At 39.9% G+C, this 288,358-nt stretch overlaps 4 long non-coding RNA genes across 5 annotated transcripts in view; all 4 read right to left on the bottom strand.

Moving 5' to 3' along the window:
* The window catches only part of LOC127015200 (uncharacterized), a 5,675-nt gene extending 3,619 nt beyond the window's left edge, over positions 1-2,056 (bottom strand). The window contains exon 1 of the long non-coding RNA XR_007766298.1: positions 1,948-2,056. This is a non-coding gene — a long non-coding RNA (uncharacterized LOC127015200). The remainder of the gene's footprint in view (positions 1-1,947) is intronic.
* A 5,832-nt stretch (positions 2,057-7,888) lies between these two features.
* LOC127013974 (uncharacterized) lies at positions 7,889-10,314 on the bottom strand. The gene is made up of 3 exons (XR_007766147.1): positions 10,172-10,314; positions 9,447-9,562; positions 7,889-7,918 (listed from the first exon to the last, which is right to left on the bottom strand). It is a non-coding gene; the product is annotated as an uncharacterized LOC127013974 (long non-coding RNA).
* Positions 10,315-15,103: 4,789 nt separating this feature from the next.
* On the bottom strand, positions 15,104-36,175 carry LOC127015112 (uncharacterized). Of its 2 annotated transcripts, none has more exons than XR_007766273.1 (6): positions 36,119-36,175; positions 25,364-25,451; positions 21,265-21,329; positions 18,668-18,894; positions 16,879-16,955; positions 15,104-15,509 (listed from the first exon to the last, which is right to left on the bottom strand). It is a non-coding gene; the product is annotated as an uncharacterized LOC127015112 (long non-coding RNA). The 2 variants fall into 2 exon arrangements; XR_007766274.1 differs by having other exon boundaries at positions 18,668-18,876.
* Positions 36,176-137,679: 101,504 nt separating this feature from the next.
* Positions 137,680-271,861, bottom strand: LOC127015195 (uncharacterized). The gene is made up of 4 exons (XR_007766296.1): positions 271,798-271,861; positions 264,856-264,933; positions 140,642-140,779; positions 137,680-137,713 (listed from the first exon to the last, which is right to left on the bottom strand). It is a non-coding gene; the product is annotated as an uncharacterized LOC127015195 (long non-coding RNA).
* Positions 271,862-288,358: the final 16,497 nt, after the last annotated feature.

The raw sequence follows: 288,358 nt of genomic DNA, 5'->3' as shown, positions 1-288,358 counted from the left end.
TTCTCCTCCCTCCCAACTAAGAGCCTGCCTTGAACTTCAAAAAGTTGGTTTCCTCAGGGTATTTAAATAAACTGCAAGCTTGCAAGGGAATACGTGCACTCATCATTTAACTCAAGGTGCATAATAAGGATGTAACAGCTCAAACTTACTTAGTTCTGTGGGTCTGTGCTTTAGATAGCTGGCAAAGCTTTTGATTACTCTTTGTTCACATAAATTGATATTTAAACCTCAGCTCAAAGAGAAAACAAATCTCAGAGCCTCAGCATGAAGCAAGGGAGCACGTTCATCTGACCCAAAAAACCCCCTTCTTGGGACACTGCATTGTGCTCAAAAAGTGAAATACTTTCCAGTGAACAGCAGCTCAGAGATAATTATTTTATAATGTTACCTGCTCTACTTGGGTACATTTTCTGCTCATTTCCTGCTACTGTGTCAATGCCTCTGATTCACTGTGGTCTGGTTACTACTTAGGGAGCAGTGGGCATCTTGCACAGCTATTTGTGCAAAGCTGAATTTGGATATCAGCAATTTGTTATTGTTACCTCCTGCTGCATGATAGGGATGTTTTCCTCTATCTAAAGCTAAGTAATCTCTCACTGCATGTACCTCAGATTAAAAAAAACCCTGAATATCTCCTGTCTCTAAGGAATGCCAGGCAAGCAAACATAAGGAGACAACGATCTGCTTCGACTCTAGAAATAAACTAAATAATTACCTGATGGTTATTAGTAGCATATTAACACAAATCTAATTTTATCATTACAGGTGGAATTTTGTACGAAAATGTTTGATGAGCAGTGACAAAGGTTTCACTCCCTGTCATGGTAGCCTGCAACACCCTTGAGAGAGCGTAGCAGTAAAATCACAAAAAATCCTGGCACGTGAAAGGGTAAAAGGTAACTGTGGGAAGCACACGTATAGGACCAATTCCCTTCTTTTCATGCACAGACATTTGCTTCCAGAAGCCCAAAGCTGAGCATCCACTCTAGGAAGCCAGAGCTAACACAATATTCCTGAGACATTCTTTTGCATTAAAGGAAATATATATACACACACACACACGTACATGTGTGTGTGTATATATTTTTTTTTCCCCCCAAGAATGATTTCCCATCTTCAGTTATTTAGGGAGAAATCATCCCTGTGACTCAGGACAGAAGGGCTGCCTGCTTTTTAGTCAGTCATCACACCTTTTGGGTTTCCCACAAAAGCAGCAGCAGCCAGAGCTGAGCCTCAGCACAGGCCGACTCAGGCCAGCCCCTTCCTCACTTCCCCACATCACCGTGGCTTTCAGGCAGAAGAATGCAAAGCAGTTTCTTTTCTTTTTTTTAGTGCGAATAGGTAAAACATTTAAGCTTTGAAATAACTAATTACCCTCCCTTTGAGCTATCCCAAGGACAGTTTCAAAGAAAATGACAGAGGATTGCTGATAACTCCAGGTATGTTTAGATAACAAGGAGGAAAGCAGTGAGGCTTTGAAGAGGGTGCCTGTGGCAGGCTGAGCAGGAGCCTGCCAGAAAGTGTCACGTCCCTGCCACCTTGTGACAAGGCTCTACAACTGCAAAACCCCAAAGCCTGCAAGCCCTGGAGCTTTCGGATGGACCTGGCTCTCCTCCAGGATGCCCAGAGGGAAACACAAGGGCAGGCGTCCACTCCCAGGGGTTCATGCAGAGCCCAAGGCAGGGATGAAGTCACTACCATGCTGTTTGGGGACTAGACCCTCTCTGCAGGTAACAGTGGCTTGCCCTCTCCCTGTGATAGGGAGACCTCCAATGTCTATCGGAAGCCCCATTTTGCCAACATCCAGGTGCTGTGTTAGGAGCTGGCAGGGGTTGAGGCTTTTTAGAAGATCTCTGGGCTGCCTGGACAAGAGAAGAAATACTCCCACCACAGGGAATGGGACCTCAAGAGTTCCCATACTGAGGCAGGGAGAGCAGTGGTCCTTACCGGAGAGCACAGATATCATTTTTCAGTGGTTGGCTCTGCTTTTCCTCCTAGGCAGAACTCTGCAGAGTGCTTCAAACTTGGCTGTTTAAGAGGGGGGAAAAATAGGTTAGCCAAGTTTTTAATCCAGACTTATCTGATGTTTTTGCCTGCTTTGCCTCTTCCTGACTTCCTTGTCCTAAGAAAACAGCTGCCTTTGGCCTTCTAAGGGGAACTTTTATGTAATGCTTGAAAAAACAACAAAAAAAGTGAGTGTCTTATTTTTAAAGCCTCAGCCAAGGAGACACGTTATCACAGCTTCTCCATCCCCACTGCATGCAGAGCTGTGGCACCGAGCCAGCGCTGCTCCTCCTCCATTTCGTTCCGAAATCTGCCGGGAGAACTGAAGGTTACTTTGGTTTTCCATTGTTCTGGTTTTCCTGCAAAAGATCTTTTAGTGCCGTTAGCCCTCGATGGAAAAGGGCCTTCCTGCCTCACACACTATGTGACAGGTTACACAAGCGGCAGCAGCCTTCGCTCCAGCTGGGGAGGGGTTTCTTCTTCCACTGGTGCCTGGCTGTCCCAAAGGAAACCCAGCTCTGCTGTGCTGGTGGCTGCACACATGCTGGGAAGAAGCCATCACTATCACGCAGAGTTTGCATATAGTTTTTCAGTGGTATTTAGGCACCTAACTTGTCTCCCACTGAACTTGATAGAGCTGGGCACACAAACAGATTTGTGCCTCTGATGCTGTAAAGGATGAGAGATCGTCTGTGGGAGAGAGGTGCGTTATCTTCTTTAATATTTGCTTTGCAGAGATGCAAACACCTGAAGGAAGAATTTTTCATTGCAAGAGTTTTCCAATGGTAACTGCATGCTACAAAATTTCAGTGCAGGGAAACAGAGGCATCAAAAGCATGCTGGCTAAGGCTAAGTGTGCAGACAAAAATTATGACAAGCATAGCCAACTGTCTGTTGTCACAGTTAGGTAAAGCGGGTGCCCGCTACCTTGGCGAGGTCACTGGTGGCTCCGCAGGACGTTGACAAGGCCAGTGGGAATATAGCCAAAGAAGGGGACTGGCAAATTTCAGTGACAAGTGATAAAATGCAGTTGAAAGAATTTGCTCTGCTCAAGACCATGATGCTCAGCTTTCCACAGATGTTCTAACAGGTTGCTTTCACCATCACTGAGAAGACAAAATGTGTGGTTATAGAGTCCTAAAAGTAACCAGCTGAGTAAAGGAAGAAAGAGGAAAGCCAAGAGATTCACCATCACTGCTAATGTAAGAACAAGGGGTAGCAAGTCAGGGTATCAGAGTTCAAAACAACAAAAGGAGACAGTTATTCATGAAATGGCTTGGAGGCCTATGGAAGTCATTGCTGGAGGATGGTATGGACACAAACAGCTTACATAGGCTCAACGGGAGGCTCAAGAGCATGTGGAGAAGAAATCCTCTAAGGGTCACTAAATACATAAAACCACACCCCCACCAGGAAATTCCTGAATGAAAAATAATTATACAAAGAGGGAGCAGTATCATATATGCTTGCTCTTTTCTTTCTGTCTTGCAGGCATGATTTTAGATACCTTTTAAAGTTTTAAAAATAGTCTTTTTAAGTAATATTAAGTAGTACTAAAAGTAGTATTTTTACACCATTGCAGAAATAAGAATTGCCAACAATGGGGCCATGTCAGTCTTTATGGAGCAGAGCCACAGAAACCTATAACAGAAATTTGATAGGATAAGTCACTTCACAGTGAGTGCAAACTTCCATATGAGTTGGCAGTTCAGCTCCTCTACATCAGAAATCTAACTAGGACAAGCCAACCTCTGGCATCACGAATGGCAAGATGATAAGAGACACATTGAGGACATGCTTTAAGAATATCACCAATACAACTTCCACATCAAGTAATAGTATGGATGCAGCCTTAAAAAGCACTACACAACAGCAGACAAGTTGTCCAAATCTTACGTAATGGTAATCAAAAGCTTGAACAGAATAGGACACAACTAAAACTAAGACATTGCCAAATACCCTATATAATTGAGACTGAGGAAGGACAAGAGAGAAGGTGACTGGTCCCTGCACTTTTCAGTGGGGCAGATTCCATGGAGAATTATATTCCTACAGCCCAGTGCATGTTTCTTACCTGACCTGCGTTCGAGTACAGACTAGGAGTCACCAGATTCTAGGTAGATTTTTTGGATACATACTCCAGACAGTTCTGGATATAAAGTCTGGAATACAAGCACGTTAGAGGTTTTATTTAGCTGCATTGCTTATGTCACTTGAATCATGGTCCCCTTGAACAACTGCATTGTGTCAGGTAGTCAGTGGGTTTTGGATCAAATCTTAGTAGCAAACGCTAACTTACAACAGTTTACTGACCCATTGCAAATAGTTTTACATCTGCACACCTCAATCACCAAGACTTTCAGCGCAAGAATCTACAGGAAATGAAAGCCTGAAGAAACATATCTGCAACTCTTTCATCTAGCTGGGCCCGCACTGCCAGGCTGGAAAGTAGGATTTTGTTGGGGTGGGAACATTGCATTTTTGGAGAAACAAACCCATGCTTATTTATCCTTTTCCATCCTCGTCTTTTAGAGGATGGATGTTTTTTGTAGAGAAAGAAGTTCTTACATCTGTGTAAAAAGATTGTATCTTTTCAGAGGTTGTCCTGAAACAGCCTAAACAACTAGTCAGTGGTAGAAGTAGAGATAGGCAGATTCAGTGGAAATAGTACTCTTGTCCATCGTAACAGGAATTAAAGGATATCAGGCAATGAGAATGGCATGCTTAAAGTGCAGACCTTATGAATTTTTTTATTTAGCTATGTGGTCTCTCTGAGCAGCTAGCTTGATGAAACAGCTAAATATTTGTAAGTGGAAGTGATATTCAATTGCACACATAGGCCCTCACTTTTGGATTTACTGCTTATGCACAAGAACAGTTAGATTTGCTGTAACAGGATCAAGATGCCAGGCACAGTTTTTTTATATATATATATATATATATATATGTATTTTTAATATATATTTTGTCCTATATATTACAAAAATCTAGTTGGATAAATCAATGCAGACAACAGTGCTGGGGAAAAAACCATTCCTTCTAAAGTCTTTCCAGTGTTAATTTGCTTTTGTAGATTTGTACCACCTGACATCTTTGCAGTAATGATCTGATGTATCAAAGCAGACACACAATTAGCTCTAAGGACATTTTTAGACTGTCCATTCATATTCAGCAAACATGGCAGCACCAAGGTTTAAATGGTGAGTCCTTAACAGTGGTACAATGAAGTCCTGAGGGACTTTCCACTCATAGAAGCTGGCAGGCCACTTTCCACTTAAACAGTTAAGTAACTCCATACTAGGAGTACTTTTGAAAGCCTCCTTTAACCTTTAATCAGAAGAAACAGACCTGCTTGGAGAGACGTTTGAAAGCCTGTCAGAATCCATTTGAACATATTGTTATTCCAGCACAAAGCAGGAGCTTAAAAACAGCAGACGGGCTGATACTTCTAAGCCTTCCCTATGCATCTTAGCTACGTCAGGATAGGCATCTGAGGAGAAATACGTATGTATGCCCTGAAGATGTAGTTCAAGAGCTTTTGGATGGATAATTGATTAAAATAGTCCTTGCATAGAGGGTTAAAGCAGGTCACAGGCACTTCTTCTGAACTAGGCAGCAAGTATCCATTCATTAGCTTTCTTGGTAGGATCAAATAACAAAAGTGTTGATGCAGTGTTTGATATTTACAGAAAAAGCAGCAATAAAAGAGAAAAAAGGAATAGGGATCAGAAGAAGGGCATGACACAGAGAGGTTGCAGAGTCTTTGCTATTTCATACGAGAAGTCCTACAAGCCATGGTAGGTGCTTGGGGTCTGTGTATGTTAGTTTGAAATCAGTGGATCAGTATAACTGAAGATACTTAGTTTGGCCAGTGAAGGTTAATAGAGGTTCTTTAAATAATCGGCTTGTAAAGGTACAAGTTGTCTCTGTCCCCACACTGAGCCAACTAGAGGCCAATGAACATAGCCAATACTGTCTTGGGTCTGGGCTAACTTGCCTTGCCTTTAAACCTTCTCTACCTGCTAAAGTGGCAGTGACAATTCCCTATGCTACCTGAAAAAGTCCATAGCATCTCTGGCCAGGCTTTAAGCCTTAAATATCCCTTGTTCTGGAATCCAAAGGCACACTACAGGACAGTTTATATGTAGTGTAAGTGGAGCTTAGAGACAGAGCAGTCATGGGTCCTGTTATTCTCAGCTTTGGTGTGGGTGGATTCACACCCCGTTGACTTCTACTTTGAGTACGAGACTTTAAAACCCTGTCAACAGCAGAGATGTTTTCTAAAACCTTCCTGCCTTTGTTAGCACCAGCTCAGATTCATGCAATCCTGCAAGCTGGAGGTGATCAGCCACCAGCAACGGATTTAATGCCATGGCAACCTCATAGATTAGATTGAGGCCTGATGACATGGTGTTAAGAATGCCTGTGGCAACCAGCAACCTGTCTGTCTTAAGGCTGCTTGCAAGCAAGAAGAGATATCGCCTGTCCCACAATATTATGTGCTCTTACATTTTACAGAATGATTAGCCACTGAATCTTTAAGAAAAAGGAAAGGATTTTTGAAGACTCCTACTGCAAGTAAAAGCTATCCAAGGGAGAAGAAAATTATATCCAATGCCTCTGAAAATCCCACAGGAGCAGACTGCAGAAATATTTCTCTGGGCATGATTGTTTAAGAAAGAAATAAGGGAAAACATAGTGTAGAAATAGAAATCGATTCTAGATTTAACGTGCTGGGATGGACAGGATCCTTAGGCCTCTTCCTTGTGTAAAAATTTGTGTGGTCTCTGTGTGAACATGTGCAGAATGGGCATTGCACAGCTCAGGTAGCAGGCCTGCGGGCATAGTACAGCAATGAGGAGAATGGAAGAGTTGCAAGAGAGAGGAAGGATAATTTCCTTTGGAAGGATCATTTTTTTGTTCTCTAGTAGCAGGCATTTCAGGGAGGAATGGTTTTGCTCTTACCTTGGACTTGATTGAAGGTGTTTTACTGTGCAGAGTACAGTGAGAGTACGTGAGAAATCAAACTGACCCCAGAGCTGTGCAGCTCCTGTCCAGACACCGTGTGTTCACCGTACATGTGTACGTATGCCTGGTGCATATGTAGTTCTTCGGCAGCTCATACAGGACCTGCAGGGAAAAAGCCTGTCTTAAAAAGCACAAAAAGCCACAAGTATTTCCATAATAAGAACATACACTCCTCCTCACCACTCATCCTTGACTACATGAGGATTTTTCCAGCAGATGGCAACAGCAGACCAGTTTGCAGGCTGCAAAAAAGCTCTCTGTGCTGCGCTGTACCCAGCACACCTTCCTCATATCTGCTTCTTCCACTCCCCATAACATGCCAGCTTGGTACCCCAGGGCACAGTTAATAACAAGAGCAGAAGAAATCAGCGCTGTGGATAACTGCAGTACAAACTCTGGAGCTCTCAGTTTCTGACCTAGTTGTGTTTACGGGCCTTAAAATGTACCCTCTGCATTTTAAACGGCCTAAAAATATGGCTCTCCCTGAATAAGCATAATTTATCTCCTATATATCCTTTTGCAAAATAATAGTGCAAAGGGCAATTAGGTTGGGAAAACAGACAAACATGAATGACAAAAAATACAAAGTGTCCGACTGGTGTTTTATCAAAAGGTGTCTCTTCCCCGCCATGCACAGAAGCTAGATTCATGGACCAAAATTTTAACTACATTCTTGTCATTGCTTCTGAGCCATCTTAAACAGCTGCTCTTAGGAAGTGCTTGTTATTGCCTCAGAAAGGTGATTACCCTGCTTGAAATTGTAGACTCAGCTCTTGGCCTCTGGAGAAAAGAGTTTTGCCGTGGACCCCAGGTGCTGCAGATGCTGATATCCACGGAAGGATCAGGGAGACTCCGTGGCCGAGCTCCACCTCGCTCTGCCCAGGCCCTGGGGAAGACGTGGGAGTTATATTTAGTAATCATCACCCCTGTGCCATTGTTTTTCCATCGAAATTATGAAAGCACTATTGTTTTTAATAAATAGCAATGTTGTTTTGTCATTCGCAAAGTATAATATGAATGAACCTTGAAGACATATAACACAAGATAAATTTACAGCTGAAGGCTCCAGTCTTTTTCTCCAGAACTCAATCAATGTGTAGCTTTTCCCTTAAGCTGAAGTACAGGCCAGATTCAGGCAGTGAAAATGACCGTTCAGGTGTAATACGAAGCTTGGGGAGCACTGGAGAGACTGTGAATGGCTGTGAATGTCAACTGATATTACTTGGAAATAAGAAAGTGGAAAGAATTAATTCATAATGAATCCCCTGCAGACATTATACAAGAGATGGGCAGGGGAGAAATGCTTGAAAGCCAAAGCCATGCTTCAGTGGGATTTAAGCTAGCGATTTTGCAGTGTGGCTGTATACAATTTAGTTTTCACTGAAATCAGAGAGCGGTGGCCATCCCGGGGCAGCCGTCACGTCAGCTGTGGCTCAGGAGGAGACCTGGCTGTAAGAAATTTCAAGCCCCTGCAGGTTATTGTCCCCAGCCCTATCTCAGTTCTCAGGAATATGTTGATATTGGTTGTCATTATTACCGTGTTTGCTAAATAGAAGAGCTGCTGCAATACTCCGTCCTCTTCACTTGACTGATGTTCTCAGTTGTGTTGCAGGTGAATGCCACAATTCGGCTGTGTTTCACTTCCCTGTGTATTTTTTGTGCAGGGGACTGCAATGTTATTTTAACTCTTTGCCGCTCTCACATACTTCTTCAAGAATACATCTTGAAGAAAAAACAGTATGTTGAAGAGCAAACTGCTTTCTAACTGCCTTAAGATCTTTTATTGCTCATGGTAACTCATGACACACTCACTGCATGTGTTATCTTTACGTTAACACTGTTTACAAATGATATGAATAAATCCAAATCCAATGGAGAAAGTTTCCCTTTGCTCACATTTCAATACAGGGGCAGAATTATCACCTTGGAAAGAACTTTCCTCTACCATTGGTAGATGCAAAAGAAAAAATCCAACATACAAATGCCTGCCACACCACAGCACACAAAGCTACTGCTTTTAATTAGTTAGGCTGAGGGCTTTTCAGTTGTTCTTTTGCTCTTCTAATGAGGAGGACTGCGAGGTGTCTTTGAACTAGCTACAGACTTGAAAGATTTAGTAAACAAGGATTCTTTATACCATTTCTGGTAAGAGCTTGTCCTGACAGATGCCTTCTTCCTCCTGAGGTTTAGACCACAGTTTGATCTTTTTTTTCTTTAACCTCTGAAGCATTTCATAACATGATGGGCAAAGGCCCAGCAGTAATTAGACTGATTGAGCGTTGGAAGTGTAGACAGAAGAAATGGTTAGAAATCATTGCTGTTCTCAAAACTGACACATGCCAGGTCCTTAGGTCTCAGTCGTTACAGCCCACATTTTTGAGAGGCCCTGTCCAGCAGTCCTGGTGCATACAGACCTTGGGTCCTGCTGGAGCCTGGAGACTGCTTGCCGAGATATCTCCGCAAGCTGTGCTGCCTGCCACAACCCCCTGGGACAAATCAGCTCCTCCCTACCGCTGCTCCAGTGTTGTGCCTACAGAAGTTGGGAGGGAAGGAGGGGAGTACAGGTTAGCACAATGGCAGTGTACAGACTGCCAGGTGTCACTCATGTGTACTGAAGAGGAAATCTTATTTTTCAAAAGTTTCCATCATGACATACAAAACACTGAATACTTCCAAATCTGGAATTGATAGCCTGGCATAGTGCCCTGGGTCATGTCTTACATAAAGAGTTATTTGTCTCCTGTACAGTGCTCTTTATCCTACTTTTACAGATAATCACCAAAGCTACCTTAAATCATAACAGCCAGGCCTCTGTATGACTGTGCTTGCTCTTGCTCAGCTTGCAGATCCCTTCCTAGTCCTCAGGCTTCAGAAACTACTGAAACCCTCGTGTTTTCCTGATGGCTACCTACTTGCAGCACTCTTCACACCGACTGGCTTACCTGCCAGGTTTTCTAATACACACGGCATGGCGGCCAGGGACCTCCAAGAGGTATATTGTCTGTTTGAGTGATGATTATATGCTTGAGAAAAAAGTTGAGTGATATTGTAGCTCTGAAGGTGCAAGATCATTAGCCCTGAAGGTTTGAAGGCTTCTGATTATGTCAAGCATACGCTCATTAGCCTCTGGACAATTTACCTGACTGTTAAGTTGGAGAGGACCATTTCCATGTGTCGGGGTTGGTTCAGTCTCCATCCATGCTGTAAAAAGGTGTTCATCTGGTCCTGGATTGATACCACTGCCTTGGTCCACAGAGGCTTGCGCACATCCACCCATCAGCACAGGCAGTCTTTGATGCCGTACCAGCCTGGAAGAGATTCAAGTAAGCCATTTTGACTGTGTTAGCATTGCCGTTGAAGCCTGCACTTGAATCCCAAATTTTGACAGAGCAGTTCTACCCAAATTTTCTGCTAACAGCTATACAGTCCAGCTTCTCTGCTGTTTCCCAAGGAGGAAGGCTGCAGATGTGTGTCCATCCCAAAAGAGACCCGAGGGAGGGACTCTGGGGGAGACCTCTGGGCTGACTTGAGGGGACCAACAGGTCTGATCCTGAATTTAAGGGCTGCTCTGCCCAGGAGACCAGTCAGGGCCAGGATTCAAGCTGATTGTGCAGTGTAACATCCCCTCAGAGGGAGAAGGCTCTGAATCCCTTTAGCTACCTTGTTCCCTAAGGTTTATCGTAAAGAAACCTAGTTACAGTCGTCCCTGCTCTGCTTAAAGCTTGATGGAGTAGGTTCAGATGGCCAGTTACTGTGAGCTTTTTGCTGGTGCAGACTAGCAGTTTGCCAGGAAACTTTACAAGACAAAACTTACATCCCAAAAGTCATTTTGAGTCATTCTGAACTTCTGAGAAGTTCAATTGCAAAAGTCAAAGGAAAACTAAAATGTACAGACTGACATGCGCAACTGCAAGGGACAGGAAAGGTGGACACTAATACTGAAATACCTATAAACTTCAACTGTTTCTCAGCAATGTTATATTTCTAATGGGAGAAGGAAATAAAGAAGCATACAGCCGCTTAGTCCAAATGAACGCTAGACAGAGTAATTAAACTTGCATTTATCAACACAGATAGCTAGCACAAAAATATCAGTGTCTCATTTTTTCTTAACGCCTATCTGATAAAGGTCTTTTGGCTGTAATATTGACTTTTTTGTGACTATTACGTCTTTGGAGACTCGCCTACACTAAAGTAAAAAGATTGCTGCTTTAAAGCACCAAATCCTCTTTACTCAGCCAGTGTTTTATTGCTATATATTGGGGCATACTGGGCAGCTTATTTTCATTCAGAAAAATCAAGTAAGCTTTACCAGTACAAGAACCCTCTCCAGCAGCAGAACTGCAGCTGCCGTAATGCTAGCACTAGTGTAATTAGAGAGGTCAGGAATCAGGTAACACCACCAACATAACTTTTTTTTTTTAGTGCTAGATAAAGCAAAGTACATACCTTTAAAAAGTAAAAGCTGCTGAGGTTAATGCGTTGTGGGCTTTGGGTGGTTTTTATTTGTGCTGGGCTCTTGCATCCTGTGCCAGCTACTGCATGAACACAGCAAATCATGATTTTTGCCTGGAATTCATGAATATTCAGTTATGGGCAGCTTTAAGCACCAAACTGAGTTGGGACACAGTACATGGCAGTATAATTTGTTAGAATAAACTAGTCTACTGGAGAACAATATTTTGAAAGATTTTAAATGTTTGGGGAAAAAGCTGGCAAAGTCTGCAATCCATTTCACTCTTCCCATCATGAGGTAACCTATCATCAAACACTGGCTTCTAAAACAAAATCTGGCAGATTTGAAGTTTACCACATTATGTCTCCCAATCTGCTTTCTTAGCCTTTCTCTTCCTCAAATGGTGAAGCTGCATTGCATTTTCCCTACTATTCTGAGAAAACAGAATGCTTTGCCAGTACGCTCCTCACTTTTGGTTATTTTTAAGTCTCTGCAAAAGCTCACACTTTCTTCTGTAGCCAATGCCTATTGTTTATGGAAGCAGTTCCAATTTACTTTCTATAAGAAAAAAATAAAAATTAATCTACTGCCTCGAAAGCACTGCAAGTATTTGCATTGTTCTCCTGCATTGTTTTGCTTACAAAAAGGAATTCTTTGGAACCGCAGAGGCATTGAGTCTCCTTCGCTCACTCTTTTTCACCCCCCACCAGCCCCCCCGCTCTCAAATACTGGCTTTCAAGCAGTGACCTTTCTTTCGTGGAGGCCAGCTTGTTATTTTGGGTTGGATTTCCCTGCCGATTGTTCTGTGTTTCCTCCCGCGCTGCTCTGCGGCGAGGCCGCTGCCGCCGTTCCTGGTGGGGTGACCACCCTGCGCTCGTAACCCAACGGAGCACAAAGCCCAGGCGCTCTCGGGTTGCTGTATGTAACCATGGGAAGAGTCAGATCACTGGCAGCCTTTCCTATCTTCACACAGATGGCCAAAAAAACTTCAGTTGCTCACAATAGCCACAAATTATAAAAATCTGGCAAAAGCAGTCATTAGCCACCTTGTACACATGGTATATAGCCATCATTCAGATGCTAAGAAACGCAAGAGCACCTTTCTAGAACTGCTCTCAGAGAGCTTCATCCATAAGTATCATAGTAAGACCCACATAAAAGCCTGATCTTAACTTGTGTGCCAAAACAGCTGATACACTTCTCTGCACATTCCCGATGGGAATAAATACTTGTCATCAGATGCATACTCTCTTTCTCTTAACAAGGTTTTTCCTTTTAATATTACAAACCTTTTGGAAGGACATGCAGAATCCATCCCTTATCGCATAGTACCTCTGCAGGACATGAACTAGTTTGTGTCACTATAAAACAGTGAACCCACAGGCAAAATGCAAAAGCGTGAGACATGTAGGCTTCAGTGCGAGCCTTGAGATTAGTCCAAATGTCTAACAATCTTTAAACAAATATCTTGGCTACTCTAAACAGACAGGAGCAAAGTCCAGCCACTCCAATTTTTTGAGAAAGCAAAGTTAAGTTGTAGAATATAGATTCACTGTGCTGAAGGAGCTCATCTTGAATTCTATACACTGCCACTGAGCCTGGCAACAAATTCTGTCAAAAAAAATAAACTGGTACATCTCAAATACACTTCGCAGCAAAACATGTACATCTTGATTCCTTGAGGACTGCTGCAGGCCTAGGAATCTGGAGCTCTGAGAAAACAGGCTTTATTTTAGAAGCAACATGTTCTGGTGTATTCATAAGAAAATATTCTCAGAAATTCCAGTTCACCAGGAATTTGAAAGCTACTCATTTCGGTCTGACTCAGGACGTAGCCCAACTGTGAAGAGACAAGGTTTCCTGGTTTCTTGTGAACTTGAAACCCTGCTTTTCAGCCAAAGCCTGTCAAGACCCTGCTCTCGACTTGCGTGTACAAGGCGCAGAGATAATTAGTGGAGTCTTCTAAAGACTCATTTAATTTTGAAGTCATTTATATTTCAGAGTTCAAATTGGGACAAAGTGCATTCTTTTGCCCAAAATATTTGTAAAATTTTTCACTTCTGTTTCTTTCCCAATAATAGTTTCCATCTGCCACTGACTGCAAGAAAAACCCCAATGTCCAAATTAAAAAAAAATGCTTACCTATTTTTACATCCATTTTGTAATTTTGCAAGCTTTAGAAAACTGACAGAGCAGGTAAAGGAGAAACAAAGATGATTCTAATATAACCTTTTAATTGCCTTGTACTTACTTCATGGGGAGGTGTGGTAGGATGCCAAGAACCTGTGCTAGTCAAACTCTGAATGCACTTCACTAACAGTATAAGTAAAGCTTTAAATAATTACAAAGTGGAAAAAAAGAGAAAGTGACCCCCCCCTCCCCAAATCCTCCAACCTTGGCAAACATCTACTGTGTACAGAAACAGAGTGTGAGACAGAAGGAAGGTGACAAAAAGAAAAAAAACAACATCTGAAATTTCAAAATATTTTCTAAAAATTGAAACAAGATGAAAATTTAAATTTAAGGGAAATATTTTGCAGCACTAAATACTTTTTATACAAAAGTCTATATTTTGCAAGATAAATGTTTAAGACACAAATGTTGGCCATCTGTAACTGCAGCAGTGAGCTAGGCAGCAAGATGGAAAAGGTGTCGTGGCAAATTGCCTTTCCTCCATCTCTTGAGCGCTGCATTTCAATGAGCTGGCCCGTGTCCCAGAAGCAGCAATGCCATATTTGTGTTGTGAAAAATGCAAGGTGCTTGGCCTGAGAAAAGTGGCTTCCCAGCAGCACAGCCATACCGTTTCTTGTGTCCATACTAGCTGTTCCAGAACTACTTCAATAATATACTTGTCATCGTGCCTGGAGTAAAAGATTTCCTCATCTCTATTCCTTCTTATAGACAAATCACTTCTTGCTCCTTGCAAGTAATTTGGGCTACAAATGCAGGAATATGCTACCTAGAAGTAAAGAGGGAAATAAATATTTATAAGTGGCTCTCATGCAATTGTACGCGTATGTCACAGATGAGTGATTTAGGATCCTTAAAGAATCTATAAAAGTGCGACAAACAGCGTTCGATGGCAAGCTTCACTCTATTACTTACTACATGGGATAAACATACAAAGGAAAATCGAGTTAGAATTGATTTTCCTTGATTTGCACAGAGATCAGAGAGGCAAAAAGGTAAGAGACACCCTCCTGTTGAGTCACGAGGTTCAGAACGGACCCCCTTGCTTTCTAAACTCCTAATGGAGCTTAGGTGCTGTTAGATCCAAACTTAGTCTCAGACCTGGTCAACGGTTTATATCAAAGAGATTCAAAGAGTAAGGAAAACCTCCCGTTGAGTCACGAGGTTCAGAATGGACCCCCTTGCTTTCTAAACTCCTTCTCAGAGAGGAGTCTAGGTGCGGCTGGATCCAGACTTAGTCTCAGACTTGGTCAACGGTTTATGTCTAAAAGATTATATGTGCACAATCAATCCTTTATATCACTTAGTTAGGATTTCAAAGTTTAGCATGCTATTAATCACTTACCGATCCGTCCAGGCGTCTGGTGTTAGTTTGCTCTGAAGTTCAAGCCCTCAGTTTCCCGAAACAGACTCTCAGGCATCGAGTCTTATAAAAATAAATAATTTAATAGAGGGGTACAGCAGCAGGGTCAGCTCCAGCTGGGTGCCCCTGAAGAGGGGGCAGGGGGGGGTAGGAGAAGGAGAGGAAGGAAGAAAGGACGGAAGGAAGGAAGGACGGAAGAACCCGAACAAAGAAATCCCTGGGGAATTATACCCTTACAGCCTATTCACCCGCCCCTCACGCATTCTTCACTCTCTTCACGCATCTTCCACGCGCCCTTTGGTCCAATAGTGATTCTGGACTGACACCTTCTGACTCCTTACTGGATTCCTTCACTGTCTCCAGACAGGCTGTTTGTTATCTTGTCAAGTTGCAGGTGCTGTTGACGGTTGTAGCCTTGAAGCCTCCTTATCTTCTGATTTACGCTGGCTCTGGAGGCCCCTGTTTTGACTAAGTAGGTACACATTCAGTAAATCTAAGTGAAAGTTTACAGCTTGCGGCCTAAGGCTTCAGCAAATCTAGCTACTCATGCTAAGTAAAGCCAAGCAAACAGCATACTAATTCACACAACATTATAACTTCAATTGATTACTTCTATTTAAAACTTACTTAAGCTAAACGGCTAATATCTCTTAACATTGAGAGGTGTCCCTGCTCAAGAAGGGAGTTGCCTGGTGTGCAGTCCAGTTGCCATCCAGGGAGAACTCAAATTGGGCTCATCCAATGATCTGTTGCTGGAGATCACCGCCATGCAGCCACGCTGCCTGGCAGGGAGAGCGCAAAGAAGGCTCGCTTAGGCAGTCATATTCATGGGATAAAGTTGTCGGCTCATAGTCAAATTGTATACAATGGGCAAGGTATGGACAAGGCTCCTTGTACCCACAACTTTCACTGTGTCACTCTGCTCCTGTGTGGGTTTCCTAGAGGATTTCTTGGCCCAGCTACGGCTCAGGCCTTTACCTCTTTTGGAGCCTGTACCAAACTGCTGCTGGTTTGGTTAAGGGGGGTTGAGTGCATCCGTCACAGCGTACTATTTGTGTGTGCTTGTGTGTGTCTGAGCACAGGCAAGTAAAGGCACACACATAAATCTATAGAATGTTTGTGCATGTTCAGTGGCTCAGTTTCAGTACACCTATATAATCCGATGCTCATTATATGAAAAATGTGTGGTTCTTATTTTAAAACTCTATGAAATCCCTGAAAACATAAAAGCACCTGCCTCACTTCAGAGACTGACGTGAGATCTTCCCTGAACTCGTTTTATCTAGAAGTGTGTATACTCAGAATGTATGTAACACTGTTCATGTGAGACACTATTATCCAGAAATACTCCAAAGTTTATTCTGAACTATCTGAAAACTATTGAGTTCCTTCTTCAATCCCTCTTTTAACCAATTCTTAACACATCTTCTCACCCTTTCATCGATCCCTCTCCCCAGCATACTTCTATTCATCTCACTAATGAGAGGCAGATTGATTTCTATCATTTCACCTTCAGTTGCCTTATCGATGCAGTGACTGCCTAGAGGGAGAACAATTACCATTCGGTGGCAGTAGCAGAGAAGCTCAGTTAGAGGACAGAGGTGTACTCTGGAGTAGTTGATGCTCAGTTGCAGCCTGAGTTGCAAGGAAGCTGGGGCTGTCCTGATTTACGCGAGTTGAATATCTTTCACCTTAATTATGAGGATTTTTTGAGCGCTAAAGCTAAACTATTAACTGGTCAGAGCTTCATGGCAACAGTAAATTTAGTCTTTGTTTTAAATGTTAAATGATTACATACCTATACACGTGACAAAAGATTAGCAGCTTCCATACATACCTTCCCGTCAGTGTTATTCTTATATGCCCAGTCACCTCTGCTGGTCCACTCCGAGATGTGAGCTGTGAGAAATGCAGCTGTTGAATTATAGGAAAAGTTAAGAAAGTGATTTGGAAGGCACATCTTCCCAGCAGTTCAAAGACTGTTCAAACAGTTTTAATACTGTTTCTTCTTTCTCTCTCTCTTTTTTTTTTTTTTTTTTTTTTTTTTTTACATTTAGTCTTTGGCATCTCTTTCTCTTTTCCCAGGAGTACATGTTAAAGGAAGTTCAACCAATCATCAGGCTGTCTCCCATTTTCCATGTTAGTCCAGCCTTACTTGAAGAGATGATATATTTGACAGATTTTAGCTTGGCTCTATCACTCTGCATTTCCCCCTTTTTTTTTTTTTTTTTTTTTTCACTCTGCACTTATGATTTGTGATGGGCAAATCTCAAAATATTAGAAGTTTGGCTTGGATAAGCAACTGTATGTTTGAAGTTTACTTTTCAATTTTAAGAGATCAGGGTCACTGCAACAAGCGCATGAATTATATACCTTGAATTCATGGGATTTGAATGACCAAAGACTTTGGCATACTTCAGGAAGAGAAACAGCTAATAACTGTATTTCCCAGGAGCAACCAACATAGTTACAGTGCCCAAAAATTAAACAGGCCAAGGGGATTAATTGATTTTCAGTAGCATCAGGAGAAGTGAGAGCTGAAGGCATCAGTGGATTGTTCTACTTTGGAGCAGGACTCAAATGCTGTATCCCATGTAAAGCTTAAAGGCTTTACCCTGTGGCTGCTCTGACCAGACATAAGGTAGGGGTAGAGCTGAAGACTGTGAATGCTATACAGACTGTGTCCTTACAGAAATGGAAATGTGTATGCTCCCTGAATGGACCAGTAACTGGAAGGCACGTATATTGTCCTCTGGACTGCAGAGTGCACTCGTAGCTCACCCTCCCTACGAGGCAATGTTATTCTTAGTGTGGAAACCTCAACTGTGATTCTTCACTGACATTTGGCACCACTTTAAAAATCAACTTTCCATAGAGATAGATCAACTCCAGAATTGGCCTTGACTGTATTTTCTCACTCAGAAAGCAGACAGGAGATGAAAATCACAGTTTAATCCTGTTGCATGCTTTACCAAAGCAAAATACAATGCCTATCTGGGATGTAGCATCTCTCTCTTTATTTATCTATTGTATGCCTGCGTATAACTGTGACAAGTATGTTCTTGCTCTGTTTCCAAATATAATAGCATCACAGAAGATAGTTCTGATGAACAAAACAAATATATCTACTTTTCTTGTAATGTTTTACACTAGCTAAAAACATGGCTACAGACAACAGAAAGGCCTGACTAAACCTAGGGTCGTTTTGATGAAATTTTGCTTTGTCAGAAAAATTCTCATCAGGAGGCTCATGTGGGTCCCTGTGGGTTATAAGCAGGAGACAAGCAGTTTACAAGTGTTTGAACTTTATGTGTGCACACCTGCACAAGTCCAGGACGTAAGCATTTTGAGGCAGGAGTTGGGTAGACGTTACTGATATTGGCCACAGGTATCTAAAATGGCAACCCAGATACTGCAGTTCTTTCATGCAAAGAAAATTTCTCTAGCGTAGGCAAAATGGATGCTGAGCTCTTTAGAAGATCTGACCTAAAAAGTGGTACAATAAAAAAACTGTTTCCTCAAATGGGTGGTATGAGGCTTGGGGAATGAATGTTTGTGGAGCACTCAGACCCTGGTATGAAAACGTGCTGTAAAAGTTCAAAGTATTATTGTTATGGCATACTTACTCAGCAAGGCAGGGAAATATCAAAGGCTTTCTTCTCCCAGCTGGCTCGGTCTTATCTCGAGGAACTGTTGGTGGGTGGTGATTGCTCTCAGGGACTGGTGATGACAGAGGAGTGAAGGCACTAACCTCGCTTGCAGAGCTGCTCTGGGCACCCTCCTGGATCAGCCAAGGCCTCAGTTCCTCCTCAGTGCTTTTCGGTGTGCACACACCCTGTTCCGAGAGAAAAGCCTGAAATGAAAACAGAGAGCTTTGACACCTGGCTAATGGAGGCACTCAGGCAAGGGCTTTCACTTGTGACTGGTACATTGGGAAATAATTGATACAAATTGCCTCAGACACTCAAGGCTGCTGGTCCTCCTTCCCACAGGCTATTTTTAGGCCCAATTAGGCAGATAAAAGGACACCGGAATTAATTTTTGTACGCTCTAGTGTTTGGGCTTGCTTTTTTTTTTTTTAAATGCTTCTCTCTAGATATATGGTGAATGCCTGAATTACAAAAAGCAGATAAAGGGATTCCCCCCCCCCATAAGAGATGTTCAAGCACTGAAAGACTTGCTCACTGCAAAACCACTTAGGGCCGATTGCAGGGGAATTTGCTCTCACCACCTTAAACCCAAAGCAAATAACAGAATATGAAATAACACATATTCTTGGCATCAGGCTGCACGAGAGCTCCCCCGGGTCTGCTTCAATGCAAGGGCTAGCAACCCACCCATCAGAAGAAGATAAAATACAATTAACTAATTCATTATATAAATATTTTGGGTGGGGAGGTATGAATCAGCTTATCTCTATTATTGTTATCATTATTATTAGCTGCTGTTTGCTAAGATTGAGTTTTTCAAAGCCTTCTTTCACATTAAGAAGTCCAAATCCCCATGCTAAATCCCACCCTAAATTTGATGTTGATTGCTTTTGCAAGCTACTGCGGAACAAAAGCAGGGAGAGGAGTACAACTGGCAAGATAGGATTATTCACAGCTGTTATTACTCGAATTTATGGACAAGCCATTCCCATGCTATATGAACATAATTCATACATTTGGACTAAAGGGAGCTCCATAAATGCTCTCCAGTAAAGCCCCTGCCTGCGTAATGCTTTCTAAGATAAGTAGCTATTGCGACTGCAATGGAAAATGCAGAACCTGACTGCTGGCCTCTGTGGTTATTGCACTGCCACAAACTCCTCCAAAATCTTAAAGCTCCCCAATCCTCTGGAATAGGCAAGTCATGAACTGCACCTTCTGCAGCCAGGCTTGCAGGCTCGGAGGCTGGCGATCAGAAGGGTGAAATGTTGGCTGTGTCAAAGCCAACAGGAGTTTTGCCACTGACTTCAGTGGGGGCAGCATTTTGCCTTTGTAGTATAAGCTGATGAAAAGCTCTGCCTCATAATCACATTCCTGTGGCTTAACATGTAAGTGCATGTTGGCTGTGCGGTGGTGACTGCTCATGTGCATATTTCTCAGCCTGTAGGACATGCCAGCCATGCCACTTGCTTTACCCCACAAGGGAAGAGAGGTAAAGAATTTGTTTTTTTGCATTTGCCATGCGCAGAGCTTGTAGGATCAGCTACTGCAGCGTGTCTGATGGACAGTAGCTTGGTTGCGACTGAGCCCTCAGTAACTTGAATCTGATACTTGATGGTAGACAGTAATGAAGTGGCACGTGTTTATGAGATAGCAGACTGATGGTCCCAGGCTGGGCTGAAATGGGGTCCTGGGCCATGGGCAGGGTGGGGGGAGCTCTGGGGAGGCTGAGCAGGAACACTACAGCCAGTTAGTGCCCTCAGGGCACTGACACAAGCATCCTAACCCCAGGGAAAGAAGTGCTTCATTTTCTGATGTAAAGACATCACTAGTTCACAGCATTTCAAGTGGAAGTGAGCCACAAGCTCCCCTTGTTCTGATATCTTATGTCACAGGCTCAACATTTCACTGTGTAACCTCATATTAAGTACAATAATTTGAGTCTGACTACAATGTACCCTCACATAAACCAAGCTTGAAAAAGTTTCGATACTTAGGAAAAAAAAAAACCAACTCAAATCAGCTGGAATGAAATTTTTTTCTGCATTAGTAGTACCTTTTGTGGTATCACACATTCCACTTCTCCCTTAATTTCTTTCTGAAGGCAACACATACATAACCTTGGGGTTTGAGTTTCTTCTCCCCTGTATCTCCTGAACATGTCTCAGCACTAGGATGGCTGGTGACAGAGGAGTAATTAGGGCTTCCTAATAATGAACTGCAAAACTGGGGCATAAAAAACTTAAATTATCACCAGATGCTCAATATCAACTGCACCGAGGTGCATTTATTTTAGACAATCCGTGCTGTAACCTTACCTCAAAATATTGGGTCATAATAACTACTTACATGAACAAAAGTGAGTAGGTCCTGATCCATTGAAAAAGTCCTTTAAAGTCTAGTTTTTACACCTAAAGGCTTCATAAGGTACTTGCCCTATTTTGTCTTCTATAAATGGTTCATAGTTATTGTGAATGCCTGCCTCATCACCTACTTCCTTGGCCAAAATCTAAGCACCGTATTAGCCTTTATATCTCTGCCTGCGTTGAACTCTGCTTTGCAGTAAAGCTTACCATGCCATCTCTTTGTTCAATCCCAGCTGATGGTGCAGAGACCCAGCAACACAAAGATCTTCTGTCTGAAAAAACCCAAACCAAAACACAATATTTGTTAATAATATGTTTTCAAAGACTTGCAGGAAACACTGGCAGCCGGTCTTGAGCAAGGACTCTACCAAGATGATGAGCCATCAGGGAAATACTGAACTTCCAAACCAGCAAAAATGATACTTTTACAGGCACAACACTGAGGCAAATTTGTCTTATGTCCTTCTCTTCTGTAACAGAGATAATGGATTCTTCAAAAATCCCAGCTCTTAGCGGCTCCATAGCAGGACATCACTGCAAGGTCATTGCTTGAACACAGTGCCAAACCCACGTGTCATACCTCTGAGAAGGGAGCTGAGATTTCTTAGCTGCACTTAGCCTTGGGTTTTGGTGTCAGTCCAGATACAGTTTTTGGTGCTGAATCTCACAGAGAAAAGTCACTTCTCCATAGTCTTTCAAGAATCCTTTGTAAGAAGGGATAATGGAGGGGAGAGGAAAAAGGAAAAACTGTTATAAACATCTGAAATGTTCAAAAATAAAAGAAAGAAGTTTTTGTAATAGCATTGTGTTGACACTATATATTTATGCGTGCAAGCTTTCTTGACTTTTCTAATAGAAATGACTCCAAAGGAGCAAACACTTTGCTTCAGTCTCATTTTGTAATGCCCATAAACATACCAGAGATGAAAGGTACCTGGTTGAATTTGGGTAAAAATAGATGGGATTTTGAAAAGCAGTAAGAAATGCCTGGGAAAAGTGACCTGCATATGGTCTTAATCATGCCAATGGATAACCCCCACATTACCCTTTAAAAGGTCATCTGATAAACATCAACATTGGGCTTTTCTCACAAACCCAACACCTAAAATTGCTTCAGGCTACTGTAATACGGCATGAGAAGTTAAATTAGAAGCATATATTTGGTAATAGCACCTCTGAGAGGGAGTCTTCAAAAGCCTGTGCCCCCATTAAAGGATTAGAAGACCAGCATACATATCAGCAACTATACTCCATCCAAAAAGAAACAGAATAAGAGACAGAAATCAACATTTTGTTCTGATTAGCTGCTTTGATTGATGTAAATGTCTTAATTACTTTTTTTTTAATGTTGCTGCAAGCCTACCATTGGGGAATACTATAAAGAATACCACTATGAAGTAGCACTTTCAAGCTTTCCCCTATCTCTCGTGGGTCCGGTGGTGATCTTTCCAGAATACATGTTGATGAGGCACACAAAATAAAGCAGTCTCCAAGGAGCTGGTAGTCTAGGGTTCAATTGTTTTCAGGAGTACCCAGAATACAAGTTACAGACTTGGAGATAAAACCATTCAAGAATAAGAATAGGGTCATTAAATATTTCTGGAAATTTGATAATTCTGTATGAAACAATGGAAGAGACATTAAAAAAAGAAGCAGGGATAATTACAGTCAGTACATTAAAAGCACTGCTTTTTTTATTTGAGCATCTTCCCTTCTGGAAGCAAATCCATCCAATTTTCCTGAGTGCTAATATTTCGAGGTTACCTGCCCCAAAGGCAGGCAAGAAATAGGTCTGATTGTCCAAGAAATAAGGATGAAGGCAAAGGGCACATCCTAAGGATTGAAGACTGGCTGAGAAGTTGGAGGGCTTAAGGTGAAAGAAATTCTCTGTATCAAGGTCATTGATGAGGTTAGGATATTTTTAAACTTGGGAGGAAACCCCTAACCAAGTGGTTTTATACTTTTGGTGTTCTTTTCTTGCTCCTGATTCAAAGCAGGACAAGTTCAGTAAATTTCTCCACTCATCTAATTAGAGGTCTGAATTATGCTAGCTCTTGTAGGCTTTAAGAAAGGCTAGATGGAAATGGAAGTTTGCTCCCATTTTGATAGCCTCTTGCAGCTAGTTAGAAAATTCTCTGCATACAGGTTTTCATGGAATTTCCTATTTATTTCATCCCCACGTCATCTTTTCAGCTCACACATCAGGAGACACGATTTCCTCAGTGCTGGCTCTACAACTCTTGCCCAAGAACAGAAGATCGAGCTGTGCTGCTTCTCCTTCGGATTTCATTCCCACCATGGAGGATTTTGGGGGATATAGGCTTAATTTCCGAGTCTGTTCGAGGTGAGCAGGGCATGACAAAAATGGCCTTGCTCTTTCACAGGCACAGTGGATCTGAACTCCTAAATTATCTGTCTTTGAAGTCATAAGTAATCCTCATGGGTTTTCTCTTCTGGACTCATGAGAGAGTAGAGTAGTTCAATTAAATTTTCTTTCCCAGCTCCTACTGAAGAGGAAGCATTTCTGAACCTATTTCTCCCAGTCTCTCTGTATTTAACAGGTCCTGCCCCCACGGACTCCTATCTTAAGAGCATACAAGGAGAAGCAGGCTGCTGCAGCAGGAATCCAGAAGCTGGAGCTGTCAAACTGAGTCTTATTAGATACCAAAGGGGCTAATAAAAGAATGGGTGTTTGTTGTATTTCTGGCAGGGATGGTTGCTGAAAAGCCTAGAGAGAAGGATCCCGAGACACCTCAGCTCCTAAGTTCCAATGGATGTATTTCTAGTTGATCAATCTCTACGTCTTTGTGGCTGAACTAACTTCCCACTTCAGGCTTTTGACAGCTGGACAAAGCAGGGTTTGAGCTGTGCCTTGCTTTAAGTAAGTGTGGAGAGATGTTTTCAGTCTGACCTTGCCAAATCAGTCCCTGGCTTGGGGCGTTTGCTGAGATCCAGGAAAGATTTTCCCACTGAATTGCAAGTGGGAAAAAACTAATTCTATCCACAGTGATTTGATGGAGTATTGAAGTGACAAGCGTTTTGGGAGATATGAATCTACCTTACAATCTGCACAGCCTCTAGCTTCATAAAGCAGAAGAATATACTTATACATGTTGATTTGGTGGTGGTGGAAATAGTTAAAAGCCGATTATAAAGTATAATTTTCAGAGACAAAAGGAATATTTTTAACCACACTGTGGCTGTGTTCACAATTAACCTTCTATATTAAAGAGATAAGATTTGGCAAAAGCAAATGTGGGCTTTGTTTGGCTTTTTGTTCTTAAGTTCACATATTTTGTTAAAGTATATCAGATAATGAGATGTAAAAGCATACATACAGATATAACAGGGAGCAGCAGCATAGCACAGAAGCAATGAACAGAATATAAATGCATAATCACAGATAGCAAAAGCAAATCTTCCGCATTTACTTTCATGTATTTTTCCCCTCTACTTGTTTACTCTTGTTCTTAAAACAGTTAAAAAACAATTCAAATCAATAGCAAAACTGGCATTCAGGATTTTACCCTGGATCTCCATGCCATATAGCAATAGTTCCCCTCCCTCACTTGCTGCCCTCCTCTCTCTTTCTTCCCTCTAGTCAGTCATTGCTATGCTAAATAATTATAATGTCACTGGGCTTTATAAGATCACTTTTGAGACCTAGGGCTGTTTTATTTCATATATTACTTTGAGTATTTTTACTGTCATCATCAGTGTTGTCCTGAGAAAATATTTTGTATGAGTATGTCACATGTTAATGGTAAATACACTAGCTGGTACTTCTTCGAGACAATTCTGAGGTTTTTAACATATTGCAGAGAATTTCTGTTCTGCTTTTAAATATCAACTCTTTCATAATTTCTCTCTTAATAATAATAATAATAATGAGATTCTCAGGCCTCTACCAAGTGTACCAGCTTCTGCCAGAGCTGGAGAGATGCCACATAGAGAGCTGACTTCATCATACTCATGTCCTCCTCCTCCTCCTCTCCATTTTGGATAGCATTGCCCTGCGGGAGATGCCCAGGTAACGCTGGCTGATGGTGCGATTGCTGCTGTTTTGGTCAATCCATTAAGGACTGAAAAAGAGACTTAAGGAGCTGAAAAGCATAAGCTAGGACAATAAGGGCATAGGTATCCTGTCGGCTGCCCACGGGCCTGAACCTGTGGCCTTTTCTCCACAGGAGTAGAAAAGGTGTAGATGACACCAAAACATGCTTAAAGGCTTGCTCTTGAACCCTCTTTTCACCTGGCAATAGCTAACATTCGGGACTAGAACAGGGCAAGCAGCCATGCACCTTACCTTATCCTTGTACTGCTCTGTACCAGTCTGGCTCCACACTTCTGTATTTACTGGTAATGTTCAATCAGGCACGATTGCAAAGACGAGCCTGGAATGAGTAAAAGAAAAATGAGTTGTCAAATATTGCATTTAGAGAACTTAGCAAAGCGTGTAAATAAGTTATGGTATTGATATCCTGACAGACTACTCAGCCAAGGGACTGGAAATGGAAAAAGAAGAGTCTATTGATCAAATAAATTAATTTTTCAATCTAAAAGTGTTTTTAATAGATTAATAGCCCCTTACACTGAATCCAAGTTTGCTCCCCTAGGCAAATCCTCAACTTATACGCTGAAATTTCTCCACCTAAGCTAGTCAAGCCTTTCCTTTTTAGGCAGGGGGAAGCTATGTCCCCCTGATTTCAACAACCATACTGTGTGTCAAAGGCCAGGAATCCTGGATTATCTCACAGAAGTCAGTTCCCAAACTCCCTACTGGCATATTAAACAACAACATGTTCAAACAAAACAGCGCAAGAGAAAAGCAAAACTAACTCTTGTTGGTTGAGCACACCCTTAAATGCATTTCTACCAGCTTCTGTGAGCAGCCTTTTCCGATGCAAGCCTACTTTGGCTCCCAGAAAATTGGATATTTCATACTGATATAAGAAACCTGCTGCCACAAACAGCGTTTATTCGCCAGATTTCTATGAAGCTAGCAAGAAACAGCAGCCATTACTGGGACTTCCCGCTACAGCAGATAACCAAGAATAATATTCAGTAGCTAGAAATGTGGGCTCAAAAGATGCGGGTTCCACACCAAGGTCTGCCATTGACCTCCCGCACAAAGTCGGGCAAGTCATTTCATGCCTTCCTGTTACAGTTTCTACAGCTGTATAATGCAGATAGTGATACTGAACTCCTTTGTAAAGTGCTTTGAGACCTACTGTGAGAAAAAGGCTGTAAACCCCCAAAATATTTCATGAATAACTAACTGCAATGATGATAATACATGAAATGTGTCACAAAAAGCCATTTAAAAGCTCAGTGCATTTCAAGTTAACGAAACATCGGTGAGCTGGAAGCTCAATTCTCATAGTTTTCCCTCTCATCTAATAGAAATTTCTAAGATGGCTTTTTGAAGTCAGGACAACTGAAAATGGGATTACTAATTGCATCTCACTCATTTCTAGCTGGAAAGATTAATCACAGGAGCCAGATGTTTTTTTCTGGCCCTTGACAGACTTATTCTCTCTATGTGGTCAGCGAGGTTAATAGGATGTATTAGTGGGAATAACTCAGCAATATCAGTTCTGTCTGAATCTGACAAGGAAAAAATTAGTCCTTTGCTCTTTCTGAGCTTGATTCTTTTGCTCATTCACTACTTTCAAATATGGAGCAGGTTGATCCCAAACCCACTGTGCTGTATTTAATTCCTACTAGAGCCACTTTTCCTACCCTATGACTTAAGACTTGGGAGTGGGTCTGTCCGGTGCATCGTTGGATGGAGTTGCTCAGACATGAGGTGGCAGAGAAGGTGACTTGTGCAAGGGGATTCTCCGCAGCCTTGAGTTATTCCAGTAAACACGCAAACCTCGACTGTTCTCCATCACAGATTTATATATAATTTGGCTATACGGAGGGTGGTTTTCAGCATGCTTTTACATGTGGTTTGGCGATGTTGAGTCTGTTTCACAGCTTGCTTTTACATGTGGTTTGGCTGCAGTGAGGCTGATTTACTGTGAGTTTTTACATGGAGCTTGGCTATGCTAATACTAGGGTCTGCATGTTTGGGATTTTACTACCCCTATAGTAAGACAATGCAGGTCATAATACTGAAGAACAATTTAGATAAAGTGAGAAGTCAAAAACAACCTGGCACTGTTCCCTGTAACACCATAATAAAATACTCAAGCAGTATTATGCCCCAGCTTCCTCCATCATGACCAGAGAGCTGCTACCCTGACTCCTGATTTGAAGTCATATGTTTTCTGTTTCAAATGCAGGGGATTAGATATAAATCCTTACCTCAATTTCAGAGGTGGGATCCAAATGGCTTCCAGCCATGTCAGCTGTTCTACCTTTGTGGGGGTTTAACGTATAGTCAATAATATATTACAAAGAGAACGTGAATTATTAAACCTTTTCTTACCCAGCCCAAATCACCAAATATAGCTATCTACAATCAATTATTTCTCCAGGCAGTTTCAGTTGCATAAATTTTAAAGTGACAAAACTCACATGAGAAGCACTATTTTTCCCAGCTAGACCATAACAGTCTCACAGAAGTCGTTATTCCCAACCCACACAAAACACACTGGCAAACTTTAATGACTAACTCTGAAGTATAAACATGGAAGCGTTATTTTGATGCAAAGGTTCATGCACATCTTTTGTATAACATTAGCTCCTTTTGAAGCTTTTGTCTACAGATTGTCCCATGCTAGATGTAATAACCTTTGTCTGTATAATGTTAATCAAGTTAATTCCTTTCAGAGAAACAAAATTATTCACCAATTTTTCAGTCTGGCTCTTCTCACCCCTAAAACAGAGCCATACATCCCTGGTTTTCATTGCCTGGATCAAGATTCCCATTACCTGCAATTTTCTTGTTCTATGCTTCAAATGCAAGATGGGACAAAAACCTTCCAGATTTCCCATCACATAACTCCCAGTACTGTTCTAATTTTGGTTTTCTTTCCTTTTATATGCAGTAACTTAGATTTACATGTACACAGGTTTTATATCAATTGTCTCATAACTTGTCTTTATTTTTCCCTGTCAGCTCTCAAAGGAGGGAAGATAAGGCTGGAAAGGAAGGTAAAGGGGGAATTACAGATAAAGTGAATTCTCTTCCAAGAATCCACCTAGAGAGACAGATATAATTTCCAGATGGTATTGTAGGACTTAGCAACTTAACAGGGCATTAGGTGTCACTTAAAACTTTTAATCACATACCAGGGGCTGAGCTGCAAATAAGACCACAAGCAGCATATAGTAATAAAGCACAGTAAATGCTACTCAATGTGCAAGTTGTCTAGAAATAAACATGCTCAGCAGGTGAATTAGAAAAGGCAGAACAAATCCTTTCACCTTTACTCAGTTCTTGAAGCGGTAATCCAAGTGAGTCACCATAAGAAACAAATATTTTATCTGTGAAAATGCAAAGGAAACACTCCGCCCATTGATGCTTTGATACAAAGAGAGAATTTCTTATTAGCAATTTTTAAATGCTATCTGTATTAGCTCCTAGTAATTTCTGCTCTTTGGTAAAAGTGTTCTGCATCCAGTTACACTGCTGTGACCTGGATGAGAGCTGCAGCTTTCAAAGAAGTTGCGTGACTGAGTGCAGAGTCTTCTAGATGACGCTATGTTTTACATTTTGTGTTTTCCTTCCGCACAGCAAGTTTGCTAGTACCTCCCTTTCCTGAGTTCAGGGTTGGTTTGCAGAATTTCCTCTTCCAGAACTGGAGGACAGATGATAAAAAAGTAAGTTTAGAGGAGGATCTTGCTTTGTTGTTGATTTTTTCTTTTTAAACTTTAATTCTAATTTCCATGAAATAAAATTTTTGATGATCTGAAACCAAAAGAGACGTAGATATTTAGAACTGAGCCATCTTGTTTCAGTTAGCATTTATAGAAAGATTCACAATGTCAGTTCAGTTTTCATGAACAGATGCATTACCATAAGACCTCATAGTGTAAAGTATTTCTTGAAATTATGATATGCCTTTATTAGAAGAGATGCACTTTAGATCACTCTTCTTTCCAAATTTATTTTATTCAGTAGAGTTCATGACTTACTGTGCAATGAGGGGACACTGGAATTTAACAGCTTTAACCATGTTTCATTTATCTTTGTAATCGTGCTGTAAACAGCCCGTATGAAGACACACAGGTCACCACATGCACTCATAAAACAGAGCAAGTAACGCTGGCAAGGGAACCTGCACAGTCTTCCCTTAGACCAAATTCCTGTTTAAGCCTCTGAAGATAAGAGTCAAATTAAGCTGTTTCTTATGTTAAAAAATGGCACATGGCACCACTGGAAGTAGAAAGGCTAAATATTACTTGGGAGCTCCAAGTACAAGCTAATGCTTTTCAAACTCTTCCACATGTTGGCTGAAAGGAACTCAGAATTCCTTTACCACTGTTATCATATCAGTTCATATCAGAGTCCAACATCTGAAGTGCAAGGATTTGTTTTCAAATTAACCACATTTTATGTGTATTTGATCTGAAGTTTTTACTGCCACTCACCACTCCATTTATTGGATCCCTCACGAGACAAAGTTGTAAGATTTCAAAATCAATAGTTTCAGAGTTCTCTCCCAAAACTTCAGACTTCTCATTTTCAGGTTTCTCTCCCAAATAAGAAAAGCTAGAAGACTTGTTAATTTGTTTTGGGACAAAAGTTAAGATTTGCCCCTCAAAAGCATGATTCCCATCTATGCTTGCAGGACAAGTGCTGGTTGTTGCAAGTTTGAGATACAGTCGGAAGAGCTGCCAAAAACAGAGGCAAAGTTTCTTCAGCTTTGCACGTTTTGTGGGTTCTGGTGTTTTCACTGTAGGTTTTCAGAGATAATGAATAAAAACATGGACCTTTGTCCTCAAATGTAATATGACCTCAGATATACTTATCAACACCCTGTATCTACAGGCTCCCAGAGGGCAGAATACGTTTTTACCTTCAAAACCAGTAGGGTATGATCTTACCCATGGTATGTCTATGTCAATATTTCTGTTACTACTAGCACCAAACAGCAGGAGGATGTACTACACACAGTATAATGCTATATAAATGCCTTGCAGCTACACAGCACGAACAGCTTTTCCCTCGGGAAGTTAGTCCTGAGCTTTGCTCTTCCAAGGCTGGTTCCCATCCATCCAGATGACCTGTGCTGGAGTGGCAGACTTCATGACACAGCCAGCTGGGGCTGCCCGAGTTATTTCTTTAAATTATTCCTTCCGCCAGCTCTCCCTCCCCATCATAATATCACCTGCGTAGTCACATTGGCAGCTGCTGGGAAAACGCTAGCACACATTGACCGCCAACATTTCTGCTGAGGGCAGATATAGGCAGCTATATAAAGAAGGCATTGGCAGGTTATGCTGTTTCCTATATCTACTGTGAGCAGACACCTCTGCAGAATTGCTCAGGCAGTACTGAAACACAGAGATGTTTCCAGACATCTGAATGGAAGGAGAGATGAAGAAAGGTGGAAAGTTTTGATAATATTGTAACAAAGAATAATGCTGTTCTCCTTTTACTAGAAATTCTCATTTTGTTTCCTTTTTTTTTAAGCAGACAAAAGGGTAGCTGAATGACTACTGAAAACCTCCCTCCTTCACTTTGTTGGATCATGAAGGACCTCAGGCTGGTATCAGGGTTCTGCCATTCCAAGTCTTTGCTAGCAAAGGATGCAGGAAATGAGGGTACCACAAGCAATGCTGAATGTCTCAAGACAAGGAAAAGAACAGGAGAATGAAGAGCAAATTCCATGCAGATACAGTTTTAGAAGCATGTAGCAACCCTGGGAGAATGGATACTGCCAACCCCCCAACAGTAATATATGAGGCTAATGCATTTTCCACCCACTGCTGCAATTAATAAAGGCTGCTTCTAGACACACAGGCTAAGCTCGCTGCTACAGCATTTCTCCAGGCAGCCACTGCTCTACAAATAACAAATCTTATCCAGTCAGGGTGAGCCAGTTATGGAAGTTTGCCAGAGGCATAAAACCAGCATGCTTTTCTCTCTTTCTACCCCGACAACCCTTCTGCTGAACACAATGTCTCTACACATTCACATATAAATATATATTGCTGCTAATATAACATATCATTGAATTTCAGTAACCTAACATCCAGAGCATCAGAAAAGCTGTTAAGCATTAACTAGTGCTTTGCATCTACCACTCAGCATGCCATGAAGATACTGAGTTCCATGAGCTAAAAAAAAAAAAAAAAGGCACATCAGCAGGTGAACTCAAACTTTTTTAAAAGTTTTTCCTATTATTTTTCTACTCATGGATGACTTCTGACTCTGTCTATATGGAAATTACTTCTTTCCTGAGTGCTAAACTCTGCACTGGACCCTGCCGATGGATGACTTTGAAGAAATCTGTCTTCCCTCACTGTTCCTTTGCCTACAGACCTTGAACTTGGTCGCAAGACTACTTCTCATGCTGAAATGAAGTTCTTCACATTTCTCAGAATTGTTTCAGAGTGAAGGTGGTGTTGAAAGGGGATGCCTCTGTCTATAGGGGTGAGTAGTGCAGATAGGTTCCTAAATTATACCCAGGAGAAGAAAGAGTTTGCCACCAAATAATGTAAGGTGTAAGTATTTCAACAGAGGAAGGAATCAAGGTAGGAAACCCAATTTCTGGAGATTCCAAAATTATAATTCATTCATTGCTGGGGGTAGCCATGCTGAAGGTGCCCATATCTGTAAATTTTGACTAATGTTTCTAAAACTCTCCAGAAATGATCAGGGCATCATCCTCATTCTGTTTGGATTGAAGAAATAAGGACCCAGGAACTGCAGAGTTGGGAGGACTGAGTAGGATCCAAGCTGTTACAATACATAAATGCCAAAAAAGGCTACTCAACTAGAGACAATCACAGACTCTGCCCTTTCCCCTGCTACCTCCAGACTCATGAGCACTATAAATTAGCAGTTAATGGAATTGTTACTCAAGACTGCAACACCTGGAGAACACGCAATGTGCCACTGGTCAGAATTTCCAAATGAAATTATGTACCTTGGCTTTATAACCAAAGAAATTTCACAGGCTCTCTTGCAATGCACAAGACAATCCCATTTATCGTATTTGCTTGTAAAGCACCCTGTTTCTGGAACATTATTTACCTGAACAATTACAGAGTGATTTTAGTGTTCCTGAGACACAAATCAACTAGAACCAAATTCTTTGTTTCCTCTGTTTTCCTCCTTCTCTAGGTTTTCTTTTTTCCTTTGATATTTAACAGCAGCCACTACTCTATTATAAAGTTTTTCATCAACACTTAAGCCTCAGCGCTGCAATGTGAATAGGCAACAGTCTACAGAGAGAAAAACCCATACATGCAGAAACACTGGGACCTGCCTAACCCAACTGGAAAACTCCTGAGGCAAAGGAAAGAGGGAAACTAGGTGAAAAGACTGTCTACAGCAGTACATCCTATTAGAAAGTTCTGGTCTCACATCTGCCTTGGTTCCCCTATGAGAGGGCTTACAATAACAGCAATTCAACAGTTTGCCATCCTCACGTCTTATCTAGTCTCTTGTGTTGGAAATTTAGCATCATTAATAGAGAGTTTATTTGATTGCTGAAGAAAACCTCTTTCCCAGGACTTATGCTGCTGTACATTCAAATGAGAATGCTGAACACAGTCCATATTTGAGGTGAAGAGAAAAAAGTGCTTTAAATCAAAGCACAGAATGGCTGTGCTTTGATTTAAAATTCATATATAAATAGATTTTTAATTTGTGAAAGCCCGAGACAAGACGCAACATGACCCTCCACAAAATTGTTCCTAGGCTTCAGTGGTGAAGTCCTGATTATGATGGTTCCATGCTGCATCCAATTTCAGTGCAATTTTGAGTGTGGTCTTCCAACAAAAATCAGCATCTCAGTATGTTACCCTGGAAATATGGCTTAATAAATCACAGTCAGTACTGAGATTAAAGAGTTGGGGAAAAAGGGAAAACTTCTCACCAAGTGGTAAGCAGTAGCCCGTGAAAATGAAATATTCTTGCTAAAATCCCACCAATTTTTCTCCTGTGAGCATACTATATTCAGTCTTGTAGATAACTGAATCATTGTTTCAAATAGACCAAATAGTTGCATCAAATTTGATTTAAATTCTGAAGAGCTAAAGAAAATGGCTGGTTTTTTTGATTAGCCATACAACAGAGTAGATTTCTTAGTTGGATTACCTTCCTCACTCCTCAACAATATAGTCCTAATATATCATCCCCACCGACTGCTTAGATTTAATTTCAATCATTAATCAATTTAATCATTAATTGGTTGTTAATCATGCACATAATCTCTATATGGAGACAGACAACCATCATCTGAAACAGTTTAGGCTTTACTGTAGCCTTGGAGAAGTGTACTTCCCCCCCCCCCCCCCCCCCCAAGAAGCAGGATAGTCTAAGTAATTTTTCTGTCATTGTGGAAATGAAGTTGAATAAATGCACAAAGGTTTAAAAATGTACTCTTGTGGCTATGTTTAAGTCAAAGAGAGCATGGAGCTTTCTGCACACTGTTTGCTGTCATCCAGCCATTCCTCCTTTCTGACCCATAGGTGGCTACAACAGTCAAAGGTTGAGCGTGAAATATATTCATCTGTATTAGGAATAACTTTTTTTTTTTTTAATCATTGCTAAGAGCTGGTGCCAAATCCTTTTCAAAGCCCAAAATGCTCTTTCCCTTAGTTATGCCATGCTGGAAGCAGGTTGGCTCTATAGCCTTGAATGATGGGAGGCTTGGTGCGTCTGACGAAAAATAGTGAAGTATGGCAAATGGTCTGGATGACAGCGGTCTGGGTGAGGGAGAAAAGCAAAAACATCCAAGCACAGGACAGGTAAAATACTAGCCCTCACCATGGGGGGGGGTGGTGGGGGGGGGTGGTGGGGGAAATCACTTAAAGGAACATGAGGCCAGGAAGGGAAGACATAAACTTAGAGGAAAAAAATCTCTTATGATTAACTGCTGAAGACAGACAAGAATCCAAGCATTCACAACACACATAAAGTCAGCCCAGATAAAGCTTATGATAATGATATTTGAGAAGCTGAACATGTAACAACCAACAAGGCCTTTACTCTTCAAGCTGCTGAGCTACCCAAGATCTTGCTAAACTCCTGGAAGATGCTGAAAGCTGAGGTCTTTTCAGGACTTGTCATTAAGTGAGCATTTTATATTGTCAAGAACTGACCTACATAGAAGCAACTGCCGTCACACAGCAAGCACACGTGTATATGTATTCTCAGAATTCACATGTATTGCTTGCAGTGCTTTTTGATTTACACTCTGGTGGAAATCCCCAAATTCAGTCTTCAAAGTTAGCCTTTTTTATGAAGTAACTCCTAGACCTCGATGGATTCTAGCTACCCCAGAGATGGCCTTTCCAATGTCAGAACTGAAAAAGGGCAGAAACATGTGAAGAAAATTCTTTACTAAGCTTTTCCAAGGTTTGCTTATATAGATATTGTTTCAAGTGTAGTAGTCCACAGAGAAGCCAAACAACCAGTTTGTTTTTTAATGGCTATGACCATGTGCCTCTGTAAGCATTCTCCAGACTTGCACAGGAGCCTGCAGCTGGGGCACCTTTTTCTCATGCCCATGTTAACTGCACAGTCACACATCAAACACTGCTAGCAACACTATTTGCAGCTATGGACAAGATCACATAGCGCACAGCAACGCTCACAAATGTTTCTCATCCTAAATACCTTTCAGGTATTCCTAATACCATGATAATGTTCATCATGTCAAAGGAGGAAACAGGTCTTTGAAAATCTCAAACTGTCTTTCAGCTTAACCACCCCCGCAACGTTTCTCCCACTCAAATAGCAGGTTGATGAGTATATTAGCATGTAGTAGATCCTCAGCATGACCCTCCTGTTTCTCCTGTAGCTCTTTTGCTCCACTTAAGAGTACTGCATGCATGAGAACCACCACTGCTGTAAGCCCTATGAGACTCCCAGCAAAACAGATCGCCACTGTTATTTACACCAATTAAATATCACCACTGTTTGTCTATAATTTTAGAACACGGATGGACTGTAAGGTTCTGCATACTCCCCACCCAACAGCTTTAGGGGAGCACCAATCCAGTCTAAAAATTCCTGTGTTTATAGCAAAATTTATAGTGAGAGAATATAAAGCCATGCATGCTGACAACTTCAAGACAAAGCAGAGCATAGTCACGAGGTTCAAACACCTAGCGTAAAATGCCAAAAAATCTGCTCTACACCCTGAGTAAGTTTTTCATAAGCTTTGGGCTGCAGTAACTGGGAAGCCATGGTTATGGGGATCATCTTCTGCCCCAGCCGGAGACACATTCAAGGCTCCCATCAGGTTCAGAAAAGCAGTTTGCTTTGTGGTCCCTGTAAGCCCTTGCCAACAAGATGCTTGTTATGATACAAGTCACTTAGCTTTCCTAACTAGCAGTCTTTGGTTTAACTTTTTTTCCTGTTTTGGTAACCTGTGAGGCAATGGCCTAGAGTTAGCAGTACCACAAGCCCTTGAACACTATCCTCCTTGACTGCTGCTCTTCTGTACCTGGTAACAGTCATGGACTTCCAGCTCTGCAACACCCCCATTGCTCTTAGTGCTGCCCTAGTTGTGTAGAACATGGGTCATCAGGCTGCATCCCAAAGTCTGAGTCTTGCTGCTTTCACAGTGATCTTGGTCTAACAGACCACTCTTGACAGCATGCTCACTCTCCTGCCTCTTCTTTATGGCACTCAATTAAGGATAAGAAAACAAAGTAGAGCAAAGATGTAATTTTATGATGGCCTCAGGGGTAGTTGTAAGGTCCCCCAGGACAGTAGGCAAACAGAGCTTGCCTCACAAACCAACATCCCTGCATGATGAAATAATAGTTGAGTATAATATAAATACAAATAAAAATATAACATAAATATGAATATAACTTGAAATAATAGTTTCCAATTCTAGGGCCCCATCAGATGTTTCTTCTGGTTCCCATGCTCATTTTTTTTGAAACCTTCCAGGGCGAGACAAAGTAGCAAGTGACCTACCTCTTCAAAGTAGGCTTCAGGGTCTCTCAAGAACATAGGGCAAGTTTTAGCATTAGAGAGACATCCATCTTCAGTGCAGCTTCTGCAAGGACTAGTTACCCAAGCCTGAGATTAAGTGCATCCCCAGACCAATGAGGAGAAGGTGTGTAGGTAGGGGCTCTCATGTGGGGCTGGTGGCCCCAGGTGGGGTTGGGTCAGGGCAATCAAGGCCTATTCATGCACTCAGGGCCCTGACAAGCTGTCCCTATTTCTACAGATCCCTTTGGGGAGGAGGGTGTGTTTGTTGTTTATGGGGTTAAGCCATCAGTTTACCTTTCTTAGCAGCTGATCTACAGTCCATAAGACTTCCATAAACAGAGTTTGGGATTGGGATCAGGAAACTAATGCTTAGGAATTTGCTTCATATCTGTCTGACAAGACATTACACTCCACACACCAATGGGGGAAAAGGACTGTACAGAACTTGTTCTTAGAAAAAGCCAAAGCCTGCATTTACAGAAAGATGAAAGTAACGCCTCTTTCACTCTCCCACTTTTCTTCGCTGTATAACCTCCTCTAGATTTATATACATAAATAAGTGTATAAAATAGATATTCTTTTACGTTGCCAAAATCTATAAACAAAGGTCCATCGTGTGAGTAAATATCATATTCTTTAAGATCTTCCATTCATAATTTCCAGGAGGTAATAAATTAGGAAAAGAAGAAGGCTGCTTCTCACAAGCAAAGACTAGAAGACACAAAGTTAATTGCTAATGCTAAGTAGAGAGGTGAGCCCACATAAGAAGGCCCAACATTAGGAGAAGGTCTCAATTTTTACATTATAGAGTTAAAAAGTTGCATGGATAAACAACTCAAAATATATGTAGTTAGAATGTAAATGCCAAAAATTATCCCTAGAAGTTCTAGCCCCTGAACCAGTATAGAGTCCAGGCTGTCAAAAAGATTCACGATACATCCCAGATTGCGTATAACAGGCACAAACTGGGTCTATTAACTTGGATCCAGAGCCAACAGTAGAGGCCAGAATATGTAGGTGGCCTGTTTTGATGGAAACATTTTCCCCACTGCTGCCACATTAACAATCGGTTCTTGAGTCAGAGAGAAAGAAACCTCCCTCCCTCCCTGCCCCATCCTGGGCTGAATTGTCCTTGCTGGTATGCTCCTTGATGCCCGCCTGCCCTGACTTCTGAAATGACCGGCCACTTCCTCCATGCTACAGTTTTGAATTCTCAAGAACCATTTGAAATTAAGTCAAACACTCAACGGGAGACAATTTTGCTGACTATAGGGAGCTTTTATAACATCAGAAACAACTCAGGTTAACGTTTTTTTCTTTCTCCCTCCCTGGACACGAGCCATTCCAGAACTTGTATCTGAATATTTGGTTCTCACGTATATTTATTTAGTTAGCAGTGGCATTCCTATTTTTATAGCTTTGAGTTTTTAACTTTCTTGTTAGCAACATTAACAAGGTTTATGGCATATAAAGTGAGCTGTGGCATTTAAAAAATGTTGGCCTAATGTAACACCAGCTTTTTTTTATATACATGTTCAATGGCAAACTCCTACTGACAGGCAGAATGCATTTCTATGTCTGGGCAAGTTTATAGATGGTGTTCCCACCTCTGGGCCACAAGGTCACAAATTTGTTTCTGATTCTATTAAAGAAACACTCAACAATGGTAAGTTTGTGTGCTTCTTTTTTTTTTTTTTTTTTTTTTTTTTTTTTTTATGAGAGGGGACTGTTTTATGTGATCCAAGATCTTAAAGATACTCCAAGGAATCTCTGTTGAATGCTGGGCGCTGGGTTTTTCACCCCCATGCCCTGACCAAATAACGCTGGCTGCAGATTTGAGAAGCTTTGTCTGGCAGTTAGATAAAACAGTTTTCAGGGAAATCTGACATGACTGAAAAAAAGAACAGGCCATTTCTCTCTCATCTATCCATGTGTAGTTACGCTGCCTTCCGTGGGGTTTCATAGGAGTAGGATTTGACTCTGCATCAAAAGGATGTACAGGAGTTAAAGATTCACAACACCTGTTCTCAGCTCCTATTTCCTCAGCAGATCCTCTGTGCGACTCTGAGGACCTCACCCAAAAGCTTTGCTGCCTGGCCCTCCACGCCTGTGTGCTGGAAGGAACAATATTCCTCCCTTGCCTCTCTTCATCTGTTTTGCAAGATTTTTAGAGGCAAGGCACTGGTAAATCAAGGTACCTAACTCGGTGAAGGCCTTGGCACTCCATACATTAATAAGAATATTTACTGAACTTATGGCAAGGACAAATAAAAAGACGAATACGGCAGAGATGGCTCCTATTGCCCTATGAAACACCAACGTTATTCTTTCTTGGAATTAATTTAGCTAGGCATTTTCTGCTTTATGCTGTGTGATGGCTCCAGCTGCAGCTTCCTCACCGTAACGGTTTACTGTATGATGCCTAGCCTCATTTAGCAAGAGGGGAGGCAGCATCCAGGCTGGCCTCAGCCATTGCCAGCCTGAAATCACTTCATGCTGGCACACGTTGCACTCTGGGACTCCGTGGCTACGAACATATAGCTTTTTGGCTTGAGAAATGAAGGGGGGCCAGCAGAAAGACTGAGCTGACGGAGTAAAATTAAGAGCACAGGAGAGAGAGGACCAGCATTTGAAGGAGGGAGGATAAGCTTGTGTGTCTGTTGAAAGAATGTCAGCATCATCTATTACTGTCCAGAAGGCACTCATGAAAATGCAGAAGGGCAAGAAGCGCAGCCCTTTTTGTGGGATGCTTTGGGTTACTGTGGTTAGGAGGATCAAGGCTAGGTATCACATGCCTCTACTGAAGGGAGATCGGCTGGAATAAAGCAAGGAGCCAGAATTTCTAGGCTAGGAAAAAGGCTGATCGTGTTGCAACAGAGCACAGGAAAGAGAATTTGGCTGCAATGTCTGACTGGAGGCCTTTTAGCTACATGAGAGGACTTCAGGTCTATTCTTTCTCTAATTTCCTTATGCCTTCAAGGAAGCTTTTGGTGGAAATTTGCTTCCATTTATGGGAGGACTGGAAGAATGAGGGCCAGACTGTGACTGAGCATCTGGCAATAAGAAAGAGGGCTCAAAGGAGAGGAAACTGCTCAAGCAGGATTTGAGAGTGCTGTTCTGCACTGAAAATTGACCTGTGCAAGCGACAAACTGCCACTGTTGGTCTTTACAAGTAGATATTTTTGAAAAGTGCCAGTTCAAGAAACTCTTTGAGGCTCGAATCCAGTAAGATGACTTTGCTCTCTGAAAATCATCATCATCACACGGATTCTTGTGGCCCAATGAAGTACTAAGTGATCTTTTGTGCAGTATCACCTGCTTCAGATTCTTTCCTCCATGATAACTATGGGTTTGGCTATTTAAAGGCAGTATGACAAAAACACACAAAACTATTACTAAACATCTTTGCTCAGAGGAGACATTTCTTCCTAACAAGTATTTTTGTTTTTCTATGCTGTATTTGGTTACCTCATAGATAATGGTTTATGATCACCATGCAACACCTTTTCTAAAAGAGGTTGCAACTTGTCTTGCTCCTCCTAAGAATGACAAGTTTTCTTTTGGCTTTGGAGAAGTTTGCAATTTTCTCAGGTTTTTAAAAAATCCCTACACAAATTCCCTTAAAATAAAAATCTACAGGTAGGCAGCAGGTATATATCTCCCTACAATGCACAGGAAGTTCTCTGCTAAAGCAAACAATCTACTTCAGTTACTGTTGTCACTATTCATTTGGTTACTTTTACAAACCACTTGGGCAGTTTACAGCATCAATTCTGTGAGGAAAAAAATGTGTTTTTAATGCGTTTGTATATTTATCAGAAAATAATCCGAAAGGGTTGGGGTGGCTTGTCCATGAGAGATGTGATTAATAAACAAGGAATGATCAATTGCTTTGCACCACGTTCAGGCTTTCTGCTCTGTTAAATAATATGGATATTTTGATTGTTCTGGGAATGTTAGTGAAATGCATTCAGGCAATGGGGAGTCCTTGACCTTTTCACTATTGGTTGGCATCGCGATGCCAAGAAAGAAGTTGATCAGAATTTTCTATACAGAACAATAGCAGACATTTACCTTTCACGTTTATACCCACCTATAAGACCTTTTTGTGAGATAGTTTTCCATAGCTACTCTGTCCCGTTAGGCATACAGAACAAAATACTTCAAAGCACTTTAACTCTCATGTTTCCACTGAGGAGTTTCCCCTCCTGCAATGTTATACATATGTGAAATCAGTGCTAAAACAACAAAGTACAGTGACAAATACTGAAACACCTTTTGCCCAGCAGCATTCCCTACAAAGCAGTATTTATGTGACAGTGCTAGAAGACCAAGAGCTTGCTCCTGGAAGAGAAGGACGAATACCCAGGGCTGCTGTGTACATCTGGTTTGGTTTGGATCCATCAGCCTCCGCAACACACACTGCAAACACCACAGAAGTGGCTGTGCTTCTGAAGTACAGTAGCAGATCTTGAGTGTGTATTGAACTAGATCCTCAATGGGTATAAATCAAAGTAACTACACTGAAATCAATCCTGCTGCTGCTCTTTGCACATGTGTTACATCTGATGTGAGACTCCCAAGTACCACAATCACTATTCCAATATCTTCTTATAACCAGCCACTGTCGTGCCACAACATACCCAGCTCTTCCAGTAGCTACCCCCTGCCCTGCGCTTTCAGTGATTCTCTCCCTTCCCTCTGCCCTTCCTTCCCTCCTTTCTTTCCCCAGAACTGCCATCACTCAGCATTTTAGCTAGGAGACCAGTTCTCCAAACTGAAAACATCAAAGCATATCTCTGGCTAGATCTCATCCCAACCCTCCAAGTTTGTTGACTTGGAAAGTGAATAACTAATAAGGCAGCATGCCATTGTTTTCTGTTTATTATAATGGAAATAAATTGTTGGCTCTAAATCAGGCACTGATTGTTCCTTTGATATCATTGCCAGGAAGCAAAATAAAATGGCTTTTTAAAAATCACCTTTCACAGGGAGTGCCACAGGCATTTAAAAGATGAGCCTTTTTCCATGTCAAAGGCTCTGCCAGAAGTGCCAAACACACTAGAAGAAAAATTCAAATGCTTCCCTATTAAAACAAAAAAAAAGGCGCAAGAGGGAACGCGAGAGCAGGATCGCCTGGGCAGCAGGATCACCTGGGCGGGCTGGCACACCACAGATGTCCTGTGAGTGCTCATGAGGCTGCAGCAGAGCTGGCTCCACGGTGAGGAGCACTTCCTGAAGAATATGGAACACATCCTTTGCAATTCTTTTTCCCTTCAAAAAAAGCACAGGTGGGCTGAATGAATTACCCTGTCTGCCTGGCAGCTCTTAAACTAATAATATGAGACTTTAGGAGCCAAAAAGACAGAGGGGGTGCTTTGCCTCAGAACTTGAGCCACCCATAAATCTTGCTTGTGTGTTTCTTTCATGTTTTTTTTTTTTAAGCTACACGGAGCAGCAATTTCACTGCACCCCCAATGCCTTCTCAGCATTTTAGCTTCTTCCCTATAGACTTTTAGGTGCAGACTTTCAGGTGTTTGAATTTCTCTCAGAGTGCTACCACCTCTAGCTAATGAGGGAATATGTTGCGCATTGGCACCACTGTAACATGCGTAGAGAGGAGCTTCCTCATCGGAGTTTATAGCTGGATCCAGATCTTAAGCGATCCAGAGCACAGTGGTGTTTGGTTTTCATGACATGCTGCAGTTTGATTTGGCTCAGAGCAGAGGATAAAGCGGAGTGCCAGATTCAGATCTCAGGCCAAACTTGGATTTTGTATTTCAGCTACCAAACTTCATCATGGTTTGGCAAAGTCGTGCTCTCACCTGCTCACGCCATGTGGAGAACACCTGTGATTTGCTGGAAAAGCGGTTGATCGTGCTGTGAGAAACTCCCGGTTTGAAAGCCAGCCTATGAGAGACTGTTTCGGCTGACTCTGGCTGCCGCAGATGATGTGCACCGGGAGCACAGAACCGCTGAAACATGCTTAGACTCTTCAACTGCAAAGAAAGAAAAATGGCATAAAGAAAAGCTGTCAGGAGCAGACTACAGCTTTATGCTTTTCTTTATTGTCACAACTCTTGGAACCAGTGCAACCTTTTTATTTGTAAGATTGGGACTCAGATGCACAGCAGCAGTATGACCTGAGAGTAAACTGGGAGAACTACATAACTATATCACTTTCTACAAAAGCCTGCTTTTGAAAGAGTCCATCATACTACCTCTAGCTAGTATTCTTAGATATCATTTTTTGAAGAACGTGCTGGAAGACCCTTTTTCTAAAAATCAAACCAATACCCATAGCTTAAATGGCAAAAGATCTGTGCACGGCAAACAGCATGGTCTGCTAAATATTAAGGTCCTGTTTGACACTGATCTTATGCCTATACTTGGCTCTAAGTGTATCCTTATTCTGCAGAGTATTTAAGCATATTATTAACTTCAAGGCTGTAGCTATGTCCCACAAAATGGGGCAATATAACTGGGACCTTATAAAGTGCTTATGACATAGGTGCTTTTCTGAATTGAAAGGTTTGAAGCGCTCCCGCCAAAGTGCTCTGGGATTAAGTAAAGACTTTCCGTTGGCTTCAGCAAACATTGAGCCAGGTCCTAATTTTTATACTTATTACTACCTTATAATGGGATATTTGAAAAGGAAAAGGAAGGACCTTTTTCTCCAGATAATACCATCTCCTCTAAATTATTTCTGAAAATTAAGGGTGCGATTACTGACCTGTAAGTACTTGATGATCACACTTTGGTTTGAACTTTTATGAGTGTATGTAGGTTTACTAACTCTAGCACTGCCCAGTAATTTATTTCCCAGGTGGGCTAGGAAAGTCATCGGGAAGAAGGAAAACAGTGTCTAAGGGCTTGCTGTGCAAACGGATGATTGTGCTAGCTGGATTAGCGTACGTTTTTGGAAACAGATTTCAGAGGAGAGGTAGAGTATACTTTCCTAATAAAATCAAATCTTTTTCTTTAACCCAGAAATAGTGCTTCAAAGTCTTGCTTATTTTATTAAAAGATTGGTGATCACTATCTCCTGCTCTTAGATGTGGACAGAAACTGGGTTCAAAGACAGCAACAAGCTATTCAGACCCCAAAAGCTGCTGTGACAGAGGTGTGAAGAATCTCTGAATGACTCAACAGAGTCTTTGCAACCATGTTGCCCCTTCCCGGGGCATCCTTCTTTCCCCTGAAGACAACCAACTTCAGAGGCTTTGCACAAAATTTCATGCACTGAATAGCATGATCCAGAGTCGTGGTACCCCCCAAGGGCAGTACAAAAGTCTCAGGTGCCAAGGGCAGCTTCTTTGTACTCAGTAAGTGCCCGTTTGCTGGCGAGCAAGGCTGTACTGTGAAGCTCACCTGAGGAAGCTGGCAGATGCTGTGAGACTCGGCAGGGTGACTCTTTGCTGCTGCTTGAATCCTAAAGCACCATGGTTTGGCTGACAGTTAGTGGTACATTTGTAAATCGCTTGATGTACGTTGTTCTGTCCTATCTGAAGAAACAAAAGTAGACGTCAGACGTGAAAATCCAGTCAGCATTGATATCGTGGCACATGAACCATTACATGATAGTTACAGGTCCTCCTTGGAGACCGTGGAAACATTATACTGTGGCATGCGAAACAGATATTAAACAAAATTTCTGCTTCTACAGCTGATGTGGCCTCTCCTCATTCCACCCAGCAAGTTACTGGGAATACTTCAGTGCAAAGAAAGGTCTTTATTGCTAAGTCTACTTCTGTTCTTTTTTTAAAACTCTTTTTGGCAATATCTATGAAACTTCAGGAAACTGATTCCCAAGGAATCACCTCCTGGACACAGCACAGTTAAGATTGGTGCGACACTCATGCTAAAGTTATCTTGGTTTAACTTTAAAGCAGCACCTCCCTGAGGACCTCTCAATTCTGGAACGAGCGACGTGTTTCTGCGTTCTGTGAGAGCCTGGATTACTTTTAATCTCCTGGACATGTTACAAAGATCAATTTATAGTCTCACAGAGACGGTAAGGACAAGGGTTTGGGGGCAGGCAAAAAGGGAATTGGCTGTTGTTGATTAGTGAATACTGTTATTTCTGAAGAGAAACTTTTCAGGGCAACTTCTACTTTCTTGCACTGCTTGCTTCATTTCAGAGAAAATGTAGTGTGAACTGGCACAGATGCATGGACTGTAGTGGACCCATGTTCCCTTAGGCCAGCAGAGATTTTTGATCAATACATTATAAGTTGTGCAAGCCCTCACAGCTCTGTACAGGTGCTGTGTACTAAAAAAATACAGAAGATGATGAGAAGAAAGCTTCTTTTACTCTCCCCATTACATTTTTATATATACTACAATGAATTATGCCAACGACTTTGTTCCCAAATTACCTTAACCTGGAACAGCCTGTTGCTTGTAATTTTGAGAGATACAATTTGTTAGCACCTCCAATATTATGCAAGGCTTCCAGTGTAAATAGCAGGAAGGCTGGAGTTTGAGCAAACCTATGGTATGTTCTTTCCATAATATTCAGCAATATATGTTTTAAAATTCTCTATTCATTCAGGTTACAGACCCATCAGTTCAAATATTTACCAGAAGTCATCACAAGAACGTAGCAGACACGTGCATACTGAATCTGCATACATTTCAAAAGTCACAAAAACCAGTGAGCAGAATTTTTTCTAGTTCTGCTTAAATCTTACTTGAGCCTTACTTAGTAAAGTGCAATTCCTAACACTTATGAGGAATGCAGTAGAATTGTTTCCTTAAATTTGGCAGATGAAAAGTAGGAACCACAGAGTTTTGTATTATTTCCAACCAAAAGAGTCAAATGGCCTAAGTTTACCCAAAGTTTCACAAACACTTTTGCAAGAAACCATGTCAGGGCATTTTTACAAAATGCTGCTAACGTCCAGAATTTCATACTCCTGAATTTAAAGCTTTTCCAAGTTTTTTGTTTGTTTTACACAACCTCCACCATGATTGTTTTCTTACCCCTGTAAGCACCGACAGGATTTTTTAGACCGGATCACTTTCCAGGAATTACAATGAAGAATTTTAACTCATGGAGCAGAGAAAGGCCTTTTTCTTTGGAAAATGTCATTCCTGGAAGTGCCTTTCACTGAAGTGCTCCTTCCTGGCGAGTCCCTAGGGACCAGTCACAGGAAGAACTGAGAAGAGGTGATGCTCAGCAGGTGGCTCCTAGGGCAGGTCCCCCAGCTGCCGTTTCAGACCACGTGGGTCCCTTTCGGTTCTTGAAAAGGCTTCAGTGACACAAAAGACATTTAAAAGTGTGGCATGTTACCAGGTTACACTCGACTTTCTGCAGGCATTTACTTAAGTTCTCCAGCTCCACCTTGGCCAGTCCCTGTCCCCACAGACGTGCCCAGTGCCTGGGGTGGTGGGACAAGGCTCTGCCCTGCTGTGCCTGTGAACCCAGGCACTGTAATCAGGGGTGATGGGAGGTTCACTTCCAAAGCACGCTCCTGAACTAACCCCTTCTGTGAGACTAAGAAAATGCTCATGGAGATGCACCCGTAGTGGGAAGATCTGCTACAAATGCAAAACAGATGCTAAAGGCTTGAGAAACACATATACAAAGAAGAAAAGTGACATTTTCAAAACCATGGGCAGAAGCAGGAGCTGAACCAGGATTTGCTAACTTCCTCTCCATTGTTTTATCTATACTGCTGCTTCTTTAATTTAATCTTAAATCTTGACAATTCACAGCCGTTTCTGGACGTCTTTTATCCCATGGTTAGCACTCTGTAATGCTAAAGGTTTGAATATTAAAACAAACATCCCAGTTACAGACAGTTATCTGACATCAGTGAAATGGTGAAGTTCCTATTCCCTGAACACCTGTAAAGCTTTCATTTTCCCTCTCCAACAAAACCAAGATGACCTTCTTTTCCCCTTCCCCTGGTACTTCTCTTCCTAGGGCCCATGTGGCTTTCTTGGCCTGCCTTAGCCTCAAGTCAGAAGACAGACGGATTTTCAATATGAGCTTTATGGTTAGTAGTACCCCCTTCCCACTAAAATACTGCAGATTTCTGTGGTAATTCTACTTCCAGAGTTGTCAGAAGTATGCAAAAGCCAGGCTTGTTACATGTGGACACAATTTAAATGGATAACAATCCAGTAGGGATTTATTTTTTATAAAGGCAGAATTTTACTGAGATATGGTATGGTCCAGAATCGGAACCTCCTACAAGCGTGTGGGTTTTCCCTTGTAGAGGTCAGTATGTTCTTAGGACACTGAAAGCAATAGCCTTTAATCTCTCACCCCATCTCTAATAGCTCAATTATTGCTAGTCACATTTTAATTCTCTCATTGGCAGCTCTGACAAGAGCACTCAGTGGCTTTGACTTCAGCCTGGTCCAGAAAACTTTCTTTGAATGATCTTTTACACATTTCACAGACTGGACATTTCAAGGATCTGTGGCTGCAGCAAACAGGTGCAGGCTTGATGTTACCTAATTGGAGTGAAAACCCCATCTCCACAAGCTGACACATCACCTCAGAAGCTTGTTGGTCCCTGTCAGATGAATCACTCTTCCCCCAGATCATCAGAAAAATGATCATCCCTTACTAGCACAGATCCATGTAGACCCAAGTTTCTCTACCTGCCCTCCAAGTTACCCAGCATGTAAACTATACAGGTGTATTAGCTCAGTCCTACACTTTATGCCGAGGCATATATATTTTGGCACTGTAGGCTACACCACATAGCTATGTGACTCCCACTATAAAACCAGCATGCCACTGTGGGAGCTGGTTGGGAGGAATCTGTGCAGGCAGCATCTCCCAGTTGAGAACTTTTGCATCAAAGGAGCATGTCCAAGAGTCCAGAGATGATGTCTGGAGCCTACCTGAACTTAGACCAATGTTTGTCCCCAGCCCCACCTCCTGCTGCTCCTGGCTGGACCCCCAGGGTGGACCCTGGACCTACTTTATCCACTTGCCATGTCTGCAACAGCTGTGCTCATGCACTGCTTGCATGGGGATCCCCCTTAGGTCCCAGCTTGGCCCCCGTCTGGGGGCAGCCCTGCTCCTGCTGCTCCCTGGCAGCAAGGCTCAAGTATATCCTTGAGAAAGGATGTTTCAGGTTCTGGTTAAAAAAAACAATCTTTTTTGCCTTCATTCCTGGCAATGGTGTTGCTCTTCATCGCTCTATGTATATGAGCTGCAAGGATGACAGCTCTGTAATTTTCTTATAAAGCAAACACGCTTCATTTTACTCGTGACAGCAGGCAATCCAGGGCCAGTAAATGACTGGCAAATGCCTTCTATATTCATCTCTTCGAGTGTTTTGGTTTTTCTTTACTTTTAATTTGCCTGGAGGCAGACATTTGAGATAACAGCTGTTATGGTGATGTTATCAGTCATCTGCATGTCAGAGAATGCCAGGAAAATGCCTGTGGAGTAGACCTCTTGGGTTTTTGGTTTTGTTTTAACTGCTCTGGGGCAAATTCACTCCTTTGTCAAAGCTCTGCTCAAAACATGAGAAGAGAATATAATGGAACTGGTTTCTACCCTCTGATTATGAAGAAATGTCTTTTCCTGCTGATAGAGCACAAGTTCCCTACTTGCTCTTTGATGTTCCTCAAAGATAAGTGTACTAGAGCAGTCCTTTGCCAGACCCTGTCACATTTTTTCTTGCTGGTAAGCAATGTCAGAGCACATCTACCACCAGGAAACGTCCCTGTGATTCTCTGGAGAGAGATGTGATTTGCTTGCTCTTGAGTAACTGGGGAGGCCCTAATAAACCCTGTTAAAAGGGATCTTTACCCTCCCATGAAAGACACTGCTTAGCTTTCTTGGGTTCAGTTATAAAGTTTTCTGGGGAAGAAAGGTTCTTTGCCAACTGAGGTGGAGGGCCCAATGTCAAGAATCATCAATAAGTAGGTCCAGAGCTCTGTCTCACAAACGTGAACCATCTGCAAGAAGGCCAAGTAGATTTATTGGTTCTTTAGAGAAGATGCCACCAGGAAGGTGTTGGCTTGAGAATTATTACGCTGTATTCTTTTGTTTTTCCAGAGAATTACAAGATAGAAAAACAAAATGTAGCTTTGGAAACAAACTGGGATGTGCCCCTATTTAGTATATTGATGACGATAGACCAGTTTGTCCAGTTAATTTAATGAGACCTAACATCCTTTGTACTAGAGAAACTTACTCATTATACTTTGACCGAAAATAATTTGTATCTGAGGATCTTGAACTACTTTATTGACATTAGGCCTGTGGGAAGATAAATAGTTACGCCTATGCAATGGCCATTATTCCAAAGGAGCAATGTAGATATAGGCATTTTGTGTGTCTGCAGTCCTGATGGATCTGAGCACAGAAAATAAAGGCTTCTGCAGGCATATTTACTGTTTTCCCATAATTTCCTAACATCTCTTAATAATGCAGCAGCAGAGATTTCTCTCTTCCACTACCGTGACATTACAGAAGGCTATTTTGCTAGAAATTAAGAGCTCAGTTCTTGTTTGCACCAGACATCTCCCGACCAACCGTGGGCAAGGTATCCAGACTACTGTGATCTGTTTCCCCACTTGGAAAATGAGCATACTTCCTAAAAATATAGTTAAGCATTGAGATACCACAGAGATAGAGCTCATGCAGATACCTGTGCAGAAATACATGTGACAGAGAAAGCTGACCTTGAAGGCAAGCCTTGAACAGAGATCACAAAGGTTAACCATCCAAGTAAACTATTACCAAGTAAATCTTGTGGTTTGTTTCCCAAAGGTAGCTTTTTCAGCTTTGACACACCTGTTTCTAAGTATAGTCAATTTATGAAAACAAGCAAGCATTTTTGCAAGCTTTGAAGATGCACATATTACTTCTTCTACCAGTGCAAACGGCATTTCCTTATCCCTGTTTCCAGTAGGTGTGTGAAACTGATTTTCACCCATGGTATTCAGGTGCAGCTGTTTGGAACAATGTTAAATGACTACACAGGAGAACATCCTTCATATTCCAAAAATTTTCCCTGAGCTCAAAAAAAGTGTTAATAGTGCAATAAAGAGCCTTTCTTTTTGGATCTTCCAAAGTCAAGAAGAATATGCTGCCTGCTTAAACATGGTGGAACCAAAAAAGGTAAGCTGTATGACATACTAATTTGCTAAGCACAGCTTTGCCTACGTGCTTTCATCACCGCTGATGTGGTAACATAAAGGATTTGTTCAGCGTAGGTGAACTCCCTCTTCCAAATGTCTCCAGGCTTTTGAGCAATTTTAGTTTCTGGAGTTGAAGTGTATCTGTCTCACAGTGAGTAAGCTTTGAGGGCTGGGAATGTAATTGTGTATTTTCTACATCATTGTGGCGGTATTGTTGGGGCTAAATAAACTGGCTGAAAAATGCTTTTCTTTGTTTGATTTCTGGGGAGGTTGAACCAACAAGAAAAACTGAAATATGTACCTTATCTAAACTGTGAAAGTTTGTATTTCTTGTGAAAATATGGGTAGAGGTTTGGTCCATTTGATAGCGTTACAGTTCAGGTACCAAGATACAATTTCTAACTAAAATGAATTCTAATTGAAGATTTTATTTCCACTTTTTATATAAAACTACAAAATATGTTAAAATCGGTTTCAATAAGCCATTTTTCATGTAGAAAAGTTTGTCTCAAAATATCATCTAACTCTAGGGCTAGGCAAAAAGAGAAAAAGAAACAGCTTTCAGCTGTAAACCACTGCGGTGAGAAGAAAGTTGTCTTTTGCCACTGCTGAGATTTGCAGTATCGCCTAGATACGTACTGCCAATAGGGCAGGGATATACTTTCCTGCTATGCATCAGATACTGACTATTGCTGAAAACAGAGGTTGGTCTTAAAGAGCTAACATCTGATAAAGACAACACATTCTTGGAGCTGAGTTGCTGGAAACAAAGGTAAGAAGAAATTCAAGGTTTCATTACTCTAAAGCTACTGGTTATTACTTATGGTTTCCTTTGGACACTTTCTCTTTGATATTGTAGTATCAAATACCCTCAAAGCAATCTTCCACTAAGATGTGGTTCATTAGATAATAAACTGTGCCTTTCTCTGGACTTATCACCTGGAATTTAAAAAAAGGGCTATGCAAAGCTGCAGAAAGGAAAAATAAGAGAGACAAACAAGGAAACGTCAATTAAGATTAATAAGATAATACCTGGAGTGACTGGCTTGGCAGTCATGCGTTTCCTTTAGCATTTTCTGTGTAATTCATTTCTGTGAGATGAATACAGTGATGGAAGTTAAGGGGGGTTGACTGATGAAACAGAAATTTTCATAGAAACGGTCTCTTTCATGCTTTTGGAGATTTTTTTAATTAACAGTAACTTATTCTTTGTTAGTCACGATGACAGACAAGTATCCCACACCCAGTAAAAGAGGCTGGGGTGAAAATTCAAACATCCGAGAGGCTCCTTGTTGGCTACATACAGATAGTCTCTGTTGGTGGCACCTGCAATCTTCTTCCTGAGGTTTTTGGGCTGTACAGGAAGGAAGGGGAGGTCTCACGGAGAGGGGAAGGGAATCCGGGAATGACTCTAGCTGTCTGGAGAGGAAAGGTCCCTTCTCCAGAAAATGATTATGAATTTCAAACATAGTCATCTTCAGACAAAATATGGAAGCACTCTGAGAGAAGAAACAAAAACAAGGTGTCTCCTGCACCTCCTTTCCCAGACAGCATCCCTCATCACCCATGATTACTTTCCCCTTTCGGCTCTATTCATCTCTTTCAGCACAACGGCACAGCTCATGATGGAGCTGGGAAAAACACCCATCCTAGCCTAGCCCACAGCCTGGTATGAGATGTGGGTTTGAACCCCTGAGGCAAGGAAGCCGCGGATCCGGGGCTCCCAGGTCTCTGAGCTGGCTCACCACGGGGTTATTACATGCAAAAGGCAGCGCTTAGTTTCACCATCTTTTCCATTGAAAAAGCTGCCTGCCAGAAGGGCTAGCTGGGAGCCTTGCAGGATGCACGCAGGCAGATGGAGGCTAAGCCCTAATGTCATAAGACAAATGTGATGGGAATTCAGGTGTCTAAATTCCCCATATGAAAAGAGGAACTTCCCTATTCTCTCCTATCTGATCTATGATGTGTGCAAATTGTTTTCAGGGAGGGAGTAGGAAAAATACACTTTAAAGGCTATGCAGCTAGATGCCACTCTTCTGCATGCTTAGAATTTAAATGAGGGGCCTTATCTGCTCCAAACTGTGCTAAGCAACGTAGCCGATAAGGTGAAAATAAGCTATTTCAGCTCCTTTTTCCCCATTCATTAATTTATATTTAAACTGTGGCATTTTTGCCTGATGCGTGGAGCTGTATTCTTGTATGCAGACACAACTGTGTTCAGGAGTACAGCTACAAATGTTAAAGAAATAAACCTGTGAGGGTCTAGGAGACTGAAAGGGAGATATATAGAAGGTCAATAGTGTTAACTAAGAAATCTCACTATTAGGACGGTAGCCAGAGGACATGTTGGCCAAGTGAAATAAAGGGCTTACCATTCAATTAAGTCATGGAGCCAGACATACTATAGCTTTGTTCTGGGAACCTGAGTCAGGGACTAGGAGACAAATGCAGACTATTGCTACCCTAGAGAGACCACCAACCCTCCTCAAGGAACACTAGAGCACTTTAGAGAACTTTAACATGGGCCTACATGCCAAAGTTTGAAAGCCTTCCCGTAAGGCAGGCTGACACCTCAGGTCTTTTATCTCAGACACTGCTTCAAATTTTTCCTTTGCAGAGGTGCTGCGTCTTGTTCAGGTCCCTTTTCGAGCATGACTGCTTTGCATAGTGCGGCTGTGGTGGACCTACACCACGCTACTCAGAAAGAGCTTCAAGAGCTTGTAGGGTTACCAGTGCTTACATGGGGGTCTTGTCAGTCTTGGGAACGGGGTCTGTGAGGGGAAGGGACAAGTAGCCCCTGAGTACTTTCTTTCCTTTTGAATTCAGTCTGATTTTCTTTTTTATTGCCCAGAGAAATAGTAAAGCTGAAGGGACAGCTCAGAGGGAAAAGGAGATGCGTGTTGGAGTGGCTATCGGCATGGGATGAGACCCTGCTACTTGTACTGTGCTATAAGGAGGTTGTCTGGTTGGCACACTAAATTGGGATATTTCTCTGCCATTCCTTTTGATGCAAGAAATTCATGTAACCTGTGACCACTTGTCTTTATTGTCAGAGACCATGTTTTTCTGTCTTGCTTCGTCTAAACCAGCCCATTATTTTTCAGTTCCTCTCTCTGAAGGCATTGTCTACAGTGAGTGACCCACTGCTTGTTTTTGCAGAACACCGCAGGGAAGAGGGCCAAGGATACCTCAATGTTTACATACCGGGATATAATGGCCTCATGTTGCCTGCAGATATATTCATATCAGTGCAAGCCCAAGGTCAGATCTTGTTGATGAGTGGTGTTTCTGAGCTCTTGTTATACACACACACACTTCCAAACTGTGCTAGACTTGCCACAAGTTGTTTACAAGAGATTGAGCCCATGGTGAATCAGCCCTGGCACGCAAGTCCTGCTCTGCTGCCCCCGTTCTGGCTGATGCTTCTTGGCCGCTTATTCTATGTGAGGTAGGAACACCGCTGGACACCGGCAGCGCTTTGCAGCAAAACCCATTACCTAGCGAAACACTGGATACACGGGACTTACGCACAGTAACCTGCAGAGATCCACTCACACCAGAACAGTCTTCAAGTATTTGAAGACAAACATGTGCTCAAGTGATTTGTTGGAACGCAATCTGCAAGGCTGATCGTCTAAGTTACTACCAGTGACTTCATATCGACCTTAATAGCGGGAACGTGCAAATACTTGAACACCTAGGGGTACAATGTGGCATTTTAAACAACTATTTTTCTCTTAAAGTATTTGATCTGTGAGTGTTAAAATCAGAGCGTCAGCACTTGAGTTGGAACGTATGTCCGAGGCATTCGCTGAGAGGCATGATAAAGAAACTATGCAATGCATATATTTTAATTTTAAATAAATCAATGTGATAATCTGGGATCAGGTGGGATTCTGCAGCTGGAAGAAAAGGACAAAGGGAGGTCATTAGTTATACTTTTAATAAATCAACTTGTTAATTAGGGATCAGGTGGGATTTTTCAGCGTGAGACAGAGGACAAAGAAAGCTCATTAGTTGTATTTTAAATAAATCAATGTTTTAGTTGGTGTGGGATTCTCCTGGAAATACAGGACAGGGCAAAATGGAACAGATACTAAAAACTGGCACTTGAAAATATGCTTGATGTAAGAAATAAGAAATGTTTCATACTTACTTAGTGCATCTATATTTTCCATGCACCCCTTAGTACAAAACCAGTGTGGTCAGGCTGGAACTCTTGGAAGATTCAAGGAAACAAAGAGAGAAGACCTGTAATATATTCAAGGAAATAAAGAGGAAAGGTTATTTCAGATTTGTGTGGCTCACCACATCTAGCAAATTGATTTCAAAACATTACAGCATTCAGAACCACTGGACATGTCTGAAGACTTGGGTTCTAGTCTTTTACCTGAGCCTGCCACAGAAAGATGTCATCTACAAGGTATGATAACTTCTGCCAGGTTCTCCACTGCAATAAAGTTTACTAGGCGCTGAGCTCTTCTCCCCTGTGGCATATCAGGACAGCATTTGCTTGTTCTACAGATCTCCCTGTACAGAGTCCACCTCTCACTCGTGCAAGGTCATGCAACCCTGGTGATCACCACTGACTCCATGCAGGTCCTGCTGAGGCTGATGTGACTCTATAATAAGCATCATTTGTTTGTGGACTTGTGTTGATGCAGCATCTGAAAGCAAAACATTACCTGAGTAAGAAAGGGAGACAGGCAGGGTAAAAAGGATGATGTTCAAATGACCAAATCTGGCAACATTCATCCTATTTACTCTTTGGTGCTGCAATGGAGGACAGCAATTCAAAGCCATCAATACCTATTAAGGAATGCCAAGCACTACAGGAAGCAAAAGACTTCATCATAATCAGTACCCATTTGTTCCCTGGTGTGCTGCACATTAAAAGGAGCTCTTTGAGACAGCTTTTCTTCTGCTGCTTTTCTTCTTGCTTTGTTTTAGTTTTGTCCTACTTGCACTCCACAGAGGGAGTCTTGCTTACTGCTGATGGACAATAACACATCTTGCAAGGCTAATATTTCCTGAGGATGCATCTTCTCGTGTTGCCTGCTGCCTGCACAACGAGATGCACATGATAATTACCTCCTAGGAAGGCAACGGCTCATCTGTGTCACTGTCACATCTGCCCATGGCTAATAGGTGTGCAGTATTTGCTGTGAATTTAAAAACCGTCCCCTTTCAAAGGTCAGAAGATCAAAAGTTCAAATTTCATTGGGAATTGCCAAAAGAGCCCACACTGCCGCTCACTGCCCCAGCAGGCTCCTCATGTGCAATAGCAAGGAATCGGCAGCAGCTAACTAGCTGGTGCTGTTGTTTCAACAAACATATAAAACGAGAGACCCAGTCAGCTGTAGCAAGAAATAATAAAGATATTGAGTTTACATACAGTCTTCAAAAATTTCCTCAAAGGGTCTTCAGTTTATTTTCTCACCTCAGTGTGAGGCTCAGTTTTAACAATATGGCTGCCAAAAGGGTGATTTACCCTACGGCTTAGACGGGCTGTTGTGATGGATAGTGGATACTATTTCAACAAAGAAACAGCGCCTCAAGTTTTAATCAGCTATGTAAACTAATAGAACCTTGCTCAAAATATTTTTGGCCCTTCCTTTGCGAGCAGATTCTCAACAGCGAATAGAAAAACACATCATATATGAGACTTACAATGCTACTCTTCTTGTAAGAGGAGAGTCATGCGGAGTCCAAGCACAGCAGCATCTTCAGAGGTTCAAAAGTCAGCAGTAAGATTCAGTCTGTGCTGAAACCTGACCCATAAGGTCTAAGACAAAGAGCAGTTTTATTTTCCAGATTTTTCAATAAAAACATTAAAGTCATTTTAAGTTTCAAGAATGTAAATAAAGAGCATAAGATTAGTATTTCAAGACAGGTTTTTTTTTTTTCTTGCAGCAGTAACTTAAACAACGCTTCATTTTTTCAACTGAAGATCCACAATCCGTTGCCCAATCATAAAAGTTTTTTTTAAGAAAAAACTCAGTGGCTTATTTAAAGAAAAGAAAAGAAGAGGGAAAGAGGGGCCCTTGGACCACAAGAGAAGGCCGGTTTCTTGAAAGTACCGAAGAGGATTTAACAAATGTAAACAGTCCTGTAGTTCCTACTCAGCCACGTTAGCTTGCTTTCCTCCTCCAGGGGAAGTACAACATCCTTGGAAATGGGAGAAACTGAATTGCAGTTGCAATTCAGAAGAACATCAGTCAGTGAAACACTCAAGCATGTGCTTGAGTGCTATTAGCATAATTGGGACACAAGTGTATGACTGAAGTTAAGTAAGATTAAAGTTAAGTTTCTTTAAGATAAATGGATTAATGCAGATGTTTATGTAATTTTGAGTATCAAGGACAGCAAGTTTAAGCAATTTGTCTAAATTTACACGCGAGTTTTATAGGAAACCACCATTTCTGATCTCACAAGTCCCAATCTCATCCCCTCAAATGCCTACAAGTTTGTCATTCCCCTCGCTCCAGTATTGACACTCTGCCTATTTTCAGCATATTCCCCTGATGCCTTTTGGAAACTCAATCAGGGGAACAACGTGGCTGCTTAATCTCAGCTTGAGGAGGGGGCTGGGCTGAATTGGCCAAAAACTTCTTTATTGAGAACAGTTGGTCAAGGCAATTTCTGGACACTGGCAAGCTTAGCCACCAAAGTTGTGTGCCTGGGTGTACTACAAAGTCATAGGAGAACCAGGGACTGAACCTTTGTACCTCTTGTTTTGCGTACACAGTGCCTAATCCAATGCTGACTGCAAACAGTAGGAAGCTCCCACAACAAGTAATCAAACCCCCACAGAAAAGCCCAACCCAACACGGTCCTATTAATTAATTCACAAGAATTTCCTCCTCTTCTTTGCACTCTGTGATTAGGATTTGAAAATCAAAGCCATTAATCTTCAAAATGCTAAAATGACAGACACCTTATGAGCAAGCATCCAGTTTCGCTCCCTTCAAAATCCACCAGAGAGAGACAAACACACTCTGGGCCCCAGCCCAACTTTATCCGAGTCTTCAACTTGATATCCACTTCAGTGACGTGAAGCTCTGCTGGATGGCTTCAAATTTGCCTCCAGACTGTTGCTAATTGGGAGAACTGTTTTTCTTTGTTCTTTCTGCAGTGTTAGCAGAGGCACACTGGCAGTGTGCTGGCAGTGGAAGCTGCCACTTTGGGAAGAGTTTTGATTAAAATATACATTGCTTTGATCAGTGCCTTCCCTGTAGTGTAAGATAAACATGATCAGCAGTTTTGGTTGGTGTTCATTCCTAAGGCACATGCTGTGAAGTTACTGCACTACATTAACCAAAAGCTTAAAAGGAAATTATTGTAGCCAACTGGGACTTGGAATTATCCTGAGACTAGAAATCTTAAAATCTAAAAGGAACAGAAACCAGCACTGCCTTTCCCCCTCTGCCAGTAGGGTCTTCCACTATGGCAAGTCCAAGAGGTTAGGGTTGAGATCTTTTATAACAAGGTATGTATGTCAGAGGAGGAAAGGTATGAGAGCATGTTCCATAACTAATTTAATGCTTTATGTCTTTTCATTCAACACCAGAAATATCACAGAAGTACACCTCCCTTCGGTTCGTGAAGCTTGTTTGAATCTCACAGCTGGGGCCTGGAAGAATTGTCTGAAGTGTAGCCATGGTCTTTATGTCAAGACCATTTTAATGCTACTTTTTCCTCTTTTTTTTTTTTCCTTTTTTCTTGTGAAGCCAAAATGGTGTCTATTACAGGAAACTAGTACAGCTGTTAGAACAAATAGCATTCATGGAAATTGTTTGTTTTCTGTACTACAGCTTTGTATGCAAAATTAAATTTTAGGAATTTGTTTTAAAATTTCTAATGCTTGAGGCTTTACATTTCAAGGGAAGAGAATGCAAAAAAAATTACATGATTAAATAAAGATTTGCTCAGAGAATGGCAAGTAACTTAATGATGTTACTTATAAGCTCATAAAAGAAACACAGGCGTAAGAGGAAAACTTAGTGCTATGCTTTGGGTTTTTAAGCTGGTCTTTTAATGACATCTTATTATTTCCTTGGAAAAGGGTAATTTCTCTGATTGAGGTAGGAACCAGCTTACCCTTCCTTTTGCCATCCCCAGGACTGGGCCAGATCCTGAGTAAACACAGGAAGGTTGAGCATCACCAAAATCAATAAAGTTGCCCCACATGAGATCCGGGTGACCAATTCTTCCACTGCCCGCAAGGGCGGGGGGCAGCGGGTGGGTGCTGCTGTTGAGTAGAAGTGTTCCGCTGGCACCGACGGCTCCCCTGCGTTATGTGCTACTCCGCTCTGTCTGTTCGAAGGCCTTTTCTGATAAAGTAATAAACATACCATAAAACTGTTTTACAAGGCAGGTCTCACTCTGCTCTCCAGCTTTTTCTCATTAAGGGCCTTGCTGCTTCAAGGAAGTTCAGGCTGCAGCACATTTAACATCTGCATTCCTTTGACGTGTTTTGAAATTATTTTAAAACAATTGGGAGAGGAGGACCAGGTTTGGGGGGGGCTGAGTGCTTCAAAGAGAAAGCAGATCAACATGTAAGCCCCAAATTACATAACTAGCCCCACCAAGGAAATAAATTAATTTGTTTCCCAATGGCTTATTTATATAACCCTTTAATTATAGCTAACCATATCACCGGTATTATACCATGGGAAAATGTAAAACTGTTAAGCAACCTACCACTCCGCCCTCTCCAGACCGACAACACAATCATTAAGCAACAACTACATGTTAGGACATCGCCTGCTCTTTTGTCTTTCAAAGGTATAGTTCAATAATGTGGGTATGAAAATGTGACCTCAACTGTAACTCTTTTTCTAGGGCTTTTGTGTATTCCTAAACTCCATCTCCCTGTTGGATCGTAAAAATGGGACAGCATTTGACCTGCTTGCAACACAAAAAGGGATATTGTTTAAAAATTCGCTATTTTCCCAGTCTGCACATGAGTCATAATCAGCAGTTGAGTCCTGTTAACTGCAAGTGCTGCTCAGCCTATGCTGGCTTTTCAAATGTGGTAAGTTTAGGTAGCTCTGTTGACTTCAATTAAAGCATTTCTAATTGTTTCTCATTCAGTAGACACCAGCTGCGACCCTAGCTGTTGCCCTACAAAAGGCACAGTGTGTTAAAGCAGCTTGCTGCAGCTCCTTGAGGCCCAATGAATGCCACATATTACGAGTTATTAGACCAAACCGCTGTGATGAACAGGATGGCAACAGCAACAGGGAAGATTTTGCAGGTGAGAAATATCAGAATTTTCTGAAACTGAAATTGTCAAAACAGCTGTTTCAATCCATGTTCAGTCCACTTCAGAAGACAATACATAAGTATTTCTACAAAAAATAATCTCCTGATGATATGAGATAAAGCTGATTGTGACATGTGGAGAACGCTCTAACTTCAACTATGGGATTGCAAGAAGAGTTTCGTTATAAATCATGGAAATTCTTCCTAATGTTTTTATGTTTGGATTGGCTTTCAATACTCAGAGTAGTGGAATCTTTCAGGTACAATGACTTTCTTCTCTGTGAAGGGGTAAGTCTTGGTAGTTTACCAGCACTGTAATATGAACAGTTTTATTTAGGTACAAAAATAATGCATCTTAATGCTAGAATAGCCAATGTAGCTGGATATTAAGAGCCCTATATATGACCAAATTAGAACAGATTATCAGGGATGCTTTGGAATCTCCATCAGTCAGACTCTATCCATCAAGCTGGGTATCCTAAAAGACAGGCATCATGTCCACCACATGTTAATAGGTTCAGTGCAAGACCCGTGTTAGGTGTTTTGGGAATGCCTTGAAACCAACCCTGCAGATTAGAAGAGAGGCATTCTAGGCTCTGTATTCAAGAATCTATAATACTCTGTCTAAAGTTCAAAAAGAGCTAAAGAGAAAGCGCAATATACACAGGAATTGCCTACAAGAAAATTCCTCAATTAGCTTGCTAAATAATCCTTTCTTTGTATTTATTTTTAATTTAAAGATGGCATAAAGTGAGTTTTAGCAAACCATTCCTGCATAACTCAGTGTATAGAGAGATGAAGCAATGCTATAATTCTATCTTCTACACCCTTTGAAGCAGTATTTCGTTGGTCATGTCTGCGATGCCTGAGGATGGTCTTTAGACCAAGTTCTGTACTCTTAAAAACAGATCAAAAGAAATTTGGTCATCTCCTTCAAAAGACAGACATTCTCCTCCCCTTTTTCACAGAGCTGCAACATGAAACAAGGCTTAGTGTTGAGGAACGTCTTCTGTAATTCAGTATAAATGTTTTGGCTCACAGTCTCAGTTTTTTAGATGGGAATAACAAGTAAACTATCTTCAAGGAAGCTAAATTAATTTAATCTCAGTTCTGAACTAAGAGGAGAAAAACTGAAGTTTTCAAGAAAAAGTGGTGGGTTTGTATTAAGCAAAAATTAAGACGTTGAGCCTCATGTTAGCTGCTAATATACCAATGGCATTTCATCTCAGGATTTTATTATGACTAAACAGAGATACAAGATTATTTAAAAATCTTAGCTATGATTGCAATAAATAAATACATTTCCAGCCCTCACAATGGCAGAAGAATGCTGTCAAATGTGACCGGTCTCTATCTACCCCAAAAGCTTGAAAACAAGAAAAATAACAGGAAAGCAGCATTCTTGAATGGCATGCTATATGTTGTGATTTCTCATCCAGACCGGATTCTTAATCAAAAATGAAGGCTTGCAGTGATGAGATCTATACAGACCCATACACCTCGTGCTGACATTTCAGATGAAATTCTGAGTTACACAAAATAGAGAATAACTGTGCTGAGATGTAGAGGATAAGATTGGTCTAGAGAAAACACAAACTGGTCAAAATCCAAAAGCCAAATTCCTGAATCTTTAAAAAAGTTTAGTTAATATATGTTTATATATTTTTCCCGCAAACTATCATTTCCTGATTTTGGCTGGAGATAGTAAAGTACCTTGAAAAAGACTATTTCCATGACGTGTTTAACTCAGCAGAAGCCAAGACCTACAAGAAATCTCTAGGGAAAACAGACTTTCCTCCTTTTACTGGTTGTTTGACTGTCAGTCTTCTCCAGGATTCCCTGATAATTCAGCATGGAGTTAGAAAGGAACATAAAATCATTCGCTATACTTCAAAGTCTTTTTTAAAACAAATTTTCTCATTCAGAAGTGCAAGAACTGAAAGCTGGTCCTTTGTGATGTTTGCAGAGTGATGTACCTGGCATTAAAAAAAAAAAAAAATCTTCATAAAATGAGTTTCTGCTGCAGCATCTCAGAGCACTATGCACCACAGCAGAGGCTTTCCAACCCTCCCTGGTCAGACTGTCTAGACTCAGCCAGATCGAGCTCTGCAGTTCTGGGAGCTGGGCTTTAGTGGAGATAGCCTGCTGGTGAGCCCTGGTCTGCATTAGCATTTATTTCTGCCCCGCGACTTGGTTGCTTCATTGCACCTTGCAATAACTAGAACTGCATTCGAGTGGGAGCTATGGTCGGGTAATTGGCAGGCAGATGTGGCTTCTAATAATCTGCTCTTCTTTTGGGAAAAGCAAAGGAAATATCAGGTAGCCAAAAAAAAAAAAGTCTTCTGGCTACCCACGATCTATCAGAAGACCTGGAGAGACACTATCACCTGGAAAACAAGGATATGATCTGGAATTGATTTCCATTCTTCCTAATATTCCTCAGTAGAACAAAACATCTGTGAGCTGGATAGCTATAGACAGCTGGTTCTGGAGAAAGGCTGGAATTTACCCCACCAAGACATAACCTTCTCTAATGGGAATAATACCACCACAAAAACACATCAAATCTGAATAGTTCTTGCAACTGTTTGCAGTTCAGGAAATCAGTGTGCTGCGTTGCTATTTGTAACCAATATAATTTTATCTCCACTCTGTGCCCACTTTCTGGTAATGCAACATAGTCACATTGCTGACAAAATGTGTGGAAATGGGGATTTATGGTCCACTGTGCTACGGCTAATGAAGTTAACAGGGAAAAACAAAACCAAAAACAAATCTTATATTATAACTGTTTGCGTTATGCAGCTGCGCAAATGATACAGGGAAAAAACCCTGAATGTTTTAACTTTTGTTAACAAGAAAAAAATGGAATAATGTTTTCATTGACTGAAAAATATTCAGTTAAATTCTGCCAGAAGAACATTTTCAGTGGAGAAAAGCCAAAATCAGATCCCTGTGGACAAAATTTACCAATAAATGGATTTTTTTCAGTTTTCAGAGAAAACTTTTTGAGATTTTCAATTATCTCACGAAAAGTTTTTTTTAAAAAAAAAGTATTCAAGGAGCACAGGCTTTTTCCTGTGAACGTCTTTCTTCAGCTGAAAACTCCATTTTCCGACAATAGTAACTGCTGACAAAGAAGTTTTGATCAGCCTAGGAAACATTTGCACCCCGTGTACAAATGGTGCACCACCGATGGGTCTTATCCTGCACGTGGCTTCTTTGTGTAGGCCATTCTCCAAAGGGACAGACCATCAAGAGCTACTGGGAAGCCAGCGGGACGTGCACTTCCATTTAACGAGGCTGTCCTTGGTGGAGCATTTGCTAAAATGCTGAAGTTTGCTTTTTCTCCTGAATCTTTATTGACCCTATAGTAGAAGTGTTAACACTGACAGCACATTTCTACCAGCTGAGGATCTGGCCCTATTTTAGCCTTCTCGACTTATTTTTTGGCATGTTGCTGCAAGCAGGTTGGGATCCTGCCAGGGCGGGGGTGAACAGAACAGCATTCCTGGGCTCTTAGTAGTGTTGACCATTGTATTGATGTGAATACATAAAAACCTTCAAAGGCAGAAAGGTGACTCCCTGTCATATGCAATGCTCCTTCTAGTCCTTTCAAGCCACAGATCATCAGCATAGTCTGTACTTGAACCCAGGATATGCTGCTTTCTCTAGTGAACGAGTGATGGAGATTATTGTAGTGAATAGTAACAGTAGATGAGGTGCTATCTTCCCCTTTAAATTGAGCCATTCAATTTGTCATGAATGGCTGAGTATTTCTTGCTGGCATTTGGGACTTAGATTTCAGCGCTGGGAATAGAGTGAATAGGATCAATGATGAAGCTGAAGTACAAAAAGAAGGAGCAAAAAAGGGCAAAGGACTAAACCCGATAGAGACAAGCAATTACAAGGTGTATTAATGTACACTGGGCTAGGCTGGAAAGAGGGAAGAACTTATTGTTACTCTGGGGGATTTTTTTCCATGAAAGATAAAGGAGAGGGAAGTGAATATTTGTTATTCGGGCAACTGCAAAGCTGTGGCTGCAAAGAATAAAGAGACCTTTTAGAACATGGCAGCTGCCTCTGAGCCTCGAGCGTGGTACTTGATACTACAATCTACCCTCCTAGCGCTTTTTGGCCAGCTTTTGAGAACAGCAAGGAAGGCATTCAGAAGGAAGACAATGACAAATGTCAAGAAAGAGAGAGGAAATCTGGAGATTAAAAGGCTATTGAGTGACAGGCGGGTTAGATCAAAGGCGGACATTTACCAGGTACTTATAATTGCAATGCTAATAGAGGTTAATCATACAAAGCACAGCCAAAGGGTGGATGTCTATTCAATCAAAAAGCATACATATATATATATTTAATACACACATATACATAAACACGCACACATATGTATGTATATATTGTACTTCAAAAGTCAGCTGGTCATTCAACCAGTCACCGTCACCCATCCTGGCTTTCTCTGGGTTGTTAATGGAAAGGAAGCTTTTTGCAGGCAGAGCATTTCAACCCCTTTGCTGTCAGAGCCAGTGAGGTGTTTTGGAGGGAACACACAAGATGGGGCTCATGTATAAACCACTGGAAAAGCAGAGTCAGAATTTGTTTCTTTATAAAAAGGAAACAAACCCCCCAAATCTGTGCCCCGCAAGACTGTGTGTGTTTTCATAGCTTTTAACACAGAGAAAGGAGAATCCTTATTAAAGGATTTTTAAAACCAAGTTTCTTATCTTGCTAATTTTGAGGGCTGGATTTTCCAGGACCTCAGTACCAGTTACACAACTAAATGAGCATCAGCTTTTCTAAAAGCTGCACAATTTTGCAAACATAGGCTCAACTTTGAGCACTTTTGCTTACCAGCCCTTTTCAATCTTATCTCTCTCACAGACATGCTCTCTCTTGTTATCATTCTTCCACCCATTCCTTTCCTATGCCACACACAGATTTCAAAAAACAAAACAAAAACATTTCCTATGGGAGTCTCTCCATACTCATTTTAAGGAAAAGCCGTTCTTGTTCGCCCTCTGTGGCATGTAGCAGTCCCAGCTGTGTATTGCAGCAAGTACAGCTACAACAAGACTTAACTGTGTCTAGAATAATTCCTAATACCACAGCTATGTCTGATTTTACCAGCAAAACCATTCTGATGTCATGTACTCCCAAATCTAGAAAAAGAAATGTTACGTATAACAAAATACCACACACAAACTATTAATGAAAGACCATAGCAACACTAAGTGAATAACTTTATGTACTTATCCAAATCTCTTCACCCAAAGACTCTCAATGACGGGTTTTTTTCCCCATAAATCAACCATAGAAGAACTAGGTCTTATTACGTGTCTGGACTAATTCCTGAAATTATAGGGTCTCTGTCAGGAGCTTTAGGAACATGTAATACAAATAAAAGCAACTTTAAAAAATGTATCATTTATCCAGGAGGTATCTTGTCTATACGGAAAGGTGCTTCCGCTCTTGGGCAATAAACTACCTAGTTAACTGCCATCAGAAAGCAGTTTTCCCCGTGTACAATAGTTACATTTATTCTTTAATAACATGAATTTTGCCTCCTTTGTGCTAGGTCCTATATGCAGAAAGGAAAAGGATGGTAGGCACGAGAAAGGAGTATTAATGTACAGCTAAGGTAGACAGGTATATATTCACCTTGTGAGTGAAGGATGCTTACATCGACAGCGAATCAGTTATGTCGATGCTTGTGCTGCAGCAGGAAGCCTCATCCCTGCAGCCAAGAGCTGGGAGCATTTTCTAGGCTGCAGCTTGCCATCCTCTTCGGCAGGACAGGCTGGCCAACTTCTCTACCCTGCCTGCGGGATTTGAGACCCAGACAGCAGGATGGGCAGCCTGGGCAAGAGCAAGAGAAGGATGGGGTTAGGGCACAGACCTGGGCTCTGAGGCATGCAGGGGACCGATGCCCCAGTGGCTGTGTGGGTAGGAGAGCACCGTCACACACATTTTGGGCAAGTCTGAACAACCGCTGCAGAAATGCTCATCTTAATACTTCCTTTTGCAGAACTGGAAGGAAAAGGAATAATGGGGGAAGGGAGAAGGGCAGAGAAAGATGCACACCCACACGCAAACCAAAATTAATTTCTGGCATTTACTATGAAATCACAGCAAAGGTCCTGTGGGCTCCCTTATTACCTCTAGCCAAGGACAAATGCAAGGTATTGTTTTCTGTCTCGCTGTCATTTTCATACACTGTTTTTCACAGGTGTTTCATCAAGCACACAGATCAGAAAATACAAATACCAAAACCTGAATATAAGGGTCTGCCTGAAAGTCTTTCTGAATTAATGCACCAAAACATGTTTCTAAATGTCTTTGCTAAATGAAGGCCTGTGGCATCATTACATTGAAAATGAAGCAGGATTTTAAAATGTTAAAAATGGGCCAAAACCATAATATACCAGTTTCTGTCTGGAATAGGAGTAGGTTAAAATTCAGAGGTTCAGGTCTGAGGCTGGAGCCAGACTAAGGTTTGGGTCTGTCAGCACAAGCATCCCATGAACAACTGAGCCAACATTCAGCCCCAACAGTGGAAAGCTTGTAAGTTCATTTGGAGGCAGTCTGGTCTTGCAAGAGCTCTGCCATTTTGGACAGCATCCAAAACTCAAGCAAAAAGAGGCCCCTGGATGTTTTTTTTTTTTTATTATTATTATTATTTGAATAAACCCACTCTGCGTTCTAAACAAGTTCAAATCTGGGCAGACATGCTAAAACAAAGCCACTCTTCATTCTGGGAGTAGGAAAGATATGAAACTCCAGTTTGGTCCCATCTCTACTTTAGTGATATCTATCTTAAAGCATGCTCCTTCTAAAAATGAATTAAGAATTACAGCAGCCTCTTACCAAGGCTCCTCCCAGCAATAAACAAAAATATTGCTTGGATTATTTTGCAATAGCTGAAAAGTTAAAAGCTTTTGTTAGCAATTAACAGTTTCCATGGCAAGCACTCATCACTATTTTGCTACCCCATCCCATCTAAGATTGGTGATCTGCTGGAGCACAGATCCTTGCATGTGCATCCTTACTGCTGACTGGAAAACCTTCTTCCCCCCTGCACCACCCTTCATAAAGGAGCTACTCCTGGGATGAGGTTTCGGTTTCTGTCGGGTGACATCAGTGTCTCCCTGGAAAAGCAGTGTTCCCTGGGCGTTTGAATCTCATTGCAAATACTTGTCAAGTCTTTTTTGTCTTCAAGTTAATTTGACTTTTAGTCACTCTTCTGGTCATTTTCAAGTATTTGTATTAAATAAAAGAGTGAGAATGTGGGTTATTATCTCCCCTTTTTAATCTTCTATCACTTTTGGAAGGAAAAAAGGGCTGCTCTGGCTTGAGGCTGCAAAGTATAGGAAACAAATCTGGAGCTAAGCAGATGTTGCAATTTTATTTCCCATCTCAACCACAAGGTAGGATACATATATACTCCTGAAGCACCTTCCCGAACATTGTCTCGTGTATTATTCCAGTAGAAGGTTGCCTAGCTTCCAGACAACTTCTATATATTAGCCACTGCTCAGTTGTAGGGAAGTGAAGCGCCACTGAAACCTCAAGCAATAATTGATATCAACTCCCTTTTGTTTCTGTAATAGGTTTTTATGTGGAACAGTTATATCTACTGGGCAGAGAACCAAAGCTTCCTAATAAAGAGCAGGGCAGTGAAAACTTACAGCAATGCTTTCCCCCTCTCCAAAATCTGCATGCATGGTAAGGACTAGAAGGAAAATTTTCTCTGTGCATGAGTGCACTCTCACAGGTCAGCCCTCCAAAGAGGTGATACCCCACAGGGCTGGTGAAACAGGAACCCAGAGAGGGAAGGCAAGTCTGGGTGCTCCTCTTCTCCCCCCAGTTCCCTCTGCCTTAGAGATTAACATTACTACTGGCCTAGCAGCACCTCCTGAAATCACAGCAAAGCCAGTTACGATTACATCCACCCCCTGTTTGTGATCTCTCACTTCTGCTCATCCAGACAAGCAAAACCATGTGACTTAAAGAACTTCAAATAAAAGAAATGAGTTCCTAATTTCTACAAGCTTTCAGTGTATTAACTGCCTCCTCCTGGCTGAAAATTTAGTCTCTGAAGAAATGCAGAACTTCTATTCCCCCCTCTGTTGCTGTTATTCCCACATCTACATATTTGTTACCGCCTCAGTAGTTCTTTCTTCATTGCACGGATGGAAATGAGGTGGCCCAACGGGTAGGATGCTAATCAGCCTTTCTATTCAGATGTTGACTCTGTGAACTCTGCAGATCACTGCAACTCAAAGGCATGACTGCATATCAGACAGACATCCCTGATCCAGCTTGTTCAGAGGTGACCATGTCAGTGTGGCTCTCTATGAACGAGTTAGTGGTATTTAGCCAAAAAACTCTGCAGCTCCCAGCGAACCTCTCCCCAAATCTCAATTCCCCTGTCACCACACCCAAGCAAGGCAATTTAAAGCCAGTGCAGGTGCGGCAACACCTGCCAACCTCTTGACTTGAATGCAAAGCATTACCAGTGTCCATCTGCTCTGACAGACACAGAACTGTAAAATTCGTGAGATCTTAATATGACTGAATAGTCTCTTAAGTGTTTTTGACAAAACAGAAGATCCAGATAGCGAGGAAAGAGGAAATTACTTAATTGTGAGGTATTTCAAATCTAGAAGAAACTTCTGGTTTGTTTTAAGGTCAAGACCATCTCATTTTAACAGCCAAACAAATTCCCCAATCCTGTATGTTACAAAGAGGGGATATTTCACTCAGCCTTGGCTTATCTTGCTCTGCCTTCCTCATAACCATCACCACCATCACTACGGCTGCATGCTGTTTCAACAGGAACTGTGGGAGACAAGTGTAAGAACCTGAGTGATCAGAGATAGATGGAGGGGGCGGTGGGCAAGGAGGAGGATAAACGCACGGGTAACGGGAATCTGGAGAGCAAGAAGTGGAAGTGGAGGAGTGAGCTGAAGCTGTGAATGAGACTAGAAACCCAGCTAGATAGCTGCCATCTGACCAAGGGCCGCCAAACCTTAGAAATTTCCATTCTCTGAACCAGTGGTAAACACTGACTGTCTGAGTTAATTAACTTTTCTATCACTATTATGCATCAGCGAGGGAGGAGGAACACACACTGCGCTGTGTAATAGATTCCTGTTGTGCCCTTTGCTACGTGGTATGCACAAACATAAAGTTGTTGGCTCCCTAAGAGGTAGGACAGAAAAGTCCCATCGTACCCACATAGTTTTGAAAAGTGGGAAAGACAAATCCTATTTTTTATTTGCTTTTTACTTTTCATTTATTTGCTTTTGCTTTTTTCCCAGGCACTTTCTTCCTTCTAGGTCAGCCAGTTTAAATTGCAGCCTGTAGCTAGAGATCCATTTCTCACCAAACAAACTCCTCTACAGGAAAGCTCAAGTCTTTAAATATATTTTTGAGCAAATTTTCCCTCTCCTCCCCCTTTCTGAATTTGGTTGTTTTATTTGTCAGCTGACAATATGGACAAAATAGTGCCTTTCCCCTAGACGGGAAAGTCAGTAAAAGAGCTTCTCAGGAGTGACTGGAGCAGCTTGGGAATTCATCTACCTTGGCAGGAAAGTTCCAATTCCTCCACTTTTCTAGGCTTAATAAATTCCTGCTCTCTTCAGCAATAATAAAACAAAATCAGTCTCCTGGGGAAGAATTCACTCCAACACACTGTGCTATTTCAGTCATTCTGAGCTTTCATTGGTGGGAGATATAAAAAATGGGATGATAAACTCTTCCAAAAAAGATAAAAATAAACCCATCCTAAAAATGGGCTTCATCCTTCTCCCCAATCCTTGTATGGAGTTTCTTTAACGGATGCTTAGTGTGTGGATGGAAAGCAGTGCTCAGTTAAGAGCACTTTGCGTCTTCTGTCTTCAAGGCTCTCCAAGTACAAAAGGTAGAGATTATATGAGTATTGTATTCCAGGTTTATAGAAGGTATACATCTGATTTATACCTCCTGTGCATCATTCATGGTACTTTTTAAACAGCTTGTGGTTCCACTGTCGCATCTATTTCACACACATTCCTGTAGGAAAACCAGGTTCAGGTCTCTGCTCTTCCTATATCCCACCGCCCAGGTGAGTTTGGGCAGGAAACGGAAGGAGGGTGCTACACTGCGCACAGACCAAGGATGATTTTTATGTCTAAAAGCCCACATTGTTCTCATCTGCGCCAGTGAAAAATCTCCATTAGCTGGAAAAAATCAGTAGGTCTTTCATCATAGAAGCCCTGGCACTTTGTAAAGGCCTCCACACTCATAATGTTGTTGAAGCACTTTACAGAATAGGCAATTATTGTTGCTGGGCAAGTAACTGATTCTTTTCATTCACTGACAACTTAGAAACTATTTTGAGTTAACCTGAAATAGAAATACAGATTTATTTTTTTTTATTTGAGGCAAAAAAGAAAACGAAGGAAAAAAGTTCAGTTCAGAACAAATTAAATATTACAGTCAACCCAAAGTGAAATACTACATTTTAGAGGTAGGCGTTTTACAAAGAAATTTTAAAATCCGGTTGGAAGAACTGTGGTGCAAGTTTTCTGGAAAATAAATTTTAGTTAAATATATTAGTCAGCTTTAGTTAAATATATTAGTCACTCCTTATGTTCAAATAGGGAAAACATGCAGGAAACCACTTTTTCCCAGCACCAGAAAGATCCATTTTTCATGCAGTTGAGGGCACGGGCAACGCACCTCCTGTTCAGCTGCAGGATCTTGCGCAACCCAGCACCCACCAGGCACAGAGGAGCTGAGCCGCCAGCAGTACATTACAAATGTACCTTTGGAGCTACACTAAATTTGAACCTAAGTTTCAAAACTGGAAGTACTGTCTCAGGAACTGTCACCTACCTGTATGACTAAGAAGTCTATAAACCAGACAACTTTCCCGCTCATAAATTCCAGTATATGAATTTATTTAAATCAAAATTTGAATACAACAGTCAATGTTTAAAAGAACTGAAGGATACTCAAGAGCACTACTTCATCTCAGTTTGGCTGTTTAGCTTTCTAAATCTTGTGTATTTGTGCAAGAACAACTGGTATGTTTAAACATAATTGAATATACGTTAAGAAGGAGGAGTACAGCTGCCTTATCAGGTGAAGTCAGTATGAGTACGTTAGTAATGAAAGACCGAAGCTAATGCTCTCAACAATTGTTTGAAATCCAGACAAAATCCTAAAATAATAAAGGAAGCAAAGATCTCCATCATAAACACTTCTATTATTTCCACATGGTGTTTGTATGTGTGTGTTTGTACAGTATATGCAACTGAGCCTGCCTTCACAAATTAGAAATGTTTTGCATTCCATACACACAATGATTGCTCACATAAGAGGCCTCAAGGTTTGTTTTCTGACACACTGGAGAATCCAGGAACCTTGAGAAAATCAGTGTGATCTGTTTAACACTCTCTCCTTGGAGCTGGGTGACTAGTGCAGTATGTTTTCTGCAAATGTTCATAAGTCTGAGCCAAAGCCCACTGAAGGCAGGGAGGTCAGGCCCCTGCAAAAGTATATAAATGTCTCTGTTCTCATCCACTGTTATCAACATTTCCAGGATGGCTCTTATGAACATTGATAGAAGTTGAGAATTTAAGCTGAACAGAAAACAGGGCAACCAGAATCTAAAAGCTGACATTATTGATCCATGTGATGCAGGAGGGCTACTTAAGCCCAGAAGTTGACTTCTAATGCCTAATGAAAGAACTCAGGCCAAGATTTTATCTGCTTTTAAACAATAACATCTCATTAGTTTTACTTCAACTTTAGCTGCCTACATCCCTTTAACAATCTAGACACACTACAAGGAAAAAGTATGGATTACCCCAACCCATTTACATGGAATAATCATTGGTAAGCAGCGTTGCTTTTGGTGATGAAAGACCTAATTTTTGTTTATAATGAGATGTCTTAATGGTGGTTAAGTGATGTAAAGTATAACTCTCTTCGCTATTATACCCACGTGTATTGCAGCCCCTTGTATTCTTGGATCTGCCTTAGCTGCATGGCCCTACACGTATTATTCCGCAGCTTGCCCAGTAGGCACAAGCAGAATAACAGTAATAATCTACTTGGCTAAATGCTCTGAGATCAACTTCCACATGAGAAGGACTGTGTTAAGAGCAATAAATGTTTTTAAAGTAGATATTTAACCTCAGTCATACAGAACCAGCAAAGAGCAGTATGATGGCATCCCTTCAGACCCTTAAGACAGAATGCACCATCATGATGCTCTTCTAATCTCTTCTGGGGCCCAACAAAATATTTTTGGGCTATTAAATTTAGCCTAACTACTTTCTAAACTCCACACAGTCCTAAATATTGACTGATACAGTATTTTCTATGTGTGTGTGCAGAGTTGTGAATGCAAACCAATCAACCTCCTTTTTGCATGTGTAAACAAACAAAGTAGTTTTGGAGGACTTATAACCCTTTTCTTCGCTTGCCTCTGGATCTTTTCTCCTTTATTACCTGAACATCCCTCTAGGGCAGAACTTTGCAATTGCCAGTTATTCTTGAGGAAGGAAGGTTTTAATGAATCAGGAAATGAACCATTTAACTCCAAGGCCTAACACATCATTTCTTTTATACAGTTAGCCTTGTATTTTAATGATTTGGTTGTTTTTTCAATAACTAATCTTATTGTTTCTTTTTCTTTTTGTTATTTTTTCTCCTACCAGTCACAGTGCTCACTTTTAAACACTTACTTAAATTTAAAACTAAGCAGTAAGGTCTTTTAGAATTTTTCTGGTTTTAAAAGATTGTTTTAACCATTTTGCCACTGCTTTTGCTCTGCACCTGCTGCTTGACCCACATACCAGTGGAAACTTAGAACATGTGCCTGATATGTTTAGCGCCACAGCAGGCAATGACACCGTTTTGAGTACATGCATTAATCCAAATACTGTCTTGTGACCAGTAAAATAAAAAATTCCCAGCAATGCAGCCATAAGATGCACACTTTGAAATCAAAAACAAAGGCATCACTCAAGGGCTACTGACCATGTTCACATGAATTTGCCAGAGCAGTCAGGGAGAAATAATGTACAACTTCAATTAAAGTCTCTGTCACCACCTTCCTACGTGACCTGGGAAAACTCTGTAAACACTCCATTTTTTCCAAAAGGATTCAAGTGGAAAATTCACAGAAAATAAGACCCTTGATGACTATTAAGATGCAACCTCTGTCTCAGCAATCCCCTAACCAGCCAACTGGAAGATGCCACAAGGACCTATCACAGAAGATTCACTCTGTATTTGTTTGCCGTCGTTGAAGGAAAGACTCCAGGTGAGATTGACCTACTACAGCAGCTCTTCCAAACCTTGCAACAGAGTAACAAATCTACTACTGTTTCTGAAGTCCCTCCAACTTACAGTGATGGAGATCATGCACACCCCAAAAAGCTCTACTGAAGTCAGTGAAGAGAAACCAGATAAATTCTTTTTCCTAAGAGATCCCTGAGAAGGATGAGTTTGAAAAGAAAGTACAGAACACGCAGGTCCACCTTGAGTGGAGCTGCCAACGTTTTCTGAAAAACATCAGGATAAATTTCATAACTCCTATGCTTCAGGCCAGTTCTGAGGTAATCACAGACTTCTGATGGCATAAATGCGTCAGCTAAGGTGGAGAGAGAAGACAAGAGTGATGCCTGTGGAGAAGTGGAGTCATAGTTGACCTCACAAAACCATTTTCTATCAGTATAGCTTGCTCCACTTCAGAGGCAGTGAGTGAGACTGGAAGAATGACTTACACTACATGGGTCTGCATAAAATGCTAAGTGGGTAGGTATATGGGGGGGGGGGAATCAGACCTTTAAACACTGTCTCTGTGTGAGTAGCTCTTCATATAGATGCAAGTTACACTGTTAAAATAGTTCCTTTGCCAAAACAGCTTCTGCTATTCAGGACCATGGTTCTAAGTTCTGCCACTTACGGAGCTCCTTTTGCCTATACAAGCTCCATCTTCATTGGCTCTGCTTGTAAGAGTAACCAAAAAGACCAAACAAAACCTACTCTTTAAGGCCTTCAAAGGGAAGTAGTAATATTGCCTTACGTATTTTACTTTTCTACAAATAGGACCTACTACAAGTCCATTCCGTACTTCCATAAATTAGAGCAGTTTCAAAATTTGCTCACATTTATACTAGCTATTGAACTGTAAATTTTTTAACTGTTCCTTTGGGAAAACATTAACCCAAATACTCTTGAAGCCAGTCCCTATCCTCTGGAGATATCATTGTCAATTCTTTTGAAGGAATAGTTGGAAATTCAATGTTTTAATTCTGCTTCCAGGGAAGAGGGTTTTTTTTAGTTAAATGGTGTTTCCTTAGGCCAGGCTTAAAGCCAATTTTGTGCACCATCATTCCAAGCCAGAGGCTACCTATGCCTTTATCCTGCGTTGGGGTTCGATACAAGTAGATGGGTTTCATTTTCAGAAGAGCCTATGGAGTCAGGCACTCAATTTGCAACAAGTTGGAAATAGCGTTGTAAATCCCCCAGTGCCCCTGAACAGCCCAGCCAAAATATTTTCCTGAATAGTCTTTCCAACATAACATAAGGGAGGCTTCACTTCCTGCTAAAAATCTGTGTGTTGTTTAGACACGTTGGTCTCTGGAGCTAAAGAAACCTGATTCTCATTTGATGTTAATCAGCAAAACTGTGGTATCAGAAGGGCCCTGTTCTGCGCAGTCAGCACTGATACTGGTGGTGGTCTGACCCAGAAGGTGCAGCTCTGGCAAGTGTAATGGTTGCCACGTGACTATTACTTGTGTCTTCAAAACAGTAGTTGATCTGTACTTACGTCACTCAGAACTGATGGCTGCATCCCCTTAAGGTCTTCCTACATTGACCCTGTTGCTTAAAAGTGAATAGCTACAGCTTAAGGCAGCCAAGTCAGCCCAGTACAAAGTTCTCAATTCTGACACCTTTATCTCAAGAAATATCTTAATCCAAAACCAGTCACTGAAATCAAGAGATGTGCCTACACTAGAAGTGGCTAGCTATTCCCAATGGTTATTCAAGGGTTTAATCTAGCTCTTACTGAAACCTCAATGAGTTTTCCCATGGATTTGAAGAGGGTAAAGCCAAGCATTTGAGTGGTGGCACAAGATCAGGTATAATTTAGAAACCAGTTGTTCATGGATGTGCATGCATGTTTGTCTTCTGGTTGCTTTGGAAACTGCTTGCATGCTCCACAGACCAAAATCTAGCCTAGAGTTTTTCCCCACCTAAAAGAGAAAGCTTTTACACTAGGAGCGGATAGGAAGCTTCCCTGTCTCTGCAGCTGCCCACGAGATAGATCTCTGACCATCAGGAATGGGCGCCAGGGATGAGGTTCATGAATATCAGGGGCTTCCTTAAAAATGTTTTTAAAAAATAGAATTGTAAATCAAGTGCTGTTGCCCAAAGACATTAGCGAGAAAGGCTGCTAGATACTAACACTGTACTGCAAGCGCAGTGCCAGCTCGTAAAAAAATAAAACTAGACAGACTTCCTTGGAACAAAGTCCCCTTCCTTGGAACAAAGTCCTCTTGGTACACTGGTACCCTGTGAACAAACCCACTGTAAACAGAGAAGGAAATTTGATTTTGCATTGGCCAGGCTTTTGAGGAAAAAAATGAAAGCTGATACTCGAGGAAGAGAAATTGTACAATTGCATAAGTACAAGTACAGTTGTATGTAAAAGAGTTGTCCTCAGAAGCAAAAATTAAGTAATAATATTCCACCTTTGGTAATTAACTAGAGTGGATTACTGCTTCAAGATTTAACAGAAGTTGCTACTTAAGATAATTTGTGCACTGTGTGGGCGGATAAGTGCATGCAGAAGTTACAAACACTGAGCAAAGGGGTTATGAAGAGGCATAAGTGTGGCCCTGGCTAGTTTGGCAGGTACATATGGGGAATATGTACATGCATTGCTGGATAAAGAAACAGGGGTTGGGAGAATTGCTACAGTATGTTGTAAGATACAAATATGTGTGAAGTTTTACAAGACTGACTTGAATATCTTGGGTGATAGGTGTGGTGTACACATGCATGGACTATGGGAGTAGGTGCTATGGGAGTAGGTGCTATTGAAGGGACAAGTACTAGTGAGGCTGTAAAATACATGTACTGAGGTGATGAGGTTCATGTTGGATGATCAGATTTCATTACCAACAGCTGTAGTGCTTGGAAATTGCTGTCTATAAAGCGGTGATTGTATAAAAGAGCATGTTATGTTTCCCATTTGATGCAGTTTCGGCACAGTAGGTACATTATTATCTCTTGTGCCAATGGTATGAAGTTCAGAAGAAAGTTAAGATGCATGCCTATCCCAGTTGTATAGCAGATGTATACTCCACTTCTATTTTTATTCTTTGATTGTTATGATTTGATATCTTTAGTGTGAAATACAGTATAGTGCTGGAGGGCAGTCAAAAGACAAAACAGAGCCTGCATTTCAAAAGGAGAGATATGTTTTGGCTACCACCTGACACAAGCACTTGCAACTAATGCCAGCTGGCTGCTCAGACACGTGTATCAGCACTGCGGCAGGGCTGGTCATCAGCTTCGCATCACTTGGTAAGACTGCATTTGCTCAAATGATGACTGAATTAGTGCCCGAGTGACATTGTGGCACCAGTCACAAATCCCACAGTCCATGGCCAGAAGCATCAGGCACAGGAGAATGAATGTGCCTGCTTAGTTCCAGGACAAAAGAAATATGAACTAATTCTGACCTTTTCTTTCCCGTACTTTTGACTCACAAACAGCAACCCAACCTCTGCTGATAATAGTTTATTTCTTACTAACCAGAGACTCTGCTTTCTGGGCGGCTCTGTGCTACATATAGTGCTAGGTAAAAATAAAAAATACGAAACATAGTCCCTGCCCCAGGATGCTGCTCCTGTGGCAATCTGGAAATGGTTACTTGACACTTTAAAACTCATCACCATCATGCAGGGCATTTCTTGCTCTGAAAGGTGACTCCCTCTGGATAACACATGAAGAACTGGAGAGTCAAAGCACTAGGCAAAGATTTAAGACTCTCTGTGGGTTTATTATCAGAGTGAGTGAGCAGCAGTATCATGCTTTTACAGATGAGTAAACCTAACACAGAGACAGGGTTGGCACACGCCACCAGGGACTTGCAGAGCTCGCGAGGAACCTGATTCATCTCTAATGGTAGAGAAGTAGAACAGGGGAGATACTACTTTCTCTTTTTCCTTACTTGCATTTAAACATTAGATGAAAAAAAGATGACCATACCATTTTTAAAACAAGAAATAGCAACAGTGCTGAAGTAATTGTCTGGGCCAGAACTGAGCCATACAGAGACCTGCGGAAACTCTTTGCCATCTTTATTGCACCCATGAAGCATAACTCCAGCTCTTTCCAAAACGCCTATTAAAATTCCTATCTCTGCAATATTCCCAAAATATCAGCAAATTCATACTTACTTTGAGCAAACACAGAAACCAGATTCCAGCAGTAAAATTGTAGAGTTTGTGAGTGTGGGTCAGAGTTAAGTTTGTTCTCACACAGAAGCAGATTCTCACATGAAATTATGGAGCACGAATGCTGAGAAAGAAGGCGCGAAGACACAGAACAACTGAAGTCATAAAGTAGGCTCTTGTGAGTGGTCTGAACTTTAGGACCTCTCCTCGTCAGCGGGGGCTACACAGCCTGAACTAAGCCATGGATACTTTTATGATTATAATGGTAAAATAGCTGAGACCTCAGCCAGTTTAAAACTTCCGTCCTTCGAGCTTTACATTCATAAAATCTTAAGGACTGAAACGCTAAACTGGACTACATCGTGGCTACTTTACAAGCATAACATCTAAAGGGCTCGGCAGAGCCAGGGTCCACTAACTTCCACTGCCCTGCAGAGCTGCTAAGCTCTGGAGGGTTTCTGGGCTCCTCAGCTGGACCACACAGCTTTCGCTGCCTGCCACGGCTGCCAGGCTCCACGGGGCTCCCCCATCTCGCTGACGTAACAAAAGGACCGGTCCCTTCTGAAAATCAAGGGCAATGACTTCCAATAAGAAAATTTGCACCCAAATAGCTATATTGATGTCTGCATTCCCAGGTTATTGTTTTGATAAAGTTAGAGCAGAGCTCATTTCCTTCATGCAAACAGGGTCTCACTCTTTCCACGGCAGCATCAGCACTTGAAATTTGGTCTGAAGTGGTGAAAAGTGCTAATATCTTTGTGGTTTAGGGCGGAAAAAAGTCAGAGTTACTGTATGCTTATGCACATCTATTTCTATGTGAATGCTGAAGTTCCCATTGAATTTCCTGAACAAAAAGGGTGCCAAAGACTCAGGAAACACTACTTTCTCATGTAAGAAAACTCCTGTAATTTGAAAAGTGCAGATGAGATTATTTTGGAGAAAAAAATCCAGATTTCTTTTTTCTTCTATAGTGCAATTAGCTTCAGAGGAAAATCTTACTGCTTTGAAAAAACTGGAAGGGTGAAAGATGAGTTTGGATTGAAGGGTTTGTGGACTTAACTCTGGACACGTTTTTGATGCTTCCATCCTAGATTTTCTGAGGTGGCTGTGCGAGATGAATGTGCAATGCTGATTGCCAGCCTCCTGTCTTAACTTGATTATGCAGAGTGCTCACAAAGTGCTAACTAGAGCCTATTATTCAGTCCATTCAGCTCACACCTGGTTCTTAGTGAGATGTTACACTGCTTTAACACAATGAACTATGGCTTTATTGCTCTCTGCTATTTCCTCGTCCCTCCAGCTTGAAAAACCACACTTCAATCAATGGCTAATGTCAGCGTGGGAGTAATAACCTTCATTTATAGCAGCAAGTAGGGACATCTGGACAGGCCAGGGAAAGAGGCAGGGAGTAAAGCCATCAGGATGTGCCGATTACACCGTTATCATAAGAGTGCTTGGTTTCAGGAAAGCTTTTTAGTGTGGAAACATCCAAAACACTCGTTCCTTCAGCTGAGGGTTTTCCCTCTGAAGGACACAGAAAGGTCAAGAGAACTGGGACTAACAGAATAGCAGGGGTAGGAAGTATGTTTGTAAGTTGCAGAAAAAAAATACAAAGCATATTGTAGCTGTTCAGGCCAATCCTTAAGGAAGATGAACTGATGATACTCGAAAACCCAGAGTCAAGTACAAGAAGTCTAACCTTAGAGTCAGGTGGCACCTCAGTAACCCAGGTCCCACGGCCAGTTCTGCCTCCAGGACAAACCACTAAAGCTTTCGGTGTTCCCCTTCCCCTCCCATCTACACACTGATAACAGCAATACTTTCTTTTTTCTGTTATTTATCTGCCTTGTTAGTCTGCCAGGTTTTTAGGGGACAAGGACCATTTGTATGTCACCTATTACTACTTGGAGCTTTTAGGGCCAGCTGTAATGGTATTAATAATTGGTAGAGGAAGGGTACTGACGGGTACATCCTCCTTGTACTGAAGCCCCATGTAGGACTTGGCACATTCCCATTGATATGTTGTTTGTTAGCAATGAGGACAGAGACTATACCTGTTCAAAATTTGCCTTTCTTTTACACTTTCTAAAAAAATTAAATCCCTGAAGAATTCATGACATAGATTGATGTGAACAGGCACTTAAACCCTCCTTGAACTGGGAAGTTGGTTTTATGTCAGGAACAACTGTGAGTTTTACTCAGGGCTCTGTTCAGCTTTCTGTGGTGAAGACTTAATGCCAAAAACCTTTTCACATGGAAGGTGGTATAATTCCAGCCACTGGACAAAACTGTCATTTTTCTTTGCTAAATTACTTCTGAAGGGAAATTCCATTTTCATGGAGAAGCTTAAGCATTTCCACAGCAAAGATGACATTTCCTGGCAAAAATAATATTTTTTTTCCCTCACCATGCCTGCTGTTCATTTAGAAGCAGAAAAACAATTTGATTCTTTTACAAGAATTAAAAAAGAAATAAAGAGGACAGCACTTTGCTTTTGGTTTTAGTTAACTGAAATGAAAATTCAAATTATTTTGCAGAATTCTAGATTACTAAGCAACTTCTCATGATCCAGAGATACCCAGCTTTTGGCTGTTACGAACCAGGTTTTTTCATCCACGAAAAAATGAGCATTCCCTTGGTTAAATACCTATCCTTTCAGGCACTTGGATCTCTTCTCTAATATGTCAGAAATCAATTATCTGGTTATCCTCTAATTTATTAAACCTCATGTCTCGGATTCTGAAAATATTTGCATGCTGCTGTAATGCATTTTGTACTGGCAAAGCGATTTGTGCTAATACATTTTGCACGACTCAGCCGAGGCATCTTGGCATTCTGAATCAATCTGAACTGTATTGAATACAGTTTAATTAATGTCCAATGTACCGTGCCTTGGTGAAGCGGACAGCTGGCGGCTTATCTTGCATGACCTTGGGTGACAGACACAATCTGGGATAATGCTAATGTGTGTCTTTTGTCAGCTGATACTGGGGGAGCCAAAAAGTCAGGGCTTCAACAACCAAATGATTAGTACATATCCATGGGGATAAAGATGGGAGAGAAGATATGCCTACCATGAAAATGTCTCAGTACCTTGTGATTCACAGACAGGCTAATGCCAGATGCAAGGCAATAACTTTTCATTTTACAAAGTATCTTACGCTGCTTTCAGCAAAAGAATTAATTATTACAAAGAGGGAATGTAGGCTGGGGCAAAAAGGCTGGAAATAGCGAAGGATTTTGAGGAAATGAACAGCCTGCTCACTAGCTTTAGGTGCCATCACAGCTGGCAGATCTGGGCAGGCTTTTTCTTAAAGAGGTGCCAGTAAGGCAGTCAGGTGCCTGGAAGGAGTTAGGGTACTGCACAGAGCAAGTGTGAGGTTGTAGGACCCTCCCCCCAAAGAAGAGAATAAGGAACGGGACAATATTTATGGTCAAAACTCACTGAGACATGGAGTCAAACTCGTGGAGAAAAGGCTAAGAAGACAGGAAAGACTCGTAAAGCCAAAAAGTAACAAGAGAAGTAACAGAGGACCTTTGCGATCAGCTCCTGATTGCTCACATTTGTATGTAGGGAATTGTAAAATGTTCATAAAAACAGATTAACTTGTTGTTCAGAAATTCTAATAAAGAAAACCTAGAAGCATTAAAAAGTCATTTCAGTTGGACAGACATGGAGAAATTATGGAGGAATCATTTTCCCAAAGGATAGGGAGAATTTGCTAAAAATCATTTTTCCTTGTCCAAATACAGAACCCAAATTGGACGCAAAAACTAGACGACCAGAAATGGAAAACTGAGGTCAATGGATCACCATTCACACTTATTTGCACAGATGAAGATATAAAGTTTCAGTATACTTTCCCCATGCGAGTACAACGTACTGAAGATGGAGAAGCCTTTCTGCAGCTTAAGAAATACTAATAGTAATTTCTAGTAATGACTATTAGAAATGGAGAAATAGTCAAGAATATTCTCTTAAATATGTTCACAGCTTATTCTTTTCACTTCTAAACATCTTGTAAAGCTATTTCTGGTGTTCCTCTGGCAATGGGAAGAGAGGCTAATGGGAAAAATAGTGCAATATCTCACTTAACATAATTGCCAGCAATTGCTGATGCCCTAATTTCTCTGGATTGCAGAATTTTTCTCCACCAACTTTCTAACCGGGCTCGTGCTGGAAGCGTGCCATGGCTGGTGTGGAGCAGCAACCACAAGAGGGCTTTGCCGAAGGCCCTGATCCAGGTTTCTATATGCTACTAATATACAAACAAATAATAATAAAGCAATCAACCTTTTACTCAAAAAATAAATCTGGGTTTGGTTTGCCAAATGTTTTCTCTGTCCAAATTATTTTCAAGTTTCTGTTTTCCTTCCTTTCCCTTCATATAGTTATATTCTGGAATAATACCTCATTGCTGCCAGTTGCTGCAAGCTTTATAACATGGAAAAGTGTAGCATGATCATTTTTTAATGGACATAAGTTAATAAAAGCTGGTTAGAAAACCTTAGAAGCATTTCCAGTAGGAGATGAAATTCAGTCTATTTTGAAACATTTCATGTTAATGAAATTTTGTTCCACAGTATGAATTGCCGGGGATTCTGATAATGTCAAAGTATCTTATTTTTCATGCTGTGGTATGGAATATCTTATGTTAATTTGGAAAGAAAAATAGTATACCTTATTTAACATACATAGGAATACATACGTATGTATGAAAAGACATAGCAACATTAAAGAACACAGTGTAAGTAGCTGTTTGCGTTCCCCAAGTGTGCCTCTTTAACCTTCAAAAACAGGAAGAAAAACATCATTTTCTTTATTTTTTTTATATGAGGGTTCTGCCATTAATATATTGACCCTTTATCACAAAAGAGAGCTTGAAATCTACAACCAAAGCCAACCTCAAATCACTGTATACACTCAAAATAAGTAGACAAACCTTCCAAAATCTTCCAAAAAACCTTGCCCAGAAATTGTCAAACCTGTAAATATTGAGCATGGTATTCTGAAAACAACAACAAGCCCAGCTCAGAGAAAGCAGTAATCTTCTCTTACTCCTGAACTTTCACATAAAATGGAAACTTGCTTGAAATGAGCCTTTATCATGTCCTCACCTCTCCATTTCAGATTAGGATAAAGAAAAGTTTTGGAAAAATTACCCAGTTTTTTGTTTTTCCTTCAATCAGGTACAATTTACAAACTTGATTTTCCACTTTCTCACTAGAGCTCCTCTGTCTGACCTAACTCTGCAGTCTGAAATCACACTCTGAACAAGACTGACTCAAGCTCCTTAATAATATTAAGGAGCCTGAAAATTATGGTGCGCAGTTGTTTTCCATTTTCCCTGCTTATCAGTTGAGCAACAAACACTTGCATTAAGTGGGATATTTAGCTCTGTTCCCATCTGGCTACAGGTGTCTGCCCCACCTCTCCAGACTTCAAGGTCTCCTATCTTATCACTGCATCCTTTTGATCAAGAAGCATCTTTGCGCAGGTCTATTCTTTGCTTCACAGCCAGTGTAATCTGACTAATCTCTCCCCTCCTGCTCTCATACAGGAGCTGGGAGATGCACTCAGGCAGGCGATTCGGGAAATCTGGATGACAGGCTCAGAAATCCTTTGTGTGAGCTTTTTTTTCTGTTTCTCCCAAACAACTAGTGTAAAGTAACAGCTGGGAAGGTAAATACAGGCACCTCCTAATCTCCTCCTCCAAGGATATGTTAGAAAAAGTGTGATTTCATATCCAGCAACGCCTGTAGCATAAGAAAGCTTACTGTTTCAGGAAGAAAATCTGTCAGCCCCATTACGTGCCACCATTCAGTAAGGTACTTAAGTCACTCCTGATCTTTAATAACAGAAATAGCTCCATTGACTTCAACGGGACAACTCAAGTGCTCTGAGCAGGGCACACATACCTTTCCGAACTGGGGCCGCATCCGGCACTCTTATCTGCATGCTCATGTGAAGCTACTCTGCAGGGCAGCTGTAACCGTTATCGATGGCCTGAGTTTCAGGCTGAGCAAAAACGCTTAATTCTCAGTGCTGAAAAGAATCGATTGGCCTTCCTCTTCAAGCTACTCATAGAAAAATGATAAACAAGCAAAGGTCAGATTTCAGACTGCCAAACTATTATCAGGCCACCATCCACAGTAACTCTTCAGGAAAATGCATAATTGCAGAACCTGTATACTGCACAATTACCACAACTGCCCATGCAATCATAGTAATTGCATATAACAAAGCATGGATGGGAGTACCCACAGCATAGCGAGGCCTAGGAATCAAGACCAGTCAGTTACAGCTGAACACACACATAAATACACACGTGGTTTTCAAATAGGTCACTTGAATAAGGCATGTGCAAACCTATTAACCACACTCGTATGTACCCTGTATGTAGCCAACATTGATTTTAGCAGTTCGAAATGGCTGGAGGAGAAAGCAGGGAAGGCAACATAAAATGTGCAGGAGTGAAGCATGGAAGATGGAGATACAATGGAGAGGAGTGAAGGAAGGCATGGGAAAGAAGCAGTGAATGAAAGCTAAGGGATACGTATGTATGTATGAAAAGACAGAGCAACATCAAAGAACACTGTGCAGATAGCAGGCTGGGCTCCCTCAGTTTGCCTATTTCTCCTCCCAAAACAAGAAAAAAAGAAATGAGAGAGAAAATAAAGAACAGACAATTACAAACAAAAGAGCATGAAGGTAGAGTGAGTCAGGACAGGGAAAAAAACAGATAAAGCAGTTGGACTGGAGGAGAGGGCACTGTAAGCTTTGATGGCATTTCATTTCATTTAATATATTTAAGCTTCTTTATTGCTGTATGACTTTGGCAGACATCCTAAATCTCTGCAAGTGTGAGAAAAAGACACATGGCAGCTATTTGGAACTCCTGGGGATTTCACTGTTGCTGGCTACTTAGTGAGTTTTGTAATTAAAGGCAATTTAGAAAAGGTAGAAAGAGAACCTACTGTTCACCAAAAGCCACAGCCTCTCCCAGAGTAAACCACCAACTCCACAGGAAAACTGATCTTTAATTATTACTGGAGTCATAGATTCAAAGACCAGGAGGGTACTCTCAAGATTTTTAAGTTCGTCTTCACAATCGAAGGCAGGGAGTTCACCTGGATCCCTACATGGACTCCAATACACTGCAGGCAAGCTAAAGTAGGTTGAAGTAGGTTAAAAAGATGTTGAAATCCCAATTTAGAGACTTCATGTGATGGTAACTTGGCAGCAAGCTGAAACAGCGGCTGGTCAAGCAGGGCACGCACTAAAGCATCAGCCTCTTCACTCGGACACGCCGCAAGGCAAAACCCACCAGCCCCTTGGGGCTGGGAGGCTGACCCCTCGGCAGGGAATCCCTCTGACCCCGAGGCGCTCAGCGTGCGGGTGCAAACAACATTTGCACACTGAAGCTGTGGGGTTTTAAGTCAGGGAGATGTTTTCAGGCAGAGCTGAAAAGGCTTCTCCAGCTGCAATCCTGACTAGTTAAGCCGACCTTCCTTTAACCTCAGTCACGACGTCGCTTCTTTTTCTGCACGGGAAAGAAATCAACCCAAGCTCCCTGGATTCAGTAGATTTGCATTTAAACCCAAGCACTGTTTAAATATTTTTTATACTGTTTAACAGTATGTGCTATTGGGCTACTAATATGGCCCGCACTGGGAGAAAAAGTGAATAAAGGATTTAATTACAGTTGAGATGTCCCTGGTGTAGCTTACTGTTGTCCTGTAAATCCTTCTTCTTCACTTATCTCCAGGACAAAGAGGCATCTTTTCCACAGTGAGAAGGGGGAGGCAGGGGAATGCGGCGCGCGGCAGTGCAAGGATCCCTTTGTTGGCCGGGCTTTGTGTGGGAACGCACCCTTGATGAATGACAGCCAGGCCTGAAAATTAGCTTTAGCTTTTGTGAGCTCAGTTTTCCTTCTAAATTACTGCATTGCTGTAACTTCAGAAGCCAGGTATTTCCCTTGACAGTGAACGTTGCAACCTTTTGGGCCAGGATGCAGAGATCTGAATGCCAGGCATGATTCACAGGTAACTTGCTGTTATTTTACAGAGCTCTGAAAGGAGACCACTAGCATCAGGCAATTTTAACTTTGCTCTGAACCACAGACACACTGAAAAACTCCTACTGACACTATCAACCGTTTTGCCTCTATTAGTGCTGCAGTGTCAGGATTTATTACTTTTTTAAAATTTATTTCCCCACTAGATTCAGCTACTGTAAAACTCTGGAGGTCTGTGTAACACAGACGATAATGCTTTCATCAAATCTCAGCCAAAGAAAAAGCCTCTAGGGTAGAATCATGAATGCAATAAAGACTTTTTCCTGACTTCAGTATTTACATAATGTTATATTCACTGCTATGCCCCAAGTTCCCAGTCAGGAGTGAAGCCTTCTTCACAAGGACACACTGAGACAGTCTTACCTTAAACAGATCACAAGCTAAACTGACAAGGGAAGAGGTTGAAGAAAGGCAGTTTATTGTCACTCTGCTACAGATGGGGAAACTGAGGTACCCAAGTCATGCAAGGGAGCCGCAGTGCAGCTGATAGCTAGACCAGGCATCATAATTCCTCTTCTAGCCTCTTAAATTCGGGCTGTGGGGGCCACACACACTCCAAAAAATATGAGGTAGGTCTAGTCAGTTATTCACACACATATTTCTGGGCTTCCATGATTTGAAATCAATTTTTAAAAGGAAAAATAACATTATTGCTACAAAATACTTGACTGTAAAAGGCATCACCTTTGCTCCTTGTTTTCTCAGTGCTTCCAAAGACCTGCTTCCCATTGGGATGAATCCTAGGCAAAATGCCCCAAGATTGGTTGCTGTGATTGTAAAAATACTAAGGGATAGGACTAACTTGGCAGGGTTTTCCAACTTCTTGTGAGCAAGCTTGGCTGTGTAAGTTCAAGTAGCCTGTTATTATCCACACATTCACTATTACAATAACTTATCGTTGTTATCCTGAGATGTACAAATTGCAGTCAAGTCCTGGACCCTGCTGGGACTGCAGTCAGAGAACAATATAGGAGCAAAATGATGTCCCCAGGGTTGCCCAGTATGTGAGTGGCAGAGATGGGGCTCCTGCACTGCATCCACTGACGGGATGGGGCACTGCCATTCCTCATCGTCCACATGCCCCACAGACAGACAACCCCCTGATGAAGGTGTAACCTTAGTGAAAGAAGTAGTGCCCAGAGGAAAAGAACGGGTGCCCAAGAACGTTCTGCCCAAGAACGGGTGAGGTGGAGTGAGAACATGTTCCCGGTTCAAGCAGGTCCTGGTCAGCAACTAGTATACCCATGGGCACCTTGGGGAATTTCTAGCATCCATTTCCGTCACTCAAACACAAAGATACCCCGCTACCAAACTGCACTTTCAAAAGGCCCTGCAGGGTTACAGGGCTCTTTGCTTTGCTTTTAATGATTTCCTCATGCCTTTCAACTCCTGGGCAATGTCTAGCTTTTGACAGAGAAATCAGTTCTGCCCATTTTCAAAATGAAAAGTGTATCTCATAACAAAATCAGTTTTATTTATCTATAAGTTTCAAAATGTTGTAAGCAAAACTAAAAGAAAAGCAAAGACTTCAGGCAGGAGAAAACATTGTGTTTGCCTTACAGCAATTTTTCCCAGTTTAATTGTAATGAGAAAACCTTTCTGTGCTTTGTAAAAACCTGAAACTGTATTCCTGTTTTCCACTATTTTAAGCCCAGGTGATTTTCTGAGCCTGTTGTTATTTTTCAGTGTGGGAATCCCCAAAGGATCTGTCTTGCAAATACTTGCTCAATCTGCTCTTGAATTCACGTAAACTTTTTGCATTTACAGCATCCTTTGGCAAGGAGTTCCCCAGACTGCTACCCCCTCCAAAAAGCCTGATTTCCAAGCTGAGGAGCACTAGTTTATTCAGTCCTTCCTTACATGGAAACTGTTCCAAAACATTCACCATACTTGCTGCCTTTCTCTAATCTTGTTTGTTCTGCTGTACTCTTGTTGACCTAAGAGTCCCGGACATGCATGCTGTATTTCAGATGTAGCTAAACTGATGGCAAACCGATGTTTTCTGGTTTGTACTCCATTCGTTTCATTTGATTTGCTTTTCTGAGTGCAGCCAAGCATTGAGCGATGTGCTGATGGAACTAGCTATCATAACCCCAAGGGCTTGCTCCAGAGTGGTAATGGTCAGCTCAGAGCCCACCATTTCATATGTGAAACTAGGACTGTATCTACGTGTGCGGACCATTTTACATTTACCTACACTGAATTTCATCTGCTGGTTTACTGCCCAGTCGCTTGCTGCTATAAGAAGCTTCTCCAGTTTTACACAGTCCTTCCTCTTCCTTATCAACATGATAACTTCGTAACATCACCAAACTTTGTCATCTCATTGCTCCAGCACAGACCCCTGCAGAACCTCACTACAGATCTCCTCTATGAGAACACCCATTTACACAGTTTTCTTCTTTTTCAGCCAATTATATATCCATGCCAGCAGCATCCCTTTCATGCTTCATTTCTCTTAAAAACCCTTTGTGAGGAACATTATCAAAAGCAATCTGGGAACCCATGCAGAGTATATTATTTGGACCACTCATACCCACATGCTTTTTAGCCTCTTCAAAAGATGCCAAGAGCTCTAACTTCAAATGGAATCATTCTGTCAAATTAAAATACATTCAGATGTTTTTGAAAAGCCAGAGCTGAGTGTTTCTCTGAACAATTTAGTCAAACAATGCAGTCCCGTTTTATTGTTAATTATCCATGATCAGATTTTTACTAATTGCTTTCTGTTTATAGGTGCATTACTCAACACTTAGCTGCACATTTTATGAGAACACCATTCCCTACAGCGTCTTCTGCTAAGAAACAAGCTCTCCCTGCATAAAAGTGAGAACCACTGAAGCGGCTTGGTGGATTTCATTCATATTAGCCTTCCTTCCTGTGGTATTTGGTAATCTGGCTTATTAGACAACTAGCCAAAAGGTTACGAGATCTATAACACTATTTTCCCTTGATGGTGTATGGCCGATATATTTACAGGTTCAGATTGCATCTAGTAAGGAGGTTGAACTGCCAGACTTTTATTAGGAATGGAACATAAGATACCTTCATGTGTGCGAGTCGCTGGAAGCTCTGGCAAGAACGAAGAAATTTTACTGGGCCTTTTCCCTCTTCCTGTGAAACACATTTTATGAAGTTCACAACTAACTGTTGCTTATTTCTTCTACCATGCTAATAAGCAGATGTTTACAATTTAATGATACACTTTATGACTACACCAAATTACTTAAGTGAGACACAGTGTCTGGGTTTGGCTATTTGCCTACGAGGTGCAGTCACCCCACAGTTAAGGGCAGGCAGTGCTGGTTTTACCTTCCACTCCTGTTTGCAGACAATTCCCAATTTGTTGGAGTTCCCGAGGTAACACGGTGAACCAGCACAATTACCTGGTGTCCTGGCCGTGACCCTGCCTCTGACGTTACCAGTCTGAAAAGTCATAGCTAGTTTCTGTTGTAGCAGCTACTTCTGCCAGGCAGCCCTTTATGCTGGCATACACCACCGCAGAACTGGCCAGAATCCGATGCTCTGTGCATATGCGAGTGTGTATGTTTAAGAGATTGTTCCCGTTTCACATGTTCCTCACAATGGCCTGGAAGATAATTTGAAACTGTTTGCACGTCTCTGAAGACAGGAAAATTTGGTCCATAAGCCCATGACAGACAGGGAAATGTCAACAACTTGCACACCTTAAGGACAGGTAGAGAGAGACAAAGCTGAAGACCAAATTATTAAAATATATAACAACCTTAAAGAAATACTAATAATGGATGAATATATCTCCATTTGTGAGCCACCATCTGCACTTGATTTGCCATTTGCCATATGGCAAATCAAATATATAGAGAACAGGAAAGATTTAATATCTTTCTTCCACATGAGCTGAAGTTCAGCCAGTTGAGTGGAAAAACAACACCGTAGCTGCTGACAGCCACAATAGCACACCGCTAAAGACAGGTACATTATTCATTAAAGCTATAGCTGGTCCAAGGATATAAATTTGTCACAGTGGAATTTGGCTTATATGCAACACCCAAAAATGCCAGTGGAAATACCCTGGAAAAGAGGCATCAGGAATTATTAGCTGAGCTCCTCATCCTCTGTGTCCTGACGGCTACTTGTGCCACAGCCAAAAATGCTTTTTTTCTTGAAATCTGTTTCCTCTTCTCTTCACTGTACTTTAATTCTCTTCTGCTTCTCTCTACTATCATTTGAGTGATGCCCAAGTAATTTTCCTATGTGCCTTCCAAATTTTTATGAAGGTCCTCAAAGCTTCATTTTCCTGTCCTTCTGCTGTCAGAGAGTCATCAGCAAATGCAAGTTCAGTTGCCATCCCCATGCTAGTAGTCCCTGATGTAGCCTGATTCCACATCCATCTCCTCTCAATTGACACCACCCTGGAGGTGGTGAGCCATAATATCAAGCTCTACAGGAGCTGTAACAGAGCTTTTAACCCTCCCTCACAGCCAACACTTCTACACAGTCTAGGGAATATATCCAGCCTGACCCATCTTCTACGGCAATAATTTGCCGTGAATTCTTCTGGATACTCTTTGAGGCTACGCTGGCTTATGATGTTATAGTTCAGTAATGAGGTGCAACACCATTACTGCAGTGGGTGCTACTCTCAAATCCAAAACCACTGTGCTGTACAATTTTATTCCTTAGTATAAAACGTTTCAACTTACTATGCCTTACTATTATAATGTGGGGGAATTTATAAACAAAATTCTAAAACCTAAGTTAAATGCTGTTCGGGTACTTCTAATACCTGCATTACTGTGGGGGGGTGCAAGGAGATTCTTAACACAGGCTTTCTAAAGCTATATTTTCTTCAGCAGGTCAGTAGCAGTCAGATGTCATGTTTATGGATCAGAGCAATCAGATCACAATATTACAGGTTCTAGTAAGCAAGGCCACTACTAAGGTAGATACAGTTCACAGGTTTTTTTTAAATTGAAACCTGACTTTGAGTGCTACTAAAACTATATATGTTAAAAAACGACCCACAAAAGAGTGTCTGAATTCTTGCAGTGCTATTGTTGACCACTATTACTGGTTACATTTTACAGATGAGAAAACTTAACTTGTCTGTTTCAGAAGGAAATTCTACAAACACTTATTCTTGCAATCAGACCTGTATTATTAAATTAGGTTGTCCATTTAAAGAGAGCATAAATTAGTTTTAAATTAGTTGTCCAAAGCTATAGCTAGGATCAGAATTCAGGAACTGCTGAGCAACTTGACACTGAGCCATCTATATCCATATCTATACTAATGTTAAGGCCATAGGACTAGTCCAAACCATTTCATATAGTGAAATTAAATATAACACAAACAACACATGACAATGCCAGCAAAGCCTATGTAAGGAAGAAATTCAGGCTTGGTCACTTATATATTCACATTAGTCAAATTGCAGTCAGTATATTACAATGCAAAGCTTTAGAAGACTTTAGTCAAAGCAGTAAGTTTAAAGATTAACATACTGTTAAAGCTTGAAATGTGATGCTTATCAAACTTGTTGGCATGTAGGGGTTGAGGAGAGGTGACAGTTTGTAACATCAAATATGTGTTGCTCTGTATCACCAAAATTATGTAAAGTGCAAAGGTTTATCACCTGGAATCCAGACCACAAAAGTCCTCAGCCTTAACCCAGTCATGTTAGAGATTGCCTCTTTTTAATTAACAAAGGCTTTTTATTTTGTGATATGGCACCTTTGCAAATCCCGTGATATCACATTGAAATATGTGAAAAAGATTTCAGGGAAGCCAGAGAGCAATTTTTACAAGATCATTATATACATTTGGTAATATACTTTCTCCAGTGCCAGTCTTGGCCTGGTTGTTCTCTTTTTCATTCATTCCAGTATAACGGACTGACACGGTACGGATTGAAAAATACCATTTATAAAGCAGAATTGAAAAGTACTCTGTCTGAACTTTTGAAAGCAGAAGCAAAGCAAAATTATATACTTCTATCTTTATGTAGCTCACTAAGTTCTGCTGTTTTTAAAAAAAAGATAGTAAAAGCAAAGCCAGCTAGCCCTCTTATCTTAGCAACATTTCACTTCCATTGGTGTATTAGCTTTTCCTCAATTATTTCCCTCCTTCAGTATCTTCATCAGTTTCTTGAAGAAGCTGCACAGTGCAAATCTCTGAACAAGTGCAGCCTTACTGACATGAGAGCAAACCCTGAAAGATTTTTACTTACGTACTTCCTCACTAACATCCTCCAGAGCTCAGGTTGCTTCATGTTATGTCCTTTCTCAGATGTAATAAATATAATAACCCACAACTTGAGCCAGTGAAAAAAGTAGAGAAAACAATAATAATGAAATAGTATCTTAAGTGGAATGATGTGAACTGATTTTTTCAAAAAAGCTTTCTCCTTGTAAAACTGAGCTAAAATGCTATTTGTTGAGCCAAATCTATCACAGACTTAAACTGGTCCATGACCTGGCCCACAGTGCATCACTATACACACATGCACACGCACAGAGCAAATAAAGCTGAAATACTGCAAAAATCATGATGAACTGAAAGAAATCACTAACATCGCAAAACAGGTTTTAAGGGAAGGACACCGTAAAGTTAATTCCCAAGTCTTTAAGGCAAAATGAAGGCCTAATTAAGATTGGCCAAGGTTTAGTAGTTATATAAAGAAGGCACATATTCATTCTCCTCCCTGAAGATAAATCAGCGTGTAATTACTGCAAGACCAGCAGACTGGGAAATTAAGAGGAAACCCCCCTGTGTTACAGGCCCCAACTTGCCTGTTACCTGTATTCCTGCTGATTATCTAGACAGTTGGTCTCTGCCAAAAATCAAGATGAAATTTTAATGTAATGCAATTTCCTCGTTTTCAAGAATGAACATGTGAACGCAGAATTATAATCCAGCCCCATTGCACCTTTCATTTGTATAGCCTCTGACTCCCAAACAATATTAGCAACCTGACTGAAAAGGAAATCCAATGGTCCTGTCCATCACTGCTCCTACAAATGAGATGCAAAGATGGCAAAAGTTCACTATTTTATGGTAAAACTATAAATATAAAATATATTTTTTTAAAAATACAAAATATAAAATACTATTTTATAGCAATACTATAAAATCAAGTACTGAACACTATAAACATCTCACCTGTGCTTCAGCTAAACTGAACTGTTACATGCTTCACTGGGAAATGAAGTGTTTTTAAGGCAGGGAATAAAAATTAACTAGAATTAATTTGACATAAACCTGTTTTAAACGTCTTTATATTTGTGGGATTTGGGTTATGCCCCTCCACTCAAGTACACATACTCTAACAGATAATCAGTAAACATAAGCAGACAGTAGAAGTTTTATTCCCCAAGATGAACAACATGAACAGTATTTATCCCAGGAAATGCTTTCAGGTTTCTCTGAATTACCGGCTTACAAAATCCTACTGGGAGAAAGACAACAAAGGACTGAACCCCATAACCAGAGCTATAAGTTGTACATCCCATTATGTTATTTTGGGGTGCAGGAGAAATGTATTTCGTGTACCCTGAAATGCTCCCTTCTCAGGGAGGAATTTTGAAATACTTTCTGCTCTTCCTTTTGAGTAGCCCATCTTCTGTTCCAAATCATTTAGCAAAAGCTCATCTGAGAATGTAAACCTGGTTGCATAGATTTTAATTCCTGGCTTGGGATGTATCCATAATTACTATTGTTGTTGTTGTTTCTCACCAACATGAGTCACCATCTGGCAACAAACTACAGTCCAGGAAACTTCTATAATTTGCCCTTAATTTAATTCTTCAGGTTTCTCACCCTCGTTTAGCATGATATTACCAGAAACCGATCCAGATGTTACAGGGAGAGGCAGGAGATAAGTAGCTACGAACTGGCTTAGGCAATTCTCTGTAAGGGTTGGATTCACAACAGTTACTTCCAGACACAACTGCAAGCAACACGAAAAACTTAAGAGTTCTTTTAACTGGAGAATAATTAAATGAATAATTTATACAGGTCATGATTCAGCCAAGCATTTAACTACACAGTTAACTTCAAGCCTATATTGAAATCAACTGCAACTGGTTATTAGCACAAATGTTAAATTAAGTTATATTTCAGAATTTTGTGAAATCAGTGCCTACCATGTGAAGGAGAGAACACATCCGTGACATATAGAGAGCTGCTGGACTGTAAGTCTGTGTCCATTTGGTCTCAAGTAGGTTAGAGCTGGGATTTAGATTAGGTTTGAATGAACTGCACCAATGCTAAGCTGAAGTATCCTAGACCTCACTTAAAAAAAAGCTTTTGTATTAAATATGGTTAAAGGAAGTAATTTTCCCCCCAGAAAAATAGAAGACAAAAAAAGTAGAAGAGAAAAAGAAGAAGGAAAAAAATTCAGGACATATTTAAAATTAAACATCGACTTCAGTGTTTTTCCAAGCACCTCCACTCTCTGGTGAGGGCAACTCCCCAATCTGAGAAGCAAGTATGTTTGCAAAGGCCTTGAATTCTTTGAATTCTGGCAACTGAAGTTCAGAGGTGATCTCTTCAGTCAAACAGAAGACTCCCATGTGCCCTTCTATCTTGGAAGACACTTTGCACCTCTATAGGTTATTAAAAATTTCTGTGATTGATTCGGGCCTTCTCTAGTGGCTGGAGTCATCTCTTTCTTTTTCTCAGCGTCTCCTGCCAGGGTCATGCTGGAGCAAGAAAATGATGGCAGCATTTACAAGCTTCTTCAGGCTCCCTGGGCTTAGGGCACTTCCCCTGTAATCCAAAGGGCTTTTCTGATGAATGCCAGACATCCACAATCCCCTCTTTTGTAGTGATCCTTACATATGAACTCCTAAGCGGACCAGTGCAGCATCTAATAAATTTTTGAGAAATGCATTAGAGTGTTGGGCCGTATGTGTACAATATGGTCACCCAGGGCTGAAAGGCACACAGTGCCCTGTGTATGTCAGGTTACTCAAAGTCACTGCTATTGCTAGAAAAGTCTTAGGCATAAAAAAATTTCCTTATTTAGAAAGCACAGATCTGCAATAAAAGTACCAAGTTAGAGAAGAACCACATGCATTATTTAGATCCTTAACAATAATGATCCTCTTTAGCTGTTCCTACATCTCAGCTTGTGAATTTGTCAAATTGCCCCCTCCTAGTCACTTGGGGCTGGCTTTCCCTGGGGCGTTCGTAGCATGATGTGTTTCTTAGACTTATGCGTAGAGGCATACTGGGAGCTCATCAGGCTGCGATCGTTAAAGATGGCTTTTAAACCTGCGCAGGCTTTAGCTTAAGTACAACCCTCTTTTTTCCTGCTTCCCCAGCTCTCTTTTTCTGTGAATGGGCACAGGGATATCACATGATAACACGGGGCACAGAGCTTTCCCCTCCCTTCTCTCTCCTTAGAGTGTTTTAATTAACATTTCTATTATATGCACTCATTACCACATTCCTGGCTTCGGCTTTAAACTGGTCATTCTTGTTACAAGCCCTCTAGGACATAGTGGTAAAACTTTACACATCTTATATTATAGCAATTATTAATCACAGGTACATTTTAGTGATTGAACTACAGCAATTGCTACCAGTCTAAACATAATACTTAAACAGAAACAAATGACAACACTGGGAATGGCGGTACCTGCGTAGGGCGACACTTTCTTGACCCCATTAGTTTTATAGGACCCTTTGGGGGCTTTATCACAACTGCAACTATTCCATAGCCCCACTGTGTCTGGGCAAGTAAAGTGCTTCTGTGGCAGAGCAGGTGTGTTGGATGCACTTATTAAGGAGAGCTACTAAATCAACTGCTGACCAAAGTCTACAATTTGGATGCTGGTTGTTAGGAAATACTCCTCTAAAAAGCATGAAGCAAATCAGAAAATATTTATTGCCAGAGATGGAGATGGCCAGCATGATTTCTCTTTAAACCCTACAAGGCTAACACCTGCAATAGATTTTGGACACGCAAAAGAAGAGCTGAACTTGGGTAAATCCTTGCGGTGGGGCTCCACTGATGCTTTCAGCCAAGAGAAGAAAAAGCAGCCACTAAAAGGAGGCATTGTATCTTCCAGGTGGACTTCGGCTCTCCTGCCCATCTCCTGCACCAACCTGGTACAGCCAGAAAAGCTATCTGGCTAAAAAGTATCTTTGTTAGTATTACTGGTTAGCTTTCAGCTGGATTCCCTCTCCAGACCTCCTGCGTGGGTGGAAGAAAGGCCTTTTCCGTACTTGTAACAGCTTGAAGTGACTGTAGGAACATATCACTAGCCTAACTATACGCTGGTGGTGTTTCAATATTTTTTTCTGATAGCACTTCACCTTTTTTGTGTTTGCCTGAGCTTAGAGGGTGATTAGTAGGTGTTTTATAAGAATGTGGAACAACTGAAATAGGAAGCTGAAAGGGAGGCTTTATATGCAGGCTTAGCCTAGTGGGAATAAGTTCTTTCTTAGATCCCTCTAATTGCTTTAATAATTAAGAAACAATTTTGCTAAGCTATATTATACTTGATGTTAATAAAATCACTCATGTAGAGCCAAGAATTTAAGCAGCACTTCATGTACATACAAAGAAAAACACATCCCACTTCAGTTGTGCCTTCAGGAGAAATTAATAAAATGTGTGTGAATATCTAAACTGAGTTCTAAAAATCTCCTCTATGTTTATGAATTCCTTCTATGCTGATAAAATGAATGACATTGGTCAATAAGTGCCCTAACCATGCTGCTTTAGGCACTTAAGGCTCTGACGCTGAAAAACACTTGACTGCGTACTTTACTTTAAACAGTTAAGTGATCACATTAAACTCAATGGAACTACATTTAGACCTAAAATAAAGCATGTTCTCAAGCAGTTTTCTTCTGGGGGCCTCTACTTTCCATTGTTTATATAAGTCAATAAATTTTCACTCTAAGTTAAAATTAGCCAGGATTTTCAAATTCAAGACAATAGGAGATCTCTGATTTGCAAGGGGTGGAGGCTTGGCAGCTTTGTAGCTCAGACTTGACATTCTAGAAATAAGGCTTGAAAACCACCCATATGTATCTTGAAATGAAAGGGAAAAACTCTGATCTCAGTCTGGCTGCCATGAAAACCCAGGCTGGCTCCACTGAAAAAAGAAAAACTCTCTCGACTGATCCTACTGGATTTTCTATACTTTGGGTTATTTCTTTACATTTAGTTTCCTCCAAACATTCCCAGGGTCAGTGACATCCACCAGTGTGCTCCAGACCTGGTTCAGTTAGGAAGCCTTTATGGAATAGGAGATGTTTGCATGGTGAAAGTAAGTAGCCACGTGAAAAGCATCTACTAAGGCCAAAATGAAGTGCCATTTATCTAAACAGGTCTGATGCAGAGGTACCCATCCCAGAATACATAGGTATCCCAGTCAGTTGTAAAGTAACATTAAAAATAATTTGGGGGAAAAAAAGCCCAACAAATGCTGCCACAAATGGCACCTAGAATAAAAAATACCTTTTGCACCACATCAAGGTAAGACTGTGAAGTTAGTCTCTGTATTTGCAGCCGGCTGCTAGAAGGTTAAACATTAACCTGACAAGGTAGGAATTTCTGTGCCTTTGAAAAAAAACCACACTAGTCTCAGGGAACTGCCAACGTCAAGAATATTTGTCCTGTAGCTGTAACTACAGCTGTTTAGATGACTGTGCTGGGCAAAATGTCCTGCAGACAGGTTTTCACTTATATTTTCTTTGTCACTAGATGTCACTGTACACACAAGCGTGTGCCTGGGACTCCAGGCAATCTGGGCACTGATGGCCTGAGGACATGGGAAGAAGTAACATCATATTTGAGCACTGCTGTTTGGCTTTCACTTTTGTCATCTGGACTTGCAGCCATTTCAGTTTTCACTTCATTTTGGAGCAGAAGCAGGTTTATTCACTTTTGCAGCAAATGTTTCACAGTTGATTTAAGGAATAATGTCTTTTGGTTTTTTTCTTTTAACTTTAAAAATTCCATTAATGAGACACTTCAGTAAATTCCAGCTCAAGCTCGACAAGCAGAGGAGCTGGCCCCAAATGGGCCAACCAGGCTGAGTTTAAAGGACACCTTTCCATGAGCTACTCCTGCCTGTGTGCAGCCAAGGAGCAAAACCTAAATTACAGCTCGAGTTAATAACAATCATAACTGAACTAAGGGTGCAGTGAAGACACCCACAGCAGCCTCCCAAGCTCGGATGCACTCACAAGTGAGCCCATTCCCTCCATGCACAGGTAGCTAGCAGCTGGGATTCACCCTGCTAAAACACACGTCTTCCCACAAGACTGAAACTCAGCCTAAAGACAAAGCCAGCTTAACACCCATCTATCGTAGTGTATCATTGAAGCCCTTTACCCTTAATGAATTATCCAGCAACAGATAGATTCATATCTATTGTCCATATGCACATTAGAAAGCAGTTGACAATGTCCTAAATGTCTTTCAAACAGTGACTTTTCTGTATCTTGTGAGATTTTTGACTAAGTCACATAATTTGTGTGTGCTCTGATTGGAGACTGAAGCAATAAGAACAAGAAAGTGAAAATCAAAGTGATTTCAAGACAGCTGCACCAATTTATCATTAAAAGATACTTGAAAATAGCTGTGTGATTTTTACTTTTTGGCAAACTTCCTTTTGGACAAAATTCATTTACTTAAACATTCACAGATATTAAATTACACGAGTCACACAAGGAATTAAAGTGAACGCACAGGGATAGATATTAGTTGTTGTAAAACAACACTACTCCAGAGACTTCTGATTTACATCAGTTAGGAATTTGGCGAGCAGGTTTTATTTGGTTCTATGTTCATAGATGATTTCCCATTCATCCAGATTTACTAGAGCTTGTTAAAATTCTCTTTAACAATTTTAGATAGGAAGCTCTATAAACCACTGACTTTATTTTTTTGTATAAGAGATGATACATTTGCAAAGAGTTTTTTATGACTTCAAGATAGGCTCAAGTGTGGGAAACAAACCGAATGGCAAAGGTAGATTAAAGTATCTTAATCCTCAGCATCCACTCAATGTAAGAGGAATAAAGGACCATTTTATAGGTCCACATCCTTTACTCTAAGAGGTACTTATGGTATCATATTGGATTTGGCAAATAACTAGAATCAAGGTGCACAAGGGATAGAAAGACTGCAGGAAAAAATAGTGTCTTCTCTTCACACGGAAAATTCCCAATGATAAAATCTGAATTTGCATTTTGTTTGCACTAGGAAAAAAATTGGCAATATCTCCGTCCTGTGACTGGAAGAGTGTCTGAGCATTTCCAGCTTTCTGCAAATACATGTAAATTTACAACGTGGTCTACAAAAACATTTATGCATGTGATTTTGACATTTGCTTTCAAGAAATATTTATACACAGTTAATTTGAAATATTGAGTACTCAGAACACAAACGAGAAGCAGTCATTGCAAAAGGCATTCATGTAGAAATTCCAACATAATACCAATATTTATGCATTACTTGCCCTGCTATAGAGTACCAGATTGCTGGCTAGGATGAACCAACGCCATCCTATTACTTATGTCAGAAGACAAGTGGTAGTGCCCACCTTTCATCTCTCTCTATCTCTAGATATTCCATAGGTTTTTTTTTTTAAAAGAAAAAGATCTCTATAAACTTTTGCCAGAGAAAGAGTAGTCCACAGTGCCTATGAAGGCTTACCCAGACTCTCCACAGACAAATGTTTCACATGCTTTGCAGGTTTCTTTTTAGCACAATTCACTAGTGAGTTTTTGCAATGCTCATCCTCTTCTACATCCCAAACTAGATAACCTTCGTTCTTCTTAGCAGTCATTTGAATAATCCATTTTATTCTACTACAGATAGAGTCAGCATCTGACATATTCTACTCTCTTCCTTCCACAGCAACTTCACTCTGCCATGGCTCAGTTCAGAAAGCAATTAAGTTTTCTATGGCAGCCGATCACCTCAGTTCAGCAATAAAATAATTTCTATTTCAGCAGTATGTAAAATCGAATGAGAACAGTGGAGCAGAATAAATTCTTCTGTAAATTAAATCCTGTCTGAGTATTACTAAAAATGTTTCAGAGGTTTTATCTAATATCTAGTGCATCACTGCAGGCTACCACTTCGGATCAGCTCCAAAACAATATGGGCAACTCTGTCATGTTAATTTTCTAGCTACATAATTACCAACAGAAATAACAGCACTGCAAAGAAATAAACCTAACAAGCCACTTGCAAAAACACTATAGTTCTCCTAGAAATATGAAAATCCTTCTTCATAGGAAAAGAGCATTGCATAATTACAAATTCGGTGATTTCTAAAAAAGGTTTTGAACGTAATTTGTGAAGGAGTGAGAAAACATGAAACGGTGAGAAGGCTGCCCTGGGCTCTCTCCCTAGCAATCTCTACATCTCAATCCCATCTTGTGGCATGTACCTACCCACAAGTGACATCCAGTTCCTCAGCAGATCAGCCCCGGCACAATGTGTCCACAGCTCTTGGGGAGCTAACTCTTGGCTGGCCAGATGGTTAAACGATAATTAGGCTTTAGAAGCTGACTGCGTCCCCTCCCCAGTGTCTTGTAACTGAGGCGCATGCAGTTCCACAGAAAAATGGTCCCACTGGAGATCCTTATGAGACTTTCAACAGTTACAAAATGTCCACATATAATATATCCTCTCATATTCATTTGCAAAGTGCTGGATGGACACATGAAAGGACAAATCCTAACCTATCCTTTTCCTCTAAGGCACTACAAAGCCCTCAACAAAAGTGTTACCTTTGGAGTCCCACCATAGGAAGGCAGGCCAGGAAGAGACACGTATAAAGGTCTGCATCTGGCACTATAGAGCAATAGGCACTAGAGGTGTAATTAAGAGTGGCAAGGAGGGGGGATTCAGCGACAGAGTGAGGACAGGAAGGCTGCAGCTGGTGGAACCAAAGACCAAAGAGATACCTACATCCAGATCTTGCACATAAAACCTATACTGAGGTGTGTACTAATTGCACATAGTACTAGAGCCTAGTAACTAAGGTATTGATTCTAACAGTAATCAGACAGTTGCTTATACCAATGCTCCACTCTGATAATATCACCCACACAAGACCTGTTTACTCCAGAGTCATTTAAAAGCCTATTTTTGGAGCTTACAGACTGTTATTTTTCTACGTGGGAAGAGTGTCGAATTCCATTGCTATTCACAACCCTCAACAGGGAGAAAGAAATTAGAAGTACATGCAGACAGACCAGCTTTCTCCTACTGCATCTGAGGTTTATTTGTCCAGTGGTCTTGTCGTGATCTCAGGGTCTAATGCAAATGCAAACAATGAACAGACATTGGCCTATTCCTTGATACTGGGCCCTGTTTTGTGTATGAAAGCCTTCTTCCCTCCTCTGTAGCAATTTTTAGGCTAAGGTTTTCATGATCCAAGTCTGGAAACTCAAGCATCACTTCAGTACTCAGTGTATATCACTACTGCATCAGCTACTGTACTGGGGAAAAAAATCAAAGGTGAGCAAACTGAACCAGGACTTTGTATGGACACTTCGAAGGCTGGGAAATCCCTTCCCTTAACCAACTTTTGAAAGAAATTTGCTCTCTCCTGCTTCAAGACACCTCCTTTAGCACACTTGCTGATGACTGCTGATGAGTAACCAAGGCAGTGGCTTGTGTTTAGGCCTGGGGGAAAGAAATAAAGGGTTGGGATCCAGAAATAGAATGAGAGGAATAAAACTTCTGTTGTTGCTGTGAGTAGTGGCAGTCTCAGTGAGGTCAAAATTTGGCCCTACAACTTTATCTGTGCTAGAAAATACCATGACACAGGGATCCCAGATATTTTTGCGTATTTTGTTGAATTCACATAGCCAGGCAGTGACCGCTTACTTGTCCAGTAAATCAGTGGAAAGATTTCTCTGCTGGTTCGGGTAAGCCTTCGTCAGGCCCAAAGTCAGCTCTTGAAGACTGAGTTCAGTTTGGTGGGACATCCTTGGATTTTGTCATTGACGTTACCGGGTTCTTGCTGAAGCTGTTTGCCATGTTCCACTGACTAATACTCTTACGACTGCTTTTCTCAGAAAGGAAAAAAAGCTCACATTATCTTTAAAACAGGTGCCAATAAAGCCCATTTTTGACGAGTGTTTTTCCCATCTAGGCATACTGTAGGCTAGGTGACGGTTCACCTGCCATCAACACATCAGGAACTCATTCAGCAGTTACACTGCTTTCTTTTATTGTACTGTAACTGCCCTGTGGCGCATATAATCATCTCCAAGCAGTTGGCCTGAGGCAATTAGTGGAATCCCTGCCCCTCAGGTAGGGAATAAATAAAGGATCTGTCACCACCAAATAAGCTGTGAAACAAAGCTCCAAGGACATTTGCCGAAGCAGGTGACCAAGAAACCAAAGTTGCTGAGCCACTAATGTACTGTGATGGAAATAAGTGTATGATACAACTTGGCTGCCAGCATCCTTAATTACAGGACATGGCATCATTTGATTCACAATGGAATAAATGGATATATTTATATATTTGGAGGTTTGAATGAGGATTTCCTGATTTCCTGATGAAGTCATTCCTTTATTACAGCAGCACCTTTCATTGCCCTCTACAGCTAAGGTCAAGTCAGCATTTCCATTAAAAATATCAAACCTATTTTCAGGGCTTTATTATTACTCATTTATAGAAAAACTCTGTACCGGATGAGACTTGGCATACGGGGCCTCAGTCCAGGGTAGAGAAAGGGAGAGGTAGAGCTTTTTCTCCCTTCTTTGCTTTAAGTACACAAATAAATACACAAATACTAAGTAGTAGCAAATGATGTCTTTTAAACACTAATAAATCCTGCATAAGCTTTTTCCTATAAATCCTAAACACAGACTTCTGCTCTTGAGTACATGAGGGGAGAATATTAAAAATTATTAAGCGTTTCTGTCTGGGAAAGTAACTGCTTCCCATATGCAGCAACTTCTTTTCCAAGAGTAATTTTACAATACATTTTATTAACTGAAGACTCTGCACAATTAATACAACAGACTGCAGACACGGGCTCAGCACAGTAAACAAACTGAGAGTTTTGTTCCAGCATTGCTCTTGTATTGATGTAAATGCAGATAGCTCTCCCAGAAGCAGCAGACCCGCCTGGGTGTAAGACCTCTGCCAGGGAGAGGAGGAATCAGGCCCCGTGCGCTCTGCCCCGGGAACCCTTGAACAGGAGGCTGTAATGACTTCAAAGGAGCTGTTGTGCTCTTTCATGGGAATAATCAATGTACAATGCAACCTTGTTTATCCAAAGGGCTCAGGTGACACTTAGGACCTCCTGATAAAAGGTGGTGGGGATGAAGGAGGGAAAGGTCCAGATGGGCGTGACAAGATGACCCTCCAGGGATCAGGAATCACCTCTGCCTGCTGAAAATTGGGAGGACATGTCCCCAAAGCCCTTTGGCCAGCCCTCTCTCTGCAGCAGATACTTTTTTGAACTCAATCTAGCCTTGAAAGAAAGCTCCTGCCAGAGCTCACAGCAGCCACGCAGAGACACCGTCGCAATGACGAGGTTTACTCCTGACGCACAGAGCGCCAGTGCAAAGACCATATTTGTCCAATACTTCTGCAATGCAGCACTGATCCTGCCATGCCCCAGTGTGCCCGATCGCACCCACTTACACATTCGGCCTCTTCCATTTTGTGGAGGGAGGCTGTATAAGGAGCCTCTCTGCAGCCTGCCACACCCTCAGCCTTGTTCGAAATGCCACGCTTTGAGAGTCAGAGTCCTGCGCTTGCAATATCCAGGAAGGGCGGAGGAACTTGAACTGCCAGGAGGCTTGCTGGTTGATTATTTAATTTCTTTCTGCTTTGTGCTTTCTTTTATCTGCCACTCTTGGGACCAGAGCCCTGGGTCAGAGTCAAGCTTGATTACAATGGTGCTCTGCAAACACCTCCTAAGAGCTTTTTCCCGAAAAGCAGACCACCTGAAAAGAGACCTACTTGGCTAAAATTGCACACCCACACACTGGAATTTTAGATTTCCTAACGACTTGCCCATTGCCTGATCATCCTGCGCACACCGCTGGTAATGGTCTGGCCCCATGTTTGGCTGTACCATATTCCTTTTGGCACCTCCATGTGGCTTTTCTGATGTTTCCATCAATTCAAATAGAAGGGTAAATCCTGAGCAATATGCTGTTCCTAGAAGATGGCAGATGGGGTGGATTTTGGACTGCAGTGTAGCTGTATAAAAGGGGAATGAAGGAGCAGGGATCACAAAGGATTTGTTTATGGACAGGGTAGGGTAAATTTGCCACCTATACTTTAAATTTTGACACTGTTCTGTTTTTACATTTTGCAGAGCCCAGGAAAATGGAAAGTGCTGCAGCAACTGGGTCTTCAGTCTTATGGTGACATAGAGGCCACCATAATTGGAAAAGATGTGTTTGGGTATTTTGCTTTGTAGACTGAGACTGCTGAGCTAGGAAAAAAACCAACAATCAAAAAACCCAAACAAAAAACCCCAGTGAAATATATGATGCTCTTCTCTTCTTATTTAGTGACATGAAGGTGGCAGGATGTTTGGCAATAAGGAGCCAGATGGAGGAAGGATTAGATGAACACTGACTTGTCTTCTGTGTCGCTGTCACTCACAAAGATGAGCTCACAGGCATTTCAATCACAAAAGGAGAAGCTTTCTAATATGACTCTCCTTTTGGCACTAAGGCTGCATCCACTAGATCTAACATACTCCCGGGGTGTGATGAGCTCAGACTTACTGAAAACTGGTCTAATGGAAATGGTGGTTTCAAACCCTGTACATCAATGGGGACCATTTCAGAATGTCTCCAGGACATGCAGTACAGATGTGCCAGAAGAAACTACATGATGATTAACCTCCAAAACATTTCTAATGCAGGCAGAGTCTAAGGTAATTCCTTTCCTTGTAGCATAATCAGTACTGCCTGGCTAGGGATACCGTCTTTTCATCCAGAACAGTCCCGTATAGCACAACGAAACATGAGAAACAAGAACGGGTAAAACAGCTGTTACATCCCCCCAAATTCTACTAAAGTCTTAAATATCGTATCTGTTGCTTATTCAGAGCCCCGTATTCAACAGAAGAAACCAAAGCCAACGGAGTTACTACAAAATGGGTTTGCATAGTGATATCAGGCTCACAGTGAAGTGGGAATACATCCCTGATCTGCTCAGGTTTGAAACGATGCTCTGTGCTGTCGGAGTCACTTCTATGGCCAACATCAGAAGCCGGTGATCGCCTTCCCTTAGGTCATCGCCTAATACTCTGGCAGATTTTGTGCTCTAACTTTAATGCACAGAAATCCTTGATGGTTTTTTGCACAAATCTGCTTGTCTAAGTGGAATGGAAGACTGTAAAACACTGAGTGTCTGTAACAAATATTTCATGCTCACTAACATGGACCAGAAGCCAAAAATTGATGCACTTAGTAACACTCTTGCATTGCACTAACCATTTATGAATGCAAATCGATTACTGCAGCCCCTTCTACCTTCAACACACACACAGCTAAGTACATGACCTCTCCAGAAAAGAGTCTTTTAAGAACACAGGGACAGCCACACCGGGGCAGGATCCCACCCAGCCACAGAACTGATCCTGTCTCCAACAATGACCAGTAGCACAGACCTAGGGACAGAGTATGAAAAATAGGGTGATAACCTGAGTACACTCTAGCAATATGCCTGACATATGCAGACTTTAGGTAGATAGAGAAGACTGAAGATGCTGTTTGCTATTTGCACTTTGGAAACTTTATGTGCTCTTGGTGCAGTGACCTACAGAGCAAGGAATCCCTAAGAACTCATTAATAGGTGGTGTCTCATATAGCTCCACTGAGACTGAAAATGAGAAATAAAACACAGACTATTTGGGAGAGTTGCCTGTATATTTCACTGAAACATTTTAGATTTCCAAATGTTTCCTATTATTTATCATTTTATATATTTGCTCTTTTGAATTCCAAAGTAATGGGCCAAGTCTAGGAAGACTAGAACACGATCCAACCAAACCAGTAAAGAAAATTAAATCGTCACTTTGCTAAACACGACTCGAGCCCACAAAAGCAAGAAAAATCAGCATTAAGGCTCAAATGCCATTCTTGCCTCTGTCTGCTGCCTTTCAGGGAGTCTCCAAAGTAAGGGTGATTTCACAGGTCACACGCAGTGCCCAGGCACCACAAGATAGGTTAAGGAGGGAGTCCCAGCCTTAACTCTGCATGTCGCTCCTTCTGTGGTTTCAAGTCAGACTCTCAATGTTAGTACAACCTATTTTTTGTGGTTTAATAAATCACATACTTTAGCTTATGTAATGACTCAGAGTGAGTGATTGTATTCTCTTCTGGCCCAGAGGTGGTGTGATCATATCCCAGCTCTGTAAGGCAATGGAAATCAATGGTTGCTGCTGGATTCATTTCAGGCAGGCTGGGGTGTGTGGAGGTGGTGAGGGGCTGGCTCAAACTTTGAAAGTTTACTAGTTCCAGATGGAGTTGTTTACAAAAAATAAAACATTTTTGAATCAGCTTGTGGTTCAAATCTCCTTCCTGACCTTCCCTTACCAAAACAGACTAAAAAGACATGGCTGAGTCCTTCTGCTGACTGACAGCCCGTTATACACGATCTAGTTTTCTCCTTGTTTTAAAACGTTTTGCGAGTCCAACTACCTGCTGAAGTTTAAACATCCTTAAGAGCTGCACGGGGATGTGAAGTCACACGCTGCTCAGCGCCAAGGTTTGCTCTCCTGCACATCCAGCAGTGAAATCTGAAGCTGTTCACTGCTGCACACATCCTCCTCATTAAAAGGCTTTCCCATTACACAGAACTCTCTTGCATGAAGTACTTTGGCACCCTGATTGATTAAATCCCTTTGAAATCGTCTCTGTTACAACACATCTATGTTGCTGCGAGCAAGGGGGAGGAGTAGAGGGAGACTTGCCTGCATTATAAACTTTTGGGCTGCCCTGCAAAGCAGCAGAAGGAGCAGATAATAAGCGAAGGGCAGTCATGGATGGGGCCTGACTCTGCTGGTACAAATAGCAACAGCAGAGTCAGATTCAGGGCCGAGACTGAGCCAAACTGTTGCTCAACTCCGCCTCACCCCTGGCATCCAAGGGCCAGACCTTGCCCATCTGGAGGGTGAGGCCAGCTGGAGTATCACACCGGTAAGGGCATGAAAAGCAGCAGTGAGATGTCTGCCAGCAGAAAGCCCAGCCAGAGTGGTGGCACCCCACATTTTTGTTATTCCAGCCGTCACTCTGCCATCAGCCCTGCTGTCTTCAAGTGCTGGGGGCAGCGATTGAGAAAGGAACCTGCTTTGACAGATGTGTGGCAGATTTCCTCCATGATTAATTGGTATAAGGGACAACCCATTGCCACAGCAACTTTGTTGAAAGCTCTTTCTCCCAGCAAACCTCGAGGACTTGGGACTCAGCCATGTACATTTACAGAAGTCACTAGTTTCTCATAAATAAGACTGAAGAGAATTTGTTGCAGGAACCATGTCTGAAAAATGTAACCTAGTTTACAATTTGAACGGGGTTTATTACTTTTTTTTTTTTTTTTTTTTAAAATGAATCAAATCCATACATCATGTGTCTGGCATTGTTTGTACTCTGTGGGCAGCTTATAAGAAGCCAGCAAGAATTGCTGGTTTTCCATATACAGTTGCCCTGCTGTGATCCACAGAAACCCCCCTGCCCTCTTCAGAAGGCATCCCTCCCCTTTGAAAATGTGGTGCGCACAGTTTCCTCTCACGTAACACAATCCAACAGGCCCTCATCACATCCATTTTCTGGGGGTTATATTCAGAACATGTGCAAAGATGCTGGAGAGAAAACTGGTTTGGAGGGGTCAAAAGCAAAGAAGCAGGACAGCTGCCTATAAGCATTTTGGGGGACTGAGGCCTGTATGGCAAATGTAACACACTATGTGGCGTACAGCAACGCCTTCGGAGAAAAAAAAAACAACCAACAATATTTGGAAAAGTCTTCTGAAGAGGAGAGGGAATTACTGTATTTGCCCCATGTAGTTTGTGTCAATTTTCCCACTTGTAAACATGTGACTCTTCTGCCTGAAGACAGAGAAATACAGAGTGAAAGCCATTTCCTTATCCAAATCCCACGTCTCATGAGTCCAAGAAACAAAGATTCCAAGAAATAAAGTTTTAAAGTGAAAATAGTTCTCTTCAACTTCACAGCATACAAAAATACTGCTCTAAGTGCTCAGAGACTCTGCATGAAACAAAAATGAGAGTTCATCCTTCTGGAGAATAATGGAAAGAGAAAAAAAAAGAAAACTTCTAAGCTGCCTTTGCTCCAGCATCCTCTAACCAGCACTTCACATATATCTTTTAGCTATAGTGTTTCACACATCTGATTTTGAAGAGCATTTTCATATTTCCCTTTGAATTATTATGTTTTTCTTGGTTCTCATTACAGCAATGAGAGGACCCAACACCCCTCATAATGAAAGGCAGAGCAGGGACGAACAATAAGAATTGGAACTTCCCACCAAAGTCTGTGAAAAAACAATTATGCTTCTATCTGAGAAATCGGAGTGCGGCACGGGGGGCCCAGCAGCCATACCAGCTTACGGAGTTTGTGCCCACCCCACGTGCTGGTTCCCAGCGCTGAACTCAGCCTGCAGCCTCTTGGCTGTGACAAGCCAGCAGTTTATGGGGCCACACTGTAAACTGCAGCAGCGAGCGGATCCAGGTTTAAAAATAAACCTGGAAAATAATAAACCCAGATCAATTCGCTGATTTGATTTAAATAAGGCCACATGAACGGCTGTCAGGACAACACTGAGGGGCTCAGCAGAGTGAGAACGAGCACCTGAAAGAGAAGCTCCATAAACCACTATTGCTGCCACAGCTACAGCCTGGTAGGCTGGGTTTCATGGTGACATTTGGGGTAAGCAACGAAGGATCTGAAGTGCAAAACCTCTAAAATTCCTCCAGTGGGAGCAGTAAGAGAATGGCCGAGCTTCACCCAGCTCTAACCATTGCTTTGCCTCTCCAGGCATGGTAATTTGACTGAAGCACTCTGTACACAGTATGGACCCTCCACTACTCCCTCTGCCCTGGGCTGAGGCTCTGTTTCACTACTTGCATCAATTATTCTCCAGCTTCCCTCCCTGCCACCCCCTGGACTCCTCTGTATTTCAACATTCTCTCTCTTAATTGTCCTTTGGAGTTAAAATAAACCTTTTGAAGAGATATTTCCTTTCCAGTGTCATACTACAATGTAGACCAGGTCTGCATTTGATTAGTAAATTCATCCCATGCTGGTGTTTTTGTATCCTCAGTGTCATGTACATTTAATAAAACGCTATTCCTCTCTCTGTCCCCACTTTTTTTTTAAAGGGAAGATGTGTGTTAAAGTGATAGGAATATTCTTCATGGAGAAAGGAAAAGGAAAAGGAAAAGGAATTCCAAAGTGAGTAAAGTTAATAACCAGAAGTTTCCAAAAGAGCCAGCAGAAGTGGCAGGCAGCAAGCACACGGGTCACTGAGCACTTCTGTGTCTTCCAGCCATGTTTGAAGGCAACAAGCACCTTTGAAAACAGCCGGGATGCTTCCAGCTGCCTCTGGGAGGAGGTATCACTGCTGGTGCCTCCACTCCAGGAGCCTTTCTTAGGGCCCAGAGCCACCAGTAACCCAAATGCTGCTGGCCAAGAGCAGGAGGGGAGCCAGGAGCCAACATCAGTAACAGAAAAGAGCCAGGAGAAAAGCAGTGTTTCTGCAGAGAAGGGAAATGGATAGCAAAGTGGCATATTCAGAGGTGCAAGAAGTAGTAAGGACCATACACCTAGACAACATATGCAGAAGATGATAAAAAGAAGTAAAGAAGGCACAGAAATAAGTGCCCAAGAGTAAGACTAGGTGCTGGGGGAAGGTTGGGGTGTGGGGGTGTGAAAGACAGTGAGAAAAGATGTAGGGATGACAAAGGAAGGAGCTGACAAAGAAGTAGAAATGGGAAGAGTAGAGCGAAGTGTTGGCAGGCTGTGGCTCACGGGTTTCTAGGCTAAAGCTAGTGAACCTGCCTGTAAAAGCTGTAGAAAGAGGAGAGAGGATGGAGAGTCACCTCTGGCATAGCAGACTCCTTTTGGCTGCTGTTGGGACACGTTCAGAATGGAGGTGGCGTTGCAAAAAAGGGAAGAAGTGCTTTTGCCTTCAGCTGGTAACCCAGCTGCTACCTTTTACCCTCAGAAAACAGCAGTGAGGAGCCCACGACAGCACAGAGCACTAAAGCATCTTACACCTCATGTGAAATGCAGCTAAGTAGTCCCTCCCTTCAGACTGGGTTCCGTCCATCCCTCTGCACTTGTGTCCTTCTGCCATAGATGAAGCTTAGTGCAAATCTTTACAGGACCATAAGTTTCACCAGCGCAAATTCAGAAATATGCAGACCCTACTTAGAGGTAAAATGCTTTGCAGTTATGTTCGTGGATAGAGTATACTGGGGCAGACAGGAACAGGAGCTGCATGGCCCAAAGGATAAAAACACTGGGGGGGTGTCCTTAGTTCAGTCAAATTAGATATTCTATCAGGTTCTGTCAGCATCCTTTCCCCACATTTCCCTCAGCTCCCAGAATCAGCGCAGAGCTCAGATGTGAACAATGAAATGTTAATCTGATTCATTGCAGCCAGCAATTTAAAAAAAAACATCCCAGAAGTCACCTCTTCTACAAACATACCCATCTAAAAGGGATATTAGTTGATGCTTTTGCAAAGAAACTCTAAGACAAGGCTGCTTTTGTTGTAAGAAAGATCTCCCAGTGACAGGCAGCTGCTGTGCCATGCCACGCACGAGACTACAGATACAAATTACCTCGCAGTGAAACATCTCAGGCACCAGTATTTTGAATGTTTATCATCGGCTGGTGAAATGAAAGGGGTCTCCGGCATTTCAGAGAGGATAGCCAGGAATAATTGCTGACACAACATCTTAGCTGGCACTTTCTGGAAGATAGCCTCATTACAAGTAAAAGCAAGAAGAGGAAAGCTTACTAGAGTGCTTGCAGAGATGGCTTACGTGAAGGAACTGAAAATGAGCAGAAGGGTTGATAAAAGGCATAGAGGTTCTACACAATGGCATATTCTCCTATAAACCACCTAATTCTTCTACTTGGTATTCATCACTGTCAGAAGCCTTTATAGCAGTGAATGAAGGCTTTATGCTTAGCCTCATTATCAGCTCAATGATAGAGGGCAAGCCATGCACATGAAGTTCAGTATCAGAGATATGTTGTTAAAATGCTGCAATTTGTCAGCATTTAGATAAACAAATGAGGGGCAGACCGAGTGTGTGAAGTGACCTCTGCAGCATTCACGGGATATTTTGCCACTTGTTCTGAAAAAACGTATTCAAGTTGCTCTAGATTTGCTTGGGTGGAATGAGAAAACATTGATTTAAAAAAAAAATCTCTTTGAGCAAGACAGAGGTTTACTCTTATTTTCTTTTAAGTTGTTTCTCTCTCTGTAACCCTGTTCTTTGTTTACTATTGTGCTTCCCATAGACCCCAACATTCCAGTAAGGCTTCTTGGGCTTGATCCTGAGCAACTGGACTCGCCAGCACATTCCTGGTGGCTTATTCTCCAGGACAGGCTCAGCGGCCTGTCACTCTGCAGTGCGAAGAGTTCAAAAACAACTAATAACCCGTGTGAAATGATAACATATCACAGTGACGTAACTGAAGGAATGTGCTCTTTCCTACTTCAGCTAATAAATAAAAACCAAAGCATAAAAGAAAAAAGGAAAAAAAATCTCTTTAAAGATTTGACACCCTCATTCTTTCCATTGTGAAAGCTGATCTTTTGGTTTTTATTTACAGTAATATTTACTCCGAGGCTTACGTTTGCCTGTTTTCTGTCAATTCTTTCTCCCAGCGCTCGAGTGAAACACGCTTGAAGAGCAGACAATGCTTCTTTGCAGAGGACTCCATTTGTCGGTTTCTTACAGAGTTTTTAATGATGCTGTGAAAGCCAGGCACCCGAGAAATCAAATCAAATGAATTGTAACACTTTCTGAAAAGCAAGATTATGCTACAATGGGGTTTCAATCACCTCCAGGAGAATGTTTGTCTGAAATCAGGCCTTCCTCAGATTATACACAGCTGTTGAGCTGCCTAATGCTTTCACAGTTTTCTTATGTTGAAGGAAAACCTTGGTGGCATGGGATCACCATCAATCTCAATACCTCATACAAAGTGGAGTCACTAAAGTCTCATTTGCAGCCCCTTTTCTTTTTGGCCTATACACAAACTTTTCTGCTCATTTGAAGAGAATTATGTGGGCTTAATTAAGTGTAGTAACTTATTGGTAGCACAGTGTCCGATCAATGAAATGTGCAGATGTGATGTGAAATGATGGGGCGATGCTGTTGTGAAGAATACAAATCAGGGTGACGGCTATTATTTGTACCCAAAAGAAGTTATTTGGGACTCAATTATCCCATTCATAGTAATTGTGGTGCACCAGATGGTTACAATGCATAAGAGTCTTCCATGACCATAACGTTTCTTCTGAGCACCTTTTCTTCTTCTCTAATTCACCATACGACGATTAGTTTCTTATTGGGTGTTTATTGAAATGAGGGGGGCTAAGGAACAGATTTAGTGCATCAAGGAACAAAAGGGAGGGGAGACCCATGAATCAAAATAAGAGACTGCAGCTTGCTCTGTTGTTTTTCAGAGGCCTTGAAATAGTCGCCTTGCAGCTTATCTGCAATGACCTTCCCTCCCCTCCTTTCTCTCGCCTCCTTCTCTCCCCAAGTCCAGAAGATGTAAAGTTTTTCAAATCTGACCGGCTGCTGTGCCGTCTGTCAAAGCCTTTCCAGCCAAGTGAGCAGTTTTTCATTTAATTCACTGAGTTGTCCTCAATAAAATTATATCCTTCTCATCGGCACCATTGAAGCAGCGAATAGGAACAAAACCAAACGAGGTTGTGAATATAGTGCTGGTCATTAACTAGGGGCACTAACTCTATCATCTGTTCATCCCTCCGTCTCATTGAGGTGTTGGCAATATAAAAAGAAAAGCAAAGCGGGTGGGGAGAAAGTGAGAGCAGAAAAGCCTAAGGAGCCATGTTCTCAGCCAGACAAAATCAGGTTATTTCCACCGCAACCAATGAAACAACAGCCGTTTATACCAGAAGGATCTGGCACTTGCATTGGCACTGTCCTAAAGCTCTTGCCCATCACCTACGTGAATCAGTCGGCGGGAGGTTAGGCAAAGGTATCTGAACACGCACACTTTGCATGTGCAGAAAAAGGGGAGCAACGAGGCACACTGCAGCCACATGCCACCGATTTTTATGTTTCAGTCTTCCTCTTTGGGAAAAGAAACTTTCTGCCTGGGCTCAGGTGAAAGTCTTCCAGACAGCAGCTGTCTTGGGCTTGTACTCCATGACTGGCAGCACTGTGCAGAGCTCTGTGCTTAGGGCAGAATAGGAAGTATGTTGAAACTGAGTTAGCCTTTTCCCTTGGCAATCATCACTTTCTAACATCTTTTACCTCCTGAGCCCAGCAGTGTTGTGGCACTCCTGGACTGTCCTGGTGCAGGATAAGGACCATGTAGGCTTTAGTTTTAGCGTACCTGTTGTTATGGTTACATTTGTTTGTTAAACATAACGATGGCGTTGGGAGTAATGCATTCATGACTTTCCCGATTAAGACAACAGCATAGCTCTGATGGCGTCTACTTGAAACTTGATCATGTGGTTTCAGAGGCTGGCAACCACATCCTACTTTGGGGTTAGCCAAATAAAACTGTATTTTGGTTTAGTGCTGCTAGCTTTGAGGAAATGATGGTTACGAAATTTGGGCCAGAGTTTATGTTTACTTAAACTACGGCTGCCACAAGACAGAGTCCCTCTTTCCTAACAAAGGAAAGCAGCATATGAAATATGCCTTTTTTAATAACATTTTTCAAAGGTGCTTTCCAACTTAAATACACAGATACTACAGTGCCACTTGTGTTCTGAAACCTACATTAAAATGACACTAAGCTGCAACCCACAAGCTCAAGTCACGCTTTGCAAACTGTTTATTATTTGCAAGTACATAAAGCTTGATGACATGTATCGCATAGATCTAATTTCAACCATGTCTTTTCTTTAATAAACAAAACATGCTGTACCAGCAGAGCTATAACCAAGTGATGATAACATCTGGTTTTGAGACCATGTACGGATCAGAAAGATAACTTTTTTCTCCCAAAACGACAAGAAAATGGAAGAAAGAATAATCCCAAATCTGGCTTTTTGACCACTACTGAATAAGCAGGGGCAGATTTTCAAAGACAAGTAAGGTTTTCACCATTCCTATCTACTATTGTTTCAACCAGCATGCTTAACACTGATCTAGGAATTGAGTGCTTCTCTAAAATGTCTAGATTCCAATGGACCATACATGCGCTAAGACATTTCATGTCTGTGCTACAAGAAAGGTGAGGAAACAGAAGGCTGAGATGAATGCTTTCAGATTCTATTTTTTCCTTTTCTTGGTACAGGCCTGCTATGGTGACTTTGGGTCCCCATAATCCTGTTTTCCATCTCAGTTACATTCTTTACCAAATGAGATAGACCTCTGCACTGCACGAGAATCAGAGCCTTTCTTTTCTATTTTTTCTAGCTCAGAAATAATACTTTGCACTGTCAGACCATGTCTCAATAGCCTTTTGGGAAGAGACCAGAGCCAGAGACCTTCTCCAGTACTTCCCTGATCTGGGACAGGCAGAGGACCAGGGTTATGGGAAATCTACCTCACAACTTAGATGCGGATCTGCTTTGCCACCAGCAGAAGTGAGAATAAAAACTAGAAGCCCTGATTCAAGTCAAGTTCTCTGCATTACTGTCCTTTCACTAACTAGATCAAATAGCCATATAGTCTCTGTCATACTTTTTGAGCAGATCCCTTCAAGGCGAGCAGAGAGGCAGCTAGACAGTAGACACACAACATTAGTGATCTCAAGAAGTGGAACGGAACTTTTCTCCAGGGGTGAGTAGATTAGAAACAATATAATCTGTTATGTTAGGTGGAGAATAAAACTTTGGCCTCACTTTAGTTGAATGCAAGTCTTCTATTGACCTCAGTAGGTACACAATTTCACATAGTGCTTTCTATTCTGTAGCTTAATATCATCGCGATCCAGGGGCGTAATACTGGGAGTTCAGATTCTTCTTCACACCAGACTGCAACTAACTGAATTTTGGCACAGCTTTCCTGACCATTATGTAGTTTTTAAAATGGGAATCAAGTTAGTCAAAGTGAATTACAGTCTGTACCCTCTTTGCTAAACTCTAGGATAATTCCACATTTTGGCTCATAGACTTGCAAAACCCCAGTCAGATCTCATCTCACTGCAACTGGGAGACAGAGTAGTTATCCAATATGGCTAAAACCATAAAACTTTGTTCCCACAGTGTTTTCACATTAGGCTTTAACCAGACGCTGTTCTGCAAAATTGAGAAATGAAGCTAAAGTCTGTTCCGATTTCCTGCATAACTGCTCTGACTAATTCTGTACTAATTCATCTAAGCAAATTTAGACCCAGCTGCCAGCAGGTGTGCTGGAAGCTTCAAGGCTATGGGGAAGTCAAATGCAGAGAGACAGCTCCTACCTATGACACTACACGTGTTAAATCCTCAAAGATTTGCCTTCCTCTACAGTTATTTTTATTGACTCTTATTCATCTTCCTGTACCAGAGGGCTCAGGCAAGTCAGGGCACTGCTGGACTACATCTTTTCTAACACATTATAAAAGTGATTCTCTCATCAGGGCTTCAGGGAGATGTAGACTGATTTTTATGAGAGGTGCCTAAATATCTCTGAAGAGCCGAGTCTTACAGACTACTAAGTAAGACAAGGCAAACAGAGGACACTAAGAGGGCCAAAGGCCACGAGGACGGAGCCATGAAGATCACCAAAGCTCTCAGCATGCGATTCCCAGTGGGTGTGTACCACACACTTCCACTAGCTTTGGCTTTCCCAGTGATGCCAGTGAGACAGCTGGGCTTAGGTGTGCACAAAGTCAGTATCAGACATTATCACAGGTTCGTGACTGCTCATCTTATGCTTCAGTTCCTTTGATGTTTTAACTTTTCTTTTTTTCAGAAATTGTTCTGGTGACATTGTAGTTTCAGATTTCCACTCAGACTGGCCTTATTACAGCAAAATGCAAACCCCCAATATTTATGATGTTGTTTTGTCTCCCAAGCAAGCAGAGAAGTTTTTTTTCCCATATGTTTTGTTTTGATCTTATCTATTAAGAGCTATAGCCCCTTCGTTTGATTTTTGTTCTTTAGTAAGAATACAACCATGCAAAAATATGTGATAGAAGCCTTAAACCCTCTGAGACCTATTCACTGTGGAACTTTGCTATGAACTTGAATGTACAGAGGAATGTCTCTCATTAATGAACATTTATATATCATCTGCATAATGACTCTTTTTCTATTCCCTCTCCCCTTTTTATGCCTTTTATCATTTGACATTGGCCATACATTGGCTGTCAGAGGTCAGTTACAAGACCAAGATGTGGATGAGAACATTATAGCGCACTCTATGGAGAATCTAAAATATATAGTCGCCATTGACTCTGTCAAAAGCCTTTTTCCATATTTAAGGAAAGAGTTGAAATGAGGATTAGATTTAACATTGATCAGGGTTAAGGTCAAAACCAGTCATATCTTTTTCTATCTATTGAATTAATTATGAATACTATCTGGTTAGGTGGAGTTATTTCAGTTACAGTGGGTTCTATGCCTTTGAAAAGTTATTTTCAAAATAACTGGAAGTAATTATTTGTATTGATTTATAATGATATTGTATGTACCTATCTGTTTTTTTCAGGTGAAATTTAAAAAGCATAACTGCTCTGATAGCTGACTTAAAAAAAAGGCAAATACATTTTTGTTCCAAATCACATACTCTTCAAACTAACAAATAAGCAGGTATTCCTTTTACAATATCACCTTTCCTCAAACAAATGTTTTTTCCGAAGCCAAGAAAGTGTGGCATCCCAAACACCCAAGCTTGGAATTTTTTTTTAAATTTTGGTTTTTTAGCTTATCCACTATTAAGAATGGAGTTTGCAAACAAAATGCAGACCTCGATTCTGCTGGAAATCTGTAGTTCTGAACAAAATTTGTCATTCATTTAGAACCATTATGTCTCTGCAGGGCTAAAGTATTAAATGGGATATTTAGGTAGGAAAGTAAAAAGAGTAGCACTTTGAGGACCAAAGTACACATTCTGCATTTTTGTATATTTTCACCAAAGTCATACAAATATTTGTGAGGCCAGATATTTATTTAGGATAAGGTTTTTTTACTGTGAGGCATGAAACTGATTTGCACCTGCTGGTCCTAAGCGTAAAGCCCAGATTGCTACAACTTTCACTTTAACATGCAGGAGCAAGAAAGGACCTCCAAGAAGACTTGGGCAGAGGTCCCCACAACAGAAGTGAGTAATGAGATCTGAAGCAGAACTAGCTAGGAAAATGTCTCTAAAACAGTTCCAATTGCCTCCCCCAATGGAGTTCTACAAAATTTTTTAAAAACAAAAGTCTTGAAAAAAATCATATTATGACTTTGTTTGGAGCAGAAAACTTGGTGTTTCCTTTTTAAAATTAAATTTCTTTTCAAAATATACTTAAGTCTACATACATAACAAATAAATCAACAGATATAATCACAGTGTGCCTGAAGACATGTAGACTTGCAGTGCCTGCATCCCTGGGATAAAGCTCCGTCCATCACTGTGTGTAGTTGGAGTCACAGTTTGGTATGGTAGGACATCCCCACAAGCAACCTGAATAGACCACACAGTGTGTTATCTCCCAGTGCTGTAGCTAGTCTATATAGGGAATAGTAATGCAGGTGTGGGCAGGTTGGCAGGGACAGTCCTCCTGAGCTCAGTGACAAAGCACAATGCTTGAAAGGGAACTTTGTACATCATCTTCCTCTCCTCCAGGGGTGGGAAAGGAAGGCTACAGTCTGAATTGATGTTCCCCCCCTCTTTTAATTAAATAGATTTTGTTAGCTGGAATTGGGGCCCTTGGTATTAGGCAGTGTTTCCTTGAAGACTGCTTGGAGTCCAAAAATTCCCTGAAGTTTCAAAATTTCATATGACGTGAGAAACTTCTTCAGTGGCTGATAGAGTTGTTTGTTGAGATTGGAAGCGCCTAACTTCTCCGCTCCTTTGAGCTTCCCTTTCTTCCCTTTCCTTTCTCCACCCCTGAACTCTCCTTGCCTTTCTCAGCACCCTCTGCTCCCAGACTCCGGCTACTGCCCCCATGCTACCTGATGTTTTTCAGCAGAGCTGAGCGGGGGGACACTTCTTGATGCACTGCAGATGTGGGCCGTTAGTGGTGCTTTCACATGGAACTCAAATTGCTTGAAAAGGTTTAACCCTGTGACTAAATTCTCAAACCTGCAAACTGTAAGCAAAGCCCATGCTCCCATCTAGGCTGAAAAGGGCAAGTTTATGAAAGAAACCCCCACCCTAGCAATTCACAGGATGCATGAAAAGAAACCTAAACCCCCCACATTCTCAATGCTAATTAAGCAATAATGATCAAGGCACAGAGTATTTCCTGGGGATTAATAACTAACTGGGAGGAGATGATGACCCCAGACAGTCATTAATTCTCAGGAAATGCCCTGCATCGAAGTTGTTATTGCTAGTTCAGGCTAAATATGTGAGAAAAGAGATTTTTTTTTTTTTAAGTCCATCTTGCTGGAGGTTTTTCAGTATGTTTTCTCTTTGGTTGTGATTATGAGACCCCTGGAGTAGGACCGCTCAGGTCCATCAGCCAACCAGATTGCACAAATATTCCTCCAGACCCCAGTATGATCAGAAACAAAAATTAAATCACGGTTCCTTAAATAAACTCTTCTGCAGATATATCTTGCTGTTCTCTAGACATTCAAAGCCTGATCCTGAACAATGTAAAGCTGTATCAGCTCCCACTGAACTCAGTGAGGAGCTCAGCCTCTGGACCCCAAATTTGTGTAATCTCTGAGACTTTCCTCTTCTGACCAGCACCGAGCCCATGGAGCTTAGTGCTTCTGAATACAGGCCCTGACTCTAGGACGTGCTTGATTTCAAGCGTGTGCTTAACTTTAGGCAAACGTATGCTCAAGTGACTTGAATAATTTAATAGATGATGTGTAGCAACCAGGAACCCTTTGCATCTGACATCTCATCCTTAGGTCTTCAACTCCCAGCAACTCATAGCCAATAACAGGGCACATGTGCTGAAATTCAAGCATATATAACATTTTCAGGAACTGAGACTGCATTTAATGGCAACAGTCACAACCAGACAGGAATCACCATGCTGCAGAGATCACAGAGGTGCAGTGTAAGACCCAGGCCTTGCAATCACATCGAGGCATTCTCACTTTAAATCTCCCTCGTCTCAAGTGTGTGTATCTGCAGGGAACACAGACTGGGATCTTCAAAACAGACACCAATTTCTAGCACGCTTTTATAAAAGAGAAATGACCAGATCATCCTAATAGTACAACTACTTATCACAAACTGTTGCTTGTAACGAAAACCCCAAGACACACACACATATGCATGAATACATATGCAAAAGAAAACGAAGAGAAAACTATCATCACAAGTCCCACACACACTGACATTTTCTAGTCTGCTTAAAAAAGAATTTAGCTTCTGCAAACAAAAAATGGAAGTTAAACAAAAATTTCATTATCATTGGTAGTCTTTAAATTTTACTGCAAACAGAGCTTTTTGTATGTCATTAAATACTTCCTTCAGCTTAGAAAGAGAAGCCGAGTGGAGAGAGGAAAAAAAAAGTTTCATCTATCTTTTTCTTTTACAAGTTTTAAAAGTTTCATCTTCCCAGCTAGGTTTAAAAAAAAGTGAAGGCAATAGTACAAGTATTAAAAGATAAGCTGTCTTTTCTAAAATACTTACTGTTTAAATATTATAAATGTTAATAATGGTACAGGGAAGCAAATATGTGGCACATATTTACATATGTATATATGTGATATGCTCTTACCAAGAACTGTTCCAGTTCTAAGCATCATTCTCTCAGCTCTTCTGTATCACTCCTTGTCAAAAAACCCCGAAAGGATGAAAAAGAAAGGTCTGATAACAATAAGCCCTGCCTGAATTCAGCTCTGACATTAATTTGAAACCATGGAAAGCATTCAGCATCTAACAGGATTAAGCTAAAGGAAAATATTTAAGATAGTTAAAATTCAGCTCCAACTACTGGGAAAATTTAATAGTGATTTTTTTTTTTCCCCCTGAACTATAGCATCTCTAATCAGAAGAAGAAAAAACAATAAGTCAATGCAATATACAAACTACAGAAGGCTCTTAAACTAATGAACAGCTAGATGAATTAGCAAACTCCACTTTCACAGGATCCCTGCTTTATCCTCCACATAAATCTCTTCACTTTGCAGCAATACCAGCCCCTAGTGTTAATAACAAAATGTCAGCAATTTTGGTAAGATTTATATAGGAAAACTACACTGAAAATTGCCTGGTCATTATACATTTCTTTGGAATCAATGAAACACTATAAATCTTTGAATACATTTGTGCTTATATGATTCAGACATACTCCCCTAAATGTACCCTGACATTCATTAGAGGATACTTAAGCATGGTGTTGCAGAGAAAAAAAAAAAATAATAAAGTCTCTGTGTTAATTTTTTTTTTTTTAAATGGAGTACATACAGAGAATATTGCAAGAGCAGAGTTGGGAGATCTATTCGACAGATGAAAATTAATAACTATTCTAAACCAGAACCAACCCTGCTGCTCCTCCATACCATGAGAGCAGTCACTTGGTCTAAAGTTTCACGTTGGCCTATTTCTTATTAGCTGGTTAAGCTGGCATCAAGGGGCTATCATCTGTCAAAATATCAGCAGGAGAAACAATTGACAAAGCCACCACTTGAGAATGTTGAGTAAACTAGGTAAAAAGCAGTGAAAGAAGTTAATGTGCAACCTGGCACACAGTACCAGCCCAAGCCGTGAGAACCACTTACGTGATAATTGGTCCCTCACAATATCTTCTGCTCTCTAAAACATTGTCTTGGGCTTGTCTTTCAGCACAGGAACGGATCTCTTTGAGACACAATGAAACAAACACCCACCTGAAAGCCCCCTCCAGCTGACAGGGGAGGAATTCAGGTGGGAAAGCTTGCAATTTCTGAACAGCTACAAACAGTTTCAGGTAACTCCAGACTCACCCAGGGTCAGTAGAAAAAAGCAAACCGTTTTTTGAAAGAAGAAACAACACATTTATATGCAGCCATTTATTCAGTTCAGACAGAAATTAGTAACCTCTGGGATTCAAAGTATCTCTCTGTCCATTTTTATCCCTCTTGTTTTCCAGCCTTAAAAAAATCCTTATTGTACTGACTATTACCAGGGGGAGAAATGTAAAACCAGGAATCAGAACAGAAACAGAGAAAATTAACAAAGCTAGTCTGTCTACAAAGTAGGAACCCAGGCAGCAGAAATATTAGAATATATGAATACATTATGAAACATCTTGTAATACAGGTGTTTCATGGGGCATCCAAGCTTCTCTCAGCCTTTCTTTATGTACATGTGTATGCATATATATGCATATATACACATACATGTATATACAAGTTTTCCAAAGTTGCGGGGAGTGGGGGGCAGAGTGACTAAAATCAAAGCTAGTGAACTATCACCACATTAACACTCATATATGTTCATATACATATGCATTTTGAAAGAGCACTGCTGTGCAGAGGTGAGAGTGCAAGTCACCATCTGAAACCTATCCTTAAGGGACAGATGATGCAAAAGCTTTAAGTGGAGGGGTGAAAGTCACCCTATAAGGCAAATTATTTTACTTCCTAAAGTTGGTTCACTTTGAGCTTGTAAAGTGACCTAGGAGACTGTTCTAAAATGGGATCTTCTTGAGAGAAAGGGTCTGATTTGTAGCTACTGGAAAATATGAAATCTGTGTATGTTTTGGCACATCTTTAGATTCTCAAGAGTCAAGAAACGGGCCTCTTTGTTTTTTAATGATTCAGAGAGTGGCAGCCAGTCCTTAAAAAGTGGGAGAACTCAATGTTTGTAGAGCAAATATAATTTCCTTTATGACAGAAAAGTTCCCATAGCAGAATCTGTTATTTCTTGTGTTGTTTTAAAAAATAGTGATCCATGTTCAGGCTTGTTACTAGAGCAACAAACATGTGGGCAAATGCTGTTCTCAAGAGATACGCTTAATAGCAGGCCAGGTGTTCTTTTGTATGGATCTGGGCCTTGTCATGTTAACAACTGTGGATGAATCATGACAAATTTCCTTCAGATTTCACCAAAGCTTATGATAGCCATGGTTTCCTACTCAGTTCGTACTAAATCAATCCCCGTTCCATCAAAAGCACCATCCTGTTCATAAGTAGTCATATACTAACTCATCTCTCAATACGTCAATGGAAAAGTAAAAGGACAAAGTGAGTGTTTGGTATCCAAGATTAATAATAAACATTATGGGATTTCCTTTGATAAGGTCACCCAGTGTCTCACAAAAACAGCAATACCACAGCTAGAACAACTACGTGGAAATAAAAGAGAAAAAGAAAGCACAGAGATGAGACTAAAACTAGCTCCCACGTGAATAAGGCTCGTATGTCCTGCTCTTACGCTTGATAACTAAGCCAGAGTTGTGCAAACAACATCGTAAAGTCTGCTATACCTGGACTCCGTTCAGCCACTGGGAGGGAATGAGAAGGCTCTCAGTTGAGGACCCATGTCCACGTGTGGATGAAAAGGGCTCCCTGGCAAAAGCATGTTGCAGCACTGCACAGATTCCAGGTTGAGGATGCAGCTGTAGACCAGAAACTCCCTTCTGTACTATATTCAGGCATATATTTACTCAGATGAATAAAAGAGGTCCTAGAAGTGAGCTCAAACACTGGAACCACGAGCATCCATAATACAGAATTGCCAGTTCACTCCCTGATCGTATCCAGACTCCTCCAAGTAGCTCCCTCCAGTACCATGTGCAGGCACAGGCTGGCAATATTGCTCTTTGGGGACTGCTCCCAAAGCAGCAGATACAAGACATGGTTTGACCACCTCAACAGTTCTGCAATACTATCCCAGCAGGCTTTACACCCTCAGACACTCCCACATACCCTTGTGCCGTACCGCCATGCATGTATCACCAGTTTCATGCTATAAAAGCAACATGCTTGAGAGTTGGAACACAGCATCACTATGTTTCAGGCACTTGATACCAGGAAAAAAAACACTAAAATGTTAATTCTGCAGGACCCTCCAGGCACCCCACAGGGGTCAGATGAATTCCAGTTCAAAATGCCATGCAGGAACTTGACCCTGCTCTAATAAGAGGCTATCATGAACCAGTCTGTGCTACTTTGCTTTAGGCGCAGGGACTGCTCTCTGCATCTCTCTTATTTAGAGACGTAGACACAGCAAAGGAGACCTGAGGCCTCTGAAGTAAAAAAGTTGTGGTTTTAGTCTCTGTAATCTGCTTTTATTTGTCCTCAGCTGCCATGTTGGGGATTTCCCTTGTTCTGCCTTTCACCCACCCTCCCTTTAACTGAACTAGGAAAGGCTTACAACAGGAAAAACAGGCAACTTTCTGTTTAAAGGACCTCAACTCTGCTGAGCAGAACATTGCTACGGCAGAATCATGTTGGTCCTCAGTCAAGGCCTGACTGATCTTACCCCACTGCTTTCTGGACAGTGTAACTCCATGGAGTTACTCCTGATTTACCATGGCCTAAGAGAAAACCCAATCCTCTTTCCTTGCCAGGGGAATATTGTTAGTAAACTGAATCCAGAGGAATTCAAGACTGTTTTAGGCTTTGCCTGTAGGTCAAAGAAGGCTGAGATGGTCTAATGCTGTAATCGTCAGTAAGAAAACCATAACTTTCTGTACCCTTTCCTAAGCCAGTACTAGCATATGGAGTGCTCAGCAGATGGAGTGGTACAGAGATACACATCTGGCATGCAGGTGCTTCACCAGATACTTGGTGGCATTCCAGCAGCTGGATTTCTCTGTAGGCACCCTCCACTGTTTATTGCCAAGAAAGAGGTTTGTCCTAATTGGCATTAACAATAACAACAATATCTCCTCCTCCCTAACAAGCTAAAGGCTGGAGTCAGTCATACATGTTGCTCTTGCTTCCCTTTACTCTAACTCTCTTATGATTAGACCACCCTCCTCTTCATCTGCTTGGCAGACTGCTAACACTGAGGTGGATATCAGGGCCACCACCAGCTGCAAGTCCTTTATTGCTTGTCAGTTCTTCAGCTGAGCATATTTTTTATTCCTCAGCAGCTGGGAAAAAACAGAGGAGAGCAACAGTGACTTCTTGAAACTTGAATTTATTCAGTTTTACCGGTAGCTTTCAAAGTCTGACCATCATCTGCTGTGCTAATGAAGGGTCATGTTTCTGCAGTGGAGGGGGGGAATTTACTAGAAGCCCTTTCACACAGGATAGCGCTAAATATAGCCACAGTAAATAAACACATCTCTTAGGAGATAGGCCCCATTAATTCATCTAGCCCTATACCCTGTTTGAGCTGTGCTAAGCAGCTCTAGTACTCCACCACTGAAGATATATGTATATCTTTTAAGCAAGGCAGAAGTTTATGCACATGCTCTGTAGGCCACTCCAGCCAGCGCTTAAATGCACGTTCCCCTGAAAGTATGCCACAGTACTGCAAAGAAAGTACAAGGAAAAAGGGAATTGAATTGTTTAATCGAAACATCAGGTTAGCTGATTGCTAATTCATATTTCAGAGTGTCTTTTTTTTTCCCCCACCCCAGTTAAATTTTCATTCTCAAAGGTACTAAGAACCATAGATATTTAAAACTCAGCTTCTTATTTTAAAACCTTAAACAAGCTACATAAAACCTGCCATGAATATCTGGAATGCTCCGTCTAAAGGTCTCTCCCCAAAGAACAGAGACTTGCCTCAAGCAAAGAGTGGGGTATTTGATTTAAAAGGATTTGTGGCATCCTGCTACTGCTTTACTTCTGTAACACCTTTTAGAATCTAGCTGGATACAAAGGCTAATTCATTACAAAGTCAGTAAAGTTTTTATATTAGGATCTTGCTTAATCTTCTCAAATTGTTGTGTTACTACAAAATATATATTAAGTAAAAAGACTTTTGATAACAGACCTATAGAAAGCAAAATATTAAAAAGTCTGTAGTTGGTCAGGAGCAGTTATTAGAAAGAATCGCTTTGCACTCGCTCTCAGCGCGTGAAAGTTTGTAAAGTCCCTCTATCGTGCAAATTCTGAAACTTTCTGTTCGTTGAACTTGTGGCCACCTGTGACTGAGATGACCACATGAATAGCCATTTCTGAACATACCTTTTTGTCTGAATTACTGTACTGCCTATTTCCACTATCATCTACCTTCTTTCATCCACTGCATCTTGACTGATAGCTAGACTGCAATCTTTCTGGGCCTGAAGCAGCTGACCTTGATTCCTGACTGAGAACTGTGCACAGTAGAGTAGCAATATATAGAAGCATTAATGGTCATTATTTTATTTTGGTTTGGGTTTTTTTTTCTTTTTTTCTTTTTTCTCTGTTGGATGAAGTTTTAGTTCCTTCTTACATGCCTTACTCAAGTTGCCCAGCTCTGGAATACAGGGCAAAAAAAAAAGTGAGCAGAGTTGCTCATTGATTTGTTCTTTCCAGCTGTAAAGCTTTGGATGGGAAAAGATTGCTTTCGTCTCTCCTCCACCCCCAAGTTTCTGAGCACCATGGTCTGGGAGTAGTTTGTAACATACAATGCGCGCCAGAGGCATTCACTAACCCACCATTGTAAAAAGGAAGCCTATAATTCACAGGCAAGCCTCAGACACACAGTGATTCTGGACATGATTACTGTGTTGGTGCTATGCACACACTTAGTGCTGTGAAGAAGGTCACAGCCTTGCTTAATAGGAAGAATGATCCAGCTTTTAGAGCGCTTGCCCGAGCATTAGGAAAGCATGTCAGAGATATCCTGCATTACACCACTTTAAAACGCCAACTATGGGTGCCTAAGTAACTTGTCACAGTTACTGTGGTGTGTAAAGTCAAAAGACCATTAGGTGATTCAGATATCCCTGAACAAAAGGTAGTTAGGGTGCCCAAGTTCAGCATCACAACAGAAAGATCTTACTTATTTTTTCTTTCTTCCAAAAAATAATTGTTGCCATAGTGGTAAATTCTTCAAAAGAAAAAGAAGAATTTTATCCTCATAAAATTGTGAAACGTTGAGTATCAGTGGTCCCAAACTGTCTTATAGAGCAAAAAGACGGAGATGTTAACATCAAAATAAATGTTTAGAATAAATGAAAAGCCACAGCATGATCCCATTGAAAGCTTGTTAAAAAACAGAAAGCAGAGCCCAAACTGTTTGTTGGTTTTTTAAAAAGCTGGAAACCTAGACTTAAGTTCCCAGGTCAAGATTTAGTTTCTCAAATGCCCAAGCAACCTCAGTTTTTACCACACTGCTTATACTACAACAGCTACAGCAGGCATCTATGAGAGGTCTGCAACTCCTTGACTCTCTTATGAGGATGGAGGTTACAGTGGGGAGAAAGGAAGCTGTTTTAATTTTTGCTACTTAGAAATGATCCTTTGAGGAAATTCAGTCAGATTGGCATTGCTAGATCATAGCTGATCACTTCTGTCAATCCCAGGTGACCTCAGTAAGTACAAAAGGAGTGTCTGTCTTCTGTGACTAACAGCTGAGACACTGAGGGTCGAAAGCAGTTTGTTTCACCACATAGCATTAACGATGGGATGCTTTGACTATGCGATCCCTTGACCAATTCTATTAGTGGAAAGCTCCTTAAGACTTTCATATTCTCCAAGGCCTCTCTTGTTCTTGACCTGGACTGAAACCACATACCATACCACAAACGTATGCTATTTCAAGCACTTAGATAGAGTTTTACAATTCCAGGCTGCGATCAATTACTGACTATTTGAGATTTATAACAAGTGCTTTTTCCACAGAACTGAAATCTGATGGGTGACTTCAACTAGGAACTCCACTAAAGCTGAAGAACTGATATTTAAAGAAGAGGCCCCAAATGGATCCATATTTCAATATTTAGCAAACTCAGAATTGGCAACTTTTGTGCCAGATTATTCAAACAAACACTGAGTCATTTACAATAGGACTTGTGTACGTAGAAAAGTTACATGAAGGTAGGATGTGAAAGGAGTTACACTGCAGATACAGTGGTATAATTGCGCATATGTAAACATTTATTCTACCCCTCTTTTTCAGATTATTTTTTGCTACTGGGGAAATAGCTTAAACTAAGCCAATCATATTCTAGAAGAGGAGGCCTGGATCAATGACTAACTAGTGCCTTTAAATTAGAAGGGTGGTTGTCTCTATGGTCAAGAGAACACAATAGTCCCACAGGATACATCTACTCACATAAGACCACTTCACCAGGCTACCTATGTAATTAGGTTCCTAACTTTGGCACGACTGTTAGGTGCCGGAGGTTGGATGGGATGAACGTGGACCTAGAATATCCAGAAAAGGCATTATAGTAATGTAGGACTACAGTCCTACAATCTCTTTACGCACTACTAAAAGGGACTTAATGTAAAGTCAAAATCTAATTTACTTTAGGTCCATGCAAAGGACCAGGTATCTAAGCCTGCACTGTGCAACACCACATCACATGGAAATGTTCAAGCTAGCTTGAAATAATGTCTACAGAGCCAGAAGGAGTATATCTTTAGATCAGTGTGATATTTCTAACACAGTAAATAGCCATGATAAGACACAGATCCAAAGCATCATGTTAACATGAATTTTCTTCTTCTGAAAGCCATATGCAGGCTATTTGCACTGAACTGTGAAGGTAACACCATCTCACTGGGAACTTCCTGCTCTAACAGCATGAGGATGTGGTCGTGCCCTTAGAGAGGGCTTTCATTACTCAACCAAGTCATATTTTAATACAGCACACATGAGAGCTGCATGAAGAAAATACTTACTATACTAAGCCAGACTCAAAAACTGGGATTGCAATCCACCTAGCAAAACTGCAGGAACAGGGAGGAGGTGTTATTTCTGAGAAGGATACTTCATTTCATCGCGGTCACGTGAGGTGAGTTACACCTCGCATAACTGCAATGAAATGAAGTATCCCTTTCCCCAATTAAGAAAAGATACAGAGAAATCATCTGCAGTTGAGATGCAGGCCAGGGTGTGGGTAAAACATGCTGTGTTTCCATTGTGCAGGTAAACATGGATCCAAATGAGAGGCCCGTGGTCATGTGGAAAGTCTGTCCCAAAGTTGGAATTGAACTCAAATCTCTCAACTTCCTGCCCTGTATTCTTCCTACCCAGCCTAACTTCTCACTGGCCCTAAGATACCTTAATGATTAAATAGAAGTTACTCCAAATGAACAAACTACTCACATGGCCTTGAGGATTACAGTGATTCTCAGGAATATATATATATTTTCTTCTCACACACCCCCCCCCATCTTGTTAAAGCATTGTAAAGAATTTTTAAGAGAATGCTCTGCAAAAGACCAAGTGAATTGCCTTGTTTTTCTGAAGTACATCTGTAACCCATCTTGCTCATTCTGAACACAAACAATTTTGTGCACAAAGACAAAGATACTGAAATTTCCTTTTTCCGTGACTGCACTGGTTTTATATGCCTCCACTGTTATGTCTCAGTAGTTCTAGAACCAAACCTGTCACATTGCAAATACGGCACATCTTGACGGGCCATACAGATGTATTCCAAGTGTTCGGGATACGGCTCAAAGTCATATGCATCTGGCTTTCTTGGCTAACTCTCACCTTCTTGGAGTGTTTGCAATGCTCTTCAGCACATGTAGGTAACGGACCACGTAAATATAAAGCATTTTTGTAAGAACAGATCTGGATGTCCTCAATTACAACGCTTTCATCCATGCATTCCCGGTGATTTCCTTGAAACCAAATATATTGTTTTTCACAGGTATTTCCAAATCTGGTCCATAATGGGGAATGAAGAATAGAGCCAGTAAAATTTTTCAGCTGGAAAAATTTCCCATAAAAAGTCAAGGCTTCCTTGAAAATGAAATCTTTCATAGCACTCAAGAGTTACATTTATCAGAGTTGAAGGCCCAGAATTTTCTATTAACTTCACAAACACTCACTTCAGTATGATTCTATCCAGGCTTTTAAAAATATTGCAAACACAGTGTGGACATTCACAGTAAGAATTAAGTCTGAAAGAAAAGGCTATATTTTCTATCACATTAAAAATGTAAGAATTTCCTTTTTTTCCTGCCGTATTACTTTCAATTTTTCTAACCCAGTATGTATAAAGACAGTATTCAGAATGTTTAAAGAATATTAATTATCATCAAAGTTTTTTCAGTAAGGAAGCATACAGGGGTTCTGAACAGGTTTGCAATCTTTGTGTCTGAAAGATTAACTTTCTGATCCCATCACACTGCTGTGGAAAGGCCAGAGTTGTTGTACAGGACGGGCTGTGAAGGGTCTGTCTCATGTCTCTGACCTATAGAGGCTCCCAGACAACTAAGAGCTGGAGTATTTGATGGTAACTGTCTTACTGAGCTTTTCTGTTAAGTGCAGTATGATATTATTCAGTAATTACACAGCTTTCTCTCTGCCAAGAGATAGTGGATTTTCAATTTTTTTCTCCCACGCCAGTGGAGGTCAAGGATGTTTAGGTATTTCAACACAGGTCTCAAAGATTTCTTTAGTTCTTCCTTCCCAATTTCCTGATGTTCAGCTGTTGTCAGGTTGCAGGTGGATGGGTTGCCCAGTTGTCCTTCTGTACAGGGGTTTTGTACAACAACTGGAGTCAGGTTTTTCTTGCCTTCTTTTCCTCGTTGAATTTTCATGGATGGTATTTGCCAAGGTTTGAGACACAGTAATTCATTGAATAAAGTCCTATTGCGTCTACCCGTCAGCATCTGTGCTGAAGAAGCCAAGCCTTCTCTGGGTGCATTCCCATACTTCATCAGGCTAGATACAAATGTGCACCATTTTACTGCTTGGCTTATTAGTTCTAAGATCTCCAGATTCTTTACCTCATTCTGGCAGTGGAAAGCTGGGAGGAGGGCTTTTAACTGAACATATATTACAAAACCACTACATTTAAGCCTCCTTTGTATTGGAATGGAGAACTGACCCCAAATTCTTCAGAGCTGTAATGAATAAAAGGTTCACTACATGACTCAATGCACCACACTCTCTCTCCATTTGGTTGGGTGCTTCACCATTATTGCATATGTTATAATCTTTTTAAATTTAGAGCATACATTCCACACCAGGATCTAATCTATCTTGCTCTTTCTTTACTTCCCTATTTAATACTGAGGTGAATCCTATATGTGGACTACTTTTTTTTTGTTAATTAACATTTTCCTTGCTACTAGAACAGCTGGGCAAACTCCTCATTCTCATTTTTCTAAAAATTGCTCTTTTAATAATATTTCTGTTTAATAGTATGATCTCAGACTAGAGTTTATTGCTGCTCTTTTTTCTTTTCTTTACAAGATTTCTTTTAAACCTGTTATTTTAAGTACATGTAAATAGTTGTTCTTCAGTTTGGTATTTGCTAATCTTGAGCAAGTAAGAACCATATGCTTCATTCAATACTTGTCAATACACAGAAGTATTAATAAATATACCTTTTCACATTCAGCGTCCTATACTGGTTTCCAGTTTACTCTAAAAGGTTTAACACCAGGTAATTCAAAGCTTCTAAGGCCAAAAAGGCCAGCCATAATTATTAACAGGTACTCAGGAGACTACTAGGAATTATGAGTTAATGTCTTTCATGTGTCTTGAATTCTGGAGAGGATTCCCTGCTTTAAGATGAAGCTGAGCACTTATTAAAGAAGGCTCACAAATTGATGAGGTGTCTTAGGTTTCACAGTTGCATTCAAACCACGTGCTCCCTAAGCTTCATACTACTGACCTCTTGCCTCTTCCATCCTATCTGCTGTCCTTCAATTTGTAGGCAGGTTCCCACACAGCACGTATTATTCGTTATCCTAGCCGCCTGCTCAGCTGGAATCGACATAGGCTCCGGGCTATAGTTCATTTTTAGATGCCAGTTTTTAAGACATGAAATGAACAAAATCAAAGGCTTGATGCCATGCCTATTCTGAGCTTGGCACATCATTCTGATCAGATCCCCTGCACAGACTCTGCAAATTTACTTTTGACACATCTCTCTTAGATCTTGATGGAGCAGTTGCTGCATCTGACCTATTTCTAAGCTGTCTTCACAGGAAGAACCTAGCAGCGTGCAATTATAAGATACCCAATGGTTGATGTAAGCTTCTTCCCAAATCTACTTACCATTTTCTTTATAAGATTAGAAACTGGGAAGTAGCTATTGTTGCTGTGCCAGAGGCCCTCATCAGATTAAAGATTTCGTTGCACAAGGTGCCATACAGAACCATATAAAAATATGGTCCTTATTCAGTCTAAATTACTTTTGGGGGTCAGGATAACTTTAATTTAAGAAATAACATCATCACACAAAATACCTGGAAGCATGCTCATGGATCTGGATTCATTTCAACATGCTTTTTTGGCAAAATTGAGTTTGGAAGTAGAATTCAGCTGATCAGTCTATGCTGAGTAAACTGCCATCCTTCCTAGTCATAGGAAAAGTTATGCAGCTGTTTCAAGGGCAGCTGTATAAATTCAACTAAATCACAGGAAAAGCTTTTTATTCATTACAATATGGCCTGAGGCAAAATAAAGCTGAAGTTATTAAACTGTAACCAAAAGCTAGCCACAGTAAAATATATTGAAGTCAAGATTAAAAGCACATACAGAGTATGAACTCCTAGTGTGGAGGGTGGAGGTTAAGAGAGGAAAAAAACCCCTAATTCCTCAGTGAAAAACTGAAATTCCTGAAATCTCTGTTCCTGTAGCCGAAGTGAATTCTGGGATCCGAAAACTGATATTGAATGTCTGCATCACTCAAAAGAAGAGAGAATCAATCCAGTAATTTTCGCTTATAAAAACAATCATAATAGCATGTTCTTTCAACCATGACCTTGATAACTTTTTTAAGAGCTTCAGACAGCACCCTATGTCAAACTGTAGTTTTTTCATGCAGGGTTGAACTGTTTTGAAAATGCAACAGTTAGCCAGGATAAACCTTTATCTTCATTTACCCATTGTTACTTGTATTTTTGTAGCCTTCTGGTAGCAAGAGGTCACATTTCCATGAAGATAAATTCCTTATTAGGCCCAACTGCTGTCTGAGGTCATTGCATATCTGTGCCAGGACAGACTTAGAAGTGATGGTGAATAGGAAGTTTTTGTGTTGTATTGTCCCGGCTTACTGCAGCTGGAGCCAGACAGTGTTAGGACCAATATCAGCATGGGCTAAAGTAGGCATATCTTTCTAGTTGCTCATCACACAACAATGAGTAAATAAACACTATCCTCCATCCGGACTGAGCTGTCAGCCCAATTAGGCATGAGAATGTCCTAATGCACCATGTTTCCTATATTCACCTACAGTTTCTACCGCTCATATGCCTGGGGTGATTTCAGATAGAGATGGCTGTATTTAAACACAGCTACGCTGCTGGCAGGGGTCAGGTCTGCTGTGTCAACACTAATCCTTCCTGTCTACTATCAGCTAGTTTGACGTTTGATTTGTGTCAAGTTTCTGTGTCCACTGGAAGCCAAATATCACAGCTCTGAGATAACACTTTGCCCCACTTTCCTCCAATCACTGAATAATTTTGTATTTTCTCTCCTCAAACTCTGAATCAAGAGGATCACAAGTTAGTAAGGCAAAGTTGCATATGCCTGAGAAATTATACTAGAATGGACACCATTTCACTTCATATCATTCAGTTCCAGTTACAAAAGAATTACACAGAATGTCCTCAAGTACAAGAATTTTATGCCTATTTTGAACATCTCATTGAAATGCGCTCTTTGTTTTATCCAGTGCAATGGAGTAGGTCTAATATAACACTGATGTTTATATACATCTTAAAGTATGACATAAAAAAAGGCCAGCCACTCAAAGTACAGAACATCTCAATGTTCACGTCAGACTTGTTCTAAACGAAGCCAAAGGCTTCTCTCACCCCCTTCAACTCCACTGAACAGTTTATTATGACTCTGTGATAAAGATCAGTATCTACTGAAAGATAAGCCAGGACCACCACCAATTTGGGCCTTCAAAGCATGCTGAACTGCATTATACCACAGTGTGAAAGGATATGCCTGTCATGAAGGTGCCAGCTCTTGTCAGAGGGCTGTTCCTCCTATTTTTGCACCAGAGGACGACTTTCCCATGAGCCCCAGTAGCTATAGGCTGAGCCTCTAATTGTATGCTGTACAATACATGATGTATATGGTCCACAGTTCTGGCACTCACAGCAATCAGCTACATCATGTACGTGTCTGTTCAAACACAGACTGACGCACCTGGATAATTCTGAACTGCAAAGTCTCCACGTACAGAGTTTTCAAATCAAGATGATTTTTCATGCGCGGGAACATTTTATTCTTCAGGTGTGCAGACACAGGTAAATATGCGTAAAACTTGCCTAACAAACAGCACCTAAATAAGTTGCCTGACTCAGTGGCATGTTTACTGTACAGATGTAAGTCTGTGTGAGAACAAGAGCATAACATCTCTGAAAATTAAGCCGTTTCTTCACAAAAAAAAAAGAAAAAGAGAAAGGTAGACTATATACGCATCTAGATACCTATTTATACCTGCCTAACCAGTCACCTAAGTCGAGAGTATTGTACACAGTACAATAACCCTCTTCTGTTTTGGCATTTACACTGTTTGACACTTCCAAAACGAAAATCAAAATTTTCTCCTCAAGGAAATGACTTAACAAAATTTCATATTTGTGTTAAAAAATAAAAATTCTCTCATCTGTGTTATCAAAGCCATAAAATTTGAGTGTTTTAGTCCTAGTTCCAGAATATGAGCAAAAATAACACTACAAAATATATGTGCATATGTATGTGATATAGTCACTATGGATACAAATATATACTATATGCAATTCAAAGTTTAAATATATTTCAACAGAGATTTAGTGTTTTCTTTGATAAACAGTATATTAGTGCCAATAGTAAACAGTAACGCTCTTTGTTGAATGGGTCTGTCTTCACAACACGTTAGTTACCCCTTCATTCTAAATGTTTTAGCTCTTTTAAATTTAAGGGGCAGATTATAACATAAGAGTTCCTCCCTTAGACCCAAGTGACTAAATCACTCCAGCCTTTCACGCTTATCAAACCACATAAGACTTGTGTGGCTGAGGCACCCCAGGAAAGAAATGTGCCCTCTCCATCTTTGATGACAAAAGCTGACCTTGATCTCATTTGAGTCTCTGGGAAGGATTAAGCTTGGGATAGAGAAATCCAAAAGGCAAACATTTCTTTTAAATTCTCAACTGGTAGCAAAATACGGATATGCACTCAGAAAAAAATAAAAAGGCTAGGGTTTCAGAAACAAAACAATAACAAAAAAAAAGAAAGTGCAAAAGTTGAACATAAAATCTTAAGGGAAAAAGACGATGTTTTAAGCTACAACAGAAGTTTAAAACCACGCAACAACCCTTATAAGTCTTACCAGTGGGATGTAAATGCATTGCTATCTCACCAGTAGCAGTAGGTAAGATTACACTAATTCCCAGATATATTTCCGTTTCCCTGACTGTATTCTTGCACATACCATGCTCAATCTTTCAAAGTGCGTAGCCTTCTAAAGCCACAGGGAGAGTGGTCAGCTCACTTACAGTTTCTTCACCACCCAAAAATCAACTTGATTTCTGTGGGAATACAATAGCTACCAAAAAAAAAAAAAAAAAAAAAAAAAAGAAAAAGGTGGCAGAGCACTCCAGTGGTTAAAATACAGGTCTCAGAAAAATAATCACATTATTTTTCCCTTCCCTGAAAGCAGAGACTCTATTGGAACATAGGTGTGCCACCTGCTCTATTTTTTTGGTTTTGTAGGTTAAACAGTCCTCAGGTGAGGACATTATTTGCATACCCTGCTTCAAAAAGGAGGCTAGTCTAACTGATCTCCAAGGTCCTTTCCAACCTGAACCATTTTACAATCCTATACAAACGAAGATCCAGATCTTTATCTGGAGACTGGGACTGCATGTGACTGTAGAATTGGAACCCATGGAAATGTAATTTGAACTTTGTTTTTGTTATCAGTAGTTTTGAGTTCTTCATCTACTGGCTTGACGTCATTTCTGAGTTTCTCTCTTAATTCACACAGGTTGTTTCCCTTTTACTCACCAAACTTTTGAAACTCTTGCTGTCAACAGTTTCTAGCTTAGCATAGCTTACCGCCACTCACAAATGAGTTATTTATAAGAAAAGATCAAATATTGTTAACTTGCTGTAGCCTGGTCCTGTTTGAGTGGATCTACTGTTTCTCTTCCGTTTGAAGAGTGCTTTTCAAGGTCTTTTTGGCATTTTGCTTGGGGCTGGACCATTGCAATGACAAACCAGAAAGTCTGTGGAGGAGAGACTTTGTTGTGGACTGTGACATGAAAGGGCAAGAAACTGGAATTGCTCATAAAGCAAACAACTGAGGGACTAAAAGAATTAGAAGGGAACCTCTGACTGACAGGAAATTCTACATACACTGACCTGTGCTGTGTCCGGGCTACACATACAACACCGAACACAAACAGGACAAAACTCTAGTACCTACACATGGTACAATACTGGTGCTCAGATGATAACTTACACTTTACTCATGTCTTAATCACAGGTGAGCCATCTAAAAAACAACCTACTCGATAATGCTTATTTTTAGTCACTTCTCTATTACTAACCACTAAGTTGTGCATCAGCAAAAGTGGTATGATATTAAGCAGTGCAGGAAAGCAGAAGAGATCCACAGCAAAGCTTGAACCAAAGCAAAAAAAGTTTACACGATGCTTTTTCCTCCATGCCACCTACTGCAGCTCAGCTACTCCCTTTTCAAAACAGACACCTAAAATGGGAAACTTCCCTTGAACAATTATCAACCCTTCTCTTTCTAAATTTTCATTTCTCCATTTTCCTTGTTGCATGGAAAATTGTTACTCCTCATGTCTGCTGGCAACGAGGTGGATACAGACAATAAAAATGCCTCCATCTCTATCTAGGACACTGCATCAAAGGTCTTAGCTGAGGGCAGGCAAGAGGCTTGATCTTCTAGGAGTGGCTGGAGAAGAGGGAGGACCAGAGGGAACTTCAAGTCTGTCATACATCCTTAATGTAGAAGAGGAACTTATCTGTGTCACATACATGCTTCTCTTCGCTCCCCTTGAAAGCGAGAAGGGAAAGGAGGAGCTGAAGCAGGAGTTCACCTGTTTTCTGGATTGCTCCTGGGGCAGGATGGCTATGTGTTACCCACTGCCTGCAGCCTTGCCACAAGGTAGCTGTGACCAATGTTGTTGTCTTAAGAATTTTTATCGTCCACTCAGATGGGTATCTCTTTCAAGAGCCATCCCAAAAGAACTGTGCTATTCCAAGAAAAGGGAACACATAAGACAATGAGCAAAGACTGTCAGTAAAAATGCTGTGAAACCTGACTCAACTCAACAGGGCCACAGCTGCTTTGGTAGAAAGTGCAAGCTTCAACATTATCTATATGAAGCACATATCCTGCATAATTTGACAAGAGTGGTTGTTGGGGTATTTCACAGAAGTCACTGCTGTGCTAACATTGAACATAAACTTTTGGGTGGACTATGACCAATCATTTTAAGGCATCAGCTTTCATTGAAAATATTTTGTCCATTTGATCTTCAACTGCTGATGTCCTTCATTACAGCTGTTAATACATAACAGGGAGCACAACAATATGACCAGAATGGACTTGTCTCTATGCTGAGCAGTTTACAAACAATGTTCCTTGGCTCTTTTATGAGCAATTCAGAATTTCTTGGGGTTTTCCAGCTGTTTTTAGATCACTGGTTCGACTAAGTCATAACATGGCCTAACCAGCCTCTTTTCCCAGACAGGAACTGGAACACATGGCTTGCGGTTGTGGTAAATTAATAAAGGGGTGAAAAAAAAAAAAACAGAAGGGACTTTTCCCATGTGTTTTACAACACTGCAAATCTGTCCACCATCCAGTTCATCTGTAGCGTACCATTCTCTTGCCAGTCATTCCTGTGCTCACTTGCTATATGATACAACACTATTCTCCCCCCCCCGCAAATTTTATTTTTAATGAGTTCTCTGAATTTCAAAAGGCCAGATACTGATGATGTAAGCTGGTGTCACTCCACTGTAGATTCTTAAATTAGATCCAGATTTGCTTCTAAAATATGTATTTAAGTGTATAAGGAATTCCCTACTTGTAATGTATATAGCCTTAAGCTGTAATTATTGCCTCTATTTGCATAGGAACATTTACATAGCTATGTAATAAAAATGCTCAGGAAAGAAGTATCTTTACAGACTGAATTTCACTTTACATAAGTGTATCACAAATTAGGCCCAAAATTCATACCTTGGGAAAAGATAATACAGCATTATAAACTCTTAAAATGCAGCATTTTTCAAAGGTGAAAGATTCCCACTAAAATGTAGGATTTCCTGAAACAAGTTCTACAACAAGAAAAGCCTGTGTTGTATTTTTTAACTACATCCTCATCACTAACATTCATTTGTCAGTACAAGTATCATTAGGAGTTTTCTATGTGGTGTGGCTGTGAGTTTCTTCATAATTATCAGCGGAATATCCCTGGAAACCACTTTCCATTCATTTCCCCAGGCCTGAGTGTGAGCAGAACTGACAAATCTCAGAAACATGTTGTGAAGAAGCACAGAGACGACTCTTCATTCTTTGGCAAAGCTTGGGTCAGTCTGTGGTTTGTGTAGTCCGAGAAACCATCTAAGCATCATTCAAAATTACAGTGATCAAGAGTCGCATTTCAGCAGAGGAAACCTAAAAGGCTGTATAACTAGTTTTCCCACAGTCCATGAATCCAAAACTTAAATCTTAGTGTAGTCTCACCTTCTGCTTTTATACAGCTGATCAACATTTGTAACCAGACGATCTTTTGTCTATCAAAGGATGTGGCCCTACCTCTTAGTGTGATTTTAAGTAGGTGAAACAGACCACCAACTGCCTAAAGTTCATCAGAAAATGTTGGGGAATTTATTTAACTTATAAATAAAGGGCTTTGCCGTGGCCCTTTACAATCACTCCAGCATTGCTAGCCCCTTGGATGCTCAGGCCTGCATGTTCTCAGAAATCTCCTCTAAGCAAAGTATGAGATCAGGCACTGGGACTCAATCCAAAAGTCCATTGAAACCCATGGAAATAATCCCACTCATTCACTGCAGTTAGCATGGGAAATCAAATCTCTCTGAATGCACCTGAAGTATATCCACAGTCAAGTACTTAATCTCCGTGTATATAGCTTAAAACCATAGGTGTCCGCTTAATTCATATTCTGTGCATTTACCATAACATCACAAGAACCATTCTTCATCCAAGACGTGACTTAAGCAGATGATAATTGTTGGCAGTAAAAACATGTATTATGGTCATGCCCAAAATTCATGTTTGTTGTGCCAAGCATTACATATAATTAATTTGTGATGTGTAATTTGTCCCATAGACATTATCGTGCCTTCTTCTCAACTGTTCTTCAGTGCTAGCCTAAAAATAGTATTTGTTGACAGGTTTATAATGCACAAAGGCTGGTCCAAATCTAGGCCAGCCATTTACTATAGAGGCTGTACCCAGATTTCACCAATTATTAGAAAATAATGTTTAATAAACCACAAAATATAATTTGAAGGGAAACTAACAAAAGAACTTGCTACTGATAAGCTGCAACTTATGCAATTGCTGCATGCCTTCAAACATGCCACACCAGCTTCTCACATACAACCTCTTCCTTGTGTTTTATCAGCAATCTGTTCTGTGCAGCCATTTAGCAGAGTCATTTCTGAGACCAAAGGCGATCTGTGCACACCAATGTATACTTTCTATGGCCACCAAAGAAGAAAAAAAAGGTACAACAATGGCTAAAAATAATGAAGGCAAAATTCTGATGATATAAATACGGAGGCTTCTAAAAATTAAGCCATGATGTTTAATTTATTCCAGGGAGCCAAAGGTTGGAAAGCTGTCTGCATAGGTAGGTGACCATCTTAGCAAAGCTCCAAAAGGAGTCACAGATCTCTCTTGGTTTTGGGAATATCTGAGCTTGTCATAATCCGGAATGCTAACGTGAGTTTTGGAATGGTTAGTAAACCTCATGTCTTGAAGCTTAAGCCAGACAGTAACTGCAGCAAATCTCTGAGGGGATCTAACAGTGAGGAACAGATTGTCCCACATTTTGCTACTACGAACCTTGAGACCTTCCACTGCAACATTTGGTTATTAGCAGAAACAGGTTACAGGACTAAGTGAACCTTCAGTGTGATGTAGTTCTTATAACCATAGAGCTCTGGCAAAAAAAAAAAAACGAGGTCTGAGCACATATGAAGCCTAAAATATGTATATAGTATCTCAAATGATCGGGTGAATTGGCCCTCCTTACCTGTAAATATGCTGCTTGACCTTTGCGAAACATACGTATGATTAGCTTGGACAACTAGATGTGTAAAAACAGATGAAAAAAGTATTAAAACAGACAAAAAATGGGGAAGTCTCCTTTAAGAACAGAGCATTTCTTTTGCCTCCCTCAGCATTGGATTTTATTCTGCAATTCACATATGCATTTTTAATATCCTTTTTTTAGCTTTATATTTTTCACTGCATTAAGAAATAAAAGGCTGATCAAGAAGATATCCATGCAGTGAGTCAAAAAGTGATCTGAGAAAGTTATCCTAAATTTCAAACTGAGATATTTTTAAAACTCTTATTGAGAGGCTGTTCCTGGCTTTCTTCTTTGGTCTCCCAAATTTTAACAAAGGGCTGCAATAAAAAAAAAAGTGCTAAGGAATTATGAGATATGAATCTTTCATATGGGCACAAAATAAGGTACTTACAGGTACATGGAAACCTTCAGTTGCCTCATGAAGGAGGTGTTTAAATTGCTACAGGCTCCAAATTCAGTGATTTATGGTAATAGGAAACTATACAATAGCTCTTGAAATGCAGTTTGAAATGATTGATAAAGCTTTAGTCTGACTGAACACATACAGTAGATAGATTAAGTGTCTGGCTTATCTGTCTGGTCCTGAGTGTTCATCAGTCAACCTAACTAACAAGCTAAAACTCAGGATTGTGGTCAGCAAGTTCATATTCATCTAAAAATATAGGTTCTGCAGCAAGCTCTTTCATACAAAGAGAGCACATTGAATCTGTTTAATGCTTGCTTACCCCCTACTAATGCTCTCCAGCTAGGAAAGGAAAGAACTGTGGACTTGAGAAGCAAGCTCACTCCTTGCATTTACTTCCCCCTTCATTACTTTTTAACATCACTTTAAGTAACAACTGCTGAAACCCATTAACAAAATCATTTTATGGTGCCAGAAATCTCAATAGCTCATAAAATTGTATTATGAACCATGTTAAGTTTTGCACAAGTCAAAAGTGATTTAATAGCTTTTAATCAAAACACTGGTGTTTTCTGTGTAGCTAGTTGCCTTCCAGCTTGGTACACAAAACAGCTTCAAAGTAAAGACCCAGCTAATAAAGGTGAAGTGAAGTAATAAATGTGTGGTGTAGAAGATCTAGGTACAAATTCCTAGCTGGTGTAAAGCAGTATAATGCCACAGGTCTCATGAAATCCCAGCTGCCATAGATAAGGAGGTGAAAGGAGTACATCTAGAATCAGTGGCTTCACCAGTAACTCTAATTTCACTGATTTAAAGGATGCAACTATTGATATTTTCATAGGCCAAACAAGTGATTTAAGTTGCATTCTGAGCTAAAGAAAATTTGAAGAATGTACTATGGACCACATGAAGAATTCAGCAGAAGATGAGCCTATTCTGAAAGATCAGCTTACTCCCCCTGCATTCACGACGGGGGGGGGGAGTTAAAAAAAAAAAAAAAAAAAAAAATCAATGCACTCCAAAAACCCCTTTGCTGTTAATCCGTGCTGAGTTTCAAACAAGCCTGTGGAAGGACAAGACCTGAAAAGGTATTCAACAATAAAAGAGGCAATGGACACAAAAGTATATGCTGCTAATTAAAAACTTAAAATTATATCACAATGACTTTAAATGAGAATGATCTCAGTCTAATCACATAATACTTTCTTTTGTGCTCTAGGTCACGCCGTCACTCAGATGCAGCATTCAGGAAGCACATTTCATTAGACTAAATAAAGCTTCAATCATGTGTAAAATTTCCAACTTGAATAGGCAGCCATCATATCATTCATCAGTCTAGATGTATTTAATGGGTGTAATTTCTTCCTCATATTTCTGTGTTGATTGTTTCATTTCCATTATAGAAATCTTTCAAGATTGCTCTTTTTACTGTTCTTTTGGTCAGGATAAATAATGCTTTTTAAGATGTATCCCAAATACATCCCTTTTTGCTTGTCAAAAAAATTGGGTGATTGAGATTAAATTTAAACCAAGACACAGAGAGAAACAACAAAACCAAAACAAAATGCACCCCCCCACACACCCCCCAGAACCAGATGATATTACCCATACTTGCATGGCTTGCAATAAATAATTATGTTTAATCAAAAACAAATTGAGCAGTCCTGTTCAAACACAACAGCCTCCTGTGGATTCTGACACTGTTTCTGCAGTTGAATGCAAAGGGATTATTTTTAACATATGACCTTAAAGTAAAATACAACACAAGAGCCTATCTCCATCCCTTGCTTCCTTATTCTCCCTTTTTCACCTAGATATCTATGTGTAGGTAAGTAGTACAATAAAACCTTCTACCTTCCAAATGAATAGGATGAATTAATAATTTGAGGAAGATTTGCAAACTCATCAGGAAGAAACTGTAGCACCATAGCCTTCCAGCACTAAATCTTAGTCTTCTAGCTTAATTTTGAAAAGAAAATATTTTCCTCTAGACACTTATCTTACAATTTGGATACACAGTTACTTTGCTTATCAGAGGCAAAATTATCGCAGCTTAAGTACAGTTCTGGGCTATGTACATGTTCAAAGTTTCCACATCAATAATATAACTTAGTAGTTTTCTATCTAGCATACTTCCCCCGCCCCCGCGCTTTTCTTTTTTTTCCTGTTTATTCCTTTGCCTCCATGGAGGACAGAAATGCAAAACATCACATTGGGACTGGACTAGATAGCCAGACTAAGCCTCCCCTCCTCTGACCAGCCTAAACCTTTCCCAGTTCTGCTCCTTTTATCTTCTCCCCTCTTTATGTGCAATTTCATCCATCTGTTGTTTTCTCTTGTGACCTGGGCCCCAAACCTGTAATTAGATCTGTTCTGGTGCATCAGGCTCAGCAGAATCAAACAAAAACTTCCATTTCAGAAACCCCTGAGTCTAACTGGGTCCCAAAACCTTGCAGACTCATTCTTATTAGCAGCACAGCCAAGTTAGTGGATGTAAACCCAAAGAACCTTACATTTACCTTTTCTGCTATGTGAACAGCTTTCAGAATCCCACATTAAAGCGAACAGGATGGGATAGGGGATTTATCCATCAGGCTATTACAGCTGCAACCATAGTAGCCTCCTGGCTAGTGATTTGAAGCCCATGGAGCGGAGTCCTGAAAAAAAAAAATCAAACAGTAAAAATATTGACTTAGTAATATTTCTTTTTGGTCACAACTTCCAACAGACACTAGTTATTTTGGATGTCATGATTATTTTTGAGGGTTGGGACACCACGGGAGGAGAGTAACTGGCAGAGGCATAGAAGAGACAGCCTGAAGAGGCCTTGATTCTCTCCTCATGGTAGAGACAGAAAGCTGACAGATTTAGTTGCAAAAAGAAAAAACGTGCAACTGAGGCAGTTACTTAGTTGCAACAGAAACCAGAAGAAATTCCATCAAGGATACTTACGAACTGAATGAGAATAAAAAGTTGTATGTAAAACTCTAAGGACCACCTTTCTGGCCAGGATAAGTAGGTACAGTTCAGATAACTTTTGTGATAATACAGCTATTCATCCTTTTGATACATGACCTGATTTTCATTCAAGCCAGTGGTAAGATTCTGGTGGCTTCAGCGGATGCTGAATTGGAGAACTTTGTTCAACACCCAGAAGAGACAGTGAAAAGCCAGAATGTTTCTCCAGGGACCATAGGGAGGCTGGAACCACTTTTCAGCTCTGCCAAAAGGTTCCTGTGTGACCTCCTGCCAACTGTTAATTTTGTCTGGCCAAGAAGCTCAAATATATTTTAAACACCTAATGAACTTTATTGGCCAGTGCCTCTGTGCCATAATTCCCATAAAAAAATGCAACAGTACCTGGTAATCTTTTTAGTGCAAGAATTTTTAAATGGTTATAGTAACCACTTTTTCCCTCTTTTGTGGCAAAGTGAGAGTAGGTATAAAACTTTCCTCATCTATAAGATGCGGCATCAATGTGGACAAGATTGATTTTAAATGAATCCACTTCATACTGTATTTCTCTGATAAGAGTTCTTAATCAATGTGAAAAGAAATTTCTAAGTTTCATAGAAGAGATGCTGTATACTGTTGTGTATAAAGAAAAACAGATTAAAACCTGCCCTGTAAAGGGAAGTCTGCATCTTCTATCTTCATTATAGGTTCACTCTTCAGATTCATATGCATAAGTGGAGCATTTAAAATACAGATCAGCTCAGGTCAACGGCAGCCTGACAGGTACGCAGGATTTCTTGCACTGGGTATCTCAGCATCTTTAATCTTGGAATCTTTAGATTCCAAAGCATCACACACTTTGAAGCATGTACTTTTTCTCTGTATTTCCATTGTCTTTAGTGTCCATAAAGGCATCTGAAAATTCTCTCCCAGAGTCCCACTCTGTAATTAAGCCATGGCAGAGGATTTGGGAGTCAAGACTGGGACACGATCTTGGCATTACATGGGCATTCCAGAAGGAAATACACAGGGCTAGAGAATTTCCCTCTCAAGAGTTGCTCGAAAAGAGCTGCTTTCCTCCTTAACTGAACATGTATTAATATTTTTATTCCTATTAGCATTTTTTGTTAGACAGCATCTACATGCCCCAGTCATATCTAAGGTCTTACTGTCTTTGGACAACCAGAGAGATTTAGGAATTGAATTTAGAGCTACAGCTTTCCAGCTTGGACCTATCAGATAGATAGTAATGTCTTTTCGGGACAATCTTTGCAGAGCACAACCATTTCCCAAAGGCTAACAAGAACGTCGTCATTTACTTCAGCAGGCACAAGATCAAATCCAGCATTACCATGGATGTATTTCCCAAAATGTTCTACCCGATAAAAATATTTCCGCTCTCTAAGGGGAGTCAGGAATGAGAATGTTAGCAGAGGAGTTCATAAACACAGTCCCAGCACAAAAGAGCTCTGCTTCAGACCCAGCCTCAACTTCTCAGCTCATCTGTTTCTCTCATTATGCCCAGCAGATACAAAACAGTTTTGCTTGTCATAAGCAAAAAGGGTTAATACAAACTGGGAGTTATTTACAGTTAATAGCAATGGAAAAATTGCAGGGCAGCTTGGTCCAGTATCTAATAATAAAAAATAGTTTCTTGTAAAGAGACTTGAGGGCAGAGACTCTGCAAGTTCTTCACGTTTTTTACATTTTTTCTTCAAGAAATAGCACAAAAAGTCAGTAATCCCAGCATTTTTGGGATAAAGTTTTCCACAGCTTTCTGGTGACCTTGACAATAAGAAAATCAAGGACTGGTAATCATAAGGAAAAAAAAAAAAAAAAGAAAAAAAGTTGGCCCAACCTGTCACCAGTTCATCAACTGTGGTATTTCCAGGTTTTTGACTAGCTTATTTAGTGAGAAAAAATTTTGGTCTATTTTAAGTGTGCAAAGACACTGGAGAGAGTAGTGACATACGGGTAGATTAACTTTATTGCTTTGAAATCCTCATGGTCATCTCTAAAAACAAAGGCCAAGAAATTATACAGAGGTACCCATAAGCTAAGTTTCTCGACTCTGATACAGAAAACAAAAAAACCCACTCAAAATTCAAGTCAATAGTTGCAAGAAAAGTTTCATTGAGCCCACTGATGCTTCTTTTAAGCATCTGAGAAACTCTTGCGTAGTTCAAAAAGAAAGTAGCTCCAGCTTCATTGAATTCAAGAGAACTAAGACAACACTGAAAATCAGGTGACCTTGCTTAAGAACCCTGGTTTAGAATCACATTTCTGCAGTGCCTAAAGCTTCAGCTGCAACATTAGTATAAAAGGATCTGAGCCTATGCTCAGCAGAATCAATTCCAAGTGTGCTATTAACTTCAGTGCATATTAGATGCAGTATTAAATCAAATCTTTGAAGGTATTTATGTATCTATTTCCCATTGAAATCAAGGGTTTGGGCTTTTATCTTTTACAGCAATAATGATTTAGGTCAGAGTAAGGCATAAGAGGAAAAAAAGCCTAACTCAAAAGGCCTAGTTTCTGGAAGTACTATTATCTACTAGCCAACTGTACTGCTGTTTGAGATTCCTGATCTTTATTTCTGTCAGATTAAAATATTCAGAGCTTGACCCAGAGGGCAGCAAACTAAGCTAAGGGCAGTCATCCCTTACCTCCGTTGCTGCAGCGTCCCTAGACAGTAAGAGAAACAGAAAAAACTATTTGATCTGACAGCAGCAGATACAGCACTATCACTGAGAACATCATATGCAATTAGTAACTCAAAGTATTTCTCCAGTTGAAATCCCTGTCTCTCAGTGTACGTTTGCACGGTCCCTTTGTTTTGTCTGAGACTTTTGAATGCAATAATCATGATGATGAGGTGGCAAGTCATTGACAAAATACAGTTCAGGTCCAAATAGCAGTGTAGTTTTCACATGCGGACAATCTTCATCCTGCTCTTAAAGTTTCCCGACATAGAGACAAGATGCCTGCAACCACTTATACACAATGGTTGACAGAAATGGTATGGAGTTGCCACATTTTGACATTTCCAAAACATCTGACTGTGTAATTAACAAATGGTAGGTTTTTCTCTCCCCCCACCCTTCTTTTGATTGTTTTTGTTTCTCTTGTTATCAAATAGTTTCGAGGAAGTTAGTTTATGAAAAAGATCTAGGGTAGGCCCTTCTCTGAAAAATTCCCACTGGTCTGACTTCAAGGCTAATAAAAATGCTTTATTGTTTCTTCTGTTGATCCTCCTAACTGGTCAGCAAACCCCTAGGGCACAGTTAGTGCAACAAATTCAGCTTTGAGTGCCTGGTGTCTCATACACAGCTCTAGTTAGGACTAAGTTTCCTGTTACCAAAGAACAGTCCTGCTGAATAGCTGTGCAATTTTTTTTTTTTTTTTTTTTTAATTCTTCACCTGTTCTTGTCCTTGTTTACAGGGAGAGCTCACAATGACGATGCCTATTTTTCCACAATACAATTTTTGCCAAGTGTCCAAAATAAGAATTCTACAGTATATTGGAAAAAATACAGAGCTGGTTCTCACCGCTGTTTCCCACCTCTGCCTGCACTCAAAGCATCACCTCTCAAATTTCTTCCGCACGGTTCAGGTGGAGATGTAAATTTGACTATAAGCTACATATTCTATATAGAATTATTAGACAAAAAAAATTGCTAAAAATGCAGCAAATGGAGACTGAAGCCCAAAACAGTAAAAAAACATAATTCTTGAATGTATTTGGGCTTTTATCACCTTCTGCTATTTTACAAGAAGCAGAAAAAAGTGTATTTAATTGTCTGACATTAGTGCAAAAGTTAAAATTGAGGGCTCATACAGATACTGAAGCACAAGCAGGCAGTGCACTGCTACATCCTTATAAAGCAAGCATTCCCTCAAATGAGATAGTAAACAGCACAGAATAAAGGAAAGCTTCTCTGTCTCTTGCAATGAGCAGCATTTTACGCCACAGGTAGCCTTTCTAATTTCCCTTTGACTTCAGGTGGAGTAGGGAAACACTAATGTGTTTTTGAAACAAGTTCACTGAGTTCAATGGGAGTGTTTCCACTAACTTCAGAGAGGTTTGGAACACACTCAGTGTAAATAAGGATGGCAGAATGGCAGAAAACACACAAATGTACTATTTAAAGCTAAGAAAAAAATTGTTGTGGTTCAATAAATCTGAAAAAAAAAATTAAACCCATCCTTCTGAAACAGGCTGAAAGAAATTTTGCTCTTACCTGTACTCTTATCTAGTACATTTTTCATATTTCTTGAACTTCTATAGAGTCTACTAAAACTCTAGAGATGTGGGAACAAGAAGTAATAACTATCTTTTTTCTTTCAGGACTCTGAACAAAATCCTGGCCTAACTGAAGGTAGCGGAAGCTTTGCATTGATTTCTATGAAGCCAGAACTTCAACCCCTGAGAAGAAACTGCAACCCCCATTTAAAAGAAAAAAAATCTGTCAAGAAAACTGGCACAAAAACATAACTAAACAAAGTACACAAGGGATTTCAAATGAGATTAGAAGCATTGTTTTGACCTTGTGGCTTTCAGAGGGGTGTGAGAAAAACACAGTAACAGCACAAGAAGCCTTTGCAAACCAGGCAGCCGAGACAGACAGTTTAAAGGAATTGGAAAAGAAAGTCTAAACGGAAATGGAGTGAAAGGAAAATACAGCTCCATCTAGGGTGAAAGGAATGAAGACCGATAATCATTGGGATTCAGCTTTGTTTCTGTGGTAGGTGCTCTAAAAATCCATGTTGGAGGAGCAGACAGAAAGGTCATGGAAGTCGGAATTATTATATGAGAAAGGAAGTAAGGAACAATGGGCTCAGAGAAGTCATGACAACTGAAGGATTGGTGGTCTTCACTGTGAAAGAATGGGTGGCCTTTATTGATGGGCCCTTTCTATAGAGATGAATTACTGTGTGCAATATCTATACAGACCAGAAGTGCACTGGTGACAGACTTGCTGAATTATTTGCTGTGGATAAACTATCTAAGTATTCTTTCCTGATTTGGATTTTGAGCAAGTCTAATTACTGCTGTAATATGTATTACAAACCCCAGTCCAAGAAAGCACATACATATGGTTCCTAACTGTGGGCACGTGAGAAGTCTCTTTAGCCCCAGCGGGACTATATCTGTACTTAAACTGAACAGAAGGTTATGTTTCACAAAGAACAAGATCCACTCTACTAAACACATGAGCAAAGAAGTCACATGAAAAGACACAGAAGCAGAGTTTCCCAAACAAGACTTAGACGTTTACTGCCAATTCTTCTGTAGCACTGGTCACTACTCTGTGACTTTGTTTCCCTTCCCACACCATCCTTTTTCTACTTCGTTTACTAAGCTCTTTAGAGCAATGTGGTCTTCCTACTACATCTGTATTTCACCTACGACAAAGGAGCCTTGATGAGCTATAATCATTAATTGATGGTTCCCAAATTACACATTATTCATTATTTGTAGCTTGTGACTGATCACTAAATACACGCCCCTTTTTAATCAGGAAAAGTAGACCAAAACAAGCAGTAAAGAGCGAGTAAAGAAGAGAGAATAGGTGTTATTGAATTTTTTTTGCTTGTACTAATTGAGTTATTCATGTGAAGATACTCTTCCAGCAGCAACGTGAGCAAAACCTCCCACACCCATTTTCACAAAAACGACCGAGGCAAGCAGGCAAAAAGAGCTGAAACATTTGCCGTGAAATTCAGAGGCGCATTTGCAGTAAATGTCCTGCTGCAACTAAAAGTGAAGGGGGTGGGATCTAGTAATACTTGTTTACTTCAGGTTTAGCACATGACAGACCCGGTCATAGGTGGGAAAACATGCTACATTCAGTCTTCTGTTCGGATCAAAGCTGTTCATTGCAACCCTGAAAAAAGAAAGCACGCAAGGACTGGGAGATTTCTGTTAGAGGAGACATTTTGTAGGACAAAACTGTGGGAATCTGTGGGTGTGTAGTATGCTGAGGTTTGAACTTGGGAACTGTGAATGTAATCTCGACATCCAAGACTAGTAATGTGCAGAAGGAGCCAACACCACAGACCACCTAATTTCTGAAAAGTCCGAGTTGGAGCTGTCGCCCACAGCAATACAATCCATCTGCATGCCACGAGATCTCACAGTTCTCAGTCTGGCTTATACGCAGACTTATGATTATCTGTCCCGTTATCCGTATGGACCTATTTGGTTTCCTTCTATACCTCCTGCAACTTTGAATACATGATTAGCAATATGATGTAGACAAGTGCTTTCCCCCCACCCCCAGCACTCCCCTCCTTTTTTTGGTCAGGAAATGCCAGCCCTTGTGAGTCTCTCATAGAAAATGAATGGGAAATTTGCAAATTCCTGTAAACACCCACAAACTTTCTCATGATCTCTTTTTACTTTTCAATGGATGGTCCTTTGCGACTCCAAGAAGCCTGGGCTGCTGAATACAGCAATCATATTGTGCCAGCCTCTGAAACGTGTGGTTGTTTCACAAGGCAAATGCCCACACTACCTGGAGCTGGGCAAGCACACAATCGCTTTAGTCTAACAGAGTCACTCTGACTTCTTTCTTTCTTTTTTTTCTTTTTTTTCTTTTTTTTTTTTTTTAAAAAGGCAACCAACAATGCACAAATACAGATTTGTTGAGCATTAGCTTTTACAAGGTAATCCTTATTAAGGCATGCTAAAGCACAGGCTGATCCAGGCTTGCACTGCTAGTCCTTGAGAGGGTCCTGCTCAAGGTTTTCTGGAGTGCTGAGCTTAGACTTCTTAGCGTCAAGTCTCCAGCAATTCCTAAAAATAACATCACCAAGCCCTCTCATACTTGGCACCAAAGGAACCTAAATCATATCACTGTGGAACAGCACTGTGATACAGTTTCACCCAGTGACTCAAACATCAATCCCACAGCTCCCAGCTCAGCCAAGTGTCCGTTTGAGAAAGACACCACATCTTGACCGGAATACAGAAGAATGGATGAAACCACAGTGGGGAAATCTAGCGGTAGATTTCATTTGCAAGTCTCCAAAAGTGTCTAAGAGTTATTGGAAAATAGCATCTGACAGATTATCATGCCTGGAACTGTTCAAGGGAACCAGGTAAAAAATAATGAAATCAGTCCTTTTGGGCTGTATGAAGAGTCCAAGCTCCCACCAACCCTCAGCCAGATGACCCCGAGATGCCCTTACAGACTCATCAGCAGTTCAGCAGCAGCCAGAACAAGGAGGAAATTGGGGGCCTTATTAGAGACCAGCCAAAGCAAAACAAAACAAACCAAAGACTTGGTTGCCACTGCCAAAAAGCTGCTTTCACAAGTCAGGAATCCTGATCATGCAGCTGCCTCACTTGCCCCTCATTTGCCCACATCCGCTGAGTTTACAAATGAACCTATTAGAAGGCATGATTTTCTATTTCATTTGCCAGGGGGAAAGATGGTAACAAAAGGAGGCTGTGAGTGAATGAATATGCCAATGCTCCTTTTGGTTTTACTGGCATGTCATTATATTTTAAAAATAGAACTTGATTTTTAAAATAAACAAAGCATAATATGGAGGTTTCTGTGTAAACAAAGGATTGTACATGTGGTGGTATGATACAAAATTTCATGATCAAGAAATTTCTCATTCAGCTTGTCTAATCAGCCAGAACAAACTTGCAGTCAGTAGACTTTAATTATAATTGCATTTAATTGATTCTGTTTCCTTCTTTTTTAAAAAAATCTGTGGTATTGTGGTGCTGCATCAACAGTAGTTCTTGACACAAGAATGCACATTAGGGTCTCTAGGGTAGGAAACAGAAAGAACCATATGAGTAACCATCTCATACCCACTATGTCGTTTACTTACTATTTATTTCCATTAGAAATGCTCAGAGGCACCAGCAAACTAATCTCTGAATCTGAACAGCCATCTCCCCTGCCTTTGAGGGGAGCCCCTGTCCATGCAGGGAACAAGCAGGGAAGCTGGGCCCGGTGCCTGCAAGGGGAGCTGAGTCATGAGTACTTAAGTTGGTGGTAACACTGAGAGTCAAGCAGTGCTGGCCGTGGCCAGATACCTAGTTAATCATCTTGGGAAAATCATCAGCGGAAAGAGAGGCACCTTCAGGCTTACATGACAAATAAATGGGGATTTTCAAAAATCTAATATTGAAAATGTGGGCGCCAGTCAGAAGTTCACATCCTTTTCTCAAGCAATCTCTGCATGACTTATTCAAGGCAGTACAGAGTCCCTGTGACAGTTGGAAATCATATCCAGATTGCTTGACTCAACCTTAGAAGTATTATTCTTCCTTTAGCACAGTGGCTAACATGTCCAGCAACAGCAAAATGAATTAGGATCCCAAGCCACCTTTTCAAAGGATTTTGGCATAATGTCACATTAAAACAATGGAATGTAGGTTCTTAATTCACTTAGTCATTTTTTAAAATGAACAGAGGATTAACAAGGATCATGCTACAAACACACTTATGCTCTTGGCGTATATTTAAGGCTTGCTATCTGCATATGCTGTGTCAGTCCCTTGACCTCTGTGCGTATGAAGACAACGCTCAGAATTCACACACCCTTCTGGTGTTTCTGTCTGGCCATGCTAACTGGCCCCTAATCAGTTAACACTGCCTTTTTTAGGAGAGTTTTCTAAAAGCCCATGAAAGACAATAGACATTGAGAATCAGATTTTGGCTTCGTGAAATGGCACTATAAAAAAAACCCAGGACTCTCAACAAAGATGTCAGTGACTCAACAGCTCTCGGTAACCACTGCAAAATAAACATTAGACAGTAATTGCTATGTAGGGGTTGAGCATCTGCTAAGAGGAACCATATTTTCATTGAATATGATTCTAACAAAGTAATCACTCCCCAGCAGAAATATGGCTGAAGGGCAATACTTCAAATGTGGAGTGTGTTGATATACAGCAGTCTCCCCTCATACACGAAACACAGTGTGCTCGACTATGTAAATAACAGAAGCTTTTTGTTTGAAAGAGGATGTTTTACAATAAAAGATATTTTTTAAAGTCAACAGTTTTCCGGTTACTTGTGTGGTATCATGTCCCCTGAAGCACTGTGCTAGCAAATGGCTCTGAGGGCACCTTTATATGTGGGTTTGGCCTACACTGTGCAGTGGAGATGCAGCCCAGCGCCAAACCAATACTGGAAGTCCACACGTCGAAAACCCCTCTCAGCAGGAATTATTAGCCAGGATGCAGCTGTAAACGTATACAGCCAGCTTACTTCCCTGTGCAAGCGAGCTCATGCGGTCTGGTGAGACGTCTCTGTGCCACACGCTGCACTGCCTCCTGCTCTGTGGTTATTTCGAGTAAAACCAACTTAAACGGCATTGCACTGTTAGTGCAATCCTGCCCATCATCTTTGAAGCAAACGCTTATTCCTGGGAAAACATGCTCTGTTTGGTAACTCAAACTCCTAAAAGAAAGCTTCTTTTGATGGTAAAGTAGGTAAACTGGAGGAGTGTTTGCTCTCTGCCATAATCTTGGATAATAGAGCCAGTTTTCTAAACAGAGCTGAGCTTTGGGAATCGGCTATTCCTGTCAGACCCAGATTCCTCGTAGCAAGAATGCTTGCAATCCGTGCGACTCCCTGTCCCAGGACAGTATGGCTGTGTAAACAGAAGACTACAGTGGGATTAAACTGAAATTTCACATCATACTCTCGCAGAGAGACCAGCCTCCACAGCCCTGGCTATCTGCTTTTACCTGTTGTGGGACATAACAGTGTTATCTGGGAAATATAGCTAGAAGAGAAAGAAATCATTGCACTACTACTCTGTGTGATAGGAGAAAGAATGCAAGTCTAAAACAGGTTATATTAAACAGTGCATTTTCTTATTTTTATAACGTGTTGTGTACAAGTATATAGCACCCTGGATACATCCAGATGCTAAGCCAAGTCTGGAAAGCCACCCAAGTTTTTGCATACCTATTTGAGTACCTAAAGTAGTGCAGACTGACTTTCAGAAACGCTGAGAACTCTCAGTTCGCAGTGGAGCAAAAAGGCAGAGCCACTAATACCCAGGCTGTACAATCAACTACTGAAAACCATGTATCTGCACAATTAGACTCTTAAATGTCTTAGAAAAATCTGCTTGATGGTGCCAGAATTTAAGCACTTGTTTTTGCAAACTTAATGACAGAATTGTAGCATTTACACAATTGTATAAACAACATCAGCACTAAAGTTTAAAATCAGTAGCTTATAGTCTTCTCTACATTTCTTAAATATATATACAATTTAAAAGATTAAATTGTGCTTTCTAGCATAAATATCAACATTACTGCATTTAAGTTCCTCTCCTACCACACCTCTGACTAAATAATACTTTTATACCTCACTTCTAATTAAGAGTACCAAATTCTACCTGGAATTTCAATATAGAACAAAACGAGTATTTAGTGAACAAGGGTTTTTTAGGCTGGCTATAAAAACATCATTTGCAGCATATTCTAGAGAGAAAAACAGTTGAACTTAACAAATAGAGCTGATCGGGGAGAACTGCTGCAAATTCTAATACCACTTTATCAGTAGTGACACAAGTAATTTCTGTTGTGGAGTGATCCTCACAATTCCTCTCAGACGCTGATAAATCCAAGTGGCTGGAGAACTAAAAGCTCTGATCCAAAGTCCCTTAAAGAAACAGGCTTTAGAGAGTGACTTAATAAAAACTCCCACCCCAAGCTGTCTGGCAGCTGAAAGAACAGAGAAGAGAGATTCTGAAGGGCAGTTAAGCAGCCAGTTCCACTGAAATTCCAAGGATTTTGATCCTTGCATCCCCTTTATAACACTGAAAAACCTCTTTGTATCTATTAAAACGTTATGAAGGAAAAGAAGGCTTTTGGATGATATCTGGCTTGCATGGAATATGATAGCATATAAACATACAGGAAGGAGGCAGTCCCTTCCCTGCAAAGTTTACAACATAAATGAAAACAGCAGAGCTCGATATAGCACAAGGAAACAATAAGGCGAGATTGGCCATCATGAAGAAACGAGTCACAGTAAATCAGCTGCCTCTCATCTCTTCTGTAGGCACTCCAGCAAAGAGCCCAGCAAATTGCCAGACCATGAAACCTGCACATTTCACCTGAGAGAAGCAAATCACAGCTTGCCAAAACCAAACCAGCCTTTAACCTTTTCAGTCTTTTAACCTTTACATAAACTGTGCTTGTTTTCCCGTATGAACAATGGCCTTATTGTTTAAGTTAAAATACAGTACATGACCTGTGATGTTAGGAAATGAATGAATTGTTGTGTTGTCAACAGTTACTTTTTTTCCATGCCTCCCTATATCTAGGAATTTCTTTCCATGTCTTTAGTTTTAAGGAAAACATGACACTTGGGAGAAGGCCACTGATACCCTAAGTTAACAAGTTATAGTAGTGAAAATTATGTGACATGGATTTTCAGTAATTCAGAAACTCCTAATATAGGCCTGTTTTTCAAAAGAATTCCCCTCCAATTTAGGCATGTAACATTAATTTTCAAGAATTTACATTGCCCAGAAATTCTCATTTCAGACACACAGTGGGCACTTTACAAAACCTGGCTACTTATTAAAATGCCAAAATGGAAGCAGAGCTCTTCCGAACATCTGGCCAGACTGTGGCTATGTGACTCAAGATGACTGCATGAGAAAATACAGGGTAGGTAAGAGAGTAACAAAAGATTAGGAAGAAAAATTCAGACACTCATTCAACATTAGACATGAAGTCCATCTTCAAACACTCATTGCTTACTACAAGTTCATTTAGAATTGGAAAATGTCCAAAACAATTATGGCAAAGATGAAGATAAAGCAGAATTTTTACATATAGCAGAGAAGGTATCCTAAGTATCCCTCTTCTCAAGGACAAGAGACAACAACATAACAATTAAGGAAGAAAAACTTTTGAAAAGGGATCCTTAGAGTCCCAAGAAGTTTTTAAAAAGAAATTCATAAACAATATGAAATGTCCCTTAAGCAATTACACACAGTTTTCTAGATCAGAACACTTCCATCAACTCAGGAAGGAAAAGGTTCTCACTTTTGTGAGACCCACTGGACATTGAATGGACCTATGAACAAATGTTTATGTAAAGGAAATATTTTCCCAGGTTGAACCAGTTCCTAAATGAAAGGACAGGTCTGGAAGGTATAAGTATAAATGGGCTTGTCTGGGCCAAAGTACTGTGTGACAAAGCTGATTTCAGACCTTGTCACCCATTTTAGCTAACAGCATGATAGCCTGAGGCAGCTTTCATTTTATTATATATAGCCTTGAGAGAATTTATATTTAGGAGAAGAATCTTTTTTGAGTGGTTTTGATCAGCAGTCTCCCTTCAGCCACTGCTTCCATGAGCCCCTGGGAAATAACCAAAAATACTCATCCAATTGCTTTTTTGTGGGATATGCTTATGTAGCACAGAAATGTGAGAGGGATACCTCTTCAATTGTATAATGCATATTTTAATCACAGGGTAAGGAATTATTGCCCTACAGCTCTGAGATTTTAACCTACAAAATTCTATGCGAGTCCATCAGGGCTAGGTCAAGAAGCATAAGGCACCCCTAACATGCTACTTTTAGAAAACTAGTATGAATATATCATAAATTGGATAGAAACGGGAATAATCTAAAGAGAAAAGAACGAATACCATCAAAAGAGAAGAGGTAAATCTCCCAAATAAGGACTCCTCTGAGCTAACAAGAGTGACGTTTCCATGTTTTTCATCAAAAAAAATGAAAGAAAAGGAAGGAGAAAAAAGAAATCGTTCCACATAATGCAACAGCTCCTCAGTTAATGTAAACTGGCGCCAGTTCATTGAAGTCAATGAAGCTACAGTGATACGTACCAGCTGAGGATGAGGTTCTGAATTTGTCGGCATTTGGCATAATGCCAGCCTCTGTCTGCATACAGACTAGTATTGTGTATGTAAACACTGTCTGACTCTCTAAAAATCATAATTTTTAAAAAATGCTTTATAGTTCTGATGAATTTGTCATGTAAAACAAATTGTGGGCTTCCTGTGTTCAGTGCCTCCATCTGAGCAGCAGATACTTGCAATCTTGTATGTGCTCTGTTTTTGCTCACCAAATTCCACCAAGCTAAAGGATGGCTCACTCAAAATGCAAATCAGAACAGACCCCAAAAGAACAGTTGCTTCCTTTGTCCTGAATAAAGAAAATTTTAAATTTCATACTGACACTGTTGCATGAAGGTTAGATTGTGCTGTTAGGGAGTAAAGGATGGTGTTTAAGCTGCACCCCACTAAGAACCACCAGGCCTTTCAGATCCCCCCCTGCACCTCCCATCATTATTTCTTGTCCCCACACTATAGACTAATACTTTACTGTTGTCCTAGGCCAAAGTCCCTCCTTCACTCTAGTGAATAAGAGAAGACTTTGTCCATATCTTGCCAGCTTCCTGCACCTGTTTTGGGAAGGGAAGAGACAAGGTCTAGATCTACTTAATCCCTTTAAACCTGCATTGACAGTCTGGGTTTCCACATGTTTTCCTCTGGTGTGTTACATTATATATCTTACCTACCAATCTTCAGTTCAGTATAGGCTTTTGTTCCTCACCAATGTAATACTAACTCTGAAACAAATTTGTTCGAACAAATAGAAGCACATCTTCTAACTTTTTGGATAATCCAGAGATGTCAGTCTTGGGGGCTGATTACCTCTAGAGCATCCATTTTACTGTTTCTGAGGGGATCACCACAATAAAGGAATAAAAAGCCTTTGGAATCATGTATTTAACCTATAAACACTCTTCACACAAGCCATACTAAGCTAAAAGAAAACAGAATTATTCAGTTGCCAATTATTCAATTCATTTGTATGAACACATAAACAAAAGGAAGAAAAAGCACATGTACTTAACAATTATCTTGGCTCTAAAGGTAGAGTATTTCTCCTTTTATTTTTCATCCTGTATGATTCAGGTGACAAGCTGGTCAATCTGAAGAATTGTTGTAGATGAACACTATAGCATAGGTTGATCTCTGAAATTAGATCCTTACTGCTGAAGAAGTTAATTACAGGTGCTCATTTGAGACTAGGCATCAGGTAAGACCATGATCAGTCAGGCTTTTGACACAGGAAGCACCATTTTCATATAGTGGTCTAAGTACATACGTGTCTTATAAATTGACATAATCTGTAGAAATGTCTGAAAACAAAGGTGTTTGGCAGCAGTAAGATCAGAGACAGATTCCCAGTTGGAGCTAGCTTACTTTTTTTGCACCTCCTTTTAGTAGCCTAATTTTGGCTAAGGCTCAGAAAGAAAAGAAAAACTTTTGATTCATTTTATCAATATATCATAAAAGCATCAGAGATTTTCATAAGGGTGTACTATCAAAGGAGAAACAAATCTGAACAAGATTGATAAATCTAATTCTGTATTGAGTGTCAAGTTCTTCTACTCATTTAAACTAAGTCATTAGGATTTATGCCCAAAACTGAGCCTTAAGTTTGATATGTGCATTAGTTGTTCCAAGATTTGCTTTTTAAGTCACAATACTTGGAGGGAGCAATGACTTTTTAATCCTTATCTGTGTGCCAGATTTAGTAAACACATCTGTAACAGACTGCTAACACAACCACATAAAATATTTGGGTAGAATGTATGCCTACTTAAATACACTCTGTCATTTATCCCATAAAATGTAATTATAAAAACAACAAATTCACCTGATTTATGAAATATTTACATCTCATTTTAGGACCAAAACCAAATATAATTAATAAGTATAAAAACAAGGGGTAGGAAACCACCACTGTTTTGCCATACTTTCATTTGTTGACAGTGGTTTTGGTTAATAGAAACATGTGGCCTGTGAAGAGGAGGGGGGATTGTTTTGGGGTTTGATTTTTGGTTTTGGGGTTGGTTTTTTTTGAGATCACAGATAGCGATGGGAGAAAAAGTTAACAATAACCAACAAGAGATTTCACCAAGAACTCAAACCAACCAAAACTGAAACCTGTTTTGATTGGAAATGAGGAAAAGGAAGTGGGTGTTTAGATCCAGATCTAAATTAGGTTTAGTCAGCGGTTTGGGGTTTGGTTTCATGACCATATCAGGGCTAGGGTTCTCGTACAGACCCGATGATGATGAAATCTTCTAAACTTGAATCCTGAACCTGAAATCTTGTAACCTGTTGTCTTGAGATTTTGGTCCCCAAGACTGGAAATCTTTTTATAGTTACAGCTGGTTGACTGACACCACTATTTTCTATGTTTCTTTTGGGATAGATTCTTGAAATTTCTTTTCCTCAGTCACTGTTTTCCGTGATGCATAGGAAGAACTGCATACTGAAAACTTGACATTTGCAACAGACATTCAAAATGTTTTAATTGAACTTTAACCATTTTGGCCCACATGCAAAAGAAAAACTTTTGGCATATGCTAGTCTATAGCAGAATTCAAGACCCCAAGGAACACGAGGAAGGCAAGTAGCAGAGTATAGACCCTGAACTTCAGGAAAGCAGATGTTGTCTGATGTAGGGAACAGGTAGGTGGCATCCTGTGGGCAACAGCTCTGAAAGATTAAGGCTGTCTTCAGGGACAAGCTCTTCTCAGCACAAGAAATCTCCATCCCTGTGCTCAGGGAAGCCAATAGACATATCAGTAGACCAGCATGGCTAAACTGGGAAATCCTGATGGAGTTCCAGCACAAAAAGTCATACACAGGAGGTAGAAGCAAGGATAGGCTGCAAAAGATGAACGTAGAAACATTGCTTAGGCACATAAGGATGGTTTTAGCAAAGCCAAAGCTCAGCTAGAGTCAGAACTGGCACAGCATGTTAAGAACTACAAAAGCTTCTAGAATCACATCAGTAGCAAAAGGAAAAAAGGAAGTGGGACCACCGCTGAATGGGGTGGATGACTTTTAGCAACAGCAGATACAGATAAGGCTGAGGTGCTCAATGCTTTCTATGCCTCAGGCTTCACCAATGAGGTCTATCCAGTCTTTGCACCCACAGACAGGGTTCAAGGATGAGAGAAGTTATAAGCAGTCAAAAAGAAGTCAGAGATCTTTTAAGAAATCCTGACCCTTATAAATCCATGCTACCAGAAGGGATGGAGGCAAGAGTGCAGAGACCACTGGTGACATGGCAGGGTCACTCTCTTATCATTGATGAAAAGTCATGGAGATCAAGGGAGGTCCCCAATGACTGAAGAAAGGCAAATGTTTTACCCATCTTCAGAAAGGGTAACTAATGGGAGATTACCTTAAATCCCTGATGCAGTAGGCCCTTTACTGGAACACTTTACAGGACTCCCTAGGGCGACTACGCTTCCCAGATCATCTTTATTGTCCATGCTACAGAGCTTTCTTGACTGCACTGATTCCTAACAGTGGCAATGTCAATTTAAAAAGGGGACAAAATGTACAACCAAGACCAGGAGTGTGAGTGAAGACAGTCTGTTTTCGTATCAGATGATACAAGTCTGTACTGCTTCCATTGGCTGTTAATTCAGTATTCATAGGCCATAGTATCAGTATAGTCCCACAATCTACAGTACTGAATTATTTCTATAAATGGAAGCAGTTATGCTGGCAATTGTTGTCTTTGGGTTCAAACTAAGATGTGAAAAGATGTGTTTAAAGCAAAATCCACCCCTTATTAAAAAATAAACTCTGCCTTTGCAATAGATCCCGTTCTTTTTTCTTCCCTGGATATGTATATATACACACATAAAGACATTTATGTATACATGTATTTATATATATACACACACTCCCTCTCCATATAAGGTCTCAGTAAATACGAACTGGATTTGACTCGGAAGGGAAAGAGACAGCTTAATTTTAATAGGGCAAGCACACATATTATCAGACAAAACGAAAGACAAAAAAAATCCCAAACTAAGACCATGTAAGGTATGTATCAACCAGTTCTGAAAAAGGTTCCCACTGGAATTATTCCAGACTAAAACAATGAGTCATCCCCTAAGGAATCCTGTCCTCACATGAAATGTATAAATCATTGTCCATTTTGGAAGGATTACGCCAATAGCACATATCATTAAAATGTTATTCCTTTTAAAAGTGCTAAGACAAAATCCAGCATTTTGTTCTGCAGATTCTGATTTGCAATGTGAACAGGAGTCTCACCACGGTCCCCCAGGGAGACAGTCACAAGGACATTTAGTTCCTGAGTAGTCAATGTATGTTCTCATATGCCTTTGCAAATCTGGGCAAATGCAAACAGGATCACAGCTTTCAGATGTTTCCTCCCTTTTTCCCTTTTTTTTTCATCTCCCATGAGACAAAAAAGCTCTGTGAGGTGATTGTGGTGGAACAGAGAAGAACATAACATCCTAATATAATGCTCTAAAATCTCAATGCTTGAAATCTATGCAAGAGTGTCTTATGACATGAGCAGTTTCATTACTTCTCAAATTAGAATACTGTGTCTCTTATAGGCCTGTTATAGAGATTACTGAACTTCTGCTATTTGCTGGGGAGGACAAAAAGTTGATGTGCTACCTAAGGGAAAAATAAGTCTGTAAACTCTTACCAGAAGGCATAAGATTAATAGCATAGAAGTTGCAGTAGACGGAACTAGCTCATTATATGAGACATTCCCAAAGAACAGGTTTTACTTTCTATAAAATGTTTCCCATTAGAAATTTAGAATGACAAACACACTTTTCAATGCATGATTTTAAAGAAAGACTTCTCACGTGACACTGAAATGTCATACAGATAAATCAATTATTACTCTTACATATCATTTGTTTTTCACAAACCCCTAAATGCTTCACTCAAAATCAAAGTCTCACTGAACTACATATTGTATGAAGAGATGAAAGGGGCTGCTTTCTTCTTGAGCAAGCTTGCATAGGAGGATAAGAGAGATAAGAGAAGGGTGGGGATCACAAATAAGGTCTCATATCTAATGTAATTGTGGATAAATTATTCACTAATAGCTATTAAAGAAAAAAATTTTCAACTCTTCAGATTAGTTTTTATGAAGTAATCTGTCAGCACCAGTTTACAAAACTGCTCAGCAGCAGGTGTTCCCTCTTCCTGCTAGGAGAGCAAAGGACAACTGAGCTTTAACACCACCCTCAGCAACATCTAAGTACTTCCTACCTCTCTCTGGGCAAGACAGTATCTCTGTACAGAGAAAACAAAGAATAAAATGGGGGGGGGGGGGTCCACTTTATTGCATCGATCCACTCTCTGTCCCTGGCAACCCCAAATTATCATTGTAGAAACCCATTCACAGTTAGGCAAGCACAGACTCAGCATATTCAACCAACTATTTAAGGAGCACTAGCTGATCTTAAATCTGCTCTCGCTTGATCTTGCTCGCACAACAGAAATCCACTGCCTCTTGAAACAACAATCTGACAGAGGTACAACTGCCTTGATATCCTGTGCACCCACTAAAGCTGTTCTCATAACTCCAGCTGGAATGATTGGTCCCTGACTTCCATGTCAAGAGAAATAAAAAAGGGATACTCCATCTTCAAAAGGAGAGTCACTAATCTACATACTTAATGAAGACATCTTTGGCATTTCTTTTCTTTGGGGCTTTTTTCTCTGAAAGCATTTCCTTCATGGTCTTTGCCAAGTGTTCACAATGCAACTTTACAAAAGCGGCACCATTTTATTTTGCACCCTGTAGAGACAGTGACTATTAGTCACAGTCAGAATCACATTTATACCACTTCTCAGGCATCTGTGACATGAAAGAAGAAAACTGGTGAACACTGACAACACTGCTTAGTCACTATTACTTCATTCTGGCCTTCTCTTGACCAGTTACATCACTGTTTCGAAATGTATGATTTAGATGCTAAGGTCAGCATTTTAAAGGTGTTCTACCACATTTCCTATGAAGCCGAAGTAACACAATCTTTCCCTTTGGTCAAGTCTATAACATTAAACACACGTGGTACAAAGTCTCAATGTAACAGAGGAATTTGTTCTTTTTATGAATAAATACAAATGAACAATTGAAACAATCATGCAAAAGGTTACACAGGGAATATTTTTCTTTTTTTAAGTTACCTAGACAAACATTATAGACTTGGTATGCTGGAACAGATAAATAACTTTTTTTTCAAGCTTATCAATGCCTTTTTGATTGTTCTAAGCCAAGCTTTAATTCTATGGTACATTCAAGAATATAAAATGAATCATAGGACTCGGAGAAGGAAAAAGCTTAGTAATGAGCTTAGCAATCAAACAAACCACTCCTCATCACCACCAAAATAGTTAGCGCCTTACAATGTACCCTCGAGTATTTTTTCTGATTAAAGTAACTTATGCATACTGCTACTATTGCTTCCCTTGGGAGAACATACCATAGGCTAATAGCTTTCACCACTAGGAACTTTTTCCTGGTGTACAGTCTAAATATGCCTTTTTGCTCAGTTTTACCCTATTAGTTCTAGTTAAAACTCCTCTGTATCAGGTGAAATACTTTCTCTCAGTCTGGAGTGTTTGCATTCTGTTACTACTTGTGGGCTGCTCTCCTGTACATCACTTAACACTTGCATTATAGCTGACAGTGATCTAAACATGGTAGAGCTCAGTAATACAGGAAAAGATTAGGACTGCTCCAGCCCTCATCAAGGAACCACATTTTAGACTTGGAGTGTAAGCTGTACCGGCAGCATAATATATTGTAAAGCAAGTAATTTGAGCTTCCGGGGGGGGGGGGGGGGGGGGGGGGGGGGGGGGGGGGGGGGGGGGGGAAGCACAATATCTATCTTCTTGCATAATGTTCATATAAATGCCGTGGCCAAGTATTTACTTTTTCAAAACCATTATGATGTTTACTATATCTAAACTCATAATATACAGAACAAGAAAAAGACAGAACACAACTGATTTTTAACTTAACCATGAGCTATCCTCAGACATCCATGGCTTTGAGCATAGCCATCATAAAATTAGTCATTTTTAAAATATTTCAATGTTTTTCTTAGGCACTATATTATAATTAATAAAGATTGAAAGATAATAACCTGAGCTATCATTCTGTTCTTTACTCCTGTTGATAGGAGATGCAATAAGAGTAAAGCTATGAGTTTAAAACATAGTTTTATATACGCTATAGAAAATAAGTACTGGGATATAGTTTGGTGCTGGGAAAAAAATAAATTAAAAAAAATTATCAAAGACCGGATGAGCAGTTTGACTGAGTCATCATAACAGTTCCCTTGGGCAAGTCACAAAGGACATGATCCATGACCACTGAAATCAATGAAAAGATTCTCACTAATGCCTATAGGCTGTGGATGAGGCCTTTAAAATCCCCATGTCTCTTGGTTTTCATCCATAAAGTGCAGATAACATTTTACGACCCAAGAAAAGTGTTGTCAGGATGACTACGTTAATCTGTGCTCAGCTGACAAAGTGATGGGAGCCACATATCTATCTATATGTACAAATTCCTCAAAACAGTGAAATGGAAAGATCCCCATAGCTGAAAGCTATAAGGGAATTATCATTATACACTTCCATTAATATGCAAAAACAGACACAGTTTGTCATAAGGTTAGGAATACATGACTCACGTGGATACCAAGGGCTCATATTTATGTTCCACTTTGCATCAAATCATAGTTTGCACAAACAATATTTGACTTTCCTTTTCTTCTTTTTAAAATTATTTTATTTTCAAGCCCTCCCTTCCTCCTCCCATCCCCCCAGCAAGAAGCTGGCAAGAGATGTGGAGCATCTGGATTAGAAATGACAGCTGGTGGGTGAGACAGTGTCAAGGTCTTTACTGGCTTTTACTTTGGTCTTCTGGGAATGAACCAAAATGAGACTTCATAATAATCACCCCATCTTTTGCCCTTGAATAAACTTCAGAAATGATCATGAGCCAAGTCCTCTTTGGGCAATCAGAAGGGGTTCTTCATAGCCCATGTACCAGAGCCGGTTGGAAAACAGGATCTCTGCCCCGTGGGAAATTCCAGTGTTCCAAAACATGCTTTGTGCTCCGACTTGGAACAAGTAAAACTTTTTTCGGTATGAAGGTTTCCTCAAAAAAAAAAAATTATCTTGGAAACATTAAATGCTAAATATAATGTTACTTAGAATGAGAGCATGATATAGACATAGAATACTGAATGAGATATGAGTTTTAAATTTCATCAATACTATTTAATATTAAACATTACAATATAAAAGCCAAACAAAATTGAAAAAACTGAAAATGAAGCAAAATTTTATGTGGAAAAAGTAAAAATGTGTCACTCAAACCAGCTTAGGCAGAGCACTGTGTGAACGTAACTGCTGTTTGCAATAACAAAGACAGCTTGGTACCTCTCTGTGGTACATATTTTGGGACTGCAGAAAACACCATCAGTGTAATCAAATAATTTTATTCTTACATGACATGTAATACATTCCTGTGCAGGTATTCATCTAGGATTCATTACTGGAAATCTCTATGGCTGTAATGATCTGCACTGTTTAAGGTTTGGCCCTCAAACTTTAAATTGCTACCTCGTCTGTAACACCAAAGACTTGGTATAGTAGGTTTTATTTTCCTTTCAGTAAAAGCTATCTTATCAGTTTATTGATACTGCAGCTAAAAAGCAGTAAATATCTTTTGTTTTATTATTTTAATGGGAAATACATCCCACGCCTGTATTTAAGCCCCACACCTTAGTCCTTTGTTGGGGAAAGGACCCAGACAATGAGCTCTCTATGAGAGGCCTGCGTAATGCTAACATGGTCAAACCTTCTTGCGCAAGCACAGAAATATCAAAGGCAGGCAAGGAGCAAATGGAATCTTAGAGACAGAATCCTTTTCACAGACATTTGACTAATCTGATGATGTATCCGTAGCGCTATGCGCACCGGAGCAATGAACTTGCCTATACAAGCAGTAACACCTTTTGCCTGTCAACAGGGTTTACCTGAAGGGAAGCAGCACCATCCGTTTTGTACGGCAGGGCTTCCCACCAGCCACAATTACGTTATGAGAACTTAGGTTATTAGGCTATAATGTAAAAGACTAATGTGTGTGCGGGTGTATGAGACCGAGACCGATTTCATCTGCACAAACGCCCTGATTGACTGAAATGTGATTGCAGGGAGAAAAGAAAGGAAAAAAAAAAAAAAAAACCTAGACCAAGATGCCTTAAATACATGACAGCAACACTACTGGTATGTTCCTGATATATCAATAGACAAGACAGCCACAGAAAAGTAAATGACAGCTGCAGCAGACAGATAATTGGAACATTCATCAAAAGGAATCTCTGTATGAGAAATGGATGGGAGTAAACATGAAAGTGTAAAGTGCTCCTTTGGGCATGTGGACTCATGTTTGCAAGTTGAGATGTAAACAGACAACCTCTACAGGCCAGATCCAAATCTCTCTGCAGTTACTGGAAGATTTCTCCTGAACTCAATCAAATTTGGATCAAATCCTAAATGAATACAAACATTTCTTCTTTTGGTTGCACAAGACCACTCCAATGATTTTGCTGTTGGTCCCTGTGAGGAATGAAGGCCTGTGTTCAATGAAGGCCTGTGTTCATAGGTGCTCTTGGTGACAGATGAGCTACCATTTGCTTGTTCTTCTCTGTGACCCTCCCTCCCTCTATGGCTGACCTCTGTCGCTGAATGCTACAACCTGATCAGGGTCTTTTTCCCCTTTCTCTCCTACAACCCTGTTCATTATTCACGCTGACACACAAGTGGTCCCAATTTCTCAGGATATTGTCCATCATTCCATTATACAATTACTTTTTAGCTTCTCCATATCTCAAACTGCTTCTCCAAAAACAATTGCTTAGGAGCCAGGGATTATTTACTGGCAACCATGAATATGTCGAACCCTCCAGATGTTTATTATTACTACTACTACTTTCCAGGGGTGTCAGCCAACAGTTCTGTTTGTGCCTCGCCCTTTACCAGGACATCAGATAACTGCAGCTTATAGTCCTGAATTTAGCATTGGTCACCCTTTGATCCACAATTCATTGTGCTTTCTGCTAGGCTGTAAAATGTTTCAGCAATAGTCCATGAAACTCATCTCACCACTTTGTTGGTATTGAAATACTTATTTATCAGCCAAAGAGATATTACAGGCTGTTAAAAAAGACTGATTATGAATTTGGCCTTGTAACTGGCTGACACTATTGTGGCAGTGTGTATTATTGGCAGATAATACAAAGAATATTTTAAATGGCACAAACTTTATCCATCATTCAATGCTCAAGATTACCTCTGTATTGGGAAAGATGAACTTTCCGACAGGACAGAGAGGTAGACAGTGCTCTTTAACAATTTCATTCTGCTTCTTCCAGCACATTTTTTTCCCCCCTCAGTGAATAGTTTTCTGCTCTTCTTGGACCTCAACTTTTTAACTGGCAATAGTTCCAGGAATATACCCTTCAAATAACTAGAATAAATCAGTTGAGGCCCCCCAGGCTTCCAGATAAAACTCCAGGCACACAAGTCCTATTAAAATCAAACTTGTCCTGAACTCGAAAGAACAGAATTGAGTCTGTTCCTCTTCCGAGCAACATCCCAAAGAGAGAAAGTGCCCCAGGAGGGAGCACTGAATTGGTAAAACTGATTCCTCCAGCAGCAGCCTGCTACCGAGGATGTGTGCCAGGTACTGGGTGGAGATAATGCAGGAGACAAATGGACAGTCTCCCGGGGATTTCTACCAGCTGCCTGCGACTCAGAACTGATCTAACCTGTGCCATGGGTGGGGCAGGGCGTCAGGAAACCATAATCGCCTCCCAGCTGTTCCTTCCTTCCTCCACCCATGCTCATTGCTGCGGAAGCCAAGCACGGAGAAGGGTTTTGGCAGGATAACAGTAATGTGCCAATAGCAGAACATGTGTTTAGCTCATATAATTCTTCTGTAGATGCAAGGATCAACATGTCTGTGCTACTCGCCTAACTCCTCATAAAGGAGAAGTAGAATGCTGGCTTATATAAAACTAGCTAACAGAGGTAAGAAGCAAACAAGTGGTTCACTTGCAATATTTTTGTCGATGAAACTCAGTTCTGTTTTGTTTTTGCTGTGGGAAAATTCCTGCTGCAATAATAACTTTCATTTTTATGGATCCCTCATGCTTAACAAATTGACAGACTATTTATTTAAGCATCATTTCACCCACCATGGAAATGGAGCAGTCTCCTGGGTAAAACATGGTGCCTATTTTGCAGCACTGCTCCAAAACTGTGGAAAGATGCACAAGCTTCTGATCAGCTTGTAAACAGTAAAGGGCTAGATTTCCAAAGGTGTCTAAGAGCACCTGAAAGTATCAGCTCAGGCTCTTACAAGCATCCAAAGGCAGGCAGAGTTCCTGTTGATTTCCATTAGTGTTCAGGCAGAATTGAAAATCATAATAAAGTCCGTATAGCTAACTGCCTTGGAAGTTTAGCCTGAGAAAAATTTCACTTCAGACAGGCAGCGATCATCAGTATGCTAGAACCTGGCTTGGCACACCACCATCAACAATCATCTTCTTGAAAAGGGTGCCAGAAAATCTATTTTTTTTCCTCCCAAGAGAATAAACTCTTTCAACTCACCAAACAGATACAATTTATTCTACTGAAGTAGTCCCAAAGTTACGTTAAATCATGGAAAAGGATAAAAAGGACACAGGATTACTTTATTAGTATTCTTGCAAGTTGTTTGTGTTCTCTGAAACCTCCACAACAGCATTCTTCTGATCCATCACTGTTAAGCTTTCAGACCTTTTAGATACTACCCAAGATAGTATGACTGTAAAATTAATAGGTACAACCATCAATTTGCAAAGCATGTTCATCTTCACAATGTTCCGAGAAAGTTTGCACTCAAATTTAAATTCAGAGGTTAATTCTGAGCTTAAAAACTGTCCATGCTAGACACCACAACTCATGTGGTACTGAAGTTCAGATCTCTATTCAAACAAATGAAATGGGATTATTGGCAGAATGCTTTATCTATGGACCGCCAGCCACTGCAATTTCTCTTTTCTCTTGCCCAAAACAGCCAAAGTCTATAACTTCCTGGCTTGATTTCAAAACTATTTTACCCGTAAATCTCTGCAAATGGTTGCTGATTGGGGATATAAGGTTAGAAAACTATTAGAGATATAAGGAGTTTTAAGTCTAGGCATCATGTACCTTACTGAAATGAATTATAGTAAGCTGTGCTAGTGTTCCTGACCTTAAAGGTCTCAAAAACCCAAGCCTCAAAATCCCTCAGTTAAACATACATTAAATTCTTTTTATTCCCTTTCTGTATTTTAACTCTTTAGGTGTAAAGCTTTTCCCTAAAACTAAGATTCCTTGGTGAAAGTAGCACATTCCAGGTTAAGGAAATTGGGACATTAAGAACTACAACATTCTCAATAAGAGTAGAGAAGTTATTTTTCTACTTTTACTCTTTTTTTCATTGTTTGTGATACAGTTCCAGGAGGTGTAGAAGATCCTAATGTATAAGCTAAATGCCTGTCCTGACATTACAAGAAAAAATAAAACTGCTAATTAGAAAGAAACTGGAATATGTTTTTCCTAATGTGCATCTTGCTGGGAAGAATCACAAAGTAGAGAGCAGAGTAGCATAACATTCCAGCATGAATTCTCTGCAGACTCTCTCACAGGCTGGCCGAAGTGTTTTTTATTGCCAAAGTGATGTCAAGCATGGGTAAGAAACCCAAAAAGCTCTAATCTATCCAAGTTTGAACACTTCTACTGAAACAGCTCTGAAATATTTACTATAAGACACTTTCCCCAATGAAAAGCAGAGATGAACACTTCAGTTTCCAAGAGAGAAAGAGGGAACAAATCACACCCTTCAAGTCTGTAATGGAAAGAGAATTGCGGTACATAGCTTCCCCCCTCCTACACCAGTGAATGTAACAGCGGACCCAAGATATGTCTCCTACTGAGATGGGAGGGAGACATCCCAGGACAAGTCTTATGTTCATTAATTGGAGGAGGGGAAGGTTTCAGCCAAACCAAAATGAAACTAAGTAAAGTTTTCCAACAGCCAAAATCAAGTTTATGAAATCCAGCGCACTGTTATTCTGTGTTCCATTAGTAAAGAAGAAAACTGGTCTTGGAGAATAGCAGACTAGGTTTTCCAGAGCTTTCTCCGTGGGGAAGGGACCTGGGTCACAGAGAAGGCTGGGGACAGCTGGCTTTCTGGCAAAAGAGTAGCTGAGCAGGAGGAAAAAGTACTGCAATCCTGAGATGGACTGGTCTGCTGGGTTTTTCAGGCTGTGTTAATGCTAAATTGCACGGTGTACAGCACAGCCCTGATTACACAGCCTTCACAGGGAAGAGAGCTTTTGTAAAAGTGATAAATGGAGTCTACATTCAGTTGGCTTCACAAGAAAAGTCGGGCTTTTTAAGCTCTTAAGATGAAGATACACACAAGTCATTCTAAAAATGACATCATGGAGTTTAAAAAATGAAAAGTTCAGAGACATTCAGCTTCATAGTTTGAATTCAGCCCCATCCCTAGCAAAAACAATATGCAAGATGAGAATAGCCAGCACATGAATGTCTTTATCAAAGAAACCTTAAAATAAAGTAAATTCTTGCTGCGCTAACTATACCCGTGCCAGCAATAATGTTTCCATAATAAATGAAAAGGAGGAGTTGCTCAGAAAACGTCCCAATGACAAGGCGATGAGGTACGACAAATGCAAGACACGGGCAAAACATGTAACATGTATGACAAGGTATAACACTTTCATTGCTGCTTGCAAGAGGAAAACCTATTCTACATATGCAACTCTGCCACTTGGGAGTAATGTGATCATTTTTACTGAACAGCAATAAAACTTGATAGCATCCCACACCCGTTTGTATCCTGTAAACATCACTTCCTGCTAGTCCTTCAAATTCTCCAGTTTAGTGTAAAAAATAGTTCCTTGCATCTCAGAGTTGATAAATATAGGCTGTCTCACTATTAGCATTGCATTTCATCTATAACGCTCTGACATTCTCAAATATAATTTTAAAAACTCTTAACCTATACTTTATCTGTTTACTTAGTAGTAAGCTAGGCACATGAAATTGTCTGCAACACATTGCATTTTGCCAAGCAAAATTAAGCTCAGTTATAGTATTATTAAGCAGCATGATGTCTATCACCATGGCTAACACCATGGACTGAGCCAGGAACCTTAAACCATGAATCACTATAGCCTGAGCTAAATCCAGGTTCTGTAACTTGTGATTTTTATTAGACATTGCCTGCTTCACTGGCCTCTGCAAGAATTTGACATGTCCTCTCCCCAGTGAATTCAGCCTTGGGTTTTCAAGCTGCCTAACAATTTTCTCCTAGATAGCGTTTTTGTGTGAAAGATCTCAGAGCATTTTATGAAAAAGATTAGGTTCGTCACCTCCACATGAGCAAAATGAGTCACACAGATAAAGTGACTTATCTGAGATCAAGCACAGGTAAAAACACCGATTGAACCCAGGTATTCTGAAAAGGATGTGGACAGCTCAGAGGTGCATGAATATGACAGTCACCTTCTAAAATGCTGTAACTGATCCAGGTCTTTGGGTTTAGAATGAAGTATCCTAAAATTCACTCACTGTTATGCCAGTAAACCCATGGTAGCTAGCACCTTAATAAAAGATTTCAGGATTTGACAGTGCACAAACAGGCCAAAGGCAGGAAGGTTTTTTTCGTAAACTTCAAAAGAGCTTTGAATCAAAATGAAATTGATGGCTATTGCCAGCTACAGCTTCATGCAGACCTCAGCTGATTCACTAAAAATATGACACCATTCAGTGACCTAAGTAAAATAAACCTGTGGTCTCAATAGAGCACTTAAGAAAAAAAGAATAGATATACTTCAAGAGCATCATCCATTGCATTGCTTGGTGGTCTCAAGGAAAAGTCAAAGCACTAAATACAGAATCCAATGTGACTATCATTATTATTCTTATCATAATTACTGTTGTGAACATAATATTGTCTTCTAGATCAGCTGGGAAGCACAAGGGTAAGGCAGCTGGGGATGCATATCGCCCTGTGTGTGTGCTGCACCCAGTCTTGGGTCAATGACAGAGCTTCAACCTCATGCGTTTGGCTTGATGCTAACTCTGACAACTGCCAATTTTTTTTTTTTTTTTTTTTACTGTTCTATGCGCACCCTCCTATGAGTTGCATTTATTCTAGCTACAAATAAATATTGGATACAAAGGAACTCTTTAATCAGAAATAAGAGCAAAGCTCAGCATGCACAGATTTGATTCAAACAAGTTCCAGTGGTAAGTGTACTTTGTACTTGGGGTCGATTTTAAAATTACATCAAATAACAATTTTAATGAAAAAACACAGAGAAAGGGAGGTGAGATTGATAACAGTTACATCCATATATTTTCTTTTTAACTCTGGCCATCATGGCACTTTCTCTCCACTTTTAGGCTATTTTATATTGCCAGACTGTCCCAGCAAGGACTCCAGCAAACACTGAAATCAGCACCAAGGTTCAATATCTCCCTGTAACGCATCCTGGTTCTCTTTTATGAGGCCACTAATTTTTCTGAATGGCACACCTTCATGGCCAAGGACAGAAAGTAAAACACCAGGTCTGAATGCACCCTGGTGACAAGAGGTGACAAGACTGAACAAACCATTTTGGATTGCCTATCTCTGTGTGTGTCCTGACCCACATTCCCACTGTGACTCCTTAGTGTAAGCATGGTCCATGCTAACACGACTATGCACCTAAGGCCAAACCCTCTCCAGGTCAACAGGTGTGAAAGTGCTATGGAAGTGTTTCAAGGTTTATTTAGTTACAGCTTTTCCATTTATATCTTTTTTATTGGAACAAGAATTGCTTAAGGAAAAAAAAAGGTGTACCTCTTATTCTGCCAAACATTTGGCAGAAACTTGAATTTTATGCACTGTAAGAGCAGCAAGTAAGTTGATTCAGTTGTGAGCATCTCCCTCTTCTCTTTCACTTGTTCACGGCGTACTTAGTAAAAAAAATGTAATGTTAGTGCCTGTTGGAAGGCAAAGGATCTGTGCAATATTACAGCCTTGTAACACACATCTGAAGGGCTGGAGTTGCAGTATAAAAGAGAGGCACACGCAAGCTTCACTGGCAAAGCATGCATTTTAAATAAAGCTTCAGTACTGAAAAACAGACAGTCTCCATTCTCATTCTGAGTAATGTCTGCCTTCTATTCAGTAGAACGGCCCACAATGAAAGTAACAAAGACATGCCAGATGAAAAACATCACACTGCAAGATCCTTGTATGCTGGAGAAAATCCTCTAATTGCTTACTGAGATATTTCCCTCTGAAAATATGTGGGGAATAAAGAAGGGATGCTTCATGTTAAAAAAGGGGGAGGGAGAAAAATGAAAACTATTTATGTCCAGATCATTCCCTTTTAAAGTTTTAGTCTGATCAAAATCTGATTTCCATGGTTTTTGCTACAGAGCTTGGGCTTCCCCAGCTCAGGTCCTCTAAAGATCAGTTCACACTCATACCAAAAAAGCGCTTGGCACTGATTCTGCTAAAGTAGGACTAAGGGCCTTGCCAGCAGTCTCCAGCTAAGAGAAAAGCCTGTCCACATGAAGGGCCTGAAAGATGGCCTGCAGTAATGGTGTCACATGAACTCCAGCTCTGTGTTAAAGGTGGCCACAGACACTGGTTAATAGAGGTAGTTGCACAGCACACAGATACGCAAACATATTGATTAGTAAGGATGCTGAATTGACAGGATTTTTTAATACCATATTAGTCATTGTTATGTATCCTCATTAGAGAATCGATTCAGTTACCTGAGGTCTGTGGATGGATTCGTCTTGATTTCATTTGGGTTTACTTTTTTTTTATAGGCATCCTTTCATTTGTGCTTATGTGCCTCACAAACAATGAATAATCCTAAACTTCTTACTCAGATCAATACTCATTTTTCTTTTCAGAGTAACTATTATTCATTTTTCGATTTCATTTTATAGTAATGGAACATTATTTAGACAGCATTAATAAAATAGAGGGCTTTAGCCTGCTGAAATCGTACATTAAAAATCAAAATGCATAGGTTGCAAATAATCCATTCATTAAAATTAAATTCTCCAAACTATTCAGGAAATACTTATGAATGAAATTCACATTCATATGAATTCTGTTGGTGAATGATCCAAAAAGAGCGGAAAAAGTTTAATACTATACACTGACGTATTTGTAGCAAACAATATCATCAAAACTGTTAGTTAACAGCATCAACTATATAACTTTACCCGGTACTAAACAACAGAGGAAGATGAAAGGGAGATAAAATTAACACAGAGTATATTACTAGAGAGTAACAACCTGCCTAGAGATTCTCCAGTCACTTTAAGTCTTTACCAGAAGGTTGGATGCATTTTTGAAGCTGACTTTTTAGGTCAAGCCGAAGTTACAGCCTCATCCCAAATCATCAGAAATTCAATCTCTGCATTGCACTCAGAACTGAGATCAGAATAGTCCCAACTGTCCCCTCTGGCATTCAAACCTATGAATCTTTGAATAATGTCATCTTTGAACGGATACAGGCTCTTGCTCTAAACTGGCAGCATTCATTAATCTCACATTCAATGCGGACACAGTGCTACCAAATAAAAACAAAAAAAACCCCTATGGTACTTTGCTCTTTCAGGCCTTCACCAAGCTTGTAGCATCACACATTCTCACACTCAAGCATCCCTCTCAGCATTTGGGAAACTAGATTTACAGACGGTTCTGGTGGGGACAACTGGTGAGGAGAGGTGGAGGTTTCCTAACCCGCTGTGACAAACCTGTCCAGCAAATGAGGCTGACAGCACCAATTATTACCTTAAATATGGTAGTTGAGAGAATGAACAGAAGTTAGGCCCTGTTTTTGGAAAGCACAGCTTCATTACTCCTAAAACTGATATATCTATAGGTACACAAACTAGTAATACAAATTCAGAAAGTAAGCCCCTGAGGGAATTAACGTTCACCAACAAGTCTGCTGAAGGCCCATTTTAGCCAGGGATATACACGTATGAATTCCCATTTTTCACTGTTTCTGTTACGGCAGCTCTTTGAGATACATCCAAGATAAGGGCTCTGCTGAGAAAGACACTGGGTTAGCATATGCTACAAAATAGTCCAATAAATAAAATCTTACAGCATAAATAGAGAAGACTGATCAAAAGAAAGAAAATCAGGAAGTGATTTGCAGATCACAGAGCACGTAAAGCCAAAAGATAGAACGTGAGATAAGTGGAGTGCACTGTCTCCCCAGAAGACAACTAATGTTATCCGATTGTTTGTCAATGAAATCACCTCTAGAAAGGATCAGCCTCCAAGTATTATCTACTAACAGAAAGCTTGTTGGAGCTTTGCTAAATGGAGACCATTGGACTAGGCAAAATCTTGGGTAGAGAGAAATGATTACATAAACTGCCTACTGAACGTGTATGAGAAGCTTTCCTTCCACAAAATCAGCTTGGTGCACTCATTATGGGCTGAAGATCTATTATTACTATTGGTGCAGCATTTAGGTATTAGGTTACCGTTACAGAACGGTATCTGTACAAGATACTGCTATCCAAAAACCTGTCTCAAGAACCTAACATTAAGCCATATGTTCCCATTATAGCATGATGATTCACTGTTAATCCAAAATGCCTTCAGAACTAGGCACGAGATGTGATACAATTCATTCATCATGTTTCATCCAGAAGAGAAGAACAGGCTGAAGCAAGCATATTTGAAGGAAGGGCTTTATGATGGGATTTTCAGCCTGCTTTCTTAAGGAAAGGGGCTTATATAATTGACTGTGAACTTTCTATCTCCCAAGTTTTGAACCCGTTGCTCAATTTTAACTTCATATAATACAGGGCCAAGACACACATTGTTCCCATAGATTTTGTAAAAACGTATAGCTAGGTAGAAGAAAGATCCAAATTAGTGATTCCCATTTAGAGAAAGGCTGCAAAGCAATCTCGCCTCAAAGTATGTATTTCTAGGACAGAGCCTTCAGAAACTTTGTTAGCAGTCCTGAGACTAGCAAAACTAAACAAGAATAGGTGCCCGCAGCATAGACTGACTACATCTAGAGATTTGTGAAAGAACACAAAACTACCTGTTCTCTCTAACATGTGAAAACATGGATAATATAATCTCTGTCCCAATGAGTTTTCAGCTGAAAGATGGTTACATTACAGAGTGATCTGAGGCTCTTTTAATTGCTGTTATAGAGCAATCGGGAAATTTTAAAAATAGAAGCTATTTGTATAGTGACTCTTATTAAGTCCTTGCACATTTGGAGAATTTAAGCTAATGATTATTTGTAGCAGTAGTACATTTTTGAACAGCAGGTTCTGAAGCGTGAGTACTTCTGAAGTGAAGATTTGATGTCAAACAAATTTATTGATATTTTCAAATGAATTACTGAGCCTCATCCAACTTTGAAGCAAGCTAAAATAAAGTTCCAATTACATTTTCCCTAATTTAGTATTTTTGTGTAAAGTAAGATAACATGCCATGGCTTCTACTTTGTGTATTTTGATTCATCTAAAACAGAGTAAGTCAGTAGTGTTGAAACCTCACCAGAAATTCTGTTTAGCACGAATCCTTACCCAGCAGAACTGCTGTGTTAACAACAATGTGTTCAAGCACATTTATATAGCCCCCAGGAAGAGATGTACCTCGCCCAAAGCCTGACAGCAAGAAGATACCTTTTGACTTCAGGGAGCTTTGGATTAGGACTCAAATGATTAGTGATCTGTGGCAAAAATAGCAAACTATTTAATATCACCTCTTTGGGCACTCAAATTATCATATTAAAATCCATTTTATCATTGGCAAAGTCAATCACGTTATAAACGCAAACAGATGTTTCAACGTGTCTCTGGCATTTGGCTTCAGGCAGAGTAAATTGAACATTTTCAATTTCATACAGTTTAGTTTCTGTGAAGTTAAAGTAAACCAAATGATTTCTCCCACAGCATTTTTACTCACTGTCACCGCGCTGATGTTTACTTTGTCACACATGATAAAAGGCTGGCTTGCATGATGACACTGAACCTGAGTAGATTGAAAAATTAAGGAGAAGGGGGAGGAGGGAGGAGACTCACTTTTAACTCACCCTCTTTGCAAGCTGAGCTTTTTAAGATTTGCCCACCCATAAAACAAGACATATGATTTTGTTATACTTGGAGCCTGACTGTCAAAAACCCAGTCAATATGTTATGTGGTATTGGGCTGCTTCTACTTTGTATGATAACACTGTTATGCTAAGTCATTTTAAAATGCACTTTGATATACTATACACATGAGCTAATGCACATATGTATTTATGCACTGCATGCTTTGGAATGAAAAGGACAGGAGGCAGTGTGGGAAAAACAGGCTGAAGGGGAAAAAAAGAAAAAAGAAAAAGGGACTCTACGATTCCCATAACTGCACAGAGCGTATTGTTCAGTTAACGCATAGGCCAGTGCCTCTCAGGCCCTATCACTGGTTGACAGAATTAGATTCTGATTCATGCTCTGTAACTCGCTGTAATGCCAGCCAGGGACGAGAGCGTTCCATGGGAACGTTTCAGCGGGTCCCCTCCTTATCAGCTCCAGAACAGCTGCCAGACTTTAAGGTCGCTTGATAGAGAATTTAATTCTCAAGATTGTACATTAATTTCTAAATTCTTTCTTATCCATGTGCTGTGATCTGAGACTGCATTCAATGCAGCCCAGCACGGGGCAAGCCTTTCCCATCCACACCCCTCCTTCCTGCCTGCAAACTTCCTTCCTATAGATTTACCCAGACATCTTTGAGCTAAATTAACTCCCTGTACTACTTTGACCAAGCACTAGCAGATGGGAAACCTGATTTTGACCTCACACTGGCTACCAGGCAGAGGGATTTTAAAAATGATCCTGCATGTGTAAAAAGTTTAGTTTATTCATCTGCCTTTACCACGAAGTAAAGGGACATTTATTTTCACACTGCAGCTAACCACTGCAGTAGTTCTTCACAATAATGATTTCCCAACCCTATCAATTTGCTGTCAGGGAGAGCTCACTAATGGCTGTAAAATGGCTTGAAATCCCTCAACGTATTATGCAATTTTTGAACAAATATTACCTTGGTTTATAATCCTCTGCTCTTTCATATTCATATATTTTTAAATTACTCTTTACTATGGTCAAGAGCACTGCAGAATAAATACATGAAAACAATCAACCAATGATTGAAACTTCTGGCAAGCTGAAGTGGAGTTAAGTTACAGTGGAAAATTTCAGTATTACAGTTTAATATGACCAGATCTCCTAGTTTGCTTAGGACAGTTCCAGGTTCCACAATTGTTTCCTGGATGGATGTAGACTGTGCATGTAGTAAAATGAACTCTGTGTGCTAGAGCGAGAACCAGAATCCTCTCCTTCCCTCATTAAATTGGTCTGTCTGGTATTAAGTTATGAATCTAAAAGGGGCTCCTGTCCAGAAGGGTAGGTAACAGCATGGGTATTGCCATTTCTCTGCTTTCCAAACTGCCTAGTTATGGGCAGTCCAACAGATTAGGTTAAGCAGACAGAGCAAATTAATTTATTCATAATCTTTAATTCTAAAACCGAAGTAACAGCTTCGTTCCAAATCATTTAAACTGAAACCAAACCCTAAATAGTGGTTCACATAAATAGACAATTCCAGGAACCCAGACTGGACCAGTGGTCTATCTGGCATGATCACACCATGACCAACACAAGCACTTCAGAGGAAGGTGAAAGATATTCCAGAGGAGACAAACATTGAAAAAAATGTTGAGGGAGCCACATTCCTCCTTACGCTGCCCCAAAAACCATTTGGCTTGTACCCTGGCTCTATAAACATGATTTTTCCTTTCATCCCGGCTCTTTTAATTGTGAACACTCTCATTAGCCTTAGAAATGGAATCCTACTAAATCTTGGGCCTCAGAAATAGAAGAGGAACAAGAACCACAAATTTATTATGCACTGTATGAAAGTCATTTCTTTTTTCAGCTTGCTGCTTTTCAACACTATTGCCTCCCTCCTACCTCCTCTGCAACCTGACTCTTACTTCATATATTAATGTTAATAGCTATTCCCTCCTCTTTTGTCTTTTCAACACGAATAATGGAAGACAACCAACAGGTAATCATGAGTAACTGAGAGCAAAAACAAGATCAAGGTCAATGTAAAAAACACCGATTTTGTGCAATTTTACCCTGTACTTATCGAAATCGATGACAAATTCCAGACCATGGTTATAAGGAGTATCCTGGAAATGTAACGTAAGCTCGGGAGAAAAGACCTATGTGTGCCCACATTTCAGTCGAAAAATCTCAAATAATTGCTTGGATGGAAATAACCATTCTGAGGAAATAATGAGGTGGAAGTAGGCTGATGCTGATGTGTACAGACCTCCCTTCATATGTATCGTCATACAACAGGTTTATGTTAAATCCTATACACATATCAGCCCCCAGAGTTTATGGCCATAATTCCAAAGAACAGCGAGTAGTGATATTGTTGTCCAATCTTCTCCCTAGGGGAGGAAAGGGTTTCAATGACTCAAAAATTTGCTGTGGAGACATGATCTACCTGTTGATATCCTGGCTGGCCGCCTGCTTTTCCCTGCTATGGAGACTATTCTTGTTACCTCCCAGTCCCAGATGGACTTACTTCTAGTGAAGATTTTTTGCCTGGTTTTCATTTGGTTTCTATCAGTAAAGCCTAAGGAATAGATTAGACTATCAATACCAAAGCTCACACTCATTTTATTAGAGAAGATTGATTAATTTTAAGTGCAAATTCTTTTTTAAACATGGACTATTGCACTTAGGAAGAATGGTTTACATCTGTATCTTGCAATGTTTTCCATTCCCCGAAGAAAGTTGTGCATTTTAATTACTTGCTTACTGTGACTTCTGTAGTAACAACGGGTTACGCCCTTAAATCCATTTTAACAATTTTGATGCTATTAGCAGCAGCAGAACTAAATATGCTTAGGAAAGGTGTCACATATCAGAAATTGTTTTTGAAGCCTGATCCCTCAGGCCACTACTCCTCGTTTTTCTCTTTCTTTTCATTTAGCAAGACATGGAAAGATTTTTTTTTTTTTGTATTAGTTTTTCATTATTTATTTGATTTCACTTGGTTATTTGAAACTTAGAGGCAAGTAATTTAATGGAAGTTAACCAGCTCTCAAAGACTTCCTTTTGCAGCAAGACAGAAAAATATGACTACAGTTTAGAAAAATAATGATTTTGTTTCTAACTTACAGTTAGTTACTGCAGATCTAATTGCCATTTATATTTTATATCACTGGCAAAATAAAGGGAAAGTAAAATAAGCATAAATTGCAATTGTATTCACATTAAGGAGCCCCAAGGAGCCAAATTCCACTCTCATATGAATGAACTGAAGCCGATTCCTCCAGTAAGAACACGGGCATTAGGTCTGTGGAGAAGTTGGTATGGGTATGTTTCACAATACTATGCGCCAGCTATTGCGGTAATATTGCAAAGACTCCGAAAGCATCAAAAGAATAGTCACAGGAGAGGATGTGAGAATAGCTGCTGATAGACAAGTAAACCTGAAGAACTGAAGCAAAACTGGGAGAGAATTTATCCCAAAACTTACTCTCCACACACACGCAATTTCTGGAAGCTTTATCATTTTGTGATGTATTCTCTATTCTTCCAATACCCTACTGGTCTATGCCACCTCTGCAAAGCTGAAGATTACATTAAGTCAACTGGAAACTTCAAGCCAGGATCTGATCTTGGCAGACATAGTAGGTTCACTTGGTTGCAGAATAACCAAGCTTCATTTTTACATTAATCTAGTCTAGATTGAAAACTGACCCATCAAATCTACCTCATTAGAAAAGTCCGTTTTGTCAGACTCCTCCTGTTTCCTTTTCCTCAACATCTGCAGGACCAGCATAACCTGCTATTCCTCTCTGCAGCTCAACAATAAGGACTTTTCTTTCCTTCAGGTTATCATCTTGATTCTTTCAACCATACAGCTACAGTAGCCTGTACTAGGAGTTTGGTAACAACAGTACACAAGAGTCATAGATTCAATATTTCTGCCTAACACAAACTGCAGAAACATCCTGTGTCTGTGATGCACAGGGATGTGCTGGTATAGGTCTTTTAAATCTCTACTCGTTCCCAGGACTTGGCGCTTTAAGAATGCGGAGAGTTTTTCTTTCCACAAATAGACGTTGCAGGCATATTTGCTTAAACCCTTGAGGTTGATAATCAGCTATAGTTCTTCCCAGCCCAGCAACTGCTTGGGAACTGCCAAATATTGAAAACGGAGAGTCCATGAACCATCTCACAAAAGACTATATGTGCTGCTGTGAAAAGTGGGGATTGAGTCTCCCCCATAGAGAGCTGTCTGCTGCTGATCTTTCCCAATTAACAATTGCGTAATGTGGGGGGAATTAGGGTCTAAATATCTTGGCACGATGCTGTTTGGGAAAACCCTAGTATTTGCTTGAATTTGCTTCTTACGGAACTGTAAAAGGCTTGCTGGCAATTGGAGGAAGAAGAGCATAAGTAAGTAACAGGGTTAGGCCAGCTGTAGAAAAGACTTACATCGAGTGTATTTACAATGAAGATGGGAGAGATTGGGGGACTGTCATTTTTATTTCCCAAGAGAAGGCAATGGGTAAGTTCCATTTAAAAGGGTGGCTCTCTGAAAGAATTCCTCTATTTTGAATTATTCTGAGGAGTTTAGCTTAGAAAGAACTTCTTCCCAGAAGAAGCCTGACAGAAAGGGGATTTCTACGATCTCATCATGTTCTTCAAGCAGCTTTTCAGGCCAATAAACGAATATGGCAACTAGCCATCATGGGTGAAGCCAAGGAACACATGGTTGGGTTGGCGGGGGGGGGTGGGGGGGGTGGGGGTGTTTTGTTTGTTTGTTTTTTTGTTTTGTTTTTTTATATTTTTAAGTTTTCAAATGTCATGACAAAAATTTATGAGAAAATGCCTTGCAGTTCCCAGGAAGCCTAAAAGGGGGAAGCCTCTTTATTAATAAAAAGACGTCTAGACACCAAAATCTGCACTAAGACATAAGGGAGCTCTTCTAAGCAAAGAAAGGAGAAAAAAAAAAAAACAACTTCCTAGGAAATCCAAAAAGGTATCACAACATTTAAAATGGGGAGGAGAGAAAACAAGTCTTATTCCTTTCTGTCATTCTTAACACAATGTGTAATTACACAACACATATTTAAGCAACTCAGCCTGTGGGACTCCATCAGAAATTATTACAGTGATGAATAGCTTGATAAGATTCAGAGCTGTCCCCAAAGAAAGGTCCATGTCCTCCATTGCAGAAGAGTGACAATTTGCTTAGCAAAAGCAAAGATGAAAAGTTCCTGCTAGACTCCCTCATTCAGTGTCACCCTCTGCACTGACCAATCTTGTGCGGCTGAGTTAAAACAGTCCAAAAAAATCTCTCCCAACCATTGCACGCTAAGATAATCACTGGCATGTTGGAGTCTTGTGATATCTCTCTTAGAAGTTCTGTTGCTCAGTGATATCCTAGGCAAAGGCCAGACCTTGGTTTTGCCCAAGATGGGCAAGGATGGGAAAAAAAAAAAAAAAAAAAAAAGACAAGACCAGAATTCAGAGCCATAACCTGCAATTAGATCAGTTTGCCAGAGAGAAGCAGGAAGTCACCGCACTCAGGCTCACAGCCCTTTTTCAGGAGTGCCAAATCGTCCTGCTATGGTGACTGTGCAGTGAGTTAGAAGTTGGGTGCATTTTGCTTTAAAACTTCCAGATAAAGTACTTGGAGAGTAATGCTAGAGTAATGCTAGCATAGACTGCACGGTGGACAGGGTTTTAAAAAAAAAAAAAAAAACAAACCAGCAGTGTCTACCACAAAGAAATCTGAACAGAAATTAAGTGCTCCATCCAAAATGCAGTAAGCCTTTTGGATGGATCAGGAGAGACTGTACAAAAGCTAGCATTGCCCAAGTTTCTCTAGAAATGTGCACACCCTTCCAGGGAGAAAAGCTTTTTTTTTTTTTTTTTTAAAACCATTTGTATTTTGTCATCTCCTCTGCTGAATTTCATAGGAAACATGGAGCTGTAGCATCATTAGACTTTTGGATTAAAATAAACTTGTTCTAAGTTTCTGCTAATATATTTACTTCTAATTTTCAAATAAAATTTCATTTAATTAAAATAAATTGTAAATGGTAGATTTACATTTCAAGAAGGACTTTTACATGTATTAAACTAAAATCTGGAAATCTACAACATACTGCAACTGAACTTGTGTCTATCATTGTTCAGTATAGATTATGAAGCCATGAAGTCACAGAAATCCCTCAAGGCAGTACAAAATTAAAGACTTAGACTCCCAATACAGTTAACTGTTTCTAATAAGAGCCACAGCTCAGGACAAAGCTGCTAGTGACTTCTAAGGGACTGGGAATTCATCCACGCATCTACAAGTCATAGAATCTGAACATCTTGAGAAATCATACTTGATAATCACCGATCACACTTGATAATATTGTCACTGGACAGGTGATAGCGTTTGCTGTTCTGTTTCCCAATCCTAGACATTCAAAATCAAGTGGCGTTTTTAATAAACAAAGACAATACTAGAGAGTCACGTTGGGTTAGGTCTTCTGATGCACATTTTCTCTCCTCTGTTTCCTCTGCTGATTCACCCAAAAGAAACCATGAGAAAAACAGTTAAGCTGAAGTTAACCTTCAGCTGGAAGACACTCATGAGTGGATTATTGCCTGTCTGCTTCCGTCTTCCTCCTAATATGCTTTGTTGTGCAGTGAGAAGGAACTGAACGCATCATCCTATGCCGGAAATGGCTGAATGTCAAACAGTGGCTGATAAAATACAGACAATATTCACAGCCAAATTCTTTCCATGGCTTTCGGGATGCAGTTTCCACTTCATTCAATACGAGCCTCATACATTCATAGGTAGAAGGTGACTCCTCTGTCTGTGAATGCAGTGCGGTGTTACAATTCACAACGTGAAAGGATGGCAAACGTGAACATTTGTCTAACCAGAGCTAGTCTCTGTACACATCATTGAAAATGCCATCCTCAGATCTGATCAGAAGAAGGTAAATCTATGGGCTCAACAATCCCCAGTAATCCAAAACCCTCTCAGTCATTTATATTATTTGGCATTATGCCTCCAAAATATGAGCCCACCAAAAATAATCTGACATAATATTGCAGACTCCAATCTCCTGAGGACTTTTGGCAAAAATACACCCACAGCTGGATCCTTGTTACATTACTTAAGGATTGCATCTCTGAATTTTTAACCGTATGTCAACTGCCTTGTTACCTCTCTTGGTTCAGAGTAATTTTTACCTCGACAAAGGGTGTGCTGATTGCTCCCAGTCACCCTTCATTCTTACTTCAAGTGGTTGTAATATGGATTTATATAATTATTTTGAAGGTCCGAGCTTTCTGACTTTAAAGCTTTCTTTCTCTGTCCTGTTTTTTATGACATCATCTTATTACGTAGCATAAATTGCATCTAACAATGAGTTATTAAAAATTTGATATTAGTAAAATTCACATGAAAAGCCTCCGGTTTGTACTTTTTGATAAAAACGTCCTCAAGAGATCTCTTTTAGAGGAACTATGTTGGTACATTTCAAAACTAGATTGGATTTTCCTTTAAATAAATATTTCCTAGTTTTTAGATTCCATATGGAAATCACTAGGTGAAATGCTACGGCCTGTAGGTCTGGCACCATGACCATAATGGTCCTTTCTGACCTCAGAATCTATCCAAATGCTTTGACTTACAGTGCATTATTCTGCATCAGCATGAAAAGAAGCTTTTTTTTTTCCCCACATCATTTTTATGGCATTACTCAGGCATTTGTGAGCAGAATGTAAAGCAGGTCCAGCATGTCATGGATTTTGAAACTGTTGCATTTGCATGTAAGAAACAGATGGAAAATTACATTGCCAAGAGCTTACCCACTTTGTAGGAAACTAATGGGAATGACAGTATAAGAACTCTCCAGTTTTAACTGAAGAATTGTAGATGTTTATGAGGTATTTTCTAATTAGTGATGGAAAGCTGATTTTTGTGGCCATTGATGCAGTAAGGAAATCTTCCCAAAGAAGCCATCCTGAAGTGTTTTCTGGCCACAAGGAATGTGAAAATATATAGAAGTTATCTGTCACGTAAGGAAGATTATACTCTTTGTTGATACTGTGTCAGTCAAACACTATTGCAGGTATTTGGTACTTATTCAGAACACATTTAAGTTACCTATTACAGAAACCTGTTCTGTCTCATTATTTCCTAAGGCTCCTCTGCACGCATGCTGTTTCTACTGCCTTCATCTACCTCTCCTTTATTAGACTTTATCTTCTATGCATGGACCATCTCTTTGCGGTCTGTTGTTATGAGCCAAACCACGTCCCAGTTGGCAATGAGGAAGAGAGCCACAAAAGTCAACATTTTTTGCTAACAGTTAATACTATATCATCATGGCTACGGCTCTTCACCTAAGTTATGACAACACTCTGTTGTACTAGCAATTATCGATCTTGCATACAGGCCCCTCAGCACCAACCTGACAGATTTGGGAGCCTTCATATTCTCCCATTGTATTTATATTCCTACAAGACACCATGCTGCACTGAGAGCCATCCTGTCCATATTGCTCTAAAAGATCCAAAAAGAATCCTATAGTTTGCCTTAAACCCTGAAATGGATCTTCCTTTTCCTTTCGTGTTGGAAAACCCTCACAATAGGGATTTCCTTTGAATCCTCCACCTTTTACTCTGCATAGCCCATGCCAACAACTCTGTCAATGTTGTTTTCCCCCTTAACTTTCCAAAATGGAAGATGTGCCAAAGATAAGTCTAATAGAACATCACTGTTCACTTAAGTGCTGTTGCAAAATTCAGCTGAACTCTACGAAGCAAAGTACTGAAAAGGTTTTGCAATGAGACCTTTCTTCCACAGTGACAAAATCTTAGGACCTAAAGCTGTGCTTATCAAGGACGCTTTGTTTTCATCACACAGGGAAGTCGGACTGTACTAGGAGGCCTGATGCAAGGCTCAGTCAAAAAAGTTCAATAGCTTCCAAATTAGCTCTTCACTCTAAGTTATCCAGACTCCCTCGTCCTAATACCTCTATACAGACACCATGCAAGCAATTAAGGAAGTTGATAGAAATAAAATCTTAAAGTGGGTTAAACAACTTACAATACGGACTCTACAGCAATACAGTATGGCAAACAGTAATACAGGATTAGAGGCAGCAAGATAGAGGCCTAGTTTCTTTATATTAGCTATAATCACTATTAATTTCTTCCTAGTAGCATGCAAAATATGCTCAAAATTTCTCCTTCAGTATCAAGAGGGAATGTGAACTAGCCTGGATAGAAGGTCTGATTTATGAAAACAAAAAAGGCATGAAACACTCAGATTTGAAGGAAAGGATGCTTCATTTAGAATATTCTAAGTAGAACAATCCAAATGATTTCAGTATTAGTGCCAAAAGAATCTGGACCAAAATCACACCCATATAAGTATTCAAGCTCATGCAGTAGATCTCCGTCCAAGAAACAGGATCAAATATTCTCTATTATTTTTCTGTCTGGCTTTAGAAAGACTTTCTGGAAATGTCAAACCAATCTATTTTACACTTGAGATAAGAAAAAACAATCAGAAAACATGCAGCACACAATGTTTCAGGACCCTATTTAGACTCCTTCAGTATAATGGAAACGTTATCTAAAGGCTTGACCCAAACTTACCACAAGGTAAGATACTGCTGAGGCAGGCAGTCAGACAAACAAGTCAGCTATTTTATTATTCTTGCAATAAAAGCAGTTGATGTGTCATGCACATGCCACGTTGGAGGGGTGCAACAAGCCAATCCTTCTTCCACAAAGTTGTATTATATACACTGTTTCTATACCACAGAGTCACAATTTATGAATATGCAATATTTATATTGGCAGTGCTAGTCTAAGCATCCCATTCCTAAAGCTAACGCAGATATTGATACAAAGATATAAGCTGAGGTTTTGCTGACATAGTGATCCATTTTGTATCACCTAGATTTAAAGAGACTTCCCTGAGAGATATTAACACTGAAGGCAGGAGCACTGCAGTTCCAAGGGGAGGAATATGGAAATACTTATGGAGCTTTAGAGTTGGTCTTTTTGTTACATGTACAGGAATGTCAAACATCCAGGAAGAAAATAGATTTGGACTTCATAGACTGATCCATTCATTGTTGCAGGATGGGATTAAAAATGCACAAGCCAACTCATACACTGATTCTTCAATTTCATACATCTACACTGTTGCTTATTCTTAACCTGAAGTTTTAACCTTCCATTTAAGGAAGGAATGATGTTGTCACAAAGATGACTATGGCCACAGATGGCAAATAATGACAGCAGTGGTAATGAAAATATTTACCATTAGCATGGAACATTTTGACACAGAGTCTCACTATCTAGAAAGCCACATCCTGCTACTTGCATCCATGGGCGCTTTGGCTGAGATGCAGACTTTGACAGGTGGGGGAGGATCAGTCAAATGCAGTATTCTCTAGCATGGGGAACTACACGGTCATGAATAGGAGCCCAGAGCACTACACAGTAACAGTAGACGGAGACAGAACAATTTAGAGTCCAAGAAGGCCTCAAAGAAACCCCTAGAAATTGTGGAGACAGAACTCTTCTTCTGCAAGGAAGTTAAGCAGAAAAATATATGAGGTGAAATTCCAAACAGAGCATTTAAGTATTTTTCAGGTGCCACTTCCATCTAGTGCTCACCTGTGAAAGTGTTCAAGGCAAGGCCCCCTGGATGAAGATATGCAAAAGTGTTTGAAAACATTTAGTTATCCCAAACTGGCATAAAAGCATAAAGTGAAAAAAGACAGCCTTCAGAGGGCTAATCCAACTTCCTTGATATGAAAGAGAAAAAGCTGCTAAGTATTTCAAATATATCTTGGACCTCAGTTAACTTACAAAAAAAAAAAGAAAAAAAAAAGGTTAATTCTCACAGCTTCCTAGTAGGGAACATAATGAAGGAAATAAGTGGTGAATTTAGCAAGCTGGAGTTTCTGTATCCTTCACTCTAGACATCAAACAACTCTACCACGTTGCGTCAAGCAAAAGAAACAGGAAGGGAGAGATCACACAGCTTGAGTTCCTTGGCTCCAGTAAGGCCAAAGCACTGCTGCTGAGAAGGATGGAAATCCTATATTCTTCCTCTGGGGCAGGAAGTACCTGTAAACATCTCAGAAATATTCTGCTTTAGCATACAGTAAACAAGAATACATCATATCCACTGCTTCAGACCATGTAGGGGAAAGAAATGGACATCCTTGGATTCAACCTAGAAGAGGAGATGGCAGGGGAACTGAGTCATAGCTTAAAAAAAACAAGATTAAAAAGAACTTTTGGGAAGGGACAGGAACTGAGGTTTTAAGTGGGGCAATTCCTAAGGAAGGAAGGACACCTACTACCTATTCCAATAATATTTTGCATTTATGTAACTGCAGTGGCTGCCGTCCAAGCACCTGAATATACTGTAGGGCTTCCAGTTAACCAGATTTCAAATTCCAGTGTGATTATAACACATGATTCTTCATTTTACAAATGCACCACTTAAGGCACAGAAAGGCACATGTTTTGGTCGGGTCAAAATGCCTAGCCTAGAGCCAGTTTTACACTTCCACCTTGAGGCCGACACTCATTAACTAAGACCTCCAGCCACTATAAAAGGTCATCCTCAAACACAAATCAGTTGCTGTACAGCAGAGTATGTGAAGTTGACATTCCTAGCCATACTTACCCAAATGGACATTATATGTTTGGACTATACATTTGGATGTTCTATAACAATGTTTCTCATGTGAAGACATATAAAACATATATGGCTACCCTGAAGATTGTGTTCAGAAATTTGTATCCAAAACCCGTATGTTTAGATCTGTTTATTGTCTCTTTACTGAAGGAAGATCCTGGGAAGCAGACAGTAACTCAAATCATAATTCACTCTCTCAGTCCTGCTACTGTTCTAGGCGTGGATGTAATTTATATATGATTAAATTTGAATTTTATTTTAGAGATACTATACCTCTCAAAGCACCCAGGACCTGAGCTGTCTCCGTGCTGGCCACCATTTGTATGGGAGAGACTCGCTGAATCTAAAGCCTAGCAGTGAATGCAACAAAGCAGATAACAGGGAAGTGGAATAATTGAGGGCAAACTTCCAAATGTCTAGTTCTCTGGCTGAACTCCATACCCTTAACACAGAGCATTCAGTGTAATACCTGTTCCCAAAATGGCCTTGGGAAGCTCATTTAATCTTCTTCAATTTCCACTTGTGTAAGACAAGAATTATCCCTGCTCTGAGGAGCAGGATGGGATTTAATGAATGATTGAACAGCACTCTTGTAGGTGACTGTCAAGTGGCATTTCAGTCTCTGTACCCCCCCTTTTTTTTTTTTAAGCACAGATACCCATATAATCACATTACTGCTCTGTTACGTTCCATACAGCCCACCGCCAAAAATACCTTTGTGTACTTGCTAGAAAAAACTTCCCACATCATAATCTGGTTTTAATTTGTGAAAAGACTAGAATATAAGCTAAGCATATTTCCAGTTCTACATAGCAGTGTGCTAAGCATAAAGCTCAAAGATCTTGACAACACTGAAGAATGACAACTGAGCTGTAACACTGAGTTGTAACCATTACAGGAAGGAAGTAAGATGAGTTTGGTGACAGTGATAGCTTGGGGGTGATCCAGCTAACTACTGGACAATGTTGATTGATGCATTCCCATGAGGACCTAGAGGCAGAGCAATCAAGGTATAAACTACTGATCACAGAAGTCTAGAGCATAAAGATTATGACGCCTGCAATGCTACACTACAAATAAGCCCAAACCAAGACAAACTCCAGATATGATTTGAATCAAGATTCTTTTTTTTTTTTTCTAAATCTTTTAGCGTATAATGGAACTGACCTTTAATATAAGTTTTCAAGTAGTCATGTCCATACCTCTAGGAACTCACCTGTCCAAATAGATATTACTGGTTAGTAACAGGTTTTAGGTTAAACTTCAGCAGACTAATAGACTTTTGCAAAAACACTGTTGTTGTTCTAGAGCAAAAGAGAGAGGAAAGCATAAGTGTTGATGCCAGCAGACTAAGAGAGCTGTTTCCTTTATTGAATAGTGTTCCGTGGAAGGAGGAAATACAGTGCTATTATTACTCTAATAATTAAATCTCTCTGCACTTCTGTGGAAAAGGATGAGTCTCTCTAATGCATCTCAAAAAAAGTGCCCAAAAACCATTAATGGAAATCCTCAGCAAACCTATCTGAAGTCAGAGGAATACACTGGAAATGTTCTACCAATAAGCCACATGAGAACTGCAGACATTTCAGCTGTAGATTCAGTAGACATGTGAAAAACTTAGGTTTTTCACTCCAAGATAAGTGTAAATTACAAGTATTTGAAGATGACTCGAATAGGAAATCTCAAATAACTGAAGGCATATCTTTGCTGCAAAATAATCCACAGTAACAGCACCTGGAGGTGTGCAGCCATATGCACAAACATATCCAGCTGATTACTATATTTTTACAGGTACTGCTTTGTACCCATCTCCCTAGGATATTAGACAGCATCCCCCATTACTCTTGTGGTGCAGTGGGATGATCTGATCTGAGGTTTTTTTCTCCGCAGTGACTGAGGGAAGAACAGTCCTCCTTTATAGCCGTAATGGCGGGACGATGGAAAGACAATGGAGCACTACCAGCGTCTAAGTGCTTTAGCTTGCACCAATGCCATGGAATGGAGACCAAAGGGACAGCAGGACCCAGGTTACAGTCCCTCCTACCCCCAACTATGTCAACAGCTAGCACCAGGACTGATTTTGAGTGTGCATGCGAAGGCTGAGGAAAACGCTCAAGTAAAATCCTGATCTAACTACACTGAATTCAAGAGCAAATTCTGACAAATCTAGCCTATTTCAACCCCTACTCACATACCATAACCCACATTATACCAAGTGTATTGATGGGACAATGAACTACAGTCCTTAGAAAAGAAAACCAAGCTTATATTTAATCGGAGACACATGACATGTTAATGGATAACTGCAGATTAATTGAAACCATTGCTGACAAGAAACTAGGAGCTTAGAAGGTAATATCATAGAAACAGTTTGGAACTACTTGTGCTGATTAGGCATCAAAGATCTTAAGTAATGTTGCATATATCGAATATTCTGTTCTTTGGATAAATTGTTTGATAGACACTTCAGAAAAGTTAGCTGAGCTCAGACAGAAAATTGGCACGGAGACCATGCCAATATAGATCTGCCACCGTTCAGAATACAAAGGAATAATGCTCTGTTTGTAATCTGCTGCACAAGAAGAAACTGAAACATACCTCAAAGAAAGAAAACAGTTAAGATACCAAGTTTTTTCATGTTGTTATATGTCTCTAAGGTAGCAAATCTGCATCAAATGGCCTATAAAATTTAGTGGGGGGAGATTCCTTCCAAAAGAATTAGCTACATAAGCAGATGAAGTCTAATACGATGAGGAAAGGAAAAAAAACCACACTTGCAAAGTTGGGTATTTTATTACATACTTACCTGACTATATATTAAAAAAAGAATCATATGAAAGAGGAATAATGTTCCCATTTATATGTTCCTTATAACTCAGCTATGTTAGACAAATGATCTGCCATGTCTATTATGTCAGACAAATCATCATGCATCTGTGCCTGCCCAAGGTACATGCATCAATATAGTATCTCAAAGTTTCCTACCAAGTCTCTGGATGCCTATATCCAGACCTATAGCAAGATATCTAAGGAGCTCTGTTGTCACATCACTATGGCTGACGCAGATCAGTGAAACAGCAGTTTGGGTCCACATATGTGCTTAAAAAGGGCATCTTGCACAACTGTCTTTGTACTGCGTTTGCCGAATGCTCACAGACAAGGCTTGAGAGGAAAGCTGCAGTCTAACCCCAAAATATTAAAAGTGAGATCCACCTACAAACCCATTCTATCAAAAGTACTTAGAAACAAATCCACCTTGGGAATCCCATTTGAAGTCCATAAATTCCTTTATGTTCTGCAATGGAGATGCAAACTTCCAGAAGGCACTAGATTTGCCACCAAAATGCTAGGGTTTTTTAAGCCAACAGTTGGATTTATCATCATTGTTATTCTGGATATATTTTAGGCAAAGTTGTCAGAAAGAAGCACAGGACTTTCATGGATACCATTTTGTGGGTAAACCACACCTCTCATATCATGGCAGGTGTTAATAAAAGCCTGACCTTGTTGAAATGGTCTGAAACAGAGGTGATTGAGGGAGACGTTCAGGCCCTACCTCTCTCCATCATTGAGGAAAAAGGGATGAAAGATCAAAAGGGAGGGAGAGGGATTTGTCTCCCTGCCAATGCATTTTGGCAGGTCTATAAAGTTGGGATGCCCAGACAACATATAACTGCTCTTTAATTACTCCGCATGCTATCCAGCCCAAACTGCCTTTGCAAGCGTCTGGGGATTAGCAGTATTCACAATTGTTACTAGGCTGCTTAGAAACTCTTTCTAAACTTTCTTTTGTCAGAAAATTGGGTTTTCAAACTGATTTTTTTTTCTTCTTTCTTTTCCTATGCATTGCAGAAGGAGTCTGATTTCCTCCCAGAGAAATTATTAACCTTTTGTTTGAAAGTGTTTGCTATTGTTAGGTTTCTCTTTTTGCTTAAAGTGGTTTTCCTCCAAACTTTTAGGGGTTTTGGCACTTCTCACCTGAAAATGCATTTAGTTGCTGCAAATTGAAGAGACAGTCCTGGATTTTGGCTTTGCAGTTAAAATTGTTCTTTTAATTTGCTGTTTTACCTTCCAATACAGAAATCAAAATATTTTCTGAGCAGCTCAGCAATAATGCAGTGGTCTTCTGAAGATGTGTAGCGCAACTGGAAACCTGCCTTAAAAAAATCAAGTTACAGTTCAAAGCCAAGCTACACTGAAGAAACTCATGCTCCAGTCTGTAAGTAGCAGCATATATTTATAAACTAGCTTTATACGTGAAATTGCACACTCACACACATATGCAGATACTGGTGCTAAACTCCAACGTATGGCTTTTCACGGACACATGCACACATTGGCTTTCTATCTGCTCAGCCAGAACTGATGCTTGTGCCAGCCATGGGTAGTTCAGCTGCATCACTCAAGTAGTGCCTCTTAAAGAGCTATGCAATGAGGAGGTCTTGTAGAGTCCAGAGGAAAAAAAAAATAGCTTTCATCTAAACACGCAGTGGCTCTTTCACTGACACTTTTCTTACTTTACACATGAAAGCAGATCCATATCCATACAGGCATTGATTATGCTCTTTCTACGCTGGTCCCTGGACCTCCAGCATGAATTGGGTGCAGAACAAATGAAACAACCTGGAAACAGCCCTGGGTAGTCATCTCTATACAGCAGCGGTGCTGGAGACTTCAGCATCTCCAAATGTAAAATGTGGAAAGACAAAATAATTTCTCCTCGCTGCAGCTTCTTCTACCCTTTGTTGCAGTGAGTAATACTGACAACTGCAATAAGCCATGGGACACTTCCACATGGTGCAGAGCGTTTCTTACTATAAGCAACCTCATTGAAATCAGAGGGATTGCTCATGTGAATAACAGCTACAGGGTAAGAATACAGGATTACAACCCACAATCCATTGGACTGCCAGCAGGCAAATACAAAAATTGAACAGAATTAGCAGAGACAGATTCCAGCCTTCTCTAGCAATAATTGCACCTCCTGACTTGATGATAAATCCTGAAGGCTTAGTAAAATGCATGCATCACTACTGAGAAAACACAGCAAGAGGAAAATTAATATTAACTGGCTTACCTTAGAATCACATCTTAGTTCATACCAATTGAATTGAACTTGTCGCAGAAAGGTTATGGATAGTGTCAGCTTTATACCATTACAGGCAAAGCATGTCTCCTGGATGTTTTTTATTCCAAATCCCTTTACAGTGATCTAAGATGTTGGATCTACAGCTCATTTTTTTCCCCATATTAAGTCCAAGACGACATTGATATTCCTATGTATTCATTTGTTCCCATGGGATACTGATATCTGATCTCCTTGGGTATTCCTCTTTGCAGTCCAAAACCACAAAAATAGTTTGGCAGCTAAAATTAATGACTATGTTTCTGATTTGGCAAGGTACTTAAACACATGCTCACCTTTAAGTGCATGAGTACCCCACTAATGCAATAGTTATTCATTGCTTGAAATTAAGCAGCTGCTAACCTGGGACTTACATGCTTTTGTGTAACATTTTTACACATACTTAGAAACACACATTCAGTAATTACTTAATTAGCCTTTTTTTCATGACTTGTGCAAAGCTGGCCTGAAGTTCTGCCTGTTCACTCTGTCAAAGGCCTGTATAGCCATTTCCATTAATTCTTAAATTTATACCAGTGTGTAGTGCTACACACAAATCTGTGTTAAATCTACACGTATATTGTCCGTTTTCCATGGCACATACAACCTGCAAGACTAACAGTTAAACATTCCTGCAGAAAATGAGTCAGGCATACTTGAGGCTAGATCCCAGAGTCCACTACAGCATCTCCAGTTTTGATGCAGAGCAGATACAAAAGCCTAAAGAGAGCTTTCACCTGTCACCTCATCCAACAGGAAAGTGAGGAAGGACTGTGCAGACAACAGCAGTTATGGTATCTTACTGGCCAGTTCTTGGAGAATATTTCCAGCCAACACTATTGAGCAGTTTTCTAATTAAATCAGAACAAGATGACTACAGTCTTGATACTATCTTGATGAAGCCAGTATGAAGGAGGTCACGCAAATCTTTCTGTAAGGTACTTAGGACATTCCCTCCTTACTTTCATAAAATAGATAAAACAGTATCATGTTTTATAGTGTTGTAACCAATGCTGGTAAACATGAGTTTGATGCTGTGGAGATGTAATGGACTTCCATGTAAATGAAAGAGCTGTCCTTCATGCCATTTGTTTTTTCAGTGAGGAAAAAAGCCACTAGTTAAGTAATGATTGTGAGGGTGTTTACAAAAAAATCAACAACAAACTCTGATGGAGTGTTTGTTTTAAGCTAAAAAGACTAATTTTGAGCAAAAGAGAATGGCTAATGTCAGCATATGCTCTGTATGTGTGGTATTCAAATTATACAAAAAAACTGGTTTGCAAGGAAGTCTAACATCTCTAAAATCCTTCAGTACTGTATCCATATGCATTTCTAGGAAATTCTGTAGTCAGTCCAAATTCCAAGCATTAAGAAGGAAAAGTTTCTAAGAAGTCAAAAGACCAGGGGGAAATCTCACATTTAATTTACACACTACACACTGTTTGGTAAATAGCAGCTATTGTTTAGAGTAGAATGCAGTCACCATTCATTATATTTTGACTCTGCATTCTTCATTGGGAATTCAGGAAGTGGTTCAGACTAAAATATTCCCTTATGTTATTTGACCTGTAAAAACTTGGAGACAGGCCAGATTCTGCGGTTCTTAAACAGACAACACTCCCATTGACTGTGGGATTGGGCCTTAAAGTTGACTGGCCTATACCACTGTGCTACTCAACTCAGTGCAGAGTCAGTCATTTGGTGCATGGGGTGGTGGTGTCCATGAGAAACTGAAAACAAGACCATTTGATTTGGTTGGCACTGTTATTCATCTGCCTAGAGAGGCAGTGGGCTTTTTCTGAGCACAGCTTGTACAAAACAGTACCTTAGAAACAGAAATAGATGTTGTAGGATCTCATGGAATTATTTTTATTATTGTTCCTTCCTGTTGCTTCTTTTGATATAAAGGCATTGAGTGGAACGTAACCAGTAGCTTTTCAATGCATCTCGTGACAGGACACATTCAGAACAAGATTCTCAGAGTTATTAAGTTCACTCTTGTTGATCTGAGGTAGAAGTAGGTATCAAAATATCCTGTGGGTCTGGGTTTCAGTGTCTTGTATTTTTAGGCCCTAAAACATTTGAAAATCAAGGCAAACTCCCAGATTTAAGGAGATAGTTCTGCTTATGATTTCACTTTGCCCTTAAGACTCCATTTTAAATTCTTGTTAAATTTAAGGGAACTTAGTTTAAGTCTCATCACGACACTGGGAGGGGGGGAACACTAACATCAGCTTTGCTTTGGAGTCATATTCCAGCTGTCATCACCCTATACCTTACCCTGCTTTGAAAACACTATTTGACACAAAGAGAGAGTTAAAAGTACATAGGATTATGCCATAGCTTGCAAGGGAGTGTTTCCTGTTGGCCACCCCTTCACACTCACCATTGTTACTCTCCTTAATCTCCTTGATTAAGAGTGATGCTGCACTTCTGAGAAGACTACAAGATAGCCACAATAGCTGTCTTTCACTAGCTATCCTGATCATGCATGCTTTTCCACCTGAACACCCTAGCTGATGTCAAAATATGGTCCATAGATGCTACACTCCAAAATACACCTTCAGCAATGACCTGCACAACGTGTACTATGTATCCTATGAATAGAATTAAACATCAGTTTGCATATGTGCAAGAGGGAACCTAAGTAACTTATGAATACGGATTTCATTGTAAGTGAAGAGAACAGTGTTTCTAGAACACTTGCCTTTGAAAAACATCCCTTTGCAGGTAAGAACAAACAACTGGTGGGTGTTCAGTTCAAATCAGCACCTGATATTTTTAGGCCACTACACTTAAACATTAGCGTTTAGCATTTATCTTTTAGAATTTAATCTATCAGATAGGAAATGCTTAGTTTGGCATAGGCGGTAGGATTACTCAGTGTTAGCTCACTGGTTACATTTCCACAGACTTTAAGACATTCTTTTTTTAGACTTTTTTTTTTTTTTTGATAGCAAGTTAATGCGTGAAGGTTTCTTCACCGTTATACTACACAATGGAGCCAGGTAAGGGACTTCCAGTCTTTGTGTAGCCTTTTTCCTTTGCAACTGCTCTCACTTGTGTCAGGAACACTCTTTGTCTCTCTTCCAGGAGGAGGTTTGCCTTATAGCGCCCTGTGACTCAGACCACATTCCCTTCTGAAAATGGAAAGGAAAATGGAGTTCTCTTCCTTGGTATCAGCAGCGAGTTTGGCAAGAGGCAGGTTAGATTCCACCCCCCCCACCGGCTTTTTTTTTTTTTTTATATTAAGTTTTGAATGATCTTGTGGAATTCTGTAAATATTTTATTACATATTTTATAGGTGGAGCATTTTATATCTAGCAGTCTTTTTGGAAGTGTAGTCATTTAGTTCGGTTTCTCTTGCCCCATGGTTCAGCTGTAACTGCTTCCATCTGTCTAAACCTATGCGTAGTTCACTAATTGTCGACCCCTTAGGTAGGCCTTGCTGTTTCTATAGGTTTATTGTGAATCATTAGATTCAGGAAAAATAAACTTCTTTGACATTACCAATAAGGGTTTCCAAGAACGAAGAGAAAAATTCCTCATGCTTTAATTGCTCTTACCATTTTTAAAAAACATTCCTTCAGCAATTCGGTAGGAAATGCTTACTTATAGGGCTGGTTAAAAGAAACTTATATCAAAAGAACTCCCAGGAAAACTGGATTCAACTATCACTACTGCAAACAATTCTAAGATAGATTAACTTTTCAGCAAAATAATGTTGAAAAAATTGTCTGAAAATATTCTTTGCCTGCAAGTTCCATTCATATTTTCTGAATAGATTTCTCGTGGTCATCCATTCAGAGAATAAGCCATATCCTTTCAGTAACAAACCTGACTCTCTATGGTGGAAGCCTCACAGGGCAAAGGCAAGAAATCTAGTTTAAGTGTCTTACAAAAACTGTGTCAGCAACTATGAAAAAGCTTCACACAATTTATAAAATAAGCGATATTTTCCTAAAAGAAATTATATAGTAGATCTGACTTGTTTTTCTTCAAGATGCTTTTATAATCTATCATTATTGCTACTTTGCTAGACACTGGATATTTTGTACACCCACCCACCACCCCCCCCCCCCAAGATAAATAGCACATGCAATTCTCTATGGTACTTTACATCCATCACATACTACATCAACATACATCTGTGTTCCAGCAAAACCTATTGACAACTGGGGATAAATATTTCCCTTTTAAAAATTAATTTTTCAAAATGTTTATTTTGACAAATACCACTTTTCATCTCACTATTAAAACCAAGAAATTATCAAGAAAGTAATGTTTTTAAGCAGCCTAAATTGAAAATATTGATCTGTTTTTATTTTTTAGCCTGCGTGATAATTAATGTTCTGCAAAAGTTTTGAAAGCAAATTTGCAAAGCAAACATTCCAAGAAAACAAAAATTACCATATAGAGTTTTTTGAAGTTTGGGTTTTTGTGGGTGTGAGGTGTGTTGTTTAGTTTGTTTCCTTTTCAGATTTTAGTTTTTCAAAAGCAGAAAATTCATTTTCAGTAAGTAAAAAAACCAAACCACCATACTCACTCATTAACAGAATATGCAAGAGTCCTAAACATGGACCAAGATATCATTGCTCATGTCTGATTATCTTCCAAGAGAATTCATTAATTTCAATCATGAAATATTTGGTTGTAAAACACACAAACTTATTTATGCCTTTTCTCAAGAAGTTGAAACATTCATCACCTCTCACTTATGGTCTCCCCTTAGCATGAATACAAAAAAAAAATAGAAGGAGCAAACATGGTGCAGATGAGTATTCCACCAGTGTAGAAACAGGGAAAGCCTTGTACCTAGGAACGGCACAGGGGGCAAATGGTACAAAGAGCTGCCAGAATAGAGCTCAAGACCAACGCTGGAAAATAACGGACTTCGAAAGGGGGAAAAAACCCAAAACCACAAAACAAAAAAAAAAAAAACACACCAAAAAAACACAGCGAAGGATGAACTTGAAAATGGAAGAAGTGACAAATGTCTACATTTTTTCCACAGGCTAAGAGATAAGCAGTGTTACAGTATGACAGTAACTTAACTCAAGCACAGAACCCAACTGAAGCAAACAGCACTTCTATTTCATCATACATAATGTGGGTTAAACTAATCCAGAGAATTATTTGAAAAGTACTGCTGAGCCTAAGGTCTTCTATAGTAAGACTGAGCTTGAAGAAAACCCCTGCAGCCAAGACATAACCTCTGTTGTTTTTTTGCTCTCTCTCTCGCATCTGATTTATGCTTTACATAGCAGTTGCATAAAAACATAAGCTGTGCAACAATATATGGATTTTATCCTTATCAGGTAACATATAGGTGTTACTCTATACTCACAGAAGGAAGTGATTGCAAAATTCACCTTGATCTAGGTTCTCAGCCTCTAACTATCCCTCTACACATGATGAAATCAGAGGTATTAAACTACCATATATGGGTATACGGTGTGAATAATACAGCCAACATGGTTTTCACATGTAGGCAGGATATTATATATATAAATAAATATGCACTCACATACACATTCACAGAGCTCAAAATAACAGAGAAAAAACTTGCTGCTTCTAAAAAATCCCTGCCAGTCCTCTGTTTTGTAATTTTACCTAGGACTTTCAATTACAATTGTAAATTGCTTATTTCTAAGAGAACCAGAGGGAAGTCCAGTGGAACTTTAACTAGATGTTTGATGCCCAACTCTGGGAGCTAATTTAAAATTTTTCATCTATGCTGAGAAACTTTTTTCACATAAAATGTATCTCGAGACTCATTAGAGACCTGGGAATGGAATAAAAGGGCTGTGACAGGTACAGCTGAGTACGTAACTGTAAATTCATTTCTTCATGTGAATTACAATCATTATGTTTGCAAATGTATTCATTTTCAATGGAAAAAAAAAATCTGTTCTCATGAGAGAAAAATTCTGCTTCTATGAGATAATTACAGTTTTGGCCTTTCTCTTTTATGGAATTCCCTTTAAAAGCTGCTGATTATACCATGAAGAGCAGCAGCTGGTGAATATCTTACTTGATTAACAATTCAAGCAAAATTTACATAAAAACTTAGCATACAAGATCACAATTTCCAGAGGAGGATGGAGTCCTGTCTGCTCTGTCTCTCTGCAGTACGACTGATTTCAGCACAAGTCCTTGCTCTGATGTGTCTGTATATTATATAGGGCCAAAATTCCCAAACTGATTTAAAGGACATTACTACTAAATTCTAACTGTCTGCAAACAAAGTAATTACACAGATCCATTTGCATAGTTTTAATTGCCTCAATGTTTTGTTGGGGTTTTTTTAAATATATGTATTTAATAGGCATGTTTCCTATGCTTGCTATAGAAATTTACCAATAATATTTGCAAGAGGATAGGGAAGCAAAATGCAAAACCAAGACAACAGTAAACATTGGGTTTTAATATTTCATATGTGGCCTTCCAGCACAAAGCTGCCAATTTGTAAATAAGACATTTGTAAATAAGACAATTTTTTGATTAGAACAGTCTGAAGCTCTGATTTACATTATAGGGGAGAGACTTTTAAAGCCACCTATATACAAATCCAAAGAAAAGGAAGAAAAAAGAAACAAGCTACAGCCTTTAGTTTTCACCTCCACATGAAGTCAATGATTAGTTCTAGCTTCAAACCTGAGTAAGGCAAATAACTCACCACAGTTTTGTTCTGTTTCCCTGATCATATCATCCTATTGCAAAGCTGTGTGGTGCTGTTTACCCTACAGCAGTGTTTCTACCTATACGAAAGTGAAAAATGCTGTCTCAGGTGCTCCGATGGGCAGAGCATATGTGCCAGCAATGGATTCAATTCAAATCGCTGGAGCCATTAGGATCAGGCCCTCAAAGTGCCTCACTAGGGACACTGTGTGCCCGATTCATATCTGAAACATTATCTTCAACACTTTTTTTTTTTTTTCCTTTTTACTGCGTATCATAAGTTTTCAAGAAGCTTGCTGTGTTCTCTCTTTGGGTTTATTACAGGCCCTGGCAACTTTACCAACTCTGTCTTCCCTCTGTACTTACAATTGGGACTCAATTTGCCAGGGCCCACTGAACACAAAGAGTCCCTTCAAAGGTTTTGTGTAAGGGCTGTTGTCCCTGAATCACCAGCTATAGGCTTGATCTTACTCCTCTGAATTGTAATGACAGCAGGATCGGGCCCCAAATGAGATAGCGTCTCTGACTTTTGAGTCAGACTGTACTGTTAAAATTCCCATTACTAAAATGCAGCCTTTCTATTTCTTTGTATGCAATCCTCAGGACTTCTCAATAGCAGCAGGCAAGAAAATTCCAATAATACCAGAGGGATCTTTACTTGCCTCAAGTAGAAGAGAATCCATGGGAATTCTCAGCAGCTTTTTTCTCTTGCTCCCCGCAATTATTTTCTATGTTAAAAGCATAATTGAAGGGAAAAAAGCAGATGACATCAGCTACCAAGAAGGAAAATATCAAGAAGAAATGACACACACTGTGGAACAAAAAGATACTTCACTGCACCAGGCACTAGGCTGGGATCAGAGAACAGCACTCGCTTCCAAGGTTGGACATAGATTTCCCATATGATCTTAAGCAAATCATATCTCCCCCGTAACTTTTCACTACTTCAGAGGAAGTCTCTAGGATAAAACTGAATGCGAGCACAGAGATGTTCACAGAGGACAGCAATGAAGGCTGTATAAATATCTAGATCGTTAGAAAGCAAAAAATGTGAGAAAAAGTTGCGTGAAAACAAATGAGTAGTCAGGAATAATTACTCCTTTAGAAATAAAAGAAAGTGCAGACTGCTTTGCCTGGAGATGTAAGGCGCACCTGCACTCTACTTGAAAAGCCATTGCTGGAGGAGAGTGCACTTAAGTTATTGAGCTGCCACATGAAAACTCAGTTTTCCTTTATTCTGATGGGATGCATTAAAAACAAACCCAACCTTGTTTTAAGTGCATTAGGAAAAATGGGTCAAGTGGGACCATGTGCACCTACAGTAGGGATTTCCCCACTCTCAGTTAAAGCCACCTGACACCCTTAATTTAAGCAGAAAACCAAAAAGTAAATGATTCTCTTCCTTCTTCCTTCCTTCCCCCTCCTCCCGCAAAAGCCAGATAGCCAGATAAAACAAACCACTTCCCATCACAAGCGGCTTACTTGAAAACCTGAAATGGCAGGCTGCAGCCAATGTGTTTTAGCTGCCAAGGCCCTATCAGTGGGATACGATTACACAGCAGACCACCTCCTAGGCCCTTTTCCATACACACTGTGAATTCACCACCACCAATCTGTAATTCTGTGATTTCAAGGAAACTTTCGTTGCCCTCTGGCTGACTGGGGTTGAATCCTGCCTTCGAATTTGACAAGGCAATTCATTAATGTGCTATGGTCTGCTGCAACTCAGCAGTGCTCTTGAAGGCAATGCTGAAAAATTAGTAGTTTTGGTACATGAACAACCCTAAAGACAAGGTGAAATCCTCGTTTGCGACCCAGAATTTTCTGCTCTTAGTTTATAGATGTTCTTCCCTTGTTTCTGACATGAGACTATAAGAGAGCTGGGCCCCCAGGAGTGCATTTTACATGACTCCCTTCAGCTCAGAGCAACTTCCCATAAAATATTTTTGAATGGATAAACCATCTTGCTCTATACATTAAAATTCCTACGCCTAAGGTAAACGAGACTATGACAATTAACCAAAGCCACAGAGACCCTAATAAACCATTACAGAAAGGATTTAGAATTTCTTATTTCAAAAATTTAGAAAAGGCAATGATACCTTTTCTAGTGGGCACCCTAAGAGAAACTTTAAAAGTGCCACAAAACGCAATTTAATTGGATATTAAATCTGATTATTCAAAAATTCCCAACATGAAAAGAAAAAGGAAAGGAACATAGAACATGCACATAAACTCTGTAGATAAGGAAATACCAATACAGTGGAATTTCTCAATCTGGATCCATTCAGACTTCAATGGAGTTAGTACCAAGGTACATAGAGGTGGCGAAAGCAGAACCAGGCCCTATAGATATATAAAATTAAAATATTTCCTAATGGTTTTTGTGATCTAAGACTTTTATTCTGGCAAACATTGTGTCTATCTTTACAATAGGCAATTTTCATTACATAGCACACACAGGATCACGCTCGTTACCCAGACTCCTCCGCAGAAAGAGCCACGAAAGAGGGAACTGGAAAGGATATCTCCCTTTTCCATCCCTTCCCCTCCCAGCAGTCACTCTGGGTGGCCGGCCAGCTGGCCACTCCCTTCCCACACTCCCTGCTTTCCATGTTTCTCCCTGCCTTGGGAATCATCTGGCCCCTATGCTGGGCACTGCACTAGCAGTCATCCCCCGGCCCCACACACATGGGGCTGTATCATGGACCTCTCTCTGTGAGTCCAAGGAAGGGAGGATAGTACCAAAGAGGCAGCCCAAGCGCTTCCCAAAAAAGCAATGATTCATGCACATGAGGGACCGTCTTCCTGGGCTCAATCCAACAGTATGTGGAGATGTTTGTATGGTCAGGCCTTGTAGCCGGAGTCAGATCAACAGAAGAGCTTGGCTGTGTCTCAAGATCCAAAACAAGGACCAAACTAAGAGTGCAGCACCCAGTAGCTCTGATGGGGACCTTATCAGAAAGACTACCAAAATGTTTCATATCTAGTTTACAGAAAAACCTGGGCAATTATTGCTACTAATGCCTTGGACACTGAGCCTGTAGCCCACAGAGATACAGAATGCTGGCTGTCCCAGGCATGAGCTAAAAGAGAAGACTTTCAACAAGGTACCATGTAAAGCACTAAGAAAAATTAACGTAGGGCTAGGCATCCGCAGACTATTTAGTTAAGATAGTCTTCGTATTTATTTTCTAGATAACTGCTCTGCAAGGTCAAGATTTTGTTATTTGAATCCTATGCATTATTAGGAAGTCATAATTTTAAAATTCCAAAGATAAAACGTAGGATTTTGCTGAGGGGGAGAGGAAGGTAGATACAAATACCATGGCACCAAAATTCCCAGGCATAAATCGTGTAATTTAAATCTCCTAAATCTGTGAGTGGAGCCACACTTTATGTTTACAGCTGTTGTTCAGAGTGGAGAAATCTTTTGGCCTATGATAGAACAGCATCTTATTTCTTTAGTCTTGCCTAAAATTTATTATTCATGGACCATGGTTCTTTCCCTTAAGAGTACTTGGCTAGAAAGCTCTGCATTTCATGCATCAATCTCACCCGGATTAGCAAAGAAAACACTCAGCATTAAAACAATGTCAATCTATTTACATACAGAATGATGAAAAAGAAACCCTCCAAATGAATGTGTTAGTTAACCTGATCAAGCTAATGTGATATTCCTTCATCCTCCTTGTTTGCTTAAAAAATTAGAAGAAAATTTCGTATGATTCATGAAGAAAACCTGGAGGGAAACTACAACATATCCTATGACTTTATGTTGTCTTCCCCACCTTTTTTGGACTGTAATGAACAGCTGTTCATTGTCTAAAATAGCAACTGCTTTTTCAGTCTTTTTCACATCAAAAGGAAGCCATCTTATCCATCCAGTTTTCTAACCCTAGAGAGGCATAAACACTCATTTCCTGGTGTCAGCCTTCACACATTTCAGGTCTGCAAACCCTGGCATCTAAGGGCCAGAACATCTTCACACAATTTTCTTTCTCACCTCTTTTATCAAATATCATAGTTGCCTGTAAATCGCCTTTCCCTTTAAGATCACTTGATGAACCTCCACTTGCTACATTCTCTCAAGCCTGACTAAGCCAGAGTTGCTGATGTAAAGGGCAGAGATAGCAGTTATTTTGTGATACCTTATCAGTGGGCTGATACCTGTGTCTCAAAAAAAGCTTCTTAATGGCAAGATAACTTTGCAACTTTCTCATGGTACCAGCATCTCACATTAGCTCTTAGTCCAGTGTGGCACAAATACCTTCCAATCCTTTTTATTTTAGTGCCACAGCATAGTTCTTACAGAACATTTTATGATTTCCATATCTGAAGCTGCATAATCTATGTAGTGCAGTGCACTGCTCCTGCTTCCCAACCTCAGCTAGAGGAAAATTGCTATTCAAAATGCAATGTAATCTTTTATTGATGGGTTTATGTATTTTGAACTGAGATTTTGAAACCTGTCAAATTTTAAATCCAAATGGCCCTCTTGGTTTCAAGCCAAGACCTTTTCCTGATAAAGTAGAGCGAGGAAACTTCTGTAAAAGTGGAAGTGTCTAAAAAGAATTTAGCAGCAGTCCACAGTGATAACAGAGGCTTGATGGGCTGTAACTGAACCAGCCCCCTAAAGAAAAATACTTAGAGATTGCATTTTCTCTACTGCAAAAACTTTTTTTTTTTTTGAGAGGGACTTTTCTTATACCAACAAAATAAAAGGGGAAGAGTGTAGGTCTGACTTTCTGTTCAGTTTTAATTTAAACCCAAAAAAACTCTGTTTAAATGAACAGACAGACATTCTATATTTACACCAGCGCTACTCAGAAGAGAAGCAAATATTCAAGTATCCCTGGAATTTGAATATACAGACATGTGCTTAATACTCTGTTGCAAAGCACATACTAAAATGTTCATTAATCTAATTATGGGCCAAATCCTAGAAAAAGCTTTACTTCCCCACATGAACTCTCCCACTGACTGTGTGGATATCATTCACAGTAGCACTAGTTATTACAAGCCAGATTCCAGCCCTCTTTCCCACACTGATCATGCCAACACATGGGTAATCTGTTGATTTAAACAGAAATCCTTGGAGAGTCTGGTGCTACTTGAGCTATACAGACCTGCCACCGCAATGGTTCATTTGGAAAGGTAAGAGTCTCCTGAATTCCCCTCCTGTGCATGCTGGGCCAGACTCTGCCACCCTCATACCATCATACCAACTCAAAAAAAAAAGTCCACGTACTCATTATAAGGCAAACATATCTTCATTTACACTAAGGAGCGGGGTGGGAGGTTCACCACATGAATCTGAAAAACAGCCTCAGGTCACTGCATACCTCTGCACTACTACAGATAGGGAAAGTTGTACAAGGATTGACAAAAATCCAGCTTGTACACTGACAACAGATGCTTCATCTCAGTCGATGACAACATTTTATCTCGTGACTGAAGTTCCAGTACAGACTAAATAGGCCCAAACCCTTACATTGCTGGTCTTACACTGAATTACAGACAGCTAAAAATAATATTTAATTATTAAAGTAGATTAAAATGGTAAGACTTTAATTATTCAGTGTTGCCTTCCCTGTGGCAACTTTCACAACAGATAATAGCACACTTTTCACACAGTTCCCTTGAGTGAAATCCTGGTCTTTGCAGATGCTAAGGTTTTTTATTTGTTTGTTTTCTTTTGATTTGGATTCCTTGTTTTCACCATGGAATTCCACATAGTCAGAATTTCTTCTATGTGACAGATGAGGCCAGAAGCTGACAAGCTGTCTTATTTCCTTCTCTAATGTTCTTAGAGATCTGAACTGGCTGCAGGTCACAGCAATGAACCACAAAGAAAATTTGCACCAACTGTCAGAAAATGAGGCCAAAAATCCTTACAGACCATCCTTCACTACATTACAATCAACTGTGCAAGCTTTACTATTTTTCCTCTTCAGTTTCATCCTCTATATCACATGCAAAAGGCCATTTATGTAACTTTTCTAATCAGCCACCTAGCTTCCCATCATGAGTTTTTCCATGATAAGATATTTCTTCTTTTATAAAGTTTTCCTTTTATGCCTGCAAAGATTCTGTGACTTATCCTAATTCCAGATTTTTGCTTCAGCCAAATTTCTTCAAGGCAAGTTTACAACAGTTTTAATTAACATGAAATTAACTTAAAAATGACTGAGGTATATCCCCCTAATGTTGCTTTTATTCAGTAGGTACATAACAAGAATTCCTGCTTCTCTAATGGATTTATTTTTTGTCTATAGATAATCAGCAGGATTGTGCAAGAGAGGACAAAGAGAAACGTCACTAATTATATTTTCTTCCCTGTATTTTTTAATTCTGAAATCTTAAATCAAGTGGGTCCCAGGAAAGTATCCCACCACAGGCATCTTTCATTTGCCCAGTGAACCCCTTACTCAGCAAATCACCATAGGTTTCACTGACCTTTGTAATATTATAAGGGTCATATTTTCCCATGGATGAATTGTTCTGAAACAATTTCACCAGTGTTAGGCACACTGGCTGTTCTTTGGCATCAGGCATGCGTATCCTCTTGGTTTCTTTTTTTCTCTTAAACAAACATATTTATTGTGACTACCACTAGGGAAATCTCCTTCCTCCGAAACTTTAGCATTTTAACATTTCTCCCTTCGTCCCTTTCCTCATTCTATATAAAAGGGTGTTACTGAACTATACCACTTCTGTATCCTTGTAGAAATCCCGTTCTCCTATTTCTAGATGTGACTGTAACAGAACAACTAGTAGAATGTATTTCACTTTTCAAACAGCAATCCACTGGTATGATGGGCATAGAAGCAAGTCATTAATAATCTCAGTACTAATACTTTATCTAGAATGAAACAACCAAGCTCAAAACAGAGGGGACTCTTCATTTCCTCACCTCAAAAGCATGCAAAGAAGCCTTTAACAGTGAATCCAGAATGCATCCCAATTCAGGTGAGAAGTTCAAGCCACAAACCTAAAATTATCTATAGATCATCTAGGATATATAGACGAACACTGGTCAATGGCAAGGACTGAACCTGAAGCGGTTTCAAACGGGATAGAATTTCTCCCAGAATTAGGCTTTGTGTAGCTTGTTGTCATCTAATAATCATAATAATTTGCAATTTGGGATAGGTCCAAGTGAGCAGGGAAAAAAGCCATTTACTAACAAAAACCTTACATCAATTAACTTGGGTAAAAAAATAATTATGACAACCCTTTGTTAAAATAGGTAAAGGGGGAAATAACAGTTCACATAACAAAGCTGTTACATGGCTTAATAAAGCTGTCAGTCACATAAATAACCTTTCCTATCAAATGTGTATTCAAACATCTGCTTGGGTAAAATAAGAATTTACATTACCACATTGGAAATAAATATAAAAAGGAGCAAATCTCTATCCCAATTTACAGTCTCATTTGCCATTTTGGTTTACAATCAGTGCACTCACTGGGAAATGAAGAGCATCAACCCATGTTTACAAAGGAATTCTAGTGAGCATATCCAATGCCTACATTTCTTTGCACACTTGTTTTTGTGAAAACTCTATAAATACTTTCATTTGTAATGTTGTTAGATATGCCAGCAATGATTTATCAGTGTCACAGAATTGAATTTGTGAAGGTAACTGCAGCTACCTCCATATTTCATACAGTCGGCGCTTCTTTCAGAACATTTGGTTGCATGGAAGAAGTCTTTATGAAGATCAAGAGACTTTATGCTATTTACATTAATGTTTGCTAAAGTAAGTACTCTCCACTTTGTGAATTGTTTCAAAGCAGCAACAGCCTTAGTAAGGAGCGTTATGAAAGACTATTTATTACCTGCAAGAAAACAATACACAGGGAGGTATTGAGAACTGAAGCCTGGAAAATTAGTATGGACTTATTCACCCATAGCAAAACTATTATTTTAGGAAATAACTAGATACATGCAAACCTATCTGCAAACCAGGATTTATCATTTGCCTCTGATACGACAAAACAGTTGGCATTTCAATTCAAGTGATAATAAACTAAAATGAATAGAGCTATAGACTCTCAATGTCTGAGCACTTTCTTGGATTTTGTACATGTTTTGATATTCCTTAGGATTAGGCAATTCAGCTAGAAAAAGATGACTTATAATGAGTTTTCTTAGGACTGGTCAAGCAATTTACAGAATCCTGCCCAACTATGGGGTTTTGCACTAGGTGTGAGAAGGGAGAGAAGAGGAAATTCCCATTGGCTAACAAAAAAAAAAAGCACGTATGAAAACCAAATGAGTAAGAAACTTGCTGACTCACTACCGAAGGTCATTGTGGAATTAATCATCCCTACTCCTTCCCCAGAGGTCAGAAAGAATTAGTTTGCTGTAATATTTTTGGAGTATTTGAAATACCTAGAAACTAGAAAATAAATCAGCTGAAAAACACAGACCTTGACTGGGAAAGTTTGGAAAAGATTTCTACCAAGGATCAAAATAGTTCTTTATAAACAGCTCTGAATTTTCTTGGGTTTCGTTTTTTTTTTTTTTCCTATGTAGCAGCTGTTATTTGAAAATGTCTTCACTCTGTATCTATGGGGAAGTATAGGGTTTGCACAATAGTAGCAAGAAGTCCACATCACAGGCACCTTTGCCACTGGCCTGGCTCCTTCTGACTTCATCTATTGAGTGCTACGAGGCAGATATCCTCCCATGCTAGTCCTCCATTTTGCCCAAGAGCTTGCTGAAGCCAAGACTGATTCCAGTAGCGTGGTAAGGACAAGAGCACCTCAAGAAAGAGGGGGATAAAAAAAAAAAAAAGGATGTTTTGCAACACTAGTCAGAGAAAAGTTGCTTCAAACTCAAGATCTGCCTACTTGTCTCAAATTATGTTTCTAATTCACCAAAACACGTGTGCTTTCAAATATAAGTATGTGTGCAGCTTCATTGACTTCACATACTAAAAGCTCAGTTCAGATATTTTGCTAGATCAATTCATATAATATAAATTGCAGAACTAATACCACATGTTATTTAATGCCTATTAAAATATGGTTATGTACTTAAACGGATGTCATAATCTATGTCTATAGCATTACTCAAAGAACAAAGGTCACTAAGGTAGACAGTGAGTAGCGTGTGTTTGCAACATGCTTAAAGATGGAAAACCTTATGTATTTCTCTTCTTACTATTACCTGGCATTGGTCAGCCTAGGTTTCTCACATATATCAACACTGGAAACAAGAACTGGCCCCATTTGATAGAGTGTAGTAAAAGGGTAATTGGACTTTAACATCAAGGGCTAAACCCTCTCCTGTTACAAAGCAGAAGATTATTCTGCCAGTGGATGTGAATTTATTTCTAACAAGGAATTTGGAACCTATTTTCATCACCATTGGATTTAGTCCTCCTAAAAGAAATCTCAGATAACAATAAAATCCTCTATACAGGGTGTGTGAATGGATTCTAGTATTTGTATGTCAAGTAACATTAATATGTGTTTATTACATTTGTTTTCGTATTTTTACAGCCTTTTTAATGTATCAGGGAGACATTTATGGGGCCAAATTAACACAAGTTGTGGTCTTCTGATGGTATTCAGTTCCTAAAAGGCATACATTTCACTGATGATGCTTCATCCACACATACGGTCTCCAAATACAAACAACACCCATAGAAACAAAGGAAAACATTGAGATGTTTGAACAATAGATATTCAAGTTCATTGCACATTAAGATTCCTGTGACACATGAATGTGAAATGATTTGTGTTTACATCATACATTCTCCCTTTGAAATAATTTTTATATATGACTCAGAGGTCTGGTCCAAATCCCAGAGAACTCCATGGGAAGATTCCCACTACCTCACTGAGCTTTGAAGCAGGCTCTGAAGTACAGCCATATTGTTTCCAACACACACACACACTTTGCTCAAGTATGGAATGACAACACATTTGACAAGTCTAACCAGAAATTATATAGAGGTCTGGTTGCATTCTTTAAACCTGTGCCTTCATTCCTCATTTTAAAAACCCGCTGACCAGGCGAGCTCAAGCTCATGGGATGAAGTCAATCTAAGAAGTATTAAGAGTCAGAAGGAAAACCAGGTCCTAATTTCAGCTGAGCCACTGATTCACTGCAGGACCCTGCACAGGTCTTTATCTTCCTGTCCCTCCATTTCCCTATCTGAAAAATGGTAACACACACACACGGCATCACTAAAACCAAATGCTGCATCTGACGAACAGTTCTCAAATAAATACTGTGCCAAAAAAAATAAAATAAAACATACTATCATAAAAAGAAAAGCAAATGCCAGGAAGTCATGCCTTCAAGTTTTCGAGTTATTCTTTCTACCTCTTCTCCTTCCAATTCCTTTTACTTCTGCGTATGTACCTGTACAGATACACACACACAAAATAAATTATTTAGGAAGTAAAGAGATCAAATCTGCTTTTTCCACATTTAGAAAATGATGCTCCTGCTGTATGTTCTGCATCTGCTTCCTCAAACACAGTGCTTTACTGAGACGAATGTAGTCATGATTCAGATCCTTTTCCCAGGCTCGACTAAAGCAGCTGGCAGAGACACATGACCAGAGTAAAAGCGGAGAACTTCAAAATAAAGAAAGGTATGTTTTGAGAAAATGCAAAATGATTTAGTGACAGTTCATATTATTTCCTTCAGGCTAACACTCCCTTTTTACTTCACAAAAGCTTCAAGTAGCCTCAAGTCTTACAAAAATAAATAAAACCAAACAATATATAAGATGCCTCTTTGCACCTCTCAGATTAAGTGACCTGAGCCTCCCTTCAGGCCAATTGCACATTACTACTGGGGAACTGATTTATAAGGGACCCTCCACAGGTATCTGACAGCTGTATAAACTATGGAGATAAAGCAACAATGCACCAACACAGATTGAAAATCATTTAAGCAGCAGAAGCTTCTTAAATAAATATCTGAAAGCTGAATTCAAGATAGAATCATTTAGTTAGCTATAAAGCAGAAGTGCCCTCATTTGCTTTAGAATACCTTTAGTGCAAGAAACTAAACCTTGTTATTCTTTTATTCTTATTTATTCACAGAGTTCCAGGTCCAAAGAAATAGCTGTTATCAGACAGTCTGGCATTTTGCATAAATACGTCACTGAATGACATAAAATCCAATGACTGAGTGTTAGAATGGAATATAATTTTTAAGATTAGTCTTGCTCACGCTGCATAAATTTGCATTATGTAAAGTGGCAGCGATCCAAAATTCACTGAAGTCAGTAGAGAGACTTCCACTAAATCTCTTGTTAGGCTCTGACAGAGTACAAAAACATGAAAGGTAACACAAGCTTTGTCTGCTGGACCAAGGAAGGGAATTAATTTCTAAGCTGATAGTGTCCTGTCACCAAACTTTCTCCCACCGATATTAAGCGGGGCCTTCACCTTCTGCAGTAACTGTGGCATTTTTATCATCCTCGAGAGCCAAATCTACACAAAAGAACTGAAAATGTAGGCATGTTATTTTTGTATACTAACATATGCCCAGCTCATATTTCTGCTTTCACACACAGTGATCTTTAAAAATTGCCACACAGATATTTGCTTTTAAAGAAAGTCTTCTAAATCAATTTCAACCCATAAAACACAAAGCTGAGAAGCTCTCCAAAGTAGTACACGTATATTCAAAATGTGTAGCCTGGTCTTATGACATATCTCCATGTATCAAGAAAGGAGATGATACATATGGCTGCATAATGTTTTTTTGTCATCTACCTCCTCCCTTCGTAGAGCTAAGTGTCACAGTCCAGCTTGGCAGCAATAACCATACTCCGCTTGTGTTTCACACACAATTACATGCACACAGATGGTTGTATACCTGCAGGGGCATGACATATTTGGGATAGACCTTTAGCAGACAGAACATCAATATATAGCCACTGAGGATGTACCCTAAGCTTGCCCAAGCAAATCTCAATGATCCTTGGCCTTTTACCACCCTAGCATTAAGATCCTTGTCAGTGATGCATGGGGAAGCCAATGGTTCCTTTCTGTTGTGCTAGTTAAAGAGGGGTAATATTTTCCAGTTGCTATGTCAGCAAGCTTCTGGTATTTAGCTGTGAGCAAATAACATTTTAACTATATAAAAAGAGTTTGATGAGGTAATATAAAACATTACAGTGGCGCCCAATAGAGTCTCCCAGGTCAGTAATATGCAATTTAAAGTGTTCCAAAATAACAAATAGGCTTTATATACAATAGATTCTAATGGCTTTTAAAAATGCCCTCATCACCACGTTAATTTTAAAGAATCTAGTATTAATAGTAACTTTTTAAAGTCCTGGAAATATTTTTCTTAAATTAGCAGATTCACAGCCAAATGCAACAGGCAATGCACTCGCTTCTTAAGATTTCTTTTTTCTAATAATATTATTGCAGAGAATATAAGTCCAACAACCTCTCCTCCAGTGTACCAAGAGCGGAGAAGCCAGGTCCTGCCTCGAGCACAAGCCGTTGCCCAAAGAGCATCCACCTACAGGGACAGCAGCTGCAGCAATTTTACTCAACACTGTTCAGGCTTGTCAGGACAGCGAGCCAGAGAGCAAGGAACTCCCTATCTGCACGCAAGGCCAGGTCTGCATGTCTGCAGGCCACGTCCTGCGCGGGTATAAACTTTATGACAGATTACAAAACATTTTGTTGTTGTTGTTTCAGCATTTTGATCAATTTGCCAAAAACATCTCGTTTTACTTCCCACATCCAAAAGTTAACTGCCCACTCTAAGATAGATAATAAGGCTCTTCTATATTCAGGAAAGAAAAATAGGTATCCCCAAAAGGCTGCAAAGGTGGCCATCCCTCTCCAGTGACTATAAAGAAAGCAGAGACAATTAATTTAGACTAGATGCCTAATTCTTAAATTCCTACAGTTAGGTGAGAATTAACTCCTCAGAGTGTGGTATTCCAGGTCTTTAATACTAGGACACTATTTACATTTTCTAACAAAAGACAGAGTCTAACTGGAATTGTTGAAATGAAGCACTTGAACAGCATGAATCAAGACTATACACCTCCTACAATTGTACAAGTAAAGTGTCCTGGACTCTTCTTCCCTTTCAGGTTTTGGATCTTTCAGATTCAGCTACACTACATTTTGCAACTTTCCCTGAAAACCAGCATTTTTGTCTTAAGTCACAACTGCAAGTTGAGATTCTCAAAATTCTAGTATCTGAAGCTTGAAATAAATCCACACATAGTACCAGTAATAATAACCAAAGTTGGAGACATTTTCTAGGAGTCGGAGCACAGAAGTCTGGACTATCACACTGACACAGCTGCTGCTTCACTTGAGAAAAAGATGTAGGTAGCATACTATATAATTTGGGGTCAAGGATAACATTTCTCTTCCTTATCCTCTGATTGAAAAAAGTACACTGGATAGAGCTTACTTCTGTTGCTTACTATTCCAAAATGCCTCCGGAGATTAGGCCATTGTATTTATTACATTTTTCAAACGTGGCAACAGAGTAAGTGAAACATTAATAACAACAGCTATTTTTTCTATATGGTTTATCCTAAAATGGATATAATATTCACGTCACTGGGTATTCTTTTATTATAATAATAAAAATAATATAGTGTATCCTGAAATATGCAAGCCATAACTATTCAAACTTTCCTGCTACTCCACATCACAAAACGCTGACATAGCTGCATTCCAATAAACAGCCTCATAGCACCATGATGATACCCCTTTGCTTTCTTCCCAAAGTATATTGAACATTTTTTTCAAGTTTCTTAAATCTTGATCATCCAAACTTGTTCAGTTTCCTCCACATTATTTATGCAGTAAAAATGAACTATATGTCCTATTACTTCTAATTTCATTATGTCCCATATGTTTCATCATGCTCTGGTTATCATTAAATGCATATATACACGTGTATACATTCTCCATGTTTCTCGAGTCAAGTATTCTCCAAGGCATTCCTGGAGTGTAAAACAAAGTTGTAATTTTAAACAAGTGGAATATCCTCAATTTAGTAAGGGAAGAATGGGGTGTTAGTCCTCAAATTGCTGTTGCCTTTTAACCACGAAACACACACCACAAAATGTTACTTGCGGTGGACTAAGAAAGAAGAATTCCTTTCATAAAATTTAATGAGTGTAATGTTTCTATGTTTTATAGGGCACAGGGTGTGAAAAACAGCTCAGTTTTAGCCCTGATGACATTTTCATATAGGTGAAAGTAAAAATAGAGAGAGATTTGACATCTTGACATAAAAGGGGCACAGTATTATGTTGCAAGGGTACTATGTATAAGTTTGGAGTGAAAGCATAACATCTGATTCTAGTTCTAGACACACGTGACTATACAAAGAGAAATTTGGGCATGTTTTCTCTTTACAGCTAATAGAAAATACAGTGATTTGAGCATGATGAGGATATAAGATTTTGGGTTGGAAAAAACGGAATTATCCCAAAAATATTAAGATCAAAACATCCTTCTACATTGTTCTAGAAACTACCAACCTAGAGTCAGTGATCCCAATGCCTTCTATTACTTGTTTAACATCAGAATATTAAAATCCCTAGTATTAAAATCAGAGAAACAAGAGTATAGAACTGATCAGGAAAATGACAGGATAATGCAGTAACACTATTGTAGCATCTAAAATTCTACAGGAAACCTGAAATGTAAATTAAATATGTAAAGCAATACCAAAACATACTTTTTACAAGCTGACACAAAATTTAAAGAGATGTCAAAATGACTTTCTTCCCAACTTTTTTTGTTATAATTGACAACATTACAAAATGAAACAAGAATGTCAAAATTATTTGCCTTGATAGTTTCTTGTCCAAATATCTCTCAAACCCACTATATTTCCAGTAAAAATGTGATTTTAGTAAAGTTTCACTTCCTTCCAGAAAACTCTGGTACATAGCTTTATGGTGAGCTCTACATTTAGGTAAAAAAATTACAATGAATCAGTTGCACTGATTTCATCCTTTATTTGTGCTTTCCTGTACCCAGTTACAATCCTGATTCAGGAAGCATTTCACCATGTGCTTAAGTTCAACTGCATGAATAATCTCATCCCTCCCTGGCAAGCCCTTCAGCAAAGGCTTAAAGGCAAACATGGTTTAGTTCTAAACAAAGGACTAGATTTTCACTTAACATTTTACAGGACCCCAATCTACAGAGCTTTTTAAAAAAACCAAACAAAAAAAAAAACCAACCCAAACCACACAACACACAAAACCTCACACAGGTCAAAAAGACAAAAGCCCCCAATTTCTAAATATTAGTTCAAAATTGAAAAGGGGTGTGATCTTGACCGCAGACCAACAGCAAACTTGTACACACTCTATCACAGGTCAGTTCAGCTCTCGCAATGTTTCAGCCACTGTATTCTCTCCCAGCTTAATGGCCCCCACGATATACCAGGAAAACGCAGCATGATGATTCACTCCAATCAGTAGACAATCAAGTTGAGTTATTTTTATCTACTTCCCTGATCCCACGGAATGTTTTTACCATAGAGGACCACTGTATTTTCACAGCTATGACATCATGATAGATTACTATGAATCTCTTCCCCAGCCTTTAGATGACACTGCTCCATCACAGCAGCTAACCTCCCACTGGACAGGTTTTGGGTTTTGGTTTTTTTTGTTGTTGTTGTTGTTGTTGTTTGTTTTGTTTTTTTCTTTTAAATACCATTTTGCCATGCCAGAGGGATCTTTTTCTTCAACCACTGTAAAAGGCTTATTGCCCTCTATAGAAAAATTAATTAATGAATAAAATGAAGCACACTCTCATCACAGAATGAGAAGACAGTTTCTAATACTATCCAAAACATGATATCAAGCTTACTTGCTGGCACATGTAGAGCATACACTCTTACACTCGTCTGACTTCAAGGATTGGCCTGTTACCAACAAGAGAGCACCAGCTCACATCAGGACCTCAGGGACCACATCAACACTCTCAATAGGGGGATTCTTTCAATACCTTTGGCAATTACTTGATTGCTTCATTTGAGCATCTAGCTACAGCCCTTAGATAGGGGTAGCAAAATCAGGCACATAACAAAACATAGCCCAGAAGGCTTAGGCTTTATCTAAGATTCATGGAAGCAGACAGGAACGTTTCCATAGATTTCAAAGTGTTTCAGATCTGCCATGGGAAGTGTTGCTCCAGCAGATATTTATGACAGATATATTGAGTCTGTTTATATAGAATCACAGAGGGCAGAACATAAACATTACGAGAACTGGAGCATTTTGCAATCATGCAACATTTGCTGTCATGTCTTTGACTTGAATCATAAAGCTTTATTACCCTAGCATTTTTTTCACCAGATTGGAAGAATGTAGTGCATGAGATAATAACCTTCCCTGGATTTTGCAATGTCTGCATTTTCTCAAACATGGTTAAAAATTTACATGTCATTAGCAGCAGCAGAGCAAATCCAAGAGACATTTTTGCCTTTACACAGTACTTCGAAATAAGGGATTATTTTTAAGTTTGGGGTTTTTTTTTAAAGAAGTTAACTGTTTGCTGCATCAGCATTTTAGAAAGACTCTTCCAGTCTATTTGGGCTCTTACACCACCGTTGCTATGGCCCTTCCCAAAATACATGAAGTGATGTTGCCTGACAAGCATATCTCAAATTCCATCTTTTGTCATTCTCTCATTTTTTATTTATGGAGACAGTTGTGTGCCTGATGAACTACTCCATCACACTACTCTGTCCCAGTTTTATTTGAATTTTGAGTGCATACACTATGTGATTCCATGTTAAAGAACATAAAATTAAAAAAAAAAAAGGAAAAAAGAAAAAAAGAGCTTTGCACTTGTACCAGAAAGAAATTTGCAATGGCCTTTAGTTACTTGAGGGCTTCATTCCATTCCTGAGGAAGACTGCCAGTTCAAAGGTAATGATGCTCGTCCACAGTATATAGTTACAAACATGTTACCATTTAAAAAATAACATTAACTCAGAAAAAGCCAGATTAAGCAAGAACTATTGCAGAATAGGTATTATTTTTGCTTTGTTGCATTTTCTCTATTTCAACCACTGGCATGCATTATTCTTCTCTTTCTGAAAGTCTGTACGCAAATGCCAGCTTTAGAACTAGGTCCAGGAAAGTTTGTGATAAAGATGTCACAGTATTTAAGGTTTGGCTTTGTCGATTCACTACTGTGACAGCACAGATGAACCTGAATCCTAATTCCCTTCATGTTCAGTTGGAAACATTCAGATTCCGCATCCAAAACTAGAATTATCAGATGGATCAAAATAAAACTTAAAGGTGTTCAAAATATGAAAACAACAAATCAAAAATTAGAAATGCATCTAAGAGCTCAGGATCATGGCTCTTCCCTCCACCTATCTTGCTAGTCATCCAGTCAGTTTGTTCTCAGCGCTTTTCCTTCCCAATTGGTCTGATACAGGAATTTTCCCTAGCTAGACTGGGAAGTAGAAATAGCAGTAGACTGCTGCCTAGCCTCCTTGGCCTTATCAATGGCTTGCAAACACACATCAGGTCTGTGGAAAAAGCAAGCGGAGCTGCATAAAGCACTATATCTGGAGATATTGATAACTTAAGGACAAAAGTCTATAGCTACAATAATATGATCTCAATGTTGACATGAAGCACTAAAACATTTTAAGTGATCAAAAAGGAATCTCAGGACACAATGATATCAAATGGAAAAATATGGCTTTTCTGATAAAGACGTGATACGTAGTTGCAGAAGAGTATCACAAGATACTAATAGAAGGATATTAGGGTGCATCCTTTTATGAAGATATTGTTGTAAACCTTACCCACCCTTTCATGTTGTTCTTTCTTTCAAAAAAAACCCAAAACAAAAACAACAACAACAACATGCAAATTTGCATATTTTTCCTTCCAGGACTAGTAAAATACACTTGGTTTGTTTGCTTTTTTTTTTAAACAAACAAAAATAAAGTTTTGATGAAACAAGAAAAACGAAAGTTCTTCTCAACAAGATATTGTTATTTTCATAAAAAATTAAGAGAAAAAAAATCCATTCCAGTTCTACTATTTTATAAATCCTGTCACAATAGAAAATAAACATAAGAAAAGAAAGGAGAGATAGATCCAGTTCTTCGAAAACAGATTCCTGCTTATCTACTAAGAGGTTTCAAACCTAAAAAGAGCCTATGTGGCACACTAATCCCAAGGTATAGATACACCTTCTATGACCTTGAGCAATGGAAATGAGTTACCTAATTTCAGGGAAAGTGTTGTTGAAAACCTAGCCTCCAACTGTAAAACGTGAAAATGAACAAACATGAATTTGAGATGCTTTGATACTCAGTCCTTTTTTATGTCTCTGACTTTAGACAGTGAGACTCAAAGACTGTAATATTGTTAGCCAGTATTAGAAATAGAGAATATAGCTGGAGTCATAAAAAAGGAGTAAATTCAGCTCCTGTTGCCCCTTCACTGATTGAAGGTAATTCCTAAAACTACAGCTATTTCCCATGTGACTATTCTAGCAACTTTTGGATTTATTATTTGTTCTAATCATATTTTATTATACCTTTGTGGCTTTGTGTCATTTTTATGGCTATATTTTAAAACACCTTGAGACATGTGCAAGGTGATCTATAAATCAATTAGTAGTAGCAGTTATGGTAATAACATCATTTTGATGGAGCCAGTGATTAATCTGTAAATAAATTAAGAGATTAATCTTTAAATGCTTGATGTTTCTCTCTGGTAACTACATGTTTTCATACTGGTTCCTGCTTAATGATAAATTCTTTTAGAGGAGTGGTTACAATTTTCTATCTAAAGAGGCTGAATATTTGAGAGCACATTCATGAGTCAGAATTTCCTGGAACCACAATACACTGAATTTGTCTGAAAAATATGTAACATGAGCATTACAGGCAAAAATCATTCTAATGAAAGGGAGACCCTTGAAGGTGTCCACAAAGAAGCAGCAAGCAGTTATTCAAAATACCGTTCACTATTTTGTTTGCACTGCCATCATTTTCGCCACATTTTGAACATGTTCCAGATTTCCCAAAGTGCTAAAATATTTCTCTTCTGCTAAGCACTTGCTGTTCTCTGAACACTGGGAAGTTTACAGGGTGATTGATGATGAACATAAGTTCTTTTGCTTCTCTTGGAATACTCTATCTTAAAGGATTCTTTTCTTCCCCCCCCCATGAACAATTAACATGTTCTCTTAACATCTATTGTACATACTCGTAAAAAATAATCATTAGGAGGTAGTAAATAACTCTGTACTTTCATGCAACACTATATTTGAATTCCAGTATTGCTGAGAAGTACATTTGAGCCACAGAACTTTACTATACGGTCCTGTAAAGACCCCTCAATATCACACTTGAACCCAAAAAATGCTACCTGTGGCTTGCTCTCTTCCACAGACAAACTTAGTGAAAAATAACAAATACAGCAAAGTGATGATTCAGAGAGCCCAAATTAAATCCTCATTCTCCACTTCAAGCTAACAGCAAAACATTCTCTCATACAAAACACAATATACTGCAATGCCTGCTCCTGCAATGTAGACAAAGACAGTAATTCACTCTTGCAGATTTGCTGATGTCACAAGTGTATATGATGTCACTGAGACATTTTTTGTGAATGTGGCTTTGTATTCTATCTACTATCAAGCTTATAATAAATGTATAAACTATATCTCTGAAGCTGTAATTAACCCTTAATTTTCTTAAATGTAGTTATCAGAAAACATCCAGAAGTGTAAATGAGGTTGAATCTATGTGAGCTTCCAACATTGCGATTAATAAAAAGGCAGAGATTATAAGAAAAGCACAAAATCTTTAGCATTCCGGTGGTTTTGTGCATATCCCTCTGGCTACCGTAGAATAACCCATGTGAAGACATAGGCCTTAACTACAACAGAATAAGCTTTCGTTAGTTCTACATAAGAAAAGAAAATCAGGTTTCACAAGGAAAATTTTCCATGCTATGTAATCCTCAGGTACACTAATATTTCTGAGAAACTCAGTTCTGCCAACAGCTGGTTATAGGAAGAAAGTAGCCAAGTATATAAGAGCAAATTACTGCTCCAACAGTTCTTTCTTACAGATCACATCTTTCAATACACAAACTACTGCTAAATTCAACATCTAAAAACTCAGAATTTAAGGGCAACTTCACAGGGCAAAACCAAGCAGGATAGGCTTTTTAGTCTTGATTTATCAAAACAGGCTCCTTCTCTTATTTATATACTGAAGAAGTATGAAGAAAGTTACCCCCCAAAAAAATCCCTCTAAAAAGAAATTTAGACAAAAATCAAGCCAAATTAAGTATTCAGATTTTACTTTTTTCCATGAAAGTGTGGTTTAAAACAACTTCTTGCAAAAAGAAGCTTTAAAAGAAAGTTTCCTTTATTTTCTAGTAGAAAAATCTAGAAGAGAAAAAAGGACCACCACACTACCTCTTCTGCATGCATTAAAAAAACCTCAAAGAAAAAAGAAAAAAAATCAAGTTTCTCATAAATTGAAGCCACAGTTTTCACTTTAATATTTCATCCATTTGTCAAAAACATATTTCCTTTCAACATTTTTCTAAAAAAATGTTGCTCTGTGATTCAGCCAGCACTCAAGTAGAGTGATTGCACTGCAGTAAATACACTGAAATCAGAATAAAGTCAAACTGAAGTTTCACATCCACCTCTCTTGACCTCGGTAACTACTGTACTCTATTAGCAGGCCTTAGCATAGCAGAAATGACTGAGGCTGGCTGTACTTAGGGATTGAAGTGGTCTGTTTATTCATCAAAGAGCTACACTAAGGCAGCCAACCTTGGGCTTTTAACAAGCACTTGAACATTAGTTTCAAAATTGAAAACTTAAATAAGATTCAGCTCTGCTTGTTTGGCTTTTCTCAAACTTTGCTTGGCCTCAGTAATCTAAATTTGGTTCACTGAGGGCTGTACAAGCTGTGGAACCTTGTGAATTCATGTAGGGAGCTTATGGAATGATTTTCAGCATTGGCAAATATTTTCTACAATAATCTATGTTGTTTGCCTTAGCTTCCCCGATAGCAGGCAGACTTCCACTCATTCCAATGTTTTAGTTTTCCAAACTGTTACCTGGACAGTCTAATGTAAATGCATAGTTTGAAAATTGTGCAGAAAGGGGTTTTTGACAGTTCTTTAAGCTTCATTGTTTTCAGGTCCTATCAGTTAAACAGATGCTCTATATCTGTTCCACACCTGCGCAGGGACCACTCCTGGAATCAACGGATGCATCAAAATACTCAGAATCAACTTTCCTTCTACCACGTAGTCTGTTATTCATACCGAAGAGCTACAAACACTTCAAGATGAGCGCTGCTCAAAATCAGAACTAGCCTTCAACATGAAGGAGCTGAGCTTTTGCTCAGGTTCCTCAATGCCAACTTCAGTCGGCCACACTGAAAGCGCTCCAGGCCACGCAGGACCTGGCTGAACCTCTGGGCACGTATGGGGAAAGCAGCATTGGGCTGAGTATTTTGTTTTGGCTGTTTAGGGTTTTTTAGCAAGTCGTACTAATACTGCTTTCTTTGTAAATGTTTTCCAGTGATACTGGCTGCTTCCCAGACTCCAGTGAGGATGTCTCTGAAGTCAGCTGCAGTCTCTGAAGTGTGCTGCGAGTATCCTATTGCAGAATTTTAAATGCCTACTAACTGAATGCAGTTGCCTTATTTGTGAAAGGTGGTGCCAGATGTATTATTACATTTCAGATTCTTTTCCCTGGATAATGGTGGAAAATTCTGTTTTAAATCCATCCAACACAGCAGTTAGATGTAGGAATGTCCGGGTTTTAGTTTTGTGTTGTTTTTTAATTCCAACAATTACATTCCTTTGCTTTCACCTTCACCTTTTTAAACCATGTATCAAAAATCACATGATTATTAGTCACACATATAAAAACCCAGAGTTTTTATACATACTGATAATAATGTTTGTCAGAAGAACTAAATACATACACAATAGCACATGTGTTATGAATGCTAAAAACAAACCCTCTCTGACAGGTATTTTGGTCTATTACTACTGTCTCTGACAACAGGCACCAAAAAGTGATAGAAGTAGTTTGCTGGTTGCAAAGCTTCCAGTGACTAATTTCCAAATCATAAAAATATGAAAGTGGAATGGGTAGAATCAGAAACAACTCATCTCAGGGAGGTAGAAGGCAAAACAACATAGAGAAGTGACTTTCTCTGAAAAAGAGTAAGAATCAGCTGGACAGCTGTGTGTAGCATTAATCCAATGCCAAGGTGTGTTGCATGTTAGCTTGGAAGGGGCTTCAGTCTGTTTGCCGCAGTTCAGGAATGTGCTCTTTATTCTTCACAGAAATGCCTTGCTCTTTTAGGTATTCACCTACTTTTTGGCTCCATGTGAAGTTGGTTAACCAAGTCATGTTTTCTCCAATATTGTTTGTTTGTTTGCTAAGTGCTTGGTATATGGAAGGCAGAAGAGGCAATCAGAGCATTTTACATAATAAGGTCACTCAGTGTGCTATTAATAATACCAAGAACTGTTAGTACAGGTCCAAAATAATTTAGACTTTCTTCCATTTGAAGCCACAAGATAATAAGAGGAGGCTCCAAGAGAGGTGTGGATCACCCACAAGAGGTCTGAAGAGCAACATGTATTTTTACTGGAAGTCTGCTAACTAGCCAAAACCTTTGGAACGTCATGACACCAATTTGGCAAAGTGATATCTCTCTCTGCTTTATTGAAAACATCTTAGACAGCATAATGAAAAAATGCTCTTCATTTTCATGATTTTAAGCTTGTCTTTCTGCTGGCCTGCAGCCTGTCAGAAGAGCGAAGATTAGGAAATGCTACAGAGCTTGACAGATTTCATTTGACAAAAATACAAGAGAGCAAGAAAGAGAAGAAAATTTGGAAAAAAAAAAAATCTATCAAGAAGTCTGGGATGGGATTTTCCCCTCCAGTGATGTATTTATAGTCCCTAAATAAGGATCTAATCCAAAGTCAACTGAAATCAATGGGGAGACTTATTGACTTCAGTGAGTATTGGATCAGACCCTAAAAGCACAGCTTCCAAAAGTATGGAAAGTATTTTGGGACATGTTGTACTAGAAATTATCACCAAGAATGTGAAAGAATAACCCAGTCATATTTAGGGTGGCTCATTTGTGACCAGAGCAGATAAAACAGCTCTTCTAGCAGATACAGGTCACAGATGGTGGGACAAAGCTTGGCACCTGTTCAAAGATCCAGACAGTTGAAGTTCTCATTTTGGTGGAGCTTTCTGTCTCTTGGGCTTTCAGCATGACAAAGGTCAGAATGTCCCCATGCCACTGAAAGATTAGGTTCATCAGATCTGTGAATATTCACACAGTAGACAACTTCATCAGCTTGACAGTACCTTACCTAAATACCCCCTGCAAACTTCTGTGCTACGGTAGTAAAGGACAAAAAGTGATTATACACACCAGAATCTGTTCTGATAACATATTACTGCCTCCTTCTGCAATGTGACTAATAAGTAGAAGAGAAATGGGAAAGACGTGGGGCAACAGCAGCACATGCTCATTATAAAATTAAAATAAAATTACAGCAAGTGAAATAGATGATTCTTCCAGACCTCCCGCAATTAAGAGTACCAAATACAGATTCTTCTTGCCTAAATCTCATAATATGGTGTATTTACAGGTCATAAGCAAACATACCAGTTATCAGGGTTTTCCACGTCTGCAAAGGTAGCAGAGAACAATGCATGTTTTTGTAGATAGATTTAGGCAGTAACCAAAGGAACCAAGTTCAGAAGTTTGGCTGTATTCTTCAGGAAGGATGATTCTTCAGAGATTGTTACAACAAACACATCTGAATATCTCTAAGTTTCAGGAGTTTAATTTCATATGAAGTAACAAGCATCTCAAGGGCACTGTCCATACTAAGCATGGGTGTTCCTTTCCTGTTAATCACAATCTTATATTCAACTCACCAGCAAGAGCTAACAAGACCTTTAGAAAACTTGCCAGAAACCTGTTAACCTGGCAAGCATTCAGTTTTGAAATGTGTTATCTATTTGGCAGTTGAAATATCCACTACCCAAAAGTTCAAGACGCTTTAGGAGAACACTGTACTCAAATAAAAACAGGGAGAAATCTAAGAAGAAAAAGTGAGCTGGGGATTAGCTCCTCCATATCAGCTGAGGATCTGGTCTGCTGTATCCAACCAGCTGAAAGCTGACTAGGATCAACAAGCCCATAATAGAGCTGATACAAAGACTGCCTGAGTGCATTTGTCCCCAAGGAGCTCTCTGGCTATGAAAGATGGCTGCTGGCTGGTGTGAGGAGATCCGTAGCTAAAGCTCCTATCAGTTTGAGTAATGAGGATATGAGCAGGATATGAGCAGATGAGTGGGGAACGGGTAGAGAAAAAAAGGGTTTGCTATGCTGGCAGACTTGTAAGTCAATTTGCGGTTATCTCATGCACCAAGAATCTATGGTTTATTTAACCATTAAGACATGGTTTTAACTAAGGTTACTATCAGCCAGACAATGACTAGCTAAGGTGAGAGCCTATGCCTCTAGCAGCTACAACAGACCAAACCATACTAGAATCACTTCAGAAATATGAAAACAATAGAACTTTTACAACGTTTTCACACTTGTCTTATACTTCTTAAACACAGAATGCAGTTGCAAAAATACCTGCTTCAGGTATTCCTAGTTAAAGAACACTTATTTTCATCTGTGACCTTCAGAGGGATGGAACACCTCTCCGATGAGGAAAGGCTGAGAGAGTTGGGGTTGTTCAGCCTGGGGAAGAGAAGGCTCCAGGCAGAACTTACTGCAGCCTTTCAATACTTGAAGGGGGCTTAGAAAGATGGGGACAGACTTTTTAGTAGAGCCTATTGGATAGGACAAGGGGTAGTGGTTTTAAACTAAAAAAGGGTAGATTCAGGCTAGATATAAGGAAGAAATTTTTTATGATGAGGGTGGTGAAACACTGGAACAGGTTGCCCAGAGAGGTGGTAGATGCCCCATCCCTGGAAACGTTCAAGGTCAGGTTGGATGGGGCTCTGAGCAACCTGACGTAGTTGAAGGTGTCCCTGCTTACTGCAGGGGGGCTGGACTAGGTGACCTTTAATGGTCTCTTCCAACCCAAACTATTCTATGATTCTATATTTCCAGCTACTTGCAAACCAAGCAGCCCTACTTTGCTGGACTTCTCTATCCATTCTCCACATTTAGAAATTAAGCATGAAACAGACAGAAGCCATTCTAGACGTTCACTACAGAGCTGCATTAAATATATTCCTTTACTTTTAGTTTCATAAGCACCAAAACCCAAACCTTGCAGGAGATAATGGCTTTGAAAAGCGTTCGGTCTTTCCCCTTTTTCTAGGCAGGACATGCCTCTAGTCACAACTTCCATTGGGTGCTCAGGACAACTCCTCTGCTGCACTGCTATGAGTTATCATTTGTACTATCTTTAGGCGATCTTAAAAGATAACAGGTTAAGTAGAAAAGAAAAAGCAATGAAGCTCACTGAGAGGGGTATTAAGGCTCAGCTGAGATGCATGCCAGAAGGATCAATGGCTGCCTGCTGGTTCAGCTAGCACAGAAAAGATAACATCTACATGTTCTGAACTAAGAACTGCCTGTCTTAGAACATAATTACATCATCTGCCCACTGAAGGAGAATGCAGAACTTTGCACAGTTTTTGACTGTTTGAGGAATATTCTGTATTACACTGCAGGATTTCTAAAATATCAAAAAAAACAGATTAAACTTCTAATTTCCATTTCATTTTCCTTTGCGAAATTTTTCCTGCAAACCATTTTACACACCTTTTTTTTTTCTGGATACAATATTTTCAGCAAATGAGAAATGCCTCTGTTGCAACAATCGTGTACATAAACCAGACAAAAACCTGATTAGGAAAGACGGGGTGGGGTGGAATCAACATTAAAGTGAAAAGTGAAAGTCTTATTTTCTATACAAAGCTGTTTTAAAATTTTTAAATAATGGAAAATTATTTGTAGAGATGTATTCACCTGTTCACATCCACAGAACACATCTGCAAAGACAGATACATAGCAGGAATTGAACGAGAAAATAAAGGAAGAAAATGTTTCATCATCTTTTGGACAAGTCTGTAAACTTGCATAAAATTCTTATGGCATTTTCAATACACTGATATCCAAAATCTGTTTGCAACTATTTTAAGGTCATACAAGTGAACTCACACTACATTAAAATAACTGTTTTAAGAAACATTCAGATTCAGAACAATATTAAATACTTCTTCACTTTTATTTATAGATTTTGCTTTTAGGAGACAAACTGCAGGTGGTGGAGGGCTAGAAAAAGGAAAGAAATAGAGCCTTTTCAGAGGTGTTTCTTTCTTACAATGTTGCCACAACTTTTGAAACACTGCGCTTCCCTGGCTAAATTCAGAATGTCAGAAGATGGACCCTAGCTGCAGACAAGATTGAAAGATTTATGAGTTATAAATCATCAGTACTTTGACATAAACTGTTTGCATTAAGCAAACGTATTGTGCATTACACTTCACGTTTCTAGAAAAAGTGGAGTCCAAAATTAAAGTGATATATGTAAAAAACGTGAAGGACACATTCCTTACAGCTAAAATTATATACAGACTACACGTTTTATTATGATCAAAAAAACAAGATGAAATTTCATAATAAGCACATAGGGCCCTGAAACCAAATTCCTTTAGGGATATATTCTTTCTTAGGGTGTATGGTAAAGTCTCCTGAAATTCAAGAGACACTTTCTTTTGACTACAGCAAATCCCAGCACCTTTTCAGGTTACTGAACAGTCTTCTAAAACAGAAGGCTCTGCAATGGTCCTGCTCATCTGATATTATTGGTAGGTCTGTCGTTTTGCAAAGTTGGGAGGTTCTGTCAGCCTAACCAGTGTTACAAATCCTGGCTAACACAATTTTGTGTTGTGTTAGTAATTACCAGAATGTATTGCTAGAATATAGCTGGAAGCAAAGGAGACTGGAAATATCTATAGTCTTTGTGGCTGGATCACGAGGCATGAAAGCATTTTGTATGGATTATCTCAGTGAGGTTCCTGCCAAAGGAACCTTTGGATCTTCAGATATTTTTGGAGGGTGGAAGATAAGTGGAATGTTATCCAAGGTAATGCAGAAATATCAGTGAGGACCAAGGCTTTTTTTTAACTGAATGTTGTAATATCACGAACTAAGAAATTGTCTTTCCTATCAATTGAAATAGAGGCTGTGAAACATAGAAACACTTGAGAAAAAAGCAGGTGAGAATTACAGAAAACAATCTTGACAGAACAGTTACCATTAATATCCAGAAATAACTAGTCTATGGGTAGATAAAATATTTTACCTACCATTTTACCTATCCCAGTTGGGATAGAGTAGACATTTTTGCAGCAGCAGGTAACAACCAAGTTATTAATGTTGACAGCCAATATCAACTAACATCAAGGAGCAAATCACTGGGATTACTGATACTGACACTAGAAAGAAATCAGCGTATGGCAGGCAACTGCTGTGATCCAAAACTGTGTTTAACACACAAAATTAGTCAAAATATCATAGCAAGAAACTGCATTTCAACTGTGAAGTCTTCAAGTCTTTAAATTCAGATTAATATACTTGTAGTCTAACTCAACAAGTCTGCAGTTATTTTCCAGCCACTGGGAAAACAAGTTAGGCATGGCTTTCAATGGAAGGTCATAGCAGTGTAAACATCACCTTCAACAACACTGATGATAAAATAGTAGTAACTAATATGCTAAGCAGCATTTCTATAACACTCTTATACTACATTCCTATCCACAAATCTCAAGGTACTCCATAAAAAAAAAAAAAAAAAAAATATGGGTAAATATCCCTCTGTGGTTACAACTGCAGAGGCTGAATTGGGCACCTGGCAGTTGAGTTCCTCGGTTTTCTACACTGTGGAGCATGAATGTTCCCTTGCCCTCCTTCCAGACATTCCCCAGCCCCTGCCACAAAGGAGACGCTGAAAAAATAAACAAAATCTGGTTGGCTGATAAAGAACACAAATGCATTCACGTCTAAATACAAAATGGCAATCATGCCTGAAAAGTTTAAGTAGCATGCGACGCAAATATTGCTGAGTTCATGGGAAACGAGAAATACAAAAGGTAGCCAGATGCTTCAAAGAACCTGAAGAACAACTGTCCCAAGACATTAAGACAGATGGCACAAAAATCATAAAGCAATAAGAAGCAAAGAGGTCACTTCTAGCTTTCTAGATAAACGCTCTGAATCACTCTCTGGTCCTTCCAAAATTCTGAATAAATAGCATCGAAAGTTAATCAAGAAACATACCAGGTCCAACTTTTGCATTTCTAGAATATCTTAGGAAAAATTCATATTCCACTGAGAATTTTTCCATAGAAGAATCAGTAAAAAAAAAAAAAAAAAAAAAAAAAAAAAAAATCACTCTGAGAAAAATGACATGGCTTTCAAGAAATCACAGGCTGTATTAGAAATGTAAGCATATCAGACTTACTCCTCTAAGGACCAGCAAACCATCAAATAAATAACATGCAAAATGAATTGAAAAGAGCTGATGCTGTTGAGGAGTGGAAAGTTCCCCTAAGAAAGGAACTTAGGGGGTAAAAAAAAAAAAAAAAGACTGTTGTAAATACTCAGATCTTACAAGCCTTCTTTATTGCTAGAGCTAACCAGAGTCATTCCTAGGAATGGAACTATACAACATCTAACTTCTCAGCTGGCACAATTCTGCAAACCTTTGCTTTCTAATGTATTAAAGTTCTCTGAAAAAGTTAATGCAAGAATAAATATGGATGAACTTGGAATAATGTACTTAGATTTTCCAAGGGACTTTGATACAGTTTCTCATAATAGCCTTCTGAGGAAAATAAATAACCAAGGAGAGTATCATCCTTTTCATACACATACACAAACACTCACACACACTTGCACAAAAAAAGCAACTGGAGAACAGTTATGATGGAGAGCTGCTCCTCAGAATGAAAAAATGTAACTGCAGGATAACTAAGAATCACTTTAAAATAGTGAGGAGAAATCCTCTTTATTCCACTAATTTTGTACTACATCTCATAGTTCAAGAGTTCATCTTACATAAGCTGGATTTTCATTCTGAGTCTAAGCCACAGATAAATTGATTAAAAATAGAATTGAGTGGGAAGAGAGGCAAGAAAGCACAAGTAGAAGATGGACACAGAAAAACAGATTAATTCAGTGAAAAAATAAAATTGTGGATAGGTAGGTGGATGTATATTTACTGGCACATTCTCAACCTACCTTTTGTGGATACCTTTCTAACTCTAACTCAGTACAGACTCAGGAAAACTATACTTTTGTTTTGAAGTTGAATCACTTTTAGGGGCAAGGAAAAGAAAATTAAGCCAACCGTGGGTTTGAGTTATAGGAAAAATAAGGTCTCTGAGCTCAAACTGGTTTTTGCCATTCTGATAAACATTTTAAGTAACGCTGCAGAAAACCTCAAGATCCACAGGGTTTGCCCATCCCTTGCATGGGACCAGTGTCCCAGGATATATTTAGTAGCAGGCTGTGCTCAGCTGCCACATCATGTCTGTGGGGTGAGATGGTCTCAGAATCTTTCAATCCCAATATCCCCTGCCTGCAACACTCCTGGACCAGGTCACAGACCAGCTGTGTTCCAGGTATATCAATTGCTTCTTCACTGCAATCTTGACACCTGCAATCATCTCTTTTGGGTCAGAGTTGTCTCCCCTTGTCCATCACACCCATTGAATATATGTACAAACAGGAACAGACGCTGCAAGTGCTTGGACATTCAAGTGGATGGATGTACTTTAGTATCAGTCATCTTGCTGCTCAGATTGCAACACATCTACAAGCTCTATCACTAATGTGTATCTCTCTACTAACTGCCTGAAGAGCGCCAAAAGCTATTGGGGACACAACCGGTTAGTTAAACATTGTGAAATGGGGTTTAAAAGAAAGTAGAGCCCAAGCCAAAAAGAGGATTTACTGGACAGCCAGTGTGACAGATTCCTACAATGTCTGGACTCCTTTTTCAGGGTCTTATAAAGAAAGTATAGGTGCTAACCCTAGGCACCCAGGAGACACCTCAGAAAGGCTCGTACTATGCAGCCATCTGCCAGTACACAGAAGCCAAACAGAGTTCCACCGCCAAGAGGTGCTACCTACTGTAGCCTGACACCCAAATAAAATATTTTTTCTACATTTTGACAAAGCCTTCAAAACTTGACCTGGCAAGTACTGTTAAAATGAATCAGTCAGAAACTGGGGTGCTGTGAGCTCTCACAAATCAGGTGCATATTTAAACATCTTTGATGATATCCTAGGGATCAAATCAACAATATGGAAATGCTCATAACAGGTTGTTACCCTTGACCAATTAAATCAAAAAGTCAGATGCTCGGGTGCAGGAGCCATCAACATGCAGGGAGCTACACACATTTATACCTGTTGAAGATGTACTGCATTACAATGAACAGTTTCACATGGCACAGCAGGACTTTTTTGTTTCCCTCCACAGGTTTAACGGAACTCGTGCATGTTCAACGAAACTTTCTCAAATTCTTCTTTCCTCCCAATTCTTTCATTTGATTCTGCTCCCTCCCCCTGAGGGGAAATACATATTTGTCTCATTTGTTCCATTTAATGCTGAAAATTAGATAACATCTGTTGCCAGACATATAGGTTCAGAGAATGCTTTTTGGTTTGAGGAGAGTGGAAGAGAAGAATTTTTTATTTGAAGAGTTTTATTCACATAAAAAGCTTTGCTTGCTGTTGAGATAGATTCCTAGTGCTCAGCTAGTTCTTTTTTTTTTTCTTATGAATATTTGGCTTTATCTGAATTATTCACTGTATTTTCAGACTGCTTACTCAGGTTCAAAGAAAGACTCTCTGTTTACGACTATTCGTGCATTCCTCTCTGGGACAAAAGGGTTGGTGTGCTTATTACGCACTTCAGCAGAGGAAGATTTTGTGCAATTACTTTGCACGTATGGTAACAAAGATTTTTCACAATTGCAGAGGAGAAAGATTTGTATATTTATGTTCCAATACTTTGCTCAAAACAGCAGCTAGAAATATCAAGGGGCATAATCTTACAAGTCAAAAAAGTTTGCTTACACAGAATTTACTAGATCACTGCCACAAAAAAGGGGCACTGTTGTACAATGCGACTTGAGTTATTTAAGATTGTCAGAGTAAAAGCTGCCTGAGATAATACTGGCAAATACAACTAAATTGGAATTGGTTAGCAATCTTTGCCACCTGGATTTCCGATAACCTTAATCCTGCAATGCTTCTTGCTGTTGACAGAAAACAAGACAGTCCTGAGAGACATCTGGGTGATGCCTGATGGGTGGTGTTGCACGGCTGTTGCTCAATCAAGCATGGGTGACAGTGCCAGACCTGGTTTTAACTGGTATTACTATGCCACTAGTACAGTGATCTTTCATTAACAAAAAGGTGGGCACATCAGGTGTGAGAAGGGTGGGTTTCACACCTTCCTCCCACTTTAGATATCTTACTTAAACACCATGAATAAATATGTGGAGATGCCTTTAAGTACACAGAGAACTATTCTGTGATCAGAGGTCCTGAATTATCCTTTATCTCAAAGGCCAATACATTAGCATCTATACTTTTCCCTACACTAACCTGTTATATCATCCTATAGACAACAAGCTCTGAAACATTTATTATCATAAGAGAAATCAAAACCCTTTATTCTGGAGTATTTGCAATATTAAAAACTCTGATACTTTGTTTATATTTTCTCCTTGAATCTAGACCTTTATACATTATACCTTTTAACATAAATGTATAAAAACTGGGCTGAATATTGAAATGAAAGCATTAAAAATGAAATATTCTCTCAATATTTTATTTTTTGTTTACAAGGAACAACGTAGGGAATTTAAAATGAGTCCATAAAAGTTTTGATTGACCTAAATTTGCATTTCTAAGTGAAAAAGAAAGCTGGTGAAAAATTATGCACAGCTCTAGTCAGGATGCCTTTTTCCTCCCTCCAGTACTTTTTCTCCATTAATATCTGATTGTCATACAACTTCAGGAACAAGAGGATGGATCTCTTAATTAGCAACCCCAGAGAATGGCAAGGGGTTTTGCATTACTTGCCTCAGGCTATTTGGTTTAAGGCACGCAAATAACAGAATCACAGTAATTAGGGATGGAAAGGCCTACTAGGTCATGTAGACCCCACGTCAGGGCAGAGGTACTCCCAACAGTGTAGTTTCTGGGACTCTGCAGAGAACATTTGAATTATCCCAGCTTGAAGACTACTGTATAGGAACAGCATGTGTGAAAACCACACAGAGGAAGCTGTGCAGTCTCTCAGCAGTTAGACAAGCCCATTAACAGGGAGCTATGAAACCTAAACAGCAAGGGAAAGTGGATCCATGATGTTATGTCTCAGATGCATGGTGGTATCAGCTACTGACAAGTACGCTCAATGGAATGAGTTCACGGAGGTGAAGCAGATGAACTACACTGAATTGCTTTCCCCATGGCCTTTTAAAGATGAAGCAGAATCAAAGATTTCAGCTCTGCAAACAAAGGTAACCCTCATGAGATCCCTCTTACATACAGTGGGTTGTAGAGTTGTGAGAGCCTCAAACAGATGCTGAGTAAGATTTTTTCAGACAGAAATTTGAATAAGCTCCACCATGTTAAATTCTGCCCCAAGGTATACTGAACAGTATTTCATGAATGCAGTGAGGACTGAGCTCTGTTACACCACCCAACATTGTTTTCTGTAACAGCGTAAGATCTCCGATACAACAAACAAAGGTTTTACTAAGTTTTCTGAGGACAGAGAGGAAAATTCCTACTACTCCCAAGGTGGGATATTCTGGCAGGTTAAACGGTGGAGGAAAAAATATTCAATAAAATGGAAGATAGAATTTGTGGGATACTTCTTACTCCACAAATTCTGCTGGTGAAGCAATAGAAAGGGGATGAAAGACAAAACAGGAAATGTATGTCACCATATCTTCTGCTCTACCCCCTCCTACACAGAACCAGGCCAGTGGCACAGAGCAGCAATTCTTCCTACCATTGGGCTACAACTTATACAAAGCTGCTTTAAAGTTGTTCAGCATCTTGAGTGGTGGAAAGGGGAGACACTATTGGCCTGGCTGCTACACTCAGAATTTTTCCCAAGATTGTAATCTTTCCCTAATCCTTATTGCCTCTAGTACATAAATTGATCTGCTGAAGAGTTTGAGAGGGGAGGAAAAAGAGTTATAAGCAATCCTCCTTGACTGTATCATTAATGAAGAGGTATGCTTTTCAGAAGCTCATCATCTTGGAGAAAACCAGTCCCAGAGGAAGGTTTGTCTCATTGCAAAATAAGTCGATGACTCTCTGCTCTGGAAACGTAGTAGCCTTGAGCATATCAAAGAGTTTCACGCATGGCTTGTAGGGTGGTGCTAAGAGGAAAATGTTCAGCCCTGATTTTGACACCCTCTCTTCTCTATATAGATAGGGAGACCACCAATTTTGAAGTTAGCAAGTGTGTGTGTTTTGGGGGGAAGAATCAAAATAGAAAGCTTTTCCTTAGAGGAAGAAAACCAACTCATCACCACATCAAGCCACTCATAGGCAAAAATAAGAGTAACACTAGATTTTAGTTTTGGGTATAAACAGAGTTGTTACAAAAGTGCTATAAAAATGGTCTTGCAAAACATGATGACTAAGAATCACATTGCTGAGGTACTATTTCGTCCAGTTCACAGTGAAAGAACTAATTGCCGTTTCCCTGTAAAAACAATTCATGCCAGCTTTTAAGCCCATTCAGCTCAGCCAGCTAGCGCTTTCAGAAAGGAACCTCCAACTACTTTCCCTTCTTCCCTGCCCAATCCCCCTATTCTCACCTACACTAATAAAGTGATGCATGAAAAAAAATAATCAAATCCATAGGTAGAAAACTAGAACAGTTTTGCAGCAACATACACTTAAAAATTAGCTAAATAAAAGTAGTAATTATGGCCTTGCTTCCAGCATCTTATTTAACATAACGACATATTTAACATCACTCCGAGCTGAAAACTTTTCCCCGTAACACAGGGTCCTAAATAGATTTCCCATAAATACTGGGAAAGTCCTTTTAGCATGCATGTTAGGGTAAAGCTTTGATCATGTCTACACTCATTTTGGCTTTTCTCTTTACTTCAAATCCTCATCATCATGCTGACCACATACTCCTCTGGCTTGTTTGTTCATGGTAAACACAAAGCAAATACTAGAAAGAGATCTTTCTATATGAATGTTCTATAGTTACAGCAGAAAAATCCTCAAATGACTCAGTTTATGACATAAAGCCTGGGATATCCTAGGCATTCCCAGAATACTATGATTTGATATGAAAAGAAAACCAGCAGGACACATTTGCTCTACTCCAGTTTGCTGTGTAAGCAGGCATGACGCACTGCTACCCCTCACGTCTGGACCCTGCGTCTAGAAAACCACGTTCAGAAGAGTAAAACCTCTCTATCTCCTTATTTCTTTGCGCAGACACATATTCCAAAGTAACATTAAACCCCTAAGTAAGCAACAAAAGAAGCGTATTTCCCCCTGAAGTGAATCATTGCTGTCTTGTCTTTTTTTTTTTTTTTTTAAAGACTTTATCTAGAGGATAGAGACAGCATACATGGCTTTGCCTTGACCATGCAAAGAGCATAATGGAGCAGAAAACATTTTTCAGTGCTCCTGACTGTGTAAGTTCAGGGAAGGGAGTTATGGAGGTTTTTTAGTTTGGGGGAGGGAGTTGCATTGGAGGGTGGGGTGGGTATTTTCTTGGTTAAGATATATGTACAAGAAATCCCTCAAGAGCATTTACAGCCAAGTGATAGCAATACCCTTTTCTTCCCGGAAGAGTTTTCATTAAATCCCATTGCAATTAAAGGTTCATTTCTAAACAAAGACTGGAGGCTTAGGTTATGGAAGGAAGTACTACAGAGGAATAGCCTGTTCCTCACCTCAAAAATGCTTCTACACACCCCAGCCTCCCATTACTGCTGTCTGTTCCCACTATTGACTTGGATTCCTGTAGATCTGGGGGCACAAAGCACACACATTCAGTCCATGCAAAGTCCACAGAGAAAGCAAGAATCTTTCCATGTCACAGGATCACACACAATAGCAAGATGCTTGTGAATTGGTGAGGGAGGATGAAAGTGAACACTTACACTTAATGAACCACCTCTGCTATGTTGGCTTTTTGCCAGAAAAAATAACCCATTACAATCAAAACCCAGTTAAGTCAAACAGTCCATGCTTAATTAAGCCCACTCTAAGAGTTTTCTGTTCAAAGCAGCTGATATTTTCAGCAGGTGAGACTGAAGCTTGCCAGCTCATAGTATCAAATCTAAACCCTTAAATGTGGGTGTCCATACTGTGTGTATTGCTAACATGGAAAAGGGGATGTAGAGCCCAGAACTAGAATATTCAGAATACAAAGCTTCAATTGAAAACATCAATAGCTATGCCTATACTATCAAATAAAGTGGGCCAGGCCTCTTCTCCAGCCCTGAGGCCAAATGCACAGCACAGGACACATCAGCATAAGCTGAATATTTTTTCTCTTCCCAAAATGGTGTCCTCACTCATACTACCCACTGGGACCAGACCCTGGCTGCTCCCTATTCCCAAAACATGCCCAGAAGTCACTTGGGTGACTGTTACTTGCTGCATGTCAAACCTGTGCCAGGAGTTCTGCTCAACTGTCTAACAATTAAACAATACGAGCAACCAATATGAGCCTGTACTCAGACTCATGTCCCAGCCTTTTTCAGTTTATTAGGATGGTATGTAGCCCATCCATCCTAAGATCATTAACCAAAGCAAATTTATTTTGAGCTTAAATGAAGGGTCTTGTCTTAGAGGTCACTACAGCAAGCCTGAAGCCAGCAAGATTCCCTCCAATAACTCAAACAAGCTTCACACCCAACTCACAGCACCAGTTCCTGCGTACTGGCTGATACACTAACTCATAGCAGACTCTGTACCCTAAATATAATCCCAGATTACTAATATATCCTGACTTCCCTGGTGTAGAACAAGCTCAGAAAGCCTGATTCTGAATCTTGTTTAAAGTGTGTGGAGAAGGGAGATGGAAAGCTGACTGAAAACAATGAATATCAGCTCTTTTTAGCCATCAAAACCACAAAAATGTCTACAGTGTAGATCAGTCATAAAGAACAGACAGGGAAGATAAGGAAGACAGGAAACCATAGACCTAAACACACACACACAGAAGCACGCATCTACACACATACACCAGTTTATCAGTGCTGCTTGTCTGCAAAAGTAAGACACGCAAATAAACAGCAATGCTATTTAAAAGATTTCTCCTCTCATTTTCAGACAGAGGTGTGCAAGCCAAGCCTTGACTCGTTTGGGGATAGGGTGTTTCATTGTGGTTTGGAGATGCATCCAAAATTTTTTATTACTCAGAAACTTTGGTTCTGAGTGTATTTTTATAAGGAGTCTGAGAATGAAATATGATTCATATTTACATCTTTTAACATGTTGGGAACAAAAAAAAAAAAAAAAAAAAGGATGAGCAAACTGCTGCTGAAAGAAATAAAAAAAAACTTGGTTCAATTTCCCACAAGACTTTCTAGGTTTGGGCTGCAAATGTTTATGTTACCAGAAACACTGTAAAAGAGGTGAAGGCAAAAGACAGTGGCAAAGTCAGCAATGATTTGAGCTGTGCATCTGGTCTTCTGGTAACATTGATTTGGAAAGCACATAAGAAGTGTTGCAAATTAGTTATGTCAATTCAGGATTTTGATAAAAACTGTTCAGTCCCATGAAGTAATTTGCTCTGGCTAGCCAGAGCTCTTCCCCTGTAGAAAGAATACATTGTAATATTTTTGTCTGTGTGAATGATGAGTGTACATATTCTTATAAATAAGATGTTATGTGTAATCTTTCCACATAAATCTGGGACAGCTGAAGTATAATGGAAAGAAAATGTCGTGTATTGCAAAGAATTTTTTCCCCAAATTAACCTCCATAAATGTCTTAAGAACAGAGGGAGCATCTCATGAAAAGACCTTTATGCAGATGCAGATCATGACATTCCATTCATAAAACCAGAGAGAGGCAACATGATATAGCTGCAAGACTGGGGGGGGGGGGGGGGGGGGGAATAATTTCAGAGTACGGCAAAAGCTCAGAGACATCTTGGCTAACACCATAACAATCTGTATCGTCCAGGCAGCACATCAAGGTTTTCTAAAGTCTAATTCTGAAAGCCTAAACATTTTACAGGGCTACGATTTCTCATATCAAGAAGCATTCTCCATAAAAATACTATCTATATCAGAGTAATTAACTAGATTACAGGCAATGATGGACAGATAGTGATAGGCACTACACATGTAAACAAGCATCAAGTCAAGGCAGACATGAACAACCACAGATGGGAGAAAAGAAAAATTAGAATTAGTTTCTTGCAGATGAGTAATGAGAGCAGAGAGATTCACCTACAGGACCAGGCAGCCTATGGCAGAGTCAAGAACTGAAATCAGAAGTCCTGCAAATAGTGCCTTTCTCTTAGGGTCTGCCATCCTCAGTCGAGTGCCAGTTCCAGAATTAAAGCTGAAGTAAGAACATTTATCAAACATCTTACCACATAATAGGAGGATGAGAAGATGCCTCCTAATGAATGAATATTCAATGACCGTTTTATCCATATTGGGTTAGGCATGGTTTTAGCCTATCCACACACAGAAGGGAAGGTTGTAGAGACAAAAGGAAAGTAAGCGATTTTCTCAAGTTATCATATAGGGCAAAACCTTTCTCCAGTGAACCACACCACCTCAAAGAAGAAAAAAAAAGAAAAAAGAGGAGGCTCAGCAGATACAGAAATTAAGGGGATGTCTGAACAGCCCCCACTGCAGGCCTAACAGTGCAGGAGTACACTCAGGAGACTGCAGACCAGATGCTACTGAGAAAAACTGCCGACCAGTCACAGCTAAGAGAGAAGCATTCAAAAGGAGAATCAAAATGCCTTACGCTCCTTTTGTAAACATTTCTTTTCAGGGGTGTAGCTAAGCAAATGGAGGGCTACCAAAGCCCAAGTACCTGAAAGAAGCTGCACTCTTCCCAAGTTGTTAAAGCATGCTCATGTGGCACTGTGAGAAGGCTTTGAGAGCTCCCGAGATGGAAACCACATGCTAGCATACCCCCCTGGAAAGAGCCCAATGTGCAAGCCAGCGGGCAGACCACCAACTAACTACATGTGTAGAAGTACTCGCTGGGTGTCTTTGACTTTTTTTGAGAAACAAAAAGGAGGGGGGCAGAAAGGTTCCCACCCTCTGGAAAGAGCCTGACACACGATGTGTAGGTTTGCTGCAGGGAAAGAATCCCACTTCAGTGAACGTGTTGGAGAAGCTGCCTGACAAGACAAAGTGGCTTGCTCCTTGCTTTCTCTCCCGTGGTTTATCTTGTCTGATAATGAGGTAAACCCGGCATGGGCTGGTGGGAATTGGAAAATTGCTAATGGATCACATTTTGCACACTTCCTTGCTTAAAGTGATCACTGTATTTCTAAGGTAAAGAAATAACATACTAACACTGCCTTTCTCCTGTATCAGCAACCAATCACTACAAAGTAAAGGATGTAGGAAGAACACTGCTGCTGCCAGAGATTCACCTATCACATTCACAGCAGAGTGAAGTTCGAGGTCCTCTCTTTATATTGCCCTTGTTCTCATTTTCCTTGGATGCTCTTTCCTTGAAATACAGTAAGATTCTCCCTTTTGCTGATACCTCCCCTCCATTCAATTACTTTCTCCTTTTTCAGTCTTACACTCACCCTCTTGCATCAAGAAGTGCCTTATATGTCACAATACCGTGAGACATAGCATTGTTCTCAGCGTATTATCTCCAGGAGAGGTGACAGGTATCATTAGGATGCGAAGAATTAGGCAATCCTAAGACACTCCTCTACGGTTGCTTATAAACTTGTCAAGCTTTGTGAAATACAGCATAAGTGCTCAAGGAAGACAGGGCCCACTGTCACTGAAGGTCCCATTATGATACTCAGAAATTTGGCCTCTGGTCGTGGTTTCAAAACTTGGTTTCTGGTTGTGCTTTCACAAAACTTGGGCTTATCCTTGGATCTCATGTATTGAGGTGCTTTTGAAAATCTGGCCTCTAATCTGTGCTGTACCTCCCCAGGCGCAAGGAAAAAAATACTTCTCTACTGTACAAAACTTTCCACAGAAAAATCCCAAAGAGAGAAGTTCAGAACGGGAGGGCTAATGCACCTTTTGGACAGTTATGCAGACATTTTTGCCCTTTCATTGCTGTCCTCCTTAAAATCCTGTAGTCCCATCTCAGAAGAATACTCTAACACAATTGTTACCTATTGTGTTTTCAAACTCTTACTCTAGGGAGATTTCAACAACAACAACAAAATACTGCTTTTTTGCTTGTTTTTTGTCCAGCAAAGCAACAGAGAACAAAGACAAATTTTTGTGGTTTTTTTAAAAAAGGTATATCCAACTGTCAAATTCTGCCAACATTTACATTATGACACCAAGTTGCAAAATATTATAGGCAACAAGAAAGTAGAGAACTGAATTTTGACTTCTGCAGAATACAGGTAAATATTCTAATAAACAAAACCTACTTAAAACATAAATCCTGTGTAAACTTGCATATCGCTTTTTTGTTAACTTTTTACATTGCAGAATTATTTCTGTAGTGCTATGAGGCTTCAACAATATAAAATACTTGTTTAGCCTATGATCTACCCAATCTCAAAATCTAGCTGTACTTTAATACAATTTGATCATTTTTACAAAGGGTCACTCACTTATTAAAATTTAAATCCATGTGTAAACATCGCTAGACTAAAATCCTACTATATTTCCAATATAAGAAAACAAGATCTCAAACTATATTCACTTTAAGAAGGGTATCCTGAAACATGACATTGTCTGTGTGGAAAAAAAGAATAAAAGTAAATAAGTAAAAATTATTAATACCCTAAGGGTCAGAGAAGCAGAAAGATTAGACTGCATGCTATCTCTAATAAAAAAAAAAAAGCAGTTCTGCCTTTATATTAACCATAGAATAATTGAAGCAGCGATAAAGCAATTTCTTTTTTTAAATCATGCCTAGTACATTTAAGTTTTTTAATGTTTTATTATAGTCAAATAAGTTAGCGTTAGATTTTTTTTTTATTTCTTCTTAATTATTTTTTGCAGTTAGCAAGGCATTCAGTATCTAAGCCTGTAGCATAATAATTTCAACCTTGTCTGCTGATCCCAGATTTTAAACAGATGTAAACTTGCACTGTTCCATACAATGCAATAGCATTACATCAGCTGTCACATTACTGGTGACAGTCTGACTTTGAGTACAACTACCTGGAATATCCAAGTTGCACGGGTGCTTTAATGCTTTGTCACATCAGGACCTCAAGTTATTGGGCAAGCAATCAAGACAAGGCAAGCAGGTGTAAGGCAGATGATAAATGGCCCCACCAATATACAGCCCTCCAGCCCTCTCATGCTCAAATTCATTAATTGGATGAAGTGCAGGCAGGGAATGCAATTTGGGATACAGATTCATGGCTATTAAAAGACTAGAATGAGACAGACTCATTTTGACATATGACTTAAATCAGTATCAGGTCTCCAAGATGAAAAGCAATTGAACAAAACCACTGTACAGTAGTAGAGCTTTGTAGTTTTCTTTCTACTACAGAAAAATGTGACTTAAAGAACATGAAAAACAGACTCTGCTATTCTGCTCAGCACTGAAGTGAAAGTGAGCTCATTTTAAACTACACATTTCTAAAAAAGATAATCTACTTCCTTTTGTAAAATGTTGATTAAACATTTGTAAAAAAATCAGGCAATTATCACTGCAATAAATAGTAACAGCCATCAGGATGACTTAGTAATTTCCCTACAATTTGAAATATTTTATGTAACTACTGTAGAAGTCTTATTGTAACTTAAAGATACATAAATACATAGAACTGACTATGTAATAGACATGAACTAAATAAACAGTATAATTCTTAGAAATTAAACAAATGTGAAATCTCCCCTGTGAAAAGAAAGGCAGCAAACACTGGGGCTGTGTGGATGAGTGGCTAAAGTATCAACACTTAAGTTTTGTTATTATGGATCAGCTCAAACCTGCGGTTAGCTATCAGGTCTAATAGATCTTGTGGTCTCACTTCAGAGAGCAGAGGTATCTCAAAGCAGTAGCGGATGTGATGCAGTATCAGGGCTCCTGACTGAACAGCAGGCATTAACAAGAAATATCAGTTCCTTTGTTTGAAACAGATAAAAATAGAGCTAAGTTGTCAGCCAAGAAATGCATTAGCTCCCATTTTTGTTGGTCGAAGTCTGTAGAATGAAATACTTCTGGTTTGAAAGTGTCTCCCCTTTCCTCCCTGCTCCCTTTAAAAAAGTTTTAAATATTGAGATTTTGTTTGGGGTTTTTTGGGGGGGGTTGGGGGGTGTTTGTTGTTTTTTTTAAAAAAGCTTATCTAGCTGAAGTTTAAAGAATTCAACATTTATAGTGGAGAGTGACGAACGACAGGTGAGGGAAAAGAAGTGCAGGCTTTGCTTCCCTTATTTTGAAAAAAGTTTATTCCTTTTGGCTTATCGCACAACTAGGAAAAAGCTGCAGAGCTTGAGAAACTGCAAAGTCTCATGAATTCCATTCCTCTTTTTCCCCCTGTCCACCAACTAATAATTTGCTTACACCTCGATATGCAATTCTTGATTCTCACAGTTAGAAGTGACATTCCATTAAACTCCAAGCTATCCCAAGAAATTAAATATAAACTGGCAAATCAGTTTAAAGGAAATTTCCCAGAAACTTTAAAAGAGCTTATTTGACCTTTCTAAAAAATCATTTCACTTTTCAAACAGCAAATTTTGCTTTTATTCTTTATGCTTTATGCTACTACAAAGACGTTCCCATGACATATTCACAACTAGAAAGGAAAAGTACTGGATGAAGGTTCATATGGCCTAGCTTAGTATAAAAGCACTAACATCTTTCCAGCTCTGCCACTGTATGCTGAAGATCTAGACTAAAAAACTAACATAGAAAGTGTTTTTTCTTCAAACTGCTAAGTCTGTGTTTTCCTCTCATGACTCCAGCTGAGCGCTATTAACACCGAAGTAATGCCCAACCACTGAATTTCACTCCAAACCTCTTCAACAGCCTTTGTCTATCTATGGAAGACCGACCAACACTGTGCATCTATTTTATTCTTACAGCAAGCAAAGCAATAGTATTCACTGTTTGAGCCTTGGCTGCCCAGCAATGCAAGAAACTTCTGAACAGAAGAGGAGACTTAGGAATGTCTTGTCTTTTAGAAAGATATTAGATATCAAAAAGCAATTTATTAATTTATTTATTCATTTTTACAGAAGTCCATGAGAAGAAGTCTGACTGCCAGCCGTAGTCTAATTCTCTCTGATAACACAAACAGAGACTATAAATCTTAACTAACAGCTTAACATGTGAGGCATTTGATGTGTCTGGGAACCTGCTGTATGAAAGAAATTAGCTGTAAAAAAAGAAGCAAAATGCCTATTCCCATGGGAAGAGTCTGCAAGACTGGTAATAGATCATTTGTTCATTTGGAAGACACTTGTTCCTCTAGTAAAACAGCAACTAATATTTTTGCTTTCCACTGCTCAGACAGGAAATATGGTGCTAAGGGCCAATAGACAGAGCAAATCATCATGCTAATTACACGGTCGGTAAACATTTGCTCTCCCATGTTTCCTAAAGGTCTGAATAATTCCTGGTTAGAATTCAGTAGTGGAACGAGTAACCTTCTTCCTCTCTGACGTAAATGCTGAGGAGATGTATCACATTTTAGAGGATACCCAGGTTAAACATCCCTATTTTAACAGGAAGATCATGTCACCTGGAGAAGGTTGAGCACTACCACATTTAGAAGGAAAATGAGAAGGTTTTTGAAGTATTAGAGGAGTGAGGTTCTGAAACTGCTCCTCAATAGATAGCAAACACCCAAATTTAAAACAGCCTGATAAACTAACAAATGGGACTGTGGAGCAGGTTGTTTACTGGGAATCTTTTTTTTGGGGGGGGGGGTAGATGACAGATCTGTTCTAGTCCTGCATTCAACTTTCATATATGAAGTCAAATTTCTCACCTGCAGAAATGTTCAGAATTAACCACCTGACTACGCAAAAGGGCATGACATGGAAAAGCCTCTACTTTCCTACAAAAACAAAGCGAAATAAGCATATTTTCTTTTAAGGCTCAAAGATCTACTTGCTTGCTGTAAGTTTTGGGTTTTACTATACCTGGTCAGACTCTGAAATTCTGACTACCCCAATATTCTTTTATTAGGCCACATCTTCATCTCTGCTGACTTTCTACCAGGCAAAGATCTAGTCCAGGAGCTGGCTACAAACTGAACAACGTCCTAGGTATCTGACCTCCTCTCAGAATGGGCTTGTATGTTAAACAGAGAGATCCATCTACAGATTCCTAGTAAACTATCTTCTTTATGTCCTCTCCATAAAAGAAAGCTACCTCCCATCCACACAGTACTCAAATTCCTGACTGCTACTCACTGGATTAGGATGGGCAAGTCATGGGATGCAGTTGTGTCAACATCAAAGGAAAAACAAACATTCAAGTGTTTTGAAAATGCTTCAGAGTGAAATCCTGTTTCTCATGTGCCCTGACTGTAGCTTCACCCTCATAAATTTTAAGTAAAACAGCTCCCTAATAGTATTCTGAACAGCACAATTGCAGACAAAATGCTTGACTTCCACCCACTGCTTCTCCATGCTCTCAACACGTGCCACCAATCATTTCCATTTTGATGTATAGTTGCTTTTAATTCTAAATGAGGGGGTTTTGCTGTTTAATTTAAGGAAAAAACAACTGAAGACTCACAAAGTGAGGAGGAGGTGGGTGAGATCCTGCACTGGTACAGACTGTCAAACCCCTCCTAGAATCAGTAGAGCTGCTGCGGTTGATATCAGGAATTACCCAGCTCTGTACAATTTCTTCTTTCACATCTCTACTCAGTTATATCTCAGAACTAATGTTCCCAAAGGGGACACTACTTTGGGAGTGCTTTAAGTGCTGGATTTTCAGAGACTTACAGGTCTAATTAACAGCAGTGCTGAGCATGGGATTCTTAAATGCATTAGTAGAGTTTGGGGTTCCAAATATCTCCCCAAATCCAGCCATATGCTGGTGGTCCCCACAAATCAGCAGGGGGAGGGAGTGAGCAGCACACCACTGAACCAGAGGCTGCTTCTAAAACCAGCCCTAAACAAGTCCACGGCACTGAATTCAATGGCATTGTCCACATCAGGCTTGAACAGGGGATGCTATGCCCATTGCACTGTCTGACAACGACTGCCTCTTGTTATTTGAAACACTGTTTATTCAAGGTAAAGTTTGAATGTTATGAGAGAGAATAGGACATACTTTTCCTGGACTTTTCCTTTCTAAGAGTTGAGCTGGAGATAACAGTAATTATTTAAGTGATATTTTTAGCCATATTTGTGACCCTTGGGATTTGATAGACTTTTCCCATTGCAGCAGGTTGTTTTATTGGTCTTTCATCAAACATACTTCAATGATTTTATTTTCACCTCCATTAACATTTAAATGCCTCTGTGAGGCATTACAGCCAGTTACTCTCCGCAGAAATTGAAGAACACCACAAATGACTGTGCATTTACAAACACACAGAAAGTACCACAGTTTTCTCCATTACTCTGTCATCAGAGATATCTGCTCTAGGTTGTGCTCGGAGCATTAGCCCATGTAGCCTGATATGAGTTCATGAGGCTGGAATTCAAAACACTAACCAGCTGTGGGAACCCGGGAAGAAGGCTGTCACACTAAATGGTATCCAGATTAGAGCTGTGAGAATTTGGGAAAGCCCGTCTAGCAAGCATGATCTCTTGGGGGGAAGGGAGGGGGAGAAACAGTTCCCAAGTTGTTAGACTCATAAGCCTAAAGGAAACTAGGTCTCTCTGTTAGATACTGAAACTGTAAGGCTTGACTGGAACTAAATCTGTATCAGGGGATATTTTCCCAAGGGAAGAAATCCAGCGAGTTATTTTCTTGAATTAAAATACAGATAACTACCTCTAGCATGGTTTTCTTTCCACAGTGTAGTCCAGGGCTGGATGCACACAACTTCCTAAAGAATCTGGCTGTGGTAGAAACTGATGGGAATCATGGTCCAAAAGATGGACCCTCTGTGCTACCTTGCATACAAAGTAGTATGTGTCTGACATGCAGGTGCTTGATTTAAAACCACCACCAACTAGACAGCCAGATTTGAGTGAAAAGGATGACTACACAGTTAGATATGCAAGGAAGAGAGAATGCAAATAATTTATTACTTGCTACCCTACAACTGATATTCCACATGGGGGGTGGGGAGAAGGGGGGCAGGAAATCTTTTTGTCTGTCCCCAGCTCCGATACTGTAGGTGATGTAACGTAGAGAAATATCTTTACAACCAAGAACTGTAATATCTTTTTAAAGGGATTTCTTTTCTTGCTAAGGCGTGGCATACTTGAGGACCATGCCCCAAACTTTTATTTGCTGCCTCTTTATAACGGTCTTTAAAAATTCTCTAAGAAAGTAGGAAAAATGGGAACTTTCTAGATACGATCATTTGCATCCTGCTTGGTTTCCTTGGATCCAGCAACACTAACTCACCACTCCAAACGCAGTGCCTGTACACAAATGCGCCAGCCAGAGTTTCAGGTGAGGAGGAAGTGCTCATTTAGCTTTGGGCACATCCATCAGTGTCAATACCGGAAAAGCGATGCCCTTCAGGTGTTGGCTGTTTGAGGTATCCATCATGGGGTGGAAGAGGCCTGTTCAAAGGCAGAGATACCTCAGGAAGTGATCTTTTTCTGCATACTCAGTTAGTGACCCTGAACACAGGAGCCACGCAGATGGTGTCAGATCCCTCTGAGACTCCAAGAACATGGCCCACAACCTGATTAATGTCACACCTGTAAGACTTGTGGGAGTAACTAATGACATGTGTCTAGTGAAATTCCCATTTGCAATTTCCCCCCTTTCATTAGAGGCAAGTCTATTTATCTGCTAAACTTTGCTCCAGACTCAGAGGGAAGAAAAAAAAGAAAAAAATCCACAAGTGGTTCTCTTCTGTCAACATGTTAATTGGTCTGATTATGAAAGAAAACAATCACAGGGACAACAGAAAAAACAGACAAACAAAAGGGGCAAGACACTTACAGACTCTCTAATACGTATAGCACAGACAACAAACCAAGGAAAGACAAAAGGGCACAACTTTCTTCCTCTGTTAATTTGAGTGATTGACAGTAGTCAGGAAAATTTTGATGTTCTTTTGTCTTCCAATATTTTGTTTCTTCAGCAGCAACAATAATGAAAATAGCCATTATATGATGACTTTTTATTATTGAAAGTTTGGTTTGTAATGAAAATTGGCACTATAGTCACATTTTCCTTTGCAAACAAAACTGCAAATTCTCATTACTAGATACCTTTCTTCCCCCCCCTTTTTTTCCCCCCCTTTTCCATAACAAAATACTAGACAAAAAGAAATCAGGGAACAGAATGGCTGTTAAGTCTTTTGAAAACATGCATTCTGAGCATAACTTTCACAGCTCAGGAGAGCCTCTTCGCAGTAGTGACAGAAATCAAAATAGCATAACTCACACATTCCCACCTCCATCTTCCTACATAGGGAAGTCCACATTCACTTGCAGGGATCAGCGAGTTCTGGCTGCCATGCCTGTTTTTAACTCAAACCCAGTTGAAATCTCTGCTTGGGATACTAGCCTCAAATTTGCTTTTGGCTTGCTTCCTATGTGTTATAACATCAGATCCTGAAAACTTCCGTATCTTGCATGTCCATACAACAGAACCCCTCACTCCTTGGGAATCCCCAGATCAACCCAGGGCACCTCTCCAGCCACCCAAGAGGCGAAGACTACAGATGCTGATTTTTCCTGAAGTTTCTTCCCCTTCTAGATAAAAACAATACAAGTTCCTGCAGAAACCCATCTGGCAGTCTTTACTCGTGCAAAACCTCCACCAACTCCCAGCACAGACATTGACTACGGAAGGATGTACAGGATTAGGCTGTAAGAGATTTAACCTGAGGCTAGTTAAATATGACTCACGAAACTAGACATCAATTACTGAGCATGGGAGACAGATTAAGGAAGAAGTGGAAACTATTTCTTTTCAGTAACTCATTTAAGCTGTGTTTGATTTAAGAGGTCTTTGACAAGAAATGCACTTAAGGGTTTTAATACTTCAGCCATTCCAAACTGCAAGTGAATAAATCCAAAGGCCAAAGCACCTTGACCCCTAAACACTGATCAGCCAAAAAACAGTCAAGATATAACATGTCTGGCCCAACATCCTTTCCCACATTTCAGCTGTAGTACTACAAAGATTCAGGCTGTCATGATAAAAGATGGTAAAGCAGCTCTTCTGGCTTGCTCTGTATCTGCTGCAATGATTAGCAGCAAGATGGGTCTTCCAGTGATGTAGTTAAGACAAGTTCAACTTTCAATTTGAAATCCTGATTGTAGACAGCTTTCAGCTGCCCAGTATTTATTACAGCAGCCTGCAGAAGCCTCAGACATGCATGAGGACCCATTAAGCTCAATATTGAACACAAGCGATTTGTAGGAGTCTGTACAGAACAAACACAGTTTCTGCCAGATTTGCGAGTCAGGAAGAGTCTCCCAAACTAAACAGACAAGTGGATGGGAATCATCAACAGTTGAAAGGCTCCATCCTGCCTCTGTCCTTCAGTTCCAATATATCTAGGAAGATTCACTGGTTCTACACTTCCCCAGAATGTTTCCAGTAAGGTTTAAAACAAAATGAAAATAACAGTTACAGTCTAACAATACGAGGATGCCTCTGTCTGAAAACATTTACATACATCAAAGAAGGGCCTGCCCAGTGTTTAAATAATAAGTCACTTGAATTTTTAACAACTATTACACAAGGTTTTTTTATTTGTACTTCTGCTTTTGATACTTATTTACTTATTAGCAAATAATTTTCATCTGTTAAACATTTGCATCTTATATTAGAAACATCAAAAGCTTCAGACCTTTGATGACATTCATCCCCATTAGTGCATAGCAAATTACAGCAACGAGAAAGAAAAATCTAAACAGAAGGCATTCAAAGAAAACCAGCATGGAAGGCAGAAACGCATCTAGCTCCAAGCAATTATATCTTAATGAATAAACATTGTTCTCCACTGCTACCTCATGCTAAGAGATACCCACAACGCAGTCAACACAAACTTAATTCTTTCCACTCCTCTTCCTTCCTTACAGCAGCTTTGTCACTTTTGTTACAGCCTAAGGTCTGCAACTCTAATATCAGCTAGGTGTACCCAACACTGATGATGAGACTATGGAAGAGTTTCACCCCCAGAAGCAAGATTCTACAAGGGGGGAGGAGGAGAAAAACTCATATACAAAATGGGTAAGTATTATACACTTACTGGCCAGTTTGCAACATCCATCATGCCACATACTTCTGAAAGGTCCTATGTATAAAAAGGCACATGTTCAAACTATTGAGATCTCATGGAAGGTGGGGGGGTGGGAGGTAAAATTTGTTACTTAAAAATCCTTCACTGCCTTTTTAAAGTTGAAGTTCCCATTAAATAAAAAAGTGCAAGATTTTAATTTAACTAGCTCTAAAAGTTATGTTAAGAAAATCCAAATGTTGATGACATTTAGCTCCAATGTGATATTAGAAAATTGGAAATACTCCAGTAACTATGACCGCAGCTTCTCTTTTCTGAAGAAACTGCCCTAAAGATAAATAAAAAAAAAAAATCAATAATCCGGTCTTGAACATAACTTTGCTGTTTATCAATTCAATAGATGCATTACTAGAAGTCTTTTAGGTGCAGCTTGAAGCTTGTCTCTGGAGTTCCCCTCATGACTCTCACAGGTGGAATGCATTAGCTAAGTCTTCACCTATGTTAGGCAGGGAAATAGCTACATTTGTTTACTTGAAATAATTCCTTTCTCCAGTAAGAGTGTCATAAGTGCCAGAGTTTCCTACACTTTCCAATGCAAGCACAGCTTTTTATTGTGCTAAACAAAGCCTATATTTTATCAGTTACACATTGCAAGCTATTCCATAAGATGAGTAGGAAATATTATTTTCTTTTCCAATTTAGGATTGGTAAACATCATTTGGATACAATCCCTCAGCAATATAAGATAGGCAGATATAATTAGGGTTATACGTAGCATTCAATCTCACAAGTATCTTATTTACAGTTTTAAGACTTTGCAACATACATTGATCACATAGATCAATCACTTATGCCTATCAATCACTTTGGCACGCTATGAGAAATTTTGACAGCAAACCATTGAAATTTCAGGAAGAAAACATACAATAGATTGCTTTCAAGGAACTAACAGTATCACTAGTGCCTCCTCCCTCCTGTCTAGTACCTGATACTGGGCTACCTGTGTTAGCAATGAAGGAGAGAGACGACTTTCACTGCGTGGGCGGGGTCCCTACTCCAACGGCAAGCCGGCAAGCCTCTACCACCCGTGCACCGTTGTGCTAGCACAGAGAGGAAAACAGTCTGCTGCTTATGGGACCAGAGTACAGAAAGAGACAAATACTGTATCCAGAAACAAATGGACCACAGTGGAAAAACCATGACTCTAAAACAGGATTTCCTTCATGGTCTGGTGAAGAAGCAGCAGCACCACACACTGCTCTTCAGTGGGGTCAAGCACAAAGCTACAAGCTTGCTCTCCAGTAAAATAAGTAAAACAATAGTTTTAAAGTCTTCCAGGATTTTTAAATCCTTTACATAGCCCATGTAGCTGTGCACAGTAACATAGCAATGAGTTTCCACTGGTATGAACATGACTTCTGTGCACACATAGGTGCCAGGATTGGGTATGTACTCCAGACTGTCTTCTCTCAGATACTACCTGTCACTTCTTTATCCAAATGTTCTTTAATTCACATGAGAAACAACCAACAGATTCAATAGGTGGAAGGTTAAAAAAAAAACCAAACCACACACAAACTGCAGGATAAGGCCTCTTTCAGCATGCTAATGTTGATTAAAAATAAGAGTCAATGAAAATGATTAAGTTTTTAACAAATTAAGAGGTTGACTTTAGTGTTGATCTAATAATTTGAGTGAAATATTTATAACTGTAGTTTCAACGGAATCCCCTAAAACTGTCTTTCACACAGGTTTACGCTAAACCTACAGTAAGATGGATGTTTAAAGAGCAGTATCCATAAAGCTACTCATGTTGAAGAAATTATCCTATGGATTGAATGTCTCTTTCAGTTGACAATTAACACAATCATAGAAAGAAAAGGAGGAAACGTAAGTGCCAAGGGATGGGAAATGGGAGGCCTAATTTCTTTTGCAAAATTAACTCTTGGGGCTGAAATAAAATTCAACCTGTTGGCTAAAATTTGGCTCTCTTCCTATTAAAATACCTTCCTAATCAGTTCAACATGTTAGATGTATATCAAAGTGGACCTTGCACCTCTGGGGAAAACACCACTGTTGATTTCTATTTTTATGTAGGGTACTACCTAGAATATTTCACACATCCAGGCCTTTTTTGTTTTTAAACCAAGTATATCATTAGTATACAGAAATAATAGACAGTGCCAAGTCCTAATAAACAACGTCTGAAATATTTTTCTGATTAGCAAGAAGTATCGAGGTGTCCAAAACTGAAATCAGCAAAAAGCCCATTTACCACAGGACAGCGTAGTAATTCAGCGAAGCTAGATGTAATGCGCTGAACTGTAACTTGGAGCATACACATATGCAAGGGAATATAATCTCATAGCAACACTTTTCTCTGGTGAAGCATTAGAGCCCTTATTTTTAGGCACATATTTAAATCCAATCAACATTTAAAAGAATTGAAAAGTGTGTTGAAATGCTTTACCAGGCTAGGCTCAAGAAATAACTCACTTCCATGAGTTACTCTGATATTAGGCTATAATACGAACCAGAGTTGCCCACACATTCCCTTCCTGAAGATGAGGAGCCAGGACTCCAAGCAGCCTTCCCCCACTCCCAACTACTAATCTGTATAGCTGTGCCACTACGGGCACTTTACCACGGTAAAAAAAACAGGAGTATCTTTCTATTTTACAGCCTTAAGAGCCAAGGGAAAGCAGGGAGGGATTTTTGTCTCAGCAGCGTGTCTGTGAGTCACGCTGCCTCCCGGGGCTGCTCCTTGGGTGGTACAGTTTACACACCATCCCTTGCTCAGAGGATGTGCCTAAAGTCACCATCAAGCCCTTTGCAAAGGGAACAAACAAAAATTTTACATATGCTTGGTCATATGGTCTATGTGATGTTATCCAACATGTAATTAACAAGAGCAAATTTTCTAAAGCTCAGACTGTTTGCTTCCAAAGTAATCCCAGTGGAAAGCATTTCTACTTCCGCATTTCCCTGTTTTGAATATCCTTTTTTTTTTCTGCTTTGGTTTTCCAGGTCCTCTTATAATTTATACCACCTACTCAGCAAGTTTCAATGCAGTCAATACTGACTGACCACATCCATATAGCAACTCAATGCTCGTTCCAATTATTTTCAACAATATACGGATTAGATTACACACATGCTGCCAGAAAAAACGATCTACCTCAGATTTAAATCATTAAGAATGACCCTCTGGAGACAATAATCTCTCCTAAATGTGAAAACTACAGACAAATGTCAGAATGCTGTCTGGCCCAGGAATGTTTCCTCATAACAAGGCTGGTTTGTGCAATCAATGAGGCTGACAAAATCTCCGATACGCTCTCAGGGCCTGATCCAAGGCACAGTGAAGTTTATGGTAACACTCCTATTGACTAGAGCTGTGTGGGAAACATTTTCTTCTGACCCATGAGAATTTTTGAGATTTTGAAAGCTTTTTCCCATCCTGAACGGGAAAGAAAAATTGAAATCTCAAATTTTTGCAACCTGAAAACCTACTTGCATCACTCCCATAAAAGAGACAAAATTAAAAAAAAACCCAAACCTGATTAAAATAATTTGTTTAAAAGTGAAGGGAAAAAACTAAGTTTTGAAATTAAAGCTCACATTTTCAAAATCAAAGACTTTGTATAAAGAAATTGGCATTTCTCAACAAAAATGTGACATCAAAAACTTGTTGAACAATTCCAACATTCTCTCCTGAACTGTAGAGCGGCCCTTTCCTGCATGAGTGAGTTCACCTGGGCTATTTTGCTCTTTCAAAAAATCCATTGTATAGAGGCACTCTATTCATCTTCATAACAAGCATAATTTATGTTCCAGCCACTGAAGAGGGATGGTCTCTCATTGCACGCCAAGAGGTGGAAGCCATTCGATACAAGGAGTATAAAAAAAAGTAGAGTAATTCCTCACAACAAATTGCAAAATGTAAACACCACATCTTTCATTTTTAAATTAATTATGCTTTCTTCTGCAAGGTGATAACTGTCAAATCATGCGTCTAAAGTAGCGTTTTTCAGCCCTGAAGGTCTTGAACCCCTGCGAGCCAAGCCCTGCATTCATATTATAACAGAAGCCACTGGATGGAGCTGTTATAAACAGTCTCACAAGCTGTGAGTCACGTTTAGACTTTAAGAAATCTGCATTGTCATTATTTTTAAGACATTTCCAATGGGAAAGCTGTTGCAAGCAGCAAGGAAGGTTTTTCTTCATTTACAATATTTACACAGAGTTCTTGCTCAGTAGGTAACAGAGATCTGTCAATTTTGCAGGAGCAGGGACTCTCTACAAAGGCCCTGAAATAAGACTGATGTATTTTGTGTAATAAGAGCAAGTGGCACTAAGAATACACACCTACATTTCCGTACCAGTTTCATTTCTTTTGAGGAGAAACCATCTTGGAAGACCTTTAATATAGATTATCATTCAAAAAGGTAAGCAGCAGAACAAAACAACCTCCATGCCATGTTGAGTGAAGAGAGGAAACAGAGGAATAGACATTTATTGACTTACTGTAGTCATAAAAGGAAACATATACAAAAGGTGGAATTTGAACTAAAAAATTCTGATAGCAAACGCTAAAGCAGTTTCCTATGCATTTAGCAGTTCCTGCCAAAGTTTCAGTCATTGCAATCCGTAATTCTTAAGAACAGTAGTTTCCCAGACAAAGCATCATTGTAGTTAATAGTAATATAGAGCTGAGGAGTTCGTTATTCTTTCTATATATGCATGTGTATGTATATATAGCTAGAGAATAATACTGAAAATCCAAGAACTAATAATAAACCAGGTGACAACACCTGTAAATAAATGGATCCCCCATGAGAATTTCTGAATTGACATTTTCCATCCATAACCAAATTCATCTCTGTCTGAGGGCCATGTGAACTGTCTCACGCACAGAACCTAGAGCACACTTTTCTGCATGACAGAGAGAACAGACAGCATCCAAGACCTCAGCTGAGTGTTAAAAGAGCAGCAGGCCACATTCAGAAACACCCCACAGCAGCGTGCGCACACTGTGCTCGATGACACCGCCATCCACTGTGGAATGTGCCACTCCAGGAGCACATATGCACACTGTGCAGTAAATCCTTGTGCTCCCTCTGCGCCTGTGACTTCGACAACCAGCACAGTAAGTTAAGCTTCATATTTTTCATAATAACTTCAAAATAAGTGCATGTGTCAGCTTAGCCAGCAATCCACCTAGATATCTCCACCCCATATCTCTGGCTTTCAATGAGCTGTCAGGAAATTCAGGATAGCAGTCAGTTCCCTCATTTCTAGCTAGAGCCTAAGGCCAGTTTTGCAGACACTCATTTAACCTCCCACTTTAAACCTCTTGCTGAGTGTGCCATGTTTTATATCATCAGCCACCTTTCCATAGCTATCATCTCAGCTCCCACAGCAAGCAAATTCAGCAGCTTTCCCAGCACAGAAGCCCTCTTGCAACGCTTCCTGGACAAAGTAGTACTAGAGGCCCACGACTCCCCCAACCCCTTATTCTCGCGTCCTTGCACCTATTCACGCTTTCATATGCATCAGGCCAATTCACTGCCTTCTTTCCAAATCACCATCCAAATGCAAAGTCTCATCTGTTTCCTGAAAGGTTTTCAGATTATGTAGCAGATGGAAAAAATGCTTAATTTGTCTCCAGTTTGTTGTATCAATGCTACACGCTGCATGTGCTGTTAAAAAAAAAAAACCTGGGGAGTCAAAATGTGCTTATGTCTTGCTCCTTCATGGGTTGTGGGTCAGGTGGGGTCCTCCAGGGCAAAGGAAAGATTGCATCTTTCCTGAGAATAACTGAATAAAGTAAGCTTGAAGTTTATAGAGGGCAGGATGGGTCCAGCTAACATTGTTAGACAGCAAGCAAAGAGCACAAAGGGAAGCTGGCAGACTCCTGAGAGGAGCAAAGACTTGACTACAGCGAAGACCTTAAAAAAAAAAGAAAACCCATGCTTCAACATTTGTGGAAAGATGCAGAATATTCAAAGGCTCCATAGGCACTCAGGGAATAAGCTGCAACCTCAACAGTTACCAATAACTATTAGACACAAAGCAAGACTGAAGGATATAAAGCACACTGCAAGAATGTAGTCAGAGAATAAATGAATTCAACTGGTCTCACTCAGAAGTTGTGAGCTTTCCACACCACAGGGTTATGCGCAGATTTTTTTCTTGCCTTTTTTAACAAAAGCACAGCTTAAGAAACTGTGAGCTTTTTGGCATCTTCTGGCTTAAGTAGCATAGTTCTACCTCAAGACTAATGCATCATCCCATTACAGATCAGCTCAAAAGATTACATATATACATATATATGAAGACTACAATAAAAGAGTGTCAAAAAAGCCATCAAGAGGCCTGTCCTGCAAGGGACAGAGAGAGAGAGAAGTTAATACATGTACATTACTCAGCAAGTGATCTGATGTTCAAAATACTCCTGAAAGACACACTTTCATTAGTTGATAATCTCTAACTTTGTTTTCCATCCCTAGTCTTAGTTTCCATCTATATATTGAACCGGTTTCTATACAAAAATGACATGGTTTTATTCCCACCCTGCATATTCACACGTATAGAAGATGTTTGATTGGAATGACAATGGATAATAATTCCATCTGTCCCCAAAATTATCTTTTAATTAAATTTGGAAATTAGATGCCCATTTCCTCTTTGGTATTCCTCCTTTTTTTAAGCAAAGCAAGCTGAAATAACTATATATTGTTCTAATGCAGAGACAATTTCCACATTGCTATCATAACTTTATGAATATGTATATACATACAGCTGTTGATGCCAGCGAGAGCATGGAAAAACTTCACATCCAACTTTAAGAAAACTTTTTTCACAAAAGTGGAAAATTAAACTTTCAATCTTTGAAAGGCCCTTTTGGTTTTATTCTGTCCTTCTCCTTTCCTCCATGATGTGACTAAGTAGAACAGGATAAAGAGTGACAGGAATAAAAGTAAAAAAAGAAAAGGAGGAAAAAAAAAAAATCAGGAAGGGAACAAAGCCTGCAAGCTTGGAATCAAAACTCAAAAGTTCTATCAGCAACTTTTCCAGGTATAAGAATTCCTTCTCTAAACTTCTCTGAGAAGAAGTACTTTGGTTTCTCTTAATTTTGAAAAATCTTTTCTATGTCTGAATCTGCACTATTATTGTTTGTTACAACGACGCCAGTCATCACCAAGGACTCAACTGTAAGTACAATATACACACATACACACTAAAAAGACAGCATCTTTTTAGTATAAAAGGGCACGTGATCTGTTAGCATTATATCATTTATACCAAACTAATGTGTGTTCTTGTCATTTACCGATCTTGAAAATGCAAGAGAACAGGAAGATTCTACCTAAAACATATCAGTTTTGTATGAAAAATAAAGAGTCGGTCACAGCATTCTTCATCCCTGAGATAAAAGGGCAATTTACTTCCTCTGCTCTTTACTCGTACATACCACTTGCACTCTAGAGGACTGAACAATGCAATGAATTTTGAAATTAGAGACACCAGTACCTCCAATGTTTTTTAAACCTAAGCTCACTTTTTGGCAGGAATATAAGATAGCCCCATTCCTGATGATTAATGATCAAGAGACAGTTAGCTAGAGAAAGAATGTTGTTTTAAGTGCAAAGTCTAAACTTCATGGACTTACAGAATAACTTTTCCTGTCATTCTGGAGAAGAAAGGAAGTAAACCCAAGCCACTGAACTCTCTGGATTGCACAGGCCTGCAACAATGACCAGAATCTCATCTCTGGCTTCAAATGTACACCAGAATGATGATGAAATAACATATTCAACACTGACATTCCTGAAAGGGCACTCTTTAGGTTAAGGCCAAAACTCACAGGCAAACAGCATTAACTAAGAGGGAAAAAAAAAAATCCTCTATTTTGTCTGTAAAACTGTTCCTTCAATATCCAAGCAGACAGGCATAGATGCATGCACTTGCTCCTTTTATGCTGTTGGGATTTTTGCCAGCATGTAGGGGTAAACCACATTTCCATATCGTACCCAGATGTGCAATCAAGAGAACATCCTAGATCATCACCTCCACAGTTTGGCCTAGGAATCAAAGCCATTCTTTATCCCACCCACCATTAACATCTCTTCATAATTCATCAACTAGTGAAAAAGGACAGCCCTTATACTGAAATACTGCACAAACTTAGTCCTGATTTATTTAATTAAATGGGTATTGTGACTACAAGACCTGCCTCTAATTTACCATATTGCAAACTAACTGCTCAGAAGCAGGGCATGTTTTCCCAGGCTTCAGCTACACTATTTGAGGTGATCCATTCCCTGTAGTAATTTCCACTGGGAAAAGGGAGGCAAAGCGATGCAGCTGTGAGGTGTCTGCCCATGTCTGACCCTGGGTCAGCAGTGGGCCATGCGGGCAGCAGCAATAGCCCAGGAGGTGCTGGAATCCCTCTTAACCTTCTGGAGGATTTTCACAGCACCGCATTTTTGCGATGCGACTCTTCTCCCCCGCCCCTGCCAGCCCCATCCCTAGCATAGCTTGAGAACAATACACAAATGTGATTTCAATTAGGTCAATAACAAATTCATGAAGGTTCAGCCCTCACCATCTGTCCAAAGGGAGCAAGGCTCTGTTTGGTTTGGGGCTTGGGCTTTTTTTCCCCCCTCCCATCCTCCTTTCTTATGAATACTATTTGACAAAGCCATCTACATAACAGAGAGATTTAATGGGTTTTATGGCAAAAAACAAAAGAGCAAATTAAGGCAGTTCCACTATTAATTCCCACCACATTGGAGCATTACATAATTTATCACTTAACATGTACATAATTTAGCATGATTCAACATTCAAACACATTAAACAAAGACAGAAAGACAATAGTGAAAGCCTATTAATAACTACTAATTCTTCCTTTACAGAGGAGTTACGTCTGTCTGAAACAGCAGTCCCACTAAAAACTTCAGTTACAAAAATTGCGGTGCACTTTACATTAGAAGCAAAAAAAGTGATCAATATATCTGGAGCCAGAATAACTAAACAGGAAGAATTTTATAGTTTGTTACATGACTGTCTCAAAAATCTTCACTTCCTGTACACATACATACAGCCAGTAAATTTAGATTTTAAAAGTAATTTAAATCTTGATATATCCTGTCAGATACTTACCTTGCGCTGCAAAGCATTTTCCAGAGGAAAAGGTCAGACATAGGTCTACACAGACAACTAGTGCCTCACCCTATGGATATTTTACATGTGGTAACTTCCACAACACTATGTTTCTGAATTAACTTGGATCGTTTGTGGCCCTGGGCCTTCACCCAGAAAGCTGCATGTTCAGACCTCATTTCTATGCCATGAAGGGAAGAAAAAAAAAAAAACATGCCATAAACCTGAATGCAGCAAGAAGTCTCAGCGCACACTTACAGTGAGGTATGTAGGAAAGTGCTGAGATATGAATGTACATCCAAGGTAAGTCCAAACACCCGGCACCAGGTGTGTTTTAGGATGCTTTGCAGAGCCTGGGCTATTACGGCAACTGCATCAAAAACATGTGGGCGAGGAGGGGGAGGGTGGGGAAGAAGATAGGAGGAGGAAGAGCTTTCTTCTAACATACTGAAACGATTTATCGGAGCAGATTTAATCATTTCACTCATATTGAAGGGAGTAAATTCATGCTAAACTTGCCACACTGAAGATAATGGAACAAGTCATGGGAAGGAAGAAGTTACTGAGTTAAAGAGCAACAAGGGAGAAAGCAGCAAAATTATTTGCTTTGTTTTAAGATACTCTGTAAGGTTATGTCATCACACTGAGATGTAGGGATGAGTAATTTATTCAGAACATGGATTTTCCACCCAGGATTTTTCTAGCTTTGCCTCAGTCGATACAAACTTAACAGTTCAACATCACAGTTTTCAAAAATATGATGATTTTCTATATTAAGAAACTGCTTAACTTTCGTACTCTAAAAACTAATACTTTTCTACATGTCAACCAAACCACAAACTGTTAACTGTTTATTTCCCTGCATTGCTCAACATCTGAAGCCTGAAAGGCACCTTTGCACACTGACATAGCTATCTAGAAAGTGGGAACACACCAGGCAGTAGAACTCTTATAAATTATCTGCCATCTGTGGAAAAGTAAATTGACATCACCTTTGCCCTTTCATCCCCTAAAACAATGGTTGCACATAATCACAAATGGATACAGATTAAGAAGTTGAGGGAGCAGGGGGGAGCAGAAATCAATTCTTCCACTTACAAATAATTAAGACACAGGAGGAGAGGCTGATTTTATTTCTGATTTATGATTAACCCCAAGTTGTAGTTATACCATTCAATGCAAACATAAGCAATGAAAAAATAAAGATTTAAACAGAATTAGAAAAGATTGAATATCTAAAAATATTCAACATTGGCTGAAATGAGTATAAGGGAGCTTTAGTATGGGCTTCAAGTGAGTCACAACTGGGTGCAAACTGGTTTTGAAAACTTGTTTCTGGACCTGTATTTCAGCAATTTAGTAAGAGTCAGGGACATCCATTCAAAACCTGCTCCAAAATCCATCTCCCTGACAATCCAGCACTGGTGAGTCATCCTATTTTGGATGACTATGGGACTGAGCACCAGAAGAGCTGCAACTCTGTGTTTTAGTAATGTATTCATGGATTGACCGTTCCTGGCATAGTGGAAAGAGGAGAGCAAAGGATGCAACCATAGCCCATCCCTCTAGTCACAGGGAGATCACTGAAATCTTACCCAGACCTACCCAGGAAGAGGAAGTTGGTACCTCAAAGTTAACTTAATCCTTCCTTTGTGGGAATAGGAAACTCTCACCTCATATCTTTCACCAGTGCACTTATTCCACTCTTACTCTACTTGATGACTACTGAAGATAACTTTGAACCTTTGGAGAAGCCTGCAGTGATAGCAATGCAAAATGGTGTTCCTAGAAACCAAATTCAGGGTTTTACCTTCAAGCTTTTCTAATTGAATATTTCTCCCTCTGCACTCTTTACATACTGAATATTAACCAATGGGGGGCTGATTTGAAAGGAGAGAATTTTTTTTTATTTTTAAAAACTCTGTGTACTGAAGTCAACCTCCAAATTTAGAGAAAGCAGAACTTGGTGATTACACTATCTCTTTAGATATCTTAAGTTCAGAATTCAATGATATTTCATGTTCTGGCTACTGACAATCTTTATCAGACATTTCTTGCCATTCATTGCTTCTACAGTCTGCAGATATCTTTTATAATGAATAAACCTGTTTACATAAAGTTGAAGATGTTTCAGTCCACAGCACCACTCAAGCGACACAGTTATTTGTGACACCCTAAGGAATGATTTGTTTTACTACATTTTTTTGTCAAATAATGAGATCCTTATGCACAAAAAAAGCAAATTTAATTCAGCATAATATTTGTTGGAAGGCACAGAAGTCTGAACAACACCTGGAGTACTCTTAGATAGAGCAAGGCTAAGAGGAGAGGTCAAGTCTGATGCATTGTGAGACAAGGCCAATAGTATATCTTTCCAAAATATTATTTGAATCTTATCGACAAAGTCAGCAGGGCTAAAACAGGCAGTCCGTGGGATCAACATCCAATTTTACTAAGGGCATTTTGGAAGCTTCATAAATCCTTATCTAAAATATTTAAGTCTGCTGGGCTTAAATCTAATGGCATTTGGATTGCATGATACATCTTCCTTCTGATAAGGTCAGAAAGTTAAATTCTTCAGCAAAACATTTTTTACACCATTTTAAACAAAATAGAGCGCACAGATATATGAAAGCATGAAACAGAGCTGCTTTCTCCTCAGGTCTTCTTCAAATTATTCAAAGAGTTCAGCTAAGTTCATTGCAAGAAATGAGTGAGGTTTTAGTATAATTCCTCTTTTTAAGACTAATTACACCATTGCCATCCTCCACTTAACAATACTATTTAAAAAAAATAAAATTGCCTACAAATGTATAGAATTTGCTTATGTGGAAACATATTTCAAATGACACTCAAAGAGGGGTTTTTAAGAGCGCCTGGCACCCAGAAGCTTCTGGCATGAAATTGAACATAAGTTTTTCAAAGGAAGATTAGCACTCAATACTCAGCAGTTTCTGAAAAACAAGCCGTATTTGAGCCTTTCTGAAAGTCTGTCCTTGATTACGGAAACTCAGTAAGATCAGTTCTGAGAAGGGAGACTCATCACCACTCGCAAAACACTTTGCTGCCCTACCGTATCAGGATTTGGCAAGAACAGTGTGTATTCTTCACTGTCAGTTTCAATCAGGACTAAATGAAGCCAAGACTTTCAGTTAAGGTAAGTGTTGAATTTTTAATATTTAATAAAACCACCCCATTCCTATGAACCCATTATCTAATAAAAAAATAGCTCTCCCTTCAGAGTAAGAAGATAAAGGAGTTTAAACTTTAAAGGGAATAAGGCAGTAAATTATTACATTCAGGGATTATATCCTTAACTGGTGTAAACTGGCACAACTTCAACAGAGACCTGTTGATTAACATCGGTACATGATCTTGTCTAACCTGTTTAGCACTGATGTATGCATGCACTCTTGTGGTACTAGCCTCAGAATATCTAACAGTTGCTTTGAGCTGTCAGCAGGTACTAGTCAAAGAAAGAGGTAATACTTCACTTTAAGTTTTTCTTCCCCGTTTTGTACAAATTCCAAAAATCTATTTTCTTTTATTGTACTTTGGTTATTTTTGCTCATGGAGGCTTTGGGACAGCAGCAGTGGAAACTGAAGCTGTCTGGTTAATCTGAGGTCAAATTTTGTGTAGGCAGCTGCAATCCAAACTTCCCCACCCTGCCCTACCACTAACCCGAACTCTGACCTGCTGGGACCACCCCCTCGCTCCTGCAATAACTCGGTCCACATTTCTACTGAGTGAACACAGACAGTTAGCTAAAACGCCAAAATATCTGTGTGAAAATACATACGCGCACTGTCAGGTCTCTGTGACTTTTTCTGTTGGACAATAACCAAGACCACCAAATGCATCTGGCAGTCTGGAATCTACTGATGAATCAAGTCACTTAGTACATGTAACTTGTTCACAAGGACGAAGTACATTTTGAACTGACGCTGTGGTTTAAGGGAAAAAGAAAACACACACAGAGCCACAGCCACCCTGCAACCTCATGCATCTACAGCAAGGCTCCTAAGTCCATCTCTAAATCTGTGACAACTGCAAAAATACTGAGCACCCCAAATTCACATCTATCATATTCATGGCAAACTGCTGGATGTTGAGCACTTCTGAAGTCAAGCCACTGATTCAGAGACCTGAATATGGATTTAAAACTTGAATTTCCTAGGGTATATAAGTGATCAATCTGATAAGTCTACCTGATACATGGATATGGTCTTCAGGAACTTTGAAAATCCCAGCCTAGAAACCTACAGTAAATTCTGGTTTCTGAACATTTATGTTCCATGCATTACTTTAACCCTTAAGCTCATGACCAAGGTCAACCTCACTGATTTCAGTGCTCTAGCACTGTACAGAGAGCATCGGCTGTAGAGAGCTAACCACCTGAATGGTTAAGACAGAGGAAGGGTGAGAGGAAGTTTTACCATCCTCATTTCACATGTGGGAGACTGAAGCACAAGGAAAGAAAGAAGGGGCAGGAAAGAAGGGAAAGATGTAAGTGATATGTTCAAGGCCACCCAGGAAGACTGTTGCAGAGTGAGAAAATTAATCCACGTTTCTCACTCCACCCCCTTTCCCTCCTTTCCGCATACAAGGTCTCCACTCCCAGAGCTGTGTGAGAGTTTGTATGGGTCAATGCTATTGTGTATGGTGGTTACCAAGAGGATCCCACGTCTTCACAGGTGCAGAAGGGTAGAACTCAATCTGCAGCTCTTGAATCAGTCCAGCAAAGAAAGGAACAGTGTATAAGCAAGCACTCACATCCTGCTTCCTAGGTTCAAGGAAGGAGACAGAGCTGGCAACAGAATCCTCAGTAAGGACCACAGTGAAAAAAATCACAGGGAAGCATGGTAGATGAGCATTACCTGATCATTGCCAACTACTGAAGAAGTGGGAGAAAAGAAGATAGCCTAAATAAGCACTTCAGAAGGCCAATTCTGCCAATTTTATAAAAAGCAGAACAACATAGGCCAACATGAAGACAGTGGAGCTAAGAGCCAGAAAATGCAGGATCTAAGTCTAACTGGGCTGATGACTCACTGTTACTTTTGTGCCAGTCACCCCAACCCTTCTCCTTCACTAGTTTCAAACTATAAATGCCTTGAGGCAAGGACTGTGACCACATCTGTCTTCATTTCACACTGACCTGTGGACAGTCATCACACCTGAGTTTGAATCCTCTTACTATTCAGACAGAAAGTTTGTAATGCAATTCTGAAAGCTTTTTAATCCCATAATAGCTTATGTAGCTAGAGGTTCAGTTTATTGCCTAAACATTGTTTTCAAATAGGTTAAAAAAAATCAACCACAAGAACAGGCAGGATGGGAGGGGGAAGAGTCACTGAAGTACTTGCTAACCTACATTTCTTAAATCCTCTCTAAATGAGAAACAAATTTGCCCCTGGTTGACAGAAAAAGAACCCAAGCATAGGATGTCCCCAGCCACACACAGGCAGAGGCAGGCACAGAAAGCAGCAACACAGGTAGAGCTCTGCTATGGAATCATTCACTACCGGCACAAACAGACCTGCGTGTTGGTTGTATAGGTTCCCTGTACAGGGAAGACACACCTTGTGGATCTGCACAATGAAGCCCCAGCAATTGTGGCTTTCAGGAATTACTATTACAGTATTTTAAAACCCACAGGAAAAGAGCTGGCTCGATTGTCTTCCAACTAACTGGAAACATGGCCCAGCATGCTGAAGACATCCCACCAAGCTTTAGGTAACATCTATAGTGCCGTTGATAGCCCAGTTGACCAACAGAGTTCCCTGCCTCTGAAGAGCAAGGATGGATTTCCTTTTAGATTTTTACAGGAAGTATGATACACATAGACCAGTAAAACCAAGAAGGTTATTAGTTAGCTATAGTCTGATTTCCAGAATACACAGAACATTATATCCACCACTAGGCTTTGGTCTACACACCGTAGACTTCATTTGTGAGAACCAAACATTGCATCCATTTCAGCATTTGTGTTCAGAGCAACAATGCAATTTTGAAACAAATCCAGCAACTGTCCCCACTGATCACATCCAGGCTTGCCTTAGTGTGGCATACAAGCTAGGCACCTTCTCTCAAAAGTTTTGGACCACAGGCATGGGGATACATTCAGTCCAGAGTATAGCCCCCCCACCCAGCACTGATGCACATACAGCAGAGACTCAAGGGGCTCAGCACTGACTGCTTTGATCTACTGATACACTCCTACTACACCGGATTACTCACTAACAAAGCCAAAGCAACTTGGAAATTACTGAGAATTAATTGCTCCGTTGATGTGAGCATTTTAATAAGAAATAATCACCACTAGCAAAGAGATAAAAGTGAAAAGCAAACTATAGAAAAATCCCTGCAGTAAGAGCAGCATGGCGATATGCGCAAACTGAAAATGTAGGAACCAAGTCACAGCACACAAGTCTTGTCTGTACTACTATGAAAACTATTTTCACCAAGAAGGCGGTCTTTTGAGAACAGCAGAGTTCTGTTCACAGAAATGTTCTCCCTCTGAAAAAAATAGGTGGTAAGTAGACATGTTACCCCCAGAAATACAAATTTAAATTCTTTTTGTACTTATTTATTCAAAAATAGAAGAATCACTGAAAAATAGAAGTGTGTCAGCAGTTCAACAATAGAAGTTCAACAAATAGAAGTCAGCAGTTCAACAATTAAACAAATTAAGTTTTCATTTTATCTAGATCAAATGTCAGACTGCTTGAATTTTTGCTTTATTAACATTTCAAGTTTTTGTTCTGACTTACAGGCAAGTTAGCCTTTAAGATAATAAACCTCTTACAGAAGGAAAGACTATCACCTACACTCTTAAAGGAGAAACAGATATTAGGTATTACTACCTTATAGAGGTATCAGCTGGTTCAAAACCTGGCAATAAGCACAAGATCCCCCCACATACACCTTTCCCCTATGTAATTGACCCAAAATCTGAAAAAAAAAAAAAAATCAAATGTACACCTTAATAATTACCTCATCATTTTCCCAGCCAGCAGTTTGTCAATATTAGCCCCTTATTAATAGTCCCACAAAAAGCAAGATTATGAGAAATTCTGACTTTCTACTGATGTCATACTAATGAAGAAGGTAAGTACAATTTAAGAAAAAATAAAAATAAAAAAATCTCAGCATCAAATTCCATCCGCACACTTTAGCTCAGGAGACAGGAGGGTTTGGCATCCTGTTGCCCAGTCATCCCTGATTTCACTGAATACTGTAAACACAGTCATCATAAAAATCTGTTTCAAAACTTGCTGGGTAGAGTACATATATGCGGTAGGACATGATAGCACTCTTGAGGCTTTCAGTCCAAGACGTTTACAGGATATAATGAAAACCAAAAGTTTCTTCCATTGCCCAAATCAATACACATTCCTTTAACCCACTGGCAAATAGGAGACTGAGGAGAGATTCACAGTGATTAGTCAATTTTTTTCCTGACAGTTTAATGGTATTCTAGGAGTGCCATATTAGCCAGCAGAATACTAATACAGCTTTTCTTTCTGCCTTTTCCACCAGTGAGAAGTTTGCATCTGTTTGGGGTGAAAACAGATACACAAGCAATTTTAACGCTACTGAACAGAAGTATACCTCTGCATTTTTAGGCTGAAGGGGAGTTTCAGCCGAGAAAAGAAACAGCAAACATTAGAACACCATGAACTTGATCTGAGTTAATAACTGCCATGACATTATACTGCTTTCTCAGGAAGGGGAAAGAGTTATTTCTCTCAGGTTCCATTAATCTTCTTGGAAAGCCCAGTCTAGAGGTGACGAGGAGCAAAACAAGTAACACTCAGCTATATGAAGCAGAACATCCAGCCAAAATCTGCTTGCTTAGAGACAGATGGCAAATATAGCCAGTGCTCTGAAACTACAGCTGTGTGCCTGAGATCTCTCAGATCTATGTGTGTGATCATTAAAGATTTTCAAATTATCTAATAGAGCAGAGTCTCCTGGAGATTTGGGTTTCCAGACTTTTGTTTTCTTTACAGAGGACCACATTAAACTTACCCAGAACAAAGTCAAAAGAAAACAGTTCTCAAGCTTTTCTATTTAAAAGTGTTATGCACACACAAGCACTCTGAGTGGGCTTAATTTTCTCCTGTGAGTGCAATTTGCTTACACTCTGTATCAGCAGGAACAGTTGGGAACAAATCACAGCAGGAAGTGCTCCAGAGGATAGCTATGGCTTTCCTTGGTACCCAAGGGCTCAGCACACAAACACCTACATGCCTGCATGTTTGGAGAACTCCATAGAGAGTCCATGACCATGTACCTAGTCTGTTGCATGTACACACATTGCTAGTCAGATATCTGTTTAGCCCCGTGCACATACCAACATATTGTGTAAAAGTGCAGAAAGTATACACTGGCAGGGCTCACACATAACAGTAATTGCACTGAGACTGAGAAAGCATTTATCTTGTGTTTGTTCAGTGATACAAGGGATCTCTCGTGCTCCTCCCCAAATATCATTTATTCTTGTCTCCTGACATCTTTTTTTTTTTAGATACCTGTCCCTCTCCCAATATAGATGGCTTATTCCAGGTCCTATCAGCAATACTGCACACTGTTCAGACTAGAGTGAAGAAGTCACCCAGTGACACACGGCATGCCTTCCATCACTACCTCTTCCCAATACACATGAGCTCCTCAGTCCTAAAAACCTGGCTAGCATTCAGTTCCCAACGCCAGAGACCACCACCATAGTTCATTATTACAACTGGTATTACAACCAAGTTGGTGAGAACCTGACAACATACCAGGCTAGGACTGAACATTTGCTGTTAACAATCATCAAATATCTCAGCAAGAAATTGCTCTCCAGAAAAAAAGCTTTACTCTTTTGAGGTGGGAGGTATCTCTTCTGACAATGTTTAGTATCAAAAAGTCCAAATGTCTTATTTCAGTAGTATCCTCCTGACTCCTTATTTCAGGATATTTTTCCAATAAGTCAAAGCAAACTTTGGCTTTGCCTTTTAGTTGTACTACACAAAGCAAAACAACTTTATCCAAATAAAAAGTTTCAGCACTTCTGAATCAATATTTTTACTGAAACATGTTTGGCAAGAGTTAAAAAAAAAAGTACTAATTTGGAAGGAGAATTTTTTTTTTAAAGAGTCCATATTAACCATGGTATCAAAATCCTATTTCCTGTACAGCTAAGTGTGCTTCCATTTCTTATTACTGTTTACATGTGTGAGGGGTTTTTTTTTTGTTCATTTGCCTTTAAGTGCATAAAATCCTCATGAATGCTGTTGGAGGTATGTTTTTAAAATGGCTTGAGACCCTAACTCCCCTAAAAGACCACCACCAAAAACTTGCCTCAAAACATGTTCCATATAAAATACTACAAATGCAAATATGGAGGGAGGTTCTCATTACCTGATTTGTGACCATGATTAATTCTCTGAAGTCACAGGTATTCAGACTGTAAGCCAAATCTTCCAGGCAGAAGCAGATCTGAAAACAAACAGTATAAAAAAAAGAGTAGTTCAGTTTGATATCTGGACAACTGATTTGTCAGCCTGAAAAATCAAAGAAGAATTCATTTTCAAAGGACAATGACATTTAGCTGTCTGAAGTCCATCATAATCCTGCCATCTTCTAGACTGACAACCAAATACACTGAGAGATATGTATATATACATGACCACAAACTAAAAAGGTGCTGAGTCAGTGAGTACCACACAATGAAAGTCTTAGGCAAGGAGTCCCTAGGAAAAGGTGTGTTTACTTCACAGAAACAGAACAAGTAGGCTAGATTGCAAAGCAACTTTTCTTTCTGGCTATGATTGATAATACTCATATACATGCAAATGGAGGGAAAACAACAACAACAAAAACCACCTTTGCCAAGCTGCATTAACCTGTTTATTTAGAAAGCTCATCTCCAAATTCAGAGCAACACTTTATTAGATAGCTTTGTTCTACAGAATTTCTTGGCCATGTGAACTACAGACACCCTATCATAGTGGCTTGCAAAGTAAATCACTTGTATGTAAAGTTTATGCAAACAAGAAAACCAAACCAATCCATCTCATTATTTTCTTCAACCAATTATGTCAAGTACAAACAAACAAAGATATCACTTATGTGCAGAGAACACAGACTGATGCTGGTTTCACAGAGGAGTGACCAACTCCAGTAAATTAAATGCCCAGGGCTTCAGAGGCTTCATCTGGTCCTAATTTTCAATTGGCAGTAAAATGATATGTTTTTTTCACTTTCATTGTAGCTTGTTTTCATCTAGTTTATGTTCCAAGATGTCCTGTTTTTCAAGCTCTGATCTGTCACATTAAAAAAATGGACTTGAAAAATGTACAATAGCCGACATAGTGGCACCACTAAGGCAGCTGAGCTCCTGCACTCTCAGCTGGCTGCAGAATCTCTCTTCTTTAAGCCAACAAAAGTTGGGAGCAGAGAGAGTTACACACAGTGGACTCAGCATAGGTGGAAAGCACCCAACTGCTTTACCTTCCAGAAAGAGGGTGGAAGCACCACCTCCTCCTCTGATTGTCTGCAGGACTGGACTCTCCTGCACTGCATTTTGGCCTCTCTGAGGTATGCCTAACATTTATGAACTGCAAAGTGTCTTTAGATCTATTCCAGTACACCGCACTCTACCAACAGAGCAGGAGAGGAAAGGAAGAGAGAAGAATGAAGTTGTCATCACTACCAAGCCTTCCCGCTCAGCCACAGTGCATCATCCCTCACCTTTCCTAGTACCAGCAGCCTATAGGAATCAATTTACTAAAAGCTTGTGGAGATGAGTCCATAATAGCAATTAACAACATACAGGTGCAGTACCTCTAATGCCATGTACAACATAAATCACAGTAATTTGCATAAGGACAGTTAGTCCTCTCATATAACCAAGAATGACAAGCCTTAGCCTACTTCCCAGACAAAACCTTAATAGATGATATGGCATATGTGCTCAGAATAAAACTGTGGCACATACTGAACTACAGCTGCAAAACGGAGCTTGATGTCAGCTGCAAAACCTTCCCAAGAAGGATAAATACATGGTGATTAGGCCATGCTGAGCTCCATGCTGCTTCAGGAACATTGTTATCAGTGCCAGAGGGAGACAGAGTTGCACACCCACAGCACCGTGTTTGACTGCAGCAGAGAAGTATTCCAAGGATCAATTTGTTACCCATAAAATGAAACCACAGTTTTTACTGGTCCCATCCAGATTAAATTAGAACATTTCTAAAAGTTAATTTTGCAGATGTTTCCAAAGTACCCCATCTCTGTGCAACAGGCCAGGCATGAGGACACTCATTTGGAAGATGGTATACCAACATTTCCCAAGAGATCTAAACAATCTCTCCTGAACACCTGATTAATTGAATGGTCTTCATTGAAATAGATGTACACAAACCACGTGCACATATTTTATATGAAAGATTCCACTAAATCAAATAAACACTATTCTCCTTCAGCTTTCCCACCTCCCCCTTGAAATAAGAGAGTCTAACTTCACATCCTCTGGTCTGAAAAAATAAATAATTAAGAAAGCAGCTTGCAATCCCTCCAGTCAGACAGATTTCCCAGGGTAGGATTGCTCAGCTTCAGCACTCCCATCGCAGCTTTGCCTCCCACCCTGTTTCTGACTTCAAATCCTGCTGCCAAAATATCTCTCACTGTCCCTCCATATATTCCTAGTTTTCTTTCTTCACTTGCAGGATCACATATCTGCAGCTCTCTCAAGACCCTGCAGGACCTTTCTTGGCTGGTGTAAATCAGAAGGAACTTTCCTTATCCAAGTAACAGCAATTCCAGCCTACAACAGCAGAGAATTTGGCCTCTCCCTCAGCCCCTCTATCCCCATGTTCATTTCATGAGCCCATGCCTCTCCTTCCCTCTAGGAATTCAGTATCAGTACTCAGGTTTTCCTCATTCACCATAGATTTGACCCTGAACACACTGAAATTAACCGTGAAGTTTGCATCTAACTCAGTTTCCAAGAATCATGTTTTGGTTCGTTTACTCTGGCTACCTTCACACTCCTCATCAACAGACTATGACGGGCAAGATAAGCTCCACAGGAAGATGCTGGCATAACTGCCCTTCCTTGTAACTATCTATTAACAGGCACAATGAGACTGAAAAGAAAATAAAAGCCATGATACCTGGCACTAAGAGAGTCTTTCTACTGACTCTAAAAGGATCTCCACATTTTAAGAAAGTTCTCTTCTCATCTAAAGATATGTCCTTCTCCTTATCTATCTCTATAGGGATTTTCATGGGGACAACTTAATTTTTGAGGGAGCTGGGCATTTACCAAGGTCCCTTTAAAATACCAATGGTTGCTACAGGTTCACTTAATCCTGTTTTGCCTCAGCTCCCACTGCTAAGACTGTGCTGTTCATTTTAATAGTAGCTAAAGACGCAAATCAAAAAGGTTTTTACATCCCTGGTTTTGAATACTGCATGTAGAAGGGAGGAGAAAAAAAAATAGTCAGAGTAATGTTACATAAATTTTTCCAAGAATTCCCAATATAAAACTGTAAGAAATAGTTGCCTTATCTTTAACGGTGCTATGCTTTCATCTTTTAGAAATACTTGCCTTAATTCTTTTTTTGCAAGGACTACCCTGTACATTGACAGGTACACTACTTAGAGGTGTTAAGTTTTGTCTTTTTAAAAGGAATGTAGGAACAGCAGCTTCATTGGTACCATATTCTTCCTCTCTTGCATACAATCAGATGGGTGAAAGAGACAGAGGGTGGGGAAGAGTTCCACAACATAATCATTTGGCAACTTACATTATTTTCTTTCAAAGGGCATTACAATACACTTCTCTCACTTGGGGAACTTCAAGAGAAGATAATTATTCTTGTCTGCCTTGTAATATATATTAAAAATGTTCAAATGTGGCTTTCCAGGGAATTCTGCCAAATATTTTTAGGCACCAGACCCAGCTTTACTTAATTTTATATTGCCTTCTTCATCTATTATAAAATACTCTTCCATGCAGTTTGAATTTGGTAAAAAGACTGAAGCATACTCATTTATATTAGAAACATAAAAATGCTTCTTTCCTTGAAATAGATATCTAACTCCTAATGTGACAGCCATTCAGATGTACAGTAATTAAAGTGTCTCTACAGAGCTTAACACACATCAGTGAGCTTTTACTGCCACAAAAAAAAGCAAAAACAGAGAGGGGTTTTTTTTTTAGGAGACAACATGCCAAGCTTTAAACATTTTTGTTTTATAAGCACTTTATTAGTAGTATAACAGTAGCACCTTGAGACTCCAAAGAAGACCAGAGCCCTGCTGCATGAGGCATTACAAAAGCTTCAAAGATGCAAATCCTAAACCTTTAAGTGCTGTCATCAACTACAGTAAAGTATGGGATTACATTATAGTTGGTGTTTTTTGTTGTTGTTTGGTTTTTTTTTTAAAAGCTATTTGAGGTAACAATCATCTCTTATTATTAGCAATAATGTTTATTACAAGGGATAAAACAACGGCAGTGGGCAAATCAATCTGCTCCAAGGAGTTTACAGTCTAAGCAAACAAGAATGCCAAGCCTGGACACACAGCAGAGCTCATTATACAAGAGTAGAATATGTAGAGTTGGAAAAAGATAAGCTAAGTAACAGAGAGGGAGGGATAAAACAGATGTGGAGTGAATTTGAAGAGACTATGCCCACAGTACCACAAGGCAAATAAATAGTACAGAGCTAGCAGTCTCAGGACAAAGAGCAAGTGGGAAACAGAGAGGCACACAGACTTGCTCTAAATCACACACCAGATCAACTAGCAGTGAGAAGCCTGACAACCAGATCCTCACTTTAGCATCCACCCAGTGACTTCTGGTGTTTCACTTTTTAAAAATTCAAGTCTACCCTAATATAGCCCGGTGAGAAAGGCCAGGCAACCCTCATACTGAACTTCTAAAGAGTCAGACATGATTTACACAGCAAGATCAGGATCAGGATAAAGCCCACAGTATTCCCATCAGTATGCTTTCTGGATATTTCACTGTCTTCCCCCCACCCTTTTAAAAGCCAGCATCAGAAACTGTAGATAATTAGCACAAAAGTCCATGTGAAATGTTGTATTTGTTTAAGTGTTTATTTTGGCTTCCTAAAACAGGCTGGAATCCAGCTCTTGTGCTCAGCCCCACCTTAGTTATATTTGTCCTGTTATCCACAACAAACTTGGAGCCACAGTTAAATATGAAACACTTCGAAACTATATTAATGCTGTGTCTTTAATATTAATACACACATTAACTCCCTTCACAACTGACCCCATAGGTTGATTGGTTGACCTAGCTTGTTTTAAAGGGTATGTTTCACAGTGTAGCAACACTGTTTTACTTTTCTTAGCTTTCCCTGATAATCAAAAGGAAGCCAGCCCAGACTGCGTGTTGAAAACTGAAACAGCCAAGTGGACTCCTCCTACCTCCTTCTCTTGTGTTTTCATCTTTTATGGTGGCAGGCTAGTCTGTGCCAGACAAACTAAGATTTCTTATATCCTTCAGTCGCTTGGCTGTTCTTTCCATAGATATTCCAACAGCAGATTAACGTCAAGGCATGCTGAGCCAAACCCATGAATCTCTGTGAAGATTTCAGTCAAGCAGGAATGCTGCTGGGTAGTCTTTTTTGCTGTTAAACCAAGAGATTGCAACTGAACCTGGTCTCGCACGTGTGAGTAAAGAGTAACTCTCACCAGTGTCAACTAACATGGGTGTATGGGAGGTCAAAATCAGGTCCCTTAAATAGTGTCTGAAGAAACACAGTTGCATAGGGCAGTGAAGCGTTCCCTCTTTAGTGTGCAGCTGCATACGCTGTCCACACAATTTCAAAGTGCTGGACTTCACAGATACAAGGAAACAAGCAACTGCTCTACTCCCAGCAAAGCCAAGGGCAGGAGATGCTGCCTCCCCAGTACCCCAGGTACCATGGCTTTTCCCCGCTACAAGCACACCCAGTGACTCAGCATGCAGCGCATGTACTCAGAGTATGGACACAGCGCATAAAACAAAACACCCAAACTCACAAGCCAGCAAAAAGCCTGCAGCACCTTCATTTAGGGCCTTGCATTGCCGAGATACCACACCTAGTGAATTGATTGGGTCAGGCCTGCAAGACACATGAAGCCTTGCATCCCTTAGGGTAGGATCAGCAGCCTGTGACACAAGGGCCCAAGCAGACATCGCTATTTTGGACAGCGGACGCAAGGACATCAGGGAGGAATTAGTGGTTCAGGAGAACACTCCTACTCCCATCAGCTCCAAACTCAGTGGGATCTGCTGCCTCTTGCAGAAATAACATGTTGGCATGTTCTTACCTCTGGGAGGGACGGCAGCTCCTACTGGGTTTCTACCCTCATGCTTAGTCTCTAATATGGGAGGGAAAACACATTTCTGAGTCTCCGCCTGCCCCCTCAAAGTGATGATAATCCCTTGTTCAAACACCTCTGTAAGTCCTTCACGGACACAGATGAGGGAACAGAGGGGAATCTTCCCTCCTCATGACAGCTACAGAGGAATAACACAAAGGGAGAATAACTAAAAAGAAGTGAAGATAGGCAAGTTAGATAAACACAGCAGGGCAGCATGCTCTTCTTAACACAGTTTCTCTCCTAGAGCACATGGGAATTAAGCACTCATTAAGCACCTGTTGCACCCTTTTGCAACAAGACCCCAATATCTCCTTTAAAGTAAGCAAAAACCCTGTTAACATTTAAGTATTATTCTCAAGGCTCTTTACCTAGAGTCATCTTGTACACTGCACTAGCATGTAGGAAAACTTTGACCTCACCAGCCTGTATGTAGAGTCTTGTGGCTCACAAGATCACTCTCAGGAGAATGCAGACCCCATTAAGAATTCAGGGACACGAGGACTCCCTGACTCCAGAAGGTCAGCCCAAGCCCAGCACCTGTACTGCAAACAACCCAAGCTTTGGAGAAGGTACAGAAGACCAACTCCTTGTAGTTAGAGACCAAGCTGATCTCAGCCTGCTGATAGCCACTGCTCCAGGTCTACCCTAGTCTGCCTCTTTGCAACTCAGCCCTCCAGCCAGCACACAACCCATAACCCTAGAATTTCTAGGTATCAACTTAGGTGCAAACCACACAAGGGAAAAAAAAAAAACCAAACAACACACAAAACCACAAAATAATTAATCCTCAGCAACTCCAGACACAATACATACACACTTTCAATTTCTCTCCCCCACGGGTCAGTGAACCTACACGACATTTTCCATGTATACCAGCCATGAAAACTGTAGCCTCGCATTGATGCATCTTAAAACAACTTAGTTCTCCAATAAAATATCAAGCTGAAGACTACTAACCTAGAACAGGCCTCTTTCCTGCGCCAAACTTGTTCCTAAAAATAATTCAAACCTCCTCTTAGAGGAGCAACTCCAAGGACACTTTTCCAGGAGAGAAAAGCCAGCTCCTCTGCAGGTGTGCCAATTTAACCTGTTAGCTGCTCCAGGTGTTGCCTCTCTCCACTGACTGAGCTCTCCTGCCCCTCCCCAGTGGCTCCTGACAACCCTTTGTTTGCCAGTTTAGGGTTTAATTCAGCTCACTGCATCTCTTGAAGATGGTGAACCACAACTCCATACGTGGAGAAGTTCATGTGTATCCAAGTTAGGCCTGTGTGCAAACCTACATTGCACCTTGGATTCTACACGATTAGCAGTCCTTGTCACCTCTGCTGCTGTGGTGACAAAAACTGGTAGATTTTTGTGCTGCCTATAGAAAACAGGTGTCAGCAGCTCCAAAACCATCACTGTGAGATGATGGACTTAACATTTTGATGACTACTTGAACAGACAGACTTCAGTCTTCAGCAGTATATATCTGTCTCCCATACTATTCCAGGAAAATAGAGTCACCATTTGAGGGGAAATTACATGTACAACCATAAGTATACAAATCTATAAGCCTAAATGAGAATGAATTCTAATTTTCTTCAGGAAAAAAGGTCAGTCTACCATTGAAGTAAAGGATGTAGCGCTGTCAGCTGATAGGCAACTGATGGAAGAGATACGATGTTTTTTTCCAGGAGGAGATGCTAGTATCCAATAGTAGCTAAACATGATTGTCTGCATGATTGACAGAAAGATATGAATTATTTGTGTGATCAGGAAGGGGGAAAAGAACCTCCAAGCTGATACAGCTCAACCTATGGAATACTAGTGCTTGAGTAGGTCTGTAATCAGCCCACAAAGATGCACAAAAGAGTAAAATCTATAAATTCGTTTCTATGCAGTTGTGCAGGGGGTCTGCAAGATGGATCAAAGGTTGACAGTGGTTTGCTCTCCAAAATGTTTGGAATCCAGGGCTCCAAACAGTACAGCTTATGCTCTTCATCTATCAGCAGCTTATGTTTCTAAAAAAAATATCCAAAAATTTAAATGCCAAACTACAAACTTCTCAGAAGACATTCTTAAAGAGCTAAAGGAGAATTGGATACCAATGTTTTGCAGTTAAAAGCACTGGCACTTTATAAAGAGAAGCCTTTTGTTAGAGACAGGAAGTTTAGTTTATTGCCTGGTGTATACAGTTCGCCCACCACATTATTTTGCGCTATTTTCATTCCTCACACAGTAAAGAGGAAATTCTAAGAACATTTCATTGCTTTTCTTTGTTTGATGAACAGCAAAGGTTTGCAGTTTACTGACCACTGTATTGCTTTGCTACTTTTGACATACAATTTCACTTCACATAGATCCTCTGGAGGATAAAACATATTTATTCTTTATAGAAATCAATTGTTTCTGCCCCATTCATTTTAAGTCCATCTCTCACCCTCATCTTTCATTACTTCACAGAAAGAATTCCTAAATACAAAACCAGGAAAAAAAAACATCAGTTGACACCTTTTTTTTTTTTATGAGCAAAACTTCAGGCTCAGAAACTACCAACAGGCACACTATGAAAACTTTTCTCCCCCTTGCAGTTTCCCCAGATCTTTTTCAGTAGGACACAATCTGAAGCAGAGTAATGACACCACACCTGTGGTACAGCGCTATTATTTACTATTACGATTGTTCTTCTGAAGGACATTCGTTTTCATCAAAACAGATACTGCATCTTATATACTGACTGTTATGATTCTGTTGTCTGCACAACATGGTTCTATGCAGCTGAAATTATAAAGCAAAGAGCTGGAATACGTGCCTGTCCATCTACTCTTTTACTTTACATCAATTCACAAGGTTATCCCAAATGTTTTTATACCATTCTTGCCTAACAGAAAAAAAAGGATTCCTCATAAAAGGCTGGGTTTCTAAAAAATGTTAAGCATTTAAACATTTATGAGAAACAGTTTTAGTTCCTCATTAATCTGAAGATGAAGTATTATTGATTTACAATGAGCAATTCATCCGATATCCATCAGCAGCATATAAAAACAGAGTCTGAGAATTAAAAAATGGGTGATGCCTGTTTGGCAGCGGCTTGCTATGTCCTGCCAATGGCATAACCTGCCCAACTGGATGGGAAACAGCCCTGCTCTTTCTGTGTGTTCTGCATGCTTGACTGTGTATGTCCCACAGATCATACGCTAACCTACATTTATTTTTGTATTACAAGATCAGCAAGTATATATTAGATCAAGGCTTTGGGGACTTTACATATTGCTTAACCTCAGTCACCCAGGCTCTTAGTCACTCCAGCGATGAGCATGGTAAAAATAGATAAATTACACAGATAGATTGACACAGAGACATATACACATCTGCGCACATAGACATATATATCCCTAGGGCCTGATGGAACAACTCCAGTTGAGTACAGTGAGCTTTGGATCAGGCCCAACATTAGTATACGATACAGACTAACTGCCTCTGATCTTTGAAACCAGTTTTAAAAGGCTAATATAGGGGGTGAGCTTCCATTGTGTGACCCTGGTTTTCCACCAGTGTAAGTAAGTCTATTGGCTTTAGTGGCATGTAAAACCAATGTAATGAAGTGGAGAATTATGCTCACGTTATGTTTTTTAAGTAGCTGATTAGCCTGCATATTACACCCTTTTTAGTGAGTTGGCAGCTGTGCAAAGGACTCTAAGGACCTAATTCACTGAAGCTGATATGACTCTTCCCACTGGCTTTGGGTCAGGGCCCTAAATTATTCTGAAAATTCTGGGGAGAGGATATTATGAAGTGGTACAGTAAAGGTAAAAGGGTGTTAATGAAAGTCCCTTGAGGAAGTCATGGCTTTTGTTAGTTTGGAGGAGCTTTCCACAAGTAAAAAAAGTTTAAAAAAAAACATTTTAGCATGTGCCAAATGTTCTTGAACATGACATTCTCTTCCTTGTTACCATTAAAAAAAGAACCAAACCCAACCAAATTTCAGGATGGAAAAAAAAAAAGAGGTAATATCCAGCCTAAATAGATTTGTTTACACCTTGTAACATGCAGTAAGTGTATGGGGTGGGGGTGGAAGGTAGGAGTCAGAGAGATAAGAGAAAGAAACATGTCTGTGCCACCCCCATCTCCTTTGCTGCATGCTTGGCCCTTGGGGTGAATTGCCTACCAATGTTGCTTGATCTTAACTCTTCTCTCACTCCTTTCAAGGTTGCCTACCTCTCAGGTGTGCCAGAATCACATCTCTCAGCCTTTAGGGTTGCACCTGCTTTTCCCCTCTCTGCTGCCATTGGCCATGCATGTCTCTTCTGGCGGCCTCCTGTCACACCCAGCCCTACTGCCCGCTTCAGCTTCCCACACACATGCACTTAATGAGCAGGTAGAGTAATTGCTTTCATAACATTTTTCCCACAATGACATTTCTTAGTTTGCTCAGGCAGGATTTAGCGTTATTGTGCCAGTTCCTCGAGTCCTGTCTCAGCCCAAGTTCCCTCAACACCATTAATAACAAAAATGGGTGCTTTGTCCAAGGAAGGACTACTGGACCCGCAGCTATAAAGGCCTGGGAACTACAGAGCTATCAAACATTGGGTGCAAAACCCAGCTCCTCCACAATCTCCTGCCGCCTCTTTGTCCCTCAGCTTTTGCAGAACAGAAATTAACAACAGAGATTTACCCCGCAGAAGAATTATGAGAGCAAATGCATCAAAGACTTGGCGATGACCAGTTCTCAGGTCTACACAAGCACCTGAAACACAGCTAAAATGCAAAAGAGCGTAACTAACAACTTTCTGAAAGTATGTCAGTCCTTGGCCAGGACTTAGAACCAAATCCTTCAACAGATAGGCCAAGTTCCATTCATCTGATACGTCAGTATAAATGTGGAGGCCAAGGGGAAACTACGGATTTCAAACAGGATATACCCAGAGCCTGTAAACCATAAAATACTACTGTTATTGTCCAGACTTCTTTGCAATGGACCCCGAAGATTCAATGATGTTGATTTGACTTTTCCCTTTTGGCATTGGCTCAGGGCTCCTGGAAATTCCAACAGATGTCATGGTCCAAAAGATGAGGCATCCACAGAGTAGGCAGATGCAAGTAGTTCTTGATCAAACTTGGAGAAGAAGAATGCAGGTGAACTGAATTTCATACAACAACAGTTTATTAAAAATAAACCCCAAGTCTCACATATTACAGTGTTACATCCATTGTAATGCACTGCTTATCAGTGTGTTCACTGATCTTTCTTGTGACTATGTTTCTCTGATTTTTGTTCAGCAGTACCCAAACAACTTTTCTTTGACCATAGGTATGCTGCACAAGGAGGTGACAGGCAACATTGAGAGGCATACCTTGCCTGGACATTTTATGAGCTAATAACAGCTAGTCAGCAGCGTAAGCAGCTCTCGTTAATACTTGGAATAATGTAACCTAGAGCAGTAGGCAAGCAAAAGTCCACCTTGGGCCTCTGCCCCTCACTGCTCTTCATATCTGAAATTAAAGCTAGCTCAAATGACTACATTTGCTAAAATTTTCCTCCTGAAAGCTGGCTAAGTTTTCACTGAAAATCTCCTCTTTTCTCAAACACTTTTAATTTTCCATTATTTTTTTCCATTTAATTTTTCCTATTACTTATTTTTTTATGATCTTAACTCCTGCATTGAAAAACGATATGCCATTAGACACACATTATTTTTCTTTCAAAGGATTATGAGTATTAATCTACTACTCAGTTATCATATCTCAATGACTCACAATAATTTGAAAATGTTTAAAATTTGAACTGCATGATTTTGAATAGAGATTAATAGAAGGAATAACTATCCACATTTTTTTTCCCCAGAATATTTATCGGATTCACCAGAGGAAAATATTTTCAAAATTACACGACCAGTCCAGAAATGCCAAAATATTTCATTTAGCCATACTAATGAAAAAATGAAGTAATGAAATTTCAATGTATTTTCATTTCAAAACACTACCTTTTGTTTCAAAATATCCTTAGAACAAAAAGAAAGTGCATGGTAAAGTCATACTGTAATCCAAAATATATATTCCATTTCATGCCAAAATATGGATGTAATTTGGGAGGTTCACATTTTCTTGAAAGACACAGAATGTGTCTGCTTCAGTTCCTACTCAGTCAAATTATTTTCTAATAGTTTGGTTCGGTTAGCAAAATACAAAGAAGAAAAGCATCAGTTTCTCCACTTCTACAAAAAATATTTCTTGTGACACATCATGACTACAAGATGTCGTATCCCCAGAAAGTGATGATATGAAAGCAGTAACCTTATGATTTCAAGAGCTAAAGACGGACTTTGGTTCCACCCTGTATGATGTAGCAAAGGGAAGCAAATCCACCCTAATTTTACAGAAATGGGGTAAGCAGCTTTGCTGAGGAGAAGCTATGCAGGATTCTACCTCTTTGCATAATCTTTAACATCTTTTCTTTGCAAGACTACATGGTCATCATATGCATGGACCTTTTTCTATGGAAATCTCTTCAGAAAGAAAATCAAACCAAATGCACAAAATCATGCATGACACTGTCTTCTCAGCCACTTCAGAAAAGTCGTAAGGAACACAGTTTACTGATAGCTGTGGACCTTCTGTGGGTGCAGTGAGAGAATTGCATACAATAGACATGTTCTGACAGCACACACTTAAAGGGTATTCTTTCTTATGTGGAGGTGATAAAAGTAAATTAATAGTTGTTTCTATCAATAACAGTCAACGCTTGGTTTATATCACTAATGCCATGTAAATCATTGACCATACTCTCATTTGTTAAATGAAGACACACTTATGGGTGGAGAATTTACTCTCTTTGTTATTTTATGGGACAGAAAAAAACCCAATCCATTTAATATCAAAATACTTAACAAAACCCTTCATACTTCTCAAAATGATGTGCTAAAAATCAGAAAAAAAATTGGCCTCAGAATGCAAAAACCTCAATTGTTATATTTTAAAGTTTTTGTGATGAATCTTCAGGAGTTTCTTGATAACCACTCATGTTTGCAATTTCAGAATTCTCTGCAATAATTTTAGGTGAAATTTGTCTTAATGAAGAAGTTCCTACACAAGCTTTTATACATCAACATTTGAGTCCTTCTCCTTCCAGATATATGTCACTCTTTGCATGATAAAAAGCAAGGAATAACCATGCTTAGCTATACTGGTTATGTACGACGCAATTGGTGAATGAAAACCTTGTACTTCTGATTTGGTATTATTTTGAATCAGCTGCTGTTATTATCATTCACCTAATAATAACATTGCATCAGAGGCTTAGTGAAGACAAGAAGAAGGAATTTATCATTGAAAAGGTGAGTCTGAAACACTGCCAGTCCTCACAGAATTTTCTTGACTTAATGATATACATACCATAACATGTCTTGACCATGCCACAGACAACTTTCCCTGTAACACAAACATCTAATCAGCGTCACCGGATTCTGTGACTTACGTCAATGTGACTACTTGTATGAATGCAGATTACTCATATGAATAAGGGATTGAGACTTCAGTCAGCAGAGTGTCTGGAGACCCTGTTGATGCAAGACACAATATGGAAGTGAAGCCATTTAAAAAGTCAGCAGTGGGCTACAATTAGCACACTGGCATTTGAAATATTATTGGGATGGGGGGACAGAATTTTCCACTTAGGGTCGGAAGGAAACACATTGTCTCTAATACAGCTGTGTTTCAACTATGAAAACACTGGGATTTCTTGAAAATGACCCCTGGACTGTGCTGCTGCAGCAGGGTGAAGTTTAATGCAATGCAAAATTTTAACTGGCTATGATAATTACAAAGCAGGCCCAGAGGTCAGTTAAGCTATTTTCACAAAAAAGGATTATGCACTTTTCTAGTGGATCCAAGGTTTGGCATCAGATTATTACTCTTAAAATTATTATTAAGCTTGAACCTACAGGCCAAACCCAAGACCCACTGTATTTATTTCTGCCTGTGGGAATCCCTAGCATTTCTACAAGAGTTTTCAAACCAAATCAAAATGAAAAACTGGCTGAAAGAAATCTGTTGCAGAACTATATACTGCATCTTTCAGTTCAGGACTGATGGGATGTTTTGTTTTCATCTATTGAATCAGCCCAGATTTTTGTTTCAAGATGCATTTCCCAGTGTTTAGGAATACCTGCATTGCCTCACAGGTATGTGGTTTAGGGAGTCTAATGCTCTCTTTGCTTCTAAATGATGCACTATCCTATCCTTAGTCCTGCTAAGAACTCCTTTCCCTTTAGGCAGTAAGTTCCGTAGGTAAAAGCATAGAATCACAGAATGGTTTAGGTTGGAAGGGACCTTAAACATCATCTAGTTCCAACACCCCTGCCATGGCAGGGACACCTTCCACTAGACCAGGCTGCTCAAAGCCCCATCCAACCTGGCCTTGAACACTTCCAGGGATGGGGCAACCACAACCTCTCTGGGCAACCTGTTTCAGTGCCTCACCACCCTCACATCAAAGAACTTCTTTTTCTGCATGCTGTTGCTGTCCTACTAACTCCCATCTTCCATCATAATAAGTAAAAAGGGATTCTGTAACAAACTTGTCCTAAGAGAAACAGAAAAAAGACTATAGTTGTCATAAAACTAAATCCTTAAATCCTGCTTAATCCTTGACCACAGAAATATAATCAGAAAACAGAATTTACATATTGACCAGTATTGAAGCAAAATAACATCCTTTACTATTTTAGTTTTATTTTGAACGGAGTAACTTGGAGACATGCTAATTCTTTTGCGATAGTACCAGAAGTGTATTGGGCACTGTGTAACATAAGAATATACATTCCCCACTGCTAGTCTTATCTAGCATCCACTTTGTTTCTGTTAGCTCATTCGTTTCTCACAGGGATCACCAAAGAACTGGTACTTGAGCAGGATTCAGCAGCTGTGGACTCTAGACTTGGGCGCATGTTCACATTCACCGCCAATCACGTTTTAAATTGAGACCCTGAGTGACCCAGTTTGCTTTCAGTGTTCTCAGTGGGTCTGCCAGAATATTTCCACTCTCCCACATTCATCTGAAATTCTGAAATGGCTCTCAAAGTTTGAGGCACTGGCAGCAGTCGATCCCTGACTGTCCACAGTGAGGGACAGGGCAGGCAGTAGCAGTGCAAGCCCTTTTCCCTATGCAATGTTTTCTCCTCTGCTCATTCAGAGACTCCAGCTCTCCCAGCCAATGTTATATGCTGCCAGTGGACCAGAACACGAGCAGTGAAGTGCTCTAGGTTATTCTCCATGAGGACCAAGGGTCTGCCTCCCCCAGCACATTTCTAATTTTTTTGTTTTTATTAAAAATGAACAGTTCCAGGCCTGAAAGCCAAGCAGTTTACTCACTATACCATGTAATTCTCTTATTTCCTGACTAATATAATCCATAAGGGCCACAATTTGTTAATTTTGCAGTCAGTCAACCTTTTTTCTTTGTTTAGACTTACATTGCAGACATCATAATTTTTACATAACAAACAGTGACAGGACCTTTTCTTTACTTCAGATATTCTGGATAAAAGTGTATCTCAGCAAGGCAATTTTCTCTTCATATGAAGAACTTGAGAAACTTTTTTTTTGTGTGTGCAACATTAACCAATTCCTTTAAAAATGGAACAGACTAACCATCTTTCTGTTTGGTGGTGGCTATCCTTTCATGATCTATAGTATTTTACACCATCTATTTTTCTGCCTGCTGAAAACACCCTTTGCTTGGAAGACTGTGCATATGCAGGCAAGAATTGTAAGATTTGCCTATATGGTGCTTTTTCTATCTTAAACTAGCTGCTTGCCCATTAGGCAATTAGGGTAAACAGTAAATATTTGCAGCTTTGAACAAGCATCTGGGGAGTAGTCATTACAACTGTCTAAATTACCTCAAATTGATTGGCAATCAATTAACTTGAGGGAAAATTATCTAGCATAGAGTAGCCGAAGAGGAAGAGCTGAACTCCCGAATGGCCCGAAGTGGTACAGTAGTCAACAATCACAACCACTCAGGAAAACAATGGGAATTAGACCTGCTCAGTCTGTTGAAGCCTGTTCAGCACTCAACCTCTTATAGAACTGGGCCTTTAACGCCTTTAAAATGCCTCTGACAATTTCAGATATTCTGATACAGACATTTTTTTAAAAGATGAATCAGTTCTTCTGTTGTGAGAGTTGCTAATAACATAAAGACCACAGGTTTCTGAGTCATGCATATGCATATGCAATAATGTTCTTTACCGGAAACATAGCATTGATGTTTGCAGATAAAGCTAGATATAGCTGCAGACAAATGATGGCATGTGATGGTATAAAGGCTTCATTGGCAGAGGTTTGAGAAAGCTGAATGGCTCACAATTAGTGAATTATGCAAAATGTCCTCAAGGAGTGATGATGCTATGTATTTCAGAAAAATTGTTATACACTTACTTCAGATCTCTATTTTTTTCTTAACCTCTGCCTTTTAAGCCAAGTGCATACTTGACAGATAGGCAATGAAGTTCAAACTCTCCCTACCATAATCTCAGGGCTTGTTCCTGAACAATCACAATTCCTGAAAACTCCTCAAGCGACATCAGCAGATGGCTTATTTTTTTTAAATTAAAAGTAAATTTTAGAAATACTGGTACAATTTGGTGGCCAAAATAAGAAGAGATAATTCCATAAACAGCAAGTGCTCTTTGGATGAAAAGGAATTGAAGAGCCCAGAATTCTCCCTGAAGTCAGTTGCTGGAAAACCTAGTGTGCTCAGTGCTACTGAAAATCTCACAAACTAGTTTTCAACACTGAAAAATCAAACAGTTGCCAAAAATCTTTTTATAGACTTGCAGAGGATTAAGAATAATCACAGCTGTATTGTTAAGAGGGCTCCAATTAAACGCAATCAATTTGATTAGTTTATGTCTTAACCTCACCATCATTTTACCATCATTTTTTATGTCCTGCAGATTCTAGATGCTGATACGTCGTCTCAGTTCCCCATTTTTTCCATTACCAAGATTTCATTATGCACGTTAAGCATGTTTCCATTTGCCTGAGGTACACCAGGGGCAGGGAAGCATTTTTCAAAGATAACTCATTTAATATTAAATGTCAAAATATTACTCACTTCTTTAGCAAGATCATGCAGCTGCAACCTGGAGAATTAATTTGGGATGGCGTCTCTGTGGAGTTCAGGGCGTTGGTCTAAGCATACCTTTTGCTAAACAAAAAATCATTGACTTACCCAGAATTTAAAACATTGTATGGAACTAACTAAAGGGCAATAATGAACAGCTAAACATATAAAGGAAGTGTTTTTTAAGCCAGAAACACTACAATTAATTATGGATAAAACAACCAGAGGAACTTCTCATTACGTAAAGTAATGAAATAAGTCTATTAGCATGATAACAAAAAAAGTGGAAATTACTGTAGGCTTTGTTTTGAAGATTATCACCATAGCATTTCCCTTCTGCACAAGCAATCAAGAACCCATTGAAGAAAAGAATCATGAATACCCCTGCTTTACAAACAGAAAATTGATGTAGGAGAAAAAAAGCAGGCTGATTGTTTATACAACACTTGCTTCCTGTGTTTTATTGGACGCAATTTCTGATTTACATTCATGTAAATCAGGTTACAGACAGCCCTTAAACGACATGACCAAGCATCTGTGTCAACAGAGTGAACCATCACCTGATCCTCTCCATCTCAGCTCTGAGGATTTGTAACAAAGCCTTCCTCTTCATGGGAAGACCAAAACTATACTGTGACTTCCAAAAAGAACGATTTCCCACTGCCTGCACAGATAATTGTTTCAGAAGCAACAGACATTGTCCATCACTGAACTGTGCATTTGTCAAAAGAATAAAAAAAAGATGATATCTGATCAGTCCTTTTGTGGACATGATTGTTTATGTTGCTATTTGGGGGATAAGGCTTGAATGTTGTGGGTTTTATTTCTAGGTTTTTCATTATGTATTTAGCCCATTCCTTTCTTCTATACAGTATCAAACCAGGAAACAAATCTTCTGGGGTTTTTTTTTTTTGGACTCACACCCTTTTAGAGACCTTCTACACATAAAAGCTATTTCAGAGAAAAGGCAGAGAGTGAATTTAAAATAGAATAACCATACTGGTGAACAAAACCACATGCAGATACTTTGATTTTGTATTAAGAATGTCCAAACTGGTTGTCAGTCAGAAGCAGTAATTCTGCTTCCAACTTATATCGTTTCTTATCCTGAAAACTTTCAAGAGTCTTTAAACCCAAACCGACCAAGCTCTCCACAATGCAGTGTGTTAATACATATTTTGCAGTAGACAAAATACAGTACTGGTTCGCTCCAGCTCATTCATTACAGAAGCCATATGAAACTTGTTTTGCTAAAAAAGCAAATGGAGAGAAATTGAGTTATCCCATGTTTCCTAAAAATGGCATTTGAATGTGCTAACGGCCACCCTTTTGCTTATAAAACAAGACAAGGCCAAAGTACTCTTTAAAATGATATGCCAATCCATAAACCTGAGAACCATTTTAGTCCCTCTGTTTAGTTCTGTTATTTAGCAAAACAATTAAAGTTAGCTAGGCTTATTCACAGGACCTAAAGTTTCTTCCTGAAATCCACGACTTGCAGTATGGCCTTTTTAAATGCTCTTCTGTTAATCATAGAATCATAGAATCATAGAATGGTTTGGGTTGGAAGGGACCTTAAAAACCATCTAGTTCCAACCCCCCTGCCATGGGCAGGGACACCTTCCACTAGACCAGGGTGCTCAAAGCCCCATCCAACCTGGCCTTGAACACTTCCAGGGATGGGGCAACCACAACCTCTCTGGGCAACCTGTTTCAGTGCCTCACCACCCTCAGAGTAAAGAACTTCTTCCTTACATCTAATCTAAATATCTACCCTCTTTCAGTCTAAAGCCATTACCCCTTGTCCTATCACTACATGCCCTTATAAAAAGTTCCTCTCTGGCTTTCTTGTAGGCCCCCTTTAGGTACTGGAAGGCTGCTGTAAGGTCTCCCTGGAGCCTCCTCTTCTCCAGGCTGAACAACCCCAACTCTCTCAGCCTCTCTTCAAAGGTGAGGTGCTCCAGCCCTCTGATCATCTTTGTGGCCCTCCTCTGGACTTGCTCCAACAGGTCCATGTCCTTCTTATGTTGGGGGCCCCAGAGCTGAAAGCAATACTCCAAGTGGGGTCTCATGAGAGCGGACTAGAGGGGGAGAATGACCTCCCTCGACCTGCTGGTCATGCTTCTTTTGATGCAGCCCAGGATGCGGTTGGCTTTCTGGGCTGCAAATGCACATTGCCGGGTCATGTGGAGCTTCTCATCAACCAACACCCCCAAGTCCTTCTCTGCAGGGCTGCTCTCAATCCATTCTCTGCCCAGCCAGTATTTGTGCTTGGGATTGCCCCAACCCATGTGCAGGACCTTGCACTTGGCCTTGTTGAACTTCATGAGGTTCACACAGGCCCACCTCTCAAGCCTGTCAGGGTCCCTCTGGATGGCGTCCTTTCCCTCCAGCATGTCGATCACACCACACAGCTTGGTGTTGGCAAACTTGCTGAGGGCGCACTCAAGCCCACTGTCCATGTTGCCAACAAAGATGTTAAACAGCGCTGGTCCCAATATCAGTCCCTGAGGAACGCCACTCGTCACTGGTCTCACCTTCCCTCTCTGTTCCCTGCAAGTGTCTTCTACCAGATCATCTTTCTGCTTGGCTTAGAGAGCCCTTTCTTTAACCCCATGATTTCCTCTTGGGACCTTTATTTTGAAAATTGCTGCCTTTGAGCTATCAGGTAATTTTTGGTGCCCCAAACCAGCCTTCAACATGTTCTTTTGGGTTACCATGTATTTTTTTCTTTGACCCTCTGCCTCCAAAGGAAAATAAACACCTCAAGAATCTTCTTGAGGTTTGCTCTACAGCTCCCCTCTAGTCTTGGCTACAAGCCAGCCTTCTAGGTGGGGCCTTATAACCCCAGGATGAACTAAGATAAATCTGTAGCACTAGCAAGAAGAAGTTGGGAATGCAATACTTACTTCTATTTCAGAAAATGGCCAGCAAAAATAAAAATGGCTTTCTTATGGCTATATGCAAATCTGAGATCTGAAGCTATACCTAATAACTACCTAGTACCAGTTGCTATAACTGGCACAGTCCTACATGTTCAGGTACTTAGACAGCACAGTGATGGATACAATATAAATACATTGCTTTTCCTACAAAAATTATAACCTTTGGGGTGCACTTCATGGACATCATACATGTTGGCACAGCCACTAGCATACAAGAAATGAGTTTCCTGCTTCTGACAGGTCTTTGTTTTGTCCTTCACCATGATTCGGCTCTCACAAATACTGCCATTAGATGCTCCAAGCCATATAAACTTTTTAGCAAAAATGCTCCATTTCTAGAGAATCGTTTTCCCTAGTACTCAATAATGATGAAATACAGAGACTCCTCTAGTTCCTATGTAAAGACTAGGAAGGGAAAGTGAGCAGGGAAGAACTGCTCTTAACCAAGTAGAAATATTTCCACACTCCTTTCCTCTGTCCAATTGGCAATGTTTTCATCTACGTCCAATCCACACAGATGCTACTATAAGAACTGATGGCAAAGTCCCTTAAATTGAGACATATCTATTTAACTTTAGTAAAAAAATTAACATAGTTTGGGGGCTCTCAAAGACAGACACATAGAGACAACGTTTGGTCTGAAGGGCTGGCTATAGAGCTGTGGGTGTATAATCAGCCCAGCTTTCCAGAAAAAAGCTACATTTCCTAAAAGTCAACAAAACAGATTCTTACTTTGAACCGGTTTAGTACTTCTCTATATTGATCTTTCACACAGTTTTGCAGGTCATACAAGGAGTTGGGAAAAAGCGACTCTTTGCTAGTTCCAACACTGTTAGGTGGCTGCTTATGCTGGCTCTGCTCTTCTAGCTGACAAGGAATATCACCACGCCCTATAAAATGCATTACACAGTACAATGATTATGCATGTTAAAGAAAGAATCATTGCTGCAGGAAAAAATAAGCCTTAATTATAGGTGAACAAATAAATTCATAATAGTGTCTCTCCATTTAAACTTTCACATTTTATTTATTTCAAATTTTTAATGCATCTTTCTCATTAGGATTTTGAAATTTCTAAGTTTCTCTGACAAACACTTCTTTACAGTACTTCACCTTCAACATTCACTAGCTGGTAATGACCAAAATTACCTGGGACAGTGTTTGTTTCCAGACTGAATAATTTAAGAACAGCTCAGCTGCCCCATAGGATTTGACCCAATCTGCTCGGCATCATATGCTGTCTCTTAGAGTGGTCAGCATCAGATCTTCCTGAGGAATTGATAAGGTCTCAGTTGCTGCAACATGCAGTAATTTAATTCCCACAGAGGACTCATCCTTGTCTTTACAGTCAGGTATTGCCTTGAGCCTGGAAGCTCAGTATTTCCTCTCTACTGTTGTCATGATCGATTCTAATTCTAGAGATGCTTTTTGTCGATATAAATAAGAAATCTGCATTTAAGCTGAAAACTCTAAATGTGGAATATTAAAATCAAATGGGCATATTAGTTGGATTTCTGCTCAAATTTTTTAGTTTAACATTTGCTCTTGATAAATATTTTCCCTGGTAAACCCTAGGCACTAAATATTGTCATAAACCAAATATAAATGAATTGTGGATACCACTCAACTGAAACTCAGTTTTGCACGTGTAAACTAGTTTTTAAAGAACTTCTTTCTTTCTTTTTTTTTATGGATTGTCTAATAACACCATGGTTTTATTGTATTTATTTGGCTTTATGATTGATACGTTTCACTGTTTGACACTTCATGGCAAATCAGACTATTATATTTTGACAAGGTGGTTCCACTGGGAATTTAGACTTTAAACAATAGGATTTTATTCCAGCCACCATTCTATTAAATCAAGAATTAACATGACTCTTCAGCTTTCACCAATTCATTGCTGTACACACCTTCATAAAGACTTTTCCTTGATGAATAAATACGTGGTTTGGCCTTAAGTACTGTGATACTCTGATTGTGTTTTTTGACATGCCTTTATTTTTCTGTCATGTGTTACACAAGCCTCTTCTAATATAATGGTTATTGCAGTTACAAAGAATGATGACTTAAGATGATAAAACAATTACTGGGATAAAAGTACCAGCTTTACATTTTGTGTATCTTAATAAAACTTCAGCATTCAAAGTACAAAATTACACTGCAAAAGCTAAACTCTCCTTGAAATTTCATTATACAAATCACAGTTGTTTATTGCCCCACAAAAGTGTAGTGGAGGGGTAAGTCTTTTTTGTAAAAGAATTAAGAACATTCTAACACTTCCAATCCTTTTAATTAAAACTCTGCTCTCATGACTCATCTATATCACTTTAAAATGTAGACGTATATCAAGCTAGGTTGTGGGTGTGCACTGATACTATGATTTACTCTCAATTGCTGGCCAGACTTATCAGTTAAAACAATTTAAAACACATGGGATTTTTTTTTTCTCAACCACAGACTAACAGGCAAAAGCGAAATAGATTTAACCCCTCCAGTTTGAGAGTTGCGTGGGATTTAGCCACATAGCTCTCATCAAAGTCAATGGAAGTTCAAATCCATGGGTGTGGTATGGCACCCTTCCACGTAACTCTTATAAAGCTGGAGGCTTTGTGTGTCTGTAGGGGCAAGATGGTGGGCAAAAATACCTTATCTAGTGGGAGTCACTGCCACTATGCTGACTTCAGTGGAGAATCTGACCTGATACCTCAGCTAGTTACAACCCAGCAGGCAGACAGGTTGGTAGGCCAGTATCCAAATGATGATTTCCCCCTGAAAGTATGGAGCAAGTGGAGCTTATGCCACTTGAACTTACAAAAGAAGTAATCCACTTCTTGTAGCTATTCTCAAAAACAGGCCACCTGTGACACATTGTGCCTGCTACAACTTGTGAGTGATCTTAAAGGGCAGTCTCACGTTGGGCTCATTGCTGTAATCAATCTGCTGGTCACAAAGGCACAGACTGTAAGCCAAACGGTCAATGCCACCCTTTGACGGCAGCAGCAATCAAAGATTCAGATGAACCTCTTAACTCTTAAGGTCATTAACATAATGCACACAAAACTCATGAATTGCTGAGACCATTTAGTTTGTCAGGTTGGCCATAACAGCTGTTATGTTTATGCTCTATAAAAGATCTGCTGCTTCTTTACATTTGAATGCAACTCAAGGTGTTGGTTGTTGCTCTTTAAAAGCCACGGATGGAATCCTGGGCCCATGGAAGAACATGGGAACATTGCCATGAAAGACTTCACCCCACATGTGGTTCTGGAGATATATACCTTCCTAAAACCAAACTTTCCTAGAGGGCAAAGACATCTTGAACTTTTCAAAAGGCTTGCAGCAATGTTTCAACTTGTCCCAAGCTCTATTGCCTTTTGCATATTTTCTCAGTATTGAAGAGAGCTTGGGAAAGACTTCCAGGAACTGATATGTAAAAACAGGCTCTGACTCCTGCATTTCG

The sequence above is a fragment of the Gymnogyps californianus genome, chromosome 3 (genome assembly GCF_018139145.2).
Source record: "Gymnogyps californianus isolate 813 chromosome 3, ASM1813914v2, whole genome shotgun sequence".
Lineage (NCBI taxonomy): Eukaryota > Metazoa > Chordata > Aves > Accipitriformes > Cathartidae > Gymnogyps > Gymnogyps californianus.
Note: the sequence above shows the minus strand (reverse complement) of the source record. Positions and strands in the feature narration are given on the sequence as shown.